The sequence below is a fragment of the Pseudopodoces humilis genome, chromosome 5 (assembly GCF_049639895.1).
Source record: "Pseudopodoces humilis isolate 2021_Gansu_Grassland_sample_001 chromosome 5, ASM4963989v1, whole genome shotgun sequence".
Lineage (NCBI taxonomy): Eukaryota > Metazoa > Chordata > Aves > Passeriformes > Paridae > Pseudopodoces > Pseudopodoces humilis.
In genome coordinates, this window is record NC_142204.1 from 23,417,121 (window position 1) to 23,693,760 (window position 276,640).

At 48.2% G+C, this 276,640-nt stretch overlaps 18 protein-coding genes and 1 pseudogene across 45 annotated transcripts in view; 6 read left to right on the forward strand and 13 right to left on the reverse strand.

Moving 5' to 3' along the window:
- The first annotated feature begins 8,707 nt into the window (after positions 1-8,707).
- PICK1 (protein interacting with PRKCA 1) lies at positions 8,708-18,242 on the forward strand. Of its 3 annotated transcripts, none has more exons than XM_088055769.1 (13): positions 8,708-8,773; positions 9,648-9,739; positions 10,302-10,413; positions 10,804-10,932; positions 11,056-11,122; positions 12,394-12,483; positions 12,878-12,931; positions 13,032-13,094; positions 13,425-13,558; positions 14,317-14,409; positions 15,249-15,299; positions 16,548-16,692; positions 16,944-18,242. In XM_088055769.1, exons 2-13 carry the CDS (start codon positions 9,699-9,701, stop codon positions 17,183-17,185), a joined length of 1,221 nt encoding a protein of 406 aa, XP_087911895.1. In that variant the 5' UTR covers positions 8,708-8,773; positions 9,648-9,698; the 3' UTR covers positions 17,186-18,242. The 3 variants fall into 3 exon arrangements, with proteins under 3 accessions (XP_087911895.1, XP_087911896.1, XP_087911897.1); XM_088055770.1 differs by lacking the exon at positions 8,708-8,773 and adding an exon at positions 8,950-9,031; XM_088055771.1 differs by lacking the exon at positions 8,708-8,773 and adding an exon at positions 9,099-9,370.
- Positions 18,243-20,379: 2,137 nt separating this feature from the next.
- SLC16A8 (solute carrier family 16 member 8) lies at positions 20,380-29,574 on the reverse strand. 2 transcript variants are annotated; one of them, XM_088055241.1, is made up of 5 exons: positions 28,748-29,574; positions 25,308-25,544; positions 24,676-24,819; positions 23,263-24,123; positions 20,380-21,149 (listed from the first exon to the last, which is right to left on the reverse strand). In XM_088055241.1, exons 2-5 carry the CDS (start codon positions 25,534-25,536, stop codon positions 20,758-20,760), a joined length of 1,626 nt encoding a protein of 541 aa, XP_087911367.1. In that variant the 5' UTR covers positions 25,537-25,544; positions 28,748-29,574; the 3' UTR covers positions 20,380-20,757. The 2 variants fall into 2 exon arrangements, with proteins under 2 accessions (XP_087911367.1, XP_087911366.1); XM_088055240.1 differs by having other exon boundaries at positions 25,308-25,609; positions 28,748-29,573.
- A 786-nt stretch (positions 29,575-30,360) lies between these two features.
- BAIAP2L2 (BAR/IMD domain containing adaptor protein 2 like 2) lies at positions 30,361-41,726 on the reverse strand. Of its 2 annotated transcripts, XM_005527608.3 has the most exons (14): positions 41,583-41,726; positions 40,586-40,661; positions 40,231-40,317; positions 39,128-39,189; positions 38,766-38,837; positions 38,049-38,165; positions 37,517-37,663; positions 36,892-37,044; positions 36,305-36,446; positions 35,282-35,507; positions 34,302-34,373; positions 33,809-33,989; positions 31,965-32,005; positions 30,361-31,139 (listed from the first exon to the last, which is right to left on the reverse strand). In XM_005527608.3, exons 1-14 carry the CDS (start codon positions 41,619-41,621, stop codon positions 31,064-31,066), a joined length of 1,491 nt encoding a protein of 496 aa, XP_005527665.2. In that variant the 5' UTR covers positions 41,622-41,726; the 3' UTR covers positions 30,361-31,063. The 2 variants fall into 2 exon arrangements, with proteins under 2 accessions (XP_005527665.2, XP_087911525.1); XM_088055399.1 differs by lacking the exon at positions 35,282-35,507.
- A 951-nt stretch (positions 41,727-42,677) lies between these two features.
- On the reverse strand, positions 42,678-57,303 carry PLA2G6 (phospholipase A2 group VI). 2 transcript variants are annotated; one of them, XM_005527609.3, is made up of 16 exons: positions 56,956-57,302; positions 56,230-56,445; positions 54,790-54,970; positions 53,445-53,632; positions 52,188-52,284; positions 51,257-51,439; positions 50,957-51,065; positions 50,230-50,382; positions 48,624-48,714; positions 47,714-47,877; positions 47,051-47,201; positions 46,737-46,873; positions 45,993-46,147; positions 45,080-45,247; positions 44,448-44,521; positions 42,678-43,948 (listed from the first exon to the last, which is right to left on the reverse strand). In XM_005527609.3, the coding sequence occupies exons 1-16, from the start codon at positions 57,162-57,164 to the stop codon at positions 43,807-43,809; spliced, it is 2,418 nt and encodes an 805-aa protein (XP_005527666.1). In that variant the 5' UTR covers positions 57,165-57,302; the 3' UTR covers positions 42,678-43,806. The 2 variants fall into 2 exon arrangements, with proteins under 2 accessions (XP_005527666.1, XP_014112041.1); XM_014256566.2 differs by lacking the exon at positions 50,230-50,382 and having other exon boundaries at positions 56,956-57,303.
- Positions 57,304-57,803: 500 nt separating this feature from the next.
- Positions 57,804-60,534, forward strand: MAFF (MAF bZIP transcription factor F). Of its 4 annotated transcripts, none has more exons than XM_005527610.2 (3): positions 57,804-57,954; positions 59,038-59,094; positions 59,176-60,534. In XM_005527610.2, the coding sequence occupies exons 2-3, from the start codon at positions 59,059-59,061 to the stop codon at positions 59,587-59,589; spliced, it is 450 nt and encodes a 149-aa protein (XP_005527667.1). In that variant the 5' UTR covers positions 57,804-57,954; positions 59,038-59,058; the 3' UTR covers positions 59,590-60,534. The 4 variants fall into 4 exon arrangements, with proteins under 4 accessions (XP_005527667.1, XP_087911972.1, XP_087911973.1 ...); XM_088055846.1 differs by having other exon boundaries at positions 59,038-59,093; positions 59,172-60,534; XM_088055847.1 differs by having other exon boundaries at positions 57,808-57,954; positions 59,041-59,093; positions 59,172-60,534.
- Positions 60,535-62,144: 1,610 nt separating this feature from the next.
- On the reverse strand, positions 62,145-92,817 carry TMEM184B (transmembrane protein 184B). 3 transcript variants are annotated; one of them, XM_088055526.1, is made up of 10 exons: positions 92,682-92,817; positions 79,708-79,968; positions 77,236-77,401; positions 73,923-74,013; positions 73,314-73,389; positions 70,063-70,154; positions 69,596-69,765; positions 67,446-67,640; positions 66,546-66,569; positions 62,145-65,497 (listed from the first exon to the last, which is right to left on the reverse strand). In XM_088055526.1, the coding sequence occupies exons 1-10, from the start codon at positions 92,682-92,684 to the stop codon at positions 65,256-65,258; spliced, it is 1,320 nt and encodes a 439-aa protein (XP_087911652.1). In that variant the 5' UTR covers positions 92,685-92,817; the 3' UTR covers positions 62,145-65,255. The 3 variants fall into 3 exon arrangements, with proteins under 3 accessions (XP_087911652.1, XP_087911651.1, XP_005527668.2); XM_088055525.1 differs by lacking the exon at positions 92,682-92,817 and adding an exon at positions 86,226-86,669; XM_005527611.3 differs by lacking the exons at positions 66,546-66,569; positions 92,682-92,817 and adding an exon at positions 86,226-86,663.
- A 999-nt stretch (positions 92,818-93,816) lies between these two features.
- On the reverse strand, positions 93,817-118,151 carry CSNK1E (casein kinase 1 epsilon). 5 transcript variants are annotated; one of them, XR_015772529.1, is made up of 12 exons: positions 117,909-118,151; positions 113,717-113,804; positions 107,278-107,388; positions 106,965-107,113; positions 106,065-106,293; positions 99,602-99,772; positions 97,939-98,087; positions 97,226-97,418; positions 96,980-97,119; positions 96,547-96,612; positions 94,965-96,008; positions 93,817-94,349 (listed from the first exon to the last, which is right to left on the reverse strand). XR_015772529.1 is itself a non-coding variant. In XM_014256619.2 (11 exons), the coding sequence occupies exons 2-10, from the start codon at positions 113,790-113,792 to the stop codon at positions 96,580-96,582; spliced, it is 1,251 nt and encodes a 416-aa protein (XP_014112094.1). In that variant the 5' UTR covers positions 113,793-113,804; positions 117,909-118,151; the 3' UTR covers positions 93,827-94,349; positions 96,547-96,579. The 5 variants fall into 5 exon arrangements, 4 of the variants coding, with proteins under 4 accessions (XP_014112094.1, XP_014112093.1, XP_014112091.1 ...); XM_014256619.2 differs by lacking the exon at positions 94,965-96,008 and having other exon boundaries at positions 93,827-94,349; XM_014256618.2 differs by lacking the exon at positions 93,817-94,349 and having other exon boundaries at positions 94,461-95,876.
- Positions 118,152-134,122: 15,971 nt separating this feature from the next.
- On the reverse strand, positions 134,123-150,464 carry KCNJ4 (potassium inwardly rectifying channel subfamily J member 4). Of its 2 annotated transcripts, none has more exons than XM_005527613.3 (3): positions 149,833-150,464; positions 137,283-137,458; positions 134,123-136,096 (listed from the first exon to the last, which is right to left on the reverse strand). In XM_005527613.3, exons 2-3 carry the CDS (start codon positions 137,318-137,320, stop codon positions 134,767-134,769), a joined length of 1,368 nt encoding a protein of 455 aa, XP_005527670.2. In that variant the 5' UTR covers positions 137,321-137,458; positions 149,833-150,464; the 3' UTR covers positions 134,123-134,766. The 2 variants fall into 2 exon arrangements, with proteins under 2 accessions (XP_005527670.2, XP_087911162.1); XM_088055036.1 differs by lacking the exon at positions 149,833-150,464 and adding an exon at positions 146,757-146,874.
- Positions 139,907-141,175, reverse strand: LOC106628403 (uncharacterized; annotated as a pseudogene).
- Positions 150,465-155,289: 4,825 nt separating the features above from the next.
- On the forward strand, positions 155,290-161,688 carry KDELR3 (KDEL endoplasmic reticulum protein retention receptor 3). Its single transcript, XM_005527614.3, has 5 exons — positions 155,290-155,820; positions 156,765-156,865; positions 157,362-157,520; positions 157,850-158,102; positions 160,965-161,688. Exons 1-5 carry the CDS (start codon positions 155,730-155,732, stop codon positions 161,003-161,005), a joined length of 645 nt encoding a protein of 214 aa, XP_005527671.1. The 5' UTR covers positions 155,290-155,729; the 3' UTR covers positions 161,006-161,688.
- Positions 161,689-161,740: 52 nt separating this feature from the next.
- DDX17 (DEAD-box helicase 17) lies at positions 161,741-181,474 on the reverse strand. Its single transcript, XM_014256554.2, has 13 exons — positions 181,018-181,474; positions 176,785-176,935; positions 174,728-174,827; positions 174,473-174,606; positions 173,830-173,895; positions 173,386-173,527; positions 171,644-171,804; positions 171,386-171,558; positions 170,959-171,069; positions 170,492-170,553; positions 170,042-170,101; positions 165,565-165,804; positions 161,741-164,910 (listed from the first exon to the last, which is right to left on the reverse strand). The coding sequence occupies exons 1-13, from the start codon at positions 181,059-181,061 to the stop codon at positions 164,387-164,389; spliced, it is 1,968 nt and encodes a 655-aa protein (XP_014112029.2). The 5' UTR covers positions 181,062-181,474; the 3' UTR covers positions 161,741-164,386.
- A 2,665-nt stretch (positions 181,475-184,139) lies between these two features.
- On the reverse strand, positions 184,140-194,114 carry DMC1 (DNA meiotic recombinase 1). 2 transcript variants are annotated; one of them, XM_005527616.3, is made up of 13 exons: positions 193,959-194,114; positions 193,308-193,352; positions 190,943-191,089; positions 190,562-190,644; positions 189,896-189,948; positions 188,987-189,028; positions 187,733-187,805; positions 186,967-187,058; positions 186,394-186,467; positions 186,184-186,298; positions 185,318-185,378; positions 184,664-184,780; positions 184,140-184,209 (listed from the first exon to the last, which is right to left on the reverse strand). In XM_005527616.3, exons 1-13 carry the CDS (start codon positions 194,070-194,072, stop codon positions 184,140-184,142), a joined length of 1,086 nt encoding a protein of 361 aa, XP_005527673.2. In that variant the 5' UTR covers positions 194,073-194,114. The 2 variants fall into 2 exon arrangements, with proteins under 2 accessions (XP_005527673.2, XP_087911586.1); XM_088055460.1 differs by lacking the exons at positions 186,967-187,058; positions 187,733-187,805.
- An 18,913-nt stretch (positions 194,115-213,027) lies between these two features.
- CBY1 (chibby 1, beta catenin antagonist) lies at positions 213,028-216,155 on the forward strand. 3 transcript variants are annotated; one of them, XM_005527617.3, is made up of 5 exons: positions 213,028-213,125; positions 213,710-213,819; positions 214,486-214,591; positions 214,676-214,794; positions 215,610-216,155. In XM_005527617.3, the coding sequence occupies exons 2-5, from the start codon at positions 213,742-213,744 to the stop codon at positions 215,688-215,690; spliced, it is 384 nt and encodes a 127-aa protein (XP_005527674.1). In that variant the 5' UTR covers positions 213,028-213,125; positions 213,710-213,741; the 3' UTR covers positions 215,691-216,155. The 3 variants fall into 3 exon arrangements, with proteins under 3 accessions (XP_005527674.1, XP_087911638.1, XP_087911637.1); XM_088055512.1 differs by having other exon boundaries at positions 214,682-214,794; XM_088055511.1 differs by lacking the exon at positions 213,028-213,125 and adding an exon at positions 213,281-213,416.
- Positions 216,156-216,318: 163 nt separating this feature from the next.
- TOMM22 (translocase of outer mitochondrial membrane 22) lies at positions 216,319-218,231 on the forward strand. The gene is made up of 4 exons (XM_005527618.3): positions 216,319-216,458; positions 216,558-216,676; positions 216,975-217,092; positions 217,512-218,231. The coding sequence occupies exons 1-4, from the start codon at positions 216,348-216,350 to the stop codon at positions 217,584-217,586; spliced, it is 423 nt and encodes a 140-aa protein (XP_005527675.1). The 5' UTR covers positions 216,319-216,347; the 3' UTR covers positions 217,587-218,231.
- On the reverse strand, positions 217,656-229,585 carry JOSD1 (Josephin domain containing 1). Of its 5 annotated transcripts, none has more exons than XM_014256661.2 (5): positions 229,381-229,585; positions 227,853-228,652; positions 222,542-222,670; positions 222,230-222,424; positions 217,656-220,875 (listed from the first exon to the last, which is right to left on the reverse strand). In XM_014256661.2, the coding sequence occupies exons 2-5, from the start codon at positions 228,035-228,037 to the stop codon at positions 220,776-220,778; spliced, it is 609 nt and encodes a 202-aa protein (XP_014112136.1). In that variant the 5' UTR covers positions 228,038-228,652; positions 229,381-229,585; the 3' UTR covers positions 217,656-220,775. The 5 variants fall into 5 exon arrangements, with proteins under 5 accessions (XP_014112136.1, XP_005527676.1, XP_014112134.1 ...); XM_005527619.3 differs by having other exon boundaries at positions 229,235-229,585; XM_014256659.2 differs by lacking the exon at positions 229,381-229,585 and adding an exon at positions 229,035-229,086.
- Positions 229,586-230,051: 466 nt separating this feature from the next.
- On the forward strand, positions 230,052-249,365 carry GTPBP1 (GTP binding protein 1). Of its 2 annotated transcripts, XM_014256653.2 has the most exons (13): positions 230,052-230,252; positions 235,485-235,596; positions 238,004-238,184; positions 239,215-239,563; positions 240,015-240,138; positions 242,092-242,206; positions 242,658-242,802; positions 242,945-243,127; positions 243,946-244,081; positions 244,629-244,807; positions 245,308-245,505; positions 246,650-246,691; positions 247,111-249,365. In XM_014256653.2, the coding sequence occupies exons 1-13, from the start codon at positions 230,058-230,060 to the stop codon at positions 247,201-247,203; spliced, it is 2,052 nt and encodes a 683-aa protein (XP_014112128.1). In that variant the 5' UTR covers positions 230,052-230,057; the 3' UTR covers positions 247,204-249,365. The 2 variants fall into 2 exon arrangements, with proteins under 2 accessions (XP_014112128.1, XP_005527677.1); XM_005527620.2 differs by lacking the exon at positions 246,650-246,691.
- A 1,235-nt stretch (positions 249,366-250,600) lies between these two features.
- On the reverse strand, positions 250,601-261,489 carry SUN2 (Sad1 and UNC84 domain containing 2). Its single transcript, XM_005527621.3, has 18 exons — positions 261,374-261,489; positions 260,879-261,040; positions 260,132-260,304; positions 259,847-259,981; positions 259,566-259,661; positions 259,263-259,356; positions 259,007-259,077; positions 258,622-258,749; positions 258,059-258,280; positions 257,901-257,978; positions 257,770-257,813; positions 256,550-256,715; positions 256,237-256,464; positions 255,137-255,221; positions 254,932-255,047; positions 254,624-254,791; positions 254,115-254,207; positions 250,601-254,001 (listed from the first exon to the last, which is right to left on the reverse strand). The coding sequence occupies exons 2-18, from the start codon at positions 261,007-261,009 to the stop codon at positions 253,888-253,890; spliced, it is 2,142 nt and encodes a 713-aa protein (XP_005527678.2). The 5' UTR covers positions 261,010-261,040; positions 261,374-261,489; the 3' UTR covers positions 250,601-253,887.
- Positions 261,490-263,475: 1,986 nt separating this feature from the next.
- Positions 263,476-268,739, reverse strand: LOC102102887 (extracellular serine/threonine protein kinase FAM20C-like). The gene is made up of 10 exons (XM_005527737.3): positions 268,261-268,739; positions 266,619-266,794; positions 266,456-266,534; positions 265,887-265,979; positions 265,577-265,692; positions 265,105-265,285; positions 264,880-264,989; positions 264,117-264,198; positions 263,947-264,006; positions 263,476-263,864 (listed from the first exon to the last, which is right to left on the reverse strand). Exons 1-10 carry the CDS (start codon positions 268,737-268,739, stop codon positions 263,630-263,632), a joined length of 1,611 nt encoding a protein of 536 aa, XP_005527794.3. The 3' UTR covers positions 263,476-263,629.
- A 4,667-nt stretch (positions 268,740-273,406) lies between these two features.
- DNAL4 (dynein axonemal light chain 4) overlaps positions 273,407-276,640 on the reverse strand; it is a 4,259-nt gene continuing 1,025 nt past the window's right edge. For 3 of the 5 annotated variants that reach the window (XM_005527623.3, XM_005527622.2, XM_014256580.2), the window contains exons 2-4: positions 276,337-276,547; positions 275,548-275,631; positions 273,407-274,578 (exon numbers count right to left, since the gene is read on the reverse strand). In XM_005527623.3, coding sequence (XP_005527680.1) covers positions 274,414-274,578; positions 275,548-275,631; positions 276,337-276,408 — 321 coding nt within the window. In that variant the 5' untranslated portion in view covers positions 276,409-276,547 and the 3' untranslated portion in view covers positions 273,407-274,413. Of the gene's footprint in view, positions 274,579-275,547; positions 275,632-276,336; positions 276,551-276,640 lie in introns of all 5 variants that reach the window. The other 2 variants (XM_005527624.3, XM_005527625.2) reach the window with 1 other exon arrangement.

Here is a 276,640-nt window from a genome sequence, read left to right on the forward strand (position 1 = left end):
GGATATCTGGCGTTTTAAAACTTGAGTATGGTCAAACCACCCAATATCATCCCTAGCTCCTCTTCCCAGACAACCAGTCGTTGTTTTAAATTGCCCAAGAACCAAGACTGCTACCTCACCACACAGATTACGTCTCCTGTGGCCATGCCTCTTCACGCTCAGTAAATCGCCCCCATGAAGGGTTAATTCAACCAGGGCCTTTTACTCCAAGTTGTTTTCCAAGTAGCTGAGAGAATAGGTCTCTTGTTACAAACATGGCTTCTGGGCATTTGGTGATGCTTTCCCTTTTCTCTCTCTCTGTACCACAAAAGAATCTTTTGTTCTCATCCCTCTGTCTCATTTATTCTCCCCCACCCTGCTCTCGCCTCTTCCCTCCATTGGCTGCCAAGTGACTAAGGAATGGCAAAAAATGACCATAGCTTGGTCATGGCAAACATTTCTTCACCTATTATCTGATAGCGACCTTGAGCATCCATGTGAAGGCCCCTCTGCTTCCATTGGGCTTCTCTTAGAGAGGGGGAAGAATGAGTCAGACAAACATGTAAGTTGAATCAGCCCAACATGCTAACGGAAATATCTTGTAAATTGAGTCATGGTGCCTGTTTCACGAAAATCAAATGATAGGGACCCAGAAATGGCAGGAGTCAAGCAGCAGCTATGATGAGTCTAAATTTTCATGGGAACTCGGCATTTATTAAAAAACACATGAGAGGCACAAAAAGAGTCTCTTTCTTGCCTCCACATTTACTGATTCAGTTGGTTGTAAGCTGGAGCTAACACTCTCTGTTGGATGGGTTGTATAGTTTCCCTTAACTGCTGTTGTAAATCTTCTTAGGCATGATCTCCCACCACAGAAAAGCTGTGGCAAATCCCCATGAACATCACGTCTTCCCACACCCCATTGAAATTATACTTCAGGCATTCCCACAGGCTTCCTTCCAGCTATAGTCTCCTTGCACATACTGCTTCACTGAGTCACCTTACACGTACAAAGATATGTAAAAGATCACATGATGCCAAAGTCACCGCAACTTCTACAATGACCTTTCTGCTACAGAAACAATTCCTTAGCCAAATTCCCACCTCCCTTCCTTTCACAGCATTTGGGTATATACTTCACTGATACTGTGTTCTGCAACAAAATAAAATTCTTCAGTCTCACCTGATGCAAATCCTTTTGCCTTTCTTCTCTACTGACCCTCTTCACTCCTCTGACCACCCTTTGTCCTGAGTCGATCTCAGTCCATGTCATGCTTTAGATGAAAATGGCATATACTGCCTGTGTGCATCTGCCAAGCTTTCTGCACTCTTCTCCCATTTAGTGCCTTAACTATTTTGGAAGGTTCTTGAAACAATCATTAAATTTCAGCCCTAGCCACATCTCTCACACACACATACAGAGCTGTGGATGTAAGGCATTACGCAGAGAACTTTTACTCCTGTAGAGAAGGGGAATGAACTATAGATAAAAGGGCCATTATATTCCCATATTAGAAGGACTTCTTGTCTGGTGGATTTTAACCAAGCTGGTTAAAACATCATGAAAATGATGTACTGACCAACTCTTTATATTCATAAGGCTCTGCCCACAATAAGGATTTTTGCTTAGTCAACCATACTGTTTTGAAGGCAGTATGCAGGGCAGCTTTCACTGGAAAGCCTCAAACTCATCCAATATGTAACAACAAAGGAATATATAATAATCCTTTTTCCTGCCTCCTGGATTCATCTAAATGAATCCCAACAAAGACACAGAGATTCTTCCTGCAACCTCAGCTGTGCTCCACTGCTCCCACAGTCGCTCTGTGTAGATGGTGCTTGCCAGGACACTGATCATCTCCATCACAAAAGGCAACTGAAGCACCCTGACATGAAGAATTTTGCCCTTGTCAAAAAAACAAGTCCCTGAAAGATCCAGAAGCTCATTAATTCAAACGTTATGCATCTAACGCTGCAAATTTAAACTTCCCCACCAAGCAGTGCCCCTGATGAAGCAATGCATTGCTGGATACTCTTGGAATTCTACACTGAACAATGGTGAAACTTTAAGGAAAAGGCTTTGCTTCTCCCTGCTTCAATTCTACTTCACATGCTGGGATGCCACGCTCCTGATGCAAAGACTACTGTAATCAAAGTGTAATCACTGTCTAGAGAGCCAGGTCATCTTTGCACCCTGTGGAGACCAAGAGGTCAGCTGTTGGAGTCCCTTTGGAAAAAAGAAACTACCACCATCTCTTTCACAAACGAGAAGCCCAAGGATGGGTTATGGATTCTTACTTAGATAATTTTGGATGAATCAAGAAAAGAGAGGAGGAATAGCTGGATGTCTATATAAAGCCAATGAGATCACATGTTCCGCCTTTTTATCTGCTTTTCTCTTTCTGCTTTTGGACAACAAAGCTTCCTTTGATAAAGAAGAGGGGGGTAGGGATGGTGGGGAGAGGGGGTGCCAGAGTCACCCCAATGGCCCCCGGTCACTTATCCATGCTCCTTAATGTGATGTTCCCAGTGACAGAGACAGAAAAAAACCAGTGATCTCATGATTCCAGAAACGATTCATGCAAACAACCCTGGGAGATCAGGGGTGAAGGGGACAGGAAAGAGGGATAAAGGATGAGTGAGGAAAAGCAAGAATGGGAGAGGAAAGGGTAGGAGCTATAGGGAGAGTGAACATAGAAAGCAGGACCTGGGGGGACAACTGTGAATGGAAGTAGAAATTGAAGGTCAGACTCCAAAAGAGGATATGCAATTAGGGATTGTAGAGAAAAGGAGAAGAAAGAGGAGCTTTGAGACGAAGGGTAACAAGACTGGTGGAAGAAGATTGAGTGTGAGGTTGGACACTGCATGGCAGGACTTGAGGGCAGGGTCAGGGATATGAGCTGACTGAGTTCTCTAAATGTGGGAAAAGGGAGGCTGGGCTCAGAGACAGCATGATGAGGAACAAGGGCTTGATATGAGTGTGGGAAAGAAAGAAGGCAGAATTAGGAGCAGAAGAATTAAGACTTGCTGAAACTTGCTTCTTCTCCATATTGCTACACAAAACCAGGTCACCAAATCTGCCAAGAGAATAAAACTGGTCTCTCTCAGTCCCAGACCCAACAGATGCCAGACAGATTTATTACCTGAAGCATTCAGCCATGTCCCAAGCAGGCAGTGGTTATGCAGTGGGGCTGAAAACAGGCAGCCTGGTTTGCACTTTTGTTGGGCTGATCTCACTGAAGAACTTCACTTCTGCACAGAGGAGCACTGTCTGTGTATTACACCTCACCTGCCAGCAGCCATTTCATTTAGCCTTCCTCCTTTCCTTCCCCCATTAGTCCTTCCCTTCTCCCCTGCCTCCATCCTTCCTTGCCACCTTGCCACAGGGAGACAAGAGATCATCACAGCTGGCAGGAGACATCCCTTCTTCTCCATCCCCCCAGGGGACCTGTCACCCCAGCAGCAACTTGTCCCTAACTAGTGAAGCAGTCACGGCACAGCAGGAGACGTTTTAGCCCACAGGACTCCTGATGGATCGGGGACAAATAGTGGGATGAAAGACTGGAGAAACAACTAAAAGAAAAAGTGTCTCTCACAACAAGCTGCCATCTCCACGTCTCACAGCTCTCCCCAACACTGGCCTGTCCCAGGGGCTCATCACATTTCCCCGCTCCTCTGTCTGCTCTGTGGCAGCTAATCAGTGACCCACTGACAGTCTCTGTCCATCACTGGTCCCTACACGCAATGGGGTAATTAAACCCTGACCCTGGGCTCCTTTTATCCATTTCCTCTGCACAGTCACTTCCCGAAATGGCAGAGGGGAGGGCCTGCTGTGGAGGCTCCTGCTGCAGTCTCCAGCTCTAAGGAAGATGTGAAGCACAGGAAGGACTTGTGAAAAGAAATATTCTGAGAGGGCAGCCAAAGAGGTATTGACTGGTACAAAGCTTCCTACATGATTGTGCTGAGCTCTGCTGACCAACTCCACCAGGCAAGGCTTTGTAAACCTTCAATTCTTTATCATCATGCCCACAGGTTGTCCAGCTTCCTTCCCCTGCCCAAGCATACCTACACCACCACTCCTCTGCATGTCTTCTGGGCAGTGCCAGGTGTGATGCCCAGCTCAGATCTAACAAAATAAAATAAAAAAAAATAAAAAAAAAAAAAGCTTTCAAGAAGTCCCAATATATCCAGCCCTGAGCTTGCACACACACAAGATCAATGCAAAGTTTCTGCCCTCCCTGGTGTGAACCCTTTGCCTCCACTTGGACTAAGCCAAATGCCTCAGGCCTGACACAAGACTTTCCTCATTAAACACCTGTAGAAGGGCAGAGGGAGGTCTCAGTGACAGGATGAATCCTGTGGACCTCAGTGGATGGATGCAGGAGCTGGCTGGGACAAGGTGATGCTCTTGTCTGCACAGAAGGATAATGGAGGATATTCCTAGTGACAGACAGGAGTCACAAAATGCAAGGAAGTAATTTTTTTTTTTTTTTAACTTCTCTTTCTGCTTTCTGGCACTCCACAAAGTTTATTACACAGATTGATAAACAGCCAGAAATTATCCTGAGCAATCCAAACTCTGCTTCCTCCTCCCTACCCTGAGTGGGGAAGCTGCCTCCCTCCCACGCATGAGCAAGAAGGGCTGGGGCCACCCGGGGAAGGGCATGACGGGTAAAGCAGTGCCCCCAGACAATTAAGCACTGTCCCAGGCACTGCACACCCTTGTCCTGGGAACAAAAGAGTCACACACAAGAGACCTGACTGTGAAGCCTCCATCCGCTTTCATCACTGACCCTCAGGGCAGTCAGGGCACAAGGTCAGCCCACTTAAACTCCAAACTCGGCCAGAAATAGAGCTGGGAAGTGGGCAAGGGTGGCCAACTGCAGGGGTCCCCAACCATTTGAGGGGTTCTTTGACTGAGCCATTTCATTTCATCAAAGACACATTTTTTTCTGGAAGGAAAATGGAGAGCAGTGGGTGTGAAAGGAGTAAGGGGGAGGCAGGGTGTTCACCATGAATTATGACCACTCTCAACAACAGTCTTTTACATTGCAGAGGTGAGGAGAGGATGGGGTAATTGGGCATGTTAGACCCATGCATAATGAGGGCAAGTCTCTGCCTGTTTCCCACCCCTCACTCTGCTACTGCTCATGAGATGTGGTCCCCTGTATGCCCTGCTGCTATTCTGCTGTGGAGCTCAACATCCCAAGGGCTCATCCCAAGGACCACAAGCTTTGATAGCGCCTTGCCAGACCAGTAGTGCCCCTGGGCTGTGCAACAGAGTGTAGTCATGTCCCTGGGTTGGAAAGGCTTAAAGTTGCCTTACAAATAAAAAATGATCAGCCAAACCAGAGTTTATGCTTTCCACCTGCAGGGTCTCAGAAAACCCATTAGGCTTTAAGTTGCCTTTAAGGTTTTTCAGGTTGCAAGTACTGATTTTGTAAGTAATGCTTTCATAGAGGTAATAGAGTACTGCTTTTCATAGAGCTGCACCAGATACTCCTGAGACTTATCTACTTGGCTGGGAGAAGAAAACTGTGGGGACAAAGTCCAGGGGCACTGAAATGTGCTTGATGCATGTGGAAATACAATGCATCTGCCACAGAGCCTTGTCCATTTCCCCCAGCTTCCCTCTGGATAAACCTCAGAGAATCCTAAATGCAGGAAAATTCAGAGGAAGGACAATGAAGACACCCACTGTAAGCAGCCCCCTATTCCACCCCAACAGGGCCATGTCCTGCCTGCCCCAAAGAGAATGCTGCAAGTGCTTGCAGCACCCAGCAGAAGTGGGGCAGGGAAAGGGCAGGCAGGCTGTGCAGTGATGGGCAGGGAATACAATCCGCACATTTACTCACTGAAAGTTCCCCCTGAAACAGACAACATGGCTCAAGGGATAGCAGTCAAGAAGGATGTTAGTCCAAAGTTAGTTGTGTTGACACTGAAAACAGTAGCAGAAAAGCAGCCAGAAACATGAGATTCAGCACAGCCCCAGTACACAGAAATATATCTGAGTGCCAAGAAGCTAACCAGTCATGCAACGTGTGATCTGCTAGCAGACTCCTTATTACACGTGATGAAAGACAAGAAGAAGGCAGTTTTGATTCTCAAGAGTTTTCATGGATTGTGTACTTTGGGATAAAAAAATCCCTGTATGTGGAAACTAAGCCCTCTTGATTGAAGCCATCTTGGTAGACTGTAAGCAGTGAGCCCAATTTTCAAGAGAAAGCTGCATTTCAAATTCTTGATACAATTAATCAGACCTATTCTTGAAAATTAACAGCTTCCTGGGATTTTTTTAAATACTGGCTAATCTTACTTTTTTGGATTTTAAGTAACCATTTTCATCAGCAGTTCATTACTTTTCCCCTTGGGAGGAGGTAATCAGCTGGATTTCTACTATTGAGACAGACATGACTTTAGGGCACATGCAGATTCAATCTCCATCTCACACAGAGAATCCAATCGATCTTGGACACTTTGGGGCAGCTGTGCACAAAAGGCAGGGTCAGTCAGCACACGTGTACAAAGGCTGATGCTTCAGGGATGTACTGAAGGACATGCACAATGCACACACTTCACTGGAGCAGCACAAAACAAGGCTCAATCAAACCTACAGGTTTTGGCCTTGTTAGTGTCAGCAGGTCTAGTTTTTCACCTCGGGCGAGTTCTGCTTACTGTCTTTCTTTTGAATGGCAGGAGCTGCCAGCAAAGGAAACATTCACTGCTTGTTCATCTCCCTTGCAGCTGTAGTAGCAGAAGTGAACAGCAAGAGAAATGAGGTCTTGCAACTTCTTTTAACCAGTCTGATACCCAGTCAATGCACAAGGCTCTGAGAAATCCCCTTGGGCGCAAGCAAATGATTCTCATTATTCAAGTGTTCTCCTATATGTGTGAAAATCCTCTTTTTTCCACTTTGCAGTAAAACAGGAGAAATACCCCACCTTGGCAAACCCTGAATCCAGGCCCCCTCCTGCAGCAGCAGTTCGGACAGTGACCACACGGTGACGCTCCATCCTTAGAAAAGGAGCCCAGCTGGTGGCCGGGGCCACCCTGCCAAGCCCCCGGGCGACGGCGCGGGGACAGCGCGGGGACAGCGCGGCCCCCGCCGCACGGAGCAGTCCTGCCGGGGCGTGGGACGGACAGCGGGCTCGAGTCCTGCCCGTGTGCCATTTGCTTAAGCAGCTCTCTGTATTAGCTGTCAGCTTTGGGGAGGGTTCTGCGGGATGACCTCTTTTGCTTGTTTTGCAGGTTCTCTCTCAGGACCGCAGCATCGCAGAATCTGTCCAGCTAAATTGTCACTGTCTCTAGGGCCACCCCCTCTCTGGGCTGATGTAACAGTGCTTATCCACCCTCATAGTGATCTTTTTTTTTTTTTTTTCCTTTTGTTGCACTGTAATTCCATCCTGCAACTTGCAGCCCCTTTCTCTGGTCTTTAGCTGTGCAAAACCCCTTAGAATCCGGCTCTGTCTTCTCTGTATCACCCTCAGCCACAGCCAAGTGCTGTTGCACTGCCGAGCCCCAGCAAGCTCTTCGTGCAGAGATCAGAGTCTGGCTCAGCAGCTCTGGAGCCTCACTGATGTAAAACTCCCGTCAGTGGCCAAGGTCAGAATGTCAGTCTTTTTTCTTCAGAGAGCTCCCACCTGAAGGACTGCATTTCTCATTCAGCTTCCCTTCATAAATAAATCACATCTTAGACCCAGGACTTCAAAATGATTATTAACAACACACTCTTTCCCCCTGTAGTCCAGCATTGTGGGTGGCTTCAGTCAGTTTTTTGATGTATGCAGACAGGAGGCTCATGGGGGCTGCATACCACAAACACTGACTACCCTCTCAGCCAGCAAGAGAGGTCATCGCCATGGGCCAGTCCCTGTTCCTAGTCACGGAGGAGTTTTCGGTTCAAAGAGTACAATGTTGGGGTGGGTTTTTTTTTTATCTGCGTCAGTAAGTCGGGTTTGGCAGCCTGGCAGTTGCTCAGAAGCCAGAAGCAGCTAGAAAAGATGACACATAATGCAACAAGGCAACCACATTTCTCTGGGAAATCAAAGCATTCTCCCAGTGGTGGTGCTGTCATGATGGAGGCAGGAAAACCATTTGAACGCCCAACCACTGCCCCCACGCACATCACAGAGGAGAGGAACGCGTGGAAGCCTGGCGATCCTGCCGCACACACGGCGGTGCACTGGTTTTGCACACAGCTGTGCTGACTGGCTTCCACATCCGCTGGCATCCGATGCTTCCTCGGGTCGCTCCTGGCCTGCCAGCAGTAGGGGTGATTGTGCCAACCAATTTCACAGAATCACTGAATCAATTAGGTTGGAGAAACTCTCTGAAATAATGAAGTCCAACCTGTAACCAAACATTACTGGGTCACCCAGATCACGGCACTGAGTGCCACGTCCAGTCTTTCCTTAAACACCTCCAGGGACGGTGAACCCACCACCTCCTTGGGCAGCCCATCCCAGTGTCCAATCACCCTTTCCGCGAAGGAATTACTCTTAATGTCCACCCTAAACCTCCCCTGGTGCAGCTTGTGACTATGCCCTCTTGGCCTGCCCCTGGTTGCCTGGCAGAAGAGACCAATCCCCACCTGGCTGCAGCCTCCTTTCAGGGAACGGGAGAACGACCAGGTCACTCCCGGGCCTCCTTTTCTCCCGCCCGACCGGGCCCCGCTCCTCCCGTCCCCATAGCAACGCGGCGGGCGCGCGGGGGGCGGGGCTCGGGCGGGCGCTTCCGGGCGGTGCCGGCGGTGACGTGGCCGGCGGGGGCTGACGGCGCCGCGCGGCCGCTTCCGGTGAGCCTGGGGCCCCTCAGGGACGCCCCCCCGCGGCTGCCCCCGGGACGGTCCCGCCGGGCGGGGTGGGGCGGGGGCTGAGCTCGCCCCCTGCCCGGCCAGGCACTGCCCGCAGCCCCTGCCCGGCCCGCAGCCCCTGCCCGGCCCGCAGCCCCTGCCCGGCCCGCAGCCCCTGCCCGGCCCGCAGCCCCTGCCCGGCCCGCAGCCCCTGCCCGGCCCGCAGCCCCTGCCCGGCCCCGTCTCGGGGGCTGCGGCACGGTGAGCAGCCGGTGAAGCCCTGGTCCCTCAGGGTGGGGTGCTGTGGAGGTGACCACCTTCCCGGTGTCAGCGTGCCTTGCACGCCGCCGAAGGGTGGGCGGAACCCAAACGTGCCAGCTAATTACTGCCCGAAATGAAATGGGAAGGGGTTTTGTGCATGGGGAAATAATGAGGCTTTCGGTGGAAAGCTTGAACACGGCCTGCCTAGAGTGGCGGTGAACGTCAAAAAGTGACGTGACTTGCTGTGAAGTCGAGAACATGGAGATGTGTGATGGATGTCGGGGATAAAACTGAGTGTCTTTAGCAGCCGTGGTGCAGGTCGAGCGTGGGAAGAAGCAGGTTCGGGAAGGGACCACGTTTTGTTCTGTGCTTTGGAAATGCTGCACCTTTGTCAGTCTTGGGTTTGGAACATGCAGCATTCAAACTCGAGGACTTTCTTCTCGAGGAGAGAACCAGGGACACCTGATTCGTTTTTCATCTTTTGATACAAAAGCAGAGACTACAATGTGGCATTCCAAAAAAGTAGAATGAGATTAACAAGGGTGACAGGTTGGTTCTCTGTGTTTTTCTATTGGGATCATTCATTTATTTGGTTTATTCTCTTCTTTCTTCCTAGGGAGTTTGGAATAAGCAGATTCAGACAAACGGGCTCTGCTGAAGCAAAACAATGTTTGCAGATTTGGACTATGATATTGAGGAAGATAAGCTGTGAGTATTTCACATATCTTTTCCTGGTGTTTATTACAATATAAGTAGGCTTTGCAGCCAAGATCTAATGAGATTTGATAAATTTACCTGTGCCTGACACTGTGCTGACAATCAGACTTCCTGTTCAGTGCTGATTTCTTGCTCCTTCTGGAGACTGGGGAAGAGGCATTGCAGTACTGGTGAGCAAAGGAGAATGCATTGCTCTGCAGTGACTGCCTTGCATTTAACATAGAGCACTTGATTTGCATCACGTTTATGCTGTGCAAGTTGTCCTCTCACTCTGGCACTAAGTGCAGGAGAAACATTAAAGCATGGTAGTGTTTCTTTAGTGCCTAGCGATGGATGAGGGTGTCTCTTCCACCTCTAATCCTTGCAGGCAATCAATCCCAAGAAAAAGATAGCACAGGTATCTCCCATGCTGTTATACTCAGTGGCAGAGGTGAAGGAATGAATTCAGATTTGCAGTGCTCATGATGTTTTCCATTTGTACTGACTCAGATAGCGGAGTTGTTTCATATGCAGGCAGCTCTGCCTAAGTTCAGTTATTCCGTTCTCTTTGTAGGGGCATCCCCACTGTACCTGGGACAGTGACCCTGAAGAAGGACTCCCAGAACCTGATTGGGATCAGCATTGGAGGAGGAGCACAGTACTGCCCCTGTCTCTACATTGTCCAGGTGGGCACCTGGGGAAGAAAAATAAGCCATCTTCTTAAAACAGTGTTGGCCTGAGAGATGGGAAGTGTGGAGAGAGAGCTCTATGCTGTTTGTTTTTCTCAAAGTGGGAGATGACATGTCACTTTTCAGTGAAAAGATTTCCTTACTCTTGTACCTGGTAGGTGTGGAAGAATTCAATTAGGCCTTCTGGAATTATCCTACTCCTTGGAGATCATGCTAGAATTCCCAGGGGAGCAGTGTGACAGCAGATTCCCAACATCAGGAAATCCTGTGCTAGAGGAGGCACATCCCAGGGGCAAGAACAAGATGACCAGTCCACCTCTTGGTTTGTGGTCTTTAGCTCTGCCTTAGCCTTTGTCCTGATTGCAGACTGCCTGTGCTCTGTCTTAGGTGTTTGATAACACCCCAGCAGCCTTAGACGGCACCGTAGCAGCCGGGGATGAAATCACAGGAGTCAACGGAAAATCTGTCAAAGGGAAGACCAAAGTGGAGGTGGCCAAGATGATACAGATGGTAAAGGTGAGAGGTAGGAGGGGGACACTCGAGCTTCTGGGTCATAGCTGGCAGCATATTGTCCTTGGGTAAAGGGAGCCACAGCTGCCTGCTTCCAGCACAGATGTTTGGCATTTGCTCTTTCTGCAGGGAGAAGTGACAATACACTACAACAAGCTTCAGGCTGACCCAAAGCAGGGCAAGTCTTTGGATATTGGTAAGACTGGTTTCTTTCTCCCTAGAGTGTTAAACTGATGTGGAAGGGTGAAAGATTGGTCCCAGCTAAAACCAAAGTAAAATTCCGTTTTGTTTTTTGCTCTTAACTCAGTAGTTTTCAAATGGATACCGTCAAAGAGAGTTACAGGTTTAAAAAAAAAATCCTTTCCTGACTTTCTGAAATAGGCTGGAAAGTTAAGATTTAACTGTTGTTGTAGGAGGCTTGTTTTTCTGTGCTGTGTTTAGCATGGATGATGAATCTCAACTGCATAATAACTTAATTAATTTATTTTTAATTCATGTTATGCTGACCTGTTTTTAGATGTACACAGAAATGTGTCAATTGAAAGGCATTGGTGGTGATTTCTAAGCTTGGAGAACAGTGATGAAATACGTATCTACACTGAGTTTTGTATAAACATAAATTTTATGGGAGAGAGGAGAGCCTTTATTGCTAAAACAAAGTGTCTGGTTTTGAACTAAGCCTACACATCTGTCTCCTTTATATGGTCTGCCTTTCTCACTTTCAGCAAAATCTATGCATTCTCTTTGCTCTCATTTCTTTTCCTGGTGATTATGGTGCTAATAAATTGACAGGAGTTCTGGGAAATTGTGAGTAGCGAGATGGATTTCTGGGAAAACAGAAATGTGATGAGAATATGGTGTTTTCCAGAACACTGTGGCTTCAGCTGAATTCTTGGGATCTGCAGGCAAGTCTGCTTGTAAATAAAGGTGGCTGAGTCATCAAGTTCCAAGGAGGGCATAGATGTCTCTAGTAGTTTGCAATGTATGACCACCAAAGACAAAAATTATATCAAGAGGTGGCCAAAGAGTTTAATGAGGATTCAAAAAGTAAAAGTAAGGAAAGAGACAACACTGAGCATTAAGTCCTGATTGTCTTTCAGCCTCATCTCCTGACTTCAGCTGAAGTAATACAGCAGACAGCATAAGCAAAGTTTTGTTCCAAATATCAAGATCAGTGCTTTGGTTATAGCAAAGTGATTGATTGGGACAGTCTACCAGAAGAATTGCTGGAGCTCTATTGATTGAAGTGTTTAGGATGTGAGGGCAGAGCAGATAGGCAAGTCAGAATATGTGTTATGTGTGGCTGGACCAGAGTGCCCTGTTTCTGCGCTATTCTTTCTTCTTGCTGCCTCAGTACTAAGTTAACTGCAGTTTATCCAGTGCCTGGAAAAACAGTGAAATGTGCTGGTGAGCTTTTCACGCCCATGGAAGTGACCCTGCTGCTTGTTTGTAACTTTGTTTTGGTAGTGTTGAAGAAGGTAAAGCACCGACTGGTAGAGAACATGAGCTCAGGGACAGCCGATGCCCTGGGGTTAAGCCGAGCCATACTTTGCAATGGTAAGTATTGTCCAGGAGGACATTTTCATAATGGAAAACTTACTCTTCTGTGTTTGCCTACTTTTTATTCTTCTGCTCTGCCTTGCTGTTGTGATTGGCTCTGCCCTTCCTGAGTGATATAGCCTGTCCTTGTGGCCACTTAAATGTTATCTTAGGTCAGATTAATTTAAAGCAGGGACCAACTTAGTGAATGCCTATAGGTCATGACTCCACACCATAAAATTAGTTTGCAGTCATTTTAAAAGCTTCCCGTGATATATCACAGGACAGGCATGAAGGGGCAAGGGAAATTTGAACCAAATATATGAAACCAGTATTTTTCCATCCAATCAGGTCTTAACCATGTCCTGAATGTGACTTGTAATTCTGTTTTCTGATTCTTGCTTCTATTTAGATGGACTAGTGAAGAGATTAGAGGAGCTGGAGAGAACTGCAGAGTTATACAAAGGTAAACTTGGCATTCCATCAGACTCCAGATGGAAGAGAACGATGCTTTCATTGTGTTTCATTGAAGTGACTTACATGTTTTTTTCTGACTTCCATCACAGGTTTGACAGAGCACACCAAGAGTCTTCTCAGGGCTTTTTTTGAGCTATCTCAGACACACAGAGGTAAGGAATCTTGAGCAAAGGAGCACAAATCTTTGACCTTCAGTTTCAGGTTAGTACTTAGTTGTGTGATTCCCTCACTCAACGAAAACAAAGGGTTGCAGAAATGAGCTGGGAAAGGCTGCTCTGCTGCATTGCCAATGCTAACACAGGCTCTGTCTTTCATATGAGACATTGGGGAAATGCCCTGCCCAACACTGGTATTTAGGGAATATGTAGCATTATCCCACAGCTAATTGTATGGTTATGGGAGGCAATTCTAATACTGGAGATAAGATTTTTCTCGGGGTTCACCTCTTCATTCATCTGTCTGTATTTATTCTGTTCATGCAGCATTTGGAGATGTTTTCTCTGTCATTGGTGTACGGGAACCACAACCTGCGGCCAGTGAAGCCTTTGTGAAATTTGCTGATGCCCATCGCAACATTGAGAAGTTTGGGATTCACCTTCTGAAAACAATTAAGCCGGTAAAGAATTTAGCCAAAGGAGTAAAGAGTTTGGAGAAGAGGGGAATCTAGAAAGGCAGAAGCCTGTCTTTAAAGGTGTAGTCTTAAAAGTTCATTCATTGTGGGAAGAAGGATCCTTGTCTGCTTTCCTTCAGGGAATTCTCTTCAAAATGAAAATAACCTGAGAGGTAACATAATGAATATATCAGCCTTGTCCCATGACTTCTGCACATGAGTATATTCATCTCCTTTTCTTTTGGGGATGAGGGAGGAGTGTGACCAGTGTAGTACATGATACTGGTATCCATAACTGCATTGTGTCACTAAAAGAGTTCAGATAAGCAACTGAGGAGCAATGTAAGAATTTCAATCAATATATTTGAGTGAGAGTCTCCAGGGGATCACTGCGCTTCGTTTAGCAAAGAGAGAATTTAAGTGTTAATTTGGGCACCACTTTCAGTGCTGTGTTGGATGGACAGTGCTGGGTTATGAAACTTTGAATCAGGGAGAGCTGCAGCTGAAAATAAAATGAGTCAAAAGCAGATGAATCCAGGCTAGAAGTGAGGCAGGCATTTCTAGCACTGGAACCACGTGCTGGTGACAGTAATGGAGGCTCTAACCATTCTGAGCCATGATCAAATATCTTCCTTCAAATATGCTGTAGTTCAAAGAAGAGTTAACTCGAGGCAGCCTCATGACCCGTGCTGGGTAGAACGTTGCACTTGAATTGTAGTCATGCTTTTTAATCTTAATTCAGCAACGGGGTGTTTCCCTTGCAGATGCTCACTGACTTGAATACCTATCTGAATAAAGCCATTCCTGACACAAGGCTGACTATCAAAAAATACCTGGATGTCAAGTTTGAATATTTGGTGAGCTGCTTGTTTTTTGTTTTTTGTTTATTCCTAAGTGCTGGTTGAAATTAACTTTCATAGAATCATCCTGAAATCACATCTAGCCTATGTGATCACAAATCCATCCTTCCATAATCCATGAGAGAATGCCCTGTTTTTTCCAGTTCTTTGTTTACTGCCAGACTACTCAGATAAAAAACACCTGCTTTTAACCTAGCACTTCTCACTGGTAAGTACCACATGACTTATTTTCTACATGATCAAAATTATTTCCTGATTTATTTCTAAAGAGTTCCTCTTCAGCTTAGGCTCTTGAACTCCCCTAAAGAGCTCCCCAGTCCATATTTTTCAGGTAATTTTGGACTCTTTCTTTAGCTGAAGTAAACAACTGTCAAATCATATTAGCTTTAATTTAGACCTTGCCTTTTTTTTTTTTTTCCTTTCTCTATTCCACTCAGCCCTTGTTTTCTACCCAAAAAGGGTGAGGTTGCTCAGTGCGCCTATTCTGTAACTGTAGGAATCTATTTCTTTTTACCCACTGAGAGAAGTACTTGGAGCTGCAGCCCTAAGGCAAGGGGATATAGCAGAATCTCTTCGTAATCAATCCTTCCTTAATCTTTTTCTTTCCTTCTTTATTTATTCCCATCTCATACTTTTCTTGTACTGTCTTTTCCCAAAGAGTAGATGAACACAGGATTTTTCCTACTGTGCTTTCTTCAGAGCCTTTCTACTGAAGGAAGGAAGGCTTGGAATGGTACAACCTCATGGGTATTGGGTGATGATGAAGTTGTTTCTAATTTTTAATAGTTCCTTCTTGTTTTGCTTTTTTCTTTTTTTTAACCTTTAATTCTGCCAAGTCCTACTGCCTGAAAGTCAAAGAGATGGATGATGAAGAGTACAGCTGCATTGTGAGTATCAGTACAATTGTAAAACTCCTGTGCCTGTCAGCATCCAACTAGTGAATGCATGCTAAGGAATTACATACATTTGTTCTTAATGTATTAGAAATAGGGGATCCTTAAATGCTGCCTGGTAAGCCCTGCAGCTTGTTTGCTCAGTGGTTGCTTTTCTCAGTGTTTAAGTACTGTTAGGTTATGTAAGGAGGATTAAGGTGTTATCTTCACAGATTCCATTTGTGTGTAGTGTACAGCTTATCATTAATTCTGGACTTGTTTCTGAGAAATGGAGATTTAGCTTCTCTGCTGCAAAATGTATGTGAAACTGCATTTTTAAGTGAAGTAAATTGATTAAAGGATCTCTCTTAGCAATAGGGGGTTAGGGGTTTTAGGGCTTTAATCCTTAACAGCTCTGTTTAAAATGGCTAAAGGTATCCCATAAATTCCAGTTTCCCTGCATGAAAGTAGCTTCTTTCTTTATCCTAGGTATCAGTCTAAGAGAAGGCATTTAATTTTTTGGAATGCCTAGTTCCCAAGTGCTAGGAAGGAATAAGACTCCTAACCCAATCCTTCATTCTATGTTTGCTTCAAAATGGAAAGGAAAGAATCCCCATCTTGCCCAGCAGAGCGACAGCTTTGGGTTTTGGCACGTGCAGTGTGTGTTAGCAAGCTGTAGACTGGGGCATGGATTTTTCTGTATGTTATGTTTGCAGGTGCAAGGGAATGATGCTTCATTTCTGAAAGACCTAGCCCCTTACCAAACTGTTTTGTAGGACAACGTATAGGTCCCTGCTTTCTTTTGGTTTCCAGCATTATGTCTAGATGGTTGTAGATACCAGCGGGTTCCCTGTGTAGATACGTAATTCACTATGCAATCATACAGGGCAACCCTTACAGAGGAGGCCAGAATTTTTGTGTGCTTGATATAAACTTGTTCTTAATGCCTTTCTTACTAGTCCAGGTAAGAAGCCATGCCACTTCTCCATGCTGGGCTGGAAGGTCCCTGTCCCTTTGCATTTGCTTAGTAGTGATGCTTTTCTTTACCATGGTTGATGTGTGTTTGGCCTTCAAAGCGGCCCCACTGACTGCCAGTTTTGACACGGCTCAGTGTTCCTCACGGTTCCTGCTTCCTGACAGCAGTTCCCGTGTGCCTGAGAGGTCTGTAATAACCCAAGGTCATTGTGAGTCCACATTGGTAGGCAGGCTGTGTGTGCAAGCACTGTTGTGGGAGTCTCTAAAATGGTGCCGTGTTTTTGGCAGGCTCTGGGTGAGCCTCTCTACCGGGTCAGCACTGGGAACTACGAGTACCGCCTCATCCTGCGCTGCCGTCAGGAGGCCCGTACGCGCTTTGCCAAGATGAGGAAGGACGTGCTAGAGAAAATAGAGCTCCTGGACCAGAAACATGGTGGGTGCCACTAATGAGTTCAGCAGACATGACTTTGGCCTTTGTGTTCCTCCTTTGTCTCAGCTCAGAAGACAGCTCAGTTCTTCTTTGCTGAAGAACTCCTTTGTGGCTGTAGCTGAGATATCAGCCGTGAGGGGCCAAAAGGGATTGATGTGTAGGAGATGGTACATCTCCTGATAATTAATCACAGCCTTCACACTGTTTGGGAAGGAAGTTTTCACACTTTTTCCCCCAACATGTCTCCACTACAGTGCAGGACATCGTGTTCCAGCTCCAGCGTTTTGTCTCCACGATGTCCAAGTACTATGACGACTGCTACGCCGTGCTCCGGGACGCGGATGTCTTTCCCATCGAGGTGGACCTTGCCCGCACCACTCTCAGCTATGGGCAGAAGGACACGTACACAGATGGGGCGGAGGAAGAAGGAGAGAGCGAGAGAGAGGGTAGTGGGAGGGAGGATACAAATGGAGAGAAGCTCATTGATGATGCCTGAGTGTGTCAGCATGGCCAGAGGGAGGACTTTGCAGACTTACGAAAACATGTATTTCACGTGGCCATTCATCCTCCGTTATTTCTCTGTGTGTCCAGCCTGGGATTCCTCCTCTGCTTTGGGTGGGGTAGCTGGTTGGATTGGGACCAACCTCTGCTTTCCTCTCTTTTCCTTTGCTTGTTTGCCTGGATATTCTTTTTGCCCCTGGAGACTTCTGTTACCCAGCCTGGGTACTGTGGTGTGGGGAGGAAAGGCCGCTCCCACACCGCTGTGTGCCTCTGTGCAGGCAGGACTCTGCTGAGCACGTGGGCAGCACCACTCCCCTCTGGCACATGGAAGCTGGTTAAGGGTTTGGAGGTGATTACAAATGGTGAGAATAGCCCCCTTCTGTCCTCCCCTTGTGCTGTGGGGAAGTGTTAGCATCACTGCTTGTTGTCTTCAAGCTCCTTCTGAGGATCCATCTTAGGACCATCATGGAAATACCCCATCTTTAAACAAGAAGGAGACACAAAGCCTTCTGGAGAGAGGAAGACATGCTCTTTAGGCAGAGGCTTTGGGATTTTTTTAGTGTAAAGAATGACGAGCGTGCTCTTCTCTCTGCACAGCTATTTTGTGCTGCTTCTAGGCCAGCCAGCAGCAGCCCAGCTATCCTCCCATTCCCTAGCACAAGGGATGGGAGAAAATGAAAGCTGAGGTGAGACTGTTTCTTTCCTCCTTCCTTTTCTCTTCCCCTGTCTCCATCCCTGTGGGCCAATCCCAGATGCAGATGGCACTTCCTCTGTTAGTGAGCAGTACAACTGCCGGGAGTGGTGTGCTTCTTGGGGCAGGCGCTTTGACTTCTCTGTCATTACATTCTAGTGGTCGTGAGAAGTTATTTAAGGGCATTAATTTATTATCAAGATTTTTTTTTTATTTGTTTTTCTCTTTGATTGTTTTTGGAGCTTCTTCATCTCTTGTGGGTGCCTGGAAAAAACCATCCATGGTCAAGCTGCTCTGGAGAATTTAAACAGGACTGATGTAGTGACTATTGTCTATAATAAATATGTGACATTTCATTTCATGTCCTTCATGCCTTTCCTGTAAGAGATTTATTTGCTTATCTTCCATTGGTTTTAATCTTAAATTATAATGTTGGGAAGAAGGGTGTCATGTGCTGGCCATTTTTTTTCTTCTCATACTGGTGCACAATCTCAATGCCAAATCTGCAGCGCAGATTTCCAGAGGAAGAGAGTTATAAATGCTGTAGCAATACCAGTCCTCCAGTACTACCAGTTTCTCTGCGTTTTTGCTTCCCAGGGAAACACCAGGTGCCTCAGTCCTGCCAAGGTGGCATCCCTGTGCCCCTCCAGGGCCAGCTTCTCCACACAGCTCAGCTGTTGCATCACAAGCTTCAGCTGATGCTTAAGTCCCTGATCCTCTTTCAGAGTTGTTTGTTGTGCCAAAACACGGAGCAGTTGAGAGGAACTGAAAACGCTTCAGCGGGGTCTGCCTGAAAGCCATTGAGGCAAAGTGTAAAGCAGCATAGCTGGGGTTTTTAGGAAGAGGTCTGGGAATCTTGCAGCACTGTCTGTAGCGAGATCTCATACCCTAAGGGCTTTTATTTGCTTTTGTTGAAAAAAATTTAAGAGCAGGAGGCTTAATGGGAAATGTTGACTTGTGACAAGGAAACAGAGGAGACCTTGTTCTAGCAACCAGCCTGGCTGACAAGGCAGTTGTTTTCATGCTGTAGACCTTGGACCTCTGGGAAGTTGTGAGCTCCTTCTTGGAGGGCATGCTAGTGAATAAGGGAAACCCAGCCTGGGACTGCTGGGAAAAGAGCTGCAGAGCAACTTGGTCTAGCAGAAACAGCAATCTTACCTTGTGGGGGGGAAAAGCTTTGAGAGTGCTGGATGAATGCCTGCAGGGGCCCAGCAGCACCCTTGCTGCTGCTCTCATTCTCCCAGAGTTTTGCATCTAGGGTTTGTTATGGGGTTTAGTCTCACATGGGATGTTTCTAAGCGAGTTTGAGTAGGAAAAAGCCCAAAGTCACGACTATGACTGGCTCAAACAGTGGTGTTAGGTATGGTGGGACAGAGTACAGCCTCATAGGGTTTACCTTCTCCCCTCCAATTTCTAGTTGTGTCTCTTCAACTGATACTCTTCAACAGCTTTATTTTTCTCATCATTTACTACTATTTTTGTTTGGGAGCACCTAGAATGAAACCCTTTCCATCATGTTCCCACTTCTCTGCTGTGTTCAAATGGCTTTATGGATCCTGCAGACTGCCCACTACCCATTAATTTGTAGGAATGAAACACAGCTTTTGGTGCCCCCACAAGCTGCCTGCCCTGTAGCCCTCTGCTTAGTTTTTGATCTCTTGTTATAGTCACAGGTTCCCCCAGGGTCTCTGAGGTGAAGCAGTTCAGGAAACCGGAAGAAAGAGCTTTGGCCGGGGGTGTTTATAAAAGATCCAGTCCTAAAGCAGATTAGAAGTGGTTTAAGCATGCCAGGGAAGGCTGTCCTCTCTGAATCTAGAAATCCACCTCTGCATCAGGGGGTGAGGGGGTCATGCCTGCCTTACCACGTGCTCCAACACCCTCGTTAGTGGCACTCAGGGACTGGGGCTTGTCCTTCTGCCTTACCTTTGATTCCTTTATGTAAGGAGGTTTTCTCTATTTAAGAGGAAAACACAGGCACGTCTGGTGCCATTCTTGCTCAGTGGATAATCGCCTGGGACATGGTTATTTACCTGTCTTGAAACCCCCACCCCCACAGGGGCCAAGTTGTTCCCTTCACACGTCAACAGGACTCACTTGAGCCTAGATAAAGCTGGCTTGGTGCTATTCCTGTCAGCAAGGCTCCGTACTGTGGCTGCACACCTAATGGCATTAGCCTTTCTTAGGTGTCTTCTTCTTGTACCTCAGCAGCAGCCTCTAACAGTGCTTCCCTACTTGGGGAAGCAGCATCAAGTGTCACTGCCCCAGCTTTACCATCCACAAAAGATGTGCCAGGCAGAGGTGGTTGGAGCTGGTGGCCTCCTGGTTTGGCAGTGTCCCAGGGAGGTGTTGCAGAGAGCCTGGTGTCTACCCCCATGCTGGTGGCACCTGGTAGCTATGAGTTACACCACCTCCTAAGCGTGCTGCCAGTGAGACTGACACTATCTAGACCATGGAAGTGGGTTGAAGGAAATACTGACACCAGAACAGAGCGTACCAGATCTGATTACAAAGAGTCTCTAATTGTTTGTGTTCTGTATTGTGACAATGCAGAAGGAAAAGGAGAGTCCTTGGCAGCCTCTTCAGAAGACTTTCTCCAGAGCTGGTTTGAAAGTGAGGAAAGAAGATTATTATTTTTTTCTTTTTGGTGTTTGGGCTGCTCTGAGCTTGTGTTGTACCAGCATGGGTGCAGGATGCAAGTAGACATATCACTGGGTAGGATGCGGACATATGTACATAAGGACCAGCTATTCTTATACCTCTCCCTCTTACATCTGTACATTTGTCCCAGCTTTCTGCTCCCTGCATCCCACCTACCCTCCCATGCTGAGGTGCTTGCAAACAAGGCCGGTTTCGTACATCCCCATTCTCTGCCCTGGCTAAAAACTGTCCCTCTCCACCATCTGGTCAGCATTGCAGCCATCTCGTGCCAGCACCTCCCCATCCCCTGCAGGACAGCTGCCTCCCTCCCCTCTCTGCTCCTCTGCCACATGGTTGGCCTCCTCGTTGGCCACCACCACGGCATTGTCAGTGCTGTGGGCCGGCTGGTGGTTGTCGCTGCTGTGCTCCTCGGCTTCCTGCACGTCAGACTCTGCTTCCTCAGTGTCGCTCCCACCTCCCGCAGTGGGGTTGTTCTCTGGAGGAGGTTCCTTCTTCCCTCGGTTCAGGCAGCAGTAGCTGGCGACACCCAGGAAGAGAGCGGAGAGCACGACCTCTGAGCCCGCCAGGTAGAAGATCACCTCATAGTTCTTGAGAGCATCGACCAGGCGGCCTGATGGTTGGAGAAGACATGAGGTGGTTGGAGAAGACATGAGATGGTTAAATTTGGCCTAGGTACTCCTGCATGGACAGCCCAGTGCAGGTGGGCAACAGCTGCATTTGGCTGAGGACCCATTCCTCAAGGGAAGGGCAAGAAGCCTGAATAGCTAAAAGTCACCCTGGGAAAGAGCCACATTGTACTTCAAAGGAAAGTAAGGTAACCGTGCATGGTTGGTGTTTTCCCTTGTTTGGACAAGCTTAAATAATTGTGACACCCTCATGTTAGGGTCCCACTCCATGGTGAGCCATCTTCTACTAGCCAGGGTGGGAAAAGCCTCTGATGATTTGGATTGGCCAGTCTCAGAAAAGAAAGTTTGAGAGGCATTGCTATTTCTCAAACTATTATGTCAGGAAAACATTCTGAAGGGAAGAACAAATTTCTTTTTGGCAGAGAAATCCCTTTGGTTGGCCCACACCCGATGATTTCTGTGCCAGAGATATTCTAAATATATATTTTCTGAATCCACTGGGGCTGGCAATGGAGGAAGAGCTCCCAGTCCTTGGTGCTGGGGAGCATGAACAGCTGCCTTGCTGCAGGCAGGATGCAGCCATGGGACTGCACTCTCCCTCCCGGTCTCTTGTGCTCCCAAATACACATGTGACCCCCAGTCCCTGCTGTGCTACAGGGCTGAAACCAGCCCTGGGAGACGCTGAGGTGCCTCCTGGAGCACTCATGGGAGGCACGTGGCGAATTCCTCCGCAGGTGAATGTGCTCCTGTTCAGCCAAGCCGGATGGCGAGCGAGGATCCTGCGTGCGTGTGCGTGTGTGTTTGAGGCTTATCCTGTGCCAAACCCCCCCAGCCCCACGGAGCGGGAAGCAGCTCAGGAGGATTACACCAAACAAAGCCACTCTGTTCAACCCCCTTCTCCGAGCCGAGCGAGTTCTCCCCGAGTCCGAGCCATCGGGATTGTCAGAGCACTCAAGCTTCCTGCACCATGGGGGTCCTACAGCCCCCAACATGACCTGGCTGCCCCCAGCACGGTTCTTCGGTGACCCCACGCTGTCTGTGTGCCATTGTACGTGCACACAGCACCATGGCACAGCTGAACTGAGGCAGGAGGGCTGAGGGGTGTCCCTTGTTAGCACCCCACTGGTGTGTCTTGCTCCTTGGGGCAAGGTGCTGTTAAATCCCACTCTCCCTGCAGCTGCCTGCAAGACACATATTTCTTCACCCTCCCTGGCCTGGGACTGCCGACTGCCCCGCAGCTTATAAAGTGAGACATGAATTATTGCTAGCATTTAAGAGGGTTTTCTCTTGGCTGCCAAATTTTACTTGAGAACTGGTTGGAGTTGCTGAGGGTGGGTTGTACTCATAACTGGAGGTTTGTGCTGAGGAAAAGACCTTTCATACCAAGGTCTTCAATGACGGGCTTTAGCCCATGTGTTACAGCTGAAGGAAGGGAGTGCAAGAAAGAACAGAGTGGTTCCTCCCTGGGGATTTTCCATAGTCTTGTCCCTGACTCTTCCTTGCAAATCAGGAAACTGCACTGTGTTTGGAAATAAGCCTTGGGCATGATTTGGCTTTCTCACATGTGATCAGACACTTCACATTAATCTACAACCACCTCTATTCAACAGCCTGTTTTTATGGGCTGTTTGTGGGGCATGGACCTGACCAGGGTCTGTGGCCGAGACTAGACTGGCTGAAAAGCTGCAAGTGTCTTAATCCTCTTAGAAAAATTACCAGCAAATGCCTCAGGGGACTGTACAAACTGTTTTGACTTGACTGACAGCAAAACACCTGTGCCTTGGAATTGGGATCAGAACAAGCTGAGATCACTATTCACAGTGCCAGTCAAAAGACCATGGATACCAAGGAGAAATTGAGACACTTGCTTTGTCCTAATGAAGGCTCTCAAAGGTTCGCCTGCAGCATGTGCCTGACCCTGTCCTTAACATGATTCTATGCAGCATTTGTAGTGAAGGCAGAGATCAGCTCTCAGCTTCTAGAGTGAATTAAAAATTGAGAAATAGGATCCTTCTTCAAGTGTTGTGTCCATGCCCAATACCTGCAATGCTGTGGAACGCTGGCAGCCAAACAAACCACCTGTAGCAAGACACCTACCTGCAGAGGGTGGGCCGATGAGCACCGCAAAAGCCTCGATAAGTAGGACCAGCCCAATGGCGCTGGAGAACTTCTGGGAGCCAACGATGGCCATCAGCACCTCGAACTGCAGGGCCCCCACCATGCCGTAAGAGATGCCAAAGAAGACGCAGAAGATGACCAGTCCCGTGTAGTTGCTCGCCCTGGCACTGCAGATGTCTGTCAAGCCGTTGAAGAGCATGGAGAAGCTGAACAGATATGCCACATGAGGGCGGACCCACTTCAGCCCTGCCACCATGCCACAGGCTGGGCGGGCAAAAATGTCTATAAAACCAATGATAGAGAGCAAGAACGCAGCCTCTGTGTCCGGTACACCTGTGTCCTTGGCATAGTTGACCAGCAGTATGGGGGGCACGAAGAGACCCAAGACCAGGATGAACTTTGAAATGGTGTAAATGATAAACCCTCGGTTGGAGAAGATACTGAAATCCAGGAGCTTCTTTCCTTTCTTGGGCTTCTTGGCTTTCTTGCCTTTCTTGGTTCCATCAGTGGTGCTGATTCCCTCCTCTGACTTCCCTCCTATGGGCAGCATCTCCTTGGCTTCATATTTGTCCTGAGCTTTCCCCATCTTCCTCTTCATGCCCATATCCAGGGGTCTCATGACTGCCCCACAAGTGCAGCAATTAAGCAGAAGGCCCCCCATGATAAGGAACCCTCCTCGCCAACCAAACTTCTCCAGCAGCACTTGCCCCAGTGGAGAGAGGGAGGAAAGGAAGACAGGGCTCCCAGCAGCTGCCAGTCCATTGGCGAGAGGCCGACGCTTGTCAAAGTAGGTGCCCAGCATGATGAGTGAGGGCTGGAAGTTCAACGCCATACCCAGACCTACATGGAAGTGAGAGCCAGGAGGGAGACACGGAGTGCAAGAATATGAGATGTGTTTTGCAACAAGCTGAAAACTCCCCTCAGACTATGCTAGTCCTGAAATCCCATGATGGGATGAATGTATTCCTCACAAGCCTCTGTGCCTTCATGTTGGTGGATTGCCCCTGCAGAGGATGGGCTAGACCAGCCTGTCCGCCTGAAGTGGGTTTGAATCAGGTAATTGTGCTCACGCTTAGGCAGGACCTGAGCCTTACACAGGAATTCTGCCTCTTTCCGCCTGCCACTGTGTAGTGATGCCACCTACCACAGTCACCATGATCACTGAGTACCACTTAGGTTTCTTCTGCCTCTTAACCACAGGCCCTGGCTGTTTAGATCCAGCAGGTGCATCCCTCACATGTGAAACATTCAGGACTAGATGCTTCCCATACTGTGTGCAAATGGGTGAGGGAGACCTGATACTAGACACGGCAGTACTAAAGGGAAATACAACACGGTCTTGTCTCTTCCCCAGGTAAGCCTGTGTTGCCCCCCAAATCCTGAGGCTCTCACCTGTCAGCACACCAGCTGTCAGATAAAGCTCAATGATATTGGTGGTAAAAGATGCCAGGATCATCCCAGCAGAAGCTAGCAGCCCACCAATGAGCATCACAGGCCGGCAGCCAAACTGGTTCACCATGATGCTGCATACTGGTCCTGGGAGGAAGCAGACGACACAGAGTAGGTGATCAGAAGGAGACAGGACAATTGGGAAGGGGCAGGCAGCCCAAGCAGGGCACTCAGGGAAGATGAAGCTGTAATGATGGAGCTCACAGCTGGGCTGCTTAGATACACATCTGTTTGGCCTGGCCAAGGGAGAGAGGCTGGTGGTGTGGAGACTTCTGTTCTGTCCTGCCTTTGGACCCTGTTCCCTGGTACTTGGTGTGAACAGCACTTCAGCAGTGGGAGCAAACCCTGTATCAATTGTCTGGGGCATAGGTGGGGTGACACCTGAGGTCTCCTGGGGCAAAGGAAACAGGGATATGGGATGCAGCACACCTCCAGCAGAGGAGTGGTAGGACAATTGTATTCTGCATCATGGCCAGGCCAGTGAGCATGAGAAGAGACCATGGAGACATGATCTGGGCCCATGGCAGGGTGGGAAAGGTGTGAGTTGAGGAGGGGGAAGTGTGTCCAAGCATCACCTGTCCCATAGAGCATGGCCAGCATGATGGAGGAGATCCAGGCTGTGTCACTGTAGCCCACGTGGAAATCTTTCATGAGCTCCTTGAAGTAGACACTGACGGCTTTTGGGAAGGCATAGGAGAAGCCAGTGATCACAAAGCAGCCAAGGAGCACGATCCAGCCCCAGCCACCATCTGGGGGTTTCACAGGAGCTGGGAGTTGCCCTTCTTCTGGGTCAGGTCTCCCCATCTTCTAACCTGGGAATGGAAAGGCAGGCTGGGAGGAAGTAGGGTGACAGAGAGAGAGAGAAAGTCTGCTGGCGCTGCAGGAAGAGAAGAGAAAAGCAGAGCAGCAAACATTTACTACAAGGTTTCTTTCCATGCCCACCATCTCCAAGCTCTGAGACACTCATTGGGGGACCACATCTGCACTTTGTACCCTGATCCTGCCAGGCGAGGTGGGATTGCTTTGGGGTGTAAGGTCATGCCTCAGCTGGGCAGAGGTGGGAAGCTCTCCCTGAGACTGAGGCAGCCCAGAGCTCCATAACCCCTGGGCAAACACAGCTGAGAAGTGTCACAGCTTCCAGGTGAGCCTGGAGTGCTGTGTCTGATGCAGCATCAGGATCTGCAACATTCAGATCCCCCTTGCTTCATATCCAGCCTTGCTTACAGATGGTGTGAGGCAAAGACCAGCAATGTCAACCCTTTTTATTTCTTAAAATCTGCCTTTGAGCCTCTCCTATGCTGGTCTGCTCCTGTGGGGAGCCCTCCAGGACGTGCCCTGCCATAGGAGCCTCCAGCAGTGAGGCCAAGAGATCCATTAAACCCTCTGTGCTTTCCTCTAGGAGGCCCCAGTGCATGGCACTCTCCTTCTCCCTCCCCTCCCCGCCATCAGGGGCCAGATTTCTGAAATAGGTGAAGGGGGAGAGCTCAAAAAACAGTGGTTATTTGCATGCCAGAGAGATTAGGGCTCTGTACCTACACGAAGGGGCCGGAACAAAGCCTAAGTGGGGAGGAGGAGGGAATTAGAGGGGATGTCTTGTGAGTTGCTCTCAGGGCTCTTAAGCTGCCCAGGAATTTTGCTCCAGCTGCCTGCTATGGGTATGCATTTCATTTCTCCCTTAGGTACCAGGTCTCTGCCCCTTCCAGCACCATTGGCCACAGTCTCTTGGTCAGCCAGCATTGTTTTCACACCTGTACGCAAAGCCATCACTGGACCTAGACTACAGATGGTCCCAAGTAGATTAGACAGGCATTCTCCATGCCTGAACTGGGCTTTTTGGGGGTCCGGTTTGTCTTCTATCAGTCTCTTGCTGGCAGCACACTCCTAACAAGGGTCCTGTCTCTTGCCCAGCTCTCTTGGCTGAAGGACTGCAGGATGGCAACAGCATCCTCATCTCTTGGCACCAGCAGTTCTGGGAAATTCCAGGAGTCACATACGGACCAAAGAGTGCCGAGGGGACAGGGACTGTCTTATGGATGTGACACACATAGCTAGAACCTGGCAGTTTTGGATCTGGGTGCATTTCTCAAGGAAGTCCCTGTTGTTGGTGTCCTCCAAGCAAAGGGGGTGAGCTGAGCTGATCCCTGTATTTGCTGTTGCCCTGAATGTCAGAGAAGCGAAAATCCTTTAGACAAAAGCGTGGATGGCACAAGCTGGGGCAGATCCCAGGCAGAGGGCCCTTACTTGGCAAGAGTGGTCCTACCCCACAGCCACCCTCAGCCATACCCCTCCTTCCCCTCTCCTGGGGGCCTTTGCTCCTGAAAACAGAGTGCAGCACACAGATGCCTGCCACCACTGTGGGTCCCTGCAGCAGAGTTTCCTGAACTTTCAGGATGCTGTGAGCCATGAAAAAAGGGAGCTGAATCTGGCTCAGAGCATGGATTGGGGCAACAGTTCTGGATGGCTGTTTCCTAGCAGCTCTTTTGCTGAGCTACTGGGGCCAGCACAGGCTACTCTAATCTCTCCTTCCCAGCCCAGGTCTCAGGGACAGAGGCATGAACTGAAAACAGTGGGATATAAAGGTCTTCTTTAGGCAAGGGGTCACTACAAGGAAGAAAAGAATAATTATACACTCTCCATCTACCCCTACCTCCCCCATCTCACCCTTACTGGTGTTTTCTGGATCACTGGAACCCTGACAGCCAGACTGAATAGCCTCCCTCAGTTTCTGCCATTTTGCCCACTGTTCCCGTGCCAGCTCCAGCTGACTGACAAGCTAGGTCTAGTACAAAAGGTGACCTGCTGCCAAAGCACAGTGATTTCTCCATCAGTGCTGGTGCTCCACCACTGCACCATCTGCTGCACATAGCTACTTCAAATAAGAGTTGCCACCAAACATAGCCTGAGACTTTTTATCCAAGCCCCTCTCCCAGCCTTGCTTTTCTTGAGCTCATCCTGCACCACAAATTAAATTAATCAATCAAACTGTTGCAATTCATCTTTCCCTCAACCCTGCCACTCCCTGCCAGCATCCTAGCAAGAAAATATTTGTCTGTGATGTGCTCTTCAGAGATTTTGTAGCGCCGCCTGTCAATGATGAGCCTGTGGCATCAGGTTTTGAAGAGCACATTAGACAAATATCCATGGGTTCTTGAGTTTGGAGCTGGAGGGCACCTCTGCAGGAGCTACTTGCTCAGTGCTACAGAACACTGTATAGCAAAGCATGAGAGCACTTTTACCTGCCTGCAGCTAGATGTTGGCTGAAAATTATGGGGCGCACCAGAGGAGCTCACCTGAGGAGATGCCTCCAAGGCCAATATGCCAAAGCACACCTCTTCTGGAGATTTATGCCAGCTGTGAGCCAGGCAGTTAAGAGCTGCCTTGCTCCTAACACCATGACACACATGCCTGTCTGCTCACAGCTGCTCTCAGCGGTCACACCACATACCCAGCACCTGCCTTTGCGCACTGTACAGCCCACCGTCACTTTGTCCCCAGTTAAGGAGCTTTATTCACAGGTAAAAACACCGTGTGTGAGCTCACATACACCTAAAAGCTCATCAGCATGGGCATCTGCCCTTCCCCGTGCATCACAGGGAGGTGGGCCAGAGCAGGCACTGCCACAGGCCTTGCTGCAGCTGGCTGCAGGAAGACTTGCACCAACACCAGGAGGCACAAGCCCAGGCTAGAAGGGTGAAGACCACAGCAGGTTCAGCTGTTCAGTGCCTGGACACACAGAGCACAGTGCAGCCAGTGCTGGAGAATGCCCAGCAAACCCCCACTGTGCCAGACAAGCTGCACCCACGAGGGCCCATGTAAATGCTCTTAGTGACTCCACGCAGTACAGATGGGGTGGGGAGTCCATTTATTGAGTGCAAAGGCCACAATTCCTGCCACCAGCCTCTCCAACCCAAAGACAACCCTCTGGGAAAGCATTTGTTAGAGAATTAAAGGAGTACAGGCCAGGGATGAGTTGTCCTACCAGCTGCTGGAGCCACCATCCCTCCACACCACTGACCTGTGGAAAGAAGCGCTGACCTCCCAAGCACAAGCTGAGCCTTGAAGGGTTAAGCAGATCTCAGTCAACAGCGCTTCCTTCTCCCACTGGCTGGCACTTCCCGGCTCTGGATGAGGGCGCCTGGTTAGATGGTCCTGCTGGATCTTTTCTCCATGGTGGGCACAGGACAATGCCTGCAGGAATCTAGCACCTGTCGAGCAGTCTCTTGTCCTCCGCTCCTTCCTTTGGAGCAGCTACGTCCTCACAAGACAGCTAATCCCCCTCTCAGCTTGCTTCCCTCCAGTTCCAGTGATGCCCAGCAAAGCTGTCTGTGGCAGATCTGGGGGGACACCCTGTGTGGGGCACCCTCTTGCCTCCTGTGGGTGCAAGTAGTGTCCCACGGCACTCCCAGTGTGGATGTGGGTCAGGAGCTGCTTATGGTTTCAGGTCGGCAGAGACCAGCAGGTGCTGAGCGGGCAGAAAGCACTTCTCCACTTTTAAGAGGCTTTTCCAGCCAATGGGGATGAGGTGGCTGCCTGCCACAGCCCGAATCCCCCGGTAATCCTGCTGCCCAGGGGCTCCTTGAGTTTTCCCCAGCACAGCAGGGCAGGCTGGCAGGGATAGATTCAGAGGGACCAAGACAGGAAGAAGCAGGGTGAAGGTGAGGGGTGCTGGGGATAGCAAGGATGATGGGGAAGGAGACAGTGGAGGAGGAGACCGTGTGCCCATGCTTCAGTAAGGGCCAAAATAGGCGAAGTGGCTGCTTTTGAAGCTTCCTCAACTGGCAAGCCATGATGGAGAAGTGGTGGTGTGGTTTTGCAGGGCATGTGCCCAGCAGAGAAGTGAGACAAGGTGGAGCAGCCAAGGAATCGCTGCCAGCCATGGCTCAAACGACCAGATCCTGCCCACCCCGGGCACCTCAACCACCCCCCCCTCCAAAACAACCTCCCCAGCAGCTGACTTGCAGAAGGAGGTCTGGGGATGAGCCAGTCTCTGGCCACACGCTGGGGGAACACTTTTACTTCCAGGGAGGGGGCTGGGACTCAGCCCAGGTGGTGTTTTGGGGAGGAAAAGGCCTGGGCTCTAAACCCCTGAAGCCCCTCAGCAGCAGGGGGGCCGCGGGGGCCTGACCATACTCACAGCCAGGGTTTAATGTCTATTAATAAGGTTAATCAGCTAAGCCCTGGCCATCGTTAGCGTTCCATCCCTCACTCACGCTGCCTCTCCCGTGAGGGCTCCCCCAGCACATGTAGGGTATTCCCAGATTGCTGAGGCCCCCACAGGCCCTAGGGGAATGTTTTCCCCCTGCACTGAGCAGCCCTGGGCTGCCCTGGGTATACGTTCCAGCAGAGGGTGAGGAGAAGGGCACCACAGGTGCTTGCTGTAACAGGACAGAGAGGGGGACTCAGGAGAGCAGCCAACAATGGGCAGTGCAGCCCTCCTGGTGCCCTCCACATCCACCCCAGACCCCTGAGAGGGTGGCTGCCCCTTCTGGACTCACTGGCACTGCAGTGTCCAGCACCACAACCGTGGGCAGCCATCATGGCCCCAGTGCAGGTGGGGAGCGCCTGTCCTCCTCCCCCTGCATGCTGTGACTGAGGTGATGTCCCAGCCACTGAAATGAGCACAGAAGATGCATTCTCCATTTTATTTTAAAAAAAACAACATATGTTTTCCACAGGACAGTACATGAAGGAACAGGGCAGTGGTGCTGGACACTGTCACCTGCCCCTGCCTTGCCCCAGCACTGCCCAGCAAGGTAAGGGGCTGTAGTTGGGGTGAGAAGGGGCAGGTGCTGCTACAAATGGACACAGCTGTCAAAGAGGCCAAGACAAAACCCTGTCAGCTGGACCACATCACTGGAAGCCTTCTTGTAGCCTTCTCTTTTGGAGTTTGTTCTTCTGGTGGCAAAGGAACTGTTTGGTGAGAGTTTTTTTCTGCTCACAGCAGGGATAGCAAAGCTTCACCTTCAACATCCCAACAGCACTGCCCTGGCTGCAGATGATCTTAGCCAGCCCTACCTCCATCTAGAGCATCATCCCCTCTCCCAGGCCACCTGCACCAGTAACACCAGACTGCTCCCTCCCACTCAAGTACAGCAACACCACAAGGGGAGGGAAGCAGGGATGAATCCAGAAAGGGCAGCAGAGATCTGCTCCTGGCTAAAGCACAGCAGACACCCAGGTGAGATGGGTCCTGTTGTCCCAGAGGTGTGGGAGGGGAAAAGAGAGTTCACTCCATGAGTGGTAGCACTAGGTTGCTGCACAGCTGGAGGTCACAGCATTATCACTTCTCCTCCTTCTCTGCTGAAATTCTTCACTGTCTCCAGCCCCTTTTTCACCGGATGATGGGTGCCGAGCGGTCGTTGGTGACTGTGGGGCGCAGCTTGACTGTGGCAAAGGGGTTGGTACCTCTGGAATGGGACAGGAAACAGGAAACTGTCAGAAAGTCTGCAAATGCCATGCAGGGATCTCCGTGACCAAGCAAAAGCTACTCAATCCTGTTGCAGTCACCTCCATGCCAAGGAGGAGAGCGTGGTAAAGCTCATTCCTGGGTATGTTTTCTCCATCCTTAACACACCCTGCTGCACATTCCCATGTGGCTCCCCTTGGGCTCTCCTCAGGTCTTCCCACCCTCCCTCTTCCAAAGGATGAGGAAGCTAGCACATGGCTGTCCCTCATATTAGCACTCTGCACTTGAAGAGTGTACACAAATCCTCCAAGCAAGGAGTCGGGGAACAGAAAAAGGCCGCAGCACCACACCAAAAACACGGAGACACCAACTGAGGTGCAGGGGGAAGAAAACCAGGGATTTATGGCAAGTCTCATCTCCACAGACCTGACTCAACAGAACTCAAAGCCACGTCCTTTTATGCCTCAGCCCTTTCCAAGCAGGCAGAGATGCACAGTCGTGTAGCTCCACACTCAGGCTGCGAGCTGCTATTGTGACCCTTCCAGGATGGATGGGAAGGAGCATGCCAGTTTGGACATGTGTTCAGGGTGCTCAGGTCCTACCTCATTTTATCTGAGTTAGAATAGGACCTTCCCAGTCAGCAGAGGCCAGAAAGGACCACCTCTGCCTCCTGTCCTAGAAGGTAGGCAGGCTGTGCATTGCTTTTCCTCAGACACTTCCTTGTTCCTCCCACATTTGACAATCCAAAATATTAAATAATAATAGCATTGTAATAATACTCCCCTCTGTCAGATGATTCCAGAGCAGAGTTCCACATCTTACTCACCGTGGGAAGAGTTCAGGGGGCTGGTCAAATACTCCTGATTTCTGCAGTGAAAAGAAAAGCAACAGTGAGAAATCTGGAGTGGGGAATGGAGAGAGAAAAGTAGGGCAGGAGACACCGCACACATGGAGGAAGATTTCACAAAACACTTAGGTGAGTTAGGAGCCCCAGTCCTCTTCACAGGGCTCTGACTCCTTATTCATTCAAGCTTTGCAAAAGTCCACAAATTCCCCACTGTAGATAATATCCTGAATTTTGTTGTGGGGGGTGGTCCCTACACCGCACGTTCCTTACTCCCTCAGGACATCTTTTGTTTTGGGGAAGAAAGGAGGTGACTCAGATCCCCAAAATGTCATACCCAAGGAGCACAGCAAACAGCGACAGTCTGAGCTACATTTCACCCTCCAGCACAGCCAGAGATGCCCCCTCATGTTGCCCACACACCCTGGCAAACAGTCTGTAGTCCACGCCCTCGTGTGTTTCCTGCATCCATGGGGAACTCCAGAGCTGTACCTACCTACCCTACACCACATACTACTTAAAAGTGGACAAACTTGATGGACAAAGTTGGACCTCAAGTGGCCCTTATTCATGGCCAGTAGTTAGTGAAGGATCAGTGACAACTGACCTGCTAAAGTACTCTGGTGGCAGACAAGAAAGCCACACGTGGCTATCTGGGGTCCAGTTGGGAAGTCACACCCATTCGTTTGCGGCTCAGCGGGAGGATGTCTTGGGCATACATTTAAAGCAAGGCTGAGTCTTTCCAAATTAGTCTTTCCCTGCTCTCTAGTGAGGTTCCACACTCTGCCATGCTGCTCCAAATGCTGCACACAATTCATGACTCAATCCCAGGTCTATCCCTACACCCTAGCCCTGGGACAGGATGGAAACCCAGTGGCCCAGAGGGACAGAAAGGCTGCAGAGTCTGTTCCCCTGTGTTGTGCAGCCTGAGGCTACCTGAAACTACAGAGCAGGACATAAAGGGAAAAAAAAGAGTAATTAAATGTTGCAGTTTTCAGTTCTTTGAGACATCCAATTGCTTGCAACCTTGTGCTGGCCTGGAACCAGTGACTTTGGAAAAGGTTTTCTGGCCCTCTGTGAGACTGAGCAAGTAATGCCCCACAGGCAGCACTGTTCTTTCCTTCCCCAGGTCCTCACATTTAACTTGGTTCTCCCTTGTCAATTCCCTACTGCTGGAAGCAATAAGTGCAGGACTTCCTTCTCAGTATGCCATCCATAAGCCATGGGTTGGACACAACCTGTTCTAAGGCTCTCAAAAATAGCTGTACCCTCAGCCTTTGCTTCCAGCTTTTTCCTACCCCAGCTATGACTTTAAGCCAACCCTTGTCTGAATTTAAAAGAAGAACCCTGTGAAACTCCTCTCCACTCCCTGAAGGGAGAAGAAGGATGGCATCTCTGTTAGCTGGTCACTCACTCCCAGACCAGCCTGGTCACTCCGTGGTCCTACTATTAGCAGGAAGTGCTGCCCTTGAGCCACCAGAAATCAGGCTGGGAGGTCATGGAGGAAAGGACTGAACTGAAGGGTCCCTGGTGAGCAAAAAGAGAGAGAGATGAGAAGGGCAGGGGCAGAAAAGCAGTCCCTTGAGGGAGCAAAGCCAGGCACCGAGGATCTGCACACTACAGGAAGACTGGCAGGGGTCATCAGGTGGCATGTGAACCGACTGGATGAGACAGACTGGTGCTAACAAGAACCGGGAAAGCAGCAGGCCCCTTCTCCAACATCAGAAAGGTGATTTTCTGTCTCTATTGGCCAAAGCAGAAAAGGTGTGCCTTAGAGGATGAAAGTCAGATGTGGCCCACTTCACAAACACTGCTCCTGCACTCACCTTGGAGCCAGAATTGACTGGGGCAGCCGCCCCACTCTGGTGACTGCTGGCACCCACTGAGAGGGGAGGTGGGTTTGGCAAGCTGGGCTGGGCAGCAGCAGGCCAATAATTGCTGGAGGACGGAGTGCTGGGACGGTCCAGGATGTCATCCATACTGTGACTGCTTCGCAGTGGGAAGGACCTGAGCAAGAGAAGACAGTGAGGTGGGAGTCAAAGGGCAAGGATCAGGGAGCAGCACAGGTGCTAGCACAACATGGGATGTCTCTGGAGGATACACGTGCCTTGGACCAGCCCAGGTACAAGAACCTTTGAGATGACATTGCACAAGTTATGGGAGCTGCCTAGGGAAGCCTGTGAGATCCCAGGACACAGTGAGGCTCTTGGCAGGATCTCCAGCATGGGAGCCCTGCCTTGGGGCACATTCTAAACAATTACCCTGCTGGCATTCATGGTGTACCAGGAGCTCCAGCCTGGCCAATTGCCATCCTGTTACCTGGTGTCTGGCTCCTCCATCTCCCTCGTATTCTCCAAAGGCTTGACATAAGCTTCAGGGAACCAGCCACACCTAGGGCACAGGAACAAAGACAAATGAGGTCCAGGCAACCGTGGTTTGTGTTTCTTCAGATCCAGTTGCCAAACACTTCTGATCTGCACTCATCCCACACATCAGTCAAGCCACATTTGCTACTACCATGTGTGACAGGGTTCCTGCGCTTCTTTCACCCATAGGTGGGGCACAGGGGTTATGATGGGGCAGACCTTGAGCTTGGAGCAGGACTTGCTTATCTCAGGAGCTGTGCTCCTGGCAGTAATGTTGGTGCAATCCAGCAAGAGACACCCCAACCAACCACAATCACAAGGAAGCTGTGGAAAACTCGTCCAGGGACTTTACAACAGCTCCACTCCAGAAGCAGCTGCCCAAAGAAAGGCACTGCTTTTGCTCATCTCACATCTGTGAGCATTCCTGCAGACCATGTCCTGTGTGGAACAGGGCAGGCTTTACACACAGATGTTGGCTGGCAGTGCCACAGGGAGTAATTCAGTATGTGCTGGGTGCAGCAGTTTCCATGCTCTGCCTGTGCTGGAGGCTGTGGCAGCAGTTGCAGCATGAGCTAAGAAATGCCAGGCCTCTCAGATAACTCCAGCAGTTCATGGCCCTGAGCTGGATCCCATGACAGCAGTCACTCAGTCGTGCAGGCCAGAAGCCACTACATCCTTGGCTCTTCCACCCAAAGCCCCTGGGGGTTTCTCAGTCAGCCCATCCACGTCAGCCTTGCCACACTGCATCTTCTTGGCACAGTGAGCCCCCATCACTGAGGACACAGCATTGCCCCACTGAGATGGTGGGTGGAACACACTGCCCAGGCCACACCAGGAGGCAAGGGGGTGGTGTGATGATTTTGGGCTTAACTCTTCCAGCTCCAGACTCAACAAGCCTGCATCTGGCCAATTTACGGCAGCAGAGTCACGTACGTGGATGAGCCTTCCAGTTTGCCGTAGAGCCAGCCATTCTGCGCCTCTGGCCTCAGCACCGTGATGACATCCCCGGGCTCAAACCGCAGCAGGGTCCGGTTGGCACCCGTCGTGTGGGGCACAATGGCCTGAACTCTTGTTGTGCCGCTCCTCTTCCTGCCCTCACTGCCACTGCTGGCCTCGCCAAAGGAACCCGAACGGGACGTGCGGCCCGTAGCGAGCAAACCTGTGGGGAGGCATCCCAAGGGTCTGGCTGGAGTCTGGCATCCTCCTGCACCACCCACACTGCCTCAAAGGGACAAGTGCTTTCCCAGTCAAGTAATTACTCTAGTGGAGGAGCAGGTGACCTTCCAGGGAGAGTGCAAAGAGTAGCATGGGAAAAAAGCAGGGTAAGCATCCTGCAGGAGACAATCAACTCAAGCCAAAAGACTTTTGTTTTGCACTGTGTCCTCTTTGGCCAAACGGGTAGAGCATAAGTACTGCATGTCCTGGCTGATGCCCTCCCTGCCTGACAGTCCTCTTCCTGACCTGCTAGAGCTACTGATTATTTGGGTAATTTCTCTCTCTCCCTGTCCTTTTTATACTTCTTTTAAAAGCTTTAAGCTGAAATGTCTCAGGAAGGAAAAGAAGGCATGTCATGGGTTAAGTGGCTGGGTTTCACAGGGCAAGCTAATATTTTATCTGGTAGTATGAGAGAAGCTGCTTTACTAAAATGATAATTCTAGCAAGAACAAGTTCTTGTAGTTCAAGGAGCCTTGAGACTTGCACGTTTGCAGGTTCCCCACCTCACACAGCCTGGCCTTGCCCTGGGTGGACTCTGCCCTGAAGGCTGAGCTCACCTCCTACTTCAGCCTTGCCCTCTACAGCTCCCGTAGGCACTGTCCTCTCACCATGCCCAGGAATGCAGCTGCTGAGGTCTGGTGGTATGCTAGAGTGGTGGTCCCTTCCCAAACCCAACCCTCTTCCCAGAGAGGTCCAACCCCTGTGTCTCCCCACAGCACTGCTCCCAGATACGGGTCATACTGGCTGCTGATGGTGTCCTCCGCAGTGGCCGCCTGGGAGACTCCGGCTGAGGAGACATTCTCATTTCTGGAGGGTCCGGAGAGAAGATGCTGGATCTACTCCCAGTCACAGAAGGAGAAAAATCCCCAAGGGGTCTCTGGGGCTGTTGGAAAGAAAGGGGGATGACCACACATCCACAAAGGCTGTGTTAGGCAGGAGATGCTCTGAGAGATGTGCAGTCCCTCTTAGAAAGCCAAACTCAGCACATTCCTCCATTGCAGCCCACACAAAGGCTACTCTTCCTCTTGGCCAGGAAAGGCCACTGGAGCTGGACAAGGCAGCAAGCACCATCGCTGCCCAAGGACTGACCTTGCCCTGCAGCCCCACCACCAAAGAACCATTGAATATTTTGGGTTTGAAGGGACCTTTAAAGGAGATCTAGTCCAACTGCCTGCAATGAGCAGGGATGCCTTCAATCAGATCAAGTTGCTCACAGCTCAGTTCAATCTGACCTTAAATGTTCCCAGGGATGGGGCATCCACGCCCTCTCTGGGCCACCTGTTCCAATATTTCACCAAACAAGGTTAAGCTGTCTGTGGGCTCCTCACCATCTCGAGGTGGGTGGGTGTGAGCCGTCCTGATGGATACCCCTGGCCATGGGAGGCTGAGAGCAGCCCCTGTGAGTGGCTGTTTGAGGGGTTACGGCTGGCTTCCAGCTGCTCCTTCCACCGTGGTGCCTTGGTCTGGATCATGCCCCGAGCCTGGGGAGAAAGAGAAGAGAAGAGGGGGTGATGGACAGGGCAGACCAGCTACAGAGGAAGCCTAGGGCTTACAGATACATTAGAGACCAGGTCCTCCTCCAATTAGGTTTGTGGGAATGGCCAAGCAACTCCCTGTAGGCAGGAATTTCCAGGATGACACCCTCCAGCAGAGATCCTCTGGTACCAACAACCCTGCTGTAAACACCTAAAGCACCCTTCCCTCCTCCATCACTCACATACCCAACTAGCCCCATGCCAGCACCATCCTCAGCCCCAGACATCTTCTCCCAGCCTAGTACTGCCAGCCTGAACCTCACAGCAAGAAACAAAACCGTTTCCTGCCCAGTCCATGCACAGATGTGTCCTTCAGCTAAAGAATGGCTCAGCCCTGGCTCCCTCCTGCCTGCATGCTCCCTCTCCAGCCCTGCTGTCTGCTCCCCCAGCTCTGCTCCCCAGCGTGTCAGGGCTGTACCCTGCTGTAAAACTGGAGGAGAGTGTTGTAGAGCATCTGGTGCTTTTCAGCCAGGAAGCGGTAGCGGCGTTTCTCCTCCAGCTCAGCCTCCCTCTGGCTCTCAGAGACGAACACCTGCATCTCCGAGCGCAGTCGGATCACATTCTCCTGTGTCACAGGGGGAAAAAAGGGAGGAAGAGATCAGTGAAAATCCAGCAGAGTGGACTCAGGGGAAGGGTTGGAAGGGGTCATCATGTCTGTCATCATCCCAGTCCACTTGCACGCTGGAGCAGCAGAGAGGAGCTAGAGCAGACTGCTGGGGATTAAGTCCTTGCTTCCTGAGACTTCCTAAATGAGGAAAGGGCTTGGCAGGAGTGAGTACCACAGGTCAGCAGCACCCTGTAGAATAGGAGTTTCCTGCTTTCCAGATAAGCCTGCTGCCTTTTGAAAACTGGGGCAACCCCTCAGCTAAGCCTGCTGAGAAATCAGCCCCGGCTCCCAAAAAATCATCTAGTTCCTATTACCAGCTCCTCTTCCTGCAATCACTGCTTACCTTCATCTCCCGGGCATTTTTGTCACGAGCCCTCTCCATTCTCCACAGCTCTGCCATGCACTTATCCAGGTTGGTGGCTCTTCGTTGGTATTCCAGCTCATACTGCTTCTGGCTCTCCTGCCAGGGAGAAAACAGGCTCAGTAAGGAACCAGAGACCCAGCCACACTGTGAGGCAGCAAGGGTCCTGCTCTGATGGGTTGTTGGACATCTGAGTCCACCTGCAACCAGGCTTCACCTGGACCTCCTATGAAATGTCTTTCTTTGCCTTTCTTTTAATTTTAAATGGCCCAAGAGTGCTGATGAACCTCCAGGTCTCAGGAGCAAGGACTGTCACCCATCTGCCCCAGCACTGGGTCCCAAGAAGGCCTCTGTCTTCCCCTGTGACACTACCCACCAGCATGGCCAGCTGGGCCATGGCAGCATAGGACCCACAGACAAGCAGAGCCTGTGGCTTGGGGTAGCTGGGAACTCTGCTTTTGGAATGCTGAGTCTCTCAGCCCCACTGAAGCATTTGGCAAGTCCCACTGCATAAAGAACAGCCACCTGCCCTCTTTAGCTCTCCATCATCAGCTGAAAAAGGGGAGTTTGTTCCATGATGGGAGAAGACCTCCTATCTCCTGCTGAGAAGAATCACCTCAAGTGTTGAAGCAAAAACCCTTGGGTGAAGGGGAGAGGGAAGCAAGAGAGCTGAGGAGGAGAAGGGAGTTCATTACTTACACTGATAAACTGCACATCCATTTTGCTGTTTTTCTCCATATGCTGCAGCAGGTCCACGTGGAAGGTCTGAGCCTGAAAGAGGCGAAGGAACCATCACCTTTATCCCTTCACCATATGGGATGTTGCATGAGCTGTGATAAGGCGTGGCTCATAGAACGTGCTGAGCAAGTTTTATGCACAGCCAGGCCCTGGGCATGCCAGCCCTGTAAGCCTCCTCTGCCACGTGCAGCAGGGAGGCAGGCACCTGCCTGCAGGCATGTGTGAGGGCAGCTGATGGGGTGAACATGGTAAATGCTGATAAGCCCTATCTAAGGAAATCACTTTATTCTCCACCTCCACCAGCCCTTGGGAAAACCACTCACCACAACTTCCAAATCAGAGCTCAGTAGTCTCTGCGTGTCAGACATCTGCATCAGAATTTCACCTTGGGGAGGGAAAAAGATAGGAGAAGGTGAAAAAGTCCTGCGACAATTTTCTCGCGTGCCCAAGGAGGCAGACATGCAGCGTGCAGCTCAGACTGATGACCCAGGGCTGTGAAAGTCCAAGAGATATCACAAAGCACTGCTCTCTGAACCCTTCCCAGGCACTGCCAATGCAGGCTTACTCCAGCCCAGTGCTCTGCTACAGCCCCAGGTGTCAGCAGGCAGCCTCACCTCTGGGCTCTGGGTGCTGGGATTTTCTCTGCCACAGCCCCTACAGGCCCCATTTCTAACCACAAAGGTTCCCCAGCTGTGATGCACATTTCTGGCTGTCCTATGGGAAGGCAGTTTCAGCACCCACCCCAGTGCTGTGCATGGTCCTGTCTCACCAATGCTGGCATTATGAAATCAGGAAAGGAAGAGACTGATGAGGGGAGCAGAGGAGCTAGCTGGGAGGTGCAGATGATAAAAAGTGTCTGCAGAAGGGGCACATCTGCTGGAAGCATTTTTGCTAAAATGTTTAGCAGTGGAGCAGTTCCCTGACTTTTCAGCAGTTGCCACCAGGCTGCAGAGTTATTTACAGTGCTGAGTGTAAGCCCCTCAGCTCCAAGCTGCCATTCCAGTCAGTTGCAGGCTCAGGAGGACAAAACACCATCAGTTGTTGTCAGTGCATGCTCCCTGGCTTTTCCCTCACACCTCCAAGGAGGAGAAAAATGCTTCTTCTGTGATGAAAATTTCATCTCTGGGGGCAGGATGCCTCAACAGGGACTGGTTTCTGTGGGAGGTCCATCCCTGGAGGCCCATCACAGCAGCTGACCTCACTCACTGATCTCAGAGAGACACAGGGAAGAGTGCTGGGACTGTGCAATGTATTCAAGGACACACAGTAAGTTTTGGACAGTGCCTGGTACAGAGAGACACCATTTAGGAGCTGTCTTTCTTGCCCCAGTACCTGGAAATGTACCAACTAAGGGAGAGGGTAATACAAAAGCTAACTGTGGTGACTTACCACAGGGAAGGGGACATGATGTGCAAGAGGGCCTTACCCAGCATGTGTGAGGTGGAACTCTGCAGTGCTTGCTCCCCAATCTTCTCAACTGCCTTAAAATACACCTCAGCTGCTTTGGACAATGCTGTGGGGAGAGGAGAGGGGTGATAAGGGTCTGGCCTGCCTTCCCACCATCACCAGCTCCAGCAAGCAGCGCACAGAACAGCCACCTCCTGCTACTTTGCCTACAGGCATCCCATCTCTCCCCATTGGCAGTGGGTCCTGGAGCTGAAGAGTGCTGACATGCCAGAGGTGGCAGACCAGCACTCTTGTCCTGGGTGAGGGGATAGGGGATGGCCAGGCTGGATGCAGCACTCTGGTCTGGAGCCCTGGCTGTGTGGGACCCCACTCACCGTGGAAGGCACGCAGGTAGTTGTTCCCCAGGTACACCAGGTTCTCCAGCGCAGGGTTGAACTGCTCCAGGATACTCTGTGGCCAGGCAGAAGCACGTTAATGCCATTCTTCCTCATGCCCAGAGACCTCAGCAGGTCAAGGCCCCTGTGCTGTGGTTGGGCTGGGTGAGAGCCCCCTCTGGAGCCCTGGAATGGAGGCCATGTACAGCCAAGCACAGCCAGCTCCCTGCATCGGGGCTGGCTGGCAACTTCAGCTGCCCTTAGCCAAGCCAGCCAGGAGAGGAGCCGCGCCAGAGGGCAAGGTAGCCAACTGCAGAGCCAAGTGGTTGCCTAAATGAAGATGGCTTTCTCACAAGGGCCCACACCCACTGCAGGCAGGGGAGTAACTGCAAGAGGATCTGAGCAGCCTTTTCCCTCACCCCACAGCCAGGCAGAGGGCCACTGCTTACTATCCAGGCACAAACACAACCCTTTCCTGGCCAGGATGTGGTGCACTGCCAGACTCAGCAGCATAGTAAGAGGAGGGATGGATAACCAGCTTCTCTGCTTTTATTTGCATTTATCAAAGGTGTCCATTGACTACAGAGAAGACAGAGACCGGAATAAGCATATCCCCACTTCTGTCAGCCCTTCCCCCACCTTGGTTCAGCACTGATGTGTGTAGGGAAGTATTTATGAGATCAGAGACTCTTTCAAGGGAGGAGTGAAACAGCCGATCAAACTTCTTTCTGCCAGCAACCAAGGTGTGTCACCCTTCATGCTCCATGTCCAAACCACCCTGGCTGCCCAGTTCCTTCCTGAATCTGCCCTTAGGACCCACACCACCCTCTCCTCCTGCTCCCACAGCCTGTAGCCCACAGGAGCTGCTGTGGTACAGCCTGGGAATGGATTCAGCCCTCAGCTGTCCACCCAAGAGAGCCCTTGGCAGAAAACACTCATCTCCCACCCACAGGTCTCCCATATGCTGTCGGGAGCAGCCTTTGATGCCAACACCCACCTTATAGATGGAGATGGTGGATCTGTAGGACAGATCCATCTCTGGAGCCTATTCCCTCTCCCACAGAGAAGCAAGGAGCAAAGGAGAGTACAAGGTGCTGTTCTGGCCTGGAGGACTCTGCTTCTGCACAGCCAGCTGGATGGAAGAAGCCTGTCACCAGCAAGAAAGGACAGCAGGAAGACACAGACGTGGTACAAAGGGAGCACTGATGGAGTTTAATAATTCACCAGCCGAGAGGCTGGAACTTGATCTCTGGAAGTAACCAGACTCTGGGGGGGAGAGAGGAACCCTGCGACAGCCAGCAAGGACATGTGACCGCCTCTTTGCATTATTGATTGCCAGCTTGGTACCCAGCTCTGCCTGTCCTGACACCTGCGGCGCCGGCCACCTGCCCGAGTCACCGCCTATGGCTCGCTGCCGGCGGCACTGCCACCGCTCCGACGTGGCTTGCTCAGCCTCACCGTGCCCAGCCAGTGAGGCATCTTCAGCTCTCTCTCAAGTCAGGAGTTCCCTATCGGCTTTTGATCACAGGCAGCAAAGAGCAGCAGGCAGGGGGGAACGCAAGGAAAGCTCTACAGAAACTTCAGCTCTCCCCTGCCCAAATTCCCCCACCCCAGGCTCTGGCACTTAGCCTCCCTCCCACTGCCACTGAAACTCTATTAACAGCAGGAACAGGCTTCTGTCTGAACCCTTTCCCAGGTTTCACCTCTGGTGAGCTGGGACCAGCACTGCCATTGTGATTTCTTCTGGGCACATGCCTGGGAAGAGATGGATCAAGAAAAACCCATTGCTTTATTTTTTAGGCCTGGACAGCTCCAAGAGGATCCTCATATTGCAGCTGGTCCAAAGCCTCTACTCTGGTTGCAACTGCTGTGGGGTAACCAGCCACTCACACACCACCCACGTGCTCCCAGGGCTGGCTGCAGGGACAGCTCATTCACCTCTTCAGCCCATACAGGATTTATACCCTTTGTGTCTCAAGGAGCCCCTTTTCTGATTTTCTGTAAGACTTGTAAGAAATGCAGAGTCTGCAAGCCTAGAACCCCTCTGAGAATTTGGAGGATGGAGAGAAAGAAAAGACCACCACGGACTATATGACATTGGAACCAAATGCAAATCCCTCTTTATTTTAAGACATGTTAGTTTCTCACAGAAACAGGCAGCAGCACTCAAAAGAAAAACATTCACTCAAAAGGAAAACATTACAAATTCAGTTTTTCAGGTTACTCTTCAAAACACCTTCAGACAAATACATAAATTATTTATAAATATGCAAAAATTACTGCAGAAACAACGAGTGGTGTAGCAATCACAGTAGAATTTCCAGTTGTAATAAAAAAGTAAATCCAAATTGTCACAGGGTTGGCTTCTTTGCTGGGAACCGATCTTAGAGCATTTCAGTTACATGTTAAGAATAAAGAGAAATGATCTCTCTACCAAGCCAAGGCTTTTGTCCCTTCCACTGAGCTTGCTGTGAGTAAAGACAGGCTTTCACATCTCAGCCCCTGAGCAAAGTGTAACACAGCAAATCAGTGGCACAATAAAGTCCTGGGTGGGGAGGCTGCTCCTTCCCCAGGCATAGTGTTGCCAGCCCATCTCAGAGGGGAAAGGAGAAGCTGTTGCAGAAGACAACTGTCTCAGGAAAGGCTTGCCCTTCTCCCAAGGCCAGTTGCAACTTTCTGTATCATACCTACTGCAAAAACTTGCAGCATATTTCTGCTCCCCTCCAAACTGGGTGTGTTGAAGGAAAAATAATCCCTTTTTCCCATACTATACAACCTGAAATACCTTGGGCCCAGTGGGCCAAGCAATCCCTGAAGCTTTATCAGGCCTAGGCCCATTCTGTGACACAGGAAGGTGCACGGTGCTTTGTCAGTGGAGTTACTGCACAGACCGGAGATGTTCCAGCTGCTACAGCTCAAGACAAGTAGGTGAGGGCTCTGGATTCTGGGTCAGAGAGCACGGCAGCAAAACCAAGCACAGCAGCAGAGATGGGTTTACAGCACAAAGATAACTGTCAGCGTTTCACAGCTATCATACATGTCATACATTCTGTGTCTGGGAATACATGTGTATGTGCACTGTTGTCTATTCAATACTAACTCCTCTCGACTACTACAGGTCTCTCCCCCACCTCAACACCTTGGCTCAAGGGTAAATCTGAGCCATTTCAGCATCTGCTGCTCCTTGCCTTCAGAACGCAGAGCGGGAATCTCCAGGTCAGTCATCGGCAGAGATACTGCACCAGCTGCTCGAACTGCTCCCGCTGCTGGTAGATGTAGAGCTGGGTGTCCCACAGAGCATTCACCAGCACGGCGTCGTTCACCTCGTCCAGCATCACCTCTGTGTGCAGCTGAGGGCTGAGCCTGCGGACAGCGAGACAGCATCACCAGCTGGGCACAGACACGGAGGTGGCCAGGCACGAGCCTGCCAAGCAGGACATTTCCATCAAGCAGCTCCCACAGCCAGGGCGCTCGCTGGCCCTTCATCTGTCAGGCTTGCAGAGCAGAGGCCTTCCCCCTCCTTCAAGGCCCGGCCACAGCAAAGCAACTGCAGCACACGAAGGACAAGTCTAAAACAGGCTGTGCAGGGTGGAACAGGGCAGGATGCACATCCCAAAGGACCGTGCAAGACAGCACCTCCCAAATCTCCCTTAGCTAGCCCAGACCAGGCGTGCTGGGTGCCTCAGGTCATGTGGAGGGCCAGGGCACTCTCCATGCTGTCACTGAGGCGCGTGCAGGGGGCAGGTCTGCACAGGCACGCCTCTGGAGGGGATGCCATTTGGGATGACGCATGCCACAGCCAGGTCTGAAGCGAGAGGGATAAAAATAGGTCTGTGCAAAAGAGCGGAAAGGAAGCTCCTACCGGAAATATGGGACATCCGTCATCTCACACCAGGCCCTGGCACGATCCACAGCTGGGCCATCTGCGTCAGTGCACTGCAGGAGAAACAGGCCCGCAGTTACAGCCTGGCTGCTCTTCCCCTGCCTACCACAGGCTTCCCTGGCACCGAGTCCAACTGCACAAGTCCCAGAGGGAAAATAAAAACAATGGCATCCTGAACGGCACTGCTTGCCACCAAGAGTTGGGTGGCTTTTCTTCTTTATTTTTAATATAAGGACAGTGCTCCTGATCTTTTTTTCCCCATGTTGCTCAGATGATAAACAACACTTCCTGGAAAGATACTGAGTTTCACAAACTCAAACCTGCAAATGTTCCCAAGAGTCACTAACTACCATCCTGTCCTTAGCTCCTTTCAGCTGCAAAAATATCCCTTGGGCATGAGTGTCCCTTTGGGGCACTAAAACCCCCAAAGAATCAGATAGATCTTCAGGCCTGCAGTACTCCTGCAATTCTTAAGTCACCCACTACATCCATGGCCAGAGCAGTTCCAAGGAAATAGAATTTACTTCCAAAAGGAGGAAACTGGAAACATTTTCTCCCTCCCCGCAAGCAACCCCAGGGGTCTTTTGCCATCCCCTCCTCCCAGTACTCACACAATCCACCACCATCTTGCCAAGCTCCCTGGCCCCGAAGACGGTTTTCGCCAATTCCCAAGGGTTTGAGGGGCGGAAAACATCCACAGAGCTCACTGGGACCTGTGGAGGCTTCCCTGTTCCCAGGGAGACCACCAACCCCAATTTTCTCACTTCCTGCTTCCGACCCTGAGGACAAACAAAAGATCTGTTTGCAATGACCAACAATGAAAGTGAAGCATGTCTTTCACAGCAGCTTCCTGGGGAAGCCCTGAAAGCCGAGGCAAAAGGCTCAACAGCCTTTTCTTCCCCCATCCTCCCTCTGAGTAAGGCCTGGTGAGACAGCTGTAACCCACAGGACTTCAACAGTTGTACTGCTCTGTCCCTTCTCCCCTGACCACACTCAAACCCATGGGACCACCCTGGAGATGAGTCCTAGGACCAGATGGCCATGAAGCAGTCCAACTCTTCAGTCATTTTGGCAAACACCTCCCCTTTCAGTTACAGGGAGCAGTTAGCTGCCACTGGTTATTCAACTTTTTTAAGAAGTTGCCATACCTCAGAAGGCATCCACTCTTCAGCCTTGCAGAATACCTTGCCCTTGTCTTCTCCATTTATTTTTGGGCAGAAAAAGGCCCTGCAGAGCCATGTCAACAGCCACACCCAGCTATCAACTGAACCATCCTTGTTCAAAGCAAGGAGAGGCTGATGAGACTATCTCCCCCTCTCACACCCTTGTTAGAAGAGATATCTCACCTCCCAGCCACTGTTCCCAACACATATCCTCCTCCATACACTCCCTTTTGGGAGTGCTGCACTGCTAACTTGTTTATCCACTAAGATGCATCTACTCTCACACTCACTTCTTCAAGAGAGGCTCAGTGGGGCCAAGAAACTCCAGTTACCAGTCAAGGCTAGGATTTCCCTCCCTCACCTTTTTGATCAGTGTCTTGTTGTACTCATGGATCTCTGCCATGGCATCAAGGGTGGGGTTGTTGGCCAGCAGCCCTCCATCCAGGAAACGGCCAATGGGTCGGAAATAAGTGGGAGCTGCACCGCTGCAGCGGGCAGCACGCCACACGAGCTGCTCTGCAAGGGACAGAGAGCAAAAGGCCTCTTGCAGCAACTCTGCTGTACACAAAAAGCATCCCAGCTCCACCAACACAAATCAGGTTGGCTTGCAATCCCAGGAAACCCTGCCCCTCCCAACTGTAGGGCTTCTGCTTGGATGCACAGGATGACTCTGCAGGGCTTTAAAAGATGTTCTCATCACTTCCTACATATCCAGGGTCAAATTCACCCTCTATCCATTTCCTTACTGCTATTTTGAAAGTGAACCAGTTATGTGTGCCAGACAAGCCAGCAAGCTGGAGGGGGCTGCACACTTTGGTTGCACGGCTTTTGCATGTTTTCCTGTGGGAGCCCAGGGAAATATGCTGACTGTACACAGACCTCTTTCCTCATGAACCTTGCTAGCCAGCCCCTGTTCCTGGTACAAGAGAAGGCAAGGGAAGGAGAGAGGAGAAATGGGAAGCATCACTAGGATCTAGTTACAAGTCAAGACCAGGGATGAGCCATTGCTGATTTTCAAAGCAATGGGAGGGAGAACATGAAATCTGTCTGTGAGGGATGAAACCTTCCCAACCAACCAGCTGGACTTCTGTGTGCCATCATTTACCTTCTGGCTGAGTGAGTGGCTGGAAAGATGCACTTGTCTTGTATTCAGTGGAGCATTTTGTCTCTGGTACAGGGTAATTCCGGAAAAGGTGGAGCTCAGCTGGCTGTCGGTCACACAATGTCCCTGTCACCATAACCCTGGAGAAGCAGACATAACAGAATAGGAGTAAAATGGAAAAAAAAAAACTTACTGTTTCAATAGTCTGCACATCTGCTCTAAGATCTGCTCTAAGGAGAGGCTGAGCATCTCTGCTGAGACAGGTCTAGAGCACGGGCAGGACAGCATCAACCAGCACAGCCTGAGACAGGACTTACTTGGGTTTTCGGACATCTGTCATTTTGGTGTTTTCCCCAAATTCCTTCTTCAAGAACTCATCCAGGGGCTCCGACTCGTAGGGCCGAGACCCCCGGAACACCATGTCCTTCATGCGGAAGTACAGGCAGCGCATGTAGTCCATGGACTTCCCTGAGATGGGCAATAGTGTTGCCAGGAGCAGGCAGTGGGAGGAAAGGCAGGCAGAACAAACAGCACATCAGAGCAAGGATTTCCCAAGACAAGCAGAGGATGGGAGGCATCACTCCCAATCCAATTCCCTTCCCAAGCTGCCTGTCACCTGCTTAGTTTCTCAGCAGCATGACTGGGAAGGATTACAGAGGAAGAGCAAGCTTGGAGCAGTTTCCTGTTACCAGAATATCAATCACCTTGCTCTAAGTCCTCTGTGGAGAGCACAGGAAGTACAGAACACTGAACTCTGCCACCATGCACTCCCCAAAACCCAGAAAGCTGCTCAAAGCCAGCTGACATGAGAAGCAAGTATGAAGCCAGGTCGAGGGTTTCCTTCATTAAGGAACATCCCTTCCCTCCTTTGGCAGGCAGAAAAGTCTTGTCGGGACTCAGACAGCTCCCACCACACGTCTGCTCCCCCGAGAGGAACACTCAGGCCCACCGGTGTGAGAAGGGACCCGTTATGTCCTTACCATGTACAATAGCCAAGGCCAAGATCCCTCCAGTGCTGGTCCCCGCAATCCAGTCAAAAATCTCACGAATGGGACGGCCTGCAGCCTTTTCAATAGCCAGGAGAAGCTGGATGAGCACAAGGCCACGGATGCCCCCTCCATCCAAGCACAGGAGCCGGTCCTGACTGGAAAGAGACAGACACAGATGACTGGGAGCTGTGGGACAGATTACAAATCACAGAACACTCTGTGGGAACATGGCCCTGGGGACAGGAAGCTATGCCACATTGCTGCAGATAGTGTAATTGGTGAATAAATAAATCCAGCAGTGCCTTCTCAGGTGCAAATAAAGACACATCCAATAAGCGTTATTAATAATTAATAAATAAGCTGGTGCAACATTCTTTGCTCTTGCATAGCCATCTCTAACCTTTACACCAGAGAGAGAGTCACCAGCCAACACCACACCCAAGTCCCTTACTACACAGTAATGGGTATTGTGTCATAAATAAAAAAAGCAGACAGACCCAAATCCTGCCAGCAGCACTTCAGTGCCAACTCCTCCTCCACTCCACACAAGGCGAGGTGCTGGCACTGCCAAGACAGTGCAGAGGAGCTGAGTGAACATCATGGCAGTGTGTAGAGATGGGGAAATCACAAAGCCAAAACAGTGCTGGCTGCCCAGTAGCACAGGGGAGGGACAGAGCAGGGTTTCAGCTCCTCAGCTCAGGCTCCACTGCAGCTCCAGGCAGGGATCATTTATAGAAACAGAGATTTCTCAAAAGATGCTGGAAAAACTGCAATGTTGATGGACACAAAATAATGTCAGCTCTGAGGATGCCATCCACATGGGTGTGGGAGGGGAGGACTCACACACAGATTTCACCTTCAAGTTGCACAGGAGCCTGGACAGAAGCTGTTCCTCACTTACTTTCTTCTAGCCTCACTGGGCATGTCCACAACATCTGGTGCCTTCAACAACTGTCCGAGCGTTGTGGAAATATACAAGAAGTCCTTGTACCCTAGAGGGCCATGAACATGCAAAAGGAAAAAAAATAAATTAGAGATCACCAGTGTGGAACTGATTTCTACCATAAACAAAGAGAGAATATCCAACTCCCTTCCCCATCAAATAAAGGTCCCTGCAGGAGACACAAGCCATCTTACCCACAGGCAACAGGTACCCCCCAAATTCAACTCCACACCAAAGGACAGCAACACCACCCTTAAGAGCAGGCAGCTGTAGATGCACTGGAAAAGACAGGATTTGGAGAAGCAGATGATGTGCACAATGGGTGAGAGAAGGCAGAGCCCAGCAGCATGCCCACTATGCAGTTTACTGAAAGCTGTTAAGATAAAACCTAAATCTACTCCTCAAAGTAACCTAGGCAGGAGAGCTGTGGGGACAGGGTGACTTGTCATTACCCCTCAGCTGATGTTCACCCAGGCCACCCTGAGTGCGGGGCACCAATCCAAGCTAGGTGAGAAGCCAGCCTGCGAAACCAAAAGAAGAAAGAACGGGGGGAGAAGTTACATATTCCTGCCAGCACCCAGGCCAGGAGGTGGCTGTGGATGACGGTGAATTGCAGTGAGGAGTTTCTTCAATGGCCAGAGTCAATGATAAAAAAGGGTTTTGCTCTGTCACTGCATCAGAGCTGAAACTGGGCATGGGTTGCCTTCACTGGACTGTGGTGAGAAGAAAGTCCTGGTGTCAGGAGCCACTGAGATTTGTGGTGACACAGATACATTCCAGGATTGTCCTCCAAAGGACCACAGGAAAGCCTTTGCAAAGAAAACCTCCAACCTGAAATGGGAAGTTGTCCACAAGCAGATGTTAGCTGCTTGCATGCTCTTCTCATGACCCTCCAAGTCAACTCCTCCGCTGCCTAGTCCACAAACCCTCTTGTTGCCTCTTTCTGAGCTCTGAAGCCTGCTGAAGGCAGAAAGCCTGTCACTTAGAACAGACCCACGTGCTTATTCACACAGTCTGGGCAGCATAGACCACAGGATTCAACACAATCCTATGTCCCAAGGTTGGCTTTCCCTATGAATAACAAATCCTATGATCAAGGTTGCTTATCCTCAGGCTTCACCCTTTCCCTCTCCCAGCTGCTGGCCTCCAGGATCTGAATAAGTGACACTTCTTAAATCTCCTTGTGCCCAGCACAACACTGGGAAGTCCTCAAGGCAGACCAGCAGACACCTTCCCTTTTATACATGACCCAGTGGATAAAGTACCTGCAGGCTAAGTGCCCCCTCTACCAGAGATGTGAGGGAATCAGTCTTTTTACAGAGCTACATTATGTCAGGTCTATAAAACAAATGTTTTGAGTACAAGAGTTTAGAATACACACACAGGAAAGCAGAGAAAAGAGATGGGATCCTGCAACAGGTGAATGAGGACAGTCACCACAGAGTCACCAGACTAGTGAGAGCTTTGACAATTCCCAGAGCATGGCTCATCTGAAGAAGAGATCTGAGACAGCACTGTGAAGCAAGAAGGGAGAAGAGTGAGGAAGGGCCAGGGAAGGCTTTACCTAAGCTGTTGAGGTTGCTCCGTGAGGAAGGTTGGCCTTCCAGGAAGGAGACAGCAGATGATGCCAGGCCTGGGGAGTCAGTGCTGGGAGGTGGGTGGCAGCGTTCGGTCCCTACAGTTTGCAGCAGGTCTAAGAGCACTTTCCGGTTTGCACCTTAGGCGATGAAGGGGGAGTTACAGATCAGAAAGAGAATCAGTGCACACCACGGGGGAACGTGCTCTAACGAATTCATAGCAGGCCTGACCCTCACAAAGCCTCTGGGATGGCCTGGGGAAGGGGAAAACACATCCCAGGTATTTCTCCCCAAACTCCAGGCAGCAGGAGTATCCAGTGCTGTGCAGCTTCAAGGGCATGTGCCACACACTTCTTGCCTCTGAAGAACAGCCCATGTCTGCCTGTCCCTGGGCAGTTCAGCAGTGCCACATGATCCCGCTGTGAGCCTGCAGTGCCTGACATGGTGACCCGAAAGAGGGGGGATGCATGCTAGCTTTTCCTCTTGCATCTCTGTGTCACAGAAGAGAAATTCATCAAGGGCTATTAGCACAAAGCCTGTGCTGCTAGCAAAGTAGGTGCCTACTACGTGAGCAACTAGAAGCTGCGAAAGCATGTTGGAGAAGCATCACCCATGCACAGCATGTTTTCACCTCTCCCCAAGTCACTGTTTTGGCCACCAAAGGGAGACAGGATGCTGGGCTCACCCTGTAAGGCTGCTGACATGCTCCCTCACCTTTGCTGCTCCTGGCTGCCAACAATCCTGGTGTCTCCCCAAAATCATTCGGGACCTCAACGTCTCCTCCAAAGACAATGATTGCTTTGATCATGTCCAGGTGGTCATGCTAGAAGAGAAGAGAAAGCTCAGTCAAGAGCCATTACACGATTTCTCATTCCTTCCCTCTGTTTTTCATTAGCCAAAGCACCCACAAGGGAACATCACACGAAAGAGCCAGAATTTCAAAGGACTCTGTCACCATCTCAACCCTTCAAGAAAATCGTCTCTCCTTCCCAGCAGCCTCTGCAGAAAGCTCACCTTCATGGCCAGGTGCAGCGGTGTGTTGCCATCGCGTCCCCGGGCGTTGGTGTGGGCGCCGTGTGTCAGCAGGACCATGGCGCAGTCCAGGCGGCCCCGCTGGACCGCAATGTGCAGAGCCATGTCGGCCGTGCAGCTGCTCGCATTCACGTCCGAGCCGTACTCCAGCAGCAGCCGTGTCATCTGTGCCATGTCAAGAAGAGATAAAGCAGTTGTGAGGACAGCCAGCCGGGCATCCAAACCGTCCGGGTCTCATGGCAAGCAAAGCAGGGGAACAGGAGGCAGCCTTAGCCTGGATACAGCTGGCTGGCAGAAGCCAGCTGAATTGTCCCATGCACTGGGGTTTCTCTGTCTTTTACCACAGAACTAGTTAGTGGCTGCCCAATCTGGCTGGAGCTTCTGGATCCTTTGGGACTGATACACAACTATAATGAATGGCTGAGATCAGTGAAGAAAAAAACAGTTCCTACTCAGGCCAGGATACTGAAAGGGAAAATTTTGCCTTCTGAGCTTCTCTTTATAAGCCAAGAAAATTCAAGTTTGCTCTGAAACTCCCCAAGACATTTCTGAGAGGAATGGGATACTGCAGGAGAGAAAAGAGCCCTGCTATAGCAATGCCTTCTGCCTGCAACAAGCGGCATTGAGGTGCTCCAGCACAGCATATCACCATCCTGCCCAGCTCTGGCAGGAGTTGGACTTTCACCCACGTGCCACCACTCTGTGCCTACCTCACACTTGCCCTGCAGTTTCTAAGGCATCAAACTGTTTGCTCCCAGGAAACTGGCAGGTAATGAGAAGAGAGCTCCCTCCAGGGGCAACTGTGCTTCATGGGCTGTGCACATGCACTCAGAAAGGGAAAGTTAGCCACAGAAGGAATTAAGTGAGCGCTGGATAGCAGCACAGGCCCTCCCCAAGGATTGGCTCTATTTACCTCTGCATTCTTTGCCCAGTGCAGTGGAGTGGCATCGTAGCGTGGGTCCTTGGAGCAAACCTGGCTGGCATCTGCCTCGAGAATGGCCTGGGCACACCTGGGAAAAGACAGTGAGATGACAGGATGGATTGCTGCTGCCTTCACTCAAGGCCACTCACATCACCACCTGCCTTCTGCCCAGAGGAAAACCAGGAAACCCTGCAACAGCAGGAACTTGGCACCTGCAAGTTCCTCAGCTGCACTTTTGTTTTGCTCTTCACAGAAAGTGTGGGCACAACAGGAAGCATACATGCCAAATGGTGTTGGGAGCAGAAGAATCTCTCCAATACAAGTCGTGGATCAACATCTGCATGCTTCTCTAATACAGGAATAAGGCATTTCTTGAAACTCTCCAAACCTGAGAAGCTAAATTCTCCTCCTCTCTTTCCATGGAAACACGGGAATATAATTATAATAGTTAAATACTTGCTGAAATTAAGTACTTCCCTATGAGTGAAAAACCATACCTGTTGTGAACAGACCAATATCTGGTGCCTAGAAAACACGGTAGGTAGACTTATGAAATTTGATTATCTTCTCCACTACCACCAAAAAAACGCTGTACAAGAGATGGAGCCCCAGTGCAACCTCAGTGACCTATGCCCATTCTGAGCTTGTGAATGTGTGTCTAAATGTTGGGAAGTACTTTTCAAAATGCTTAAAAAACAGCTACCAGCAGCCAGTGCTGCCTTGAAAGCCCTGTTTGTAGAGCTTGAACACTTCCTGAACATTAAGTATTATAAAGCATATACAAAGAGAATTGAAGCTCTCCAAAGAAAACAGAGAGTAAATATTGTGCCTCCTTTGATTCAGTTCCAGAATGTGTTATTAAGAGTCAAGAGTATCTCTGGCCTACAGGAGATAGGGAAAAGTAAGCTTTGAAATGAAAGCTTATTAGGATCAGAGCACTCAAAGACAGAGGTACAGCACTTAACACTATTTAAGCATCAGTCAATTGTTTTCCAACAGCTCATTCTGAGAAAAAGTACCTCCCAAAATATCTTTTTTATATGTGTTTTTCTCCTGATGCCTGATACTGAATAAGGTATTAATTCAAGGATAAAATGGTTTTATTCTGAAAGCATTTATTTCTTTCCCATATCAGCACTTCCCTGTTCTTTTGTCAATGACTACACACAAGACCTGTCCTACTGAGCACAGCCCTGGACAATGCTGAGCAAGCACACAAGTCCCCAGAGCGGAGGGGACATTACATACCCCTTCTGGGAGAACTTCAGTGCTGTATGGATGGGGTAGCCCAGTGTGCCCACAGCGCTGCAGCTGGCACGGCACTTCAGCAGGGACCGAACCATGTCCTCCTTGCCCAGCTGGCACGCCAGGTGCAGAGCTGTCAGCCCCTCGTGGCTCAGGTGGTCCAAGCCAGTAGTTGGGGTTCTGCCCAGGAGCTGGAAGGAGGAGACAGTAAATAAATAAAGAGACAAACATGGAAGAGCACTGTGTCTTCTTGAGCTCTGAGGACAGACTCTGGAGAACTGGACCCTTCACAATGCTACAGCCTGTCAGCTCCATCCCTGCTCCCTGTAAACTGTAGATCTGTTATGTGCTGACTAGTTTGTTGCAGAAAAGTATCCCACTACCACACTGAGGAAACCCTGCAATCCCTGGTGCACACAAGAGAAGTGGGAATTTAGTTTCTTTTCTCTGGTTTAGCAAGGAACCAATACACAAAACAAACAAACATGAGACAGATCAGACAACAAGACAAATTGATGCCACCAGAGAAATAAAGAGGATATCTTTTTAATACAAAGTTCCTAATTGGCCACTCCACAGCATGCCAAGCCCTGATTCTCGCCCTACCTCATCATCCATTAGGAAACTCCAACACAGACTGGTAGGCAGAGGGAGAGCTGTCACAACAGGTATTGGGCAAATGTGGGGGTTGCAGCCATGGGGAAGAGTCAGCCTCAGGCTCACACCAAGTCTTGGGGAGCTGAAAGATCTCAGGAACCATGTGCAAGGCCACCCACACCTTACAAACCCTGTCACTCTGTTCAGCACTTCTCAGCAATCAAGAAGACCTATGACTTCAGACTGTCTCTGTCCCGAGCTTCTGATTACTGTCCTCCACGCAAGGCTACTCAGTTGAAACAGCAGGTCCTGCAGCTCAGGAGAGCCAAGGGCAGCTCCAAACTGTCCTTCAGCCTGTGGGCAACACGCGATCCCCCATGGCAGCCTCAACACACTCCTACAGGAGCACTCTGCCCGAAACCAAACACCCTGCTTGCAGGAGAGAGGGAACAGACAGCCATGGGCCTGAGGAAAAGCAGGATAAAGGCCTGATGCAAACAGCAGTGAAGAATTACTTTCTGAGGAAACCTGCTTAATGTCCTTGGTTAAGTTCTGGGAATCTGTACTCTCAATATGGGAAACAGCACCAGTAAAGAGGGGATATACGAGGCTGAAATCGGGCTCAAGCAATAACTCAGCAAAGGGAACTGACTTTTTCTTTGCCTGTCTGCAGCTGTTTTCCCATCTCTATCACAGCACAGAGAAGACCCATTCTAGTCTCACTTTCTCCCAGACTAGAAGTCACTCCCACCTCAATGATCTGGGGGTTGTTTCCTCGCACAGCATAGTGGAAAACAGTCTCCCCGTTCCTGTCAGTGATGTCCACCCGCGCATGGCACTCCAGCAGCTCCAGCAGGCACTCCATGTCCCCCTTGCGGCACGCCAGGTGCAGCGGGGTGCAGCCATCCTCGCTGTCCGTGCTGTTCACGCAGCTGCAAGGAAGGATTCAGCGTGAGGCCCAGGAACAGCCATGGGGAGGAGGAGGGCATGCAGCTGCTCCAGGAGCTGACACAGAGGTACCCTCCACATCTGTCCCATCTGGTGTGAACCATGAAGATCAGGAAAGCCCAGCCTCTTGCCAGGGAAGAAGCACAGGGAAGAGCCGTCAAGTAGCCCTGCCCTGGACTCTTTCCCTGATATGCTGCTCCTTTTCCTGCCCTCCATATGGAATCAGTTCCCTCTGCCCAAAGGAAAGCAGAAGGCAGGTTACAGTCAGCAGCCTGGCGATGGTGCTGCTATTTGCCCTCCAATTCCCTAACTCCCCGCCAGTCTGCCCTATCCTCAGTAAACCTGTGCTGGTTTTGGCCAGGGTGGGTAGAGTTAACTTTCTTCACAGTGGCTGGTGTGGGGCTGTGTTTTGGATTTCTGCTGAACACAGAGTTGACGATACAGAGATGTTTTTGCTATTGCTAAGCAGGGTTTACACAGAGCCTTTTCTGCTTTTCATACTGACCCACTGGTGAGGAAACTGGGGATGCAGGGGAGGCTGGGAAGAAACACTGCTGGGACTGGTGACCCCAACTGACCAAAGGGATTTTCCAGCCCATATGACACCATGCTTAGTATATATATAAAGTGTGGGGAGCAGCAGGAAGGGGGGAACATTTGGAGTGATGGTGTTTGTCTTCCCAAGTCACCACGATGCGTGATGGGCCTCTGGAGGTGGCTAAACACCTGCTTGCCCATGGGAAGCAGTGATTCAATTCCTTGTTTTACTTTGCTTGTGTACACGGCTTTTGCTTTCCTTTTCTTTATCTTAACCCAGGTTTTCTACCTTTTGCCCTTTTGATTCTCTCCCCACTCTCTCTAGTAGGGAAGTTAGCGAGTGGCTGCATGCGGCTTGGCTGCAGGCTAGGGTTAAATCACAGCAGAACTTCCCAATGAAAAAACAAGGCCTTGTGGCCAAAAACTGTTCCCAGACAGTCCTACTGTACCTCCACTCTCATGGCTTACATAGGGAGCAAAAACCACCCCTAAAATCTGCTCCACAAGGGTTGCAATAACCTAACCAGTGTCTCTAGCAGGACACTTTAATCCTTTACTTCAAACACCAGAGCCTGAGGCTCTGCAGCAGCATGCTGAAATCCACCAACCAGCTTCTACAGCAAAGAAGGGATACTCTAACACAGCCCAGCCTGCCCTCCCAAGCTCCTTCTGAGCACTGACCCCCTGGAGACACCCTGCTCCTTGCCTCAGGATGTGGTTGTGCCGGAAGTTCTCCCGGTGGCCAAACTCCACAGCAATGTGTGCAGGGGACCAGCTGGGGTAGCTGCGGATGCAGTCGCTGAGCTGCTGGAGATCCTCCAGGGACAAGGGCTGGCATGAGCTCTCGTAGAAAGGGCGCAGCTGCCGGGCATATTGCTCAAAGTACACCAGGGCGTCTGCTTCATTGTCCACCTGGAAGAGCCTGGAGAAAAGGGAAGCACAGGGTTCATCCTGCTCAAAGGAATAACCCAAATCCCGTGTATCTGAGGGAAACAGTGCTTTTCCAAAGGGAAGTGGTGGGAACTTTCCTTTTCTTCTTCAACTAGTGTCATCCTTGTTCCGAGGGAAGCAAGGAGACTACTTCACTGGAAGGGAGCATCCCTCTTCCTGACCAAGGTTAGGTTTCATTCAGAAGTATCCTCTAGATGCTGAGCCACAAACAGGAACGACCAGAAATGCACGTGGACCTATGGATGCCCTAAACTATATCCCAGCTGCCCGCTGTCGCAATGTTTGGACCTCGTCCTGCTTCCACGAGCGATTTTGCAGAAACTCCTCCACCCGCACACGCAGGGGCCTTCCACCCCTCCCAGCCCACCTGCTGCCCCAACACAACACCCCACACCCGCGGCCTCAAAGCAGCCCCGACACCAGCACTTTGAAGACTTTGGTTTCCCACGTCAGGAGGGACGGCCAAAAGTCTGTCACTCACCGGAAGGCGACCTGCGGGCTCTGGGGATTCACCAGCAAGCAGTCCCAGGAGCGAGAGAGGCCGTTCTTGTAGAGGGCTACCCTGCCCTCCTCCCGCAGGCAGGTGTGACCGGCGTACTCGGCGGCCGGCACCTCCCTCACGCGGTACGGGTTGGAGAATATATGCGTGACGCTGCTGAACGTGTCCAGCAGCCGCCCAAAAAACTGCATCTTCCCAGAGCCTCAGGCGGCTTCTCCTGAGGGAAAGGTGGCCGCTGGCTCCGCCCAGCCCCTGCCCTTCCACGCACTGTGTGACCCGGAGCGCCGCCGGGTGACACCGCGGGGCCGGGAATGGGATGAGGGCGGAGCCGGGGATGGCGCCGGGCAAAGCACGACGGGCCCCCAGCGCCCCCCCCACCTCCGCGCGCACCGCCCACCGCCCCCCGCGCGCGCGGCCCGCCGCCCGCCAATCGCCGGCACCGCCCCCCGTGACGGGCCAATCAGCGCCGCCGCTTCCGGGGCGGGGCCATGGGGGGCGGGATTAATGCAGCGCCCGCCGCCTGCCGGGGGAGGCGGGCGGAAGGGCGGGAGGCGCCATCTTTGTGAGGGGCGGGGCGACAGGGGTGGGGCCGCCCTTCTTAAAGCGGTAGCGGCTCATTTTGGTGGGGTGCTCCGTTCCCAGCGGGGCCGTTCATCGGTAGTGCGCCACCCCTAAATTCGAGTTAAAATCAGCGCTGTTGGAGCGCGGCTGCATTCACAGCGCGGCGTACGGTGTGCGCTGGCAGCGTGCGAGGAGGGCTGGCGCCGGGGGGCGCTTTTAGGGCAGCGGACGCTTTAAGGGTAGCGGCCGCCCCGCGCGGCAGCGGCGGGGAGGGGGGCGTGGCGAGGGTGACGTCACCGCATGACTGTGTTTTTATGAATGAAAAGAATCCGCGGGTGAGTAATCGCGGGGAGCGAGGCTGGAGGCGCCGCCCGACGCCCTGACCCGGCAGCGGCCCCGCGGGACGAGCGCAGCCGCCAGGTGAGCACCGGCCGGAACGGCCCCTCCGCTCCCGCCTCGGCTTCGTCCCCCGCGGGGCGGCCGGGAGAAGGGGACGGCGGGGTCTGACACCGGCCGGAGGCCTCTTTGCCTCCGCCGAAGGCAGAGGGACCGGGACTAGGGCTGGGGGCAATGGGATGGGGTTGACCGGCCGGCCGGCCCCGCTCGGGGTCGTCCGCTCTTCCTTTCCAATTCCCGGCCACCGCCCTGGGGGGATCCGCCGCCGCTCCCCGGCTCCGGCGGCGGGTCCCCGACCCGGATTGCATCAGCTTCCCGCCGCCCCGGCTCCACCTTTCCCGCCGCCCCCCTCCAGCCCCTCATTCCTCTCGGGGCGCTCTCGGCCCCGTCCCGGCCCCCTTCGTCCCTCCGAGGGCTCTCCTAACGCGACCGGGGTTCCCCGAGGTGGGGAGAGGCTGCTGGGCTGCAGTCCGGGGTCCCGGACCCCTCCTCACTCTCCGAACCCAGGGACGGGGAGGGACCGGCCGTCGGTGAGGGGCAGGCACCGTCTCCGTGACTTTCACCCTTGGGCTGCTGAATCACGGGGCGGCCACTTCTCACCCGCCTGTGCTGCGTGGCCGCGACCCTTCGGTCCCGGAGCCTGGGAACACCCGACCCTTGCCCCGGGACACGCGGTGCTCTCCCCGGGCGGTGGGGCGGCACCTCCACACGGGTCCCGGCGGGTGACTTCGACACGGTGTCACTCGGTGGGGCTTTCCCTTCAGGCTCGGGCGGATCTCGCTTATGTTTCCTCCCCGCGGGGGCTTGGCTTCACAGCAGGCGGCTGGGGCATTTTGGGTCCCCTGGGTAGAGCAGCATCCCAGTCGTCTCGTGATGGGATGAAGGCAGGCAGGAGGTCCATCCTTGCTCCATTATTATTATTGCTTGCAGTCATCTTTGCTATTAATATTATTACTATGTACTTTTTTAAAAGGAGTGGGATGAGTCATGCAGCCCGGGGTGGGGGGGATGTGGGCAGCAGGCAGGGGACCAGCAGGGCCGGTGTCCTCTGTTCTGAGGTGAGATACATGGGGCTGGCAGTAACCAGCTTTTCTCCTGGCTGCTCAGCAGGGCTGGAGTGAGGAAAGGATGGCTGCAGACGGGCTCTCCAGCAAGGCTTTGAAGGTGAGCACCAGTGGGAACGGGGGCTTGGGAGACAGGGGGCTGGTTTTGGGGGTCTCAGGCAGCTACCCCTCTCTCTGGCAGGTGAAGCGGGAGCTGGGGGAGAACACTCCACTGCTGTCAGATGAGGAGCTGATGGGGCTGTCAGTGCGGGAACTCAACCACCACCTGCGGGGCCTCTCCAAGGAGGAGGTGGCGAGGCTGAAGCAGCGTCGTCGGACGCTGAAGAACCGGGGTTATGCTGCCAGCTGCCGGGTGAAGCGCGTCTGCCAGAAGGAAGAGCTGCAGAAGCAGAAGATGGAGCTGGAGTGGGAGGTGGACAAGCTGGCCCGGGAGAACGCTGCCATGCGCCTGGAGCTCGACACCCTCCGTGGCAAGTACGAGGCCCTGCAGGGCTTTGCCCGCACCGTGGCCACTCACGGGCCCCCCGCCAAGGTGGCTACTGCCAGTGTCATCACCATCGTCAAGTCCGGCACCAACCAGGCCGCCTACTCCTAGTGCTGGCCTCTGTCCCCCGGCTGGACACAGTCCTTCCCGGGGTGCCTTCCCCATGAATTTCCTCCCAGCCCTTCCCCAACCTCCTCCCTGTCAAAACTTATGCCCAAAATCCTCTTTCTCCCATCCCTTGCCCTCCAGCTCCCCCAGGTAGGGAGGGCTGCTGCTATGTGGGTGCTGAGGTGGAGGACAGGACCTGACTGGTGGCCCCCTTAGCCCCCTTCCCTCTTGAGTGTGCAAACAGGAGAGAGCAAACCCACACAGGCAGTAGTGGGGAAGCATCCCACAGCTCCAAGCTGGTAGGAAAATGCCAGGTGCCTCTTTTTCCTAAGAGGGCATGGGAGAGCTAAATGTGGGCCAGGCGGTCCCAGGAGCATGTGCGAGAGACAGAAAAGAGGAGAGAGAGGTTTTGCAGTGTAGGGGAAGAGGGCATGATAGAAGGGTATCAATATTGGGCAGACAACCTGAACCACAGCTGGAGCAGCGGGGGAGGTGGCAGCACGTCTGAAATCTCTGTGGATGCAGATGGCAAGGGAAGGTTAGCAGGTTAGAGGGGGAGATAGAGTGGGCTGCATGTTAATGCCTGGTAAGGGTGAATGGAATGGGAAAGCACTGTGGCAGCTTGTGGTGCTGGGGGACCCCAGAAGTGACAGTGATTGGGCAGGGGGGAGCTGGGAGGTGTGAGTGGGTCAGCCCAGGCCGTTGTCCCCAAAGGAGAGAAGCAGTGGTGCTGTTTTATCTATCTCTACCATGCACATCCTTCACGCCTCTTCCTGCTGACGGGACTCAGCCTGGCTGGTTGTCTGAAATGCAGCAGCACTGGCAGGAAGGAAGCAGAGGCAGCTGGAGCAGAGATAAACATTGTTTCACTCAGCACAGGCCAGCTTCTATGGCCCCACCAAGTCCTGCCCAGTGTCCCACTGCCTAGGAAGCCCATGGAAAGGTGCTCCCGGTCCTCAGAGTCAGAGGGGTGGAGGTGCGAGAGGTGGGAAGTAAGGGCAGAGAGCATCCCTGCTCCTGGGAGCTGCCTGGCAGGCAGGTAGGCTCCTCTCTTTGGTTTTCCTCCAGCTTGGACACCGCTGTGGGACAGCTGTCTCTTGAGCAGGCTGGAGAAGAGCTGGGTTCACTAAATACAGGCAGCACAGGGGAGGGAGCAGGAGGCAGGTCCATCTTGGGATCTGCTGCTGTAGATGATTCCCCTGTCCCTCCGTTCTGCCCCTGCCTGGGTATTGCCACGCCAGCCGCCCTCGGCTGCAGCCTCCATTCTTCCCTGTAGAGAGGTGCCTGCCACTCCTGGCTGGGGCACTGTGGTTGGCATCCCCCACCCCAACTCCTCTTGGGTTTATTTATTGCACGAACATAAGTTATTTTCACGTCCTCTTTGCCATTCCGCCTCTCGGCACAGCCAGGATGTTGGTACAGAGCCGTACTTTATATTTTATATATGCAAATCACATTTTATCTTATACTTATATAGAGCAAAAAAAAAACTTATTTATTTTCTGACTTACAGTATGTGTCCTACCCGACTCCTCTGTATTTTGTAGACTTTACAAATAAAGCAAGTTCTTTTTTTTTTTTTTTTCCACAGCGAGAGTGTGTTTGGTCATTCTTGAACTTGGGACAGAACTGTGCCTGAGATTAGGTTTTCTGTCCCTCTGGTTTTGCTGCAGGCCATGCTCAAGAATGTACCCAAAAAAGATGGGATGAGGGATAGCTCATTGCTTTTTAGGACAAAACCAGATTTATAGTCTCTGAGAGAAAAGGTCTAAAAAAGCACGCTTAATGCTGAACACCACCCCACAAAGCACTTGCCTTCAGTAGCAGTGCAGCTGTGCTGAATCAGCTTTTCCTGGGAAAGATAATGCTTTTCACTACAAAAATTATCTCCAGGCTGTCCTCGGACCAGGTGCAGGAGAGGCGGGTGCAGGGCATCTATGCCCAAAAACTCCCCTGTTGAGTGACCTTATCACCTTACCCGGGAACAGCAAGGACAAAAGCAGTGAGCTTCTGCCCATGGATGGCAGGAGAAGGGGAAGAAGTGTGGAAGGCACCTTATCAGGAGATGAAGCCAGACCTCCTCCCTGTCTGGAAAAGTCACCCTTCCTCAGAGCTGAGCTGGAAGTGGTGAGCATGTCCCAAATGCCCAGGTGGGCCAGGTCCCCAGCAGGCTGCAGCACTCAGGATGGTTTGGGGGTCTGACAATTCCCATTCCCTCTGTCACTGCAAATGGCCCCAGCCCCAAACACTGCTCATGGAAGAAAATCCAAAAGCCATTGTTTGCTGGGGTCCTCTCTTTCCCCCTTGGTGTTTCACTGTGAGCACCTAAGGAAGGATTCATCTCTACTCCAGGTTTTTGACACATGGGTTTCACTCCTGCCTTGGGCCAGCAGTGGTGTTTCAGTCCAGGGTGCTGCAGTGATGCTTCTCCATCAGCTCCTACATAGATACATGGAGCTTTCCTTCTAAGAAGAGGACAAGAGATCCTGACCCACCAAGCCTCAGTCCCTGCAAGGAGGAAAAACTCAGAGAAGTCACCCAGACAGCACCACACAGAGGCAGTTTAAGTACAATCTATATTATCTCTATATTTTTTATTTGTCATCATATTTGCTCATTTCTGCGGAGTATAACGTCACAAAGACCAAAATAGAGAGCGGCTTGTCGCTGAGCTCACATCAGTTAAACACAATAGGTACAAAACTAGGTGACTCTGTCTTATTTATCATACTTTTTTTCAGTCATTTATATACAAAGAACTACTCTATATGGAAAAATAATAAACAAATCCCATGGGTATGTTACATGGTAAACAAAAAAGGAAGGAAGGAAGGAGAGCAGGTGAGAGACAGCAGCTCCAAGGGTCTACTCCTGGAACCAGCACATTTCTTGGGCTCTGGGCTACCATGAGCAGACCTACAAGACCATGGATGCCTTGGCCTTCTTGGTCTCAAGCTCTGGATCTCGTATTTGTTCCTCCAACACAAAGCGGCTTCAGAGCCAGAGCTTGCTCTGGCACTTGCCGGTCATGACGGAGAGCAGGAAGCTCAGTGATGGCTGATTTTGTGTGATGTTAAAAAACATATATATATATATATATATATAAAAAATTATAAAGTAGGGCAGCTGGCTTGTTGGGTACTAGCTCACCAAGCTCCTCCAAAGGCAGCTGGTGCAAAAGAGTTATACTTGAAACCATTACACACAGGATGCTTTGAGAATATCCAGATCCTCTGCACAGTGCATGTATATATATATATATATATATATGTATGTATATATGTGTATATATATATATATATATATATATGTATGCAGGAGACATTTCAGAATAAGTTCTAAGAAATGCTTCTCTAAGCCTGGACCACCTTCACGCTCAATGGGGCAATCACACAGATTTCAGCCACCAAAATGCAACAAAGACTGGGGGCAGTCACCAAGTGATACTGATCATCAAGGCCTGCAAATGCAAAGAAAGGGGAGGATGGGATCATGTCCCATGCCTCACTTTCCTAAGAGAGAAAGTAACATCAGTATCTTGCATTAAAGGACTATTAATCAAAGCCACAGAAAACAGAAGCAAAGTCTGTTCAACCTTCAGCCCTGCTTTCCAGACAGCTTATGCATGAGATTTTACACCAAGCCCACACAAAGCCTGGCAGAGTGTGTTTGCATGTTTAATTAAGCAGTCACAGACTTAGGAAAATTAATAACCAACAGCATGGCATTGCAGGATGTGTGTGAATGGGGAAATCCAGCAGCAGAGAAGCTGCTGGATGCACTGACCCTGCCTCCAGCTTCATCAATAGTACTGTTGCACCCATCTGCTTCACCATCTCCCAGAAACATCCCAGAACAGGAGGAGGCACTATCCTTAAGCTTTTCCCTATCATCCTCACAGCAGGGAGCAAACCTGCCTCTCTTCAAGCCCTTCTGCCCAGCTTGGGCAAAGGTGCTGAATAAATTAGGTGCTCTTCACTCACTGTCGCTTCTGAGACACTCAATGAACAAGCAGATGGATTAGGAAACAAACAGGTAAGTTCCAGGCAGCAAACCAGACTCCAATTCTCCTATCAGAACAGCAAGGAGCAATCCAGAATCACAAAGGTCTGCTCTTGGCAGGGAAGGGGTCAAGCAGGAAAGGAATGGAGAAACTACAGCTGAGCACAGCAGCTTGCTCCAATCTCTCAATTTTGCTTCCTGCTTGCAGGTAGGAACATCTGAGCTGTAGCACTTGAGTGTGCTACCCACTTTTCCCCTGGATAAATTTAAGCAAGCAAGAGAAATTTCCTGGTCCCTGGATAGATCTACAGAGGGATCACTTTCATTCTGGCTCCACTAAGTACCCATGGGTTCATCCAAAACCCAACAGAAGCAAGGGGAAGCTTCTCCCACTTCTGTGGATGCTGGTTCTACTCTTGATAGCACTGCAGGTGCAGCAGAGCCTGTGAAATGTGCAGCAGCAGCAGCAATTGCTGCCTGAGAAAATAAGAGACAAATTTGACCAGCCAGGTCATGTCAGGTTTCAAGTCTGCTCCACCTTCCTCAGAACAGCTACAGAGATAAAAACAAAGGAGTGTGCAACATTCCTTCCTGAATATTCCAGCCTAAGGGTGAAACTTGTGTAGCTCAGAGAAAGTCAGTGAGGATGAGCATGGGGAAGAGCTACCTGTGAGAGACCAGGACCTGCTCTGGCAGCTGTCTCTAACAGGGGCAGATGTGATGCTGGGGGACAGGAAACAAGAAGAAAAACTGGTTTTGTGTTTACATATTTTCCCGTCCCAAAGAGGAGTGAAGGGGCCAGAGCTCTACAAACTTCCACCATCTATCATAGCCAGTCCTCAGTCTTGTTAACAGGAGACAGATGCTCCAGGGAGGCTTCCTGTCACAGGAACACCAGGGAGATGGGAAGTTTGGACACCTGGTGATTAAAAAACTCCACCCTTGTGAAAAAGTAATTCCATCCCCACTGAGCTTCAACAAGCTTTTATAGCAACTGAGGATGCAGGGAGCCAAGGAACCTGAAGAAAGCCCTGTCCTTTTCCCCTTTGCTCCCTCAAGTGACTCAAGGACTCATAACCAGGTGCTCCGGAGGGTGAGGACAGATATTCCTTACTTAGCACTCAAGGCAATGGCTATATAAGAAAGACCAGTCTCTGGTCTGGTCCTCAGGAATGCTTATGGCTGCATCCCCATCCTATTTCCCAAGCATCACAGAGATGTTAGTGCCAAGGAGTTGGGGAGAAAACTGTGCCTAAGTCAACCATTCAGGAAAAGAAATAGAAAGCAGTCAGGTTGTCCTGTTAGAAAAAAAAAACCAAAAACATTTTTGGCTACAACTCTAGGCTCTGGCCAGTTACACTCCACACCAAGCTGAGCAGGCGTGGGAAACCAGAGCCCCAAACTCTGGAGTTTTGCTTGAATCAATTCAATTTGATTGCTGCTGTAAGGGATGGGCTTGAGCATGGAGTCCTGGCCATTCTGCCACCTCCACATTGCTCATCGTGTCCGTACCCACAAAAGCTAATGGGAAGCGCCCACTTCTGCAATCTTTACTCTCTAGGAAGTGATATGACTTGTGTGTTTCTGCATTAATAAATTATTAAAAATAAAATAAAATAAAAAAAAAACAGAAGGAAAATGACAGCCTGTGCTGGCAGTTTCCCCTCCTAGAATTCATCATCGGAGCTCAGCAAGAGGGTCTTCTCGTTGTCACGGGCACCGGAGCAGCTGTGGGAGCGCGAGATAACGTGGCTGCCATTGCGCCAGGGGGGACCGTGCTCCAGTGTCGACTGTTGGGTGTACTGCTGGTAGGCTGGAGAGAAGTTGTGGATCGCATCTTGGACAATGTCATGGGGATTCATGGTCTCCTTGAGGCTGCTGGAGATGCTCTTCATGGGAGCACAGCGACCTGTTTGGGGAAGACAGGAAGGGACACGTAAAGAACACTGCTGCCTTCCCCACACCCCTTAATACGGTGTAAGGAGAACAGGGAACAAACATGCAGGTCTAGATCCCGTAGAAGATGTGTTACAGACTTCCTTAAGCAGCTGCTGAGGAAATTTGCCACACAAATAGTGTTGAGTTTTACCAGTGGTGCTCCTCAACCCAGCCACTGAGAGCCAAGTGAATCTACCACAGCACCAAATGGGGGACACACCATGGGAACGGGACACACCCACAGTGACAACCTCCACTACACACTATTAGTGCTGGCCTGGGTGTGCAACAAATACAGCCAGGTAGGGAGGTGCTCCTCTAAACACTTTAAGAAGACAAAAACTAAGTAAATTCTAAAAATATAGGAGAAATGGCATCTGCCATTCCACCCACTAGAAATTAAGACTGCTAGGTGGTACCAAAGTGCCCATGGGAAGGACATCATACAAGTAAAAAGCAGCGCAAAGTAAGGAAAGGAGGGAAACTGGTGGTACTAGAGGCAGAATTACCCCACGTGTCATGATGATACCAGGAAGAAAGCAGCAGTTGGAAAATGTACCACCCGAGTGCTAAGCACAGAGGGAAGCTGTGTCTCCTTCTAGGAGATGCCATGTCTCATGGCTTCTAGATTCCATTTCCAGTGTGGGCTTCTGGCTCTGCTCCATTATGGGATGAGCTCCCCAGAGAACCAAAGTATGCTGATCATCTGTGGCAATTATAAAAATGAAGGGAGGCTGGGGTGAGAGCAGCTCCTTTGGGAGCCTGCACAACTCTTTGGAGAGAGATTCCCACAGCTCTGACACAAATGCTCTAAAGCTATGCGTTAATGCCCACGTGGCTGTTACACTACTTATAATCCCGACAACCCTAAAGCAGCTGTGTGAGGCGGTGGAGTTACAGACTTGTAAGGAAAGGGGAACAAGGGACAGGGGAGGTTGTAGGCAGGCTGGGAATCAGGAGAGAACAGCATCCCAGCTAAAAACCAACCGAGACAAACACACAAAGCATGCTGTACCTACCGTATGGCCCATATGATGGAACAGCTGCATCAGGGACCAGTGGCCAAAGCAAGGGAGAGATAAAAGGAAGAGGAAAGAGACAGAGACAGAGAAAGAGGAAATAACAAGAACTGAACAAGGCCCACCGCCGAAACATTCCCCACTGTACTGATCTGTAGTTTACCCTTTCATCACCCACAGATCTCATCTCCCCCCAACCACTGTTTTTCAAAACCTCTGGGGCTGACTCGGATGGAGGGGTCAACTACATCAACACTGCCTGAGGACTGCTGTCTTCCAGCACCTCAGCCCAGATGTCCCCGAGAAGGAAGGAATCCCTTTATTTGGAAAACACTGCAGAGAGTAGGCGTAAAACCCCCTTTTCCCAGACATAACAGCCATCTTCCTCTTCCCCAAAATAAGAACCTTCCTTATAGCAGCCCAGCCCTCAAAAAGTCATTACAGGAAGGTCCTCCTCCTCCTCCTCTGTGACAAACATATTGCCAAAGCACAGCCTCATCTTCCCAAGCCAGATTCAAAACAGAGCCTGTTTTAGGCCCTGTCCCTCCTGCCTCCAGTCTTGCACAATCTGGAGCAATGGAGTTCCCCTTTGGGGAGATGGGAAGAAGGACAAACCCACTCCACCAAAACAATGCAACACCTTACAGCCCTCAGGTCTGCAACAAGTTGTCGTGGGTGGCATACTGGAGAACTGAAAAGGGAACAGTGCAATTCAGGCAAGGTTTCTGCCCCAGAGAGCTGTTGCACAATGAATCTGTTCAGACACCACACAGGAGGGGATGTGGTGTTTTCCAAGCTATCGAGTTGGGAGTCATATCAATGTGCTGGCTGCCTGAGGGATGGTCTCCACCCAGTCTCACTACCAAAGAGACAAGCCACATGCACTAGCATACTTCCTACCTTGGGCATCAATTCTCTTGTCCACGTACACCTTGTATGTGAAGGCATGGCGCAGGGCAATGGCTGCAAAGAACATCTCCACACAAATAATGAAGTCTTGATAGCCAGCAGCTACTGTGCCTTCACCCACAGACACATTAGCAGAGTGGATTTTGGGGATGGCACCGCACTTTTCTAAGATGGCCAACAGCATCCCTAAACAAAGTAATAAGCTCATGTAAATGTGCAGGAAACATGGTCTCACAGTAAATGCAAAGAATGGAAATAGCTGTTTGTGCTGTATGTCCTCAACACAACCCCACTCACCACGGGGACTACAGAGTGGGCTACAAACACTCACCTATAGTCACTTTTACAACGGAGAACAGAAGAATAAAATGAGACAAATACATTTAGGCAAAGAATGTTCAAACACTGATCCTCTTCTATTCTCAACTGACACATAAACTGTGGAGCTAACTGGAGCAGGACTTTATCAAGTCCAAAAGAGTAAGAAGAGTCCGATATTTCTGTAAGCAATCCTGTGATCTCAGTGTTGTCCCAAAATAGGTACTTTCACACAATGTGCAAGAGGGCAATCCACACAAAGAGTCAAGGTATTTGGCTTATTTACAGTTCTGCATAGAAAGGGGTGCTGGCTGGCAAATCCACAAAGCCAGCATGATGACTACCAAAGCTCTTTGCTATTTATACACTTTAGCAAACAAAGTCACTAATGTTCCTTGGCTAAAAATTACTTAATTCTCTTTTTAATTAGTATTCTGTCTTCTATTGGTTAATGATCCTCTCACTGCTCATGCTAATTAGTCTGCATGATCAGTCTGTCTTTCTCTCCTTTCGAGTCGGTGGTTTCTTGGATCAGTGGCCATGATCTCCCCCTGCCAGAATTACCTCTTACTCTGTTGGAGCTGATTCAGCACAGTTGCTGAGCTGTCTTTATTAGTTTCTTCCTTATCTTGGGGGTTTTGGCAAATGTATTTGTGGCTTGTGAATTCTGCACTCTTAACGTCCACTATCTGTGGTACATCCTTCTTCCCAAGCTTTGTTAACCTCCCCTGAGGTCACTGAAAAATGTTGATCCTTAAACCTTAACAAGGCAATTCTACTGTCAAGTAATTTGTCTTTCTAACACCTGGACATCACTTGGAGTTTGTTTGTTAGCTGCTGTTTCACAGATTAAACCTCTTTTCTTGTTGGTTGGACTTGAAAGCATACAAAGATCAAACACTAAAGAACATCCTTTCTTAAGAAAATTTTGACATATTCCATATTTTGCAACATCAGCACTTGCACTAGCTAAAACAAGAACTGAAGTAACAGAACTTTTCATTTAATCATATTAGTGTTTTCTGACACACTGCTGCAATAAAGAAGTTTCTCCCTGTCCACAGCTTGGTGGCTGAAAAATTTCAGAGAAGACAAAGTGCATGACCAGATGCCTCAAGATGATAAACTAGACAGCTTATTAGTTTGTCTGTAACAGGGAGGATGTGCTATACTCCAACAGCCTAAATTCCACCTAAGTTCCTACTCAATTAGACTTTGAAGTGCAACTCAGTAAACTTAAGTAGGGCATTGAACAGGGAAATGCTTAGAGCCAATTAGTCAGAAGCACTAAGCTTAGGTGGAATTTCAACTTTCCGGCTGTTCATGTGTATGAATTCTGAATGTCCTTCTCCCGGCGGTGGTTCTGTGGCAGCACACACTGCATCCAGCCAGCTTGCTGCTTCACATACATCACAGACACACCATTAAAATTTTATTTATAGAGCACTAAAAAAAGCACTAAAAATTTTTAGATGTGCCGCTTTAATCAATAAAATGGCAGCATGCAGATAAAATGTTGGCAGCTTGTGCTTTATGACTGTTTCAGGAATGCAGAGGACTCTTCAGCCTATCAGCTAATTTTGCCAGGTACATATTCCTTTGCACACACACACACACAGGGATAATAAGGATTCAGGGGCATATAAACAAAAATTAAACTGAGCAAAACAGGTTTCCCAGAGAAAAGCAATGAATGACTATAAACCAAATGGAATACAGAAAGACATTCCGTCTATTAGTGAACATCTGCTCTATCAACTCTTGTGTCTGAGCCCCTGCAGAGAGCTCTCTGTGCCTACCATGGGAAGGGAAAAGCAGCTCACCTTGCCAGAAGGACAGGAAGATGACAGACTTCACCATGAAGAACTTGAGGACTGGGCTATAGGGACTGAGCAGCTCACGTGTGGCAAAGTAGAAAAGGAAGAGGGCATACAGTGCCAGGCTGACAGAGATGTTGTAGATGATCGTCACATAGAGGTAGCCACTGGTTACACTGAAAAGAGAAGATATATATGAATGCCTGAAATTTCAGCATGATGTTTTCCCCTTTCCACTGTCAATGGAGAGTTCCAAAAGTCCATTTCCTTCCTACCTCCCTGTCCCATTCCCACCCCCAAAGCAAGGTAGAAGAAACATGAAACTAAAAGAGGGCTACCTCTGCCTTCTTTTCTCATACACATCAGCCCACGTAGTCCCATCTTTTCTCATGACTCAGCACACACAAGGACAATAAGCAAAGCCAGGCAGAGAAGGAGCAGCCAAATCTTGCAAGCTAAATAAATAGACTTACTCAAAGTCACCATCCTGGTACTTGCCAAAGGCCTGAAGGATGACTGTGCTGATGGCCATGAGGGGCTTCACCACACAGAACTGCAGAGTGGCCTACAGGAACGAGAGGGGAGGAATGAGAAAGCAGGTGGTGCAAGAGGACAAGTTGTCAAACCAGTAAGCACAATGGAGTGTCCACTGGGACCACTCAGCAAGGCAATACAATCCAGCCCCAGCAAGAGGTCTGACTGACCCTGCCACTTCCTAATTGATTGTGCTTGAGGACTGCAGCACCCAAAAGGAGATGAAGGAGTTTCAGAAGATGTACAAGTGCTATCTACTTGTCCAGAACGGGGAGAAAAACCTCTCTGTAGGGTTGCTCCTAGAAGCTGCTCAGCCCCACTCTTTCAGAGCTGCTTTTCACAGGCTGCACTGCACTACATTTATGCACTGTAACAGTATGAAAAACAAAAAATCCCACCCTGTGCTATGGCATAGACAGAGCAAGTTTGGCAGAGACAGTGGGGAAGGAAAGCAAACTCCAGTCCATAGTTGTCAAAAAAGTTAGGCAAAAAGGTCCCCTAGATTGCAGGGGAACCCCGCTGTCTGAGGAAGAACTTTTGACAACTGCCACAATATTAAAGCATTTTGTAAACACAGCAATATGTATTGCCACACACAAGTTAAGAGCTATTCTGTTGTCATCCACATGACCTTTACTGAATCTCCCCAAAGATTCTGTGGCACTTGGGATCCGCTCTATCCATTCTGCCTGTATAAACTATTGCTCCTATTGGGACAGAGTGTTCTCTCAAAGCCACCGCATTCTTCAACTTTCTGCAGATGTTGAACTTCAAAGTCCTAAAAAAGGGAAGACTTATGGCCCTAAAAATGTCTCCCTGAAGAGATGTGACCTGTGTCTCCCTTAAGGAGGCTGGAAGAGCCTGGGTAGGTGCTGACCTGTGTGCATGTGGGGAGGGCTATGTAAGAAAAGAAGGTAAAACCAAACAGTAATAATTGCTTTGGATACGATGCAATTTGTTAGTGGTCATAAGACTTCAAGGAGATTAAAAACCCCAGCACATGCCAGTTAGTGAGTCACTTTAAATATGTGAACTGGAAAAGGTCAAGCTAATTGGTAAACAACTCCATCCTCTGAGCTTCCCCTCCTTCCGATTTGGGGACATTTTAACCATTTCCCTGCAATCCAAACCACCATGTACTATTTTTAGCTGCTTCCCTAGAAGATGCTATAGCATATGGGAAGCACATGGATGGTGTGTGACCCATGTGTGAGGGTCACCAGACAGAGGCCCAGCAAAGAATCTTGATCAAGACATTTTTAAGAAAACAAGCTGTTCAGATTTCACACCACAAACACCAGCACACTGCTGGAGGTCCACAGGCAACACAGGCAGACTGACTGACCCACAACAGGCACCTGCCTGAGAAAAGTAGTGGGGGGATGGTGTGAAGGTGGTAAGAAAAAATGTTTATAACACGCAGATTCCTTCAGGATGAAAGGGATTGGGAAGAGGAGAACACGGGCAGGTGGTGATGGAAAGCAACAGAAGTGACAGAGATGATGAGAACAGGGCTAAAAAGGACAAGGTGTTCCTTTCAGCACATTCCTCTTCCTGATCAGCACAGTGGCGGATATTGCACACATCAGCACTGACATTTGTTCTGTTGCCCTTTCACACCAGCCTTCCCAGGATTTTGCTTTGAAAGGTCTTCCTCAAAAATCCTGGAAGTCTAGAAGTACCAGAAAGTGAACCTTGACATCAACAATTTCTCACCAAGACAATATTTAAGTTCAAGCCAAGAAGGATGGAAGTATTTAAGCATCTCTTTGCAATACACCTCCCTCACAGCCTCCACAGCAGACTTAGCAGTTAGCAAAGGGTAGGCACGAGTAGAAAAATTGCTGCCAGATACCAGCAAAAGAAAAGCAAAGTATCTACCAATGACAGAGTTGCCAAACAAGCTGGGATCTGTGAAGGTCAGCAGAAAAAAACACACCTTCCCCATTCCCCAAAGTGTGCTTCTAGTCTTCACTGTTGTGAACAAACTTTCCAAACACAGACACGTGCAACTCAGGTGGTGATAACTGCAAGAGGCTGTGGGAAATGAGAAGCAAGAAGTCTACGGGAATTTATTTCTCCAGCATTCATTCACTTTCATGGGTGTTACATCTGTTTACAATATATTTAAAAGGTAGAAGTTAACATTAGGAGCAGTAAGAATAGGTAATGCAGTGAATTAACCAAAGGGTGTCCAGATGAAACCCATGAGAAACAGCTGAAGCAACATATTGGGTTCAGACCAGAGAAGAAAAGTATCAGGCAGGAAAACAGAAAAGCTGCAAGGACAAAATATGCGACAGGGACGAACAGAACAGATAGACAAAAGAAGTGCTCCTTTGAAAATGGCCACTTGTGCAGCACAGCTTAACACTAGATATTACCATGAGGCTGCACTGTACTTCTGATGTTTCTGCATATTGCCAAAACACAGATGGCCCATGATGTTCAGGAGAAGCCAGGGCAGATATCTAGACCTGCTGACTGAAATTACAATGATCTGAATTCTTTCAAAGAACCAGACCTGCCTCACACTGTCTCCACAGAAACCTCCTGTGTTCGTTTCAGCAAGTGAACAAAACCTTGAAATTCACCTGCTGTTTCATGACAGCCAGAGGTGACTGACCTGCAAGGCACAGACAAGGGCTGTACAGAGGTTTAGGTCTCCCCCATTCACCCGCCCTTGACATACCCAGCTCAGCACAGACAGACACATATGGTGAGCAATACTCGGTTCTTCCTACAAATCAATGTGTCATGCTTAACCTCCACCCCCTCTTCAGCTCCAAACCACAATAGCAGCACTGGGAATTCAGCAGAAATTACACAACTGTGGGGTGTCTGCGACACAACACAGACATCAATTTCTTAGAGTTGAGACCTCTGTAATCCAGAAAGGAAAAGAGCTTCTTCCTAGGATTAACATCAGTTCCAAGAGAGAACTTGTGTCTTAAACTAAGGCCTTCCTGATGTGGGGTTGAGTAGAAAATGTTAAAATAATTCTTAATATGTTAAAATCATTCTTAACAAACAAACCAACCCTGAAACACCTCTTCTCAGCAGTCTGCAGGCCTCTCAAAATGCTATTAGAGTCCCTCTCAAAGATCTCAGAAATTCAGCAGGAAAAGGCACCATTGCCACCCCCACATACTTAATTTCTGCACAATGTCCCAGTTCCTCCAGCCCATACCTGTTTGCAGAATCTCAGGAATCCAATTGAATATGTCTTTCCCCACAGACAGCAAGTCCCATACACACAGCTGGACCTGAAAGAATCAAGACAAGATGACAGAGTTGACAAGCAAGATATGGGCAAAACTGCAAGATTCCTAACCTCTTTATCTACCTCTCTGTAGCAAAGTTGCATGACTGGTGCTTTCTCCAACAATGACTGCAGTTATGGCCATACCCTCTTTTAGAGACATGGGTAAAACAACATCCTGACTATGCATTGCAATTTTTTTTTTCCTGTCATTGAGTAGCATGGGGAGAAACATAGATCCTAGAGGAGACACACAGTCAACTGAAGACAAAAAAGATTCAAAGGAGGAGAAAGGAGTAAGAAAATAAACAAAGGAATAGGCAGGTGTCCAGAAAAACTGTGAATCAGTCCAGCTTGCCTAAGAGGATGTGATCAGCCTGATATGTCTCAGAGCAAGATACTGGTAAATCATCATCATCTATGCTGCCCAGTTCCAGCAGACGTTTGCCACCTGACACAGTTTTTCAGGACAGGGATAGAGAAATAGTAGATGGGCACAGAAGGAGGACAGCGTCATGCTGTAAGCACAATACTCACTCAATTGGTTTTCCTCTGATCTCAGACATGATGGAGCTCTCCCCTCCCAAGTACTCATAGCAGAGGCTGAGAAAGTTGTATATTACAAAGGCTGCAAAGACATCAATCACAGTAAGATGACAACCAACTTCAAAACAGGTGCAAGGACCAAGAGTACAGGCAACAGACCAAACATTAGCAGGGACTGCTTATGCAGCACCTTTCCCTTCAAAGCACTCCAGATTTTCACTGCATTTATCATCCTACCTCAGCACTCACAAGACTATCTGAATGGGAGTTTGGCCAAGCTCCCAGGCCAGTTCCATGACTCATGCCAAAAGGGTCACAGCACCATTTAGAACTGTGGTCAGTCTCTGTTTTATTTGGCATCTGTAAGATGCCATTCTTCACAGGGTTCCTGTGCATTATTCCAGGACATTACACTGGTACTAAATAATCTGGAAAAGGTATCTCTGATCCATCAGCCATATGTTATCTCCTGTATTTAACCTTTCAGCTGATGAACACAGTTTGTCATCCATTTATAACAATCAGTGAAACTCTGTTTTCATGTCTTGTGGGGACTTTTGCAAAACAGGCTCTGTGCTTCATTTTCTCAAAAAGATGAAATTTCTTGTGTGCTGAATAAACTTCTCCTTAGGCCACCTCATTTCTGTCTTCCCCAGCAGCCTGGTACAGATGACAGACTGACCACTAACACTCTGCCCCATTTCAGTTCCCCATAACTACAGATCTATCTCCTTTTCATGGGATCTGAACTCGCTTAAATGTGCATGAAGTGAGCCTGTATACACCCAGTCTGCCACTCTCTTGTTATAATTGCTGTTGGACCCTCAAAGTTGTGAGATTTTTTAGGGCAAGGACTGTACTTCTGCATTTGTCACAGACAGCATTGGGGAAAAATGACAGACCAGATGACACTCCTTGCAAGATTCCTATGGTCACCCGCATCTGGACATTCCCTCAAATGACAACACCCAAATCTGGGTTTTGCCCCAAATAGCTGGGATAGAAACAGCAGTCTCAAGGAACTTTAAAATAAGAACAGAAACCTAATAATGTACAACACTGAGAAGTTGATCTCCCCAAGCAGCCAGTTATTAGACCTGAGGTCAATTTTTCCACATGAATGATCTTCCAAAGTCAGACAAATTCTTCTATATAAGCATCCAAACTATGCCCTGGCAAAGAGATACTCCACGCTTCCCAAAACACTTATAGTCTCAAAACATTGTACTTATGGCTTGTAGACGTGTCTAGCTGGCAAGACTGCTATGGCACATAAAAGCCAATGGTATACATGCTTCTATGTATGTAATTGGGATATTGTTATTCCATCTGTAATCCCTATTATTGAATGAAGTTCACACAGTAATGATTTTGCCAGAGCTTTAATTAGGACAGAAAACACCAACCACGGAAAACTTATTTAAATAACTGTGGTAACCCCTTTTGCCTTCAATATTCCAGCAACTCAGCTGACAGCTCCCAGCACCCAAAGGAAGAAAAGCTGAGCTTTTCCTATTGTCCTCCAGTGACCCCTGCCCTCTGATGTAGTCATTACAATACCAGTTGCCCATTCCCCAAGCACCAGGGAAGAGATGACATCAGAGGAAGAAAACAAAACAAAACAAAACGGAGGAATATCTGTCCATTCATCCCCAAAAGAAGCATTAACTAGCAAAGCTCATCTCACCAGCAAAGAACTCTTCTCCCATTCTCAAACCACACCCATCAGATGGTATTCATGGTATCAACATAACAAAAAAAAACCCCAAACAATCTCTATTTGTGTCAGTGTTTCTGACATCCTAGTTTGTACAGAAGCAGTCACATAAAAGAATAACACCAGAAGAGGCTCCTCCAAACACACACTACAAAATACAGTCCATAAATGGCTTAAGAGAGCTTTCATAATTTATTAGTAGGGTCTTCTTCCACTATTCCCTAACAGCCCACTTTGCAATGTAAAATCTTTCCAAGAAATAAATAAGGTGGATGGCAAGAGAGGGAAGAGGACAAAAAGGCTGTTTTGAAGCAATCTCCAGAAAAAGTGAGGGAGAGAACCTGCTTTCCAAAGGTGTTTTCACCTCCACTTGTAGCTGCCTCACACAGGCCAACATGCCGAGGTGAACTCTGGAACATGGGCAGCCTCCTGAGCAGATGCTCAAATGTTTGCAAACTCCCACAGCTAGAGAGGCAGAGGGATAGTGGCTGTTGCAAGGAGAGCAGCAGGCTCCCTGCTAGACCTATATACAGGCACAGGGTGGGGAAAGAAAAAAGCCTAGGCCCAAACAAAGATGCTTTCTTGCATCACATGTGCACATTTGCCATCTGCTGCTGCATCCAGAGCATTGTTGTGGACATGAAGGAAGGCCTGCTGGTCCCTTCAGCTGATTCACTTGTTCTCATGGCCAGGGGCAACTCTCTGCAATGCATATCTCACCAAAACACCAACGATTTAGGATTTAATGAGGGTATGGTGATAAATTGTCCTCAAAAAGACATTGCTAGAGTGCAGTATCCCCTGCTGAGTGGGCAGAGGCTTCTTTCAGGATGAGACCAGGAGGGAAGTAACAACAGCATTTACAGGAAAGTAACCATTTCCCTGACATACAGTGGTAATGGTATTACTGCAGCAGATAGCCAAAACCAAGCAGGTGCTCATCCTGAACGTGGCATCCTCGCTTCTACAGGACTCCAAAGCACTTCACACTTCACTAGCCCCAGCATGTGACCACTGTGCTACCCTGTGCAAGCACACAAGTGGCCACAGGATGGGACCAGAACAATACATTGCTAACAAGCCGCAGCAGGAACACAGGACAAGGCAAGTGTCTGGCTACTAAATACTGTTAAAAGAGACAGGAGCTAAGAAATACCTCACTTTCTAACATCCAGATACCATCAGATTTTTTGGCTTTACCAAAAGCTTTTACCTTCCTGAAGCAAACAACCCCATAAAATCATAAACTTAAGTCTCTACAGAACCCTGAAGGGAAGGCTTATGCTCAGAGGCCAGTGAGGGAGAGAGTCAAGTTGGACAGGGCTTTGAGCAACCTGTCTAGTGAAAGATGTCCCAGCCCATGGCAGGGGTGCTGCACTAGATGAACTTTAAAGATCTGTCCTGAGACAAACCATCCTATCATTCTATGATTTTCAGTCACTAAGCAAGCAAGCCATGATCATCCTGTTAGGCACACCATTCAGTAGGTGACAGCAATGCTTTCTCCATGTTCTCAACCAGAAATAAAGTTCTCTCAGGGCAGAGACTTCCCAGCACCAACCCATTTTCTGTCTGACCCCTCCTTACCTTCATAGCAGTCCCGCACTGTGCCAAAGTAAACATAGTACTGGTCATTGGTGAAGAACAGGAGACTGAGCCATGAGTCAAAGGCATAAATGGGAACAATGAAGAGGATCCGAACGATGTAGCGCTGTTCATTTGGGCAGCTATAGCAGCGGAGATGCATGTAGATCTGAGAGACAGAGAGGGGAGACCAGGATCAGTGGTATATGGAGCAGAGAGGAGAAAGCAGACCTGAAGAGTCAACTGGGCCAGGAAAAACAAACTCAGTAAATCACCTCTCAATTGCCTCCAGCAGCCTCAAGGTGATGAACATAAAAGAAAAGATAAACCACTGTTATCATATGGCACTGGCATAGCAACCCTTAGTTTGCAGAGAGGGCAAAGGCGAGGGAAGAGAAAATGAAGGCATTTCTAATCTAGTTTCTTATAGGGAACTGATTTATTCTTACATCACCTTGCCCACATTCTTTTTGTTCATACCCATTTTTCCAGTCATCAGTCCTACATTCCTGCTATCCTCTTTTAAGTGCCTAAGATTCATAACACTGCAGGCTGCTTTTCTGTGAGAGGGGAAGGTATGCACACTTAAGCACAAACTCATTGTGAACACTCCATTGGCTGTTTTGGATGCTTTCGAGACTTTCACCTGAAACAACCTAAGAGAACCCTTCACAGCACATCCCAAAGCTGATAAGCCACAGCTCATCTGCTCAAAAGGTGTCATTCTGCACACGGGTGACAGCACAGGCACAAAGGGTCAGCCATCAAGGGAGCACTGAGCTCATGCAGTGTGCTCAAAGGAGCCACACAGTTTGTTCTGTCTGACTGCACAAATGCCAATCCCTCTAAGTCACTGGCTGGGGGGAGCACGGCATCCCCACCCTATCCACTCCCACCACTCACAGTTCCTGAGCCATCATTAAATCCCACACCTAAGATGCTTTTTTACAGAATACCCACCTCCCCAAAAAGGTATTGACCACAAGCACACCCTGAAGATGAGCACAACCCCTGTAATGCCCTAATAACATGGGCAGAGCTTCAGCACGATTTGTGGGTACACTCTCTTGACCACGGAGTCAAGAGAGGCAAGGCCTCTGAACAGCAATTCTCATTGAGCTGTTGTCCCAGCTGCTGGAATTAGTAACAGCCAGCTGATTACATATGTGCCTTACCGCTGATTCTGCTGCCTGAAGAGGTACAAGCATTTGTTTGAAGCTTCACCCTGGATTTTGGGGTGCTGTGAGGATTTAGTCCAGAGACTAAAAAAACATACATTGACAATCTTATTTTTGAACTATAAGGGAGAGGGGCTTGTGTCTCCCCACCTGTCTGCTGCTTGTCCCTCCCTGGTCAAAACTGACTGAAGGGCTCAAAAATACTTCTGCTTCCTTTCACTATGAAGGGCTCAAAAATACTTCCGATTCCTCTTCTTAACCCATGAGGAGCTCACAAAAAGCTTATTTCCTGAGAAGAACAGACTGAAAATAAGCTAATAAACCTTAGAGATATTTTTGCCTTGCGACAATCCCAGTGACACATCTCATCCAGCAGAGAGACAGCTGACACCAGAGTTCAAATGACTCCAAGCTTTGTCCTTGGGATGTCAAAAGAGCCCTGTGATCCATGTGCCTAGGAGAGCATAGGAACTGCTGCCATGTAAGAGGACAACAGCGTGTTTCAATCAACAGTGTCTCTCTGGCGCTGACCTCCAGCAGTTTCTTCAGAGGAAGGCATTAATGCCTAACTGTGCAATGTTACACTGCAGAGGAAAATTTCTTCCTACCCTCAGCAGGTGATCAATTTGACAGGAGGATCCATAGCACTTGTAATTGTTACCCAAGCTGGTGAAACTGCAGGAGCTACTCTTATTCATCTGTGACTAATCCATTTTTTACCTTCAACCTTCACTAGCCCCTGTACTCCATCAATAGACTGTACTTTTCTAGATTCTAGTCATCTCTCTGGAATCTACAATCCAACAGGTACAAAACATGGGTTGATAAATAACAGGGCTTGTGTTTCCCCACTGTATTTTTCAGTTCACATGACAACTGTATGAAAGAGAGGTACAGAACAGGATGCAGTTTGACTTATTCTGGCTCCCAGGACACCTGCCCCAGACAGAGGGGAGGGGAAAAAATTAAAATGAAACATTTCCTGCTACTCCTTTCCGCAGAAGAGTTCAGCCTGTGGAATCCACTGGCACAGGAGATCAAAGGAGGAATGTCAAACAACAGGTGACTAGGATCTTTTAGCCAACAGCTGACACAATAAAAAAATGGCAACATTCAGCTAAAGAACTGTGAAAGGATGGCCTGAGATAACACACCTTTCTGCAAACCTTCAAGAGATGGCCAAATGTTTTACACCTGCTAGTTTTAAAGGGTGTGCTTCCTCTCCATTCACAATACGGAAACGTTTCTTCATGTGGGGAAAAGGAAAGGATGAGAAATAAGAGTGACAGGGTTTTACCTGATGGCAGGTGATGAGCAAAGCTGTCCATACAAAGAAACCTGAGATAGCCTGAGCAGCAGTGGTCATGAGGAATATTGGCTGCTCCACAGCCGTGGGGCTGCCATCCTCTGGCATCCAGGAGAAGTTAGGAGCCACAGCTGGAGTGGTGGCAGTTGACCCCAATCTGGGGGCTGCAGTGACATCAGTCATCATAATCATGGTGCCCTTTGGTGTGAGGTTCCAGTTGGGATTGCTAAAGAGCTGCCCACGAGGCAAGACCTGTCAGGGAAGAGAACCACAAAGCAATTGAACCCAGCTGAAAGGAGTCAGGAATGTAACAGAACTTTGCGTCTCTCACATGCCTTTCAATAGGCTGCTCACATGTTTTGTGAACAGGACCTGGGTAAGTCTGCCACTGCCACCCCTTGTGATATAACAGATCATGTGGTGCTCAGGAACCTCTGACAGCCTCCCAGAGATCATGAAATCTGGCCAATGCCATCGTCACCACCCTTCTGCAGTAAAAATATATAAGATGAATACAGTATTCACCAGAGATCACAGAATCATAGGATGGTTTTGGTTGGAAAGGATCTTAAAGACCATCTAGTTCCAAGCACTGTGCTGTGGGCAGGGACACCTTCCACTAGACCAGGTTTCTAAGAGCTCCAACAAACTTGTCCCTGAACACTTCCAGGGATGAAGCATCCCCAACTCCTCTGGGCAACCTGTGCCACTGTCTCACCTCTCACAGCAAAGAATTTCTTCCTAATATCTAATTTAACCTACTCTCAGTTCAAAGATATTTCCCTTAGTTCTATCACTTCACATCTTTGTAAAGATCAGAAGGAAGTATCTAAATCATCCAAACTGGAAGATGACAGGCACACATAAGTTAAGAGCTCTATTTTCCAAAAGAGTATGGGCTATGTCCTAGCATCATGGTTAGCCTGCCAAGCAGCAACAAGGACATGTGCCAGAGTGTCCCTGTGCAGGAAAGGGGCAGGGGGAAGAATACCTTAATTCCTCCAGCAAGCAATGCCTACCTCTCCTACAGCCATGTTGAAAACCACACTCAGCCCAAAGCACCCTTACGGAAGGATATGCACTGAAAACTCTTCTCACTTTGACAGTGTGAACAGCATAAAAATGCTTTTACCAAAATTTGTATGGCATGGTACATTCAGCCAGCCTGTTACTAATTTTACTAACTTTGCATTGTTTTCTACATGATGTGAATTTAACCTGATTGGCTTTTAAAAGCCGGCTGACACATAAAAGCACATAGTGAACACAAGAATATGCAAGATTTCAAAGCAGCATGACCCTTGGCCATTTCCTGGATAAAAAACTATCTTCTTTCAATGGAACAAATTCTTGAAGGTCTAAGATCTAAAGTAGCTATTATTTTCAATTTGGTCATAAGCAGGCTCTAGTGTGACCTCTGGATTGTAGGAAGATAATCCACTTAAACCAAGATCACAAGCAGGCAGCCATTGGTTCTATCCATTAGAAGAGCTGCTTCTGATGCAGCTATCAAAGGGAACAGTGTAATACTGCCTCCTTCTGATAACGTTTTAATATTTTTCAGAACAGTATTTCTATAAAAGCTCAAGACACTGCTCTTACACAGGCCTTTATGATCTGGGGATGGAAAGGGCTTTAGAAAGGCCAATGATCTGTTGCCACAGTTTACAGCTGCACCAGGGAAGGACATATCTGTCATCTACTGACAGGCTGTTACAGAACACAAAAGAGAACATATATTCACAGAGGAACTGCCCCAGCCCTGCTTCACCTAAAGCCACAGCACAAACTAGGGAACACGTGCCCAGTAAAAGCCGAGTGCCAGTATCAAGTCCTTTCCACATGCACACCAAGGCATGAAAATGGGCCCTTTAACACAAGCTTTTCCAAAACACACTCTTGTATCACTGGTGTGCAGCAGTCTGACATTACCTTATGTCCTTACTCCACCTCCTTTCTGCTTTCTTCCATGGGGGAAGAAGAAAAGTCCTGGGAAATACCCAGATTTGTTTAAGCATATGTTATCTTACTATAAATAGAGCTGCATAAGTGCTGTGCTTTAATTTACAAACTAATCATCAAACTTGGCTTTTCTTTGTTCTTTCCAGTTGTTTTTGCAAAATATTCCTGCTCTGAGTTACAGATTTTCATAACTGCATGTACAGTAGGGTAATTCCTATCCAGTCCTGATCAGTACTGGAAATGTATCTTAAGTTTTGAGCTTCTAAGCATACATAATAAACACACACACATTTCATTATCTGTACCATATCTAAAAATTTGGAGAGATGGAGGGTGCGTGGAAATGTCAAAAGTTAGCAAGGTTTTTACTGCTTTGAGAAGGAGGGATTTCTACCCAAGTAATTTCTGAAGCAACTGAATACACACAGTGCTGAGAGTATTTCCACAAAGCTCAAAAAGGGCACATCTAAAATGAAATCAGAGCAGACACACCTGTGGTTAACCTAGCTCTAAATAAAGTCCAGCCAGCTGCAGTCCTGCACATCCCAGTGCACTTTGGGAGCTATGCAAGACAGGAAGCTGCTAAGCCCTTCCAAAAGTTCATGGGGAAGAGGATCTGTACAGCAGACCACAGGTGCCAGGAGGAACAGGACCTAGACCTCCACACTCCAGCTAATCAAACCACATCAGTGGCACAGACCCAAATGCAGCAGCACTAACATCAACAGAATGAGGATCTGAAAGGGAATTCTTCTGCGTCTCTGTACTCATTTTAAAATAAGTGGAAACAGCAAAAAGCGATCAACAAGCATTTTGTCATGACGGGGTTATGTATTCAAAAGCAAGGTCAGTCATAAATTGAAGTTGTGTATGTAATCTTAACACTGCCCCCTTGTGATTATACATCAACAGCCATTAATTACAGGATTGTGCATCATTCTTCACCTAATCCCCTTCAATTCACACCATCATTGAAATTAATAACTTTTTCCACCACTGTGTTTCTGAAAGAAAATATACAAATTCTCTTACAAAACAGGGCTTACATCTCCTACCCAAACCCCAAACCACCCCACCCATGAGCACTCAGGGTTGCCCCTGAGGATAGCTTTTTATTTCCTTGACACCTTTTATTGGTTCTGTGCATAAGTTTGCAGTTCATTTTCCTTGCTAGTGAAACATGAAGGAATGCTGTACTCCAAAATCCGCAAAATTAACATAAACCTTCCAAATTATCCCTTCTAATCTCCTCAAGTCCCACACATCACAGCTACAGTGACAGGTATAAGCAGTGCACAAAGCTGTTACGAAATACTACTGCATGCAAGAAGCTGAAGCTGTGAGAGCAATTCCAATCTATAGTTAAGAAACAGGTCATAGCACAGATGACTGGAGCCTTAACCAGGAAAGTGGATTTCAGCTCATTCACTACCACCAGCTCAATCTGCTAGCTCCTCTCCTGCCTTTAACAAAGAGCATTGTGAGGGTGGGCTGTGGCAATTCTCTCAACAGGCCTTGCTTCTGAGATGTCCCTTCCCACTGCGCAACAGGACACAAGCCCAGTAAAGGTGGTGCCTGGGAACATGTCACAACAAAAATACTGACTTGATAAGCTACAGATCCAGCACCTTGGTAACGGCGACTTCCCTCTTACCTGACACTGTGAATGTGTTTTGACACTTATTTCTTGGACACTCACCTCCAACACAGCCCAAGTCAGTGCCACAACACACTTTTCTGCTTCCTCTCAAGCCTGGGTACAAAGATACTTCCCAACAGCCATAAAGCTATTCCCTATTCACTTCCATCTTCTCCACTCTCCCACTTCGCTACTTCAGCTGTGACATCAATCACAGCTCCTGGCTGTGATCTCTTTCCTGGTGCTCCTCCCAGCTGGCTGTATTTCTCTGTTGTTTCTTGCGCATTTTAAGCTCCCTGGGACAACCATCTTTTTGTTCTCTGCCCATACAGTTCCCAGCACTGCAAGGTACCAAACCACGAGGAAAGCACTTGACATTACTGTATGTCAAATTAAGGGCATTTGGAAACCTGAATTACCAATGCAATACAAACCAATCTAATGCATAATAAATTTTGAAGCACTTCTTGCTCTTTTTCCATATCCTGTTTTTTCTACTCACATGTTTCATCTCCACCTGACTGCTTTCAGTTCAAGGCAGAGTAACATTCCTTGCACACTTATTCTGCCTCTCTGGAGAGTTTTCCTAAATATATCAAAAGAAAATATTTCAACACCTCTAAATTTCACTCTTGGAGCTTTCCCCATCTCCAAGTGACTACCTTGCTCCCCCCGGAGGTAACCTGCAACGTAACAGGACCAGAACAGAGAGCCAGGAAAAGCACCAAACTTTGGAAACTGGAAACATGCACACATAGAAGTACATCTACGTAAACACACAGAGCTTTTGGACACAGGTTAGCGGTATTCCAGGAGGGCTGCAGGAAATTTGGAACAGAGCTAGTATGAGCCTTCTATATAGGCTACAGGAGCTTCTGGCAGTGTTGGTGTCTATGTGAGGTCTATCCACAACCACCTCCCAACATGGAAGGCAGAGATCACACCCCCATCCCCTACAAGCTGCCAGCTGTTCCTGCCCAGATGTCATTACAAGTTATGTACATTAGAGCAAGGCAAGGCCTTGTGCTGCCAGGGCATTAGCTTAATCATCAAACTAGCAGCTCTTACACTTACCTAACACATCTTCTGAAAACACTTTAGGAATATTTGGGAGGGCTCTCAATGCAAGGAAGGGAAAATAAAACAAAACAAAGCCTATTCTATCAATAGCTATCAAAGCTATTTCTATCAAGATAACTATCCTGATAAAAACCCAGAGATGCAGAACACTGTTACTAATATTCTTGATAGAGAAGAAGCTCCAAATGGCATGGGGGACCAGTTCTCTTAATGACACCACACAATGTTAAGTAGCAGGGATGTGTCCACATGGCCTGCGTCCACAGAAAAAAACAGCACACTAATTCTCCATCTGGAGCAGACTGCCAGTCCTGTACCTTTTGGGAACAGAGACCTCCTGTTTCCAACATTAACATGGCAGCTTCTGCTGAAAATAAACTCAAAACAGAAAACAGGATGTAGCAAAAGTGAAAAAAAAACCCATCATTTTTGTCTTGCATAAAGGCATGGAAAAATGTTACCACTGAGGAGGATCTATTTCTACATAAAGATAAACGAGCAAAAATATGAAAAGCTCACTTCTGATACAACAGAAGTGATGTAAGAGGAGGGAAGAAAGGTTCAGATGTGGTCCTTCAGTTCCATGGGCTACATGTGAATATTCAACCACAGTCTAGTAAAGGAGGAGGTGTTTGCCTGCTCTGAGCAAGACCTACCCCACTGCCAATAGGAAAAGAACCCCAAATTACAGGGCTCGGAAGCTGTTCTCTCCCATCTGCAAACACAATCTCTGTTTTTAAAATAGATCATCTCATCCGAGGCTGAAAGTATTTAATTTCTAAACTGCTGAGTGAGCAAAGAATGATACGCAAAGCTATCCCATGAAAGAGTCTTAACAGCTAAGCCTCCTTCTGCTGCGCAAGACACCAACCAAAAAAACACAAATGACCTGGCTGCAAGGTTCTCTTGGAGAGCAACGAGACAAGACAACATTCTCCCTTAAAACCTACTCCACACTTACACTGCTTTAAATATCCACCAAAGTGAACTTTGTTAAAATATCACAAAAACATTTTCCATTCCCCTCAAATTCTTATTCCTTCAAGAGTTTCACCATTAAATTATCTTTATTTTGGAGCCAAAAAGGCCAATACAGAAGTACCATGCAGAAGACAAATGAGATCCTGAACTTTCTGCATTTATTAGAACACAAGCAAGAGCTTTATATTAGTGAAAGCAGCAGCTTTATGTTTTTTGACAATGTGCCCTAGACTTACAAGAAATACAAAAACACAGAACAAAATGGTTCAAGGTTTATTTTCGACTATTTTAATTATAACAATGCCTAGAACTGCCAACTGGGATCAGATCTTTCTATTATGCTCGGTTTATATGATAAATAATTAATCTAAGGTCTTTTCAACACCCAAAGGGATGGCATCACCAGCTGAAATGGCAAAAGAGAGGAAAAGGAACAGGTAGATAGAACAAGATAGCAGTACACAGTAAGAGAGTCATTGGCACAGCTGAAATCAGCGATAGCAATCCAAGAAAAATCAAATGCTTTTACATTTATTACTTCTTGAACTGCTTTTGCTCTCTGGGGTGACATCTAGTTTACTTAGCTATGAGACATGAGAAGGTCCCAACAGTGCATTTTTAAGCTCTCCAGCAGCACTCCCAAAACAATCAGAGTTAAGTATGTGATCTGGCATGCAATTTTAACTAGTACAACTCATTTACATTTTACTGCTCATGCTGGGTAAAGCTTTCTTAATTTCAAGTTGGTGAAAGACACCCCACAACACACACCTGACACACAGGTACACATGGGTAACTCTGAACACACATGAGCAACGCTATGCTCAGTCACAAGACGGGCACTCACCAGGCTTACAAACACACGCAGCGCTTGCATCTGCAGTTGCTGCACTCCGTGTCAGCTTAACATGCTTGTCTGTCTGCCCAACAAATGCAGATCCAATTGCAGTTCTCCTCAGTGTTATTTCTTTAGAGTAAGCAGTCTGAAGAGATGCCCCAGTCACAATTTCACAGCTGTTGGTACAGTCAGTGAAACAAGGGGAAAGGGCCACTGGGATAGAAGACCAGTAGGGCCAGCAAGAGTGGAGCAGGAAGCCACTAGCCCAGAAGCAGAAGGTAGAGGAGTCAGGCACCTAAGGAAGACCAAACCACAGGGCAACGTACACACCCACTAAGCCATATTCAAGACATGAACCAATGCCTACATACATATAAGACCGCACTGTACACACAAACAATTTAACCTTCAACAAAGTCACACCCCTATGTTTCCCATTTTAGGGAAATTAAAATCTGAGAATACCACAAAAATCTTCTCCACTTGCAGCTCACACAGCCCTCACCAATTTTACTAGCCCATAGTCATCCTAAGAGAAGCTTCCCCCTCCCCATGCGCCCATTAAAAAACTCAGAATCAACAACAAAACCCTTTTACCCTGAGCCATGCACTCCTCTTTCCAGAGTTTTTTTCTGCTCTATTAATTTCTGTTGTCTCACTGTATTTGCACAGCCCTCCTCCCCCCATCCTCCTCCTCCTCCTTTTTTTTTTTTTTTTTTTGTGTGTGGACTGACCCACATTGTGATAGGTCAACATCCAACATCCAATTCCTTTTTTTGGAAGGGGACAGAAAAAAAAGAGAAAGGGGGAGGGAGAGGAGGAGAAAGGATGTTCCCCAACCTTCCTTCCAACCTCTCCTTTGAGAACAGGATCAAACACTCCTGGGCCATGAACTGCGTCCCTTTCCCGTACTCCCAACAGCCCCCACTCCACACAAGCCAAGCAAGTCTTCTGCTCCCAGGGGACAAACACAGAAAGAGTATAAAGATATTTTGCAACTGGCAGAGGGGAAAGAGGCAAGAAGGAAAAAGGGTGTGCTGTAAACAGTTGGGTCCCACATGACAGAAGATGTTTGCATTTCATTTTCCAAACTCTCAAGAACAAAGTCAAATCAGAACTTATTCCACCACCACTTGTATTCATTGTTTCCCACCTCTGAGTGCCAAGACAGGGCAGACAACAGTTTTAAAGTTACCACAGGGTATACAGTTTCTTTAAGAAGAATCAGAACTCAAACTCTACAGCAGTGTGGAAAAAGTATTGAACTTGTGGCAGTCACACACAAAGTATTTCTAATACACTAGAGTATACCTTCCACACAGAAGATGACATATAGAATCTATCAGATCACATCTATACTTCAATTTAGCAAGTAAATGAGCTGAAAGAGCCCAGACATCTTATCACAGGTCTAGGCAGCTGTGCAGTGGTGCATATGAGGGCAATGGCACATCTGACTTCCCCAGCAATCATCCTCTGATGCGGACATGTAGCAGTGATGAGCACTGCAGAAGTAAAGTCAGTGACTCTCAACAAAGCGCACAAGGCCACACTCACTATAAATCTGTTTCATTATTGCTGCAATAACAACTGATTGGCTTATTTTTGTTTGTAGCTTGTCGCTCATCTTTTTTTTTTTTTTTTAATCTCTGGATATATGAAATAAACATCCTTCCTAATTCCCCGAAATCATGAACTTCTAATTTCATTGCTCCTATCTAACATTAGTCCCTCCACAGCTCTTTCCCGTCTTGCTACTTTATCAAGAAAAATAAAAATCCTGCAGAGGCAAAGTTCTGAAAGAAGAATTAGGACCTTTGTATTCCTGGATTCATGGGAGTCTCTCTATCCCAAAAGCCATCAGCAGTGATGCATTTTCTGTATACAGAAAAACATACCAAGCATCAACCTGAGAGGGTGCATGCTTTAAAAACAGATAAAAATTTTAACTCAGTGTTTCCAGACACTTTGACATTAAATTACCCAGTTGTGTGAAGTTACCTGAAAGGGAATTTGTATGAATTACGTTTGGCTTAAGACTCTTGTAAAATCAGTGCCATCACAAAGTTATTGGGAGGGGAGAAAGGAAGTCTGTAAATCAGGAGAGTTTGGAGGAGAAGTCACTCCCAGCTGATGGGACAAACGGCTGCAAATTGCTTCACTCACCACTAACCTTTCATAGCAAAACCAGCAAGGAAAATACAAGATACGGTGAGCCACAAAGAGAAATTCATTCACTTCTAACCTGCCTCTTGAGGTGACTGACTTGTCCATGTTCATTTCAAGTAACCTGGACAGAGGCATAACTACATTACTGATGCTGAGGCTGTACCCGTGTTGGAGATGACCATGCAGCTGCAGGCTCCCAAGCAATCAGCTCAGCAACCTCCAATAGCATCCATGTCATGTTCTGCAGCCTGAGGAGGGAACACTGGGTTGGCAAGGTCAGCTTTTAAGGAATGATTTCATCTCATCTCCCTCTTTGAAGCCTCACTGCTGCACTACATAACATGTTGCAGTCATTTTCTTTGCTGAATTAGAGGGACTTTTGTTTACTAGTGAGTTGATTGGGGGCCACACATACAAAATACCCAGGCAGAGATGGACGCTTTGGGGCTAGAAACAAAAAAATGTGAGGCTGTGACACCAACTCTCAATGCTCTTGGTCACTCTTCATTACACAACAACCTCAAACAGCTGATCCTTTCAGTATCATCAGACTCACAGGCACTGTGACTGTAAGATAATAACAGCAACATTCCCATCCCTTCAATACAAATACAGACTTGAGGGTGGAGAAACAAATATCCAGGTACTGCACGGGTTAATATTGCAGGTAGAATGTCAGTTATTTCCCTTTTCAGGTTTCCTGTGAATTATGCTTCTCAAGGGGCTATAAAGACCTGGTCAAACCCAGATACAGCACAGTTCCTGAGCAGCTTGCCTACACACTGCATTTTCCCTGGACACAGCTTGCTCTGTTGCCTTCCCAGACATGTTACTTACACCATCAGAAACAAAAAGCCCATGGAGGTTGACCTGATTCTTAAAGAGAGAGAACCTGGCTATGAGCAAGTACTCCAGCCCTCGCCTCTTCTTAGAAGAGAGAGAGACTCTGAGGTGAGACTCCTGGAGGGTGGCTGCAACTCACTGCTTTAGCTGGCAGAATTTCACTTCCAAAACCCTCCTGGGGAATTGCTGCACTGAAAACAAGTCCAGTTGCTTTCCCCAAAAGTAGCCCATAAAGGGGAAAAAAAAAAAAAAAAAAACAAAGGAAAAAAAACCAAAACAACGGGGGAAGGAAAATAAATACAACAAAATACCTGCAAACCCCTTACTATAAGGGTGTTTTCAGTTCAAGCACTATAATATTTTACAGGTGCTTTAGCTAAGTGTTTAAATCCATCTTGTAACAGTGTCAAACTGCTTTCAGAGTCCCAAACGTTCTGGTAGGGTGTGATGCCTTGACAGGAAACAGCTCTTCCACCGCAAAAAAGCAAACCCCAATGAGTCTGGGAAGAAGCAAGAACAGCACACAACAGACACAGCGCTCCAAGTAAACAGCTGGGCAAGCCAGCACACAAAACTCCCAACCAGTAGTATTCTCTACAACCTCAAAATTCCAGGGCCTTGGCAAGTACAATCAATCACGAACTTTAAAGCAGAGAAGAGCTTCTGTCCCCAGCTAGGGCCGTTCAGTAACACCCAGTTGCTTTGTTACACAGCAGCCAGCAGCAGGCACGTACTAGAAAACTCGACTGTATGAAGGTTAAATGCAATTTCTCTCTGAGGCTGTGCTATCCTCTTCATATTGTAGACAGACAGATCAACCTGTACATTCTCTGCTGCTTTCCTTGGTTTCCTCAGTTTTAGGCTGGAAACACTGAGGAAATGAGTCATAGCAGTAGCACTTCAGAATCAGCAAGTCTGATTTGAAACTTCGTCTTTTACTTCAAACTTCATTCAGTACAACACTGAGCTCTTGAAGCAGCTAGGACCAGACAACAAACATCTCCTGAGGAATTCACTGTTTCCACCAGATATTGCTGCAAGAGCTTAAAGATAGCAGAGCTGCTAGAAAATGAAACAGGAAACTCTGCTAAAAGGAGCAGGTAGCAGTTTATCTCCCTTAATGCAAACACAAGCCAATTAAAAACAAAACCAAAACAGGAAAGGAGAAGGAATGAAGGGTAAGTTCCTCATGTGGAAATTAAAAGGTTGTCATCTTACACCAAAACACGATTACTAGATGTTTTAGTTAATTCTGCAGCAGAACTGGGTACAAAAAGGACTACCTTTTTTGAGGGGGAAGGAGGTGTTGTAAAAGTTATTTTGTGCTAGGAAAAAAAAATACCCACCCTTCCTTTATCCATGAGAATAAAAGAACACTAATCCCACAATTGCAAAAGCTCACCTCCCAGCCTGCTACCAGCAAACAGATAAAGAAGCTGACAGAGAACCAGGCAGATTTCTAGCTGGATGCTGTCAAATGGTTAGAGACCAGACAGCTCAGAATGCTTCTGTTATGCCAAACCAGCCAGTCACACTGAAACTCATTTTCTGACCAGTTTATCCAAGAACCTTCCCCTTTCAACTGCCACGTGTCCTAAGGAGACAGACAAACTAAAGTCCAAAGGGTGCCCAGTGGTTGGAAGGTGCTCATCCCCTTGCCCCACACCTCTGAAACACTGCCCATTCAGTGCTCAGAACTGATGGTAGAGACCTGAGCAGAACACGAAGAAAAACATCTGTCCACAATGGAGCTGGTTAGAAATGCTGACTTCAGTCGTAAAGCTTCCCAATCATTTTGCAGCAAGACCAAATCACTCCTGCTTCAGATGCAGAGGTACCCACCTGCTGCTTCCATGCCACATAGGGTTTACAGCACAACCTTAATAATGATGGCATTAAGGACCTAAAAACCTGCTCCCCTAGACCAGAGCAGCTTTGAAGCCCATTTTCTTGGGGACAACAGTGAAAAGAAAGCCTGAAGTAGGCCTTTCTGGGATACCTTCACCATAAGAAAAGCTCTCCCAAAACCCCTGTTGTTTAGTACTTAGCCAACATCCTAAAAGCAAGAGAGTTTATTTTTTTTGCCAACAGTATCACATAAATATAAACATTTATTATTAGAAACCTGAATAACATGAAGATTTCTAGAGAAATCTGTGTTTCCTTTTAAGGAGGCTGCTAAGCTCTTAGACCAAAGGGTAACATCCAGCAACACAAGTTCAAAGGCACAGTTAACTGCTGTATTAAAAGAGCCGAGTCTTTGTTAGCGGGATGTATGCTCTATTACATTTTCATTTATTGTTTTCTGGGGTTTTTTTGCAGTATAGGAAAGCCATTCTATTCACCCTATTAGCCTTTGCTCTGTTATTGATCAATGTCTTCTATTTTTATCTTTAACAGAGGTAAACAGCCTTCTCTCTGGGGAAAACCTGTCTTAATGTCTTCAATAATTACTCCTGTTCAAGCTCCTTACATGGCAAGAACAATTGCAAACTTTCTATAAGCAGGAGCCATCTTCACTATTTCCTCTAGAGTTCCCACTCCTCCTCCTCCTCCACCCACTCTTGACAGCTTCAGAGTGTTCCAGGCAGCTTTCATAGAGCTGTCCCTGAAATCACTCTAGTCCCTTTCCACAATTCATCAGAACTCAGTCACGCACACATTCTTCCAAAGCCCTCTTTCCACTACATGCTGCAGCTGCCAAGACTGAATTTAGCCCTCACAGAGCAATTGAGATTTCGAGACACCACGAGCATCCAAACAAGACCCACCACAACTCACCTACAGTGCAAGAGAACACAGGCACAGAAACAGCCTCCTCACACACCTACCACACCAGCACATGCACGAGGCGTCTGTCAGTCCATCCAGTCTGAATCAAAAGAAACCCAGCAAACACAAACCTGGTGCCCACCACGTTACTGCAGTCTACTGAGCTCCCAGCCCAACCAGGACCAGACACACCCGTGCAGTGACACCCACCCAATGCCACCAAAGAGCGTGACAGCACTGGGGAACGAGGGGGCTGTGCTGGTGCGTGTGAATGCATAGGGAGAGAGGAACAGCTGCAGCGAGGACAGGTTGCGGGGAAGGAGGGAGAGGAAGGAATTGGGTGGGCTGCACCGAGGGTGGGGGCGAGGCTGTGGGAGCTGCACTGGGAGGCTGTGGGTAGACGCGGGGGTGGGCGCTGTGTGTGTTGGTAAGGAGGCCATGCGGGAGGAATGTGCGCGGAAGGGAATGGCGGGGACAGCCCTAAGAAGGGGGCGCACACCGGGGGGGAACGGGGCGGAGAGCTGGGTGGCGACGGGAGGAGGAACTGGGGGGAGCAGGAATCGCGACCACACCGGGCCGGCGCGGAGCGCAAGGTGAGTTCGCCTCAACGAGCCGCCCCCGCGCCAGCGCGGCCCCTCCGGCCCGGCCCGCGCGCCCGCAGCCGCCCCCGCCACGTCTTACCATGCAGCAGGCGGGCGGACACGGCCCAGCCCGGTGGGGCGAGGAGGGGTCGGGTCGGGCCCTGCCCGCTGCCCCGCGGGCGGCGCCGGCACCGGCGCGGGGGCGCGGGGGCCTCAGGAGCCCATGGCGACGCCGGGCCCGGCCCGGCCCTCCCTCCGCGCCTGCGCACGGCACCGCGCGCCCCGCCCACTGCCCGCCAGGGAGGGGGAACACGGTGACGTCACCGCTCCTCTCTTAAAGGGGCAGTGATGGCGGGGCGGGTGACGCGGAGTTTTCCCGCAGCGCCGGGCGGAGGGATGCGCTTCCCGGAACGGGCAGGCGGGAGGTCCAGCGATCCAGCAGCTCTTCTCCCCCGCCGGACCGGGTAAAGACAATACTGGCCTCAGGAAGAGGCCTGCCTCAGGCAGATTTCCCCCAAACCCCGAGTGAAAGGTACGCAGCGGTGTTGGAAACCAAAGCCGTGCCTCGACTTAAGTCTGAACAGGGCACTTTGAGTCTTAAAGAAAAGAAAAAAGCCGAACAAAGAAACCAAGCAAAAGCACCACGCCCTAGAACGTTTAATACGAGTGTGTTAGCAAAAGGAGGTGATGATTTTCTCCTCCTGCTGCATTAGAAGTCCACTTGCCCGTCTTGTAACAGATAGGGAGCTGCTACCACACGTGCCCCAAAATGGCAGCGTATATTCCCGTTTTGTCCCAGGCCAGAACTCCTACCCAAAACATCCCCACAGTGCTCCTGGACCCTGCCAGCTCACGGCTCTGCTGCCTCCACTACACGGCAAGGATGGTGGTGTTGTCTCGCAAAGGAACATTTCCCCTCTCCCACAGAAATCACAGGATTTACAAGGGAAAACGTCCAGTTTCATTCTGATCCAGCAAAAGCACACTCAAAATGGAAGCAGGGCAAATGCAGCATAGAGCTAACTGCAGAACACCCCATACGCCTGGAACTACCTTCCTCTTCCCCTCCCTCCTACTCTCATCCCTGGAGCTTGAAGACCCATGCACCAGGGAAACAAAGGAACAGCTCTTCCTGGCTGGCTGGCAGAGAACAAGCTTGGAAAGAATTTGCAAAGTCACCAAGATCCATCATTTATTCCCAGCAGGGGTTTCTGAAAATAAGTTTCAAGGGTTTCAAAGAGCCTGGAAGAAACAGGCCTCTCATCAGGATAATGCAGGGATGCATAACTATAGGAGTAGCAATTTAGAAATAAATCAGTAATAAAATTTAGTATTTTACTGCCAGACAGGTCAGACAAGCAGAGGAGAAACCCAAACAAACCACACCACGGCAGACACCAAAGCAGCAGGTGCCACTTCACAGGGATGTCAGTCCGTTTGCATCAGGCACTGTGCTGTCAAATGATCCATGCCTCTCTCCTCCAGGACTTAGGTTTGAAGAAAGCAAAAACCACAAAATCCAGGGTCCACTTCTGTCCAAGTCAGCGCACACCCAAAGCCAACGGCGTGGAAAGGCCCATCCCTCTCTTCCTCAAGGCCAGACACATGGGACGCCAGAGGCTCAGATCCAGGAACCGAGAGATCCTGAATCAGATTTCACATAACTCTCGCCTGTTCCAAGGCTGCAACTGCAGAGATCAGCTCAGGTTTATTTTTAGGCGCTCCAGTCCTGTGCTTTTTTTTCCAGTAATTGTGATCAAACTTGTTCCTGGAATTCAGAAACAGGTTCAGCCACAAGACCATGTCCTGTGTCTAAGATGCAACTCCCAGCAAAGGTGCCAGGGTCATTAAAGGAAGAAATGACAGATGCTGGCATCACTTTATCATTTTCTACTTTATTACTTCAAATTAACAACCACGATAAAGCTCAAAAAAGTCCAATATTTACACAGGAAAAAAGTACAAAATCCCCCCCAAAGTTCTTCAGGTTTTTTTTTGTTTTTTTAAATTACAAAGTAATAAAAAGTTTTGCTCTTTAATTAAAAAAAAGAGAGAGACAGTAAGAGGGGTAAATAAATTAGGAAAAAAACAGGGAGGAAAAATAAAGTGTTAAATAGAAAGGGTAAAAACAAACAAAACAAAGACTAACCCCACCCTCCCCGCCCTGCCAACAACCCATCGGCACCACACTACAGTGACAGTGTGTCTGCTACAGGCCATAGGTCGCAGTGGTGATCATTGTGTTTCAAAGCCCCAAGTGCCACAAAGCAGCTTGAGTATTCCTAAATTATATTTAAAAACAACTAAAGTGGGGGGGGAAAAGGAGGGGGGAGACAGGTGGGAGAGGGCAGGAGGGGATTGTGCATGTATTGGTGGATCTTACTTGGGGTTGTATGAGGAAAGGAGAGAGCAAGAACCATTGCTCTGAAAGAACTCCAAACTCCAGTTTCTGTGCGCCCCTCTCTTCTCCTCAAGTCCCACACTCTCTCCGCAGGAATTAAAACAAGTTTTAATTAAAAAATAAAAATAGAAAAACACGCACAGCCAGACAAAAAAAAAAAAAAAAAAAAAAAAAGACCCCGCTGCAGGGATGAGAAGTATATTTCTCCCTGTATGTCAGCTCCAACAATCCCATCCTCCATGGGACCAGGTGTCTCTCCAAAGAGATCCCTTGGCGTCTGAGGACCACTTGGAACAGGGAAGGCTGGCACTTCTCCCAACAGCCAGAAAAGAAACTGCAGAGAAGCCACCCAAGGAAAGGAAGCCCGAGTCAATGATTAGGCTGTTGCCACAATTCCCCTCACAGCTTAAAATGTGTTTAATGCTTGAGAAAATAAATTCCATTATAGTAATAAAAATCAGACTTCTACCATCAAGTGTGGCTGGAATCTGATTCCCTCCTGGCCCACAAGGCTCCTGAAAAGAACAAAATCAAAAAAAAAGACCAAAAAAATACTTCACCCACCCACCACCAACCCCTGCCCTCAGAAAAAAAGGAGAGCAAAGTTTAAATTTATATGGCTAGAAACCATATGATTTGAAAACAATATTATAAAAAAAAAAATTAAAGCAGGAGAAGATATCCAAGAAGAAAAAAAAAAAATAGAAATCAAAACCAGGAGCAGAGTCAGGAGAGGGAACTGAGGGTAGCCAGTGGGGGCAGCAGTAGGGGCTGGGGGGCAGTGCAGGTGTTCCCACACGGCTCCCACGTCGACAGCTCCTTGGAGGTGCTCACGCCGGGGACAGGTGGCCCTCTGGAAACGGCTCACACCAGCGCGGGGGCACAGCTCGACTCCTCATCGTTGGCAAAAAGAAATTCTGTTGGGTTTTTTTGTTTGTTTGTTTTTTTGTCTTTTATTATTTTTTTTTAGGTTTTTGTTTGTTTTTTGGGTTTTTTGTTTTTTAAAAGAAAAATACAGTGAAGACACTAAAAAGAGAATTCAAAAGAGAGAAAAAAGCAAGAGATATTAGGAGTAAAGGCTTTTCCCATCACTTCCATTGCCAGTTGGAGTGTAACAAATCAAATCAGCCTTTCCTTCTACACTCCTGCCTCCCCTCAGAGGTACCTCGCCCAGCTACTGTGGTTTTCTCTAGAAGAGGCACTCAGTAGCTATACAAAGTCTTGCACACTTGATTACCTGCTCAGCACCCTCCACCCCAACACTGTCACACTGCCAGAAAAGCATTCATGAGGAACTAATGAAATGGCTCCCCAGCCCAGCACCTTCTCCACCCTTCCTATCCTCCTGGAGAAATGGAAGCTACCTTTACAACTAAGACAATCTGTCCCCTCAAGGTTTTGGCAGTTAACGTTACTCTTTCCTCTGAAACCAAAAAACATCTCAAAGTAAGCTGAAAGGAAAGGAAATATACCAATCCCCCACAACAACATAAAGTCTTAACTTAAGGCTTTTTTTCCCAGCAATTTCCTCCTTAGGGGTTCCCAGGCATGAGTACAGGCTCACCTAAGCAAACACTGGTCCAGTGGCAATTGCTCCTCACTTCCCAAGGTGATCAAATGGCACACTTGTCTACAAAAGAAAAGGAAGAGTTGCTAAGGGCTGGAGAGGAAGAAAAAAGAAAAAAAGGCACCAAAACAGAGAGCCTGCACATTTCTCAGGACACCCTCCCTCTCAAGAGTTTACCGTTTTGCTTCTCCAAACCACTGTGGTCTGGAATACAAGATGAAGGCTTACTCCAGGCAAAGCAGAGAGCTAAAATGGCAGCATGGCCTCCAGAAAATGCAAAACTGAAGAGCAAGGGTGTACCACTCCCCATACCACACCAGAAGCTTCCAGCTCACGTCAGCTCTAGCAAATCAGGCAAAAACTGCTCTGGGGCCTGTAGACCTTCTGGGACATCCCGGCCAAGGCCAGGAATACTGCAGCAGGAGCCCACCTGTGATGCTGAAATCCGTGACACTTCTTGCCGCCCTGTGAGGTCAGATGAGGAGACGTTGGCAGGAGCTCCTCGGTGTAACCTCATGCTGACCTTCCGCTCCCTGTCCACTCTTGAGATTGCTCTGGGGGACGTGTTGCCTGTTGGGGCAGAGAAACGTTGTGACAATAATATTACAATATCAGTTTTGGTTTCCAGTCAACAACAGGGGTGGCACCCTCCCCCAGCTTTCCCACCCCCCCTCACCGGACTGCTGGATTCGGGAGGTGGGGGTGGAGGCCATGGGCTCGGTGACATTGCGAAGACGGTTGGCAGTGGCTCCAGCAGGTGGGCCAGGGGGCAGCGCTCGCGTGGCTGACCCTCGGAGTTGCCCCATCCTCTCCTCTCGCTCGTGCTCTCGCCGCTCCCGATCCATATCCTCAGGGTTCCGGGCTGCTCCCTGAGTAGAGAAACCCCCACACCACACACACAGCTGTCAGGCAGGACAAACAGCAGCAGCCCCGGACAGAAAACACACGGTGCTCCATTATGCCAAGGAAGTGGGGCCCTTCCCCAAAACTCCCCCCACCACCTTGCACTGCACCAAGAAAGGACCTCATTCTATTCCAAAACAAAACAGATAAGAAAACACATGAACTACAGCTGTTATTGCAATCCACATCTGTATCCCACCTCCAAATACAGTTCTCTCCTGAAAAATTCTCTCTACCTACCTCTAGCTATAGATCTACTGACACACGTGCTTCATCAGACACACTCACTAATACAACAGTAGCTATATCCCCAGTTAGTTATACACCAAACAATTGCCTCTTTTTCACTCTACCTGGTCCCATTGCTCAAGCTGTTCACCAGCAGTAAGCACAGACAGTAGGCAGTTTCCAGCCTTCCTCCCCCATGGTTTTTATCTCCATGATACAAACCAACCCTGGTCCAGCCCTTTTGCCAAACACACTCACAAATTTAAGCATGTTCCAGTCAAAGACGTAGTCGTAGGAGAAGCCTTGGCGGTGGAAGAGGTTGCGGAAGAGTTGCCGCAGGTACGAGTAGTCAGGTTTATCATCAAACCTCAGTGAACGGCAGAAGTTGAGGTATGTTGAGAACTCAGCTGGAGAGAGCAGAGAACAGCTGATGGCTGTTGTTGGCCATCCAACCTCCCTGGTCCCACCATGGAGCCGCTGCAGCTTTTCAACAGCAGCTTGCTGGAGCAGGACAGCACAAACACAGAACTGTGTAACACAAAGCCTGCTAGTGGCAGTGCTTTGGCCACCAAAAGGACTCCATCTTTCTTTTTACCAGAGAAAATGTTATGCATCTCCTTCTGTTGGCTTCTCCAAGCAAGACTAGCAAGTCACAGCACCTGCTGAAGGACAGCAGGAATGCAGGCCTAAAGAGCTGGAGATGAGCTTTGGGAAGTTCAACTCAGAACAGAAGTCCTTCTATCTCAGTAGCCTGTCATAAGCAGTGGCCAGAAGTAGATGAGAGGAGAAAGAGTGAGGCAGATACATCTGATACTTCCACTGACATTAGCTCAGCACCTGCTTTCAGCTCCAGGAACTTCCTGATCTGGATGTAGTTCCTAACTATTTAGTAATCCTTACAGGATCTCTCTTCCACATACTTGTTCTGTCTCTCCTCAAACTCCTGTAAGATTTAAGTATCCACAACATCTTCTGCGAAGGAGTTCCACAAGATCTACTACTGGCTGTGTGAAGAACCATATCCTTTTGTTTTGAAGCTGGCAGAAACCAGCATTGTTTCTCTTCCAATAAAAAAAACTGGGGCCACAAAATTATCAGCTCCCATCCAAACTTCTGTAGGCATAGCCAAAGAGAATACTTCTATCATCTTTCTACCCACCTCTTTTTCCAGCAAACTTGTTACTTGGGCAGAAATCAACTCACCTCTGGTCACCCTTTTGGCCCTTCCTGGGCCTTTTCTCATTTATACCATATCCTTTGTAAAACCATGGGATGGACCAGACCTATGCAGTGCATTCAAGGTGCAAGTGGGCCATGGATTTACACACACTGTTTGGGCTTCTTTTCTAGTAATTTCTAACACTCCCTTTCCTCAGTAGCCACTGATCACAAAGCTGATGTTTTCACGGAACCATCGATTGTAATTGCAACAGCTCATTGGTGAGTGGCACTGGTCAGCCAGCACCTACTATTGTGCACATGATATAAGGACCAAGACTTCTCTCTGTTCTCACATACATTACTTCATGTTTACCTACAAAAAACTGCATTTGACACTTTACTGCCTTGTTATTCCTGGGATTCCTCATTAACCAGTAAAAATTCAGCATCATCAGCATACCTTCTCAGCTCAACGCCCACCCCCCTTTAAAATGCTCACAAAGTCCTAAAGATCCCCCCTCTCAGCACTCTCATGCCCTTACTAATGTAATTTTGACTGTTCACAAAAACACATTTCCCACTTCTGAACCCGAACTGTACCACGACCTCTCTGCTATCCTTCTCATCACCAGTGTCAGCAGCAGCACATCTTTGTCTGTGGTATTGGGCACTGCCCTTTAGGATTCAGGATTCTGGGGAGTTTCAGCAGGTGAACAAGCCAAGCAGCAGACAAGACAGCCATCAAGTTGAGAGCACTTACAAGGGTACCCTTTGCACAGCACCTCGATGGGCGTTGACATCTTTTTCTCGCTGATCCTCTCATACTTTTGGCGCTTGGTGGCAGCCTTGAGGCCCTGCCAGGGCAGCGAGCCCAGGTTGAAATACATGAGCACATAACCCAGGCTCTCCAGGTCATCACGGCGACTTTGTTCTGTGAGAAGTTACAAAGGGGCAAGGAGTGAGCAGTGACCAAAACTGCTTTGGCAATCACATAGCTTTGGAGGTGAAAACTGAACAGAAGAACCACCCCTCTTTCTTTTCTGGTGGATTTCTATAGATAGTCAAACTTGTAGAAGACATTCCAGAGCAAATTCCTGTGATGATGATCATACTACAAGAGTTGAGGTGCTCCTCTCCACATACTGCCCAACCCACTTCATAACTAATGACTCTGACTACCTCCTCACTTGGACAAGCCTTAATTCACACAAGAATTTCACATCTCAAGAACTGCTGCAGCAACCCTGCCTACTTTGCTCTTCCCAGTCCCAGAGGAAGGGCACCTAACACTTCCCCACCCAGAATGATTCTTCAATCCAGGGATTAGTCATGACAGAGGTAGTCATAGATAGACAAAGCTAACAGTAAGTCCAACACAGCCCTTTCAAACACATCTTCTAATCAAACTGCTGATAGTCTTTAAGCAGAGCAGGACAAGGAACTAGGGACCCCTTCTAGTAGTAAACAACTTTGTTGATAGTTTGTTGGTAGTAGAAGCCTAACATGTAATGTGCAAAGATGTCTTTCCAGCTTGGTGACATTTTTTCAAGCTGTGGTGGAAAGGAGCATACTTTGAAGAAAAGATTCCCCTCCAATTGGGGAATGACTGTGTAACTAGCATCACTACCAAGTCTACTCTGACCAAAGGTTGCCCTTGCTTCCCATTGGAAGGACCCATCTTCAGATGCTTACTTATGAAACAAAAGAAACTGGCTTACAAAAAATACCCCCAACATTTCACACTGACCTTGTTCTCTGGAATAGCCAAGCCATTTTAAGTTTCAAGCCAGCTCAAGAAAGACTTGATGCAGAATCTCAACAACTGCAAATATTGCCTGGTTAACTCCTCCAACATTGCTTGCAAATTCATCTATAAATCTTGCCAAGATTGTCTTGCTCTTGTTTCCCTCCCAAATAAAATAAACACTTTGGAGAAAGTATTTTACATCTCCATAACAACAACAACTGACACACATAACAGGCAGGCAAAATATGGCTTAAAGGAGAGCACAGGGATAGAGGAAAGACTTAAAGATCTTAATTTATCATATTAATTTACTACAGCACATTTTGCCGGATTCAGTGCCACATCCTGGAAGATGCTGCAGATTATGTACTAGTCTGTGGGCTGTATCAGATGCATGCTACCACCTGCCCCATTCCAAGCCCAGTAGATCACTACAGCTGTCCCTTTTTCTGTTAGCTGAGCTGAATCTTGACAGAAGAGTACCTGTAGCATGTCACAGATACACATGTAACAACACAAGCTGTGGGGCACAAGGCTCTTTCTTCTTCATGAATCTCTCTCATAACCTCCTAGTTATTTTGAGAACTGAGGGCTTGGCAAGTTAGAACTGTTGAGGGGGGAAAAAAACTACTGTGGTTGCAGAAGAAAAGGAGGGTCTCATCACTCCATAACTGATAGGAGAAATCATTTGGGTTAAAGCACATGAAACTCCATCAAAATGCCACGTTCCAAGACGGCAGAGGAGAGAGCAGCCCTGCACATTCCTAAAGTGTCTCACTTTGAGCATGTAGAAATCACAGCATTTTTTGACCTCACTAAACTTACTGTCTCAAGTTGCCCACTTTAAAGGGGCTAATACTTCCTAATCTTATCAGGCTACTGCCAAAGATAATTACATGGCTGTCTGGGAGATAGTTAGATGCTATGACAGGAGCAGAGAAAAGAAACCCAGTTTTGCATTTAGCCTAAGGTTGGGATACGTGTACTCTCAGAGGGCTGTGATTACTCACCATGCATATCAAATAAACAAAACTAAACAATATTGGCTAATGACCTACATCCCTAGACAGGAGGCATGTGGAAATGGAGTCAGAACACACACCCAGGGCTTGAAAGCACAGGAGACAAGGATAACCTCAGTCCTGTAGTCTTGCCAGCCCTTGACTGATCCACACTGTAGCTTTAACACCTCTAGCTGACGCTTCTTGACTAGAGCATGGTGGTTCCCATCAGAGGAGTACGGAAAGGCAGGGCAAGAACCAGAGAAACCTACTGAACAAGCAAATCAGCCTTTCAGGAATAAATCAGGATGCTGCCTCCAAAATCCTGCTTGGACTCCAAACTGCTTAGGGCAGGCTGAATAACACACCTCCACTTGTGTGAAGCAGGGCAGTTTTGAGCACAGCCAACAATCCCATCCAGAACCGGATACATTCTGCAAACATATGCCTGGGCACAGTCCTAGCACTTTAGGGAAAGCCAGAATTAGAGACTTGAGATTAGGGAGCCTGAAGTCAGTGGGGAATTCTACAAGCCTTCACTGAAGGCAATGAGAGGGGTTAAAAACCAAATTGGGAAGCTAACTAGTACCCATTACGTGCATGCAAACACAACTGTGTCTTAACACAGCAATACGATCAAGGAAAAACAACTGCAAGCGCAACACCTAATTATTAAAATGCCAAATGGTAAGTGTTTGACTGCACTGCACTCTCCATGTTCAGCACCCCACATACATGTGGTCATTGTAGCCCACTTAAACAGCTTCAGCCAGACTCAAAGCTGTGATGAGTCTGAAGTACCAACACGGTGGGTCAGAGTTGTGCAGCTATCTCAAAACATTGTAGCAGTCTGTCTATTACCTGTAACCCTATGTACAAGACACTGAATTAAACCCTGAAGGAGGGTAGAGGACAACAATTCCTACATCCTCTTTCTTTGTTTCATCTTCAGTTACTATTACACATCTCCTAATATTTAATTACTTTTTTTGCCAGGCCTCATATACCAACATCCTCAGGACACTAGATAACATTAAACAATGAAGAGTTCTAAATAAAACTTCACCTCTACACACCAAGGAAACGTTATTTAGTGTTACTACCTTCCACTTTTAGAAACCTGACGATCAGTGACTAACTCTCATAGCATCCCTGGGCTGCAAGAAAAAAAAATAAATCTCACTTTGGAGTTTGAAAAGAGAAAGAAAAATACAAGTGACATGAATGCATCCGCTGAGCAAGTCAGTCCAGAAGCAGGATTATAGTCGTGACCTGTGATATCACACCACACTTCCTCTCTCCATTTTATCTCAGCTCTCCTACAATGAGGGGTTTTTCTTGAAAGCAAATTTTATGAAAAGTGTCTTCTTCATAAGACACTCATCGTTTCCCCCCCCTCCTTCACGAAAGTCCTTCCAATAGAGAAAACACAAGGTTGCCTTCTCACACAACCCAGTATGACCTCTCAAACCCAACCCACTCTGCAAGCAATCTCCTGCCAGTTCCCTCCCACCCCCAGCGAGGTTCCCAGCCAGCCCACATCTTCACTCCCTTCCCAAAGCAGGGTCCTCAGAAGCCAAGTCAGGGCTGAGTGGCAGGACAAGACATGCTTGGGCAAAGACCGAAGACTGAGGACTGGTTCCCTCGGACACAAAGGTCATGACAAAACGTGTTTCTTTGTAGCCTAAACTATCTCCTGGTCCTCCTATCCAAAGAGTGTTTTCTTCCACTCTGATCCTACCAAAGTTATGCTGCTCCCATGCAGAACTCCCTAGAAATCGGCTGTCTTCCCTGGAGCCAGCCCAGCTGCAGGCAGGCTTAACCAAGCAATGTTTTCCTGATTACATACTCAGATCTGATCTTGCACATGCTGGACTAGAGTTCCCCTTTCTCTCCCCACTGCACGGCAACAGCCTTTAAAAACACACAAGAATTTGGAATGGATGACAGAGAGCAGGATGAGCAGGAGGACTTATGATCTGCACAGCCTACATCGATATCATCTAGGACATTCATTTGGAAAGGCACTGCCCCCCCCACCCCCTCTGTCACCCAGACAGAGACCATCAGGCTTCTTCCAAGACTGTCTCCTGGGCACCCTGGGCATCTATTTCAGACATTACAGGCTACAGTGAGTGCAAGGGACTCTCATCCCTAGAGCATGTGAAAACTGACTGGAATGCGTGAACCAAAGCCTGCACAGTCCAATGACTCCCACAATGGCAAGTCTCCAGCTGTGGAACCCTCCCCAATTTTGCCTCCTACTTTTTTCCCCGGTCACTGGGAAAAGAATGTGTTTCCTCCAGACATTGGAATGCCCAACCCTTAGCTTGCAAATTCAAATAAAGGCATTTATTCATTTGCTATTCCTGTCACACAAATACCCTGGCACCTGGTTCCTTCCCTCTCCCTAGACCACATTAAGGTAACATTAAGACAGAGAATTTAGTCTCTGAAAAGTCAAAAAATTCAGTGATGGTTCCCATAGCAATGCTGCTAACTCACAAACATCTCTGTCATATACCCTGTGGCAAGGTCTTGAGAAACAGGAACTCCAGATGAAACCCAAACACCCCCACCCCTTTTCCTCCAGGCAAGTCATGTAACCTTTATGCCATTCAGGGCAACTATCTGCAACGTGGAGATAATACACCCGAGACCTGTTGCGCAGAGTAACTCACACCCAGACTTTCCCGAAGCAAAGGGCATGGAGAGAGCGGCGGCTGCACTCAGACTGATGGCATATGCAATTTGCCCTTGGATTACTGTTTAGACATTGTTTGTTCATCCTGACATACAAGCCAAGCACCAGTAGTAAAGGGCTAAGTTGGGGTGGAATGGATAATGAAGTCGTTCAAAAGCCACAACCAGACATTTAGCCTCTCGTGATCAGTTCAGGCAGAGCAGGCACACACAAAAGAATCGACAGACATAGCAGTGAGAATTATTTTGTGCATGTCTCCTTGTGGCAGTTACCATGGCTGTGGAAATCTTGACTGAGAATTCAATGGAGAGTCAGTTATATATATGCAGGTCAAGCCAAAATACAGAAGGCCAACTCAGAAAGTTCTATGAGAACTATTTTTATAACATGGAAGAGGTCAGGAGATTACAGCCCACTCTCAACACACAAACACTCCCCATTTTGATACAAATAAAGCATTCTCCATCTAAAATTATATAGTATTAAGCAAGGAAGACAGTGGGAAAACCTGCTTTATTTTCTGCAGGCCAAGTACTGACTTCTGATATCTGAGAAATATCTGCAAGAGGGGAGAACGCAGGAAGAATGAGGATGTGAAATCCTGTGAAAGCTGTTAATTTACAAGGTTTGAGTGCCTCGCTCTGATTTTCAAGTTCCAAGGTTAGGTTATACACTTCAGAACAAGGGCCTCCCAGAGATACAAACAATATGTAAGCACAGCAGATACTTCCCTGGGTCCAACAGGCAAGACAGCATCTGTGTTTCTGCTCCTTAGAGCTGTCAGTCAATAGCAGAACCAAGTCAAGCCTGCTCCAAATGGACCCTACGCTAACTAAGGAAGGCTCACACTGTGAACAAAGTTTAGCTAAAATTTCGCAGAGAAAGGAGGTCAAATGCTGGAAAGAAGTTTTTGGACAGAGAACAGAAAACTACAAGAGGTTTTCAACTATGTTCCTCACAACCACCAGGGGCTGACTCCCAGGACAAGAGCTTGGATGACTTCAGGAAGTGCTATGGGTACTAACCTGTACAAGGTTTTTACAAAATCTGGGATGGTCATCACCAGTGTAAGACTCATCTGAACACTGAGCACTCTTTTTCCAGCCTAGTTTAATCCCTTCAGTACTAACCATACACATTAAGGACAGAACCCTAATTCCCTGAAGTTGCCTCATTGGGTATGTGCAGTTCACAGACACATTTGTATTTTGAAGGCCTGTGACAGCCAATCCTCAATCATGAAACAGGGCCATCCAGGTAGCTGGAAGCCTCCCCTCATTTCAGCTTCTTGTACATACCCAGCACATCCTCATCCTTAGTGGTGGGTACTACCCTACTGCAGTGGGCCTCTATCTCCCAGCTCTGACAGCTACAGATCACTAACAAAGGCACTCAGGAGTAAAAAAGATAGGTTTCAACTGCACATATTCCTAAAGGCTCAGTGCCTGTGAATGTCTCCTTTACACATCTAATCAGACTGCAGAAATTGTGCAAAGGCAGATTTAGTAGGAGTCAGGAAGGTCACAGCCATGATGCTCAATAGGGCCTCCTGCACTAAGCAGTGCACAAACACATCAGGAGATGATTTCTGTCTTCAGGAGCTCAGAGTGCCACCACAGCAGCAGAAGTAACACAGTCGGTAGCATTTATTTGCCCACCATCTCAAGGCAGGTCAGCAGCAGAGTCAGGCAAAGACCCCAACTCCCTCCTTCTGGGGACATACAACCTTCCCTGGAAAGACCCACCAAGAGGCAACAGCAAGCAGGCTCACCAATTCCCAGGTGGGTGTTGATAGAGGCATAACGGGCTGTGCCAGTCAGATTCTTGTTTTCCCGATAAGGGATGTGCTGGTGGGTCCGGGCATCTCGGTACTTCTTGGCCAAACCAAAATCAATGATATATACTAGGTTGCCCTTTTTGCCAAGGCCCATAAGGAAGTTGTCTGGCTTGACATCCCGATGGATGAAGTTCTTGGAATGAATATACTCAATACGGCTAATCTGGAGGAGGGGTAGATAAATAAATAAATAAATAAATAGTGAGAGAGGCAAGAAACAAACTTATTTTAAATGCATCTGTTAAAAACAGTACCCTGTCCAAGACACTGGCCTGTCAGAGCAAGAAAAAGACACTTTGCATTGAATATCAGCGATGACAGCCAAGGAAAAGACACGCTCTGGATGCTGCAGGATCTGGAGATGGAATTTAACCCTGCACACCAGCCCACACCACTAACATCACAAGGAAGGATGGGAAGCAAGTCTATAGGGACTAAAACTCTGAGCGTCAGCATTGACATCTGTCAACTTTGAAACTTAGCTGGGCTAGGAAAGGAATGGATCTGTCCAGAAGAGCTAAGGACATGAGCAGTGGAATTAAGATCAGTGCCAATAATTCATCATGCAGGCAAAAGTATCTATATGTGCAACACTAACACGAGGCAAGCAGCAGGCAAAGGAAGGAGGGATGGAGATAAGGAAATGCCATGAGTGTCTAGGTTCCAGGCCCCCAACTTCATCAAGAAATAGAAAGCTGGCAGCCACTTGTGCTAAATGAAGAAAGCCTGGGATACAGCAGCTCTCAAGCAGAGGGGATGGGAGGGGAGTGTGTGTGGGGAGGAAAAGGCATGGAAAAGGAAGAGTAGGCACAAATGCTTCCAGAGGAAACTTACCATCTGGTCTGCCAGCAGCAGAACTGTCTTGAGACTAAATTTGCGGGAACAGAAGTTGAAGAGATCTTCCAGGCTGGGCCCCAAGAGTTCCATCACCATCACATTGTAGTCTCCCTCTGCTCCACACCACTTAATGGAGGGGATACCCACTGGAGAAAGAAAAGGATTAAGCCCAGGGAACAGAGAGAATAGATGTTGAATCCCCTGCTGAGATGATCATGTGTAGCACCAAATAATTTATTTTCTAAAGCCCTCCAGAATAATTTCCTTCTCCAACCACTCCCCCGGCCCCATCCTTTCCTCCCCATCTCACCTCCTCCCTGCATCATCTTGTAGAACTTGCTTTCAATGTGGAGCTGAGGATGCTTGGTTTTGACACATTCCAGTTTGATGGCCACCTCTTCACCAGTCGCAATATTGGCTCCTGCATAGGAATGAGAGTGAAATGAAGATTGCACAAGCTTCTACTGAAGTTAAAACACTTTTAACAAGGCCTGTACGGATGCCAAAACCTTAAGATTTGCCCTGAATTTTTTTCTCTATGACAGAAATAAGATTCAGCCACTTCATACCATTTCCAGCAATGCCAGTTGTAAATGCAAGCCCAGAGAGAGGCACATGAATAGGAAACCAGGTCTGATACTGAAGTCAGTCTACAACAACAATCCTACTCGTGAACTGCCTTGTTATCTCAAAAGGTGCCAGACTTTGGAAGGTCAATCTGCACATATCAACAGTACCTAAATCGAGTGGAAGTTGTAGCTTCCTCTGTTCATAAACCTGGCCACAGAACCCAAGCAGCCCCTAAGGCAGTGATATGGAGTATCTCTTCTGCAGCAAAATTACTGGTTACCTCAGTTACATCATTTCAATGCAGCCAATTAGTTCAGGATGAGACATTACTAACATGCCAGCTCTCTCTGCTTTCTCCACAGCACTGACCTGCTCAATATAGAAAATTTCTAAATCCCCAGCTTCTCTCTCTCCTGAGGGTTTTAATAATACCTTTATCTTTTGCCAACACAGAAACATTTGCTATTATCACAAATTAGAAGCATGAAGAAATAAGCAGAATCTGGTCCTGAATTAAGCTGCCTGGACACCTTTGTTGAAGGTATTGCTAGACACTTTGCAATGACACTAAACGACCACCCCACACGCTTCTCTCTGAAAACAACTGAGCTGCCAGCTGCAAAAGCCAGCACTCTGGTCCCAAAGTGCACTGTCAAAGAAGGAACAGGCTGCTCTTTTTCTTGTACTAGCTGAAGGGAGTCCAGATGTTTCACATCATCCTAAAACGGAAAGGAGTATCTGTACATGGGTCACGGGAATGACACTCAAGACTTGCTTCTCTCCTCCCCCACCAGGCCTGCTTCACACACTCTGACAAGCCCTTCCTCTTATCTGAAACTATTAGAAAGTGCACTTAAACACAAATCGGAGAGCAGCCCTGATTGCGAGCAGCTTATGAGCGCCGTTGTAAAACAAATGACTCCAGAACATGCTTGCCAAGCATCAGCTGGACTCAAAGGTGATGTTTTGCAGATATCCCATAGCTAGTTTTCGTAGGTCTGGCTAATTTGTGCCTCCTGAACTCCATGATAAGACTTTAAGAGTTCACAAGGACAAGCTGCAGATAAATCTCTTCACTTATCCTCTTTCACACACCACCTCCAGAGCCAGGAACCAAAGAAAAGAAGGAAATGTTCACACAACTGGATTGCTTCTCCCCATGGATCCTAAAGAGATCCATCTCCAGCTGAAGAGTTCTGGCTTGTACACAAAGTTAGCCAAGAGCTACCTGCTAGCAAAAACACATGATCTAGATGCTGCAGTGCCGGGTTGAGACAGACAAGCTGCTAGGAATTTGTAAGAGAGCAACAAAAAGGATCAGGGCCTAGAGGGATTGATTTACTAAGGAAGATTAAAAGAGCTAAATATGTAACATAGACAAGAGATACAACTAAGAAGGGTGGGGAGGAAGAATGGGACATGACAACAGTCTACAAATATTTGAAGGCTGTAAACACTAAGGAGGGAGAGGAATTATTTAGGGTGCTCTAAGGGAGGGGAAGGAGGAGCAATGGGATTAATTTAACACAGATTTTAACACAGGATCCAGGAGAAGAGAAAGGGAAAAAAACAGAAGTAGAGGTAGAAACATTAGCGCAATGACTACTTTTGAAAAGATGCTGGCGTTTTCCACTTAAAAACTGGTGTTCAGAAAAACAAGTCTGTATATCCCTTCACTCCACCACAGGAACCTTCTTTAAAGCACCAGGCAGTGCAAGGAGGAAAAGAGCAAGAAAAGGGACTAATATCTGTCCACGTTTTAAATTAGTGTTCAACCACTGGCCCTCATTCAGCATGGAAACACCCAGGACATACAAAAAACATAAGAGCACTTCCTTCCCTTGTCTCTTTCCTCTGCCTTTGTGAAGACTTTCCTCCAAATCTCTGAAGCAGCTCCCTTGTCTGTTCCCCAGAGGGAATTCTCCCTTCTCCCAATACATTTTCTGACACACAAGCAATGATGAGTCTCTCTGACTTTTTGCAGCATTAGCATTTCGAATGAACCCAATTCCCAGAACATGAACAGTGGAAACATGATTGAGTTCTCCACATTACCCCTGGTGTTCAGAAATATGAAGATGTATCCACCTACTAGGCTGTCTGCAGGTAAGGAGTGTTATCTGTGAGCACAAAAAGCTGGAAAAGGGAAAGCAGGGATAGGCATGAAGAAGACTCCAATTCTTCCAAATGTGATTATGAGACTCAAATGCTAAGATGGCCTTCAGCCCCACACTCTCCGTAGCCCAAACACAAATGTTACTTAGAGAAAGAGGAAACAACCTTGCAGCCTAGAAGAGCACAAGTAGACTCAGAGGATGGTTTGGGTTGGAAGGGACCTTAAAGATCCCCTAGTTTCCATACCTCTGCCATGGGCAGGGACACCTTTCACTAGACCACGTTGCTCAGAGCCTCATCCAACCTGGCTTTGGACACTTCTAGGGATGGGGTATCCACAACTTCTCTGGGATACCTTTTCCAGTTTCTCACCACCCTCATAGCAAAGAATTTCTTAAATTCATTCCCCTTGTCCTATAACTATGCACCCTTGCAAAAAGTCTCTCCCAGTCTTTCTTGTAGGCTTCCTTCAGGGAGGGAAGGCTGGAACTAGGTCACCCCAAAGTCTTCTCTTCTCCAAGGCTGAACAATCTCAATTCTCTCAGCCTTTCCTCATAACAGAGGTGCTTCATCCCTCTAATCATTATTATGGTCCTTCTCTGGACCAATCTGGCCTATTCTTTGCTGAGAGGGTCACTGTCTGAACTCTTCAGGCTTCTTCCCTCTCCAAACCTCACCACATCCTACAAGTTGCTCCCTGTACTATTTCTTGGCTAGAGATCCACCCAGATTGAGACCAACACTAGCAAGGAGGGAATTTAAGGGCAGGAGTCTTTCTGATCCTTTGTTCCATGCTTCGACCACCATCTTTTTTAAAGCTACAAGTACAAAAGCAACAGTTCTGTGCTCTCTTTACAGACTGGAAAGCACCATGTTTCAGACAAATACAGCAGAGTCTGTTAGCTTCAGCCACTCGAGAGACTGAATGTAGGATGGGGGATAATTCCTAACATCCTCCCCCAGTCTCGCTCTGCTGTGGGGGCTGCACAAATTCAACTCATTCATCACAAGCTCTTTGAAACAGGGCCCCGGGGACAGAGGATGTCACCGGCTGAACAGGATCTTTTCAGAGTGAAATCCTACTGCATGTCTGATACAATAAACACTGCCCTCCCTGAGCATCGGGGGCAACGGGCAGAGGCCCCGCACTCCCCACCGCCTGTGCCCCTCTGCACAGCCTGCCGAGGGAAGAATGGAGGGCTGGGAACAGATGGATGAAGGCAGATAGGGCGAGAGAGAGTTAACAAGCCAGGAAACAAAGGGAAGGCACTCCCCTCCCAGCAAGGGAGGAGCCTGCCACCAGGAACTGTCCCCAGCCAGCTCAGGTCCCAGCATGCTTTGTCTGCCCAGCTCCTCTCTACCACCAGTGTGCATCCCGGCCAAACGATTCCTACACGTCCAGCAACCCTCCCCTGCCTCTTGGCCAGAACCTCTGACAAAGCACCTCCTCCTCCAGCGGCCCAAAGGTCTTGGCAATTCCTCTGTAAACTGGGTTTTGCCCTTCTGAACGAGCATTTTTAGAGGTAAATGAGCTAGCCAAGGCCCATTGGCAGCCTGATCTCATTTCCCACCCTCTCAAACCTATGTGGGGAGAATATTTCACCTAGCACACCTATCCCTAAAAGTAGGGCACAGAAGGAATGTGCTTCAAGACCCAGCTAAGGATTAACACAGTCCATCCTTTGTGTCTACTCATGTAGAAACCCAAGTTTCCTTCTGACCGACAAAAAAACCTAAAACAAACCCCAAAGAGGACAGCAATGACACTAAACCACCACCCCACACTGCTTATGGAGCAGGTGAAGGTAATAACACTCAGAGAGAAGCTGAGGATAAACCATACAGCCCCTGCTAATCCTCAGAGACAGACAAGCCCTGCTCTGTGTCCAAACCATTATTAAAGGAGAGAACTGTGAGGTGAACCTGGCGCAGGAGAGAAGTCCTCGTGAATGAGTCCTTCTGTCTGCAGAGCAGGCTGTGAGAGCACAGCATGAACACAAGCGTCCTCCAGACGCACCACCACAGACTACATGCCCAATCCCTTCAGGCTGGGGAGTCACCCAGGCTCCACAAAGTCTCGCTATCACTGCTTCAAAACATGCTGGCTTGCACCTCAAGGAACATCACAAGGGCTTTGATACTGCATTCAAGTAACTTGGTTGAATCCTGCTGTGCTCACCACACTGGGTCACTGGGCTTCCTCTGTTTGGTGACAGGCAAGGCAGGCACAACCCCCTCACCAGGGGCTATTTTCCATACCTGCTTTGCACAGGTGGATGACCTGTTACATGGTACAGAGCAATACAGGATCAGGCCTTTCCGTTTTTTCCTCTCCTCACATGTACCCCAGATGCTTTGCAAGATCCTGACAATTTATACTGTCCTAGAGAGGATCTGTAACACTTCAAGCCCTAGCATAGGTGGAAAATGCTGTGTCTGAGCTATCACCCCTGAATATCACTTGGGAATTAAGAGCATATCAGCTGATATCAGAATATCAGCTATCACTTGGGAATTAAAAGCACCCAAGACACTGACTGGTTGGAGGGTCACAGAGGAGCGGCATACAGGATCGGGCTGCAGTAAAGGCAGCACACAGAGGAACTGGGATCCCAGGTCCATTATCTATCATTTTTGTTCATGTTCTGGATAAAGGTGGCAACAAAGCCTGTTACTGATGATTCCCACAGGACACTTAATCAAGAGGGGCTGCCAACACCAATCAAGAGAGAATAATAAAGCAAGAGAGAACTGGAGATAAAATCCAGAGGTTGAAAACAGACAGCGATTTACAATCACAGGAAAAAGTAATCTGAACTAGAGGTATTCAATGAAAGGGATTTGGGGAGGTATGGGAAGATGTTGGAGATCCTAAAAGATCTCTCCTACAATACAGCTGACAGTGCATTAACGCCAATTCTGCAACCTGATAGTGTTGGTGATGGGGAAAGCCAAGGAGACCCAAAGCCGCCTATGTAGAGGCATCACATTACAGATCACTCGAGGGTAGTCCTCCACTGCCAGGCACTGGAAATGCCACACCTTAAATGCAGTGCTGGCTCCAAGCTGCTCAACAGATGAAGAAACTAGGAAAAACTGAAGGACCAGCAAAAGTTAGGAGTGGTGGATGTACTGGGAAGCAAAATACAACTCAACAAATTAACAGTCAAGGAGCACATGATGGCCACCTGCAAGTACCCAAAGGGTGCAGACACCAAAGCAGAGGGCAGCCTTTCTGCCAGGCTGCAGAACCACAGCAGAACAGCTAGTGGTGAGAACCAGAGACAGGTAACACCAGCCCTCATGGAGGGATCGAGCAGGCTGCTGGGTAGTCTCGCCACTCTGGCCCCACATGGTTTGAGCCAATAAAAGCATGAGCAGGCAAAGCATCAGGGAACATATCTACACATCAGCACACTGGCTTGGAAGAACTGCTACCCAGGTGACCTGCTGTAGTAACAGGAAACCCAGCACCTCATGGGCTCTGTCCACTGAGCTTCCAGCTCAGGTCATTCCAGCCATTAACTCTAAATCCCATTACAGATCCAACAGATCTGGGCCCCAGGACTTCAGCCAGGCCAGGCTCCCTGACCTGTTTTACACCTCCTAGTCTCAGACCTTTCTCTTACAGGTCCTGGACCACCTCTTCCACTACCAGTCTTCCCAAAACTGTATTCCTTCTGTCCTTGAAGGAATAGCTATGACCTCCCTTTCCACCACGCACTCTGTGAACAGAGTTTATACCCACATACACCCAAGCTCAAGAAAAGGAAGTGAGAATGCTGGAATAGGGTGTATGACAAATATATCCCAAACAGTCCAAATCTAAATCAGTCTGATCAACCACCACTGTCTCCAGTATGTGGTAAGGCAAAGCTGAGCTCATCCCCCTTTCTTTGCCCTGAGAAGGCCAGCAACCACTAGCAGTATTCCATCAGTTTTTTTTCTCTTCTCCACCCCTTCCAACCTTACATGGTGCCCACAAATACCAACAGGCAAAAAAACAACCCCAAAACAATGATGCAATTGAGAAAACCAACCTTGAGACAGACTCTCACACTCACCTAGGTAAATGTCTCCAAACGAACCACTACCAATCTTTCTGCCCAGCCGGTATTTGTTTCCCACTCGAAGCTCCATGGTTCAGTCGTGCTGAGAAAAGAAGCACAGAAAGAGCAGTGTCAGAGCAGAAACAGGAAGTGAATCATATAAGACTACAGAAGAGACCTACCCATTCCACCCAGAGGCCGAGTAGTTTTAAATCTTGAAATACTTCATTTTCTACACGACTTCTATCACTTCTCCTGATGTCCTGAACATCCAGGGACAGCATGAGCAAGAAACACTGCAGGACCAGAACACTCTCAAGCATGTTTTTCCCATGTTCCCATTATTAGAATGAAGCATGATTGAACCTCTTCCCCAACATTTTGCTCAGAGACTGGGGAGGGGTTCAGGAAATCTCTTCTGAGAAGGTTTCAGTGCATGATCATGCCACACCACTGTAAAGAGGTACTGCTTCTTGCACCTTACAGTACCTGGCACTGGCACTGGCCTTGTGAGACCAGAAGGGTCAGGCATAAAAAGCCCTGTGAGGAGTTTCTCTCTGACACAGCCCTACCCCAACACCTCAGCAGTGGTGAAGCACAGGAGCCAAGGGTTGCAAGAGACAGACAGACTGCCAGGAGCGAGAGACTCCATCGCTCCTAGGCAGGGGCCGGCACAGGGGACTGGGAGGAGACATCCCGCTGAACTGAACCCTGCCAGGCACACACTGACTAGGAACACCGCTTGCTCATCTCCACACACTTCTGCTGATAGGATCACCACCTCCTTTGGCCTACCTGAGCCTCTCCATCTCTCTTGCCTACCTAGGTGTGCCAGCTGTTTGTTTTTAGCAGCTCAGGCCTTTCCTCATCCTTTTACCTGAGATGATTAGCTAACCCTTTGACCTGATACACCCCATCAACATGCCCAGGCTCAGCCTACTCATCTGCCACAGAAAACCAACTAGGTGGAAGGACCACAGCCACAGGGTTTGTTCTCTCTTGCCAACCTCAACTTCTGCTGCAAACACCTCGGCCAAACATAGCTCCAGCATTTCCCTCTTCTTTCCCTTGCCTCTTCTATGGCCGCCAACTTATTCTAGGAACCACATCTCTTCCCGAGACAGTCAATGTGTCTCCTTTTACAGGGATTTGCCACAGTCCTAATTTATGCGATGCCACATTATTAGCGTACAAAATGCAGACACAGAGCCTGTTGGGGACAGGAAAGGTGAGGAATGATTCATGTTTTCACAAGTGGGTGCGAGGAACTTTCCCTTGCTGGAGCCTGGTGGGAAGAAAGCATCACTGAAGGAAAGAAGGGAAAACTGGCCTTGTGAGAGAGAAGTACAAAAAAAATAATCCCAGCTACAGGATTCTGGGCATACTATAAACCCAGAGCTGCTTCTCCTGCCCCAGGAGATGGGATTACAGAAAGAAGAATGGACGGGCTGCGGAGATGTACAGGGAAATAATCCTATCAAGGCATTCAGGGGACATTGTGAACCCTGAAAGCAGAGCTGCAGTCACCTGAAACCACACACACAAAACACTCAGAGGTGGAGTCCCCTCACCTAGTATTTGCTTATGCCTGTGGGTTTCTGTGCATCTAAAGTCTATAAAACCCTGTGGCTATTTCTGACTTTCTTACTACAAGGAATGTAGGCAGAGCCTTGGGAACTGAACCAGGAGGCAGGCATACCTGGGTGAGGGCGCAGCAAACAGACATGATTTTTATCCGCTGCCTGCTGTTCTGTATAACCACATTAACATACATCTGACTTGCTTACACTCCTACTCCAATAAACGATCAAAGGTCTCTGTCCCCGGGAACCTGTCACACCACTGTCAAGACAGCTCTCCGTCCTCCTTCCTTCATGGAGTGTTTACCCAGGCCTGTGAGCCCCAAACACTTCCACTTGAGTCCAATTTCCAGGTGGGGCAAGCACAGCTGAGCACACAGCAGAGACCGGGCAAGAGGTTCCGGTGGGGTCTGCTCTGCACCAGGACACAGCAGGTACCGCTCTGCAATGCCACAGTCCCAAACCTAAATTCAGACCCACCCTTCTAGGACAGGCAGGTACCAGGTTAAGAAGAGCTTCTCACACAACGAGGCAGCGGCCCTTGTAGCTGATTAAGCAACAGGCTCCAAAGGGGAATCTAAAAAATGCTCCAGGGCGCGGGGGTGGAAGCGGGAAGCAGGATAATGGAGTAAAAAAAAATCACGGTCTCGCACAGCTGTCATTTTGCCTTATCTCCCCCCCAACACACATACATACACAAGTGTGAGTAGAAAACCTGGGCGGAGGATAGCCAGAGAGCGAGAGCCTGGATTCCTGGTAAGAGGGCAGGACACACACATCCCACCCCCTCAACAACTGCTCCAGGAGTTCAAACATCTATCCCATTTGTTTCTACTTCACACGCGTACCCCCACCACCATCTACAGCTTCTGCCCTTTATCTTCTGATCTTCAGGTCTTCTGTTACAAAAAGGAAGAAAATTGTACCCATAAAATATATATTAATTTATATATTAAATTTATATCACCCCTCTATGTATTATTTATACATGCAAAATTTAAAAAAACATCCATCCTTTTCACACCCCCCCCCCCAAGGCTTTAACCCCCCTCCACAGTCCTGCCACCCTTTGTGCACTCTACAGCCAAGGCAGCATTCCCAGGGGCTGCAGGGCAATCATTTAGTTAAACCATTTAGTTTTCCATAAGGGATTAACACACATACAACCTCAGAGCGAGAGTGTGCTCTGCATGAGCGTTTGCATACGTGAATATCCAATACTACACAGCCTCAAAAAAAAAATAATAATACTATCCAGCCGCCAGCGCTGCTGCTTCCCCACACACACCATTTTGCACCAGCCCCTTTTTATATAATATAAAATACCCACGTACAGGCACAAAGGCCATTATATAAACACACGATAAGAGTTGATATCACACTGCTGTGCCAGCAACGATGGCGACCAAAGATGTGGGGACCATCTTGGGGTGGGCCTAAGAGGGGCTGGGGGGGGACAGAAGGGACGTCTCTGTCCCACCCGAGGGGGTCGGGAATGAAAAGATGCCCTGTCTAGCAAAAACCATACAAAACCAAACCCACGGCTCCATAATGGAGGCTGCCGATCCCAGCTCCGGCTTTGAGTGGAAGTGTGGGGAGTGGGGGCTGCCTTACCCATAGACCATTAAGGCTCTACACGGCTTTTTTGGTTTTTTTTGGGGGGAGGGGGGAGGCGGTGTTTGAAGGGAAAAAAAGGATGAGACTGGGAAAATAGTAATTTGAACTGGCTTAAAAATATGAAGGAAAAAAGAAAAAAAAATACATTTTGATTGAAATGCAAAACACAAATCCCCTCCAGACCCTTAGACACTTACAAAAAGGAGACCAGGAAATAAGATGGGGGGAGAAAAGAAATCCCAAGCACAGAGCATTTGAACTACATTTGAGGAAGAAACAGCCACAACAGGAAAACAGGGAAGGGGAAGGGGGGGTGGGGGGGGCACACACAAAAAAAATATTATAATAAATATGTCCCTTACACCCCCACCCCCTACAGGCAAACACTACGCGAAGACAGCCGTACCCGGGCTGTTATTTTTCCGGATAGGTAACAAAAAGCTGCCACCCCCGGGAACGGCGCTGAACTTCGCCTCGTCCCCCAACTCACACCCGGCCGCGGCCATCGACCCCCGCCCCTACCGGCCCCCACAAGAGGAAACACGGCCCCACAGGCCCCCAAACGCAGACACCCCTTCTCCCTCGAAAGAGGCGATGAGGGGGGCCGGGGAGAGAGACCAGGAGCATCAGCGAACGGGAGGAGTGGGGGGCTACATCCCCCGGGGGGCGGCCCCCCGCCGGGACCCCCGCAGACCCCCGCCGAGAACACACGGCACCCCCCTCCCCGCCCGGCCCCGCCACCGGCAGCCAGACAGGGCCCCGGCAGGCGGAGAAAGGGGAGAAGGGGGGAACCCCCCCCCAAAAATGTGCCGATGGCGAAGGGGGGGATCCCCTCCCCGCGCCCCCACAAAGGGGCTTTTGTCCCTCGCGCCCCCCGGCCCGGCGCATCGCGCCCTGCCCTCCCCTCCCCCGCCCCCTCCCCCTCCCTCCGCGCACACAAAGAGCCGGAGGGGCCGCCTTTCCCCCGGGGTTTGCGCCCCAAGATGCGGGCGGCCGCCCCCCATACCCACCCTGACGGGAAGGGGGCCGTGTGGGGATGCTGCTCCGCCGGCTGTCAGGGGGCCAGGCGGCCGCGGCGGGGAGGATGACGGAGGATTGGGGAGGGCTGGTGGCGGCCGTGCCCGGCGCGTCCCTCCTTCGCTCGGCTCGGCGCGGCGCGGCGCTGCCTGCCGCCTCCCGCCCGCTCGCCGTCCCCTCCAGCCGGCGTGTGCTCGGCACAGCCCGGCGCTCACCCAGTTTCCATTGAGCCCCGGAGCCAAACCCACTGATGTCACCCAGCGCAGCCCCGGCCCTCCTCCTTCTCCACCTCCTCCTCCGCCCGCCCTTAAAGGCGCAGCCGCCGCCGCTCCCGACGCCTTCCCATCCGCCGTCCCTCAGCTCCGGCGAGCGCGGCAGGCACGCACGGGCTCGGTTTTGAGGGCCGCGACCCCAAAAAAGGAGGTTTCTTCTCAGAGTGGAGCAACAGCCCACCCATGGCAGCCCCCCACAGCACGGTGGCCCCGCGTGGGGATGATCAAACCAGGGTGCTGGGTCCCATCGCGCTGGCAGCGGATGTCAAGCAGGGGTCCGTCAGGAAGGCCCAGAAGGCCCCACAGTGTTCGGGGTTCCTCAGCCCACGCCCCTCAGGAGTGAGCATGCCCCTTGGGTGAAGCACCTGCAAATCCCCACGAATTAGGAAGCACACGCATAAACCCTAATGTGCACTGACAAGTCCACGAGGCACCCACCGACAGATGGGTGCAAAGCTTCATCCACCCCCCAGGCCCTGGGGTATTTGGGGGCGAGGTGGGCACAGCAAGCCCCAGAGCACCTCTGAAAGCCAGCTGAATCAGGGGGAGCAGCCGGGATGTATCAGACCGACATGGAGGTGTAGGAACAGAGCCCAGGCTGGGGAACTTCTTGGGGGCTTCTGGGAGATTGGAGCTGGATGTGCAAAGGAGGATGGAAGTGCTGTTGAGAATTCTGGGAGCAGGACTGCAGGAAAGGCTGGAGGCCAGTGTAGTGTGAGCTGGGAGGGACAGAGGGTCCTGTGAAGCAAGAGCCAGATGCTGCCCAGCTTTGGAGGCACCAGGATGCTTTGCCAGGGTCCAGGAGCAGCTCCAGCACAGCGATCCCAAGGTCAAGAACCGCAGTTCCTGCAGCTGGAAGTAAGTGTGATGGGGAAGAGCTCAGGAGCCCCCATACCAGAAGAGCCCTTAGGTGCTTCTAAGCCAGGCCCCAGATGTCAGCTTCCAAATACAGGACGCAAGCACAGACTGTCGGCACCAAGAGGCCCAAGCTGCAGCCATGCTGGTACTGTCTGCTGCAGAGAGCAGTCGTTGCTCCAAGTTGTATCAAGATGGGGGAGGCTGCAACCTTCTGAATGCCACTGCCAGCCAGTCCTTGTGCTGACAATTCCCATTGAGACCTGGGAATTGCTCCTCGTTTATGCAAACCTGTGGGAACCTGTACTGTTTCCCTCTCTCACTGCTGGGCCTGCTTTATTACAGAACTTTGCCTGCACTTGGAGAATTTAAAATTTAATTGAGTTTTTCGTAGTAATGACATTTCCTTACACATGCTCCATTGAGCTTCTGTTTTTTCACAGCTTATGTAACAGTGAGCAGATGGGAAGGCAGGTAATAATATGCAGCCACTGCTGGATCCAGCTGAGGGTTGCTCTCCTTCCCTGGGTGGGTGCACATCGGAGAAGGGATTTGCCAAAGCCCAGCACCACTCGTGACTTTGCTGCAAGTGGAAGGCTCATACAGGCACTGAGAGAGGTGGGCTCTGATACAGAGCTGGGAAGGATGGATCTGAATCAGCATCCAGGAGAAGCAGCTCTCAGCATGCCTCGTGGGAGCAGAGTTTGGGGTGACACTGCTTGGGAGGCAGGTGCAAGGTCTGGGAGGACTGTGGCCATGCCAACTCACCCCCTATTGCTGACTGAGGGCAGCGGGAGGGAATTTGAAGAAATCCCCAACGTAGATGCAGCCCTTGGGGACGAAATTGGAGTGTGTACGGACACTTCAGCTACCTTTATTTTAATCATTGACAGCTTAAAATAAGAACTCTTTAATTAGAAACATTCCCTTAATTGAATTGTAATCAAGCTTTTAGTGCTGGCTAGCCATGTGATCTATTAACACCCACCTCTCTCCAAGCATTGCCTAGTTACTCCTCTTCTTATAAATTTTACAGGGGAGCCTGGGCCAGGGGCTGCTGCTTTTGGCTATGCTTGTAGCAGCCAGTACTGCAGGGACCCCGTCTCCATTGGGGATGTCAGTGCTCCAGCAGTGCAACAGATAACTTCTGCCCCAGTTGTCTGAAAAAGAAAGTTATATATGACACAAGCAGCAGGATCCCAGCTAGAGAGAGGCCAGCCGGGGTTGGGTTGGAGAGGGAATGAATTTGAGGGACAAGCAGAATCCATGCACACAAAATCTGCTGGGCCATATGTCCATAACTCCCAGTGATCAAAGTGGTGGGTAGCTGCAGCACCTTTTCTTCTCTGTGCACCTCTCCAAAGAGGAACAGCCCCTAAAGATAGCACTGTATTAGGCACCAACCAAGGCACACTAAGACTGTTCAGACAACAGCACAGGTGCTGTTGCAGGTGCAGGCTATGTAACCCCCCAGACCCAGTGGTGAGACACAGCTCACACATTCAAAACACCATTCCTGGATGAGGCCCCAGGAGGCTTCACCTTGTCCTATCTCCCTGGTTTGCCTGGAAGGGATCTTTGGCTGCATGAGCATGGAAGAGAGTCCAAGCCCATCAGCTCAGCAGCCGGGGGCCCTGCACGTGGGACACCTCATGTCTACCTTTCACAAGATTCAGATGTTGGCAAAGCACCCCTAGATGATACAGGGAGTGCTGCTGCTGAAGGCAGGCAAGCAGAAGATGGGCTACATTTGGCTGCTATCCTATTCACATGCAAATCCTTGGGCTGTCCCCAGTGTTCTCTTTGCAGCGCTGTAGAGGGAACCCACAGCAACATATCTTGAGCTGAATCTTGTGAGCTAGTGTATCCAAGGGGGCTATACCTCATTGGGCGCCCAGCCAGCCTCTCCGCTGCCCATCATGTAATTCCTCAGGTAGGAAAAGAAGAGAAGGGCAAGAGTTGTGCTGTTTATTCACAGTGTCACGGCTGGGTGGGTGGCCTTCCAGAGTCACGGTATATGATATTCATAGCACCTAGTAAAACTCATGGGAAAGCTGAGCTCCAGTGACCTAGCAGACCTCAGAGAACTGCCAGGTCGCATTTGGCAGCTTGGCCTGATCAACAAAGAGCAGAATCCCATTTCACCCACTCTGTGGAGAAGGACAAACTGCTTTGAAGACCAAGGTCAGTTTGCTACAGAGACACCTGTGTGTGCTGGGGAAGTGTGAGCAATCAGGGAAAGAGCAGAGAAAACTTTGACACTGTGCTGAAGTTCTACTTCTCTAAGGCCAGTGAAAGTAAGAAGAGATGAGAAGCAAGAATAAACACATTGCCACCTGCAATTCAAGAGCAAAGGTACCTGAGGAGGAAGGTACCTGTCAACCTGTGGCTTGACACGTCCAACAGGGCTGACAGAGTTCTTCAAAGCATTGACTCACAGCTCATTCAGAACATGCATCCCCCACTCCAAAAACAGTGATCAGTGTTCATAGGGTCTCTTTTATACAACATACACCTAGTTTCTCAGTACTTCACAAATAATAATAGATTTGCCTTTTCAATACTCATACTGAGCAATACAGCAGCATTTTAGAGAAGATCCAGCATTCCTGGAGGGAAGGTCAAATGCAGCCTGCAAGATGGGGATGCTGATCTGAGCACTTTACTAGAGCGCTCTGCAGTTTAAAGCATTTTCTAGAGTCAGGTGCAAATCCCTCTTCACATGCAGCAGGGAGCAATAAATACTCCTGCAAATGAGACATCAGGATCCCAGGATAGCACAAGGCTAAAAACAAAGCAAAATGCCAAAATAAATAAAACATAGCTAATAGCTACCTCTGAAAAGATTGCTGTGAGTGACTCGCTCAGCATCAGGTAGGAAATCCGCAGCAGGGGCAAGGATCCAGGCCGGCGCACAACTGCCTCAGCAATGAGTCACTCCTTTGTCTTCACACTTTTGAGAGAAAAAAAAAAAACAACACAACAGAAAGAAGAGATGATGCTGAGTCCCTGTAAAGAGCCTTCTTCGTGACACAGCCCAGACTCATCCAGAACACCATCTAACCTGTGTGCTGCAGGTGTCCTGTGGAAAATAAATCTGTGGCCACATAATTAAAGACTCGACCGTAATTCATATGCACGAGGACATTGAAGGGCAGTTGTACAGCCAGCCTTGGTGCTGACATTTCTCAGTGATGAGAAATGTGTATTCTGATATAACAGCAAGCAGCAATTGCCTGTTGTCCTCAGCAAGGACAGGATTAGCAAGAGGTGACATGTGCTGTCATGTGGCATTTGGTGTAACAGCATGGGAACAGTAAGAGTTGGGAGAAAGACTTAGGAGAAGACCCTTGTTCAGACACTGGAGAAGTCTCCAGTCCCAGAAGCACAAGCTGATATGGTCCTCCCTCATTCCCTTGTCCCCTCCATGCTTTCCTGCTTCTAATTTCTCTTCTTGTCAGGAAGCCCTGGGCTCTGGGCTCAGCCACTGCCCCCTTTCAGGTCCACCTCACTTGCCCTTCCCTGTTTCTTCTCCCACTGTATTCCCAGTATCCTGCCCAGACAGTAGCAGGCCAGCTCAGCTGTAAGTCCTTGGCCAGTCAGCCCTAGCCTTCCCACCACATGCTGTCCTGCTTCAAGCAAGCTGCCAGTACAAGCCTTCCTTTGCAGCTGGATGGATGATGGGAGGTCACCTCCATCATCTGTCCCTAGAAATTCCCACCACCCAGGAAGATGGGTGAGTTCCTCCCATCCCCTTTCCCTGTGCCTCTGACAATCACTCCTTCTGCGCTCTGCCCATTTCCCATCTCTAGTCACCATGCCTTTGCTCTTCCCATTCCCCTCCTCACTGCCACAGCCAGCCCTGCTTTCTGCTTCCAGTCTTCCTGCTCTGCTGTCCCAAGTTATTACAGCAGCTGTAGCCCCTCTCCCAAACAGATCCAGCATTCTCCTGCAGCTCATGGTCTCATCTGCTTCCCAGTCTCATTTGCTGTTCCCCAGTTTAAACATTTTTGATTCCCTCCCTGGAGTTTCATTCTTTCTGTATTCAAATGGGACTTTTTTCCACCAGGCTTCCCAGAAAGCAAAAGAGAAGCAGCCAGGAGCAGAGGGCAGAGGAAAGAATTGAGAGATGCAAACAGTGCATGACACATAACAGCAGGTTGCAGCTCTAGAAGGGAGAGCCCTCCCAAGTTTCCTCCTGCAGTGCTCCACCCAGGGAAAGCCCATATGCTGTCATGACAGCCTCAGAAACCAAAAGGGTTGGGCAGGTTAGCAAAGGCTGAGAAGTTTGTAGCTGTGAAGCTGTGACAAGTCTTCTTTCCATGTTTAACAGAACCATGTAATTTGCCTGCACTGATGGGAGAGAACAGTAGTGTTTCTTGGAGCTGGCAAAACACAGCCTCCATAACACAAAAACTGATTTCCTGCCCAAGGCCAAACCCTTGCTTGAAAGCCCATAAATTCCACAGTTTTTGTCCCCTGGGCTATATATATACACATAGACTAACCCAGGAAAAATAGAGTTGGGTCCACATTTTCAAAAAGAACTAAATAAATGTGCCTAATTCCAGCTGAGACAATCGCATTCTATGGAAAATTTCTGCTTCAGCAGTGGAACTTAGACAAAGTTATAAGCAAGTGAAAACATGGTCTTGAAAAGGGAAGTGTTGGCAACCTTAATAATAGGGGCTGTTCCTGGACACACCTGTAATTAAGCGCATTTATTGCTTTTTTTCCATATAGCCTTGCCTTTTTTATCCTCGTGGTACTCCCAGCCACTGTCACTTTGCAACTGGGTCTCTTTATTACACCCCTGCTGGCTTGCTTTGGTGGGGAAAGAAAAAAAAAAAAATTGATCTAATAGGGAAAAGAAAGAAACAAACAGGAATATTTAGGTGCACTCTCAGAGCTGTGTCAGGCCAGGGCAGATGTATCAGAGAACCACAAGACAGGGCCAAGGTTCCTTGGGAGGAGCTGGACTCATGGCTGAATCAGCAGGATCTTACTTGAAGACGTGTAACCTCCCCTGCATGTTGAATGCTCTCTGGGCACCAAGGCAGCTGAGTGCCTACGGGGCGGTGGAAGAACCTGGCCCAGGAGCCTGGGCAAGATGAAGTGCCACAGGGGAGGCACCATATTTGCCTGAACAACTCCATCACCTTCTTTGATAAAAAGACTGGGTGAGAGGAGAGTAGTGGAAATAATTTATTTCCAATTCAGCCAGGCTTTGAACACTGTCTCCCAGCGTTCTGATATCCAAGCAAAGGTGGTGTTGTCTCAAGAGATGGACATGCAGACGGACACAAAAAATATTTGTCTGGTCAGGCACAGGGAGTAGTTAATTGTTAATGGGTTAAACTCTACCTAGAGGCTGGTACCAAGTGGAGTGCCTCAGGGCACTGTCCTGGGACCTCTCCTGTTTAACATGGTTATGGAGAGGGTGATGGGGTGCACTTCCACCAAGTGGAACATTCAGGCGACATTTAGTTGGAGGGGAAACAAGTCAACATGCCTGAGGGAACATCAGAGGGACGTAAGCAGGCTGGAGGGATGGGCCCACAGGAGCACTGGGAGTTCAGCGAGGGCAAATGCGTAGCCTTGAACCTGGCAAGGAGGAGGCTCTGGCAATGATGTGGGCTGGGGACTTGATAGATGCAGAACAGCTGTGTGGGAAAGGACCTGTGAGTCTTGGTAAAATACAGGGCCAAGCTCTTCACAGTGGTGCTTGGTGGGAGGATGAGAGACAAGAAACATGAGTTTAAAGAAGAGAGGTCCAGCTTGAATACAAAGAAGACTTTTCTGTCCTCAAAGGCAGTCAAGTGTGGGAAAAAGTTGTCCAGAGAGGCTGTACAGTTTCCATCCTAATAGTTTATAAGATCAAATAAAGCTTCAAGCAACCTCACTTGACCTCTTTGCTGACCCTGCTTTGAGCAGGAAGTCAGACTAGAGCTGTCCTGGGGTCTCTTTCAAACTGAATTATCCTTCGGTGCTGTGATGCCCAGGGCCCCATTTGTTTGTAGTGTGTGTCTGGCGAGTGCCAGGTGTGTATGTTCTACACACACACGTGTCTGTGAGTGCAAGCTGCAAGCCTGAATCCTGTGTGAAGGACGAGGTTCAAGGGAGACAAGGCATCCCACAGATATGATGGACAATGGGTGAGGAGCACAGCGTGGCGGGGGAGCAGTAGCTCCGTATGCCTGTGACACCCTGTGCCAGTTTTGTGTACTGCGGGGAGCCCGCTGAGCATCACAGGAGCAAAGTGAGCTGGTAAGGAGCCTGTGGTGTCCCTGAGGTGGGACTTTGTGTGTGTGTGTGTGCCAGGGGAATGAACATGTCACCAGAGCAGTGAAATGTGTGTGCAGCACACGCAGCAGGCTCTGCAGGCAGCAGGAGCGGTGTCTGTTGTGCTTGCTGTTCACAGCAGCACAAACCGGCCGTGGTTAAAAAGCCTCCCATGTATGAGCATCTCCTAGGCGGGCTCTGGGGCCGAGGGGACAGGACAGAATGCAGGCAGTTATGAAAGCAGCTGGCCCAGTCAGAATAATTCACGGGCTGCTGTGGGAGGGACAGGAGAGATAAACAATGCACTGGAAGGCGGGAGGATGGCTTAAAATGCATCCTCCCGACATGCCCTGGTGGATTAGTTCAGCATCTCAGCCCAGCTCCTCTTTAATTCTTATGCAAGGGGTTCCTCTGGAAGGGACAGTCTGTCCTCGCCAGCTGAACACCAGGCACAGGGCACCGCTTAACAAAAGGCCATCTCACCACCCGTCCCACACAGCGAAGGACGAGAGGCAGCTGGCACTCCTTCCCTATGAGGACTGAGGTTGTGTATTTTTATTTTTGCCTCACATCATGCTGTTGCTGAGCAGGGACTGGAGGACTTGCTCATCTGAGCCTCCCATGGCCTCCTATTCACTTCTAGAAGATGTAGATGTTTAGTGTCTTTTTGGGGAGGCCCTGAGGCCCAACAGCTCCCGGTTCCTACATCTAGAGGCCAAGGGTATCTGAGTTGGGAATATGCACAGCACCTGGTCTGTCAGAACTACTGCTTGGAATTGTAGGCAGTGGTACAAAGGTGATGGGTGTGTGTACCTAGGGAAATGCAATGTCCTGGCAACAGCTTTGCTGTAGCTGCAGATGCAGGATAGGCAGAGATAGTCTCAGGATAGGAACTGCTCCTGATTCATTTATCACTTGCAGTGTCCTTCTTTAGCTGTACAGGGAGGTGACAGGTTAAACCCACAGTGGAAGGTTAAATCTGTCCTTTGGCCACTGGCTGCTTCATGATCTTGGGAAAGTCACTTTGCCTTGCTGTCAGCTGCTTCTGTCCCCCTGTGCTTGCCTTCTCTCTGACAACAGAGGCTGTCCCTTCTCCTGTGACTGCAACAACAAGCAAAATGGAGACATGGAGGACATTAGGACTCTGGAGGCCTCTCCGTGAGACAAATCATCAAATATATACAAGGAGTCAGAAAATCCCACACTTTTCACAAATGACTCTTGCATTTTAACAGTTGGCAATGCATTTCAAGCTCATGAGACCATCTGACTGCTGCAGGACATCTGTCTCAAACAGAGCAGTGGGAAACATGCAGCTTCATCCGGCCAGTGCAGCTCTACCAACACACCTTCTACCCCCTCTGCAGCAACCCCAGCCAGCTGCCCTCACCCTGAATTGCCTCCTCCACTGACCTCATGCTGCTCTGTCCCATCGGCACCCACTGGCTTGCTGATCACTGCTGGCTCCTTGGACACTCCAGGTCACCCTGTTATTTATCCCTGCTACCCTGCAGCCAGTCACCCCATGTCTGCAGCTCTCTGCTCCAGAGCTGGTTTACATTGCAGCTCTTCCCTGCCCTTCCTACAGCCTCACACAACACTGGAGGGGTCACATAAGTTTCTCTATTCAAGGCGGCCTCATTGCTAGTGAGCACAAAACTCTATCCCAGAAAACAAAAGGCACATGGTGTAACCCAGCAGCCTGGAGCTAAATGATGGCTCCACTCTGCATACATTTAATCAGATCATTCTATATGGTACCAAGTGTTCTGCTATAGGTCTGCATTGCCTGTCATGTGCTCGGACCCACTCTCCTACTGATTCATTGTCCTATCCTTGAGAGAAGCACGTGGAGACTGCAGGTCATGTTACAAACACATTCAAAGTCCTCTGGAGTTCCTGTATCAGCTCGTCCTCCTCTCTCCAATGCCCCAGAAGTGGTGTGCAGGTCTGTGCCGAGCCCTTGGTAGACACGCAGAGGCTGTTGCTGGGTGAGCACCTAATCACCTGTCAAGAGCAATTTCAAGCTCCTTATTCTCTTGCTCCTATGGCTTCTGTAATGAGGCTTTGTGCTCTACAGGCCCTCAGCTGACTCTTTCAGTGACTGTACTGCTGGGACATTCAAATAACTCTATCAATGAGGGACCCAAATATTGCCAGATCCCAGGTTTCAAGACTTGCTATTTCAAATCTGGGGTCAGCACCAAAATAATCCTGCTAATTTCAGAGACCAATAAAAGTGTTTAAAGCTCAAATATCTTGTGTCACACAGACTATTTCAGGATAGTGTTTGTGTCCATCCTGAATTTCTTCACAGGCATCAGGGCAGTGGAATCACATTGCTCCACTTTACCTCTTTCCAGGCTGATCTGACATGGACAGTGAGTCACTTGGGGTCCACATGTCCAGGCTGTCCAGAAAGCAGAGGCATTACCCACATTAAATGCTCCCTTCTGGAGGGGATGTGGTCAAAGGTAAGCATTATACTGGCAGCCCTCTGACTGCTCTGCTGATGTTGCTTTCCTTGGGACCTGGAAGAAGCCCAAGACCAGAGTCTTCTTACAGTTTGCAAGCCAGGCTGTCGTTATCTACTGTCCTAAGGGGATACAAAATGGTTGGTTGCTTGAAGAGTTCTCAGGGCATGGCAAGCCTTCTACCTGACAGCCCTCATGCTGACAAGGACATCACTTCCATGCAGCTTCACTGGCCCTCTCTCACTGTTGGAGCATGCTGGCCTCCCACCTGTGGCATGGGAGAGGCAGCAGCGCCATGCTACAGTCGTAGGTTCAGCGTGTCCCATCAAGGGACTGAATAATAGGAAAAAGAGGCAGCAAATTTTATACATTGAGCACATGCACCAGGCAGAGCAGAGAAACAACTGAAGGACAAGCAGATAGCAAGTCGGCAACCAGAAGGACCTGATTCTGAACAAAGGTTATCTCTGCCTAACTTCCCTGAGCCAACATGGCTTTACAGATTCATCCCCAACAAGAAATCAAAGTGGTAGCACATATCTGAATTGTTTTCAGAGTCAATGTCCACTCTGTGAAAGCTGTGGCCTGGCTGTCAAAAGGGCTGACCTTTATTGCAGCATTGGTGGTGGATGCTGGTCCTCTCAGAGCCTACTTTCACTCCAGATCAGATATTTCCTCCCCCAAACCCCACCTGTGCCCCATGGCACTGCCTGGAGAGTCAGCCTCAGCCCCAGCCCAGCCCCACAATGTCCCAGCACCAGGCCAGAAGCAGCACTGGGTGAGCCTAGGTAGTCAGGAGCTGCAAGGATGCTGGGACCTGTGGGGGTGAGCACAGGTCTTATGGGGAGCATCTGAGGAGTCAGGGTTGTTTAGCCTGCAGAAAAAGAGGCTCTGGGGTGACCTTATCACTCTCTACAGCTACCTGAAAGGAGGTTGTAGCAATGGGACTTGGCCTTTTCTCCCAAATGACAAGCAATAGGACAAGAGGAAATGGCCTGAAGTTGCACCAGGGGAGGTTAGTTTGTGTATTAGGAAAATTTTCTTTGCTGAAAGTGCTGTCAAGCACTGGAGCAATTTTTTCAGGGAAGTGGAGAAGTCACCATCCCCACAAACGTTTAAAAGATGCGTAGATACGGTGCTTGGGGACGCGCTTTAACAGTGGACGTGGCAGTGCTGGGTTAAGGGCTGCACTCGGTGACCTCAGAGGTCTTTTCCAGACTAAGGGTTTCTATGGTTCTGTGACGCCGGGGATGCCAGCCTTGCTTTCATCTCTAGGTGGTGCTCTGAGGCCGGCAATAGCCGGGCTTTCCCAGTCTCGCCGCGCCACTCGGCCTCCCTGCGCCGCGTCCCGCCTGCGGGAGCGCGGCGAGGCTGGGAAGGGCAGGACCCGCACCCTGCGGACCGTGGCAGGAGGAGAAGCCCGTGCAGCCCTTCCGAGAGCTGGCTGCCATCTCAGCTCCTGCCTGTTTGGCATCCCCGGCCGCGGGATCCGTGCCGCAGGCAGCTGCGAGCAGAGACTGCCTCCCCTGCCTCCCCATCCTCCGCTGTCCCCCTCTGTCTGCACCGGCGAGGCTGCCCCAGCTGCCCTACACCACCCCACGTTTCCAACATCCCAGCGGGCTGCATTCCCTCCTCTCTCCCTCCTGCGCATGCAGCAAGAGCCCATCCCAGCTTTGCGGATTTAGCACAGGGCCGGGCCCTGCGGGGTTTTCCAATAGTGATGCTCCATTAGGGCCCAGCTCTGCTCTTACCACGGGCAATGCCAAAGTCCCATTGACTTCGTGGGGGCAAGGCCTTAATGGCCTGGGAAGGTAAGACTTTTTTTTTTGAGGGGAGTGTTTTGTTTGTTTGTTGTTTTGTTGAGGTTTTGAGGTTTGGGGGGGGGGGGGTGTTGTTTTTTTGTTTGGGGATTTTTTGTTTGTTTTTTGGGGTTTTTTGTTTGTTTTTTTGTGAAATTTAAAACCATGGCCACTTAGTATTGCCTGTCCAAAAGCTGAAAGAGACCTCAGGCCCTCTTGCAAAGGCAAAGAAGAACTGCTGAAGCTCAAAGAACACAGAGGAGGCATTCTTGCAGAGGTCCTGAGCCTGTGCACAGCTGCTGTGGCAGTGCCATGTGCCCTATCCACTCCTGTGTAAAACTCGGACAAAACCAAGCTGTTTGAAACCTAACATGTTTGTTCAGAAGCACAGATATTTTAAGCACCATTTCCTAATCATGGAAATCCAAACCTATTTTCTCCTCAATTGAGATTATTGTTGTGTTTCTTAAAAATATTTTTAGTTGCAATGTGTACCAAAATGTTTTGCTGAGCAAGTTTTGTGTGAGTTGAAAGGTGCCAATGATGATTTCTTTTCAAAAGGACTGTCCAAAAGTGTCACCAAAAATAAAACATGAAACAAGTTTCCCAAGTGTCATTGCAAACAACAACATTAATTTGAGAGCTGGCAAGAGTGACAACAGTGTGGTTAGTTGTCATGGGGTAGAGGATCTGAACCAGTGCCTGGATCTTATTCATAGGGAAAAAGTCCTTCCTCTCCCCATTATCTTTCTGTTATTTGAATAGCTTTCAATAATGAGCCAAGTAAGATGTTCAGAAGACAGGAAAGAAATATTGATTGTGGTTGAATAAACAAAGAAGCAGTGTCTTCCTCCTGAAAAGCAAGCTGCCAGTCCCTTAGGACTAGAGGCAGGTCTTAGGCAAGCAGTCCCTCCAGCAGATCCTGGGGGAGGGAAGGAACCCAGGGACACCATGCCCTCTCATACATTAAAGGTATCTTCTCTGGAGAGCACAGGGCAAGGAGGTATCACCTACCTGATGCTCCGCACACTGTGTGCAAAAGGTAAAATGCCTGGTGTATTTACAATTATGAATGGCCTGGACAGCTGATTTGCAGAATCCTTTAGACTGTTAAGCCTTCTCTATAGCAAACAGTTGTTTTCCAGGATGAATTCTCCCAGTGGCTTTTCACAGGCTGTGCAAAGGAGTCCCCAGCACACAGCCAGAGAGGCACTTGTTGAGACGCTGCTGTGCAGCATTTTTGTGAATATGGTTGGGTGTCTATGGGATGGAGTTGTGGTGTAGGATGGATTATGCCCCTACATGGCATACACATATAGGCACCTGCAGTGTGTACTTGGGGCACGAGTGCTCTGGGATTCCAGTGTGCAGGTGCACAAGCACCTGTGCAGGATATCCTGCTGCTGCGTATCAGCAAAGCCTGTTGGCACGTGTGCAGCTTGCAGGAACAGCCTCTGGAGTGACTGCACCATTTTGTCAGAGAGGCTGTGTGTGGCACCAGCAGCACAGCTGCACGAGGAGTGTCTGATAGGCAGAAACTTACTCATCACCTCTGTTTTCCTGCACTGGCTGTTCCTCTCCTTCCCTCTGCCCCAGCCCCACAACCCCCTTCTGTCTCCCCTCTCTAAAGATCTGACAGCACTGAAAGCTTTCTTGCAATTTTATTATGAACAGCAGGGGTTTAGCTGGGTATTCTTCAATGCCTCACTGTCTTCTCCACCCTGATGCCAAACATGACATGAAAACATCCAGCAGGTTCTGACACATAGAGAGGGATGGAACCAGTATGGCTGAATGATGCTTGTTCCCTCAGATTTATTGCAGTCTTGTCCCATTTTTCCCACAAGAGCCCAGCCAGGTGAAGGGAGGGGTGGCAGTGCTGACCTGTGTGTTGCCCCAGCCACTCCAGCTGTGCATGCCCATGGCCCTGGTACACCATCCTTGCCTGGCATCTCTGCACACTCACTCCTTGGTGACTGATGGGTCTCCCAAGAGCTAAGGGGACACTCCATCCCTACCAAGCACTGCCACCCGCCTCCAAAGGATGCTGGATGTCAGTGAGGGAGTGCCCAGCCATGAGGGTTCCCCTTCTCCTGAAGGCCATCACCCCAGCCTGTGTCCTGAATGCCCGTGTCCTCGCACGCAAAGTCCTTCTCTCTCGGTCCATTAGTTTGTTTCCATGGCCAGTGGCAGGCACACGACTCTGAAAGCTGTATTAAAAGCCAGGTCAATATCAGCCCCTGCTTATTCCCTCAGGGGAAAATAAGTAAATAATGAAAGGAGAGGGTGACTTCATTGCCTAAACCAGCATACTCTTGAATTTAGTGCTGAGAGAGGCAGCCCAGCTCCCAAGCAGGGGGCATGGGAGCTCTGAGGAGGGGCAGCTCTGCCTCAGCACCAGCTGAACCAGGAGGGATGGGGGCCACTCAAAATCCAGTGAATCCATCATTTCAGTGAAGGCTTTGAGGCAAACCGCTCTGGCAGATGGGCTCTGGAGCCGAGGATCACTACATGAGCGAGGTAGAGGCTGAGGTATTCAATGCCTTCTTTGCCTCAGTCTTTAATAGTGAGACCAGTTGTCCTCAGGGTACTCAGTCCCCTGAGCTGGAAGACAGGGACAGGGAGCACAACGGGGCCCCATAATGCAGGAGGGAATGCTCAGTGACCTCTTGCTACACCACTTAGACACTCCCAAGTCTGTGGGGCTGGATGGGATCCACCCAAGAACACTGAGAAAGCTGGTGGAAGAACTCACCAAGGTACTTCTCATCATTTATCAGCAGTCCTGGCTAGCCAGCCAGAGAGGCCCCAGGTGACTGGAGGTTGGCCACTGCGACACCCACCTCCAAAAAGGGCTGGAGGGAGAATCTGTGGAACTACAGGCCTGTCAACCTGACCTCAGTGCCAGGAAAGTTCATGGAACAATTCACCTTGCTATCATACAGAACATGTAGCACAACTGAGGAATCGGGCCCAGCCAGCATGGGTTTGGGAAAGGCAGGTCCTGCCTGAGCAACGTGATCTCCTCCTATGGCAAAGGGACCATGGACGGGGCAATGGATGAGGGCAAGACTGTGGATGATGTCTACCTACACTTCTGTAAAGCCTTTGACATTGTCTCTCAAAGCATTTGTCCTGGAGAAATTGGCTGCTGGAGGAATTAAATGGATGCACTGTTCATTGGGTAGAAAACCGGCTCCATGGCTGGGCCCAGAGAAGGTTGGGGAATGGAATTATTCCGGGGAATGGAATTATTCCAGTGAATGGAGCAAACCCAGGCAGGACAGCTGTTCCCCCACAAAACTACATCCTAGGGTGAGAAGTGACCATGTCTGGGCCTAGACATATCTTGTGAGTCTATTTATGCTCTTTCTCAAATGCACTTCCATATAACCTCACTTTCTCTTCCTCTTTTCCCCTTCCTTCTCCACCATCTGCCTGCTGTGTCTGCTTCTTCCTCTCAGTCCTGCTATTTCGTTCCTTGCCCTTCTGCTTCTTCCCCTCTTCCTTTTGCTTCTTGAACCAATTCCAAAATGATATTGAGAGGCTTTTTTTATGCTTTGTAGATCAGGGATTATGTGGGACATAACTTCTCCAGCCATTCTCCTCCACAGCACAGCTATTGGGTGCCCAGAGCAGCTTCCTGTGGATCCTGTTTGTTGTTCTGTCCTCATCTCATCTGCACTTTTGAAAGGATGATTCTGCTGCTCCTGAGGGAAGATGCTCATCAAGTTTTCACCTCTTGTGAAATGACAACAAAAGTGATGTTACAGGTCTAGCTTTGGTTGATGTCCTCCCTCATTCTCCCTCCACTTGCCTGTAGCAAAAAGAGAGGCTTTGGGTTTTTTCATGGGGTTTTTGAATCTAGAGCAATGTCTTGCACATCTCTGCCTCTTCACCAAGTATATCTATAAGCCTTCCCTGGGCAAAACTCTCGTTATCTCCAAAACAAACAGTATTGCTTGACTCATCCTACTGGTAATTTTAGGGCAGATTATTCCCTCCGTACACACATTTGTATGACCTTCTCCCTGAGCAAATTCTCTGAGCCTCTCATTATAGGTCTTTATCAGAGAGGCCCAGAACAAGAGAGCTTTCATGGTGGAGCTTCCAGGGTCCAATGCCGTACAAATAACAAACACCAGCCCTAGTAACCCTCATCAGTCTCTATACCAGGCTTGTAGTCTGTCCTTTGCTTCCAAACCTCCCCTTGGGATATTAGACTTTATTAAAAATAAATAGTTACAAATTCTGTTTTACAGCTGATGGCATCAGGGAGAAGAATGGAGGAGGCAAAAGGAGCGAGTGGAGGGTCTGCTGTCCAGTCAGGTCACCTGTCTGTCATCCCGGCTGTGTGTGCCAGGGAGCAGTCTGAGTGTGGTAAGCACAGAGCCCTGCCTCCTCCGCCAGGTATCTCAGGAGAGGAGCAGGACATGTTTTTCAAGAGGACTGGGAGAACTGGATTTGAGTCCATGGAGCCGAACTGCTTCTGGAGGTGTCAGACACCAAAAGCCAAGGAGAGTGTAGAGCAGCCTATGTAGAACGTCTTTGTCTCCTAGCTTGGCGTTTGCAGTGGAAGAACATCGATTTCAGTTCTCCTTCTCTTTTATATACAGAATCATGTGCAACAAGCAACAAACATGCAAGTAAACTCCTCCCTTGAGATCCTTCCCCACTCCCTCCAGGAGTCCCAAACTCTCCCTTCTATCCTCATCTGGTCAGTGCTTAGGTGTCACTCCTCTCCCAGTGATGGCGATGACCCTTGACAGCCATGGGGCCTACCCATAGTGTGAGGGGACAGAAAGTCTGCTGTTGCCTCAGCAGCAGAAACACTTGCTGTGGGTCCCAATCTGTCCACTGAAGGCAGGGACTTCTGTCACCTTTCCAGAGACAAGAAACCAGGCCTGCTGCTCTCCTGTCTCTGGGCAGGAAAGGGGTTCTAGCCCAAGCTGCATACCCGGAAAGACTAGTGTATCCTCACTCCTCTCCCAGGCAGTATGACCTTATGAGAAAGGGAGTATATCAGAGCAGCTCCAGGCCTTGGTGTATTTGGGGGCTGAGAGGCAATCATGGGAGACATTATTTGGTGGTGAAGGGACTTATCCAGTGTATGGGTACGGAACAGAGGAGACTGTGGCCAATGGGTGCAGAATGGGGAGGCTGGAGGAGTTAGATGGCTGACTCCCTGCGGTATGAGATTGTATCTAGAGGCAGAGTTGCCTGGAGCCGCTCCAGGTCCAGGTGGCTTCCAAAATCCATCATCTGGATGATACCTCCCTCCTCCTTGGTGTTGCCCCCTAACACCACACCCACTTCATCATCATCTTCATCTTCATCTTGACTGACAAGTGCCAGCTCATTCTCATAGCAGAAGGCACTGGGAGGTGGTGGAGAAGGTAGGATGGTCATCTTGCTTTCTTGCAGCTCCCGGGCTGAGCAGCAAGGTGTGCCAGCTACCTCGTACGTCTTGTGAAAGCGTGAGTAATCCACTTTGTAGTGGTTCTTCTCCTCAAACACAACTGGTTCAAAGCGATGACCCCAAAGGATTTCGCTAGCAAGGTAAGAACTTCGTGCCTGTGTGGTCATGGCTGTGGCTTCCACCATCCCCTCCAGAATAACCACAATCTCAAAGTTCTCCGTCTCCAGCTCTTCCTTGCCAATCCCATAGAGGGGGCTCTCCTCATCAATCTCATGAACGATAATAATGGGTGAGACCAAAAATATACGATCAAGACCCACATCGTAGCCCACATTTAGGTCCCGCTGGTCCAGGGGGAGGTATTCCCCTTCCTCCGTCATGTAGGGCTTGATGAGCTGGGCTCGGACATGGGCCTCCACGATGTGACTCCTCCTCAGGTTGCCCACCCTCCACATGAGACACAGTTTGCCATCCCGGACGGAGATGACCGCATGATGGCTGAAGAGGAGGGTCTGGGCCCGCTTCTTGGGCCTTGCCATCTTGGCCATAATAGTGCCAATCATGAAGGAGTCAATCACGCAGCCCACGATGGACTGCACCACAACTGCCATGATAGCCAGCGGGCACTCCTCAGTCACGCAGCGGAAGCCGTACCCGATGGTTGTCTGTGTCTCCACCGAGAAAAGAAAAGCCCCCAGGAAGCTGTTCACGTGCATGATGCAGGGCTTGAGGAGAGAGGGACTACCTGCCACCGCCGGTGCGTTGAGGTCGCCATGGAAGAAAGCGATGCACCAGAAGAGGAAGCCGAAGAAGAGCCAGGAGACCAGGAAGGCGGCGGAGAAGATCATCAGCATGTACCGCCAGCGCGTGTCCACGCAGGTGGTGAAGATGTCAGCCATGTAGCGCTGAGATTTGTTGCTCAGGTTGGCAAAGTAGACGTTGCACTGGCCGTTCTTCTTCACAAAACGGTTGCGGTGCTTCCGCCGGGGAGCATGGCCCTTCCCGTTCCGGCTGTGCCCGTTCATGCTGCCCAGCGCAGAGACCTTGTGTCCATCCTCTTCGGTTGAAACGATGCTGTACCTGGGAAGAGAAGAAACAGGCACTTCCATCAGGAATACATGAAGGGTAAAAACAACCACTGAGACAGCAAGGGCAGGAGACGTGGGTGGCTCACAGGGCTACAGTACCACCCTGCTGGATCTCACAGCAGCGTGTTTCAGTGATTATTGCACCACAGTGCCAACCTGACCAAACTGGTGGAGATCAGCTGCAATGTTCGCTGAGTGTTGCTGCCAGGAGGTTGCATCTAGTCCTGACAGGGCAGTAAAGCAGCAGCTTGTAGCTCTGTGGTACCTTCTAGCCTTTATGGTGAGGGGGGATACAAGGCTTTGAAACCTGGGACAGCCAGGAAGCCTGGGAGCAAGCAACCACAGCCTGACCACAATTTGGCCCTCATATAATACAAGGCTGAGAGTTTCTATTTTCTCCTCTGCTCTGCTCACTGATTTCATGGTGTGTGGTGACAATGTTTATACACTTCCTGCACTCAGGACAATTCTGTTGCCACAGCAACATGTGTGTCTTCCAGCATCCCTTATCCGAAGCCAAAGGTGTAATTTGGAAATCAACAGCAAAAGCACCGACAGTTTCCTTGGCAGAAGCTACACACACACACTTTCTCGGAGACCTTTGCCCCTCCGGCTCCCTCACAGTCGGCTCTGACACTGCCCCTCATGTGATCCTGTGAAAGCTGCAGATACTCCTTAAAGATGTGGTGGCAGAAGGTGCTCTGACCACTGAGGAAATCAATAGAATGCACTGAAGCACAAAGACTGCCCCGCCCTCATGCCTGAGAAGCTGCAGCTTCACAGGACCCTGGGAGTGTCTCCCTACCACCCCACAGTGTTGATGTGTCAGCTGGAGTCCTCCAGCTGGCCTCCATCCGCATCTCACAGCAAGGACAGCACTGGTGGCTGGAGTTGCGATTCCTGGGAACGTGTGCCTTCTGCAGTGCTGCTGGAATCTGTAGTTTCTGGTCCAGCAACGTGCGTTGCTTCTCCTCCATAGTATTCCTCCAAGCACTGCCCCAATATGTGGCATGTTTTGGATTGAAGGAGGAGAGAGGAGTCATCCCTTGGAACAGGAAAGGACAGGTAATTTGAGAAGAATATATCAAAAGGGAGTCTGGAGTTAGAGTCTGAGGGGCCAGATGAGGAGGAGCAGGTCACTCAGGGCAGCAGCAGGTCTCAAGAGGAGGATTACTCACCGATTGACTCGGACACTGCCCATGGCTCGCTCTGTCATCAGATGTCAGGGGGCCGTGGGAGCTGGCAGGGCGTGGGAACTCATGCAGCAGCACTCACATGGGACTGGGCAGCTCCAGGTTTCACCTCTGGCGAGCTGGGACCAGCGCTGCCATTGCGATTGCTCCTGGGCACGCGCCTGGCAGAGAAGGACAAAGCAAAGCCCAGTCAGATCTCCCATGACACCACCCATCCCAGTCCAGAGCAGCAGGCACAGGGCTCCCAGCCTTTTGCTCAGGGTGTGCTGGGAGGTCTCCTTGGGGCACCTGCTGCAGCCTGGCTTGGGCAGGTGAGGAGCTGATGGATAGACCTGTGTGCACGGCCCGCAGACCCCCATGCTCCCGAGAACCTCCTGCCAGCAGAGGAGCAGGGCCAGCCGGTCACCGCTCTCCAGATCAAGGGCACAGCAACTGAGCAGCTCACAGGGCCCTCATCCTGAGCCATTTTATTAATATCAGAGCTTACACCAGGACAAGAGCTCAGCCAGGCTAAATACCTCTCACACAAGGACTAACAAAGCACAGGAATGCACAGCAGCCCTCAGGGATCCCTGTCAGCCCAGCCTAAGTCTGAGGGGATTTTTTTCCAGGGTGTGCAGAACATTCCCCCCCCCGCCTTTCAAATAAAAGAAAGAAAGCAATGGGTAGAGCCCAAAAGAACTGATGGAAAGGAAGGGCTCAGGGGTAGCCAAGGAGAAGCCAGTTAGATGAAACAAACCTTGCGACATGCCGTGTGTACACCACCCAAGGAGCAGCTCAGCAGCAGAGTCCTGGGAAGATGTCCAGCAGATGTCCCAGCCCAGTTCTCCCAGAATGGAAGAATGGGGAAGCCAAAGACTCAAGACCCAGCCTATTCCACCTGCCCAGAGCTGCTGGGAAGTGAAATGCACTGAGGGGGTAATGACTCACAGATTAGGAAGGGCTTTGTACACCCATGCTAATCCTGCACTGTAGCCTTTGGATTACAGCAGCCAGTGTGGAGTGCAGATGCAGACAGAGCCAGCTAGTTTGCTTCCTCCCAGCCTCACCAATGAACAGCCACTGGTTGCCAGATATAGGAAAAAATACAAGGATTTTGGGAGCAAGTGTAAGGCTTAGAGCTGCTTGCAAGTGGTTGTGCGTGGACAGGAGAGAGGAACAGCAAATGATATTGCCTAGGATGGAAAACCTGATGAGAACCATCCTTGTCTCATCATCAGTTCCGCAAAATGGGGTGGCACAGGGGTGCCCACCAGCTTTCCCCAGTTAGAACCGCAGGCTGGAAAGAAGCAAGAAGGAAGCTCCAGACATCACATCTGATGGGATGAAGATTACTCAGTTACTGAGGTAGCTAAAGCTCTGCAGCAACACAAATATGGTTGCTCAGACCAAGGGTATTATGAGACCAGAAGAAGAAAACAAGATTGTAGTCCACAACTCACAATATAGAGACAAAAGTGAACAGCTGCCCCAAAATCCCCATCAGGAAAAAGCACTTTGACACTGAACTCTGCCAGCTCCCACCAGTTTACTGCCCGACAACATCCAAGTCTTTATGAGGTCAGTTTGGCCAGGAATTTCTGCTGTGCAACTGGGTAAACCTATAGCAGACCCTGGGGCTGGTAACCTAAGTTATCCAGAAATGGTGATGTGATGCAGAGAGGTCACTTCATACCCACAGACGGTTCTGCTGGGATAAAGCTAACTAGAGCGATTACATGGTGAGGCTGCAGGGTCCTACATGCCTTTGGGAGGTGGAAAAGGTGAGCAGTTTAGGCACACCCCTCTATGCCAGCCCCAGCCAGAAAAGAAAGGGCATCCCCTTCAACTGGCATAATTCTCAGCCAGCCTGGATATGCCAAACTCATCCTTAGCCAGCACTAACCCCGATAACACAGGGAAGGCACTGTCACAGCTCACACATATGAGTAATTCACAATTTCCTGAAAGTTTCCACAACCAACAACTCACTCTCCAGCTGCAGAAACAGGTGCATCATTTCTAGAGATTTTGGATTTCTGGCCCAGGCAGCAGCCAGCACCAAAAGAAAGGAGGGAGGACCTAAGGAGCTTTGTGAGACCATGTGCAGCAACACCTGGATCTCTGCTCCTTACCTTTCACCCCTTTCCCAAGAGGCAAAGGAAGCAGATGAAATACAAGGGCTTTGTTCATCCCCAGTTCAGGCTGGTACAGCTGTGGGATGGGATGAGCACGCTGTGGAAGAGCTCTGCATCCTGTGGTGCTGTGCTTCCTCCTGGCTCCCACAAGGGAGCTCATGTCAGCCAGAGCTGTGGCAGAGCCTCTTGCACGGAGTCCACCATGGCTGGACCGTGCAACTCAGAGCCTGGGCAGTCTTTGCTGCTGGCTCCACAGTGCCTGAACAGAGTATCAGCAGCTAAAGCCACATCACTACCTGCAACTAGTACTTAATCACAAAGAAAGTATTTCCACAAAGGATAAAGGCTACCAGTCTGAGCACACACATTTGAGAATGGGAAAGAAAATGCTTTAATTTGCAGTAAATGTTTGCAAGTGGGAGACTGATGGCCTCAGACCGTGCACGGATCCATGGAACTCACACAGAATTGCACTCAAAGACCTCTCTCTGCTCAAAATTTAAGAATTTTTCTTGTAGATTCAAGGACCTCAGCAACAACAGGCAGCATTCCTGAGGCAGGAGCTGCCTGAGGGAGGCATCTTTGCCCATTATGAGCTCGTGGGGGTTTTGCCTGGTGAACTCTAAGTTGTGCTTCACTGCTTCCAGGCCAGTCTGTTCTCAGGTTTTCATTCTCCAGCTTGCATCTCTCCAGCTGTCCTTGGAGAATAAAGATCTTGTGCTTCAGCCTCTCCACATTTGTTTCGGCATTCAGAGCCCGCTCCTTCATTATCTGAAGACGACACTCAGTCTCCTGGACTAAGGACTGGAACTGCCCAGCTTCCCTCTCTCGTTCCACCTGGCTGGCCTTTAGCTGATCCTGCAGGCTCACCACCATGCACGCCTGTCTCTTCAAGTTGTTCTGGAAGGTGTTCAACATCCTCCTGACCATGGCATTGTCCTTCCTGAGTGCAGCATTCTCACCCTCAAGCCTGTCACACTGTTCCCTGAGCACATTGTATTCCTCCCTGAGCACGACATCCCCCTCCACGACCACAGTGCTGGCCTTCTTGAGCTCTTTGAGCGCCTGACTGAGTGCAAAGTTCTCCGACATGAGCACGAAGTTCACGTTCCTGAGCAGTTTGTTCTCTGACCTGAGCATGCCGTTTTCCTGCCAGAGAGAGTCATAGGTCGGCTGCAGGGATGGGGACTCCCTGTCCTCCCTATCCTCACTGTCCTCACCATCCTCCTCCTGCAGCACCTCGGGCTCTGCTCCCGTGGCGCTCTCTGGGTGTTCCACGTAATGGTCACTGGCATGGGCCTGTGTGGCAGTGGCCTCTGTCCCCAAGTGCTGGCCTGAGCTGTGCTGGAAAGAGTCATGGAAACCACTTGGTGCTGTATTGGTCTTTTGGAGAGCAGGCAACCTCTGATGCCCAGGAAGGTGATAGGTCAGGCTGGGCTCCTCATCTCCAGCCAAGCTGTCAGACATTCCCATGTCTTTGTAAAATGGTTCCTGAAACTCCTGATCTTCTGGCTCAAGCTCCAGCGCATGCTTGGCCAACTCCACATGCTTATCTTCCACCAAGTGCCCAGGAGTTGGGGAAAGCAGGGTGAATTCTCCCAGACACTCTGTCTGATTGTCATCTGGGCTGTCACTGTTCTTGCACAAGGGTGAAGGAAGCTCAGAATGGCTGGAGTTCTCTGATTCTTCACTGTCATCATCATCACCATCATCGTCATCATCACCTTGCAAGCCTTGAGATTCTGGGTAGACCATCATCATTAGCCCGAAGATGCGAAATGGTTCTGACATTTTTCAGGATGCTCTGGGCTGCATCAACCAGGAGAATCCAAACTGTCGTCCTGGAGTGCAGGCCATGCAGGCTGTGGACATAGACAAGCAGTGTGCCACCTTCTGCAGCCTCAGCAATGCTTGTTGTGGCCACAAAACCCCTCTGTTTAGAGCACCAGGATGTTCAGGAGGAAGTGGAGAACCACATACCTCTGCATCTCAGTGCTGGGGACAACTGGCACCACCAACATTCCAAGGTCTGTGGTGTCATCGAGTTCCATGTGTGCTGAGTTGTCAGAAGCAGGGGAGGAAGCAATCAACTGCTGTCCTGATTCTGTCTAGGACTGCGTTAATTTTCTTCATAGTAGCCAGCACAGTGTTGGATTTAGTATGAGAATGCTGATAACACAGACATGTTGGAGTTGTTGTTAAGTAGTTGCTTACTCCAAGCCAAGGAGTTTTCTGTTGCCCACGTTCTGCCACTGAGGAGCTGCAGGAGGAGCATGGCCAGAACAGCTGGTTCAAACTAGCCAAAAGGATATTCCATGCCACAAAACATCATGCCCAGAATATGACTGGGGGAGCTACCTGGAAGGGGCTGGTGACTGTTTGGGCATCAGTCATTGGGTAGTGAGTAACTGGGTTGTGCATCACTTGTTTCTCTTGGGTCCTGTTATTCTCTCTCTCTGTGCTTATTATTACTATTACTATTATTATTATTATTGATAATAATATTAATATGATTAACATATTTATTATTGTTATATTTTGTTTCAATTATTCAATTGTTCTTATCTCAACCCACAAAGTTTACCTTTTCTTTTTGATTCCCTTCCCCACTGCGGCTGGGGGCAGTGAGAGGGAGAGAGGAGCTGAGTGATATTTAAGTTGCCTGCTGGGGTCAAAGCACAGCTGCAAAAGGTGTTTTTGGCATCATGAGGATATGCTGTCCTCCTGGCTGTAGAGCTGACCCCAGCTTGGGGATGCTGCCAGTGAGCCGAGAGCAGCTCACGAAGCCACCAGTGAGACCTCCAGTGTAAAGGAGGGACAGGGATGATCCAGCCTGGGCAGGCAGCACGGGTCAGAGGGGACAACAGGGTACTGAGACATCTCCACCAGCAAGGCCAAGCCACTGGCACTTGGGTGGGGCTCACCCTGGACAGGGGCAGGAGACATCACCAGCACTTTGGCCACAGGCATCACTCTAAGCTGAACAGCCGTGAAGGGTCCATGCTGTGGTGCTGCCAATCTGATTCATCCTCTGCTGCCAGCTGGCACAGGGAAGTGTTAGTAATACCGAGTGCCACAAACTCAGAGCGGCACGAGCCAGGAGACGAACAAAAATAAACACATTTCCCACTTCCACCCCAACACACCCCCACAGCGCGTGGTGCCGCCATGGGAAGGACAGACAGGCAGGCAAGAAACGCCTGGGCTGGGGACTGCTCCACACTGGGTCACTGTCCCTCCTCGGCAGCTGGTGGACCTGGGCCACCACTGACATCCCTGCTGGCAAAATCGATGCCACCAGCTTGGCAAGGCCAGGGGCCTTACCCAGAGCCCAAAGCCTATGCAAATATAGTTCAAATGGCTGTGAAAAGGTCCCATTGCAACTTGGAAAGCTGAAACAGAAATGGAATGAAAGGGGAAGGCTCAAAGGTGTCTCCAGCAGAAGGAGATTATATTCATATCCTGAAGAGGCAGCTGCCTGTCACATGGACAAGGGGGAGGAAAGCCTGGCTGAGGACAGAGACACAAATCCAGAGCATGCCTGAGGACATTTCTTGGAGCTTGCTCTGCCTCCTAAGACCCACATGTGAAGGAGGAAGCTGCAGAGTCAGTGGTAATTCCTATGGAGTGGTTTGAAACCAAGCTGGTGGGTGCAGCAAGGAGAGATGCTAGGCAGGAGGCTGCAGCCTGGACAGATGTCTCCCCATCCCTCTGCTGCCTATCCTGGGTGTACGTGAACACCCAAGTGTTTCATGGCCTGCAGGAGCCCCCAGCACTTTTGAAAGCTGCTGCAGCATGGATGTCTTGGCCACTGCCTTGCAGCATTGAAACAGGGAGCCAGATGGGTCTCCAGCCCCAAAGCATGTGCTAACCTTCCCTCTTTCCCAGCCACTTTCCCCCTCCTGTGTCTTAGATTGAGCAATGCCAGGGACTCCACCACGGTGTTGCAGTCATCTCCTCTTTCCCGTGTGACACTGTGCTCCAGCAGCACAAGCCATCACACCAGCCCACGCTGCCACCCCAGTTCTGCTCTGGCCCTGAGCAGACACGTGGGGCTGTGCTGCTGCTGTCCCTTTCCAAGGGATCTGCAGGATAATAAGGTCGAGGAGTTTGGTGCTGGGGCAATACCTCTATTGCTCCATCCCCTGTACACAGTGCAGTGCCTCACAAGTCCCAGTCTTTCTCCAGCTCCTGCCAGAGTAGATCATATATTGTCAATCCTTCCTTAAATTTGCAATGGAAGAGTCTCATGAAACAGAACAGAAAAGTCCACGCTTAAGCACTCCCCCACTTCTCTTTTTATAACAACCATATCTGGTGCTCTGGGACATACACTGTGAACGGCAACGATGGAAAAATCCCAGGGTATTTTTACACTCTTAGTCTTTGCTTTATCTGGAGTTGTCTGGCAAATGCTTCCCTCCTGTCTGTGGTCAATACCGCAGCCGCTGGTTGCGCTCCGCTTTGTGCCTTTGTCCCTATTACCGGCTTGGATCAGCGTCCACAGACCCATCCTGCCAGCTCGGGCACGGTGACAACACGGCAGACGAACTTCTCGCCTCTTGGGGAGTCAGGGCGGAAGCACCCGCAGCTCAGAAGGGACCTCTCTGCCTTTTTGCAGAGCCTTGCAGACCCGCAGCATTCGGTGTGTCCTCCCCATCCTCTTTGTAGCTCCATCTCTCCTCCTACTCCTCACGAACATTCCCAGGGTTCATGCTGGGGCTCACAGGGCAGCTCGGTGCCGTGGGGCCCTGTCCTGCCACGAGAGTCAGCGGCCGAGCTCTCGCCGCTCCGTGCCGGCAGGGCAGGCTGCCAGGCGCTGTACGGGCACACGCGAAGGCTCAGTCACCGTGCAGGAGAGTTTTACCATATTAAAAAGGCAAGTGACATATGGAAGGTGAGGGGAGGAAGCTGTAATCAACTCTATACCATTTTTATATACACACTTCTGCCTTTTCGTTCAATAATTATAAATAGATTAAGTGCCAACAGTCCCCATCTGCCCCTCAAGGCATGATCCGCTGACCAGTTTCCCTCTCCAAAAGAGGATTTTATTCATGTGCCTCTGCCCAGTTTATATTTTGGAGTGGAGTGAGAAGGGGGGATATTTTTTCCCCCGTGAAGCTCTGGAGCCTGAGGATGGGTAATATGAAAACAAAACAAAATGATTTGAAGTTAAACCATCTCAGTGTGTGACTCAGAGCTATTCATAGCTCCCTGAAGCCAGCTGCAGCAACGGAGCCAGAAGGATTCTGCCCGTATTATTATTCCAATTACCATCTGAATTAAAAGTTTGAGCAGTGATCAACCCACATGCTGATGGGAGGGGGAGAGAAGAAAGAGAAGAGAGAAGGAGAGAAAGAGTGAGAGGGAGAAAAAACAGATTAAAAATGGGAACCACACAAAGGTCCCCAGGATGACAAAGTCAGGAAGAGGCACGGAAAGGTGACAGCATCACCTCCTGCCTGCTCCCACACCACCCCAGCGATCCCTGCTGCGGCTGCACCGTCCAGACAATGGCGCTGCAAGAACAGCTGCCTGCTCCCCAGGATCTCAGACTAGATGGGGGATACCCCATGGTGGGGTTGGTGGGACTGGCACCGGCACTCACCCACCACTCTCTGGCCAAAATGGGGCTGGGGGTACACGACACAGGGGCTGGGGGGTGACTGAGCACGATTGTAAGGAGAGGATGCTGCTGGAGTGGCAGCTGGGAAGAAGCCCCTGCTTTTTCTTGCTGAGTGAGGAAGGTGGGTGTTATTCTTTGTAGCTGGCATCACAGGAAAAATTAAATGCTCAGAAGGTCCCTGGCCTTCCCTGGGTGGTGTTCTTGGCCAAAAAGGAACCAAGTTTTTGTAGCAGCCAGGGTGCAGACTGCATCCCACCTGCTCCCAAGGGAAACACAGGGGCTGACATATCCCCAGCACCCCATGTGCCAAAACCATGGACTACACCCCAAAGGGTTGGTGCAAAACCTGCAAAAGCTGAAAAACTGAAGGCTCTGGGGGTGTCCCTGAGGTCCTCAAATCCCAGGCAGATGCAGTGCACTCAAGTCACCTCCTCCAGCTTCCCAGCATAATGTTACAGTGCAAAGAGTGGCCTCACTAATCTACACATCCCTGGAACTCCCTTCACTGCCCTGTGGGAGCCCTGATGTAAGGCCATTCCCGGCAGTATCCCTGTGCCTCAGCATGTCTTCAGCACAAAGTGCCTGGCCATGTGGGGTGTCTTGATGGCTTTTGGCTAGTCAGGAGACAAGGATAATTATCGGCGTGCAGGAAAAGGGGGGCAAGGGTGGCTCACATCATCTGCCGGCCTGCTGCAGTTGTGCTCTTGACAGGGCAGGGATGAACTGCCGGTGACTCTGCCAAGCACCAAGCAAGGCAGGTGCCTGCAAATAGTTTATGAATGATGATAGCAACAGTAACAGCAGCAAGGGCAAGCAATAACCAGGGCAAAGCCTGCTCTGCACCAAGCCCCCGATCGAGAGAGGCTGCAGACACTTCTCCGCACCCAGCTGCTGCACCACAGCCGAGTTGCCAGCCCGGCCTGGCTGCTAAGCACTAGCCCATCAGTGACAGGGGAAAAAAATCCCCCTTCAGCCCCCTTGTCGCTATGCTCACAGCGAGCTGAGCAGAGCCATGAGCCTCCTGAAAGGCCCCGGCTTCTCCCCTTTCAGCCATGCCTGCTAGGCACCAAAAACAGAGCAGAGGGAGCATCCCAGGTAAGCTGCAAAACCGCATTCCCACCGAGAGCGGATCAAGTACTTCACTACAGGTTTGCCGAGTCGTATTGCTGCGGTTTGATCCCTCGGGGTTAACAAACACACCTGGAAGGCGTCGAGCCTAAGTGCTGCCCAACTCACGCAGTACGGGGGACCATTGCCCCCTCCTTCCCCTGCCCCCCAGCTCTCCGACAGGGAGGGGTTGCCATCGCGGCCAGGCTCAGGCTGCGGAGCAGCAGTGCGAAGCGGGGCCGCATGTGCACACTCACTGCCAGGACTGCGATATCCCTCCCGCCATCACTACGGGCTGCTGTCACACCCCTGCTCCTCCGGCCTGCCACAGTCGCTCCTGCTGGCACCCTGCCTGCTCACCTGCCTGTCGCCTGCTGGCACTCGGTGCTGCCCGCAACTTCTGCCTGCTCACCTCCACACAGACACGAGCCTGTTTCTCGGTGCTGGCAACAACGGGAACAGGAGAGGAGAGGACTTCTGGGGCCGCTGAGTCTGGTCCCGTGGCAGGCACCGCCTCTTCGTAATGCCATCGAGCTTTTCAGAGGGATGAAGCGCCTGTGTGCCCAGCCTCTGGGATCCCCAGTGCCCTTCAGCCCCCGCACTCACCGTGCTGCTGCCGGGGCCGATCTATACAGCTCTCCCGGGGCTTTACCCTCCTCTACAGCAGAGTCGCTTTCGGCATCCACTTGCTCTAAGACTCCTTTCAGCTGGTCAGTCCGCGCTGGTGCTTTAGCAGGCTGCCAGCAGAAAGGGAACCGGCAAGAGGCAAGGGGAGAGCAAAGCTGAAGGCAGAGGAAAGGAGAACAGGCAGCAGAGAGGCAGCTGGGGCAAGGCCAGCAGCTCTTTGTACCAATGCTGGTACCGCTCGCCAGGGAGGGAAGGAGATGGGGAGAGGTGTCAAGGTCGTTTCTCTGAGCCTTTTGCAGGGGACAGAATGGGGGACGCTGCTTCCCTCATTATCCAACAGGCTCCCTCTGAAGTGTTTCAGGAGAAATGTTGCCATAGAAATAAAACAACCGTCCAGATTGTGAGGGGCAGACCCACTGCCATGGTGGCAGGAGCGTGGGCAGAGCGGCGGCAGGAGCCCCTGGCTGGCGGCGTGGGGAGGTGCCGGGCTGGAGGGTGTCTTGTTCTCCACCCTCCACTCTCTAATTTCCAGTGAGAGCAGCAGTGGTGCTGCTGTGCCAGCGCGGCTGGTGCCAGGAGGCGGTGGGCATCTCCTCCTCAAGTAAACCAGCGGGTGAATGCCAAAACTGCCCCTGAAGGAAGCTGCCTGCTGCCCGGCTCCCAGGAGGACAGACACGGAGGTGCATGGGTCTCTGGGGCCGCGGGGACAGGGTCACATTGCAGGCAGCTCCCATCCCTCAGCAGCCTGCGCCGCGGCACCACCTTCACCGCTGGAGAACGAGCCTCAGAGGTCTCAGGGAGAGAACCAGCTCAACAGCAGCCCTTGCCTGTCCCAAGCTCCCCACTGCCGGAGAATCAGCATCTCTCCCGAGAAGGGGCTCCAATCCCAACCATCTCCATTAAAACCATCTTATCTGGCGAGGAAAACCGGTGCCGGTGCCTCTGGGGGTTCCCTGTGAGGCCTCTCCGCCCTGGTAAGGGGCACAGGAGCAGTGACGTCAAGGAGCAGGAATTTAGCCTGACTCAGTTTCGCAGCGTTGCGAGGCAAGCGCAGACGGCTTCACTCAGCCCGTGCCATTCACAGAAAAGCGAGCGCCAGCGGGAGGCTGGGAGCCGCGTGGATGAGTAAGGGATCGATTGCTAAGACGCCAGCATCCATCTATCGATTCCCGGCCGCGCTGCCGGGTTAAGCCAGCCCAGCACAATAACGAGAGGAGGGATGGAGGGGCTTGCTGAGGGCAGAGGGCCATTAAGTGCTCCGCTCTGCGTCCGCGCTGATGTCAGTGCTCGGCCGGCGCAGGTGTCCGTCACCGTGCCCTCCTTCCTCCCCCTTGCTGGCACCCTCCTGTCGCTGACACCACCCCAGGGAGGCAGCTGCTTCCCGGGCGTGGCCGATGGCTGAGCTTGGGGTGGCCGAGAGGCTGGAGCGGCCAGTACGGACTGGCCATGCCAAGTAACTCCATCCCACCCCAGCCACTTCCTCGCTTTCCGGTTTTCCTTGCGAACCATGGCGGGCGACTGCAAGGGGCAAGGACCACTGCCTGTCCCCTGCCAGCACCACACGTCGGGGCACTTGATCGTAGCTCCCAACCAGGGGGAAAGGTGGAAGGAAAAGAAAAGGTGGAGGAGAGGGAACCCACTTCCCTCCAGCTTATCCTTTCTGTGGCCATCCTCACCATTCGTCCCCCTTCCTTGTCCCCACCGGGTTCCTGTTTCCCCTTAAGGCACGTATTTGCCCTGTATTGATTATTATTTTCAGTGGCTGCAAACAGGAGTGGCCACACACTGCCGGGGTGTCTCAGGCTTCTGTGGGTGCCACTTCTGGTGGTGAATGGAGAAGGGACACGTTCCTACATCTCTGTCAAGATATATTCCCCATGCACCTGCCTGATTCCTCCCAGGCTCCGGCTAACCCCAAGCCCCGGGCTCATCTCCGCACCTCCCACCTCCTGTGGATGACTCCTCCCGAGAAGCCAAGGAGGGCACAGAGCAGGGGTTGAGGGTAGCCTTGGAGCTATGTCACCTCTGCCACGCGTTCCCGTGTGCGCTGTCACTGTCTGCCCTCCACAGCCCACCCCCCAATGGGAGGAAGGGGACGAGGGAGCAGCCCCAGAGCTGCTGTTTGCTTTGCCACCGATGGAGTCAGGGTTGGGCAGCAGGGATAGGAAACTCCAGGCTCCTGCCAGAAGGATTTGGATGACTCCAGGAGATTTGCCCAGGAGGGAGGGCCTTAGGGGCTTAAGGGCCAGGGATATCCGAGGTGATCTGCCAACACCACGCAAAACCTGCCTGCCCACTCCTGCCCTGGTGGGGAAGCCGACCTTGTCAACAGGGAGCAAAGGCGGAGTTTCTCTGCTAGTTTGCTCTCGGTTTTCTCCCGATCCCCTTCACCCAAACCCACTGTCCAGAAGACCCTTTGCACTGTGCCTGTCTGGGGGGTGTTGGACCACCACCGGCAGGATCGGCCATGCCGGGACTAGGAGAGGTGGAAGGCAAGGGAGAGAGGGGCAGGTCTGGAGCCCAAAAAGCTCCGCAGGCAGCAGGAGAACAAACACATCCACTTCAGCCCCATTTGCACCCGGCAGCTTGGAGAGGAGGTCTCCAGCTGCCTTTTACGCTACGAACTGGCCGGGATCAGCACAGAGAAGAATCTACAGAGCAGAAGCAAAAGGTGAGCAGGACCCAGCCCAGGGCGAGAAGGCTCTAAGAAAACACGGGGAACTGAAAAAATGAAGAAGTTACCTGCAAAGCGACCGAAGTCAGGGTGGCAAGGGGGCGGGGAGGGAAGTTGGGGAGGTTTAGAGGCAGGAGCCCACCCCTGCCCCTCGGCCCGCGGCCGCCCCGGTAGCTGTACGTGCATACGCCATGCACACAAGGCAACTTTATTATTCACTGGCACGCTCACACGAAGCCACGCATCTCTCCCTAAGTTATATTTATAGCTGTTCCTCTGAGCGAACGCAAATGAAACAATACATTATTTTCCTAAGGGAGAAAAACCCTTCCCGCTCTCATGCCGGTGAGGAGAGCAGCGCTCCCCGGCACTGCCTCTTACCCGGGTCCTGCCGAGGGCTGCCGCCTGCTCCAGCCGTGCCGAGCCAACATCAGAGGAAGGGAAAAGCGGCCGGTCTCTCCATCTCACCATGAAATGCTTCAGCCGGACCGGAGGAATCAGGGAAGTCTCTCTGCAGTCCTCGCTCGCCTCCAGCCTAGGTTTATTTTTTTCCCCTCCGAAGAGCTACTTCTCCGCTGCGACCTGCTCTTCTCCTAACTCTGCCCTGCCCACGCCAGCGCTCTCCTTCTGCCTCTGCCTCTCAGAATTTTTTGCTCCCAGGAGCGTCCATCCCACGGAGTGCTGATGTGCCTTCGTGGCTCAGCGACGGGTTTAGGTCTCCCCCTCCTGCCTGGCTCCCTCCTTCTCTGGCATTATTTGCCCGTGCCCCTTGCTGCCCCCTCTGCTCTAGTCCCCAGATCCCCCCTCTCCCCGACACCCTTCCTCCCTTTGCGCTCCGCTCCCTTTCCCTGGCTGCCTCTCCCCCTCGCTGATTGCTATGCAGTCTGTAGCTGAGAAGTCAGTAACTCCGTGGTAGGATCCAACAGCTTTCCGCTACTTTAGCCCATCCTCGCATGTGAGCTCAGAGCTGCGGAGCTGCCATGGGGGAGACACAGCAACCACCGGCAGCGGGAAAGGGATGGCGGGGCCGCCAGGTGCCCCCGAGGAGGTGAATCCTCCTCCTGGGCTGCTGCACAGAGATTAAATAACTACCGGCAGAGGGTCTTTTCCCACCTGGATTTGGGGTGCTGGGCTGACACCTGGCCGTGAGGAAGGACCAGGCTCTCCCAGCTGTTGGGCATTGCCTCCCCACTCTACAGAGCTGGTGATTTCCTGCCGGGATGAGTAATGCTGGGACAGGAGCGTGGACATGGAGGGACCAGCCCTCAGGGCTCCGGGATAGTGCACGGCCGTCCTGCCGGGAAACCTGTCCAAGAAACCTCTTTTGGGTCTCCATGGCCAGCAGCATCTCAGAGGCTATAAAAAGATCACTTCTTGGTGACAAGGAGAGAAGGCAGGGGACTCTGCTGCCACAAAGCCAGAGGCTAAAGAGAGCCCTGACCATGCAGGCAGTGGCTGGAAGCACAGGGTCCTGGGGACAGCCCTGCTCCAGGATGGTGTTTTTGAGGACATGGTTTCTGTCTTGGTGTCTCATCTGCTGTGCCTCTGCTGAAAAGTCAAAAAATATTAAAAAAAAAAATTTTTGAGTCTCCTCTGGGCCCAAATCCTGCAAGGATTATGACCCTCTCTCCCAAAATCCTCCAAAGATGTGGCACATGGGATGACCCCTGCACAACGTGCTGTGGAGGCTGCTGTGCCCCGCCAGCACCAGTGAGCACAGCTGTGGTGAGCACAGCCTGATCCCATCTGGCAAAGCCACTGCCAGGGCAGCAGAGGGTGGCTTCAGTCGCTCCATGCAGATGAGCAGTTGCAAAACAGGAGCACATCAGCCTCCTGAAGGGTCAGTTCACCCCAGTGCTCCCATGGCTGCTCCCTACTGCTCCTGGGGAGCTGTTGCACCTGGATGGAGCAGGGCCAGCCTGTCCATCCCCTCTGCAGCCATCCCTATGAAGACCTCATTCAGGTTCAGAGGGATTCTTACTTTCCCAAAAGCTCTGTCTCTAGGGCCTGTGGGGCTGCTTCCCAAGAGCTACTGACCAGAATCTGCTCAGCTGCTCTTTGGCAAAATGTACTATCCCTCTGGCACCCTCTGGCCTTTCCTCTTCATGTGGTGAAGGGATGAAGATGGGCCTGAGACATCTTGCTCCTTCCCAGAGCAAGCAAAGCCACCAAGTGCAGCCCTGAGGCCACCTCAGCTTCAGCTCGGGTTTTGCCCTCTCTGCCTTTTGCTCCTCATTGCTGTCTCCCCCCGAGGCCTCACCGCATTTCCCTCTGCCTTTGCAGCAGCAGGACGGACGGCTGCACCTTGCGCGTGGTGTGGCAGCCTGGCACTGCCAAGAGAGAGGTGGCACTTCCAGAGCCGTGAGAGGGACATGAGGATGCCACATTGAAGATGTCACCGGCTCCTTGCTGTCCTTGTGCCCCCCAAGTGCCACGCCCTGACCGCCCCATGGCCGCCGGCCCCAGCAGCGGGGTGGCTCACACTCGCCACCCCCGCCCGTCTCCACCAGCACCGTCTTTAATAAGAAGTGTGGAATATTTTAGCACCTATGTAAAAGCCACCACAGACGGTGGTGGCAGCCGTTGCCAGGGAGACGCTCCCAAAAATAGCCCCACTCCGCCAACCTTTCCCAGTGCCGCTGTGGGGATTGAGGGAGGCAGAGGGATGGAGGGATGGAGGGATGGAACGAGGGATGGATAAAGGGATGGATGAAAGGAGGCAAAGAGAGTCCCAGAGATGGACAGAGGAATCTTTGGAGGGATGAATGGAGAGGTGAATGGAGAGAGGAGGAGGAGGGAGGGATGGTTGGAAAGATGGAGGGAAGAATGGAGAGAGAGAGAGAGAGAGAGGGATGGCTGGAGATGGATGGAGAGATGGGTGCAGTGAAAAGCAAGAGCTCCTGGGAAGGTGAGAAAATGCTGCCTGCCCCTTCTCCTGCCTGGGCATGAAGAGAAGAGCTGCCTCTATGCCAGCTGCCCCTGCTTGGACACCCGTGGTCCTGCATTCCTGTGGTACCAGCTAAGCCAGCACAAACCCTCAAGCTCTCTCTGTGCTGAGCAGGTCTGACTTTGGGTTGCTTAAACCAGAGAACAAAGTTTTGGAGTCCTTAGTGCCTGCCACGCTCCCTCTGCAATCTTCCTCCAACCATCCCATCTCTGTCCCCAGTGTTCCAGAAGTGCCCAGCCAACCTGACCTGGTCATGGGGGCAGAGATGGTGAGATACAGAGGTGGCCCATGGTGCTCAACCCCATCATGTTTCCCAGCCCCTCTGGGAATGCAGGATCGTTTCCCTCTCTTAGACAAATCCCTGAGGCTGCCCGCTCTCACAGGAGGTCTGGATGCAGCCTGAGCTACATCCTGCAGCAGGAATGGAGACACCTGGAGCACCACCAGGGGCAAAAGCACAGAAGCCTTCCTGATAGAAGAAAACAAATGTTTTAGTGATAAGGAAATGCCCTTTTGTGCCTCTTCTCTTCCAATAGCCATCACCTCACTGGACAGGCAGAGGTGGTGAAGGGCCCTGGATGTAGCTGCTGCTGCCTGGCCCAGGGACTCTGCAGGAGGAGCCTTCCAGACCAGCAGAGACAGAGAGGGAAACCTCAAAAATAGAACTAAAGGAGGAGGGAAGGGGGGGGGGGGGGAGAAAAATAAACCAAACAACCCCAAAATCTCATTTTTAATATCAAATCCCAGCTCACTTGCCTGCTTGTCACCCTGGCGACATTCCTTGTGGTCACCATGGAAACGGGAGGCATGGAGAGAGCATCACCATGCGGGGTGGTGGCAGCACCCGGCATTATTTTGGGAGGCAGGGAGACACCCGGCGCAAGGCGCTCAGTGTTGTGGCAGGGCGGGAGGAGAGAAGGTTTATTTTTACTTGGTCCCACTCCACGTGCCAATTTTTTCTTCTCTAAGAGCCTGGGTGTCCCTTGCCCTGCAGTAGCTTTCCTGTGGCCCTCATGTGCCACACAGGGATGTCCCATGGGGACACCCCAGCCCTACCACCCCGTTCCAGCTGGGTGAGCTTGATTGGGCTGCTGCTCCTGTGAAGTCCCTCTGATGGTCACTTCAGCAGCTGGTTCCTGGTGCCACAGTGGGAGATAATGCTGGGACTTGGAGCCCACCAGTTCTTCTTAGGAAGGTGCAAGATGAGGAGAATAAACCTTTGCCACCTCACTACAGGGGGCTTCTTTCCTTGGGCGAGACAAGAAGCTGCAAAGCGGAGTGCAGGGACAAAAGGCAAGGGCTCTCAGACATTGCACACTAGGGGATTGGAAGGGGATCTCTTGAAAGAGAAGATCCCAAATCTGTTCCCTCCCCCCAACTTTACATTCCTGCTCCATGAGTCAAAACTCTTTGCCCACCTGCAAAAGGACCTGAAATACCAGGGACCTGCAGGGCCACCAGGGCTAGGGCTTGGCTTTCACCAGCACCCACGTGGCCTTGCAAAGCCCAGCTGAGATCCCAGGCAGTTCCACTCTGATGTCTGGAAAACCAGTTCAGGCAGTCCCTACCCTTTGCCAATCGTCTCCTTTGCTCTAATCCACTCTTGTTCCACCTCACCAACCCCTGCCTCAGTGCCCTGGCTGGGAACAGGCAGGGATGTCTCCAATCTCGTGGGGCCGAGCAGGTGTTTTCCAACCCAGCCTGTGAATCCATCTGGAAAAGCCCTGTGATGCAGGTGCTGGAGCGTCAGAGAGGGAAAACACAACCGCCAACCTAATGGGCAGGGAGGAAATGTATGCAAATATATTCAGAAAGGGATCCGGTGATGCTAATAGGCTTGTTAATCCTCTCAGAAAGCACCAGGAATAATATTTTTACACTTTGGTTGTTAAGGATTTTACTCCTAGCAAGCCCATAAGGACAGAGAGAGATGTGTAGGGGATGGCCCCAGGTCACGGCTGGGGGCAGGAAGGGCAGCAGCCAGAGGCAGCTTTGGGACAGGAGCAGGCAGGATCACACAATCCAAGAGTAACCAAATTAGACCCATGGCCGGATGTGATTCCCTCAGGGACAAGGAGACAAATTAAAACTTCCATTTGGTTGTACTAAAGTAACTTTAAATTAGTGATTAGATATCGACTATCTAATTGCTGGGTCTTGATGCAGAGGTGCCCTCCGCTGCTGCCATGAGATCTCCCTGTGTAACTGCTGCTCCAAGGACAAGATTCATCCAAAAAAAACCCGGCCACCCAGCTTAATATGTTTTCAAATATATTAAAACTTTCTAACAGCCACTACTGAGTTCATTTCTGTGAAATCTGTAAAACCAGCAGCAACCACGTGCTTCTTTCACTCAACACATTCCCTACATTATTTGTAACCCTCTCGCAGGAATCCAGGATTAATATTTCCAGTGAAGTTTGTTTCAAAGCAGCCTTTGGGAGGATCTTTTGTTTTCAGCGGGGCTGTGCTCAGGGATCCACATTGTTCCAGACAGGGCACCTGAAGGAAGGGGTGCCTGCTGGGGCAGACACCAGGGAATGGCTGCCCATGAGCATCTGTGGAAGAGCCACAATGGCTTGATAATTCAAACATCTCTCCACTTCTTCCTTGGCTCCAGGAGACAAGGCAGAGCTCTGGTGAGAAGGTGCTGGAGGTGGGATGTGGCCGGGAAGGGCAGAGAGCAGAAGGCTGCAGACTGGAAACAGGACAGAGGTTACTGCACTCATGGTGAATACTCCTAGAAAGCCTGGCCCTCCCTGGAGGGTGTGTCCTCAAGGCCAGAGGATGGGAATCCTATTCCCTCTGCCTTTTCCCCTTTAACCACACTTCCGTGTGTAACTTGAGACAAGCAGGGGAAGAAAAAAGAGGAAGGAAAAAAAAGAAAAAGGGAAAAGTAGCGCAGTTATTCCCGCCTCTGCCTCCTCCTCCCTCTCCTCCCCGGCCAGCCAGGAGCCACGTCACCGTCACCCAGCACTGGCTTCGGGACTGCTCAGCCTGGAGAGCTCTCCGGGAGACAAACTCCAACTTTCAGCCCAAAGCAGAGAGAGGAAGGCCCCAGGCTGGGAGAGGGAGAATCCACCTCGGTGGAAAAGAAAACAAGGGAGACATCCAGCCTGGCAGGGGAAAGGCATCTGCAGCCACGGGAGAGGGGAGACTGAACTTTGCGCTGCAAGAAGGAAGGGCTCTGTGCTCAGGGAAAAAGGAAAGTTGAACTGAAGGAGACAGTTCATTCAGTCAAGGCTCGGTGGAGAAAAACTCCCCACGCTTACCCTCCCTGCCTGCAGAAAGAGCCCCACTCCCTTCACCCCAGAGGAGTCCCCCCGGCACCATGAACATCTTCCGCATCCTGGGGGATGTCTCCCACTTGCTGGCCATCATTATTCTGCTGCTGAAGATCATGAAGTCCAAGTCCTGTGCTGGTGAGTGCTCCCTCGTCCCAGGGAAGGAGGGTGGCTCTCCTTGGAGGGCAGTTCGGTGAAGGGTACAACAAAGAGGGAGCTGGAAAGGCCAGTGATAGCTCATGGGAACTGGCTGCCCTCCCCCGTGGCCTCTTCGAGGGAAGTCATCCTCTTCCTCTGGGAGGTCTCCCTGCCGGGAGAGGGCTGTGTTGGGAAGGATGTGATGTGGCAAGGTGCACAGCCTCAGCCAGGTGCCGGTCTCAGGGTGGTGAAGGATAGAGTGGCAAGGCTGGAAGGAGGTGGAAAATGAGAACAAGAGGTTGCGGTGGCACCAACCTGGAGAGAAGACTGCTTTAGGTTGGAGGTTCTGCCAGGGATGGACAGGTGCCAGAAGCTGCCCCATCCCAGGGTAAGGAAATCAGGACAGCAGCTTCCTGCAGGAGTTTTGCTCACAGTTCCCTCCTCATGAGATGTTGGGGCTGGGCTGCGGGGGCTGTGGCCATTATCACAGGTACCGAAGTGCGTGGGCCTGACTGGTGCATCTCTCTGCCAGCAGTGGCCAAGTTCCATCAGTGCCCCGGGGCTGGTCCTGCAGCTCTTCCCTCCTGTGGCAGATGTCACATCACACAGTCCCTGCTGGGGTGGGCAGGCAAAAGGGGGAAGGGAGGGAAGAGAAAGGCCTTTGGACGACAGCAAGGACTGAACAGGCCGAAGTGGTGAACATGCCCAGTGAGCACCAGCTCCTGCAGGCAGCACTCAGGGGCACCAACAGGAACCTTCCCGTTTACTTGGGACACTCTGGCCACTCTGGGGTAGAGCTACCTCAGCACCCACACACCAGTCCTGGCTCACAAAACAACACACTTACATACAAATGCTTCCAAAGGAGGTGTAAGGGGAAACCACCATCCCACAGACCCTTCCCCTTATCTGCTTTACTTTCCTTTCATCTCCCTGCCACACAGGAATCTCTGGGAAGAGTCAGATACTTTTTGCCCTCGTCTTCACAACCCGCTACCTGGACCTGTTCACGAATTTCATCTCTGTCTACAACACTGTGATGAAGGTAAGGAGAGGGTAGTGCAGCAGGAGAGGTTCTCCTCAGCTCGCTGTGGTTTCTCGGGGAGGTGAGGGTACACACTCACTGAGTTTTTCAGCCAGGAAGGGTGGATAAATATGCTTCCTTTGGTGCCACTGTCCCTCCATTGACCAAACCCCCCCTTGCCACAGTCAGTAAGTGAGCTGAGCCATATTTAGTACCATTAAAACTGGAATAAGATGTCATGAACCAAGCCTGGGTGTCCTTGTACAGCAGGAGCATTAACATAAAGCTGCCACCTAGCCAACCTCTTCAAAGAGTGCACCAGAGGGACTCAAACATTGATTCTCATGGCACGGCAAACTTCACCTGACCACTGGAATATCTCCAGCAGAAGTCAATCTGTAAGGCAACACAGGCAAAGCATTCACCACTATCTTGACTTTTGGGAAAGCCAGGCTTTCTTTAAGCACGCAAAGTGCAATTGCAGGTAAGGTCTTGCCATCTCCCTTATCTCCCACAGGTCATTTTTTTGATTTGTGCCTACGTCACCGTGTACATGATCTACGTGAAGTTTCGGAAAACGTTTGACAGCGAGAACGACTCCTTTCGCCTCGAGTTCCTGCTGGTCCCTGTCACAGGCCTGTCATTTCTGGAGAACCACAGTTTCACCCCCTTGGAGGTAAGGAAAAGCTGTGGCAGGAAAAGGGAAGGGAAGCAGCAGTAGCCTGACACCAGGCAGCAGAGTGAGCAGCATGTTGAATAGCTGAGATTTTTAACAGCAAAAGCAGGCAGGAAAGGCAAAGTTGGCAGGCCTTGAAGACAGTACCATCTATAGAACAGCTCAGCGCTGTCTCCTCTTACTCCCGGCACAGCGAGCTCATTTTCCCCAACTTCAGCAGCACTCCTCATCCCCCTCAGATATCAGTGATTTGCCAAAGGAAAAGCTTTGGGTCTTAAGACATACTAACCAGCACTGACTTCCCACTGCCTTCATTTTGCACCTCACAGATACTCTGGACCTTCTCCATCTACCTGGAGTCTGTGGCTATCCTTCCTCAGCTCTTCATGATCAGCAAGACAGGGGAAGCGGAGACCATCACGACACACTACCTTTTCTTCCTGGGCCTCTACCGTGCTCTCTACATTGCCAACTGGGTCTGGCGCTACCACACAGAGAATTTCTATGACCAGATCGCTGTCGTTTCTGGGGTGGTACAAACCATCTTCTACTGTGACTTCTTCTATCTCTACGTCACCAAAGGTACGTAAGCATGTTGCTATAATACTGAAAAGTTCATTCAACATTCTTGCAGTATAGGGTGGAGCTTAAGCTTGCCACGTTAATCCTCACATTACTTTATATTTTGCTGTTTGTGATGCATATTGTGCACCTAAAGTCCAGTTTAAAAAACGTATCTATTGATTGAGAGCAGGCATCGCTGCTCACAAGGCTCTGGATGTGTGTGTGAAACACAGTCAGAATTAAACCAGAGTTAAGCCTGCTTTAACCTCACCTCAGGAATTTAACAACTGAAGTACATTCAATTCTACATATATTTTGAAAGATTATGAATCACAAAAAAAAAACAAACAAAAAAACCAAAAAAAAAAACCAAACAAAAAAAAAACTTTGAGGGGGAAAAAATAGCTGCAGGCAGACAATGTACCTGAGAAAGCAACTGCAGACATATGGAGATATTATTAAACCTTCTTTTCCTTTGATCAAGAAGATCAAGTTCTTGATTCTCAAGAACTGATTCTGTAGGAAGATGGGCATCTGCATAGGCAAGACACTCCTGTTTTCCAAAATCAGATGCCCTTTCCATTTCAGTGCCATGCTTTGGTAAATGGCTACCAGAGCTTAAAAGTGCACCAAGGGCATAAATCCTTACAGAACACACTGTGGCTTGCTGAGGCTGAAGGGCATTTTAAAACACCTTTCTGTTGAGGAGAATGGAATTAGATGAAATTAGCCAAGTGGACAGCTGTTTTCCTCCTTCTTCACTTTCCACAACAAGTCTGGCAAAAGCAGTGATGACGGCCCACATTTGAAGTTTCAAGGGATGGATTTTTGGTAGCTTCATGCAATACACCTGCTGATAGAGAGGTGACAGGAGCACTGAGCAGGTGGCTGCCCTTGGCAGATTAAGACTTCCTTCTGTCATTAAATATTTTTGTAGCCAGAAAAATACTTTCTAAAACTGCCATCAAGGTGCTCCACATCAATTCCTTTTTTTCCTTTTCTAAACTAATTCCCATTTTAGCTCCGCTCAATTCATGTGTCCTGTGTCCTTCTGCATTTTGTGAGAAATCCATACCCTTTGTAGTTGTGATGGTGGAACAAAAGGAGGAAAAAACACAACTGCTGGCTTCCAATCTCACACTGCTAGTGACAGAGCTGCAAAATTTAGATGATACAGGAGGCAGAAAAAAAAACATTTGTAGATGGAACATCACAGCAGGAAGAGAAATGCTTTTTTTTCTCTTTTCTTTTACACAAACGTTCTGGATCACGGGAGGGAAATGGTGTCTGAAGACATGCAAATACTTTGCCATCATTTATGAGAGCCAGCAATATTATAGCAGGTTGCATCTCTTATGTTCTTTCAAAAAACCAAACTTTTCAAAACATTTCTAACACTGAAGAGCTCAGAAAAAAGGGCAGCGATGCTGAAAAAAGAAAGCAAAAATGTGTTATATAAAGAAATGGATTTAATAAGACTTCTGAGTCTATACCAGAGCACTGCAAAGGGATTTTTATAGAATGCTACTTCTTTTTATCTTGTTTTCAAAACTAGATGAGCTTCCTTCTGTTTAACACATGGACATGAAAGATATCCTGAGGAACCTTTCAGCTCCCCAAAGCTTGTATTTCACAGAGTGGCCAGGGGTGTGGGAAGTCAGGATGGAGGAGGAAAAATCATCTAATCCATGCCCCTGCTCACATTTTTCAAGGTCTTGTCCAGTAAGGTTTTGACTGTCTCCAGGGTGAAGCCTCTCTGGGCAATCTGTGCCACTTTTTGACCATCCTCACTATAAAGTATTACTTTCAGATGTTTTAAGTGGAATTTCCCATTGTCCCTTGCCCTGTCACTGGGCACCACCCAGTAGAGTCTGTGTCTGTCTCCATTCCTCCCATCCAGCACTTGTGCACATGGGTAAGGTGCCCCTCAGCCTTCTCAATACTGAACAGTTTTCAGCTCGCAGCCTGTGCTCCTACATCAAGATGCTGTTCTGGACCTTGACTCCTCATCCCGTGTTCTGAGAGCCCAGAGCTGAGCCCAGCTCGCAAGGCTGAGTGGAGAGGAAGAACTCTCTGCTCACCCTGCTGGCAATGCAGCTCCAGACGCTGCTTGCTTTATCACAAGGGCACACTGATGGCTTGTGCTCAACCTGGTGTCCACCAGCACACCCAAAGCCTTTCCTGCCAAACCACTTTCCAGCTGGGCTGCCCCCAGCCCATGCTGGTGCCTGGGGTTGTTCCACCCCAGGGCAGGATGTGCATTCAGCTTTGTTGACCTTCACAAGGCTTCCGTTTCTCCAGCCTGGCACGGTCCCTCAGGCCTCCCCCGGTCCGTCAGGCCCTCCCGCGCGGTGCATCCTCAGCACATCGGAGCCCTTCCCTTTGGCACCCACCAGACACAGGCCCCGGGGCCCACGCTGGTTCCAGCCCATCCCAGGCACCACTGACCACTGCACATCCAGTACAGTCCCTGCTCCGGCCACGCCACCTAAGCCCATGGGCCTGTGGCATTTCCCAGAGGCATCCCTGCCATCCCAAGGTTCAGCTCAGATGCACTGGGAAGGGCTCAGCAGGGCTCTGGCCACAGACATTGATTCAGGCCATGCTCTGTATCAAAAGGAGGGGAAAGCACTAGGAATAGCACATCATCAAGAAAATTAAGATGGTCCACCCATGAGAACAAGCATGGAAGACAAACTTAAGAACCTTCTCCTTTAGCATAAAGGAGGATAAATAGGTTGTGCCTTCCCCTCTTAGCAGCATTTCAGTGTGCAAATCTGGCACCCAACTATCTAGCACTCTAAATTGCAAGTTATAAAACTACTGAAACAATAGAAAAGTTTAATTCCACTAAATTTATTCCTTACTTTCTCTTTGCAGTCCTGAAAGGAAAGAAGCTAAGTCTTCCCATGCCTGTTTGAAGACATCCCACAGGCAGCGCAAGAAACTCCAAAGATGAAGCTGTTTAAGATCACAGCTTTCCTTCCCTGGCCCTTTTAGACTAAGGATGGCTCAGCCGAGTTTCAACCTAGTGCCAGGAAGACAAGGCTTGGAAAACTGAAATGCTTTTCATCCATCAGACTCTTCCCTTCCATTTTTTTATTTTTTCTCACTTGAATTTGGTGCTAGTGCTGGCCAATACTGAAGTAGTGCAATTTCTTCTCTCCCAGATCTTCCCAGCATCTATATCCAAAACACACCTCCACCCTTACCCCGAGGCAGCACAAGGGAAACTGTCACTCCCTTTAGTTCTTCAGCAAGTGTCCATGGTAAAGGGAACATGTACTAATAAAGTCTGTTAACTGACCTATTTCACAGGTGGCCACGTCTGACACAGCAGATGCTACGAACTGTTTAACTCTGTATGAACTAACACCCTCTTGGATGTTAATTCTGCCTGACCCTCTCTCTATTCAGGCCCCATAACATTCAAGAAAAACACAGCCTTTGAATAACATGAATCTTCTAACTGCACAAGTATTCAAACATCCCCCCGCTCACTTATTTTCAGTTTCCTTGTGTTCTACAAACAGGGGCGATTTCAATTAAAATTCAGTGGGTTGCCAAGAAGTGTTTCCATCTCCTTGAATTTAAGAACTGGGAAGAACAAGGGCAAAGACAGCTTTATATTCCAAAAATAAAGACGAAGTCCACAATTTATTGACAACAGTGTTTTTATTTTATACCTACAAAAGAAAACAAGATGGTATCAAAAGGACAATTTACAAACTAAGAATAGTAACATAGCTCTTAGTATCCTGTGCCTGAACACCACAGATCTATGAATCTCTCAATTCAAGTCTTCGTTAATACAACAGGAATGTGTTCAGAGACCAGCAGGTGTGTGAAACAAGATGCTGATCCCACACAAAGCTAGTAACCCTTCAATTGTTCAGAGAAATCCAAACAGTAAATTGCTTCAGGAAGCGGGAGGGGAGGAGACACCCAACTCAGATATCTGACACTCCCACAAACTTTTTACAGACTGAAAACAACGCAAACAACACTAGAGGCTAATGCTTTATCAACAAGGGCCCTCCAGCTGGTACATGGAGCAGAGCAGAGAGCACCAGGTGGGACAGGGGCAGCACATGCCACGGTGCATTCAGTGGTCTGGTTGACGCTCTGAACTGAACTGAGACCCTGGACTTCAGCTGATCTCAATGACAATAAAGCACTGCAGGACTTGGTACTGATGTTTAAACATACCCAAGTCATCTTCAAAAGTGAAAGCTGTAACAGACTGTAAGGCAGCTTTGGCAGTCCAGAGACCCTTTTTAAAGACAGTCAGTAAGATGTCCTACTCCTACACCCCTCAAAAGCATTTCTGCATTCTACTCTCAAATTTAAAACAAAAAAAAAAAAAGCTCTACATTTGCTTGCGAGGGAGGCCAAAGACCTATCAGTCAGTGCCTGGATAAAGAAAATGCTTCTGGCTTTCTCTTAACACAAGCAAAGGAACTTCCTGCCCATGCACTGGAAATATAAAATGGAACCAGGGAACTGAGGTTCTGGAAGGAATCTCCCTTCTTCCTGTCAGCAACCTACCTGTGAACTGCACAAGAAAAAAAAAAAAAAAAAAAAAGAAAGAAAGAAAGAAAAAAGCGCATCCATCCCCCAAAATTTTACTCTGGGAAGAAATTAAATTTTAAAAGAAATCATTTCTGTAAAAGCAAGCTCTTTTCCAGGGCTATAAGAAGTTCCACTCTGCTACAGAAGGAGTGGGCTGCCTTGTTCATCCATATGCAAGAACGCCAACAGAAAAAACCACCAACCCCCCTGCACTCTCCTAATGCAAAGAGTGTGCCTCAAACCAGGAGATGAATCCATCCTTTTGTCATCTTATCAGACCAAGAGCAGCCAACTCCTGTTATCATCTACTGTCTCTGAACCGTCTGGTATTAGAAATAACAAGTCAACAACATGCTTTACTAAAGGGGGAAACCCCCCCTCACACCCACCTTAGCCTGTAAAATAAACAAGTTTTATTTACGTATGTACTAAAATTTCACTCTTCTCTAACGTTTTCTAAAATACTACCTACCTGCAAGAGCTCAGCTCAAAGGGACCAATGGAGCAGGGAAATGCACTCAAAAGCCAGAGAAAGCAATAGTCAGTGCAAGGTACAGAAGAAACAAAGCTTCAGAATCAAGATACACTAACCAGCTCACCGCTTACCTCATGAAAAGGAGACCCATAGGCAATCTCCTCCTGCCTTCCTCCCCCCTGCCCTCCCCCCAGCCCACCCTATTCAAACCTTTAAATTTAAGTGTGGAAAACTCTGTCACATTTTATCGAGCTAAGCGGCATTCAGAACATTCCCCAAGGCAAAAGGGGGTTTGTTTGTGAAGGACAGACAAACAAGGTAACACTGTTCATCATTTCAGTTCTACGTAATTTCTGGGCTGTCAAGGAAGACTTCTTTCAATAAACCAAACAAATTTGAGAGCAGTAACCAATTTAATGATAATCAGGCTCCACGCATTTGCGATGCTGCAATTTAACAATCATAGGGAAAGAACTTACTTAGCTGAATATTTCAGCAGTGGTACCCACAGAAACTATCTGGATTTCAGGTAGTGAATGCAAGAGAGGTTTGGTCTCTAACACGAGGTTTTTAAATCCAAACTCCCTACTGCAGGCTGTTGTAGGTAACAGAAAATGGGGCTTACACAACTTCAGAAATCACCAACAATATATCCAAGGCTTTGCTCTGAACACCACCCAGCTCAGACAAATGAACAGGGTTTTCCTACGGAAAATCACCTACAGTAAGATTACGAGCAGTAATAGTGAGCTATCAAAAAAAAAAATTAAGATTAGGAGAAGTGAGAATTGCTCCCTTGCATTTATATTTTAAGTGAAGTGCTTTTTGGCTCTCGGAGAGTTTCCCATCTCTCTTTATACTTCCTGAAATTAAGTTAACGTGTTACAGAATAGAAACTTCTTTCCCTCAAAAGCAAATTTTCACACAAACCTTAGACACCAAGATGATCCAGCTGGGACCTATCTGCCTTATACCCTTTTCTTTTAGAAAAAATAATATTTCCAAATTCCTCAACATGCAAGACAAAAATAATAAATTTTCCAGTCAACTATACATATAGCTTTAAAAAAAAAAGAAAAAAGAAAAAAAGGAGGATAGGGTCATTAATGTGGACTGGGAGCCATTTTTGATGGGCTCAAGGGATTTGGATAGTGAACTCTAAGTCTAACCTGCATGAGAGACATCACAATGGGAAAGAAGAGAAAGAAAAGGTTCCTTTAAATGCAAGGTCTACACTGGTCACCAGCAAGTGGGCTCATTTGCGGGAGGGGGGCGGGGGTGGGGGAGGGGGTGGGTATTGGTAGGTGGCAGTCTGTCCCATATAGCCCATCACGTTAGTGGCAGGGGGCTGTGGAAACTGTTGTGACATGAGCGGCTGTGGCTGCTGGCCCGAGCGCCCCACCATCCCTGCATACTGCTGTTGGGTAGTGCTCTGTGAGGTTCTCCCAGCTGTGGCAGCTGTAGTGCTGGCACCATAGCCACTAGCACTGTACTCTGCAGTGCCATAGCCACTCGTGCCATAGGCAGCTGCTCCATAGCTCCCTTGAGTGTAACCATACTGGCTCTGTGCTGCCCCAAAAGCAGAATTTGGGCTCCCGTAGGCACTGCCATAGGTCTTGTTGGCTCCGTTGGCATAACTTTCACCACGCTCACGGTCTCTGAAGCCACCTGAGTCTCTCCGGCCCTCTTTCACTCCCCGGAGCCTCCTGTCACACTCTTCCTGGTACATCAGGTTAGGGTTGTTTACTGAACTGCTCGTTCGGTAACGAGAACGACCTCCTGGCGATGGATACATTAAGATTTAGAACCATGAACAAGTCTTAAACAATGATCTGGTACACTTATGCCACCCTTTCTCCCCCTTCTACAGCCACAATTTTGCTCCCAAGGAGCACTTTCTTCTGACTGTAACTTCTCTGCACAGCTGTGCATATGCCTCTTCATTTTGTTTAAAGTGTAAATGTGAAGTTCAAACACGGGTTCTTTATGTATGTGCTTGGAGACAAAGAAATGGAAGAAATTCAGGACTAATTCGGAAGGAAACTTCTTATTCCTTCAGGGAATGGGAAGAAAAAGTGTGTCAGCTCTCCAAATTCAGTGTATCCCTTCACTGATTTCAATTTTGCACATACACCTTGTTGCCGGTCCTTAGGAGGAGCTGTGACGAAGTAATTACTGCAAGCAAAATCAGCTCCCTGAGGACCTTGAGGAAAAAAAATATTCTACAGCTAAGGTAAAATAGGGGACTGCTTCTCTCTTGGGACAGAAGTACTACGTCTACATTAAGTGTTGGGACCTCAAGTATAGAACAGCTTTATGACTAATGTGTTATCTTAGATCTGTACTTGCAACTTCCCTACCCTCTCTTTAACATTCCCTCCCTCAAAATGGGGAATGCATCCTCTGTGCAACCCTTCTCCCTTGTGCCTTTACCTCCACCACCACCTCCTCCTCCTCTGTGGTCCACAAGCTGCATCAGCTTTGGATTGATGGCTTGATTGGCTTCTTCCAAGACTTTGATAAGCTCCCTGGCTTGTTTCAGGTTTCCTGGTGTGAAGAAGGTGTAGGCAGTACCTTTGTTGGTACTACGTGCGGTACGGCCAATACGGTGCACGTAATCTTCGGAGCTGTTCGGATAGTCGTAGTTTATCACAAATTTAACATCTTCCACGTCTTGTCAAGTGCCCAGGAGCGAAGCACAGTGAAAGGGTGGGGTTGAGGAAAGGGGAGAAGAGAAGACGTGCCAACGAAAGGTGGGGAGCACGAATGCAGGTGACAGTAATAAGAAAAAAAAATACAAAGTTAGTAATTGCACAGAATAAATACAAGACAGACTCATCCCAAAAGAGTAGAAGACTGAAATTCAAGATCATTAGGAACAAAGGTCAGTGTCCTGAAAAAGAATGGCAATTTTAAGCAGCTTTGCCCTGCACTCAAAGTCATCCTCCCCGGAATGCATTTCTCTGTCTTCCTGTGTCAAAGACACAGATATTTGTGAATAAGTTAATTGAATTTCATACTTTTTTAACACAATCTGTAAAGTGAAAATGTCACCATCAGACAGAGCAAACTGGGGTGGAGGAAGGGCAGAACTGCCATGGTAAAGCTTTTACTCTGTTGGGAGAAGTCTAACAAAAAATAACAGTAATGAAATCACTTACCTTCCACTCGGTAACATGAAATAAAAGGCAATCTTAAAAATATTTATTTTTACAGTACTAATAAAATATAATGAACTAATTCCCCTAGCCTAAAGCTTTAGGCATTCAAATTACATTAGTTTTATTCAGCCAACTCATTAAAAATTATTCAGACCTAAAAGTATCTTAACTCAGCTTTGTAGATATCACTAGAATGCATTGCACTAACATTTCTGTGTTGCTCTGTCCAGTTCTGGCAAACCTGCGTAATTTAGACAATCCTGAATTCCATAAGCAATTCCCTACTTCCAGTGTCAGATGGAAGCAGGAAATAAAATTACCAAAATGGCTTTGTAGGCAAAAACAGTTTTAAAATTTAAGGGATAGGCATTGTGTTTTCTGAGACAAGACAAGACTTTGTAAACTTACGGGACAGAAACTAAGTAAATGTTAGTGCAACGCTTCAGTGAAAGCACCTTAAGTACCAAAAGCACCTACTTGCTATATTATACAGCATTTCCAAATGCACCATTATACAGTAAGTACCCTAACAGTAACAGCTCATAAAAAAAAATATTTTAAATCTGCATTTTAACAAGAATATTCTGAAAATATCCAAGATAAAACACAGATTTTTTGTGATTTCCTTTCCTTTTTTTTTTTTTGTTTTTGTTTTAAAGAGAAAAACATTCTCTGTTTGTTACCAGACCGATGCACACTCCCTCCTCCTGTGGGAAACCGCTGCAGCCGATCCCGTCTCTTTGCCTTTTATTTTTGGCGGCCTCCTTTCGAAAACTCCGCCCTCTGACACGGGACCACTGGAGCGCGGGGAGCATGCATCAAGGGTCCGTGGCAGCGAGAAGTCCCCACACACGCTCGCTCTGTGAACTGGCTTAGATGCTTCTCTGTAGCCCCATTTGGTTGTGAAGCGCCGGAGAACCTGGGCTCAGGTAAAAGTTTCAGGTCCTCCAACACTTTTTGTCCCCTATTTGGGGCTCTTAGGGGCAATTGTCAAAAAAAATGAAGATACAAAAATTACATCCAAAGGGTCAGACTGCATCTATTGCCCAGACTGCATCAATTTCAAAGGGGTTGTAGGAAAAATAAAAACATTGAGGGTTGTTGTGACAAGAGGGGGACACTATGTCTGTTTCTTATTACAGCAAAGGGGGGGCTCCTCAGTCTTTGCTGACTCCAAAGTCCTGAATCACACCAAAAAAAGGGAGTGAGAAGGCAGGTTTCACAGGGGGCTGCGCGAGTCTCCAGCTAGGGTCCTTGATGCAACAGTTTTTTTAAAAAGGGGAAGTGAAGTATAGAGAGGAGTACGTGTGACAGATTGCATCTTCATAGCCGGGGTGTAGCTAGACTGACAAGCTCCAGGCTACATGGTCCTCAGCCAGTCCCGTTTTACACATCCAGTAGCAAGTGACTTGAATTACCAGAGGATACAAGAATGTGCTTTCCCGTCAGAAAGCACAAGGAATTGTGGCTACCAATGCAGACAGAACTGACTTGACTGGGGAGGAGCAGAAAGAATGGGAAGGCAGGAATAGGAAGATGCAAGGGTGTTTTCCAGACTAGAAAGTGGTCCTGTTAGAGCACGCAGCACACTGAAGACCAGAGCGTGTACAAGACTCAGCTTCTCCAGTCTAGCGTGCTCCCAAGTGTTTGTGCACGCTCGCAATCCTCCTGCACTTTTAGAAGATAATGTAGCAGGATCAAGAATTGAGACTGTAAATCGTTTTTGACAGCTACCTGGGAAACATTCCCTTTGTCAGACCATCAGAACACTCTACGGCACAGTCTCCAATTATTAAATGGGACAGATATAAACTAGCAAACATGCTAGTCTAGAGAGCTGTTCAGACCATTGTTGTAGGTGTACCCCCACCCCTGCACTGAGAATTATCTGCAGCTGATAACAAAGCTTCTGTTAAACAAAACAAAACAAATTCAATGTTTTTAGTTCAACAGACTAAATAAAAAAAAAAGGAAAAAAAAAAAAAAAGAAAAAAAAAAAAAGTATCAGTGCAGAGAGAGGACCTTACTCCAGGGAATTATCACAAAGAAGTCATTACGGGACTCAGAACTTACCTGAAAGAAGCTTTTTTGAAACCAATGTTCCATTAGGAAGAGGGAAAGCCCTGGTGACTCAGCCAAAAGGCGCGCGCCCCTGTTTTATGTTATTTAGGTAGAAGCCTTCACTTTCCAGGATCTTGGAGGAAGTCGTCCAGAAGTTTGCCAGTTAAGTGACTTATTTTAAGCAGCAAACTCAGGGCCCCAAAACAAGCAGAGATGTTGTTCAGTAACAAGAAACAGACTCTGATACCTTTCCCCCTTAGCTTGGGCGAAGTGGACGATGGGAACTGGGGAGACTGTTTTCTGAAGTGTTATCCAATTGAGTCGTTTTGGGGGAGAGTGTTGGTTTTTGTTGGTTGGTTTTTTGTTTGGTTTTTTTTTTGAGGGGGTTGAGGCTGTTTTAAATGTCTAGGCAAGATGCACAAAGAAGCTACCAGCACATAGCAAGCCTGTTTAAAAAATGCTGCTAGAGAAAGCAGCTCTCTTTCATACAAACTGGTTTCAGGCCTCAGTCCCTTCTCCCAACAGGCCCAAGTTCTAACTGCACAGGTCCAGACATGACCCTAGAGGGCAGAGACTGAAGTCCATATAATCACTTCCTGAGGAAGTGCTGGACATTTTTTGAGTGGGGAGGGGAAGGAGGGGTGCAGGTTGTGTGAACAAAGGCTGCAAAGTCTGTCAATGGTCTGCCTGTATTAAAGTGACCATATGATGCACAGCACAGCCACCCTTTCAGGATACAAGGAGCGCTCAGGTAACTGAGCCTTTTAACAAACTAGATTCTCTGAGTTAAATCTCCACTGATTTGCAGAAATTTTGTCTAGAACTTACTACAATGAGACATTGACTCCCAAGTAGTTTACCGTCTACTAAATTCCGGGTGGGCTGAGTATTCAATGTCTGTTATTAAACTCAGAGCACTTCAGCAGCCATCCTCCTCTTCTAGGGTGGGCAGATGCATAAGGACTGTGCTCAGCACACAGTGTTTCACAACAAAAATATGCTTATTATAGAAGGGGGCACAACTGATGCATCCAGACAGATCATTTTCATACCACCAGAACAGAGCTGTGTGATTTTGATTCAATTACGTATCTGGGTAACAAGATGTTAAAGGCCATATATCATCTCAGTGGTCCTGCCTAGAAGGAACACAGAGGAGGAGGGAAGGTTACATGTCAAGAGCAAAGATCTGGAGCAGTGCTTTCTCAGATGTGAATACATCTGCAGGGTAAACATGCATGTACACTGGGGTTGGTATGTTCAAATCTGTGGTGTGTCATACGGGGAGAATATTCACTATTTGCTGTCGAAATGCTCTCCCACAACTTCCTACTTGAACTTTATCTGACACGCTCTGAACTGAGAGCAATCCATCCCTACCATCCAGCAACAAAAGCTGGATTTGGGGAAGAAGTGAGTGAGGTGGAAGGGTTGGGTTGCATAATTGGACATCTCTTCTCCCTCTTGGCGATCGATTGGTCATGCCTAGGCCTTGCTGCAGACCAAAGCCTGTTCATTAGGAGCAGGAAGAGACTTTGAATATGAAAGAAAAAAAAAAGATTAATGTTAAAAAACGTATTTCACATGTGGGGGAAAATCACGCTTTGAATTTTTTTTTAAAGAAACATTTTTCAGTCCAAAGAAGAAAAATATGCAGCAGTAGGCAAGAGTGGTCTATGTGTACAAACCTAGCCCACGAGATGCAACGTCGGTAGCAATGAGGATAGGAGCCTTTCCAGAACGAAACTCTGTAAAACAAAGCATGCTATGAAGTAAGATTTTTCAAGAAGATAAAGTTATCTGAATTTGATTTACATTAAATGCTCCTTTTGCAGAAGCTACATAAGGTGGGTCAATTCCAGAAACCCCCAAGTCAGGATATAATGCCTCAACGATTTTTCAAAATCCAGCTGCATTAAGCAATTTTCCCACTTTGTTTCATCAAAACAAATCAAAAAAGACACAAGTACTGAAATTAAGAGTACAAAGGCAAGAGAAGTCCTTCTACATGTGTCTATTTGGTTCAGAGATAAAAAAACAAGAAACAACAAACCAGAACCAAACAGACCAGAGAAAAACACGTCTAGGTAAATTAGGTACAACAGCCCAAGTTATTCTTCTGTCAGTGACGGACTCACCATTAAGCACCCAATCTCTTTCTGGCTGACTCTTGTCTCCATGGATACACATAGCTGGCCAACTGCCAAACAGAGATGTACATTAGTATAGATAGAAAGTACATACATTAAAGGAAATAGGAAGCTTGAAATATTTTGTTCTCTGGCCTCCAGCTACCCAGCACATGTACTGTAAACCCGCTACCTATATAAACAACCATTAAAGACAAATCACGTTTGCTATATTGATGCAGTCCCCATCAACATATCAGGACTCTGACAGACTAAAAAAGCTGCACCACTTACAATCTTTCTTGAACTAATGCTCTGATGGAGTGGAATCTTCTGGGAAACAATGACTGAATTCAGCCAAGAAAATAATGGATAAGTTGTTCCCAAGAATACCATCATGAACATTTAAACCTTACTGCTATTGATTACAATTTTTGTTTCCCCCTAGAAAAAAAGTGGAGGGAGAAGCTAATCACCCATCTCTGCGCATCCTTCGAGTGAGATCATCACATCGCCTCTTTGTCTCCACAAAGATTATAGTCTTATTTTCCTTCTCTGCCATGATTTCTTCCATCAGCTGTATCAGTCTAAAACAGACATGAGAGACAGTATGTATAACCACATGTACCAGAATATAGGATCTCTCTCCCAAGGGACAGTGAGGACATACACAGCACACATCCATACACATTAGTCAGTATCACACAGAATTTCTGCTGGTTGTACAGAGGTATGGTCAAAATATACATGACAAATTAGCTAATTACAGGACTGACTTACTTTGTAATACTCAAAGGTTAAATAGTAGTACAAGTAAATTCACTATTTAGAATTCCTAGTAGGCTTACAAAGCATTGCAGACTTTGAAGTACAACCAAAGAAAGTGAAATGGTGGGAACTTACTTATGGTCTTTCTCGCTTTCCATGCAAACATCCACTATCTGCAGGATATTGTGGTTGGCACTTAACTCCAGGTTTCCCACATTGATCTGAACATAGTCCTGCAGGAAGTCCTCAGCAAGCTGGCGCACTTCTTTCGGCCAGGTGGCACTCCACATCAGAGTCTGGCGGTCAGGCTAAGGAAAAGGGAAAACAGATTTGTTTACGGTACTAGATTTCAAATAGGAAAATCAAGGAGGCTGTTCTAAAAGGATCACGCACCCTTATCTGGTCAACAATTTTACGAATTTGTGGTTCAAATCCCATGTCCAACATTCTGTCAGCTTCATCCAGCACCAGGTATGTACAGCGACGAAGGTTGGTCTTTCCAGCCTCAAGGAAGTCAATCAAGCGACCTGGTGTAGCAATGCAGATCTCCACACCTTCAGAAGAATAACGAAAAAGAGTAAGGCTCTTCATTTGAATGTCAACTGGTATTTTTAGTCAGAATGAATCACCTTCCAGAGCAAAATTGTTTTAAAAAAAAAACACCACCCTCATTCGTACCCAAGACTGAGTCACTTCAGTCGAAGCCCCAGTTCCATTTAATATTTTTTCCATTCTGAAATTACTGTTACAGTGCCATTAGAATAATAAATGCAGTACAGAAACGAAAAGGTTACTGCTAAGAACACCTGTGAAGAGCTGTCCAAAAATCAGGAATGAAGAAAGCTTCTACTCAAGCCTGAACCACCTTCATCTAGAATTACAGTCTAGAGAGGTGTCATTTTCAAACATGAAGTGCTCCTCTTGCCATATAGGTCAAATTACTTTCACTTTTTTTTAATATATAAAGCCAAAGCATGGGTTTTAATACTAAGCAATTATACACCAACAGTGGGAGACAACCATCCTATCAACATTTGTGGGGATAAGAAGAGAGTTCAGATATTCCTAACTAACACCAGCCTGGGCAATTTACACATTCCTTAAAATCTGGCTTCCACCTGTCCCAAATTCCCAAATTTTACAGGTGAGTATTTTACTGTCACTGAAATGTCCACAGAAGGTTAAGTTTCTGGAAGAAGAGGCATGAAAAAGATTTTCTTCTTAAGCAGAAAATCTACTTTACAGCACTCCAGAAAGGTGTGCAAAAACCCAGCAAGCTGATCCTCCCAAGGACTCTTCATGAAACCTTGGACTCTTCCACTGAAGATGTTGGTTTTGAATTGAAAAGTACTTGCTTTCTTGAAAAGAGATATCACACAGACTTCTACCATGCATGCCTTTACCACACTGCTGAAGTTTGCAGTAAGGATCCTGCAAACTGCAGTGATAACCTAAATTTTCCGATTTCTTAAATAGATCTGTATGTGCGTCTGCCTTGATAATAATTCTTGCATCTTTTCACGTAATTCCATCACATTTTCTGTCTGGTGAAGATGAAAGCCATCAGCACATTCCTGTATTTGAAATTACAGATCACTGTAACTACCACGTTACAGTGGTTGTTTACAGGGTACATAGTGCTTAGTGCTTAAGAACAATTAAAAAAAGAACAAAAAACTAAAAACCACAAAAAAAAACTGTGCCCAAAGCAAAACCACACACTGCTCCTGCTATCCAGAAAAAGTTTACATCAATTCAGAAACAAGGTTTTATTATTTGAATGAACACAGGCAGAAAACCTGAAATTTGCCTTAAGAAAAATCCTTCCTTAAACATGCTGGTATTGCATTTTCTTAAAATAACCCGTCTTTCTTTCTTTCTGTGAAGTTTTCCCATTTCATCACCCTGATGATCTTCACAAGTGCAATGTTCAAAGAACAAACAGAAAGAAAATCTAATATCCAAGTCACTATACAGCAAAGAAGTGAACTACACCATGAACTATCATTGCAACTGGAAAATGAGACACTCGCTCACTCTCACCCCCTTCCAGACAGGTTTTAAGAAGTTTATTTTTACAGAGACTTTACAATACTACTTCCTCCAGAAACTGCAAGCACCCATTTTAAAATTACCTCTTTCTAAATCTCTGATCTGGGGACCTTTGGGTGCTCCTCCATATATGCAGGTACTCTTCAGTCTTGAACATTTGCCATAATCATCAGCCACCTGCTGCACTTGCTGGGCCAACTCTCTAGTAGGTGCCAGAACCAGACACTGCAAAAGGAAATGATTCAGGAAGAGTCAAGCTGCATACATATCCCTAACATAAAACCATAAGCAAAGTTGAACCATCTGCTCTTTATTAGCTAATACATTTAACTATCGTTATACTATGTTAGCAATCACATAGAATTTCAACTGAGTGGGATGCTCACATTGTGGTAGTAAAAATTCCTATTCGGATACAAATAGGATAGGAAAAATTACTATTCTGATACATCAATTAAATAAAGCACTATCTCATTAACAGTGTCATGCCGTACATATTAAAAGGAAGAGACTCAACAAGCACTTACAATTGGGCCATCCCCTCTCTCCAAATATGGCTGGTGGTTGATGTGAACAATTGCAGGCAACAAGTACTAAAACAGAAGAAAACAGTATTCTGTGACATATATAGAAATTGTGATTCTGCAAAACCAGATACCTGCATTTATTCAGCAAAACAGAAGATTTTCAGAGCTGTTGACCAACTGCATCCACTTTGGCATGAGCACGAAGGCTTACTTAAATTTTAAGTCTAAGTTAGCAGAACTGAGTAATCGTTACCTCAGCCAATGTTTTTCATAAAGGATAAAAAGCCTTTTTAACACTGCAGTTAAAATTAATGTCTATGCTGAAATTCAACCGTTTTTTATTTTAACCTATGCAGTTTATAAAACAAGTGTGCTAAAGACAACCTGGTTTTTAAACCACAATATAAGCATACACCAAAGAGAACTGACTAAGCATCCAAACAGGAAGATGAACAAAATACACACATGTGAATACAACAGGCTTGTAGTTGAGCTTAACTGTCCCCCATGATGCAATACAAGAAGCTTTAAAAACGTAATCATCCCACTGGCAGTACTGACAAGCCCAAAAACTAACCCACAGGCAGTTTCTGCCAGGTGACAAGGAAAGCTAGCTGAAGAAATAAAAGGAAAGAATACGCACTGCTAGTGTCTTCCCAGAGCCGGTCTGTGCTATGCCCACCATGTCACGACCGCTGAGGGCTAGTGGAAAGCCTTGGCACTGAATCGGAGTGGGTTCTGTAAAGTTCTGGTCCATCAAGGCATCCATCACATACTCTTCAGAATTTAAGAAAAGAATAAATTTCTTAAAGGATAACTGAGGCTTTAGAGAACCTTTTAGAGAATAGAACCATTCTGAGCAATCTTCACAATCTTAAAGAATGGCAAGAACACTTACGTGGAAAGCTACACTGGTGGAAGGCAAACACCGGCTTGGGGCAGCCCTCCATTCCCCGAATTGTTATCTCCTTCTTCCTTCGCAATTCTTCGACTTCATACTATTTATGTAGAAAGAAAGACAGAAAGAAAGAAAAAAAGCCAAACATCAACCGGGATTTAAAGTGCCTGTTTCCAACTACTAACTCTCTTCTCCCCTCTGGATTTGTTAGAGATCTAAATTAAAACAGAGATCTAGAAAAGACTGCTTTCCTAAAGACTTTATTTTAAGACTGAGGTACTGTACAGCTTCTCAGGTATGAACTTCACAGAGGTATGAGCTCCCTATATAGCCTAGAAGGACAAATGTCAATCTCTTCTTAAAACCAGCCCTTGTAAATGAAAAGTATGTTAACAGAATATTTTTAGGAATTAAGACTTTTTCCAGAAGCCAGAAATGACCAACAGCTTGAAAAGTGATTAGAAACAGAGGATAGGAAACTTGCTTTTTGTGACAATGCTAGGAATTAAATAAACTAACTAGGTCCTAATATACCATGAACAGAATGCAGGGCAGTCCTCCTTCAATTAACACATTCCAGAGGTAGATAAATACAGAGTTCTCGCTGGATAACTTGCAACTCAAATGTTGCTTGGAATTGTTTCAGAGAATGGAAGAAGCTCTGACAACATCATAATGATACCCTAGGACCTCACAATTTTTTTAAGGAACTGCTTGCAATATTTCTGAAATGTGTAGTCACATAAGCACAATTTCAGGATTAGAAAAAGTGTTTTATTTTTGTCTAGGTTATCTTGCAAGTCCAACTGCCTTTTTCAACATGCTTGGACAATTCCTGACCTTACTGTAATACTTAGTAGAAATCAATAGAGACATATCAATACCAAATATAAACTTCATCCAAAGCAATATATTCAGTATTTCTGAGAATCCCCTGAGCTTGAATTAGAAGGTAAAAAAAGAAAATTACTTCTGTGGAAAACATGAAAATCCTTTTAGCTGGCTAAGCCAAAGGCAGCTATGGCAGCTCATGAAAACCACAGTTCAGTAGCTCAAGTTGTGGTATCTTTAAGAAGTCAATACCCCCTTCAATTCCTTTATGCCATAAGCACATTTCATATAAGGATTTCTAAGTCTATGCGATCAGATAATGACATTTTGTTTGTTGCCTCATGTTAAGAACAAAATATCTTAATTTCTAATTATTAAAAATACACTGCAAGAGAGAATAGAAGACTAGACTCAAGTTTGGTAGGAAAGGAAGACTACTGTATCTACAGAGTAAACACAGAGCAACTGGTTTTGAACCCCCTATGTGAGAAGGACATTGTTTTAACAGGGCATGACCAATTATGGGGGAAAGCTGGAGGCTGCAGTACAGGCCATATGAAGACATACTAGGAGCACTGGATTTCTTTAGCTCGGGAAAGACTGGGCTAACAGTGACCTTTAACTGCTACTTTCAACTACTTGTTGGGTCACTATAGGAAAGATCTTCAAAATCCCATGAGAAACATTAAGCCCTGAGACAGCCACCCAGAGAGGATTTAAATTCTCCTCATCTCTGGGGATATTCAAACTAAAAAGGACAAGGCACTAAGCAACCTGCTCTATTTCTACCATTAGTGCTGCTCTAAGCAGAGGATTGGACTAGAGGTGTCCCCCAAGGCCTCTTTCAGCCCAAATTACTCTTATGACAAAATATAAAACCTTTCTCATGTATTTCTGTCACTTTTAGTTCATTATCTTAGGTTTTTCCAGTGCTTCTCCAGTACTGTTACTCTCTAAGTTTTATCTCCACTGACAAATTGCTGGACCAGACAAACATTATGAAGATGCATTACAAATTACAGTATCTCATATAAAAACAACCAAGGCTAGAAGCATATCCTTTGCTAATGTTAAATAGTAAATGCAACTAGAACCAGTATTCAGCAGAGTACACACGCCAAACAAGCTTAATGAAGAGTCAGCTCTATTTTACATGCTGTCCCAGACTTCCTAGGACAAGTTTTTCAACTTGTGACATTTTCTGTTGCAGACAACACAGCACTTACTGGAGTAAGCCTGGCCACTTCCGGATGTTCCACATAAAAATTCTTCTCAAACTTGGGCAGTTCACTTAAATCCCATTTTTTCTTACGTAAACGTTCCCCTGGATTACCAAATTTCTTTGGAGGAAGAGGACCTCCACGACTTGCTCCAAACCTGTGAATGTGAATGTTAGTTAATTAAAAAAATACTACCACTACTTAAAAACTATTCTAGAACTACTCTGGACATTTCTTAACCATTTTCTATTGTGTTTTCCCCAAGCTGACATATGAGCACAACATTCTAGCAAGTCACCTCCCTCCAACCACTATGATGGTATAAAACTTCTTGAAATAACATAAACCTGCTTTGGGTTGTTTCTGAACATAAAACCATGTTATTTTAAATCACCCCTTTGAAGCTCCTGTCTCTAGGACATGGCTGAGTGTACACATATAGCATTTGTCTTGAAACTGATAGTGCATGTACAACACAGTTACATAAAAGGGATGAGAAAAATCTCTCCTTGTAAGTTCCTTCTCTGTCTCTCAAGGTTAGTTTTACCTAAACAGCTATTTCACTATCTCGCCCTCTTCTCTCCCTTCTTATCAAGAAGTATGCTTCAAATGAAAAACAGCAGCCTGAAGAACAGAAAGTAAACAAGTCCAGCCAAGCCTGCAAGTCCATCTGTAATTCTGTTATCAACAAAACTGAAAAAAACCCTTGTTTTTAAAAGGCAGCCTAACAGGAAAAAAAAAAACAAAACAAAAATATACCTGGGAAAAAATATATCATCTCTCAAATGCACTGTGATGAAGACTGAAGAGAGTAAAAAGTTCAAGCTCACAAAAAAAATTCTATCAGAACAATTCAAAAGTTATTTCTTGCTCTTTCTCTCTAAGTTTTCTTTATCCAGTTAATTATATGCACTTCAGAAGGTTAAGAACTAACTGCAATGACTGGCTAATGCAAGAGCCAAAACATGAGCTTCTGGCAGTAGCTGTGAGAGTAACTAAAAACAAGCGGCATTAAATGATTATTTACTGTAAATATCATGGGTTGTATTTTAAAATAACACATTAAAAAAAAAAGTTACAGCACTTTCATTAGTGTTGTACAAACTCAGCAGAAAGACCATTTCAAAACGCTATCAAGCCCATTTTTGTCCTAAAGGTACAGCTTTATGCAAAATATGAATTCATGAGACATGCCCATTTCAAACAACTTTTAGACAGCAAAACCAAAGTGTCTGCACCATACCCAGGTAATCCACTAGCAAATAAAAAACTGGTAATGAAATAAATGGAAAGCAACAAGAATCTCAAAGAAACACTCTTACACAAGCAAATTGTGGATGAAAGAGCGGGTGGAAGAGTCACCAAAAATAAACAAGAGCTGAAATAAAAATCTGAATTATCTTAAGTACAAGACTACCTGCTCAAACATTAAATACATTTGCTCTTTAAATCACTTCCAACGGAAACTATAAATTAGTGACTAAAAGACCAAAGAAAAAGAACTGAAATCAAGTATGGTAGATATAATTTAACTTAAAATCTGCTACATTAGTTTAAAATGTCTGCTGTGTTGCGACTATGCATTAGGCTTCTTCTCTTTCCCATAAATATCTTTTATTTTCTCATCTGTGTGTCTATCAGATCTCCCAGACAGTGTGCACAGTCATCAAGTTCTCTTCACATGAAAAAGACTGTGAAACACAACTTCAAAAATGAATTTAAGTATTATGTTTCCTTTCAGGACAAAGGAAAAAAAGAAGGCACAGACTTTCATTTACAGGGACATTCACCTTTAGTGATGATTTTTTGTTATCAATCATGTCAAACTGAGGTCAAAACATCAACAATTTCAGTACCCAATCAGTTCCTACAAAACCCATAACCTCACTCAAGTCCACCGGAGGTTCAAAGGGTCAATGAGCTCCCTTAGAAAAGGAAACATATGACAGGACTGCTTGCAAGACTGAACACTGCAACAGCTGGGAATACTAGGAATACTTGCTCCTCCACAGCTATCCAGAGGGAAAAAATTATATATTCTACACAGAAGGCACATAGGAGAGAAGTTCTCCAAGTTCAGCAGAACAAGGAGTTTCAGTTCTCCACTCTTACACACAATATGCCTGGATACTGACCTGAAAGGAAAGAGCCCTACAGGAGCCCTTGAATGCTGCCTCTGTGGAGGTTTATTTGCTAAACTGGCAGTAACTGACACTTCACATTCTGACTCCAAGTAAAATGAGATTCCAACTCCAATTAAACTGACTTAAATCTAGTATTTCCATGGTCTGCCAACAGCTCTAGTTTCAAAGGTAAATTCAGGCTGGCTCAAAACATTCTTCCCTAATATTACCAGTGCTATCACTTCTGGGACAGAACTGAGTAAATCTGATACGTTCCAGAGCAAAACATAACAATTTTCCATCCTAAGAAGTCACCCGGAGCTCAATCCTGACAAAAGAGAATTAGAAACTTTGTATGTGATTAGACTACAAAAGAAGTGTTGATAAACATTCAAATGGTGCTGGATCAGCACACTGGGTGGCCCAACATTTTATACAAGTTATTTATGAAGTAAGACAGTTGTAAGTGGTTACAAGTATTTTCACACCTTAAAAGGATGTATATAACAAATGGAATCCTAATGCATTAAAGCTTCCAGGATAATATGAAAAAAAAAAAAAAAACATGCAAATGTCCACAAACTTCACAAAGAAGCATATAGGTACTTCTTTTAGTCATGCAAAACCCCTACCTAAAAGAGAAGCATCCACTATAATTAAAGACTCTACCAAAAATGAAATTACACTAATTTTAAGGCACATCAAGTGTTGTGTCAATGCTTTGGCCAGTGTTCTTTTAAGTAACTGTATATAAATCCGTGTACTCAAACTCACTCACTAAACTTCAAAACCAGCTGTGGTCTAATCTATCTCAGACTCGCCAAAGCTCTTACTCCAATGTCCTTGTGTTAAACTGAGCTGGAAATCTCTTAGCAGAAAAACACCAGAACCCTCCTCTCTGTGAAAAAAAAAAAAAAATGAAAGTATCTTTTAATTTCAGAATGTTAAATGTGGGTGTAAGATAAAGCAATGATACAACTATCTCCCTCCACAGATGAGAAACTGAATGTCAAAGTGCATTGCAATGTATAGCAAAATATTCTTTCATCTCCCAGTGGCAAGGGAAAACAAGAGGAAAAAGAAGTGGGGGAGAAAAAAAAAGGAAAAAAAATGGAGAGAACACTTTTTAATTGAGATCTAGCTTACCATACAGCAGAACCCACATTATATGTCTTTTGTTAATCCTTGAGAACTAATCATGATCTTAGAATGCCACCCTCAGAAATTAGTTCTAACTTTCTCTTTAAAAAGGCCTAGCACAAATGCCTTGTTACTTTCAACCCTTAAAAACCTCGAGACTCAATCTAGTTATGTAGTATAACGCCACTGTATCTATTGCTGTCATTCTCGAAAGAAAAAAAATCACATCAAATCAAACCTGCAAAAGCCTTTTGCAAGCTAAACCTTCTTTAAACAAGATTCAAGAGCATCAAGCACTAGGCCTTCACAGAACCACACAAACAATTTCTGTAGCGCTATGTAAGCTTGGCAAGCGTCCAGCACCATGGTTCACAGAGATCACCCCCCGGAGTGCCCAAACCCCCCGCACGGCAGCGTTTCCAAGCCCATTTCCTATCACGGTAATCCTGGGAGTGCAGCTGAGACAGATCTTTCCCCCAATGCCATCTTCCCAGTAAGTCCAGAAGGAGCAATGACAACCAGAAGGGCAGACAGAAGGACAACCAGCCCTGCCAGGACCACCAAGACCTTCGTGGCTTTCGGGGGACAGGGTGCCACGGGTCTCGCGGGGTAAATAAGGGGACTGGCAGAAAATAATTAAGGGGGCAGGGTGGATAAGGCCTTAAAATTGCAAGTAAGGCTGAGAATTAATTACACATGAACGGTAGAAAACCTAAGTAAATAATAACAATAAAAAATATATATTAAAAACCACAAAACTCTCAAAACCCACCACCCCGCCTTTGGGACCGGTAAGTCTCCAACTACCCCCGCCCCCACACGAGAATCTATGGGGGGCAAAATCTCCACAAACGGGATTTTGGCTCCCCCGATGCCGCCACTCCAACACATACCCACAACCCCGCGGCCTCCCCCGCCGCCCCCAACGCAAGCATTCGGTTTCCCCCACCGCTCCCCCGATCCCCCCCGCCCTTACCCGCCGCGGTCTCGGTCGCGGCCCCGGTCCCCGAAGCCTCTCATCGCCCCCGGAGGGGTGGGTGAGAGGCAGCGGAACGCCGGCCGTGGGGACGGCGAGGGACTGGGGGTACGGGGAGAGGGTCCAGCCAGGGGCGGCTGCGCCTCGGAGGCCTCGCTTTGCGCCACCTCGCCTCTTTGCTGGGACACAAAAGGAGAAGAGGTGCTCAGTGGGTCCGAGACCCGCTGGGCGTCAGCGGCCGGAACGGCGGGGCTCTCGGTCGGCTCCAGGGCCCGGGTAGTGTGGAGACACCAGCGTCTTCTTCCTCCGCGCTCCCGGCACAAAATGGCCGCCGTCGCCCCGGCCCGCTCCGCTTACGTTACGGGGGGCCCGGCGCTGCGCAAACTACGGCCCTCCGAAACACCTACGCCTATTCACGGAACCAAACTACGCTTAGCGCCCTAAGCGCGCTTGGCGAAACACCGCCCCGCGCAGTAGCAGGCGGGCTACGAAAGTGCGTAACGTTCTTTACTTAGGGCCGGGGCCCCGCGTGAGAAAGGCGGAGGGGAGGAGTAACGCTATTCCTCAAAGTCAGTTGCGCAAGGAGCGCGCTCCGTAACCCCTTCTGCAGGGCAGGGAACACCCGGGCTGAGGCGCACGTTACGTAAGCGCAAGGCGTACGCAAGGTGCGTAACTCAGGCTGGCGTAGGGCGGGAAGAGCCTGGTGCGCTTGGCTTAACAATTCTTACGCGGACCGTGCAGGCCGGGCCGGAGCGTTACGCTGGTTTCGCAGAGGGTTTGAAGAATAGGTCCCGTGGCTTACGCGCCCACGGGCTCTGCCGAGGTGGCGGCGGCGTTGAGGACGCAATGATGGGACGGAGCAATATGGGAAATGGCGGAACAATAACGGGACACTGGGCGACGGGGCGGGAGCGGCCCTTTGGACTTCTGTGGCGGCTCGGACGGGCCGAGGTTATTCCTTGTCAGATTAGTAAGGGCATCTTGCCGGGGCGCTGGGGCAGGAGCAGAGTGACAGCGGCCATGATGTTTGCAGTCGCCTGAGCGCGGGGAGGCCGGGAGAGAATTCCCCACATGAGCCAGACTCCTCGCAGAAAGGCAGAATAATCCAGGAGTAGATTACGTGGCACAGACCATAAATGCTTTTGTGCTCTGTGTGTGTGCTGTCGCCAAGTCCGTGTGTCGTGGCACAAGGAGCCGTGTCCCATAGGTGGTGGGGTTACACCAGCCAAACCCAGGTCCGGGCCACACCGTGTTACCGCTATCAGCAGTGCTTTCTGGGCTGTCAGGTTATCAAAAACTGGTTATACTGGCAGAAGGGAAAGCGAGTCCCCTTTGCTTTCAGACCCTTGCATAAAAATAACAGCCTAAAACGAAACACGAATTACCATTTTAGTTTCACATGCTAGTTTATATATATATATATATATATATATGTATGTATGCATGTATGTATGACGTGTCAGAAAGGAAAAAGCAATCTGAGTGCTAAAAATAAAATACTGGAAGAAAGCTGGGCCTTTTTAAGTGGGTGGCAGGGAGTCAAGTGACACTGCAAACTCTCACACCGGGTACTTGGCCGCTGGACACAAATGCCTCGTGTGGGAAAACCTGGCACATGCAAATGCACATTGAATTAAATGACAATGGTTGATCCATTCCTGCTCTCTCACATCAGCCAGCCTCCCACCCTTCCACTCTCTAGACTTTTCTCCACTGTGAAAAATAGTACTTGACCTTAGGGAAAAATATAATCTGTTAAGAAACCACTTAAGGAAGGCAAACTCTCTAGGTCTGGCCCAAGGAAAAGCCTGGCTAACATGTCAGACTTCCATGAATTTGTGGTCATTGCTGCCTTTTAACTTGATGTTATCGTATATGCATTTGATAATCTAAACGGAAAAAGTTATTTTGCCAGTGAGGACAAGTTCTTTGACCAGATCCCAAAATTAGACTCATTGTAATTACCAGAGGACAAAGATTTCCCCATTATATCCATGTTTGTGTATGTATGTATGTATCATTCAATTTATTTTAAAACAAGCAATTCCATGAGCTTTGGAGATACTGCAAAAGGAGCTGTTATTTTGGCTCCCAATGCCCTCTTTTCCTCTTTATTCCCAGCTTCTTCTTTTGCCTCCTGTGACCTACATCTCTGGCTAGTTCAGAGCTGTGCCTGTGCTGGCTGGGTTGCTCAGCAAGCTGAATCCTAAGGTCCTTTTCCTTGGTGTAAGTGCTGGTGCCAGCCTCTCTCTCTCCTATCTGGATATATTTTGTTCTTTTTAATAGAAACAGTATTTAATATTACTTAATAGTAATCACTAATATTCTTACTTATGCTAGAAGACTGGCAAGCCAATTATGTCAAGTTTGTTTCTTTAGAGAACTAGAAAAAAGGTTTTAAGGTGTTGTGTTGTGCCCAGATTATTTTTCTCATGAAAGATCAATGAGATTTTTGAGAGGAGAGTTTAATTCAAAGCACCCAAACATAATCAGACTTCTGTTCTAATTCATAGTCTGTTTTTTTAACTTTAATAAGAACAGGTTTAAAACATTCTGTCCAAAAAGTAGAAAATGCTAAATAAAAACATAAACATTATCTAGTCAAGATAAAAATGTTTAAAAACATATTCTTAAAACTACTTGTTCCTCTACAGTACATGAAAATCTGTCAAGCTCTTGAGCTGTTGTTCCTCCCACTGCCTTTTCCATCTATATATGTCGATTTTATAACAGAGTTTATTCCAGTTCTGTTGCATTTCACACTGTTAAATTCTACCACTTAGACACTCTCTTTGAAATAAATTAAGAAAGAGTATATTCACTCCCATGTGAAAGGACCTTGATTTTCACAAAACAGAGGAAAAGGATTCTAAGAACAATTCACAATCAAATTGGTTAAATCTTTGTGTGCTAAAAGGTCAATTGAAAAACAAAAATCCTAAATGAACCAAATTCTCATTCAGTAAAACTGAACTGTACAAAGTTCATCCCAGTGTTCTCCCAAAATATCTTAAATAGCTCCCAAAAGCTACAAATGCAGCCAGGTAGTTGCCGACCTTTCACAAATCTTCATCCCAACTACCCAGCTGTTTTTTAGCTGTACATTTACATCATTTTTTTACCTATTCTTTGGCATCCCCAATCCCTCCAGTGGTTATTGCAAATGTGGCTTCATTTTCAGGCATCTCAGGGCTGGGAGAAAAAGAAACAAGAAACTTGTGGGTTTCTCCATGTAAAATGCATGGAAATAGTCTCCAAAATGTTGTGGGTGTGAGCAACCTGGAATACATCAGTGCCTTTATACCTATGTGCAAACTGTAGAACGTGATCAATATCATCAGGATCAGAAAATGTGAAATTATCGTGTCAGGAAAACTTAGGAATTTAACATGTCCAGAATTTTCCTGCCAATGGACCACCAGTCCTACCAAAATATTTGATGGTCTTCATTAAGAGCTGAGCATCTAGTAGGATTTATGATGAAAGATTATGTTATTTAAGGTATGCAACGTGCAAGACAACTTTAATTAGTTGTTCAATCTGTTAATTAGTTTGTCCTTTCAGATCTTCTCCCAGTGTATCATCCGAAAAGTTTCAATACCTTGGACTTTGTCACCTTCCCTCCTGTGAGGGAAAGGTGGTTTACCTGTCGTAGATCTTTGCAATACGCAGCTCCCCTCTCCCTTTCCTCAAACTGATCCTGGTAGTTGAAGCATGAGCAAGGATGTGGCCCCCGATGGGCTTTTTTGGGTCTGCCTGAAAGCTGAATTAGCAAGAAAATTGTGGTGATTCACCGTGCAAATTCCAGAGGTTAATACTGTAATTAACTGTCAGGCTGAGCCCTATTCAACTCAGCAATAAATAATCAATAGGGAAATACATTAGAAACCTGACTTTAGCACACTTGTCTCAAGATAATATGTTCCAATGTTCAATGCATCATTTACCTCTCATTAAATTCAAGAGGCTCAAGAAATATCCTTAATATCACATACAAGCTGCTCCAAAGGAAAACGTGGTGCATTTTCAATATTTTTTATAGCTCATTTTCTTTGTTTAAGTCATAGTGAAATCACACCATCACACCAGGCAGCAGATAAACATAAAACATAAAAACATAAAATATAAAAAAGCTCATTCTAAAAACTGAAACTTCCAGATGTCATTTACTTATGATACCTAATACCACAGGGAACAATGACCAATCTGAGCTTTCATTTCAGTGCCTCTAGCTCCTTACAATCTCAGTTCTCATTTCTGTAAAATACAGGAAGTTTTTTTAAAAGAGAAAATATGTTACGTCATAGTTGCTCCTGGGTCAGCAGTCATCTGGTTGGTCACAAACACGGCCACATTATATTCTGCAAGGGAAAACATTGCAAAGAAGGTAGACTTCATCCAATTAGAATTCCAAAGTATTCTCTCATCTATGGTAAAAATAAGGTTTCTGCTGAATGAATTTGGAAATTTGGAAAGAAAAAAATATTCTTTATGACTGATGGCTGCAGTTAATCAGGACACAGCCTAGATTTGCTCCTGCCTGGCTTCAGCTGTAATACACCAAAAATGAGCACTTTTCAGAATTCCAGTGAACAAGTCTTTCTCAGTTCCCATCGATTCTCTGTTGGCTCCCTGCCCTAAGCTCCCTTTCCTTCCTTTTCTCTGTTTGCCTTTTTTTTTTTGCTACTTCACGAAAAAAGCATTTATTCATTCCTCATCAACATTTCTGAGACATTCCAAAGAGAAGGAACTCTATTCATCGTGTCATCATCCCTCAAAGCATTGCAAAGTACTGAGAAAGTAGCAAGAGGCAAGGCTTTTTTATTTCTCTATGCCCTCATCCTCTTTTCTCTTTCTTTTGTATTTAGACTGTTGAAATTTGGGGAAGACAATTAGCCTTACTGAATATCTGTCCAGTTCCACAACCTTTTATCTCATTTAGGGCTTGACAGTATTTATAGAAAAACTCTAAATGCTGGAAAGTCCAGAAGTTTTTTCAATCTGTCATCTTGAACTAATATATTACCAGTTTGATCATTTTGACAGATGTGTAAAGTGAGGAAAGATCCCTGATAGTACACTTGGACTACTGGGTGGTTGTGCTACCAGCAGCTACTGGTAGTGGCTCCAGCCCATGTTTTACAAATCTTGCAATGTTTCCCGTACCTTCTGATATTTTTTGGAGCCTTGACAACATCTGAGCCAGTTTCTGCTGTCGTTCGGCCAACTCTCCGCGACCACTGAAATCCACACGGAAAAGTGCCATTATGGAGTCAATGATCTGCATTGTAATCGTGCTAGATAAGTAAATGTAGTGAAAGAAAACAGGAACACTTATTCAAAACAGTAAGCATACAGAAAAAAAAAGTCTTGTACCAATAACTTGAAGATACCAGCTTCCTCATGGAACTTGGCTGCTACATAGTCAAGCAATTCCATCTGATGTTCACCTAGTGGGAAGCAGAGTTGCCAAGACAAATTAGGATCAGAAAGATCTCTGAAGGAACAAAAGCCTAAACTTTAAAATTCCACTTTAAATGTCTACACTGGTTATATTTTCATTGCCAGCAGTTTTAAATCCAGTCCCCAGTAACAATCTACTTTGCAGGTTCCAGTTTCTTCTCACCCATCTCATAACACTTCTTTGCAAAAATCTTCACTCTGCATGAAGACAACTTTTTGTTGTATTAAGAACTGAAAAGCAATGTATACATTTTAATTTAATGTTGAATTAAATGACACACACAAAATGTTTTAATTTTATGTTTATATTGCATTCTTAAAGAAATCCTATTTCAAAATTTCTTGATGTTTTAAAGCAGTGTCTTGTGACACAGAGTGTGTTGAACTGTTAATAAACTGATAAGTGTTAATAAACTGAGAACTATTAAAATGGGTACCTGAGGGAAAAAAACCTAGATATCATGCCAGTGGCAATAATGGTCTTACTGGTATATGCACGTGCATACAGCACATTGTCAAGTACTGCCTCGTGGTCAACATTGAAGCGATCAGCAATGTCACGCAGGCGGTCTGGTCGGCTGGCATTAGTCAGAGTTAAGGATTTCTCCTTGTGCAAACCATGCTCTGAAAATAATAAAACTCCATTCTAAAATAGGACTATGGGGAGAAAAAAAAAAGAAAAATATTTATTTTAGTCCTAGAGAAGACTGACTTTTTGTCTTCAGGCTGTCCCACGTACCCTAAAGATAGTTTAGGGCTCACGATGATAATTGTTTTGTGTTTAGGGTTTGAGGCAGGGCGGTTGACATATGGATATCTGTACTCTAGGAATTTAGCTGTGAGCAAAACCTGTTTATACACAGTCTACTGAAAATGTGAAGTGTTAAAAATAGTGTTTAGTACTTAGATAAATTTATCTTGAATAGAAAAGCTGCTATAACATGTAGGAGGCCTACTAGATCTCAAAAAAACCCAAAAACTCCAAAAACAAACAAACAAACAAACAAACAAACAAAACAAAAAACAGTTAAAATCCAGTTCCTAACTAATTTTTCCAGGTTGGATTACATCAAATGACAGAAGAAAAACTCACTTCCCTGTGGGCCACTACACACTCTGCTCTCCAGGATTTCTATACCAGTCATAATATTTTACAAGTATGAAGCTATCCAGAGCCTTTTACTTCCTTATAACAAAATTAACCAACTTTCCAGTTCATCACACCTGTAGCTTTTAACAGTCAAAAAGATACAAAGTATTTTCAGTATCAATGAAGATAATCTTTCCACCTGTGTAGCCATTTGGTCCTGGGAGCTGTGCTGTCACTACAGAGAATCATAGAAGATTAAAATGAAAAAGCAGGACAAATATTTTCTTACTCCATCTATTATTATTTTTTAGATAAAATACAACTGTTTATCCATATCACAAAGAACTGTCAGTTTTAATCAATATGAAAATCAGGAGTATCTTGTCTTACTGCCATCTTAAGAAGGAGCTCAAGCTGCCTTTCTTGATTGCTGATCAGATGAGATTTAGTTAGTGTCAAAACTGTTTTACTCAGCACCATCTAAAACTGTATATTTTAGGGATGTTATTAGTAAATTCTTACACACAAAGCCTCCTCTTAATCCTCGGCCCAAATTAATTCTATTGGCTTAGATAGGCGCTTTTTCCAGCTGTAACTCATATGATCAAAAATTCTTTGGATATGAATTTTTCCTGATATGCAAATTGTTGCTGATTGTGGGTTTAGGCTCTTTGGAGTGAATAAGCGAAAATACTCAGTCCAGTTGTAATCATTCATGCAAAAGGGTATGACTCTGCTGACCATTACACTGTACTAACCAGAAGAGGCCCTATTTTTCCAGAAGATTCCATATTTCACTTTGCAATACAGGGGGTTCATTTAAGAGAATTTCCCTACCCAGTACCCTTTGGTAATTCCAGCAGCATTAGCAGTTATGTAAGTTATTGTTTACTACTCTTTACACATTGAGAAATATCTCTGGGAAATCAGAGTCCTGCTGTTTTTTGCACCGCCCAAAATCTGTTTATCCAGTCACTGACAGCCAGCAGTACCCTTTCAGTGCCCTTTCAGAATGGCATATTCAGCAAAACCTCTTGAAACCAGGACAGGCAAAGAGTTGCTGAGAAAAAAATGTTGCCTCTGCCCTTTTCTGAGCAATGTCCCCTCTACATGTGACCCATACGTGTGCTCTGCTTTTCCAGATGGTGTCTTTCACTGGTTTATCTAAGACAGCCTATTATCTTCACTCTCCTTATGGCAAAACTTTCATGGATGTGAGCATTATTAAAAAGTAACCATTTATATGAGTTCTCTACTCAAACACAGTTTCTGGAGGTAAGAGTCACCAAGGTCTATTTCACTGTATATCTAGAAATAAAGATTCTGACTTATCTCTACGTGTTTAATTCTGATATAGTTGTAAACAACAGATTCACTGAGAAGAAACATCACTCTCTTTTAAGGTATTATACCTACCACAAAGAGTGTGAGATAGCTGAGTTTTGCCTGTCCGGAACTCTGTTAAATAAAGGGAAAAAAAGAGTCAGCGTTTCTTTTTTCAGGTTTGACAGATTCAGGAATTACTGCAGTTAGAAACTCTTAGAAAATTCACCTCGATCTCTAGCTTTTAAAATCATTTAACCTCAATTTCTAAATCATATTCTGTGTAGGAGAAATGTGTTACATGAGAAGCAAAATCTGAAATGCTTTAATTTGATCATACTTGACTGCTGAATTAATTTCTTCTCTTGTGTATAGAAGTTAAAACCACATGGCACCTGTGGAAAAGTGATAACAGGGGGGCGGGGTGGAGAAGAAATGGTTGATTCCATTAACCCAGCCCAGTTTCATTTCCAGTAAAATGATCAAGGAGAAGCTTACAAGTTTATTAATCTCATTCTATCAAATCACATTAGTTTCCAGTTTATCTTTTCTAAAGGGAAGAAATTCTTATTGCTGAAGTGTCAAGCACCAACTAATTAGGTGTACTGTAATAGTAGCTTAATTGTAATTTCAAAATCTTACATAAAATGCAATGTCCCTTAAGCGTGCATGACTAAGATACCTTCTGTGACAATTTTGTTAGTGGAAAGGAGCACACTGCATCAGGGAGAACTTTGGCATGTTAATAATAGTCTTAATAATGCTATGTTGCACTGAATCAGCATGCCCAGTAATGATTACACAGCTCAAATTTAGTCCGCAAGCAAATGAAGAGGAAATATGGGAAAACATTAAGGGAAGTGGATTATTTTTTCCTGCACTCATGCAGACACTCATCTTTGTAACTACAATGTGGCAAATTTGATAGAAGTAATCCAAATTGAATTAAAATCTAAATTAAGCTGCAGTTCTTTGTTTGGTAATGCTTTAATGTTCTCTCACCTCCAAAGGCCTCAGTGATTGCCATGCTTTCAATCCCACCACCCAGAAGTTTACTGCAGACAGGGAGAGGATTATGATATAGTTAAAACCAAAAAATCATAAGAGGAAAGTAAAAAAGAGATATTTTTACTACTTTAAGGAAAGTAATTTCCACCCTAAAGCAATTCACTTGATGCATTAAGTGCAGGGCACTAAATGATCACTGATTCATAAAGAATTAACTCTGTCTTTACCTCCCTTTTTGTGTGCAAGGGAAAGATCTATAGAAATTATTACTGGAAAGAAAGGTAAGAAAATAACATTAAAAATAATATTTGAAAATAACATTCTATAAAAATATCTCAAGGGAGGACTTGAAGACCTGTAATTTTGACTTGAAACCTGCAGATTATTTTGATAGGTGAAAAAATTATACTTTCAAGATTTCTGGATGCCAACTATTTATTTACAGTAACTGTACAAAGTCCAGTTTCCCCTCAGAAAAGGAGTTGGTTTTGGTGCTTATTGAATGTAGGCTTCTTTAAGCCAGCACTAACTCCAAGTGCAAGGGGATCTATGTGTCCTAGCTAAGCATTTATTCCCTTATATTTCTGTGTCTTATTAAAGACAATTAAGATGATTATTTGGAACATTTGGATGAAGGAAGGATATAAGAGATATGCTTACTCAAATTCCTGGCTGCCAGTGGAAATATGAAATACCATCTTCCGTTTTTCACTGTATTCAAAGGCGGTGAGGAAGCCTGGTTCCTGGGGAAGACCAAAGAGAATGTGAAAGGTTTATTTTAGCTTTAAACTGAAGTTAAAAGTGCAATATCCCACATAAATATCTTCTTTTCCCCCTAGACTCATTCCAGTTGTTTGGGTAAAGCACCACAGCACTGGTCTGGTTGTTGTAGAGTATAATGTATTATGCCTTAGAGTAACAGGCAGAATAATTTTCAAAATTATTTTGACAATGCAGTAGGAAATCTGCTAAGAGAAATGTTGCACAGCATTTTGGAGAGGTTAGCATAAGTTCAAACTCTCAGGAAAGTGACTGGCTTACAACAAGCTTGTTTGCAGCTTCTTTGATCTTGTCCACTTTGGCCTCTGAGAGCCCCTTCACATTGCACAGTGCCCGTCTTGTGGTCATCTGGATGCCTTTAACTGTGCAAATCCCAACTGCCTTCAGCTTTTTAATATCTGCTACGTTCTGCAAAGAAATTTCCCTTCTGTGAGTACTCAGGACAGTTAGCAACTAGAAGGTGAAGTTTTAAGTTTAAAACATTTTTAAGATTCATATGCGTGTGTTTTCACCAAGAGAGTAAGAGAGTTGCAGTAAAGTCTTCATTGTATAGTTTGTGACACCAACAAAACAAAACTTCGAGTAACATTGGTGTGAAGGATCATGGTGCAGAGAGCAGCTCCTGGTGGTTTTGAAAGAAAGGTGTCTGGGTATTTCCTTCTCCCCTTTCAGTGTAAGTTTTTCTAGATCAAAGCTGATGGTAAAGAAACAGTACAGAATTATTTCAGATAACGTGGAGCTAGGACACCCTATATATAACAGTCTGTTCTTGGTCCCATAGCACAGATGATCTGTAGACCAGATAATCTGGTGGTGGATAGTTGGGAGCTGATTCACAGGGATCACTGGAAGCTCAGTCTAACTGCTGTGCTGTTTCTGCATGTCCAGTTTAAAACACGTGTATCCTGTATATCTGACTGACACTTTGGGCTGGAGTGAGCTACTAGCTTTTCATAAATTGCACATAAAAAGCACAGCTTCAGACAGCACCCTACTGACATATTTTGCCTTACCTCATTTTATGATTCTGACATCACTGGAAATGTAAAAGCAAGAACAGATTACTCACAAGAAAACATACTGTGTGAAAGGTGTGGGATAATACACCTTTTCTAAATTTCAATTTTTTAAATTCAATTTATCATTTTTAGCCAAGATTTTTCTTTGAAAAAAAACTATGAGCTGGACATATAATCTATTTATCTGGAGTGTGTGGGTACATAGAACATAAGAAGGGAGGGGAGTTGTGTGAGAAATTAGTCATGTTTATTTGGAAGCTTATTTCTCATCCTGTGATATGTGTGTGATACTCAGCAGAGGCTGAGGGGTAACAGCACCTTAAATCCTACTAAACACTTTTGATCACCGAGCCACAGTCTCAGTTGTTCTAATCTGATTCTCTTTCTAGGCACACTGGCAGATCTAGTAAATGTTTTTCTCTCTACTCTTGGAAAAAAATTCTAAACCCACAAAAATTATTTCTTTGGGTAAATGAATTTAACACATATGGGTCATCATGTAGCTTGCACAAAGCTTTTAGCTGGTACAGCTGAGAACAAAAAATTCCTCTGAGGTGTGGGAATAACCACCTGGAAAAAAAGAAACAAATAATGGAAATGAACAGGAAACCTTTACAATCCCAGAAGAACAGCCTAAGTCATTATTCTTTGTTCTCAAACTCTTTCATACATTTGTATCATCCTGTGAATGCCATGCCTTGTTTCATACTGACAGGGTAGTACAACTCCCTTCCAGCTCAGGTCACCCTCTGATCAGCTTGTTAAATTTTTTAAATTTTTTAGGCAATAATTTGTTTATTTTTCCCATGTTGCCCCATAGTTTGAGCTCCCAACCATGCAGTCCTTCTTCAGAACTGTCTTTAAAACTGCCAATTAAAAAAAATTACCAACAAGTGCACTGCTGACATGGTCAGCCCAGTAACTACAGTGCTGACTAATGATGAGTCATTGTGACATGTCTTCCCCATCTTTATCTGTCTGTAGTCATTACTTCAGGCAAACCCAACTTTTTATTCTGCTCCTATAATTCTGAATACAACAGGAATCCAATCCTTGAGCCAGCCTCCTAGATAAACATATAATAATTGCAATTCAAATAAATAGATGATGTTTATGTGATGATGGTAACAATGACAGGAATTCACATTTGATGAAGAAAACTAACCACTTATTTTTCTAGCTACTAATATTTTCCTCACTCCTACTCTACCCCCTGTACTAGCATGCTGAAAATAGTATAGTAACAATTGTCACAGTGTAATTTCACAGGCACCAAAAATGCAGGAGTAATTATAAAGATTGGCAGGAACAGGAAATAATCTATCACACAGTTTTCAAATAAATTAGCAAGCAGTTGGTTTTTCAAGAGTGCTAGGTGCTAAATACTTTGAGTATCTTGACACTTTATTTAGGAATCTGATGTGAATGAGATTTTCTAAAAATCTGTCTTACCACTAAAGGCAAAATTTTTCTCCACCAACTGAGTTAGAACTTATTGCAGGGAGGAATTTCAGTTATTTGCATCAATGTGTATACAATTTTGGAAACAATCTTACAGTAGCTTTTGAAGAACAATTCTGTGTGATCAAGTGATTGCTAATACTTACAATTCCATGCTTCTGAAGCAGGTCAATATCCTGAAAAAAGGATTCCTAAACAAAATACCAGAAAAAAAATAGATGTTGCTTTTTCTTGTTATTACATCTATCTCACTATGTGACTGTTTCAGATTTGTAAACATTTATTGATTTTTCACAAATAACACTGTACCTTGTTGGACAACTAAAATAAAGCCATACTGAGCCAAAAAGGCTGACACATTTCCTATCATCTTCTCCATAAAGTGTATCTTCACAGGCAATTAATCCTCTGCTGCACTAATCAAACTAGTATTATCATCATCAGAATCTGCAGCTTTTCTGCCATAGTTTCTCACTCTTTTCATGCTGATGGTCATTCCTCAGAAGCAGAAAATTAACTGATAGTCCCCTTGCATTTAATATAGAAGTGTAAATATGATGAAATAATGGTAATCTCATTAAAAACTGTGCACAGCTTTTGAAAGGTTAATGAAGATTACTTGAAGAGCGGGGACAGGGGAATGAGATTTTCTTGGTAGCAGACTGGAACAAAATTTTAAATGCACTGAACTCCCTGATAGTTTTTGGGGACCTCCTGTCCCTCCATGGGTTTCATAACACTATCAAAATACCTTAAAATGTTTGGTGCACATAGTTTTCAATCAATCATAAATTTACCTCATCATCCTGGTATCCTGGTTCTTCTTGGACTACTTGATCCTCCATGGCCTTCATCATGAAAGAGCACGCAATAAAGTATCGATCACTAGTGGGAAATGCAAAGACAGTCATGGGGAGGCAATAAATGAGTAAATATCTGTAAAAGGACTTTCAAGAAGCCCTTGAACTACAGAAACATGTCAGTATGACATCGTATATGGATTTAAATTTGGATTCTGCTTCCTACTCTTCATTATCTGACCTAGTAGGCCAAAAGGAGAAAATCCATGGCTTTACACTCAGATGAACCAGTGTGGCTAGAAATGGCTTAATAGGAAAAGAGATCTTATTCCCTTATGACAATCTTGGGTCAGAGATGAGTTTTGGAGGTGGGAACACTTAAAATTAATTATCACTAGTGGAATTTATTCTGGTAAGAATGCTAAAGGCAGTCTGTGTTTTTGCAACAAAAATCAGCAGAGTTGCAGACAGAATGGGTAATGGAAAGGCAACGCAACAGCTCAGCCTCTCCATCTTTATGTGACAGAAAACCCACAAAACAGTGCTGAGAAGGCTACAGCTCCTTAGTGATATATCTTGAGAGCAGATTATTAAAGCTGTATTTGTTTTGAAGTTCTTGCTGAGGTTCAGAATTCCCAATAAATGCTGAAGATGTGCAGGTAAGGGCTTTAAGGAGTATGTTTGTATGGAGAGAACAAAAGAAGGGTAACAAAATCTGGAACTTTTATTATGGAAACCCATATACAAAGAGCTCATTTCATGTTTTTTTTCTATGTGATTTCCTATAAGCAAGGCCTAGAACTGGAATAGGCACTTAGTGACAGCATGGTTAAATAAGCAAAGTGTGACCTCCTTAAATTTTATGAATGCAAGAATAGTGAATACAAAGCAGTTCCTTATAGATACGATCTTATAACCAATCTACCATTTCTGTGGTTTTGTAAATGTGTTAAGTTGCTTCTGTTTAAATTGTGAGCTTACCTTTGGTGTTCTAGTAATGGATGATCAAAGTTTTGTAGACCACCACAGGAAAATGTGTGCATATATATACTTGCTTATTTGTTAACAAAATCCACAAACTATAAGATGGGCTATGTCTAACAGAGGTTGGGATAGTTTAAGCAAAATATCTGCAAAAAGACTTTTTTTCAGCTCCTAAATGGATACTAATTTGCTTGCAAGAACCTTGTGTATATAACCTTGGGTATACAGGGGTGGGAAAGAAAGGAACAGAATATCAGAATTTCAGAATTATATTATTCTGTTAGTATATAACAGAAATATTCTTATAGAATCAGTTGTTTCTGATAGTGTCATGGTATATTTAATTTCTATATATCAGAATCCTGAAAATTATGGAGTGACAAATCATGCCTTCACGTAATTACAGCAAAACATTAATTAAAAAATGCTTCAGGAGAAAAATCCCCTAGCTTCAACTACCGAAGGAAGAAAAACAAGTAATGCAAGAGGCATTAAAACAATATTACAATCTCCTCTTCATTAAAAACGTCCTCACAAAATGCACACAATCCCCCACTTCAACCACTGCTGAGCATGTTATGGGATCGTTCTCCTACTCCCCATCCTTAGGCAATTGGCATCTCACAGCAGAAGAACGAGGCAGACCCATACCTGTGCCTTCCTGCAGGCTATAAGGGAAAATGGAGAAATTATACCTCACCCTATTAAAAGCTTTATGTACGAAAAAAAATCCTCCTGCTCAGTGGAGTATTGTCCCGCTGCTGGTGTGTTGGCACACCTGAAGGATTTCATTTACCACTGCCTGCAGTGAAGCACATAGAAGGGCGAAAGCCTGAGACAACCGAGCAAATCCACGAAAAACCACCAACAACCACCTCAAGCACCCAAAGGTGGGTGAGCAAGACGTGGATACCGCGGTGTCCTTGCAGCCTGCGGGTGTGACAGGGACCCGCTCCCTGCAGTTCCCCCTGGACTTGGGCTGCAGAAAATGGCAGCAGAGCTCGGCTCCCCGGGTCGGGGGCAGGGGGCGATCCGACCTGCCCCAAGGGACTCCACGGCGGGACCTCACGTCTGTTGACTCAGGGGAAAATAACTGATTAATCATCATCAACACACGGATTTATTTGGCTTTTCTTTGCCAGCTGCCTCCTCATGAGATGTACATTCCTGTCCGCCAAAGGACGAGGAACCGCTGAATCTCCCTCCCCCGCCGCGGAGCACCGTAATTCCCCATCAACATTAGAATAGCAATTAAATCTCCAGCTCATGCCCGGGCAGCTCCGGGGGAGAGGGCGGGTGCAGTACCCAGGGCGAAGGCTCCGAGCTCGCCACGGCCGCCCGCCTTGCTCCTCCTGAGGGCACGGCCCCGCCGCCTTCCCGCCGGCGGCGCGGGGCGGGGCCGAGGGGGCGCCGTGAGGGCGGGCGCGGGCTCCCGGCGGGCCCGGGCTCTGCGCCTCCCCTCACCCCCGCCCCGCGCTGCGGGACGCCTCAATCGCCGTCTTCAATCGCTCCATCGCCCGTGGTTCATCGACTAATGTCCTCGCCGTCTCCCGGGAATATCGCGTTGCCCTTACTCTACAGCTGGAAAAGGCAGCCTTAGCTAAAACCGCGTTGGTTTGGAAGGCTTTTAGTTCAACTCAGCTCTGCCTTTTGTTTTTCCAGGGTGCCACTCACGCATCTTCCTCAACAAGGCACACACGGCGTTTTTGGATTGGATGGCCAAAACCTGTCAGAGAGCTGGAAGAGAAGTGACTTGCCTGGAGTCACAGGACAAGAAAATGAGGCTGAGTCATACACATGACTTAATCTGCCATTTTAAAAGGATGGAAAAGGTGCTTTTTAGGATAGGAACACTTCTACGAGACATCTGCACTCTTCTTGGAGACAGTATTTGGAAAGCAATTGCCCTTTTTAGCTCGCCTCTGGTAGCACAGTTGGTACAGGACTACATGTCAAGGAGACATCACATCTCCTGCGAGCAGGAGTTGTTCCTGGTTGCCCCTTATGTGAGCTTGGAATGGCAGAAGGGATTGGAGCGGCATCTCAGCCTGTTTCAAGGGGCTTGTAAAAACTTCCCCATCCTCTGCCTGTGGGAGGTTAAGGGCACCTTTTCCAAGACATTTCTTAGCCAAGTCAGGAAACGAAGCAGCACAACCCACGGCCCTGTGCCATCATCAGCACACCACAGGAGTGCTCGCAGGGTCCGCATTCGAAATATCAAGCAATTTCTTTAAGTACCAAAAGTCCAATCCTGGGAGCCCAAGGCTTTGTTTATACAGAGGAAGTGGCTGGCACAGCTTTTGAAAACCGCATTATTCCGCAAGAGCTATTCCAGTAGAGCACTTAGGCAGACAGCCCTTTAAAGGAGAGTTCCTTCACAAAGTACGCTTTTATTCCAGAACAGAATGCACATGCAGAGGGTGACCCTTCTGCTGCTGCTAAGCAGCTCTGCAGCAGATAATACCTCACTCTGTGTATCCCTTCATGATCCTTTTAGATTGTAAAATGGTTCTCAGAAAGGTCAATGAATACACAGAATCTTAAGACCATTTCCCACTCCGAAAAGCTACTTTGGGCAATAAATTACATTCTACAGCTTCAAAACGTTGTGTGATCATTAATTGCTCATTCAGCTTCCAGCTGGTGTTGTACAAGAACCTCACAGAGCCCCTCCCATTAGACACTGGCCAAAGTGAGTAGAGGCATCCCTCAGTCTTCTCCTTCCATTTTAGAGGTTCTGCTGCTAACCAATGCATCTCCATCCCTAAGAATGTACTGGAATGAGACTGTGATACGCATTTCCTCTCACTTGAGATCTTGTACCTGTTTGTACAAGAACTAAGTCAAACTATTACCATAAAATATTAACTAAAAAAAAAAAATCAACTGATTTTTTTCGTCCTCACAAACTTCATCCATGGTTGCAATAGGGAAATCATGAGGGGTTCTGTTGTTGGTGTTGTTTTTCATCTCTGGTCAGAGCTAAGATGAACTGCAAAAGCTCTGTGCATACAATGGGTCTCAGGGTAGGACTGGCAAAATATCAGATCAGACAAGCTTTGTAATTCAGACTGAAGTAACAGGAGATCTCTGTTGTTAAAATGGAATTACTGGAAGGAATAGAGATGGTACTGGGAGACTGAGTTATGTTTCTGTCACAGTCTTGAGATCCTTAGGCTAAGCCTCCGCAAAAGTACTCAATATTACAGTATTAGGAGTGATCCTGCATTAAAAAGACACAGATTTTGCTACTTCTAATTTATTTTGAGTTAATCACTAAGGATATGTTATAGGATTAGTGATCTCCCTTCTGTCTATCAAGATGTCCTGTCCAGACCACGGTTCAGCATTGCAGCTCTGGAGGAAGTGATGAATTAGAGGCCTGTGCGCATTGATGTTAAAGACATGTCAGGTCAAGTCAACACAACAGATTGTAAGTGACTGGAAAAGAAGATAATAGTAATATCAAAATACCAACTACAGAATTCAGGAATGGGTATTTTTCTAAATGAGAAAAGTTTTCTGTATGTCAACTATACAAACACAGTAAGTGACAGCAGTCCAAGCACCACAAGATTCACTATTTTTATAGGTGATTGTGAAATTAGAAATTCTTTATGATTAAGAATGACATGATAAAATTTAAAAAAAAACAACAAACTGGAAAAAACAAGGCCACTTTCAAACTTTGCAAAACCTAAACCGAGTTAGAGGATTTATGGAGACGCACATCAATATATCACGTGATCTATCAAAAAGACAAAGGAGATAAGAAAAACTGCCCATGTTGAAAATGCACAAGGAATTTTTTTATTTAAGATGAGGAAAAAAACAACCTAGTAATAGAGAAAAATAAGACTGAAAGGGACATCAAGAGATTTTCTATCTCAAAACAGTCAGATGTTCATTTGGCTGGGAGAGGCTGTGGATTTTCTTTTATCTTTTGAGAAAGAACTAGACAATTTCAGTGCTTGCCTATCCTTGGCATTACCCTTGTCTACCCTTCGCTATGCCGTGCAATTTTATCTATTAAAAAATATGCAATATTTGAGCTAACTTCTACTTTTAAAAGTTACTTTTAAAAGTAACTGAGACTCTAATCCTTGCGTGCTTCTTTCTACCCCAAAAGAGAAGAAAAATGCCAGCGTAACCAGTTCTAAAAAAAAAAATGCCCTAACATGATGTGATAGTGTGTGCAGCTTGCTCTTACCCGCTCATGACCTCTGGGGCTGAAACATGTAGCCTTGGAATACGGCCTCTCTCAGCAATTTGCCATAAGCTTTGTACTGAATGTAAAAGGACTCAGGACTGAGATTTGTCAGGTTTGCTTCGTCTGAACTTCTCTTGACCCTTCTGTATCTTTTCCTCGGTTAGCTGTGACAGCAGTTTCCTTAATTAACCACATCTATGGCTAATTTGTTTTACTTCTGTTTATCTGTGTGTGGTACAACAATCATTTTATAGAAATAAAAGTAACAAACAGTTATTCTCTGTAGAAAAAGAGACTTATGACTAGCACAACGATGCAGTGCAGAGAAATGCAGGCCTGGAACAATAGCAGAAGCCTTGAGAAGTGGGGGCACAAGATTTGCTAAGGAATACAGGGATATAAAAGTAACAGGCAAGGCACGGGCCTGGAATGACTGGCCTCATGGCTGTGAACAACTCACCAGTGATCAATCAAAGAAAAGCTGACCTGGACTGGATTTAGGGTTAACAAAGAAAAAAAAAGTCCATAATAGGCACTACATAGCGTAAAATCAGATGTAGTGTGGTGCTGCTGGGTGTAGCTGCAGCAATGTTGGGGCCCTGCCAGGATCACCTTGCCATGCCTTTTCCAGCCCCAGTGTTCCTGGAGCTGTAGGCTCTTTGACTCTCTCAACCCTAAACCCAGCCCCAAACCTAACCCTAACTACTACCCTCTGAGCACATTTCTAACCTATGCTAATAGATACTTTAAAAAATATATATTTTTAAAGCAGCTTTTTAATTTTTAACATTTCTTTTGGCTTAAGCAACTGGTGCTGCAACCTTTTACAGTTTATCAGTTTCTACCCAAAAAAAAAAAAGAAAAAAGAATTTCTATTTTAATCGCTATTGAAAAAACCAGAAATGCAGTTGGTAAAATATATTACTCTGAATCATGAAATGTATACTTTGGGAAGTGCACGTCTTTTTTTAAACTCTGAGAGCTTTCTAAGCAGCTGTTGCAAATTCCAAAATAACTGCTCTTGACTAACTCCACATGCATAGATTTTTGTGCTGGAATAAGTGCACCTTGTTCTACTTCAGCTTAATATTAACTTTATGATAAACAGAAGTAACAGACTAATTATGAAATAAGACTGCCCACATATGTAGCTAAGTGGGAGTTGTAATTGCGATTGCATATATCTTTGTTCATTTGAATTACCTCCAAGATCAGATCAAAATAGGATGAAGAAAGCAATAATAAAATTTACTTGATATAAAACTGTTACCAGTCTTCAGATTTGGTGACAATGCCTCTGATAAGCTTGCATTTGAATCAAAGCTCAGTCACAGCCATGGTTAAAGTCCATGGGTGAATATCTTCATTTCACTAAGTAAACCAGAAGAATTGACTAAACAATCCTCTGCTCACAGATTAAATGGGAAGCCATTCCCCAAGGAATGAAGTACATCACATGGTGAGTCCCTGGCACCAGGGCCGTGATCAGAGTACAGAGCATGGCCAGGCTCCTACACTGCCCTAACTAATGCCCCATGTTCCAGCTCTCAGAGTGAGCCTGAGCTTAGCTTTAACCCAGTAAGGCATTATGATTTACTTTTCTTCTATTTGTATTCCCTCTGGTGCTTATCTGAAGAGTAAAAAAGGAAAGATGGAATCAGGCAGCTGGGAGATGAGGGAGGGAGGCAGGGAAAGACTGCCTCTGCACAGTGTTGGATCACTTTTGCCATTTGGTGGACTGTCATTGTTCCTGTAGCCAGAGGGACTTCTCTGGGACTGAATGCAAATACGGGGGGTAGAATTTGCATGGCAGCAGCTGAACACATTGGTGCACAATAAAAATGAGAGAGAAGCAACAAGGATTTGTTGCAGGAAGCTGAGTCAGAAAACTTGATTTAACTGCAATAACTCATGAGAAAGGAGTTAAAACAAGAAGATGTTTCAATGCCTCAGAACATAAGACTCTGTGTATTCTTCATAAAGAGATTCTGACTCCTAATCAAACAAAGTTGGAAGTACTGCAAATACTGTCTTAACTGTTATGGCCAAAAGAGTCAATGCTTCTTTAACTTATTCACACACTAGCACTGAAAATCAGTCTGAAAAAGACATGAAGCAAAGCAGCTTTATGCACCAAACATAGGACAGCAGAGTTTTCAGTGTTACAGCTGAAAAAACCGTAATTCACTGAATGTCTTTTTCTCTCCTTTAATGCATTCCAGCTCAAAGAAGCTGAATGCTTCTGTTGTCAAGTAGGGTGAATAATGACTTTGAGTACAGTGCTCTGTTTTGTACTCAGGACAACATTTTCATTAGCAGGATTCAGAAAGAAGAATGTATTTAAAGTGCAGCTGATAGAAAATCTTAAATTTCTATGTCATGGCAGATTTCACTGGTCACATCAAATATGATGTATTACAGGAAAAAATATATAATAAATGTATTACATTTTAAAATCACATTTGGAAGAAATTCAGCACTGGTATTTGAGACATTTGTTCATTTTTAAAAACACACCAAATTTTGAAGAGCCTCTGCTTGAAAAACTAAGAAATTTAATAGTCTTTCCACATTCCTTATCAGTTTGGAAAAGCTCAAGTTTTCTAGCTTAGCCTCTCAGTTGGTATCAGCTTTCCTTTTAAACCAACCATGTTGCAATATGCTCTTCCTTTGGCCAGTTTTCTACTCTTGGCTTTGCCTGCTGCTTCCAATTGAGTTTTTATGTAAACCACTCTTGCTCCATTTGTATTCCATATGTTTGCCAGGCTATTGGCCACAAGAGATCAGAAGCAGTTTGTTTTTCAAACCTCAAAACTTGGATAGGTATTGAGTGCATCATCATACAGTTATTTTTACATTAGAGTAATATTTAAAGGTCTCAGAAATTGTAATTGACTTTAAAATAATGTTTCCTTGATTTTGCTACAATAGAGCCTTAATTTTCAGTAATGGTCTGGCTAATAATTTTCTTCAATCTCAAACCTTTAAACTTCAGAAATTTATTAGCCTGATTATTCTTTTTTAATCCATTGTTCTCCTTTCCTTGGATTAACATGGTTTCTTTACCAGCCTTACTGGAAGTGAGTTCTTTATGAACCACTTCTCTGCCCATATCTGAAGAAAAAAGCTGGTAATCTCTCCTTCTCATGTTTTTTTGCTGAATTGGTGGTTATAACTGACATATCTGTGTTTCTGAAACTCTGTGCAGGTGCACAACTCCTACTCAATAACAACTCCTACTGGGGTTCAATATACCCAGTACTTTCTACTGCAGTCTTTCTTCCTATTTTGTCTGTCCTCTGCTGTTCTTCCACTTATGATTAAGGCAGCACTTCCTGTTTAAACACTCAGGCAATCCAAGACAGAGGAATAGGTCAGAGTTTCTGAGACCAGAGTTCACACACGACCTCTCTTCTTAGAACAATGAGTATCAAACAAGAAGGAAATCATAAAACACTCAAATACTTGATTTCAAAATTGTATTCAGTATTGAACTACAGCCACATGTTCCTAACTGACCAGGCACAGCTCCCCAGCCTCAGCTATCGCATGCTGCTGATGTAGCAAAAGCAAACTGGAGATAAGAAGCTGAAGAGAACAACAACAATTTTTCATCCTGGGCAGTTGTTGGAAATGACTGAGTGGTCTTGAAGAACATTTTCTAAAGTAAAAGCATCTGCAGATCAGCTCAGGATTCTGAATTGTCTGGATGAAGGACATTCCTGGGTATCACTTCAGGAGGAATTGAAGTACATTTGAAAGGAGAGAGGACCCGCTTCAAAAGAAAGGAATGATGTCCTCTCACCCATTCTTCTCAGGAAGACAAAAAGGTTTAAGTGGTGATGGGTAGGGACTTCATTGGCTTAGGGGCAGAATCTGTGAGAAAAACTGACAAAAAAGCAACACTGAAATGTGCAAAGCAAGCCCACTTCCACACTGCCTTTACATGAGCAATTGCCCTAAAGAACTTTTTTTTTTTTTTTTGTAATACAGGGTGTATATCGGTGCCAACAAATCAGCTTTGTCAGCAGGAGAGAGAAAAAATAAGTCAATCTATGACATCATGCCCTATCCTTCTCCAAATACTGCATCATCTCTCTAGGGTGAGGTGCTATTTTTAGTCCTCGAGTTTCAAACACACATTGAGACTGCTTCCAAATGCTTTCCTTCTTATCCTTTTCAAGCTTTGCATCTTGGGTGTGGAGGTCTGAAATACTACATATTAGCAGTCCAGATTCCCTGTGCTTAGCACATGTCAGTGAATCCAAACTTAAGGAAGCTTTTTGCACTACTTAGGCACACAAATGAACACACACACACATGCACAGGCAGCTTTGATGTGTTCCAGCTGTCTGGGATTGACAAACACATACACATCTGTGTGTAACGCTCCTGATTCCCGTATGGGGAACGTGTATTATAGCATAGTAAAGGCCTTCACAACAACAAGACTGAAAATTCTTAGTAGAACAAATAGTGTTTAACCTTTTCTTCCCCATTATGTACCTGGAAAAATCACTGGCTTATTTTTTACTGGTTTGGAATTAGAAGATTTGCGTGTTTGATGAGGATGGTACTTGCTAGAAGATTTTCCACATCTCAGTTCCTTCAAGAGAAATGAAGGGCAGAAAAAATATCAGTAATTTACTATATTGTTAGGTTTAATGCCTTAATTCTCATGTATTCCCTTTAAAAAGTCTGGCCCATCCCCAAGAAAACACAGCCATCTCTAGGGCAAAATACATCAGCACTAGTGCTAACAGCTCCATGCTGTAGTCATGGGAAAAGGAATAAAAAGCATCCTCTCCTTTTGAAATTGGAGGAGAAATTTCAGGGTCATAGAAGGCATTTGTAATCTTGCAAAATAGCTATGACACCAGGGAATGTCCTTATCTAGAAAAAAGCAACTGATGGAATTATTCCACAAAGCTCACAGCCAAGTCAGCTGTCTCCAACAGAAACAAGTTTGGAATGTTTCTTCCTTCAAGATTTATTGACTCCATAAACTGCTTTCACAAAATTAACAAATCACAAGACAGTTGTATGTTTCAGTCTGCCAGCCTGGATAGAAAATGACACTAGAAAATCACTGTGTTTTTATAAGACAGTTTTGTAAGCAAACTAATTTCTCCCAAATTCCACTCCCTGCATAATTCCTTAGTGAAATATGTTTCCCCCTTGCCGCTCCATGGTGATAAAGCAGCACCAGTTAAAGGGCTTTTTCTAACACGCTGTAATGGCAATGCCCTGCCTGTGGCAGGAGGAGTGTGGCTGGCAGCATGGCAATATCACTGGATGATACTTAAACATAAGCAAAGAGTGATTCCTAAAATTAACAAGTGACCTGGATTCCATCAGCATTGCTCTAACAATGACTATTAAAAGAAAAAATAAACCAAACTCAATTCAGCTTGGTCAAAAGAAGCCAAAGATTTTGCTTTCACTTGTTGACAGAAATGTGGCAGCACAAACTTTCATTACAAAAGTATGTAGAAATCAGCAATTTGAAAACTGAGTTAATTTTGTGTTATGCTGAGAGAAGTCATTGGCAGTATGAGTAAATATTAAATAAAATGTTTACTACACCTAATTTCAGATTTTAAGGAGAATAGCTTGCTCTCCTCCCAGCTTGTTTTCAAAGGCTCTGGATTTTAACACCTCTTCCTTCTCACCCCACCTCCCTTCCCTGCTTCAATGTACAATACAAGAAAATTCACAAAGTGTATAACAATATAGGCATTGTTCTTAACTTCAATTTAAGAGCACTATAATTTAGTTTAGTTCCAAAGCATTTTTAGTGAAATAAATGATTGATTCTATCAACACCAGGTTTTAATATCATCACAGGCTTCTGTATCCGGTTCAGTGTTCCCAGCCTCTGATTCAATGCAGCCTGTGTGCATTTACCACTACCATTCCTCCCACTGTTCATACTTTCATCCATGCTGTTTTGCCCAAATATCCTTCCCTTGATTTTTTTCCTCCACCCTTACTCTCTTTGCTCCCTGTTCTTAGAGCTTTTCCCTTTTTTGGGTGACAAATAAGCATTTTTCCTTTTTCCTAAGACACTAACAAAAAACATGTCCGAAATTCCAGTGGTTTTCTGTTAGACATTTCAAAGTAATTTGCTACTCTCTACCCAGTTGCAGTGGTCATGCATTATACTCCATCATCCAGATTATTCAGGTCTCAAGATATCAAACCAGGAATTAAATCAGGGGCTCATAATTAAACAGTAAAATTTTAGTGGTGGGCACCTGCAGTTCCCATTGACTGCAAAATAAATGCTTATTATGGAGCGTTTTGGAAAGGGTCACCACTTGCCTAGGTCACCAAATATCAAATTAGGACATTTGTTTTGGATACTGCAATCCCCATTTTTTTTACTGGCAGATTATCCTTTTTTGCAGCCCACTGCACAATGGCTTACCTGTCCCAGTTTCTTTACAAGCTTTCTTGTAATCTTGTAATTTCTGGTGTTCTACACCAGGCTTGACATCATGACATGATCCCTGGCATCAAGTTATCACTACCAGTCGTTTAATCTTGGAACTGAAGTAGCACATTACTTCAACTGTAAATGAATGAATGAATTGTGAGAACAGTCTGTCTGCTGACCCATGAAAACAATTTCCCTTTCTTTCAGAGTGACAAGATCTAAATCTTCAGTCACTCAGATTTTCATTTGCTTTTATTTCCAAGAAGAATCAAATTACATAGATGTGTGAGCTGGGAACTGTTTCTAAACATGCCTTCCCTCCCATTAAAAAGATGAGATTCTTTACCATATTTAAGCACTTGGTGCGTAAGTCAAAGTTAAGTATAATTTTCCCTGTACCACATTCTTCCCTTACTTCTTTTCTAAAGGAAATGTCTGTTGTATCTTGGATCTTGGCTGGTGAGTACTGTAGAGGCAGTGAGTGTTGCCTGGGGAACGATGACCTGCAATAAATAAGAATCCCTGAACAGCAGAGGAAGTGCAAAAGGTGCTTGTGGGCATGTGTTTGAAATTAGGGTGATAGAACATCTGCCGAGGACTTCAAGGAAGTCTTTCTGAATGGTTATGGACCAACTTCAGTTTCATGTCATCTGACAAATTGATTAAAAAAAAAAAACAAACCAAAATCCAACAAACCCAAACTGACAAACTTTTCAGTTTTAGTAACAAGATGAAGAGTGCTGAGGAACACATTCAGCGCAGGTAGCTCGGAGTGCAGCTGCAGTGTCAGATGCAGGTTGGGCTCTGGGCTGTGAGAGCCCCAGGCAAGAGGCCAAGAACTGGCACTGACCCTTTGCACAACAGAGGGCACAGGACCTGTGGCACAGCCAGGTGACCGGACACTGAGACACAGCAGGAGCCGAGGACTCAGCAGGAAGAGCCAGGACTTTGTCACACGCAGACTGGGAGGGTGTAAAAACCCAGGGCTTTCTCTGGGGTCCCTTCTCGGAGGCAGGCAGCTTGAGCTGCTATTTTTTTGTTGCACCATGGTTAAATCATTTTAAGGATCCAGATGTCTGAGACTCTGCTAAGGGAAATCCCAGCTCCAGCCAGTAAGGAAACCTGGTCTTACTCTGGGAGTGTGGTGGGTGGAGAGAGTCAAGCGAGGCACCCGCTGGGTCACTGGAGCTGCGTGCTGAGAAAGGGCTTCAATCCCAGTGTGACTGACAGAGTGGCTTCTGGATGGTCAGACAAGAAAAGTTTCCTTAAGAGCAATGAATACTTTTAATGAAAGCCTGAGATTCTGTGACACATCCACTTGCTGGCCGCACATATTTGTGAATATATTTTTATCCTGCATTCCTACCAGTCTTACCAGTCTTCTCTGAACTGCTTGTCATCTTGAAGGAATCTGAGGAAGGAAAGCAGAATGAAAAACACTGTTCCTAAGTTTAGAATCCAAGACTTAGTTTATGTTTTATTTTCAGTTTATGCAGAGAGAGAGCACCCGCCATTATGGCTCATTTTGCTTGGGCATTTAATGCAAATTCAAAATTTATACTTTCACGGTTTGCTTTCCCGTGTGAACCAATGAACTTTAGTGCTGCTGAACACACTTAACACTGTGCAGCTATTTGTATGACAGTTGTTGACCAACCAAGATCATCTTCTGCCTGGTCATGATATGTCTCATATTTGCATCCCTTTCTACCCCAGAGAACACCACAGAATTAGGACAGGAAACCAAAACCAACCAGATGTCCCATTTATTGCTGTAAATACTACTGTACTTGGCTTTCACAGGCCTCATAGGAGTGGGTTCTAAATTGACATCCTGGAGTAGTGCAGACCATTTGTGAGCTGTCATCTGCATTCCTCAAAAGCCTGAAAAGCAACATCATTTGCATATGAGCTGGCAGCAGATACCCAAAAGGACTTTCTGGGCCTTTTTCTGGGCCACACTGTCCATTGTCATGTTGTTTCAGACTCCACATCATCTAAAGACCATGTTAATTCCAATTTTTGCATTTGATAAGAGGTCATCCACAGGCATACCTTTCTAACACAGAGAATTAGTGTAGAGTAAAACTATAGATCAAGGCATCCTGGGGGAAAAAAGACCACCCAGGTTGGATAAAAAATTCTTATTTTGATTATCAGGTAGTCTAAGGAGGGGGTCTAGGGAGAATGCTTACCTCAGTGTTCTTATGACTCTCCCTTTGGTGACAGCAGTTTGTTCATCTTGAATCTTTCTGGTTCCAACTGGGAATAGTCCCAGTTAGTGTAGCTTCTTGGAGATGATAGTGTGCCTAAATGAAGGTATAGAAGGAATGGTGAAAGAACATGGAAGAGGAAAGAATACTTAGCACTTCTCTCCCACCTTCATCACATTGCTATACACACTGAGCTTCACAGAAGCTCATGATACACAAGTGTGTTTGTTTATACAAGCAAAGCACAGGTGATGCTCTTCTGAGGCCTCAGATGAAATCACCTTAGAAGGAAATTTAGAATGCAGGCCCTGTTTGCTCTCCCTTATAAACAACACAGAAGCACAGTTGAAAGGTCAAACTTCTTGTCTCCAGCAGCTGCCTGTGGTGAAGGGTTATAACAGAACCAACCCATACAGAGAGATGCCTGAGACCTTTCCCCTGGTATTCCTTTTACCCAAATCTCCTCATCAGGAACATGCAGACTACAGGCTTAAGTTTCATCATTTCCTGGAAAGGACATCTTAAGTGAGCCATGGAAACAGATGACTTTGAAAGTAAGAGACAAGGAAAAGGATGAAATACAGATGTGGAAGCAAGCAAAGAATAGCCAAGTAATAGGAACAGAGTGAAATAAAGCTTAACTCAAGCTTTCACTGCTATGTGGGCTGCACATGTTCTCTGAACCTTTGGTCTCCCAGTCACCAAGGACAGCCTTGTGGCAAACTCTGCCAGGAAGCAATGGATTCTCTCCAGAACATGTGAGTGGCTCAACTGCCTGCGTATTTGTGTAAACTCTTTCAAGTGAACAGTGTGGCCAGAATAGTGAGCAATGATTGGAAAACCTCCTCAGAGGCCTGGGAACTTTGCCTATTTCATGCATGGCTCCATTTACACTTTTTCTGCTTCTTGGAGCAGAAGATACGTGTTTTCCACATTAGTACATATTAGAGAGGCCAAAGTACACAAATGTAAACATGTTGTATGTATGTGTGAATTCAGGGAAGGAGGGTAAGAACTGAGTTTGAAAGACAAAGGGTAACTCAGTTTGCAGCTGAGGGTAACTTACAGCTTGCAGAAGCTGCTTTTCCTGACAGAAGCAAAACTGTTCTCACCTATCATCCATTCTGAAACTGCATTGCAAAGCTGTGTCTTGGACTCATCAGCACTGAAACATGACAGTGGGAAATAAGCACAGAAGCAGATATACAAGGCTTGACTCAGCAGTGAAAAGAAAAATAAATAGGGTTTAAGGAAAAAAGAATGACAACTTTATATACTTTTTAGTCAAGAGATCATGTACACAGTGTTCTTTTGAATAACAAAGTCTACATTTCAGCCAAAGTAATGACTGCAGCTTTGAAAAGCCAGTAGGGAAGAAGTACATGATTTGCTAAAAAATAAGGATAAAAACATTTCTCCTTCCTCCTTTCCTTAAAGGTCTGGTTAGCAAAATAGAACAATCAGAAAGAGTGTTAGTGCAGATATTTAGAACTTTTAGGACACTATAAAAGCCAGCTGTGAAAAGTGAAAGAGACTGAAGAGCCTGTGGATAAGTAACTAAAAGGGAGAAGGCAGAGGCAAAGTAAGTGAAGGCATGTTTGTTGGGTGACAGAGGGCACATATGAGGGATGAGAAATATAACCTGTGCTTTACTGCATTTTATTATTTATTTAGGTTACTAAGATCCATCCAGAAGACAGAGGCATGAACTTTTCTGGCTATCACTCGGCTATTCAATGAAGGGTACCACCTGTGACAGACACTCCATTATCTCCAAAAGTCATGTGTATCCATGATAGTTGGACATTAGGGTACTTGCAATAATTAAAGATGCCTGCACAGTACTCTGAAAATCTCAATTTATAGGAAAAGTATTAATTTCAGAACACTCTTGTGCGGGTGAGTTTCTCCACTTCTTTTCACTCTCCTTGTGTTTTCTTTGCCTAGCCATAAGCCCTGGAATGAGGGCCTCCTGGTGGTGGAATCTGTGACAGTCAGTCTGGAGGAAAGCACATTTCTTTACAAAGCAGTGAAACGGCTGTTCTTTTATCTCTTGAGTTAGCTGTAATGAAACAAAGAAACAGAGAGAGAAAAAGAAGTGCCGGCTTTGTCAGCAAAATATAGGTGAAGTATTTAATATGTAGGATTCTAAAAGAACGGACATCATTAACTGCACAGCACTGAGGCATTAAGAATTGCCTTACTGCTGAAAAATTTAATTGGGCAAGGAATTAATTTCAAAATGCTAAAAAAGTTTTAGTTTATAGGTTTTAAACTCAGTCTCATTTAGCCCACCAGGTGTTACATTATAACATTATAGGTGGCATTATAAAGCCACTAGGTTTTATACAGCCTTACCTATAGGTAGGTAACAACCAGGCAATGTAGCAACTTTCACTACAATAACTAAAATAAATACTCTCTTTGACGTCTGAGTGAGCCTAGAGTAAGTCTACTGAATTCACCAGTCAATGGGGTTTCCCTGTAATTATTGATATAACAGAGAACAATAATAATCCTGTAGTGTATATGAAAAAAGCAAGAGAAACACTATGGAGTTAAAAGCAGCTCTGAGAACATCTAAGCTATAGATTCTCTTTTTTTGAGCCAAAAAAGCTGAAGAAGATGCTCCAAATTAGGCTACCAAGAACAGCTTGGGTGTATTCCAAAATTTCCACACTTCCGTGTGCTACAGCCCTATCTTCATCCTGTCAATCTCTCAGCCTTCCACCAGTATTCTCAAAAATGTCTTCCTGGGAAAATAGGCAGCTTCCCTACACAAGGACTGTAACATAAAGGTTCTTCACCATTGGGGTGAAGAATGGGCTTTTGCAGTTCCTAAGTGATCTCTGTAGTTACTGTCCTGGGAGAAAGAGTGTGTGCTAAGTGTTCTTTTCCCCACAGAGTGACAGGAACAGAAGGATGCATACTACTACACCATAATGCTTTTAACATAGTTGAAAATCATGTGTCAAACCATATATAAATATATATATATGTATGTATTTGCTATATACTGAGAGACAATGCTAGAAACAGCAACAGTCCATTCTTGTCTTGGTATCTACCTGATGTAGGTGGAGAAACAATGATGAAAAGCTGCTGCCAAAATACCTTAGGAGACTGGTGCAGTGAGGAAATCCCACAGCATTTTTCAAGGAAATGGAGTCTGGCGAGAAATTAAATTTTGTCAAACCATGAAGAAGAAGAAAGATTTCTGAAGCAAATCACAGCAGAAATCAAGACACTCCGCCTCCTTTTTTTAATCTCCAGGGGAAGCTTTCTGAACTCTTGTTGACAAACCCTTCCAACTATGAGACCATTCACACAGGTATTATCCACTGTGTGCACAGCAACTGAGCACAGAAGGAAGCATTCATCTCACATGCCAAGGTGGTGGGGATGGGCTGCCTGGCTTTTTCCAAGTCTCTGCTCCACAGAAAGAGGCAGTAAGAGAATCATTCTGAGACCCCAGATGCATGAGACAGTTGGGTTTTACAATAATTACAGTGTATTTCTACAATACTCATCCTGCTCAGCCAAGGAGAACTCAAGTAATAACTGTACTGAAACATACAGGTTTCTTCTAGGAAGGTGAACATTACTGAAAAAAACACCCCAACCAAACTGAGCTCAGTCCCTCACTACCCTGTATGGTCTTTGGCTCTTATAAGCACCCAGGTGTGCTGACTTTATTTTCTCATTTCAAAATTGTAATTCTACATGCTCTCAGCTTTTCTTCCGAAGCCCTTGCCCTCATTTATCTGGACCTTCCTTTCATCTTTCTTACCCAATGTACGCACACACGTGTGGGTATTAAATGGTGATAGAAGCCACAACTATTTCACAAAGATGTTGCTCTGAACAGTGAGTTTTTATTCTACTTTTAATTAAGGGTGTTGACTTTCCCCCCCACGCACATCCCATTACAATCTCTTCTCTTATTGCAAAAATCACTGCTTTCCAGTGCACACACTCTGGTACACTGAGTCAAAAGGCAACTGTTTTTATAGCATGTGTCCTGTAAGAACCAGATGTTGGTTAACTGGACTACCAAAAGATACAGCAGCACCAGAGGTTTTTCTTGTCTCAAGTCACTGGGTTTAACTGTGTTATTTTTCCAATTCTTATTCCAAGTGAGCAATTTTCTGGTTCACTTAAGGCAGGGTGCCAATTAAGCACTCTGGGAATGAAAGACTGTTAGATTTTTTTTTTTTTTTATTCTTCCCTGGAGTACTAATACATCTACAAACCAAATCAAAATGTTGGTGATTCTCTTCTTCTCCTTTTGTCTGCCAGCCCCCTGCTTTTTTTTCTTTTTTCTTTTTCTTTATTGTTCCCTTTTAACTAAAGTCAGCATCTTAGTATCTCATTAATCCAAAAATTTTCAGAAAAGCCCCAGGAAGTCCTTAACATAAGCTTTTTTAACAATGAAGCAAGTAACTTCAGATCACTATTATAACATATTGGAGAATTATTTTATAGCTTAGGAGTGGCATTTTGCCTCTGTAACATAAAAAGTGCTGGCAATATGTGTTACATACCCGTACCATTCATTCAAAATATTCAAACCAACTGCCACTGCTACCTCCCATGGAATACAAGCCGGCAAGTAACACAATGAATCTAAATTTATTCCATCATGTGCTGAAAGGGAGGACTTCGCAATGTGCACAGGAAATCGTGATGCTGGGACTGCTTCAAAGGAAGGTGTGTGAGGAGCTGCTGCTGTGGAGTCACCGTCCCTGGAGGTGTTAGAGACAAGACTGGACGTGGCACTTAGTGTCACGGCCACGTTCACATGGTCGGGACAAAGACAGGACTTGAAGGTCTCAGAGATCTCTTCCAACCTAAGTGATTCCGTACGATTCTTCTCTCTACAGCTCCTCACCCATCAACCCCTGAACCCGTGCAGTCCAGGATGCCTGACCTCCTCCACGTCTCCCACGTTCCCAAGCAAGGAAGGGCTCTCTGCCTAATGGCGTTTAGCTATTTAACTGAAAAAATAAACGGAAAATCCCCACCAAAGCCATTTTTAACAACTCTTCCAGACGATTCGAGCATTTTAGGGCAGCTGTTAAAGGAAAGCGCGGTCAGCACGGCACCAATTCGACGTAGCCCGACCCTGAGCGGAGCCCGACCCGCAAGCCCGCTGCCCGGCACTCCGCCCCCGTCTCCCTCCAGCACGGGAGGCGGAGCGGAGCCGCGGATCCCGTCGCCACGGCAACGCGGCGGCCGCAAACCGCTCCCGGGACACGCGGCGGATCCCACCGGCGGCGGACGGCGAGCGCCGGGAGCGGGCGCGTCCCGACGGAGAGGTGCGGCCCCCCCCGGGAATTAAGGCGCAGTTCGATGGAACAGCCCGGCCCACCCCCCCCCGCACCGCGGGGCTGGCCCTACCACCGCGGCGCGGGGGGGATGGGGGGTGAGGGGCATTCTTCATCGGCTCCGCTCTTGCCGAGCCCGCTGCTTTCGCCAGTGAGGTGCCGGGAGGGAAAACAGGACAAAGGAGCTTGCCGGTGGCGTCCCGTGCGGGGAATAGCGCCCCGTGGGGCTCCCCTTGCAGCTCCTCGGCGTGCCCGTGGGCTGATACAGCCCGTACCCCCGAGGTGCCGGGCCGCGCGGTGCTGGGGGTACCGGCCGGAGGCGGGGAGGGCCGGGGCGGGTGTGACACCTCCTGTCCCCAGCCTGGCTCGGTCACGTGGAGGTGGAGGTGCGAGGGACGTGCCCGTGCACCGAGGGCCGGTGCTGCCTGGTGGCAGTGGCGGGGAGGCGGCCAGGACTCGCCCCCCAAATCGCCATCTTGGCGTGAGAGCTGGGGCGCTCTGCCTGGGGGAGAACGGCCACCTTGTCACATCGCTGCTCTGGGCCCACAGCCTCGGACCTGTTGTTTCTCCTTCAGGAGCCTTCCGTAAGCCTGAGGAGCAGCGTGCGATGCCTCTCTTTGGGAACTCCTTCAGCCCGAAGAGGACCCCACCCAGGAAATGGGCCTCGCTGTCCAACCTGCACCTGGTGAGTCCCAGCACCTGGGGTTTGCTGCCTTGGTGGCAGGGGTGGGTGGCTCCTGCTGTGAGTGCCATAATCCTTACAAGAGCTCCCAGCTGCTTCTGGGGCAGGAACAAGTTCTTCACCCAGAGGGTGATTGGGCTCTTCAACAGACTTCCCAGGACAGTGGTCACAGCCCCAAGCTGGACGGTTCAGGACGTGTTTGGACAATACTCCCAGACGTGGTGCAGCTCTTGGGAATGGTCCTGTGCAGGGCCAGGAGCTGGACTCAATGATCCTTGTGGGTTCTTTCCAACTCAGTATATTCTATTATTCCAACTGTGCTGCTTTCTTCCTGCAGTGCAGCACCTTTCCTGATCACTGGTGACTATACATGAAGCTAGAAATGGAATAGCCCAGGGAAGAATCATCACCCCACCTGCAGTCCAGAGCTATGTCACTGAAAACTTCTCACCAGTGGTCTCCAAGTGCAGGGAGATGAGTGTGGGGGTGGGAGAAAGTGCAGGGATGGCAGTGAGAGGAGCCAGTCCTTTACTGCAGCAGTATATCATCCAATTAGGGTTCCAGGGCCATTTGGACCAGCATCTTCCACTTGAATGCCACTAAGAAATTAGAAAGCAGAGGGTGGCTCTGGAATTCAGTGAAACTCTGAGTGTGATCTTATCCCTGCAGCTGGATAGATCCACCCGTGAGGTTGAGCTGGGCCTGGAATATGGCACCCCCACAATGAACCTTGCTGGCCAGAGCCTGAAGTTCGAAAATGGCCACTGGGTTTCAGGTAGAGTACAACTCAGCTTGCTCTGGTCTGAAGTAACCATGGTTGGCTGACAATCTGTATTTTGACCTCCTTCTTTCCTCCAAGAATCAGGAACCTTTGTCGGGGGGGATCGCAGGGAGCTGCAGCGCTTGCGCAAACGAAACCAGCAGCTGGAGGAAGAAAACAACCTACTTCGGCTGAAAGTGGACATTCTGCTGGACATGGTGAGCCTTTGCCCAGCTCCTGCCTGCCCATAGCAGTGGGAATGCCTGAGCAAAGGGTGCTGGGTCCCCTGAAGAAGGCTGCTCTCACTGCACCCCACTTTCTGCTTTACTCTGCTGTGCAACCCAGGTGTAATGGCAAAGTGACTGTGGGAGTAAAGCCTGATCCCCTCTGTGGAAAAAGGGGAAGGTTCCCCCCACATCAGAGCTTATTGCAACCACTGTGACTGAGGAGAGAGAAGCCCAGGCAATGCCATGTCTCCTGTTTCCCTTTCCGCACAGAATATAGCATTCTTCTTGCCATTCTGTCCTCTGCCCTAATATGAAACTGAGTTACAGCCACTATTTCTGGTCACAGAAGATTAAAGCTTCCATCTGCTGTCATGAGGGATGTGACATCTATCCTATGTGTAAAACTCTGGATGACAGAATTTCCAGTAAATAAACCAAAATTCAACCTTACCCAGAGATCTCAGCTCTCATGCTTAAAATCTGGAGAGACATTCAGTGAAATAGAAACACACATCTATTCTCAGTTAATAAGGGATTTAGCTTTTATGTCACTCTAAACAAATATTTTCTTTCCTTACTCTTCACATGTTTTAAAGCTGGAAAATGGCTTTTGTGGCTGGAACACTTAGCAGAAGTGCTAGCTGCTCTCTGGGTTTTCCAGGTGATCTCAGTGAAGCAGCTTCTCCCTTGCTCAACAGAAACAAATTCCTTCCTGCAGGACCTGGCCTGTGGCTGTAAATCTGTGTGCTGTGAAGTTGGAAAATACTCACAAGCTTTTAACTCCTGTTGTTTGCTGTGCATTCCAGCTCTCTGAGACCACTGCTGAGTCCCACCTCATGGAGAAGGAGCTGGAGGAGCTGAAGCAGCACAGCCGGAGGAAGAAGTGAACAAGAGGTGGCCAGGCTGGTTCTAGGTCTTGGCGCATGGGATGCTGGGGCTGGCTTAGGCCTCCCAGCCATGTTGGTACTGTGTGGAGGTACTTGGTTTCACGGGACCACGAGTGCCGAGATGCCTCCAGCGTTGTGTGGTGCCGTGGGTACTGCTAATGGCTGATTTGGCACCGCAGCGCTGTTAATTAACACGATTTTCCTCAGAGCACTTTACCTTGCTACATTTCCTCACCGCAGCCCAGCACAGGTACCCTCTTCTCTAAGGCAGCCGGACAAGAGGCGGTGGAGAAGATCCATCTCCATGAGGGCTCCTCCTCGCCTTCCCCACGTACAGAAGCGGGGAGACCTCTGCCTGCTCCCCCTGGGGAGCCCGCGGGTGATTGTACAAACCTCACCGTCTGCCTTGGGCGAGCAGGATGCTGGAGTTGCTCGTTCTCCAGAGTTTTTCATATTTTACATAAAACCTTGCAATTAAAACGCGGTTCTGAGGGTGTTTGTGACGCGTCGTGCTGTGCTGCCGGGGCCGGGATGGGGTGCGGCCGGTGCTCCTCCGGGCCGCCAGGGGGCGCTGTCTCGCCCGGGCTGGGTGGCGGGAGGGCCGCCGCGCTTCCGGCGGCGCTCTGGCCGCCGCTCCTTCCGTCCTGTGTGGTGGCGATGGCGGCCGCGGCGTCCCTGTCCCCGGAGGAGCTGCTGCCCAAGGGCGGCGCGGGCAAGGCCGAGGAGCTGGAGGACGAGCTCGAGGAGGAGGAAGAGGACGACGAGGAGGTATCAGGGCAGGCGGCGGGGAAGGCCGGGCGGGCGCGGTGACCCCGCGGGGCGCGCAGGGCCGTGCGGCGGGGCCTGACATGGTGGTGCCGCCCGCAGCTGGACGAGACGCTGGCGGAGCGGCTGTGGGGACTCACGGAGATGTTCCCCGAGAGCGTCCGGTCGGCGGCCGGGGCTACGTTCGACCTGTCGCTGACGGTAGCGCAGAAGATGTACAGGTGAGGGGGCGGCGGGCCGGGCCGGAGCCCCTCGGAGCGGGCCCGGCGGGCAGAGCGGGGGCGCGGGGCGGCTCCGCCGGTTTTCGCGGAGGCTTTGGCCGCTGGTAGCGCAGTGCGGAGCCTGCGGGGAACGGAAGAACCGCGGCTTTTGTTTAAGGGCGGCTTCTAAGGGCGGGGATAAAGGGACACCCCGGAGTCCGGGGTTGGATTTGGAGGCAGGTTTGTGGTTGAGGCACTGAAGGGAAACGCGGGATTGTGCCAATGAGAACTGATTTCTAGGTTTCTTTCTCCTTGGTAGATTCTCTAGGGCAGCTCTGTGGATTGGGACCACCTCTTTCATGATTCTGGTTCTTCCTGTCGTCTTTGAAACCGAAAAACTGCAGATGGAGCAACAGCAGCAGCTGCAGCAGCGACAGGTGAGGCAGGAAGGCCCAACCCTTTGTCCCGGCCCTGCAGAGTTGGCTGGGAGTGCCTGCACCTCCTGCTGTGAGCACCTGCTAGGGGAGCCTGGGGAGAGGGGTGCAGACTGTTGTACACTGTGGCCTCACTCACCCCACCAGATTCTCTGGCTGGATGTTCTAATCGTACAATGCTGCTGATTCCCAGCAAAAATAGTGTCAGGCTGGAGGCAATCCCTGGCAAGCACAACCTGGCTTTCACCAGTGGAAATATGCTGTGAGGGGCTAATGGGGGCTGTGGTTGGGCACTGACCTTAGCTGCTGTAGCAGGAGTGGGACTGGTGCTGCAAAGGACCACCAATACCTTTGGGAGGAGGGACAGCATGGCAAGGTGTCTTGTGTCCTTGATACTCCTTAACTAATTGTTTTCTTTCCAGATCCTCCTTGGACCCAACACAGGGCTCTCAGGGGGAATGCCAGGGGCCCTGCCTCCACTATCTGGAAAAATGTAATTTGCGGAAGCTGAGTTGGATTCATATCAAGTGGGAAGACCTTGCGATTACGATATATTGAACTGTTGATTTGTTGGGCCAGGGCATTTTTTGTTTTTATTTTTGGTTCTCCTTTGGGACATTGACCTGTTCATAACAAGGGAGGGAAGCCCCCCTCTGGACCTGATGATGGCTCCTGTCTGCATCCCCCTCTCCTTTAGAAATCATGAGTATTTCCTTTTATTCAATCACTATGCCATAACCAGTTACAGACTTGGACCGGGGGAGCTCCTCTGCCAGCTTCTTGCTCCCACAGAACACCTTGGGGCACAGGTCAGGCTTTGAAAAGCAGCAGTCAGACACAACAAATGCTTTTGTGCCTGATTTGGAGCTGAAGGACAGTGGTGGCAGAAGAGTGACTTTCCCAGCAGAGGAAGGAGGGGTGCAATCAGTACCCCATGGAAAATACTCTTTGGGAAGATGTGTCTGCAGAAACAGTTTCACTGCAGCTGTGTGTGTGTGAGAACCGAGGGAGCAGCAGGCCAGGTTTGAGACGATCACATCCACGCAGATTCTCTGCCTCATAAAGTAGAACAGACATCAGCTGCGTATTTTTTTGTATGGAATATTAAATAAATCCAACCTGAGCAGTGTGGTTTTAATAGATGTCCTTGATGGAGGCTCAGTTCTTTCAGAGCTGCTGGGGGATTTCTGGGTAGGGATCTCTCCATTTCATGCACAGCCTGGCAGTGTGGAAGGGACCGACGTGGTTTTGTCACCTTCAGAGGGGTGGGGAAGCCTTGCATGGCTTAAGGGAATTCTCCAGGAGGTGATCCTACCTCAGCACCAGTGTCCACCATTCAAGGTTTTTAACTCGCAGAAACATGGTGGTTTTATAACCAAAGAAAAAAATTTATTTATCCTTTACATACTTTGTTACAGAACAATTCAATTGAACATACAGAAGTGATAGGGCATTTATATGGAAACTTTTTTTTTCCATTTTTAATATTTGGTTAAACAAAATACATCTCTGTAAACAAACCCAAGACAAGGCTCTAACAAAACCAAACAAGCAAGAAAACAAAGAGGGGCTTCCCCGCTCCCGAGCGGTGGGACTGGACCAGCTCACCCACCCTCGGGCACTGCAGCCTCACCTCCCATGGGGATGTGATCATACACTTTCCCTTTACCTGAGCAGCTGGATCACACTGTTTCTCCCCCGGGAAAGCAGCTGACACACAAGGAGAAGAAAGCAGCCCCAAAGTATTTTAAAACATCTTTGCATATTGTGCACTGATCCATTGGCTTGCAGTTTCCATGCAAACAGGGTTTTTCTCCAAAGTGCAACTTCAATCAGCATAGAAAATGTTGCTGTTGAGATTTATATTTTCCCCTCTTGAAGAAATGGCTTCAAGTCAAGAGCAGAATGCCTGCAGGCTGAACATCCTGCCTGGAAAGTGTTTAAAAACTCTGCCAGCTGGTATTGGTCATTGGAATGTGTTACGAAATAGGACTTTTTAAAAGAGCAGTTTGCTCTTGACTGTGGGAGGCTATGCTCAAAGGACTGCAAAAGTGCTTGCCAGATGGCCGGGGGTCAGCAAACACCATCGTCCTGTCGTCATGTGGCCTCTGTTCTCTGTTGGGATGGTGCCACTTTTGGTGGTCTCTCAGGTTCGAGCACCTGCTCATGCATTTGCAGAGCTCTGAAGAGAAAAATAACTGAGAAAAGGTCATTACAATCCCTCCTTTCACCAGCTCAAACATCAGTAATGACAGTTTCTTGCATGGTGGAACAGGATCCTTCGAGCTCCATCAGGTCCCCAGAGGTTGCTGTTCAACCAAGACATGTAAAGGTGGAAGCAACAGCAGCTCAGCCAGGAAGTGCTAAACACAACGAAGTCAGTTCCAAATTCAGCATTTCCTCCTGCCAAGGAAGGTATGGCTGAGCTACAGCTCTCCTGGGTGACTGGGAAACAGCCGGTGGAGATTCCTTAGCGTCTCCCATGTCTAGTCTCACTTCCCCATGGAAGGCAGGAAAAAGCAATTCAACCATTAACGGAACGTTTGTTGGCCAGTGCTAAAGGAGAGGTTGGATTCGACTACCAAGCCAGGGTGTCTCCAATGCCTGAAAGTTCTGGTGGACCCTCTGCATCTCCCACACCAGTGGATGGTAGCAATAAAAGGGCAAAACTGACTGCTATAAAGGCTTCCTTCCTTAGCCCATTTTTATTTTATAACTTGACCTCTCATTTCACGTGACATCTGTGACTGTGGGCTAGACTTCTGAAGAGAGGAAAATAAAAGGGAATTAATTTATTTGAAAACCTTTTCAGCTTGATTCCTCTCTCCAAGGAGCCCCTAAACTACTGGATGACCATGCACAAAACCTAAATAACTTTTAAAAAATAGTAAAAAAAAAAACCCACCATAGCATGAAGAAACCCAAGCAGACTGTGGCCTCTCTCCAGCAACTTGATACTCCTCAGTTAGCCTGTGCTTGCTGTTTCCATGTCACCTTAGCCAGACACACACTGCCAAATAACTGCTCACCACGTACATAAATCCTTGGAGACCCTGGGGAAGAATCCTCTAGCTACCCAAAGAATTTATTGGAAGATGACACTGGTTTTATTATTGTTTCCTAATTCCTGGCACAAACCAGTCCTAAGAAGCAGAGGGTTGTGCTGAGCACCGTACCATTCCTAGTGTTTTGAGTGTCCTGAGAGACCCTTAGGAATTGCAAATATCTTCATGACAACTTGTTTTGGAGGGAGAGAACTGTAAAGAGGTGGCAGCATGCACAGCCCCTGCTCCTTCCTGACAAGCCCTGGAGGGAGCAGTGTCCCACCAAATGCAGCCTTGAACCACGTGGGGAAATGGAGGCCTGGGGTTTCCAGGCACTCTCCCCCAGCCCAGTTTTTCCAGAGCATGATGCCTTCCAGCTGGCCAAAGGGCACTGCAGCTCACCCACCTTGCAATTAAAGTAACTGGCTTCCAGTTTCCTCTGCTCTGCCCTCAGTTCTTCTCCACCCATTACCCCCAAAGTCCAGCGCCATTGCCCTATTGCACCAAGGAAGGAAGGAAGAGAAGAGCCTAACAAAGGAAATTCCAGATGAGAAGAGTCAGGGCACCCATTATCCAGGTTTTAGGACATCAGGAGTTCGGTAAAGGGGAAGAACTGTAGTGGGAGGACAGAGTCAGCCCAGGTCACACATCAGCTCTCCAGGTCTGGTGTGCTTCCACCTCCTCTGGCACCACCAATAGGAGTTCACAGTTCTTTCCTCTCAGCTGGTGTTTCAAAAATTTCCTATCATAAAGAGAAACAGAAGCAAGTACTACTGAACTTTGTCATCTGCAACAACAACTACATACAACTAACTATTCAGATGGGACAAGAAATGGGGGAAAACTCCACTGTCTTTAATTATTTTATGACAGAAAAAACCCACAAACAAATACTAAATTTTCCTTGATAGATTCAACCATCTCTACCCAGAAAATTCTCAGAATCAAGACAGGCATTATCTTAATCTCATCAAAGATGAGTCTATATAGGTGCCACTTTCTTACTTTCCAAGGTAAGAAAACAGAATTAAAACCAAGTTTAGTTTCTTCATATTTCCAAGATCAAGAACCCCACCTTAGCTTAAAATAATTCCAACAAATCTGGGAAAAAATATTTTTCTAGTAAAAAAAGAACACCCATCATTTAGATGTCCTTAGCAGCAGTGTACCACTTAGTCATTTGACATGTTTTTTTAGCCTCTTTCTGCACCTAAGCTTTTTCTAATACCAAACTTTGATTACTTCCAATAAATATGAAAAACAACATTTTCTCCAATATCTTCTGGTCCAGGTTTCCAAAATTCCCAGTAGAGAAAGTCCTTTTTTATTGCTGAAGAACAATAAATGCCTAGGAAAAAATCCACCAGAACCTCTGCACAGTAGTTTCATAAGAGTTACTTTACCCCAGAAATTTACCAAAACTTCCATGGTACGACTGGCTCTGCAAGCACTGCACACGTGCAATCCCTATCTCAGAACAAGTCTAGTGAAGGCAGCAAAGCTGCCAGTAGGATTTATGGCACAATGGAATGGAAGCTAAACAGCTATCAAGAGCAGGTGAAACTTTACAAAGTATTTACAATGACCATGTTGTGTTAAGATTAAAGAGGGAGGGGAGCCAAGCCACAAGGGCAGCATATGCTTACACAGGAAAAGTGATTCCTAGCAAACAGCTCTTACTGCTGTCACAGATAAGGCTGCACTTTTAGTCTGGAAAGCCTCTTGCTGGAAACATACAGATTGTTACTAAAGAGGCAAAGAACGTTCAATGTACTGTCATGATCGAGGAGGGAGCAGGGCACAGCACATCTGTTGCAGGTATCACCCACTAATACCAGAGGTGGCCTCTACCTTTGCCACTGACAGAGGCACACATGTAAGAGGCCAAGTCAAGCTATCCTGAGCTCATAGAGACACCACTGCCAAAAGCACTTCCCTAGCTTTGCACAAATGGGGCATCAATCCAAGTGGTGGCAGAAGAACCTCATTACTTTCACAATTTTTACTGTCTAAGGTCAACCATACATATTTCAATCGCCAACTGCTTAAGGACAGACTTCTTACCTCCAATAGGGAAGGATTAGAGGAAATCCTACCTGAGCTCACTTTCACCTCCAATCCACTCAGGCACCTTGAGCTTGGAGTCGAGGTTGTAGTAGGTGCCTCCCACCTCCCGGACACAGATCCAGTGCTGTCGCTTGAGGGGGAGCTTCAAGGGGCCCCAGCAAAGGCTGGAGGGCAGATTCATAATGAAGCCCATCACGTTAGACAGGGCAATGGCATTAACATCCCTGAAAGAGTACAGGATACAAAACATCAACCAGATTATGCTCTGGTGCTTTCACTTCAATCTCTTCCTCATTTTTGCAAACAGTAGCCACCTCCAGAATTACACAAATTCTCAGTACCTGCGCTTATCCCACCAAACCGCCTCGTAGCCTTTGGTCTGAAGTGCTGCCATAATCACGTTCACATCATAGTTCCCATTCCCCAGCATGCTCTTCTTGTGGGGGGTCACCATGGTGTTGGGAGACAGCCTGCAGACAGAAGAGAATGCTCTAACAGATGCTTGCTGAACCTGTTTCCACAACTGGAAAGGGGCTACTTGCTGTATAATTTGAAATCAATTTTCAGGAGTTTTGTGCTTAAACACAAACTACTCTGTCCCCCCTTATCCTTCATCAAATGGGCTGAGGGAACTAAGTAATGCAGTAAGAATAACCTTGATGTACGAAGCCTCCAAAATCCTGCCTTTGATGCGTAAGAAATCACAAAGTTCTTCCTCCTTGACCCCTTGAACTGGAACTTCTGAAGGATGCTTCAATTATGATTTTTCCTCTATTTACAGTTGGAGTAAACACCAATTTGCTATTTAGGACAATGGCTATTACAATTTCAAGAGTTCAACAGTCAACACCAGCCTTGAAGACTGGATGAGTAAAAGAGGCAGGGGAGGTTGTTCTTTTTCCTCCTCCACCGGTAAATGAAAGAAGTATACAGACACAGAGCTGTGAAGATACTTGGGGTTGGGAGCTTTCTAAAGTGTTGCTGTTGCTATATGATAAAAAAATATCTGTTGCTGTAGGTAACTAAACAGATAATCCTGACGTGAACAAATCTCTTCAGCTTCGACCTGTAAGTTTGCTTAGACATCACTCGCATTACGACAGCATCTAAAAATGCAGAACCACAGTCCATCACATTCATATGATCACAGAATATCCTGATTTGGAAGGGATCCACACAGAATCAAACTCCTGGTCACAGACAGGACAGCCCCAAGGATCACACCATGAGCTCAAGAGCACTGTCCAAACGCCTCATGAACTCTGTCAGGTGCTGTGACCACTTCCCTGGGGAGCTTCTTCCAGTGCCAAACTACCCTCTGGGTGAAGAACCTTTTCCTAATATCAAACCTAACCTCTGACAGTGCTTCATGCCATTCCTTCAGGTCCTGTTACTGGTCACCAGAGGAGAGATCAATGCCTGCCCCTCCACCTCCTCTTGTGAGGAAGCTGTGGGCTGCTATGAGGTTACATGCCAAAATATACAACAGGCTTTGCACAAGTTCAGATAACGGATGTGAAACGTAACACGGAGATGTGTGGCAAAATAGTGTGTTAGCCACTTCTATGGTTTTATGTTTCCCCCTTCCACCCAAGAAATTTTGTGAGGTTAGGGAAAACAACAGGATGTATTATTATGAAGATGACAGAAGGAAAAGCAAGTATGGGGGAAACTGGGACCAGAGAACAACGAAGTCATGTAATGCAAATCCAAAGAAAGTCAAGCCTCAGATGAGTTCTGTTGTGAGTTGCTCTTTCCATTGATAAGGACTCCATTAATTCTACTATTGCAACGTTCAGATTTCATACCATCCAAACATCTGTATTTTACCTGCCTCCTCCTCCTGTCAGCTCCATCCCCAAAACTCCTAATGTTCCTGCACGTTTCTCGGTCAGCCTTTAGCATGCTGCATGTTCTGCAGGCATACTTCATCCACTGAAAATCCCTCAGCCCTTCTGCATTCCTGCCCTCGTTACCCAACAAATTGTATTTCTTTAAAAAGGCATCCATGCAGCAGTAGCAGAAGATGTTTTTAATTCTTTTTAATTCCTTAATTCTTTTTAACTTTAGCACAATAGTGTTTGATCCCTATATCTATGATTAACACTTCATTTTGTACCATATAGTACTTTGTACAAATGCCAGAGATTAATGTGGCTTTGTGTTAACCCCCTACCTCTGTGACTAATAGCCTTGTACCAGCTAGCGCTTCCTTATTTACCTATATCAGTGATTAAGATGTACTAGCACAAGTCTTAGTTTTGAGAACAAAGATAGATTGCCAGGCCAAAGAATGATAAGAGAAGTGCATCGTGACCTGACAAAAATACTTGAGATATTCTCAAGGTGAAAAGATTCACTAGAGGATCCAGAACCATCAATGGAAAATCTGGGGAAGGGGATATTCCCAAATGACCACCAAAGACCCTCAAAAGACCCCTACTGATATCCAAATAAATCCATGGAAATAATTAACATATATGCATGAATTCAGAAAATATAATGCATTTGTAATAGAAATGCAGTGACTATATACTAGTTTCATGCATATAATGTGGTCTGGTTATATGACTGGTAGACTGCTGGTTACACACGTTAGGTGGAGCGATTCCCATGCACCCAGCATGATGAATAAAGTAATCTCAGCTTTCTTACCTAACCAGCTGTGCAAAGTTTATTTCCCAGTTTTCAGTGATACCCTGACAGCATAAAGCATTTGACAAGAAAGCAGTGGACTGGGTAGGGAGTTTCAGAGCAACCAAGGCTGGAGAGGCTACAGACAGGTAGCCTTTGTCTTCAGCTGTGAGTTTTTCCACAGTGGAGCAGTCTGCAGCAGAAGAATCTGGGAAGTGTGTGTTCACTACAGAAGGGAGAGGAGTCCACAACACCATGGTAAGAGGACAAGCTGTTAATACCCACCATGGGGGTGTATTTTACTAATCACAGAGATAGAACCTGCAGCTTGTCACAGCTCTTCCCGCATCTCCATAAAGCGAGATCACTTGGCTATGGCTAACTCCTCAAGATCATTGCTTCAAACCTACCAACTCTCCTGAGCGCCAGCGAGCAAGGAAAACCTTACAATTCAGAGCGCCCTTTGGGCTGCAGAAGCACCCTCCCATGGTACCATTTTCCAGAGACAAGTTTATTCAAGAGCTGAAAGAACAGATCTATCTTTGCTCCTTCACGTAACTTCCAGAGCCCCAGAAATGCGATGAGGTGACCAGCATGGGCAACAAAAAACTGGCACCTGTGAGCAAACTTGCCCCAAGAACCACCTCAGCATCTTGAACCACACATACCCAAGCAGAGTCCACAATCATCACCTGAAAGATTCTGATTAGGCAAGGAATTATATTGTTGTTCTTTTTAATCTAGCTACTGAGGTGAGGAAGACTGACAAAGTTGGACAGAAATCCAGGTAATAATCCTCCTAATCTTTCTACATCAGAAACTTTCATCAACATGTTGTCTTAACACAAGATTCCTGCATGCAGTTGTCTTTCCTAATCAGTTCTCAATATGCAGACTCCAGTGAAGCGAAGAGATTTTGTTTGTATCTCCATGCAACACTTGGAACATGCAATCATACTTCCTGCAACAAAAGCCAAAGGAACATCAAAAAGGTATTTCTTGTTTTAGAGGAAAGAAGAGGAAAAGAATATAAAATCAGAGGGGTGCCCAGACCAAGTTTTGGCATATGCTTGAGATGATAATCATCAGACTACCCTGGCCTTACACAACAGGATGCAGCAAAAGGGAAGCTAATGATTAAGCAATGTGGTTCAATCATTCTCCAAAGAATGTGGTAAAAGCTAGAGAGCTTGAGTTTATTTGTGATTTTGTTACTTTGTCAACACCGGGTTTAAAAATCAGACCTCAACATTTTTGCAGGTTACTAAAAATATTCATCAGTCCTTTATCAATACACAGAATGTGAGTAGAACACAGGAAAAGACATATAAAGGGCAACAAAATTCACACTTCTTAAAGGAAAGCCAAAGAGCTACACACAAGTAGTCACCCAACAGAAACAGAAAGGCAGTGGCAATTCTTATGTATAGCTTATAGATCATCCATTTCCAAGAGGAACATCCATGTGTATTTCCATACTACCATGGGGCTGAATCAATCTGTGTATCTTGATCTGAATATTAGGATGGAACAACTCCAGGTTGGAATAAAAGACAAACTCTCCCTTCCAGGGAAAGAGGTCCAACAAGATTAATATCCAGTCTTTTTCTGGGAGGTTTCATGCTGCACACTAATTCTGTCTCACTAAATGCAATGAAAGCCAACTAATTAGATCATCGCACTCCTTCTACCACATGAACTGCCTTTGTTTGCTTCAGGCCAAGAGCAATCCAGCTGTGATTAAGATTCTGACAATTGCTGCTCTGGAACAAAACCACAGTGTGTTTATGCTGGACAAAGAGTGCCTTGAGCCTGCCATGGACCAGCTCCACTCCACCAGCAGGAGTTTTATCTACAAAGCTATAATAAATAGCATTTCAATCTGACACTTGCTGTTGTCCTTCACCACATTATTTTGCCAAAGACAGGCATGAGTTTGATGAGTCAAGCACCAGTTTCATAAATTTGCCAGTTTTCAGGAGAGCAGCAACAGGCCCACAGCTCCCTGCTCATCAGCACAGGCTACAACAACTGCCTCATCCCACAGCATGTGCTGCCGTGATGTGAGGTCTCCTACCTATAAAAAACATGAGATGCTGGCAACTGCTGGTAACAGGTATTCAACCATAACTTACATAATGTTTACAATGTCTGCAGGTTGAGTATCAGAGGAGAGCCCTTTTCCTATATGATCACTTAGCTTCATCAGTGGTGGGTCACCAGAACTTACAGAGGCTCACACGGGAGAACTTCCATAAAGCATCAAAACACCATAAAATAAACACTGAGCAAAATATGAGCTATGGCACAGGCCACGTTAATAATTTATATTCATCCCTGTAAAAGTCAAACCCACTTTATTCATTATCTGAAGCTGCTGGGGAACATCTAGCAATGCCACAGGAAACAGGCATCCAGCTACTGAAATTAAACCCAGTTTAAAAGAGTACAGAGAGTCTTGATGCATGTAAAAAAAAAGCCCATAGTGTTTGAAGAATTTCACTGAACCTCTTGAATAAGGAGTCACTAATTTGGCAGAACTTCTAATTTCTAAAAAACTTGCATGTGTTGCAGTACTAAGTCAGTAAGTTTTTATGATGACCTGTTAGTCATTCCTGCCACCTTCATTCTCCCACGGTAATCCCCAAATCCATTACTAACATCTAGGTAGTTTATTTACACAAGGCAGGACAAAAATACAGGAGACAGGTAGAAGAGGCAGTAAGGTGAGTAGAGAGGAAGACAGCACTCCAACCTCATGATGGCATCTGCAATAAAACTCTGGGACCCAAAACTGGGAGCCAGAACAGGTTAAGAAACAAGCAAAATGAGAATTTCTGCATGGAGGGAAAAAAAAAAAAAAGGCTGGGGTTACAAAAATAAGATACATTCAGCTCAAAGCAGTGGCACAGTCTAAATCCCTCCTTTTCTTTCCATTTCCCCCCAGGTAACACCCAAAAATTCCTCCCATCAGCAGAGGACAAGGGGAAGCTAATGCCAGTACAGAGAGCATCCTACCTCTGGAAAATCTCCTGCAGGGTTTCCCTAGTGAAGGCGTTGCTGTCCTGGAAGACATTGTTGAGGGCATGGAGGGCACACAGCTCCCTGCGTTGCTTCTCATGGTAAATATGCTGTGGTGGTAGCTGGGATGGCTCTGGCGATTCCGATTTGGTCTTGTCACCTTTCCATGGCACACAACTCATTTTCTCGATGGGTGGATGGGGAGCAGGTGGTGAAAAATGAAGGAGGCTAAAGTTCCTGCCTCCACAGTCACAACAGCCCACTGCCCCTTTTGTGGGCTAGTGCTGCTTCCAGCATACAAATCCTCCTCTTGTGCTTCAGTTTATTCAGTAATTGCCTCTGACAGCCGGTTTTAAAAACCACATGAAGATCTGCAACCTCCCTCTTCTCATACCCCATAAAATGTAGTATTTCCCTCCCCTCCACATAAAAGAACAATTTTAAAATGTCAAAATATATGGTTCTCCTTAGTGTCAAGATACCGGCTGGAATTTATCACATCGCTCCTTTTCTTCCATCTCCTTTGGTCTACAGTGCCACTAAAAAAGGTACCCAGACCACGTAAATAGGAGAGACCCACCCCCAAACTGCCAAAGGGAAGAAGAAGGCCAGCGCTTGGTACTGCCTATAGAAGCGCAGGGTGGTTAAGCACTTATCAGCTGCATTCCTCCATTCCTTTGGGAACGACTGAATCCTGGCAGGAAGATGCCAACAGCTCGGGAAAGGAAAGCACTTCTTGCTAGGCCACGAGAAACCAAAGTCGAGGCTGCGGGGAAGGCGATTCCTCACAGGTCACCCTACGCTCCGACAAAGGGAAGTCTCCGTTAGCAACCAGAGGCAGCACAAAGCCCGTGGGAGCGAGGGTAGGGCAGGCGGGACCAGCCCCACGGCCTGCCTCGCACCTTTCCACCCCGCCCCTCCCCACCCTACGCCCTCGCAACCACCACCACCAAAACAAAAACAACAACAACAGCAGCAACCCAAGCGGGAGCCGCTTCCCACGACCAAGGCCCAGCGACCCCCGCAGCCCACCGCGCTGAGGAGAGTCCCCCGTCTAACCCCCACCCAGCCCTTCGGGGCTCGCTGCCGGGCCGAGACGCCCGCCCTTCCTCTCGGGAAGGTTGGAGGGGCCCCGCCGGGACGGGCCAGGCCGGTCGGGTCCCGCCGCCGCCTCCTCACCGCCCGCTCGGCCCCTCGGGCCGCCCCGCGCCGCCGGCGCACGCGCGCGCCGGGCCCCGCTCGCGCCACTCTCGCTCGCTCGCGCACGCACGCACACACGCGCGGGCCCCCCCCCCGCCCCCCGCACGCGCCAACGTCGGCCACGCCCCCTCTGACGTCAGCGGTAAAACGAGCCGGTACACAAGTGAAGGCGATCTCACCGCCCGCTGAATAAACAAATGTAAATCCTCCCTCGGCTTCCTTGTGTGCCACAGGTTGGCGCTTGTGACGGTGGTGCCACAAGCATGCGTGCGGCCAGGCGGAGGAGCAGGACAGGCAGCTTTCTCCGCCGCCCTGCATGAGTCACCTGCCAGTCCGCAGAGCCCCCTCAGCCAGAGGGGGTTCCTCCTTGGTGCTGCCGTCCTGCCTGGCGGCCCCCGCCGGCAGTCTGAGCACTGTGGGCTCGCATGGCGAGCAGGCGTAGGGCTTTTCTCCCGGGAGCCCGGGGCAGGAGGGGCGGCGGGGTCCTTTACGAACTCCGGGAGCTGGTACGGGTCGTGACAGCAGGTCCCGCGGACTGCAGGCGCACCAGCCGCGCCCCCACCCTGTTCCATTGGCTGACACAACTATCAATGACAAACCTCCTCTTTCTCACTGGCTAGTCCGAGAGAATGCCCACCCCACCAGGGCGGTCTCTGTTGCAGCACTTAGTCCCACCCAGGCCTTTGAGATCCCTTATTCGATTGGCTGTCAAGGTTGTTTGTCACGAAGCTCAGCTCTCCTATTGGTCAGCCGGCCCCGGACACGTCGAGCGGGCTCTGTTGTGTGCGTATGTGTAGAAAACAAGCCGAGCTGGCAGTGCTTCTCCCATTGGCTTCGCGCGCTTCGGGGGGGCGTGGCCTCTCCTCATGAATAACCACGACTCCACCCGCTGTCCCCATGACAACATGCAAATTTAGCCGCTGCGCCGTCAGTGATTGGCGGGCGCCGCCTTGGCGGGCCTGGGGGCGGTGCCGGGGCGGAGAGCCGGGCAGGGAAGGGAAGATGGCGGCGGCGGAGCGGAGCAGATCCCCGGTTCCTGGGGGGTCCCCGGTGCCGGCCTGTATGTTCGCCCCGGAGCCCGGCTCTCCGGGCGGACGGCCTCGCGTGGCGGCGGTTGCCTGTCCCCTCCGCGCAGCCTTTGACGGTGAGGACGGCGAGGCGCTCAACGGCGAGCCCGAGATCGACCTCACCAGTAAGGTAGGCCCGGCGGGGGGGCGGGCGGTGGCGAGCGCCATCACCCCGCCGGGCCCCCGCTGCTCTCGTCCCTGCCGGTCGGCCGTGCGTGGGGGGTTGCCCCCCGAACCTGACCGCTCCCCGCACCTCAGGAGAGCGAGAGGCTGGGGCCCGCCTGTCTCCGCCGGGGCGGGAGGCTCCCCTGAGCGCTCCCCCGGCCCCAGCATCACCTGGGCGGGCGGCAGAGCCAGCGGTGCCGTGTGGAGGCGGCCGGGAGAGGCGCAGTAAAGTTGTCCCGTACCCCGGCCGGGACAGGAGGGTGGCTGGCAGGTGCTCCGCCCTGCGCCTCCCCCGCCTCGGCTGCCCGGGGGGAATGGCAGCCCGCAGCCGGTGTAGCATCCTCAGGAAGCGCAGGGTTTGGAGCTGTCAGCTGCTGCAACGTCCCGCTGACGTTCGCCCTCCGCGCTGGCTCTTGTAGTTATCTCTGCTGCCAGTTGTACTAGTTCCTGGGATTTTCTCCACAATCTTAAAAGGAGGTCGGAGCTTGTAACTTTTGAGCACAGGAGCCCAGTGACAAGGGTGCTTTGCTCTTGCAAACAGGGTTAAGTCAACGCAGAAAGGGCTTGTTCACGTTGTGCAGCTCCTTTCTAGGATCCTAGTGATAAAACTGCGTGGTGGTCTTGTTTCTGTCAGAACCAGTTCTCATTTCTATCTTGTAGGAAGGTACATTGTAGTAATACGTGTGAGAGCCAGAGAAGAGCAGGCCAGAGCCTGCCACAGATTACATTAACTGCCTTCTGTCACTGTCTTTTATTTTTTTCCCTAATTGGTTGATCTTTTAACTGCATGCCTTTTGCTGCCACGGGTTTGGTGTACTGTGGTGCTATCTCCTGCTCTAAAGTCTCCTGAAAACTTAATTTGCTTCACTTGTAATTATGTGACCTAGAAGTCAGCATAGCTGGTGTTTACTCCTACACCTTCTGTCATCCCTCCTCTTCATGCTTCCAACTTAAGTTGTGCCAGAGTCCTGGACTTTCTTGCCCTCTATGCACAGGGAAAAGGGAAGAGGAATTCTCTGTGGATATGGAAACTTTTTTTTTGTTAACGGATATTTTACAATGTGGTACTGTATTAAAGGAAGTGCTGTGAAGATGTTTTGTAAGATAGTAAAGAACGGAAATCAAGTATCTATTGATTGTGCCTTAATGAGCTGGACAAGATTTTTATACAGGATGCCAATATTGATCTGTGCTTTGTCTTGGATGTGACTGCTGTGGAAGAGGGCCAAGGAGGATGCCAAAGACTGCATCACAGATTCTTGACAGCCAGGAACCTGACCAAAACTCCAGCAAAGAGAGAAGAGTGCTTTTCTCTCACAAACTCACATTTGTGGTGTCAGTCTGTCTTCCATTCCTAGAAGTCTGTGGGTGCTGTGGAGGTGGTAGGTAAGCAGTTTTTCACCTTTATTACAATTTACATTTCCATAGAGCATTGTGCACCTGCTGTCTTTTCCCTGGACTTTTCATTCATCCCCATCTTGGATAAGAGCTAAAATTGTGAGCTCTGCTCCATCTTTCAAAGTTAAGCTCCCACTGTGTGCTCAAAACAGCAATCCCATATGGTGAGAATGCAATAGCTAACCCCTGTGCCTCCCTGACCCCCCTCCCCCATCTTTTCTGTCCTCTCAGTTGAATTGTTCCACTCCAATCCCTACTTAAAATGGGGACTCTCATTATAATCAGTTTGTTTGATAGTTGCTAGTTCTGTCCTGGTCCTTCTGACCCTCCCCCTGGCTGTGTTAATACTTTCCTCCCAGTCCTTTCGCTGTGCATAAGGTGAACTTATTTAGGGAGAAACACCTTGGGATTCTGTTAGCAAGTGCACCTTGTCAGCTGGTCAGGGAAACAGTTCTGTTCATCAGCACAAATTCATTATCATGTTGATCTTAATGGGTGTTTGTTTTCCCTTCAGTGCCAGCACACTGCAGCAGTAATCAACTTTCAGGTCGAAAACCGTAGCACACAAAGCTATTAGTGAAACTGATACTTAAAATATTAGATCTACATTGACAACAAAACATAATAGCACCTGAACAATGTATGTCTACAGGGCATAGAAAACAAAATATGACATTACACAAGGTACCTTTCCCCCAGCTTCTTGATGGCTGATGGTGGCTTTCCAGCCATGCAAAATGTCAGGCTCTGGATTTCCAATAAAGAGAGCACTATGTACCACACAGTATTTGGTTTACCCCTAATACTTATAGTTTGTCTGCCTCATGGAGGCAGGCAAAGCCACCTCCCTCCAGAGCCTGGGAAGGGACTTGAGAGGTGGCATTTTGAACTTGTGAGATGTGTTTCTTTCTGCTGTCTTAAGAATAAAACAATAACAGGTTGTTACTTTTTTGCCCTATAGGAAACCTGAGGTTGCTAGACCTGCATGGCTCCTACTGATAACTGCTCAGTGCCCGACAAAGTGGAAAGAACAAAAGTGAACAGCCTTTGACTTTGTGAAAACCTCTTAAAAGCAAGCATTCGTAGTGCAGGCATGGAGCGGTTGCTCAGAGGTGAAAAGCAAAAAAAAAACCAGAGGAGCCCATGGAGGGCTTTTCTTTGACCAAGGAGATGGCAGAGAACAGGCTCTCTCCATCCAGGAAGCTAAAGAGATCTTAAAAACGGCACATCAAGTCTTGCAATGACCAAGGAAACTGCACAACTGTCTGGGGCCGCGACTGCAGAAAGAGTTGTCAGAAACGCTGAGTGGCATTGGAACTTGTAATTCATTGTGATCCATGAAAGCTGCTATTTTATCTACACACACTTCTCTTGATGTCCTGCTGTGTCATATGAGCTGTAAGCTTCATCAGCCCTGGAGTAAACTTTGGAAGCAGTCTGCCAAAGGAGCACCCTTCAGGAGCACTTTTGCATGGCAGTGAAAGCAGCAGTGTGGGGAATAGTGTTGTGAGCTGATGTGAGTGAGCCTGTGCTGTTTGAGTGCCGGCCCTCCTGCCTGGCAACCTGAGGAAAGGGTACAATGAGCTGCTGAGTGCCTTGGTAGTTGTTCCAACACCCTGCCTGCTCACACTGCTGAAGCACTTGGACTCAGAAAAACAAAGCTGGTGATGAGGCTTGAAGAAACTGAAGTTAGTATGCCCAGCGCTGGTGGCTCCTGCTATTTTATTGATCTTTCTGCTATTTTGTTGATCTTTGTGTGTGTTACAGCCTGTTTAATAGATCTTTCTCAGTGTCTGGATTGTGCTGGTGCACTGGCCTAAAGAGTGAGCTTGTCTGCTGTGCATCCAGGAATTCCTGAAAGTACTTGCAAAATGAGCCCTACACATCAAAACACAGCCTTCCATTCCTGCTTGTATTGAGCCTCTCAACAGTTGCTGATTTTGCTCTGAATGCATTTACATCCAGTGGTTTCCCTCAAGAAGAAAATGAAACTGAAAGGAAAACAGAACTGAAAGAAAAACTAATAAAAGCAAAAGTCATTCTTTTATAGCATGAAATAGAAAGACTGTGACCTTGAAGAGAAGAGTGCTTTGGTTCTCTTTGCAGACCATGCCAAGTAGTTGAAAGGCTTAGGTAGGGCATGTGTCCAAAAGGGGCACGTGAAGGTGATTGTATCTCTTGTAGCTGTCTGGCCCTTGCAGACACATCCCTGCTCTCTGGGACCCCTAACATCTGTGGAAAAAGTTGCTTTGGCAGCCTTAAACCTTCCCTGCTGTCTGTGCTTCAGTCCCAGTATACATCACTATGGTTTTGAAAGCTGCTTAAATGTTATTTGTGGGGGGTTGGGTTCCTTTACATTCTAGATTTCCAAAAAAGGCCTTCATCAAGTGTGTAATAGAGGTAGTAATAGTAGTGGTAAAGGTAATTTCTCCTAGAAAATACATTGTGTTAACTGTGCTAAGCAAGTTGGGCCGTGTTAGAGAATGTTGGGCAGACTTCAGGATGTTATCGTCAACTGAGCTAAACCATATGTTTTAGGCAAACATCTAATTTAGCATAGCTTTCAGTCTCAGTGCAAAGTGATATGGTTCTTTCTGGATGTGATTTTGGGATGTGTATGCAGGGACAGCTGTGGATGTTACTGAGTGTTAGCATGGGTGTGCCTTCCCATAGGGCTCCTGGTGGGTGTCAGCCTTTAATAACTGTTACTAAAAGTGCCTTTTTCACAGAAATGTGTATCTCAATAGCTGCAGCTATGAGGCTACTGTACTGGGATGCTCAGCCACCAACAGATTTGTAACCATGGAGGCAGCCAGAGGGCAGGTGGAGTGACTGATGGATATCTCCTTGGTCTGTCACTGCCATGCCACCCACCATTGTGGCTGCTCTGCAAGTGTCCTCAGCTATACTGTGTGATCAGTGCAGGTTTCTGCTAGAAACACTGCTATACCGGTCTAGCAAAAATCATTCCTGAATCACTCTCTTACCCTCATTTTTTGCTTTGTTTCTATTTTATTTTTTCTTCTCATGATGTTCCTGCAGGGAAGGGCAAAGGAAGTTTGATTGCAGTAGCTGCGGTCAAAGTTTGTTGGTAGCACAGGTACTGGCCTACAAAACTGCAGCTCTCCACTGCTGAGACCTCCAGATGTGCTCATACAAATTGCTTTGCATGTCTGCCCCTCAGCACTGTAGTGTGAAGTACCTAAAATTTGGAAATAATGCCTATTCATATTCTCTCCTTTCCTTCTGTCCCCTCAGAAAACAGAAGGGAGCACCAAATATGGGAAGGCCTTAGGAGATGCTCTGGATTTTGGTGCCCAGGTGTTCTCTGCAGTGAGGTCTGGTTGGCTTTCTCTGGCTGTGCAGTCATGTTTTAGGGAAGCAGCAGCACTCCGCAGCAGAGACTGTGGAGTACCCAGCTAAGAAATTTCTGTGGAGAAAATATCTGCTCCCCTTTCTGTTTTCCTTGAATGAAAACATACTGGAGTGTTCACTTAAATGTGGCTTTTAAACATTGGTTACATCAAAATGAGATGCTTGGTGTTCTTACTTGCTTTGAAGTGTATTTTCCTGCATAAATGAACTCTGAGCTCAGACAAACAACCTTGTGCGGTGTCACAAGGAAATAGCTGTCAGCAAAATTGGTTCAAAAAACAAAACAAAACCACCACAAAGCGGTCCTGGAAATAGAGTCCTTCTCTTTCAATAAAGCACACAGATTGATTGTGCTTGTAACTGAAGCTGGTTTTGAAATTGTTTGCCTGACATCTGCAAATGGATATTCAATCTTTTTTTCCAGCTGGTGATGGTGAGTCCAACTTCAGAGCAATATGACAGTTTGCTCCAGCAGATGTCAGAGAGGATTGATGAGGGATGTGGGGAGACCATCTATGTCATTGGACAAGGATCAGGTGAGTATAGCTTCCCCAGCAAAACAACAAAAAATTATTAAAATTGTAAGAAAAACCTGGTTCATCTAACTAGGCTGCTGTTGAAGGTAATACTTTCCATAATAACTTGAAAATGTCCATAAAATATAGCAGAATATGTGGGGCAGATTCTTTTATCTTATTCCTGCCAACAACTGTCTCATGTAGTGGAGCTAAATGTATTTTTTTTTATAAAATCATGCAAGTTCTTGTTTGGAAATAAGGCATATCTTGTCTGAGCACACCATGAAAAAACAAAGAATCTAAAATTATAGTAACAGCTTTAGTATAGATGTCCTTAATGTCTGTGAAGGTCTTGTTCTGTCTGATTTTTTTTCACTGTTCCATTGGAAATGACATATTTTTACCCACAAGAATGTATTATAGATACTTCATATAGCCAAAATATATGCTGCTGACTTTTTTTGTTAGTATGTGTCTGCTATGGAGGGAAAGGTTTTCCTTTGCTCAGCATGAGACCTTTATTGTCAAGTTATCTTGTGTGTGACTGCAGTCATTTGCCTTTGCAGATTTTAGCAGTAAGCATGGATTACATTTTTGTTCTTTTTGACAATTTGAATATTTGCATCTGATGCTGGTGAAATAATACTGAGCATGCCCTTGCTTTGGAATTGAAATTTCTGAATATGAAATAGTTGTCAATGTTTATCATAAGGCAAAAAGCATGTTTCAAGTGTACCAGATATCTACTGAATATAAAGTTGTCATGATCAGACATTTGCTGTGTTTGAGGAAGAATATGAAACCCTGCCAGGGTTGGCTGAAATAATGAAGGGAGGGAGCTGTGTAACCTCAGAACTGCGTGCTTTTTGGGTTTTCTGGAAGTTTTGTGAAGCAGCCAACATAGAGGAGAAGCCAGAATTAGATGGCCAGTGTTCATGCAGCCAATACCACGGGGGATTACGCTCTTCCCTTGGTGTTTGGGATAAGCACATCTGCAGTGGAGATCTAGCTAGTCAGGCTAGTACCTGCTTTCTCTTCTAGGATACCTTGTGAGAGTGTTAAGTGGTGGTTGTCGCAATGATTTACTTAGAAGTAGGCATTTGTTTCTTAAAATATGAGGTTAAACTTCTGACTTCATTTTGGGTTGCAGTATAGTCAAGGAAGATGGGGATATTTTCAACAGAGAAAGGATCTTGGTATCCCTGCCACTGTCGCTCCTTCTCATTCCCTTTCAGCATCTCTGATTTTGATCATCCCCGATACCCAACTCAGCTGACTGAGAAGCAATTGAAGGCTGCCACAGGAAGATTATTGATTCACCAGTAGTGACCTTTCCCTTTCTCCCCTGGGTCTTGCCCTCTCCTGTCTCCTACTTCTTTTTCCCCTCCTATAATCCAAGGCTCGTTTTGGTTTTCCTCAGTCTCTGCCAGCTTATGAGCAAGGTTGGAAATCGCCCAGTAACTCTGCTAGTTATAGAGCTGGGCAGTAATTAAAATGCTGATAAGTTCATGCAAACTGCAGTTCCTGCTTACCAGCCAATGAGTCAGCCATGCATATGAACATGTACACACAGCAATAACTTTGGTCATCTGGGTGCAGTGTGGCTCTCCACCTTTGTTTGTTGATTTGTGGGAATTTTTTACCCAGAGGGGAGATTCTGGGGTCAAATCTATGCATCTTCACAGCACCTGGATTGGGAAAAACACAGTGGTGGCCTTGACCTTATCTAGATAGTTGCCACTGGCATGCTCTGACCATCAGCTTTTTCACTTGGGCTAGCTGCTCAGAGAAAGCAGTGCCTCCTTGCTTTTTTCTGGTCTTGTGTGCTGTCAGTATTTCTTTCAAGTGCTAAGATGAAGGCAGTGAAACATGCCAAAAACATTGTTTTAACTGGAGGACATGGGGTCTAAAGAAATTGCTGTGCAGGTCAGACTTGCAGAAAATGTTTATATGGGGTGTGGTTTTATAAAATAAGCTGCTTGTTTACAGTGGTCCCACATTTACTGGCTAATTGTGGTGATGCTTCACTCATGCTTTCCTTTTGTTAATGCTTTTACCTTTTCTTCCAATGTGAGAGGAGATACTTTATCTGACTGAAGGACACAAAGTACCTTCAGCATGTGAAGTAAGGGAATTAGACAGAAACGTGTCTTTCTTGCCAATCCCTACATACTTGCTTGTAAAAATCATGAAGAAAACTCCTCTGGTTGAAAGCTGGTGCTTTTCTAGTGTCTTTTAAGAGTTAAAGTGAAGACCATCCCTTTTTATTTTGTGCCAAGGGTGTTTATTCTGTGTACGTGGCTGACATCTCCAGCTCACATATAAATCCCGATGGGTATGAGGGTCCCAGGCAGGATGACGTTGCTGCTGCCTGTTGCAAGGTGGTGCTCACTGACTGCCCTTTGTCTCCTCAACACCACACCAGATGGGACTGAGTACGGGCTGAGCGAGGCAGACATGGAGGCGTCCTATGCCACGCTGAAGAGCATGGCAGAGCAGATCGAGGCAGACGTGATCCTCCTGAGGGAGCACCAGGAGGCCGGGGGCAAGGTGCGCGACTACCTTGTTCGGAAACGTGTGGGTGACAACGACTTCCTGGAGGTCAGGTGAGGAGCCGGGTGGAGACAGGGTTAGTCAGCAGCTCAGCTGTATTTTTGCCTTGTGAGCAGTGCGTGGTGCTGAGCCAGCAACGCCACTTCGAGTCTGGGTGTTGGAGCTACCCAACAAAGGGTGTCGAGCTTGACCACTCCTTGCTGATGAAATTGCCTTTTTGTTGTTGCTGTCTTTTCTGTGAGCAAACTGTTGGTGGAAATTTGCCTGTGTTTAGCAGAGGGCTGTTGCTCTCTGGGTGACAGCCTCACAGCTGGAAGCATCTTTTGTATGCTGGGTTGCCAGAGGTGAGTCCCGTGTGCACATGTATATATGCATACTGCTAGAATACACTACTTTTGACAAAGGATCCAGTTCTGTTCCAAGACTGTGATGATCCAAGTCACCTTTTAATGGACATATGCTAGCTTATATAACATAACTTGAGAGTCTGCCCAGGCATGGATGGAGAGGATTTCTAACATTTGCCAACAGCCACAATAGCCACATTGATCAGAGTTAAAGAAGGAGCTTAGTGGAGGATATGGCTTTCTCCTAAAATATTTCACTTTTTTTTCAGCTCATCCTTTTCTGAGAACAATGATTTTAATTTTTGTGCTCTACTTAGTGCTTGGTCCTGTTGCAACATGAGAAATGTGAGAGGTGTTCTAGACCAAGTTGGGATTTAGTCTTCCTTTTGAATTGCCACAGTGTTTATGTTGGATTGCAGAGACAAGGAGTTGGAATAGAGACACTCTCTGTGGCATCAAGCAATGTCACGGTCATTTGACTATGTTCTGGACACCAGTGGCATGTTTCCACATCCCAGTCCCCAGAGTCTGGGATCTCCACTGTTAGTTAATAAAACTAACTGTAGAAGAATCTCTGCTCTACTTGTGGAGCTTTAACATTTTTAAATCTCTGTTTGAAGGATAGGGAGCAAAAGCCAGTTATTTGCAGGAGCAGTGATGTTCGGGTCTTTTTGATCACTTGTTGATTTCTTCAGGTACCATATTTTACCATGCTCCTTTCTCCTTTCCCCTGCAGGGTAGCAGTGGTTGGCAATGTGGACGCAGGGAAGAGCACCTTGCTGGGTGTCTTGACTCACGGCGAGTTAGACAATGGCCGGGGCTTTGCTCGGCAAAAGCTCTTCCGCCACAAGCACGAGATTGAGTCAGGCCGCACCAGCAGTGTGGGCAATGACATTCTGGGCTTCGACAGCGAGGGCAACGTGGTGAACAAACCTGACAGCCACGGTGGCAGCTTGGAATGGACAAAAATCTGTGAGAAATCCACCAAGGTCATTACTTTCATTGACCTGGCTGGTCATGAAAAATACCTGAAAACCACCGTCTTTGGCATGACCGGCCACTTGCCTGACTTCTGCATGCTTATGGTAGGTAGCAAGAAAGATGGACCATACCAGCTGGAGTGGGGCTGTTCACAGCTTTAACAGCTTCAACTTCTTCATTGTTGCAAAGTGCCTGTAGGGTTTTGGAGCAAGGCAGTGTCTCAGAGTGCAGGAGAGCAGAAGCCTCTGTGGACATCTGTCCTGTACTGTCAGGCAGGTGCCCCAGGACTGTCAGTCCCAGACAGGCCCAAGGTTTGTGATTCTTGAAAATGGAAAGATTTATAAATTTTAGAAAACCTTTTTAAAACTGGGGAGAAATGAGTCAGTACTCTGCCAGTGTCCAGCAACATCTGAGATGAGCTGGGTCTGGTCATACAGCCCCAGTGGCACATCTGCTACCTAATCACTACTGCATGTCTGACACAAGGCCTTCTCTGTAATCCAGCTTACTGAAGAAGGAACATTGACATCCCTGTGTTTTATATCCCTGGTGTAGGTTGGGAGTAATGCTGGGATTGTTGGAATGACCAAGGAGCATTTAGGCCTGGCACTTGCACTTAACGTTCCTGTCTTTGTCGTGGTGACCAAGATTGACATGTGCCCTGCCAACATCCTGCAAGGTGAGTCTTACAGGCTCACTCCCAGGCTGTTTCTTACCTCTGTATGTGTTGCTATCCTCTGCTCGGGTTCAGGAATTCCTGCTGGAAGAAAGCTGCTTAATCTGGTTCTGTCTGCATCCTAAACACCTTTCAGAAATGTGTCCTTTTCCCTTGCTCATTTTGCAGGTGGTTTACTTATATTCACCATGTCAAAATTACCCTGGGTAATGTGCTGGGAACTCAGTTGAGCAGCCCAAATGTGTTTGCTACGAGGTTTTACTTAATTGAGCTCTAAGAGGAGCAACATACAATTGGAGTCTGGGCTTTGCTTTCTCTCTGGGTATTTAAACCTGGAGGAAAAGTATGGAAGTTCTCTTGAAAGCTGCTTTCCTCCCTGCCCTCAGTTTGATTGTGATCATAAGCTGTGATTGGACTTGACCTCCTGCTGCTATTAGTGAAGGGGCAGCTGCTTGTTACCTGCTGCTCACCTGGGCACTTCTCAGGTATGCTGGAATAAGTACAGCAGCTCCTTCCTCTTGTCTGAACAACCAACCAACACTTAATAAATCATGGTTTAAAGCAGCTACATATGTAGGCTGTGGTAGCAGGATGGGTGGCAGGACTAGACACAAGCAGAGATAGCAATAAGTAGCATGGGCTAGTGATTTTTTTCTCAGCAGAGTTAAAGCACCACCTCTAACCCCAGCAGTGTCCCATTAACCCATGCATGACATGTTTTCAGGCTGTGACCTATTCTCACTTTTAAAATTCTCTTTAAGCATTTTTCACACCTTCAGAAACATGCTGTGGTTAATTGGAGCACTGGGTTTTTTTGATAATTAGTCCTAAGAATCAGGGAAGTGAGTGCTCCTGGTACTGTCTGTAGTTCAGTTCATTATTATAAAAATCCTAAATATGTTTCAGGCAAATAGATGCATGTGGTCAGAAGATAATCTGTATGTCTCTATACTAGATATTTGGCAATTAAATGTAAGGCCTGTCCATAAGATAATAACTGGGAAGGAAGGAGAACCTTTGGCTCAGCATGAGGAGAAAAGAGCTGCTCTTGGGAGAAGCTACTTCTGTGACATGCTCTGTTTAAAGTAAATAGACTCAAGATTTGACTCAAGTATATCTGTGAAGAGCAGATGGCTCTTCAGATTAGATATTTGTGTTTCTGTATCCAAAACATTACTTTCCCATAGGCAACCATTTGTTTACAAAAACACATCTAATTGGATGACAATTGTAGAACATAAATGATTTCCTCTTTTAAGCCCTTAGTACCCTTTTCTGTCTTTTCTTTGTTTATTGTCAGGCACTTTGTAGGAGGTTGATGCTAGTGCATCAGGTAATGTCCCTGCTGGCTGCTGGATATGAGGCTTAGAAAATAAACTAAAAAGAGGCAAAAGCTGAAAACTGGGAGCTGTGAGATTTGTCCCAAAGCACTGATTTCTGAATATGGTCCACCCACAGTGTCCTAGTCTATGATGATAATCTTTACCTCTTTCATGCTTCTCCAGCCTCCAATGGCAAGTTAACTGCCAGGGAAAATGTATTGAGGTTTGTTTGGTCAAAATTGATTTCCAGTTCTCATATTCTCAAACATTTCTGTCACTGAGCCCTGATTTTCAGTCAATTCATAATGAAAAATTCTTTCTAGAAAGAGGAAATACCTTGTAACTGCTTAAAGCTACTAACAGACAGCTATGAAATGTCTACTTCACAGCATTGCAAACTTGTCTGTCTGTTCATGTATGGTGTCGCTTGGCAGCAGGCTAGCTGGCATGAAATGGAAAATGGAATGGCTCCTAAGTCCTACCTGGGCTGCAGCAAACTCAGTCTCACCTTTAGCCATCTTCTCCTGTCATATCTGTGGCCAGAGCACCTGTCTCCCTTCGGGGAGAGACCCCACAAAAGTGGTTTGTAAAGACAGGAGATGCTGCCCTAACAATATTCATTTCACCCTTTAAGAAACCCTGAAGCTGTTACAGCGACTGCTGAAGTCCCCAGGGTGCAGGAAGATTCCCGTGCTGGTTCAGAGCAAGGATGATGTCATTGTAACAGCCTCCAACTTCAGCTCAGAGAGGTAACGGGAGTAGAGGAGAACCATTTCTCTTTCAATCCTGTGTGGAGACTGGGTGAGGAGATTCAGAGAGTCCCATTGTCTAGATGTGTGAAGGATGCATCTGCCATGTGGTGTGTTGATTCCATAAGTGTGTTGATTTTGAGGTTGACCTGCTTGTGTTCCCCCCTCTGAGGCAGAAGTGAGCGGCTGCTTCTGGGCAGTCTGCAGAAGACGGCAGGGCATTCGGCTGCCCTTCCTTCAGAACCTTACACCTTTTCCCAAATGTCATTGGAAGGAAGAGGCAGTGTTGCAGGTTTTCAAACAGGGTGTGTTGTGCATCTGACTGCTTGCCAGGCTCTCCCTTCCTAGCACTGTGTATTGAATTAGTCCCAAGATTTTGGATGTCTCCCTACATGTGGAAAGCCAGGTAGGAAGGTGAACTAACTCCATTTTCATCAATTTTCCTTTACAGGATGTGCCCAATTTTCCAGATTTCAAATGTTACTGGGGAGAATCTAGATTTGCTGAAGATGTTTCTTAATCTCTTGTCTCCACGGACCAGTTACAGGGAAGAAGAACCAGCAGAATTCCAGATAGACGATACTTACTCTGTCCCGGTAAGGGGCCTGGTATTTGGAAGAATATTCTGTTCCCTGCTTTAGGCTGAAGAAGGTATCTTCTCTAGAGAGGAGAGTTCTAGAGCTCTTCTGCTGGCCTCGTAGAGTAACCACAATTACTGTTCTTTCTTTTTTGGCATAGGGTGTAGGAACAGTTGTGTCTGGGACAACACTGAGAGGCCTAATCAAGCTAAATGACACCCTGCTGCTGGGGCCAGATCCCCTTGGCAACTTCCTCCCTATTGCTGTCAAGTCCATCCACCGCAAGAGGATGCCTGTCAAGGAGGTGCGGGGAGGCCAGACTGCCTCCTTTGCTTTAAAGAAGGTAAGATGATCACCTCTAGACCCCCAGAACAGGAACTGCCCTCTTTATTTTTGAGTGTTCCCAGAGTTCAGCTTCAGTAAGGCTGTTTCTACAAACATCAGCTGCCTCATTTTGCAGTGGAATGGAATCCCATAGAATCTCTGTGGTTCCACATCCTGGCTTTTCCCCCTAGGAGCTGCCAGGGGATAGCAATGCCACTAGATAATGATGTTTGAGATATCTAAGAAAGTGGAGGTATTGCAAGCAAACTCTCCTTTTGTGCTGGAGCTGCATTAGTAGCCTGGACAGCGTATTTACACTACTCCTCTTGCCTTGTAGGACCAGCTGCATGGTTTGGGTTTTAAAAATCAGCAACATTTGATATGACTCCTCTTGCAAAAGATTTCTGTCTATCGAAGCTGCAGTGATTTTAAGGGGATATAGTTTAAGATAGACCATACTTCATGTGTTGTTCAGGCTTATCATGTTATATTAACAGACATCATGATTTTGGAGAGTTTTTCTTGGATTTTGTTGGATAATGTGCAACCAGGATGTATGTTTTGCTTTTAAAGGATCAGTGAGGTAAATGTGTCAAGTGTCCAGCATTTCCACTACTTTAAAGCTTCCTTATAAACTTAAGCTGAATTTGATTTTTGCAACCTTTACATAATACCTTATACATAACATACAGCTATGCAGCTCTTACTTTGCCTTTTGTTGGGCATGGGATAGTATCTGTGAAATCCCTTAGGATTCTGCTGGATGCAGTCAGCCAGGAGCAGCAGATTTCTTCCCTGGAGAATCATGCTAAGTTTTTTTGTGCCTCTGCTTTTCAGATCAAGCGTTCTTCTATCCGGAAGGGCATGGTAATGGTGTCACCCCGCCTGAATCCACAAGCATCATGGGAGTTTGAAGCAGAGATCCTGGTGCTCCATCACCCCACCACCATCAGCCCACGATATCAGGCCATGGGTTCGTGTGTCATTGTTGGTTTGTCTTTGTTTCCCGTTGGTAGCAGTTTGTATCAGATCTAGCTTAAGATAATTTTGCTCCTGATGTCTCTGACAACCTGAATATATATATATATATACCATAGTTCCTAGTTTTACCTTTCCCAGCTTTGTGGAAGAGAGGGAAGGGAGCTGACAGAGGAGAGTGGAGAAGACTATAAGCTAAGAAGGAGATGTGCGCCCTCAAGTGTACTTGGTGCCTGACTGTGCTATATCTCCATGGTGGAAAGATTCTCCACTTTCAAATGCTGATGGAAAGATTCATTTTGGGTCCTGCCCTGTAGCCCAGCTGCTTGGTGTGTAGGATTCTGTCGAGGGTGCTTCAGGACAGGCATGATTTGAAGGCAGCTGTTCTAGCTTATGTGCATGTTCTTTTTGGGGATGGAACAAAGGCAGCTGTGTGACCCTGACAGTCTTTGCTGTAGGGTGAGGAGGTGCCTCAGATGTCTCTGAAGCTTGTTCCAGTAATGGGCCTGGCTGCTGAAAGCCTTTGTGCTTTACATTCACAGTGCATTGTGGCAGCATCCGTCAGACGGCCACGATTCTCAGCATGGACAAGGACTGCCTGCGGACAGGGGACAAAGCCACGGTGCACTTCCGCTTCATCAAAACCCCGGAATACTTACATATAGACCAGCGGCTGGTCTTCCGGGAAGGCCGCACCAAAGCTGTGGGTACCATCACTAAGGTAAAGGCTGCTGAGACCCACTTGCTTTTGCCCATTAGCTACTTCTTACACTGAGAAGCCAGCGGGAGAATCCGGATAGCTCTGGAAAATTGAGGGAAGAGGCTCTGCTTCAACCACAAGCAGCAGCCCTGATGTGGATTGAGGATGACCGATGTGCTTTGTCATGTGGTGGGTCTTCAGCTGGTGTGAATGAGGGAATGCAAAGGAAAGGGCTGAGCCACATGCTGCTGGTTCTTGGGGCTCAGTCTCTTTCTGACATCTTGTAGCTGGTCCGTTTGAATCGTGTTGTGGAGCTTATAGTGTTACCTCAGCCAAGTGGCCCTTTCCAAGTGTGGAAGATCAGAGGTCTAGGTTTCTTTGAATAGCTGCTCCTGCATTCTTCTCCTTATGGTTATTTTTACAAATTCTCCTGAGGCTTTTTGTTAAAAAGCAGCATTGAACCTCGCCAGATCAGCCTGACTATTTTAATGCTGTTTGGCCTCTTCCTTTGCAATTTGCAGCTACTCCAGACCACCAATAACTCACCAATGAACTCCAAGCCACAGCAGATCAAGATGCAGTCAACGAAGAAGGGGGCTGTTACGAAACGAGAGGATGGTGTTCCTGCCACTGGGACGGCAGCTGGAGGCCCAGCAGCTGGGGATGAAGCCCCCTCAACAGCTGCAGCACCACTGACACCTACTGCCCTACAACCATTGGTAAGTGAGGAAAAAAAAAAGTCTGTCCTCGCTGTTTGTGTCCTGGTTTCACCTGTTGGAGGAAGGGCACTCAAAAGCACAAGAATTATCCCCTCATACATCAAACTCACCTTGCCACAAAATCAAATAGAAATAAAAGTAGTCTCACAGCAGGAATTCATAGTTCTCTGATGACTGGATGACTCCATGGCTGACCTTCCAGCAGACAGCAGCTCAGGGTACTGAGACAATTCAGGTTGGGCCTCAGGAAGTGTCTAGTCTAACCTCCTCCTTTAAATAGGATTAGATGTGAGGTCAGACCAGGTTGCTCAGGGTTTTATCCAGTCATGTCTTAAAAACCCCCCAAGGAGGAAGACTGCGCAACTTCCCTTGGCAACCTGTTCCACTCCTTTGACCATGTGCACAGTGAAGAAGTGTCTCTATATACCCAGTAGCTGAACTAGTGAAACATCTAACAACCAGTCACAGAACGAGTCCTTGATGTCTGAATGAGAGCTAGAATATCTCTACACTAGAGAAGTTACAACCTAAGTATTAGGCATAGGTCATCTGCCCTGATGAAAAATAAGGATGGGGATGTCCAAGAAGAAGGAAAGGTTTTACATTTCTCTTTAGAGACATTTATCCAGGTTGTTTTGTTGGTTAGGACTTCTCAGTTCAGCTTGTCCATGGAGGATACTTAGTCTTTCTGGCCTGAAAGGAATGGAAACTCAATTCTCACTGCAGGCTTTGGGAGCCTGCTGGTCAGCTTCAGTACTGATCTGACTTTCAGTACTGACTTTCAGTACTGAAAGGTCTTCTCCTTGAGGGCACTTCCTCAGGAAGTGAAGGGTTCAGGAACCGATTCTGTCAAGTGACAGGGTGTTCCCCTTCTTAATTCTAACTACATTAGTTGCCATGGTCAAATCTCACCCTCTTGAGCCAGACTGCTCATCAAAGGGAGCCCCCTGGCAGGGGTTCCCTCCCTCTCCATATGCCTGGGGCTTCACACCAGTCCTCCATCTCGTCCTTGTCTTTTTGTAGTGTCACTGTGGTTGTAAATAATGGTCCCAGCTTGCTCTTTGTTTCATCCCTCCCCCTGAGACTCTGAGTTGCTTTTGTTCTTGCTTACGTCTTCCTCTCTCTCCTTGCTGCGTCCCCTCAGCCTGCACTGGATGAAGAGCCCCACATCCGTGAGGGCAATAAGGTATTTGGCTGCACTCAAAGAGAAACAGTGGCTTTGCTGAGGTCGGGTGAGCCTGAGAGACATGCTAGGGGGTGGGGGGCTCTCCTTCAATTCTGCACAAAGTCAAGGGAGCCTGAGGCTTTGATTTCCTGTATGCTGAACTCCATGGCACCTGCTGGCTCTCATGGGAGTGAGAAACTTGGGAAATCAAAGTCTTCCCAGCTTGAAGGGCAAAACTTTGTGGTGCATCTGTCTCTCCTCCTTCCCTTACGATGTGTCTGTCTCCCTCCTGCCTTATTTCCTTCCTGCAGTGGTAGAAAGCTGATCAGTCGCAACTGCCCTGCTGCTGTCTGAATGTATGTGTGATATATCTGAATTCCTGCTGTGTTGATATCTCAACTGGGGGGTTGCTTTGCACTAAAGTCAGTCTTGTTTTTCAGTCAAAAGTCGGAGGAGGAGGCCGTCGACGTGGGGGTCAGCGCCATAAAGTGAAATCTCAGGGAGCCTGCGTGACTCCTGCCAGTGGCTGCTGAATTTCTTATTCCTCCTCTCTCTGAGGAATTCCTCCCCTTCCCTTCATTTCTTATCCAAAAGATCCAGAGCAGCGTAAACCAAAACCCATCCCAGCTGATTGGCTGCAGAAGAATCGTCCCTCCTCCCTGCAGGAAGCGATGGCGAGGAGAATAATTTATAAGCTAATGAAGGTGATAAGACAGAGAACTGAGTAACTGACACCTTCCTCCTCCCCGTGTCGACACATTTTTGTACATCATGGGCTTAGTTTTTATTCTTATTAGTTTTTATTATATTTTGTGTGCATGAAGATGAGAGGGGAGTCTGGATAGAGCTGCAAAGAGCCAGTTAGTTGCCTCCCTCCTCCCTCACCCCTTTCTATCCACAGGACTTGCTGCTTTCCCCTATTTGCTGTCTCAGATCCAGGGGTTATCAGATGCCTGAAATTTCAGACTTGAAAAGGTTAAAAGAGGTTGTTTAGGATGGCTCCATGGAGCATCATTTCATCACCACTGTGGCCTTGTGCCAAATGTTTTGGATTCCCTCCTTCTTAAACTATTTCTAAGTGGATTTAATTTAATGTTGTAATGACTGAAGTTTGAAGGAGATGGTGAGGAAGTTTCCCCTTAAGAGGGAAACAAATTAGAAAGCAGTTGTTGATGTTAAGTTCAGGGATCCTATGCTCAATCTCCTCAAATAATAGCACTTAAAATTTTAACTAGCAAGAGTTAAATGGACAGACATTTACCCACCCCATTTCCCTTCCCATCGTGCTGCTTTTCCTAGTGTTTGTTCAGTGCACATTGGAGCAAATCTAACCTGCCTCTTAAGGGTGCAGCAGCTCCACTGACAGTATTAAGAACAGTGCAGGAGCACTCAGTCCGTCCCTTGAGCCAGAGAAAGCCTTCTCAGTTCGACGGACAGAAGTCACAGGTGGCAGGATACCTTTGGAACAGAGACACCAGGCTAACATGACCTCCCCTTGATTTTGTTTACTCCAAGATTTCCAAAACCCTTTTGGAACTCACAGGCCAAACTTTACCATGGCAGAGGTAGGATTTGTCTTCTCCCTTCTTGGCCAAAGAGGGCAGTGTGACAAATTGGTACCAAATTTATAGAAGTGCTTTGAAGGTTGGAAGTACATGGTAATTTTTCTGACTTCCATTGAATTTTTTTTAAGGTTTTGTTTTTCTTAATGAGAAATTCTGGCTTCTCCAAGAAGGCCCTGCAAGGACAGATTACAAATTACTGTTGGAATGGTTTTTTTAACCATTATTGAGTTTTTCAAGAGATTGATTTCCCTGCTTATTTTGATCTCTTTTCTTCTAACCCTGCTTCCTCGCTTGGCTCCGGTGAGGACAGGAATTATCCTCTACCAGCTTGTGGCGAGCTCTGGGAGCGTGGTAGCATTTTGAGGAGGAGGTGGCATCCTCAGCAAATCATGGCTCTCCCCAGCAGGCGCGGTCAGGCTCAGTTTCTCTGAGGGCTTCCTCCTCCAATGAAGGACTTCTATTTTAATTAGAGAGAGACTGCAAAGTTTCTGTCCCTCCTTAGCGGGTTGTTCCTGTTCCTCACTCTGTGTCACCTGTGTGGAGCTCATTCCAGCTCACTTTGTGACTTGGGGTAGGCTTCCAGGCTGGCTGAGTGGCTGAGCGCATCTCCCGCTGCCAACACCAGCACTCCAAGAGCATTAAGCGGCATGGGAGAGGCGAGAAACATGCTTTGGAGACGAGGGTCCTTTGCCTTAGAGACTGCAGTGGGTGGAAGGGGGAGGTCAGACAGTTCTTTTCCAAGCTATGTGCCTAAATACCAGCACTCTCCTGGCGAGGGAGGAACTATAGGCGGCTACAACACTAATAGCACCCGCATTGTGAGGGGGTGTGAGGTGTGGCTAAGCAGGGCGTGAGGGCCTGGCTTGTTTGTCTTCTGGCCCTGTAGCAGCATCAAACTGCATCTGATTTCACTGCCCTCTGCTTCTGAGGGGAGCAGGGAGCTCCAGGCGGTTTTCTCTTTCTCCATTCCTTGTGCTCCAAATGAAGGAGACTACCAAGACTGAAAGAAGGTTCACTTCAATTTGTGCAAAGGAGGTGGTGTGATCTCTCTTTTGTGACCAGCATTTACAGATCACTCAGGCTGATGTGATCTATAAAATAAATTTTAAAAAAGTTTGTTCCAAGTAAAAGGGTGTCTTCTTGATTTTTGTCCCTCTGGAAAACCAGGCTGAAATACAGAGGAGGAAGCAGGTTTGGCTGGCATCAAGTTCCTTTGCTGGCTCCAAGGGGAGGCTGTGCTCATAGTGGTGGCAGGGCAAGGCATGGCATAGCACAGGAGAGCTGCTGCTGAGCCTCTGCACAGCCCTGACAGCTTTTACTCTGGCCAAAATGAAGTGCACCTTGGTGGGCAGTGGTAAAATGAGAGCATGTGTGTGGTGTGAGCTGTGCTGCATGAGATGTGTGTGAGTGGGTGTGAAGAGCAGCTCTAGCAAATCACTTGGGGCCAGCCCCATGACAGCACTTGCAGTGCTTCTGTACTGTGCTCCCTGAGGCATGTACCTCACCTGCTCCTGCAAATACAGTGGGGCTCTCCAGGGTTTGCAAGGAGCCTTTTTCTGTCTCCTCGATTGGTCTCAGAGGTTCACAAAGGCTTTTTCTGCTCTCTACAGCCCTTTCATAGGTAAGTGTTAGGCTGTGGTAGCTGGAGCTGAGACCCAGACAGCCTTTCTCCTCCTGGAGACAGGAGGAAAGCCTGGCCCTAGCGTGGTCTTCTGGGAGGAGCCGTATGGGTATTCCTTAACATAAGCCTTCCTCCAAGCCCAGGTTAAGCAGACACGGTTGTGACCCTCCTCAAGCCAGTTCAATTTCTTATTTTTCAGCCTTTTTTATGCACTAAGTTAACTTTCTCATGCTAAGGAAAATTAAGTATTTCCTTTCTCCTTGCTTTGTAGCTGATGAGTAGTTAACAGCCCACATGAGGGAAAAGAGAAGCACGCAGATACCCTGAACTGGGCTTTGTGTCAGGCTTTGTCTCTGCTAACCCAGCCTCACTTGATGCTCCTCAGGGCCAAGCTGGGCTCTGCTTATGGTAAGGCAGAGAATGGGAAGGCTTGGGAGGTGACTGCAGAATGAGGACAGCCAAAATACCACAGACTTAAGTCTAGTAGAAGATTTTAGTCCCAAGGAATTGGAGATTTTAGGAGTAAGTCTTGTTTTCGGCATTGTTTCAAGCAGTTTTTGCATCCTTGAGCCTGCTCAATGACAAGGTCATAACTTTGTTAACTGCCCTAGGGTTAGTACATCAAGCTGGAAAATAAGGATTTGCCATAAAACTACACGGAATAGCTCCAAGAATAGCTTTTTTATCTACTAGCTGTGCATCATTCCCAACAGCAAATTCAGTTACAAAACATCCAAACCACTGTGGGCAGTTTTGATATAATTTATGTCTTGGTCTTTTTTTTTTTTTCCTTGCATAGGCATAAATTACAATCTGTTGATTAAAAAATAAAAGGAACAAAACAGTGCAGCATTTGCAACAGGCTACAGCATCAAACAAATTCCTGTCCATAACCATCTGTTTCTGCAGGGCTAATTTGTAACACATGTGTAGGGCAAACTGAGAAGGAGGGAGAATAGAAGAGGGAAATGGAGTAAATAAGAGAAATCTGCTCCCACAGCTGTTCTACATTTCTCCTGCCTCACCAGGCTCATCTTTGGCATCAGCTCTAGGATTAAATACCCCTGGGCAGAGAAGCACATGCTGAAGCAGCAGTTTTCTGTGCCCTCTTCTTCTGCAGCTCTGGGAAGTGCTGCAGAAATGCTGTAAGCTACCATCCCCAAGAGCCAGCGACTCTGGGCACTAGGCACAGGTGCTTAGGCTGCAGCCCAGTACTGATGCTGAATTTGGGGGCTGAAAACCCCCATGTAGCCTCAGCATATATTCCTGGGGATCCTCACACAGATGGCGTGGTGAGGCCTCTAAAACCAGCTAGAAAAGAGCATGAAGCCCCAGGAGGAGGTCTCACTGGTGGCTCCAGGGAGTTCTACTTAGAACAGCAAAGATTTTCATGTCCAAAGGACAGGGCGAGCTTGTGCTTTAAAGCCAAATGCTCCCTACCCCAAGCACAGCAGTTAACACCCACGTGGAAGGAGCAGAGATCCCACTACAACTCCATTTGCAGGGGAAGAGGTCACCTTTCCTGCCTCTCGCCAGCATGCCTGATTTACCATAAAATCTTCTTTTTCTTGGGCAAAGACCTTGTCTGTCCTTACAGTCCAAGCCAGAGACCAGGGAGCCAGAAGGAACATAAGAAAAGGTTTTTTCCCAGGTTCATGGTTGTAGCTCTTGCTCCATCAGCCAGAGAAGGGTGAGAAAAAGGGAGAGCTTCATCTCTGCTCTCTTTTTTGATTCAAATAAAAAGAGGAGCTGGTCTGCTGAGCCCAGAACAGGTCTAAGTTCTGGGCTAAAAGCACAGCTCCATGTGCTCAGTGCACTCATGGACATGACTCCAAGGGAAGCAGGCAGCTGTAGACAAGTTTAAAATAACTTTGGCTGTGGATGCCAAGAATTAAGACTACGCTCAGTATAGGAGAGAATTTATAGTCCCTGGCTCTGGCTCCAGGTCAGCTTTCTCCCTGCAGCAGGGCCTCCCAGCTCTGCAAGAGACTCCACAGGGTAATTTTAATCTGTTGGAGATAGGACTGTGCCCTCTGGGCTCACTTCCCCAGCTTGGAGCAAGGAGACCCCTTCAAAAGGGATGTGTTGCTACCATCCTCACCTTCCCAGGCTGGCCTGTCAAGGCTCAGCAGATCTGCCTGATGCCCATCAGGGGATGCTGAAAGGAGACCCTTCTTCAGCCCCTCCTCCTCTAGGCCTGCAGTGCTTCAAGCAGAGACCATCAGAGTGGGAATCACTACCTGGTGCTCTCATGGTGTCAGGGGGGAAGGACAATACCAGCACTGGACAGGGCTGAAACACTGACCATGAGCCCTTTAGCTTTTCTTTCAGTGAAACACAACAGAAAGCTGGAGGCTGTTAACACCATCCAAAAACATTAGCCAAACTTTGTGATGCAGGCAGGCAGGAGGTGGAGAGGCCAGATGGCCCTAGCACTCCTCAGCCTGGGGAAGGTCCCTGTGCATCCTTCCTGCAAACCCCTGCTGTGCCTCCACCCATCCCAACAGTACAGGCAAGATTTACATGCCCACTACAGGCAGAACTCCCCCTCCTGCTCCAGCCCACAGCCAGGGCTCAGAGAACAGCACAATGCCAGTGAGGAGAGGTAGGATGAAAAGGGAGCCCTTCCAAGAGAAAGGAGGTCAGCCTGCACCAGCCATCTGCCATCGAAGACCCGAGAGCTGAGGGAGCCCTGCAGGCAAAGGGTGACTCTGCATGCTGGCACCTGCAAGCCCTGGTGATTGCCCCATCTCCCCCTCAAGAGCCCTGCAAAGCCCTGGGGCAGCAGCTTGTTGCTAACAGTCAAGTATATACAGATGCAGCCATGGGCAAGAGGCCACAGCCACGCATTGCAGTCTCAGAGGACATCCAGAGCAAGGAGGGCAGGAACTTTCTCCAGCGCCCCACCAGCAGCAGTGCACAGAGAACCCCAGCTTCCAACCCACCAACAGCGTGAGGCCCGTATTTTAAACAGTTCTGCTCATCACATTCTAGCTTATCCTACTGTGTGTGCTATTCTACTAAACAAAGCTCTAGCCCTCTCCACATCTAAGCCACTCATCCAAGTGGCACCATGTAACATTCTCTGGTTAAGTACAAATTGCATGGAAAAAGTATTTTTTCCCTTTGTTACTACAAACCCCCCCAACCCCGCAAAAAAACCAACCCCAACACCCCAACTGGAAAATAGCTTCCCACCCCTCTTAAAAAAAAAAAATATCAGAACAAACCCCAAAGGAAAAGCAGGCAACAGGAATTTTCAATAGCATCATCAAGCTTAACACTGGGGAGGCAGCCAGCCAGGGAGGCCAACAGCATCGCCAAGACCCAACTCAGCTACTGGCAGCAGGAGGGCTTGACTGGATGGATGGCAGCACCAAGGTGGGCTCTGCCACCAGCGCCTGCCACGCTCCTCTCCTCCTGCTTCGCAAACCATTAACATAGTTTTATGTTAATACTTAATTAATACTGTCTTATTTCCTCTCTGCCAGCCCAGCATTGGAGGGCTGGAGATCTTTACCAAACCAACACCAAGGCAAGAGAAGTGACCCTGTGTAGAGGGAACTCAGTGGCCATGACTGGTGGCTCCCACCTACTCTGGCAGCACCGAGTCAGGCACCATGGTCCCACACACCGATCTCCTGCACCCAAGCCCGCTTGAAGCACATCACAAAATGACACACTCCTTTCCCAAGCCCTGGCCATGCTAGAAAGGAGCGGGACAACAGGGAAGAGGGGCAGCGCAAACCCGATACAAAGTTAGCTTAAAAAGTTAAAATGTCCCATACCCACTGAAAACAAGCCAGGCTGCGCTAGGACCCACGTGGGATGCTCTTGCCTCACCACCCTGGTCCTTGGAAGAGTGAAAGCCTCACCCCTTCAACACCAACTCTTCTCCTCCCCCCCAGGGGAGCAGCTTCCTGGGGTGGCTGCTGGCACATGCCAGGATTTCTAAGTGCAAAGCAGTGAACCAGATGCATCCCCTCCTGCTGTCAGCCCAGCAGCATCCTCATCCTGTGCAGGGTCGGGGGTCAGTGCGCCGGCTCCCCGTGCACGCGGAAGCGGTAGATACAGGTGTATTCGGGGTGGCCCCAATTGCTCAGCACCCGGAGCTCCACCAGCTGGTATGTGCCCACGGAGTCACCCTTGGGGAGGAGGGAAAAGAAAAACCTGAGACCTTGAGGGCTCTCTAAGGCTGAGATCCCAGAGGCCCCATTTTCTTCTCAGGGGTCAGGTGCTCCAGGGGCAAAGTATTTACCTCCAAGTAAAATGTTTGGATGGGGTCGCCATCGTGGTTGTAGGTGAAGCGTCCAAGGAGAAGGCCCTCCTCCTCTCCTTCTTCTTTTAAGCCCTATGGAAGGGCAGGGAGGCAGAAAGGGAGAACCAGGGGTCATCAGAGAGGGAGACCAGAGGTGATGCACACATGCAGGGCAGAAGAGGGAGAGGGAGACGCAAGGGTGCTTGGCGCCCACTCCTGCTCTTCCAGATCAAAATAGACAAATGGGAACAGGGACCAGTGGGGAAGGATGAAGGGGGGGAAGACCAAAAGTTACACCTCCTCAAGCCCCTTTGTCCCTGTGTCCCCCTAAACTTTCTGAAACCTGGTACTGCCCTTCCCCCACCAGTATTGCTGCTTCTTCTTCTTCAGGGTAAGACCAACCCCCCGCCCAGAGCACCCCACAACCAGGTGTGGGGTTTGCTAGCAATCCTTTCCAGCACCCTCCCACTGTGTTCCCCCCACCCTCAGGTCTGGGCAAGGGCACTCACATAGACAGCAAAGTCCTTGGGGGCACTGGGGATGGTCCCCTGCGGTGAGAGGGCTTTTGGGATGTGCTCCAGCGTGACGGCCGTGGGGCGGATAATGCCAGAGAGGCGGATGACAGCAAAGCCCTCGGAGCCACGAAATGCCCAGCAGTTCCCAGGGTTGACATCTGGCTATGAGCATGGAAGTAAGACGCCAACGATGTTACCACCATCATTTTTCTCCCACCAGCCTGGCTGCTGGCTTGGAGCAACAGTCAAGGCCCAATAAAACCCCCATGAGAACTAGCCCAGTCCTCCCAGTCGGCGCCCACCTGCAGGATGACACGGGGGGACTGCGAGTGGTACCACAGGGGGATGCCGAACAAGCTCAGCAGCGCTGTCCGTGTCTCGTAGGTCTCTGAGCAGCGAGTGTTGATGACGCTGGCCCCTGGCATGAGAGGGGATGGCAGCAGGTGAGCTGCGCGCCAGCACCTTGCGGTCGCCTCCCCAAACAGCTGGCTCATCCCCACCACCTACCTGCTGACTCGAGGGCATAGTCAACCATCCCCACACGGTCCTCGCTGTAGCGCTTCAGGGCCTGGCCCACGATGAGATGCACTTGCTGCAGGGGGAACAGAGGGCACAGGAGGGTGATGAACTGGGGCAGGCATCCTGCCCCCACCCGCCTGCCCCAGAGGGACAGAGGGTGCAAGGACCTTCCCACAAAACAGCCAGGAGAAAGAACAGCCAGCGCATGAATCACCGTGGCAAAAATGAGAGGACACGCATTTGGCTGGGAAGCCTCATGAGAGGTTGCTAAAAATACCCCAGGGGAGAGGAGCTGTGCAGAGAAGGGGCCGTGCCTAGGCACGCTGCACTTGCCTATCCCCAGGAGGGGCTGGCCCACAGGGAGGAGAGGTACCACCAGACACGACCTGACAGACTACCCAGAATCATCTGCTGGTCCCTCCTGCCCTGTCCCACAGGATTTATGGGAGCTTCCCCCCATCCAGAAAAGGAGGAGATGGCTGGAGCGTCCATCTGGAGCCAAACCCAGCCTAAGAAGCTAGGACCCTGCAGCATCACTTTGGGTCTAAACTTTACGGAGAACACAAAGCTTGCACAGACTATGGAGACTGCTAATCCCAGCTTGATCCCTCCCTCCACTACCTCCACAGGGAATTGCCAGCAACTCTTTCCAAAGCAAGTGGGCTCATTTTTTCCCCTTGGTGTCATTCTGCTGAAATGCTTTGCACCAAACAATGCAGCAGCGCTGCTGAAGTATGGGAATAAGCAAGATGCTCCACCCATGGAAGCTTTGTTGGCACCTGTCCCACGTTCTGGGTGAAGAATGCATGAGCATTGGATTTTGAGGCAGTAAGAGCCTTGCAGCACTGCAGGCATTATCACATGTGACCCCTTCCAGAGCACAGAGCAGGCACAAACTGAGAAGGGAGGGGCTGAGAAGGAGTTTCAAGAGTCCTCTTGCATCCTGTGAGCCCAGGATCAATATACATCCCAGCTGTGCGGGCAGTCCCAGTGCCTCTGACAGCCCCATGCACACATGAAGAGGGCCACAGTTGCCAGCCCCACACCTGTGGTCACCTCATATCCCTGGGGCTCAGGCCAGTACTCACTTCCTCTGTCACTCCTGCAGTCCCTCCTTGCCTCAGGGCAACTCCAATACCGGCCTGAGCATCCCGTGCTGACAGTCTCCGGTCCTCCAGGACTTTTGCAAGGATCTTACGCTCCAGAGCCTGGAGCTCTGCCTGCAAGTCTTCCCGCTGGAGGATGAAGGCAGCAGCACCATCCTGCTTGGACTGTGACAGGAACCTACCGATCCACACCGGGAACTGCGCTTCCACCTGGAATGGTGTGGACAGAGCTCAGCCCTGGAGCAGGGACCCTTGCTTGCCTTTCTGCCAAACAGGCTGGGGCCTAGGGACTCACATCAGCCCGCACTGTCTTCAGCTGCTCCAGTATCCCCTCCACGTGCTTCCCCATCACCTCCTGGTCTGACTTGAGGCTTGCCAGCTCCCTCCTCAGCACTGCCACCTCCTGCTCCAGCTTGCCCACCTCCTGCCGGAAGGTCCCTCGCAGGCTCTCCTCCACCGAGCTGTGCCAAGAGAAAGGTAACAAAACCTCGTGCCACTAGGCCCAATTAGCCTCTGCAAACTGGAGGAAGAGGTTCATCCCACATCACCTATGCTCAGCCCCATCTCCAGACCCGGTTTTAATTCCAGTGGCAGTGACATCTTCAACTGCATCCCATGGGAAAGCATCCTCAGCTCACCCCTCAGCTGAAGGACCACATTCACAGTGATGCAAAATGACACTGGCAAAGGTCATTTGCTGCCACTGCTCTTGGAACCCTGCTGCCAGCCACAGAATCACAGAATGGGTCAGGTTGGAACAGACCACAGGGGTCATCTGGCCCAACCTCCCTGCTCAAGCAGGGCCATCCCAGAGCACAAGGCACAGGATTACTGATGGTTCTGGATTATCTCCAGTGAGGGAGACTCCACAACCCCTCTAGGCAATCTGTTCCAGTGTGTGGTCACTGCACAGTAAAGTTCTTCCACATGTTCAGGTGGAACTTCCTGTGCATCAGTTTCTGCCTATTGCCTCTTATTGCTTGGCAGCACTGAGAAGAGCCTGGCCCCAACCTCTTGTCACTCTCCCTTCAGCCACTGATGAGGTCCCCTCAGTTGTCTCTTCTCAAGGCTGAACAGACCCAGCTCCTTCAGCCCTTCCTCATAAAAGAGATTCTCCATCCCTTCATCATCTCCACAGCCCTCTGCTGGACCCTCTCCAGGAACTCCATGTCTCACTTGTACTGCTGAGGAGCCCAGAACTGGACACAGCACTCCAGAGATGGCCTCACTAGGGCTGGGTAGAGGAACAAGATCTCCCTCAACCTCCTGACAATGCCCTTCCTAATGCACCACCCTAGTATACCACTGGCCTTTTTGGCCAGAAGAGCACATGCTGGCTCCCACAGACATCCACCTATGTATCCTTCCTTCCTTTTCCCCCAAGACTATGCTTCTTGAGCTCTCCTTTGTCCAAAACCAGGCCTGCAAACCCCTCCTAAGCCTGGCTGAGGGGAATTCACCCACATACCTGCCTGCCCCTAACAGAGCAGGGCCTTGCCCCACAGCCAGCATTACCTCTGCCACTCCGAGTTCAGCTCCAGCAAACGTGCCTCCATCTCCTACCAAGAAAAGGGGAAGGGGTGAGACCTGTGACACCACTGGTGAGGGTGTCCTGTCCAGGTACCACCACATGCTCGTCTGCTTACCTGGGAAGCTTGCGTCATCTTGCCTAGCCGTCCGTCTAAATCCCTCTGCACCTGGGCTCGGAGTGCATCCAGCTCACCCTGAAGGATGAGGAACAGGGTGGAATGTCAGAGCCTGGCCCTGCAGACCCCCATCTCCCTGCACTCCCCGTTTCTCTCACCTGCAGGTGGTTGGCCATGTCGGTGCGGAGATGCTCCTTCAGCCCCGCGTCCCGGCGGCTCACCAGCCCCTCCAGCAGCGCAGGAATGTCTCCTGGGGGTGGTTCTCCCCCTGCTGTCACTGCTGCCGCCCCACGACGCAGCTCCCACCGTGACAGCTCCACCTCCAGTGCCTCAAAGCGCTTCTCAAGGGACTGGAAGCGAGCCAGGAGGCGGTGTCCCCCCTGCAGTGACAAAAACAAGGTGTGATGCACCCCTCCAGGGGAGTGCAGGCTCCGCAGGACCCCTGTGAAAGGGGACCCTGACCACCCATTCTCCAGTGGCATCTTATTCATCTGCTGCTTCCCAGGAGAAGGCAAGGCCCTCCTTGGTGTCCATCCCAGGGACACCCAAGAGTGAGATGGCTACAAGCTGGGGAAGCCAGTGTGGAGCCATCATCTACCCCATTCTCTACCACTCCTCATACCCTAGAAGCAATTATTCAGCCATGGATCACACTGTCCCAGCTCTCCCTTCAAGGCACTCATCCCACCTGGGCCACCATCATGCCTTTACTGAAGCTTACCTGGTCCAGCGTGGTCAGGTCCCCTGCCCCAGGAACATCGGAGGAAGAGGAAAGCTTTCCAGCTCCCCACCATGGGAAGGAAGGCAGGCTGAGTGTTGACAACCCGTATGGGTAGAAGTACCAAGCTCCTGGGCACAGAAGGATGAGATCGTCAAAACCACAGGTTGGCAATGGGCCACAGTAGTGGACAGGGTGGACATGCAGAGGCTCAGCCATCAGCATCACCAGGGATAACCAGGAGACACTGGCAGGGGGATGCAGATAGACCAGGACACCAGAAAGCCACAAGCACTGAGCTCCAGGCCATCCCATCCCCCAGCTATGGCAGAGGATGCTCTGCACTGCCCCAGATCTCAGGGCAGCACATCAAGGGAGGCTGGCTCACCGTAGGCGGCTGCAGCGAGGAGCAGGAGGAGCAGCAGCAGCAGCAGGGACCTCTTCAGACGTGGGTAGCGCCTGGAGCATGGAGAAAAAAGAAGTGCCTGTACGACTGCAGCCACCTTCCATCACCTTTGGATGGGGGCCAGAGGGAAAGCAAAGATGACAAGACACCCACCACCCCAAACGTGCCTTCCCTTTCCAGGGTCCTGCAGGTTCTCCCCACACTTCCATCATCCTGGTGTCCCCCCCAGCACTCTCACCTGGAGAAGGGGACAGTGTCCCGGTGGGAAGCCGTGCCAGTGAGGCGGCGCCAGGCCCCTGCCAGCCTCGAGAACAGCCACCGCATGAACTGAACTGCCAGGAGAAAAAACAAACCTCAGGAGGAGTCCTGGCAGAGATGTCCCCTCCATGCCCAAGGGTGGCACCACAAGGGGATAAAACCACCACTCCCTCCAAATCCCATCCACCCAAACAGGGAATAGCACACACAGCATCTGAAGAGTAAAGATGCTGACTGGCAAGAACACTGCTGCTAGAAGTGCCCCTGCCAGCCCTCCACTCACCTGGGGAGGTAAACACCTGCCAGAGGAAGGAGCCCACCCGGGAGGCTGCAGTTCTCAGACCAGACCCAGAGCTACTCTGGCTTGAGTAATAGTGACCTGGAGAGGAACCAGGAAGTCACCAATGCAGACAGCATCCCAGTGCATTGCCACAGCAAAGACTTTGCACTGGGGGTGGCATCCAGCAGGGACTGGCAGCACACTGGGCACACCCAGGCCCCGAGCTGGTCCCTCTGGGACCTCCTTGCATTCCTGCCACTACAGACACACTAGTGCAACCCTACCAGCGTAGTCGTCCTCCGAGGAGTACCCAGATGAAGATGTGTAGGTGTCGTATGTCTTGCTCTCTAGCACCCCATTGATCTTACTGGACTCGGTGTCCCCTGTGCCTCTCCTCCTCCTGGTGGAGAGCTCTCCACCTGTCCCCAAAACACAGAGTTCCACTGAGAAATCACCCACCACACCACTTCCACAACGGGCAACCCAGTCAGCCAGCCTGGGCAGTTGCCCCAACACTCTCCGGTGTCCAGGGAGGCCCCCAGCTGCCCTAGGAGAGTGGGAGGGCTCACCCCAGTACGTGCTGCTGTCCAGGTCATCATCCAGCATGGAGCTACCCAGGGCAGCAAGGCCCCGGCTGCCCCCCAGGTAGGACTCGCTCATCATGGACTCGCTGTAGTAGGAGGTTTGGGTGCTGGGGGCGGGAGAGAGGCGCTTTGTGCTACTCGATTTCCTCCTGATCGTCCTGCGGGAGGCGAGAACAGGCTCATCAGACACGTGTGGTTACAGGGTGGGGGGCGGGTCACAGCGCACCCATGGGGGGAAATGAGGAATTCACCCCAATCCCTCGGCCATCATCACTTCCCTCCACACCGGATGGCGGTAGCTTTCGGAGGCTGAAACCTCTGCTTTGCGGAGGCCTCCCGCCCGTCCCGGGCATCGCTTCCGCTCGCACCGCTGCGGTTTTCCGGCCGGCACTTGCAGCACACCTCCCCTCCTTCCCTCCCTCTCTCCTCCCTCCCTCCCTCCTGCCATCCAGCTGCAGCTGGCACCCGGCCACCCACGGCAGGCTCCAGTGCCGGGCCCCTGGGGACGCAGAGGTGCCTGGGCAGGGAGCGCGGGGCTCTGGCTGGAGCAGGGGCGCAGCCGGTGCCGAGGCGGCCATGCCGGAACGGGCCGGGCTCACCGTCGTGCTCCCTTCTGCAAGCCGTGCCCACAGCCCAGCCGGGAAGGTGCCCGGTCCCCGGTGTGGGATGGAATGCCCCGCCCCTGTCAGAGTGGGGCAGGGGGAGCCCCCCCAGCTCGTGCCCCCCACTAACCTGCCGGTGGTTTCCTTGAAGGGGAGCTGTGTCCCACCCAGCAGAGATGTGCTGCTGCTGCTACTGGTCGTGGCATCATCGTCCCCGGGGTAATAGCGGGTGGTGACAAGGCGCTGGCTGCGGCGGGACATGGCGGCAGCGCGGAGGGGGAACTCGGCTCACCTGGGGGTGGGGAGAGGGCGAGGGAGAGAAGGAAATGTCAGCGGCAGGGCCCCTGGAGGGACGCGGCCAGCGGGATCCCGCTCGCAGGGACCCCACCCCTGTGGCACGGGTCCCGGCCCACACCGAACACCGTCCCGAGCTGGCGGCCGTGGGATGGAGCCGCCTCCCCGTGCAGGCCGATAAACCCCTTCGCCTCCCTTCCCCTCCGCGCGTGGGGCGGCTGCACCCGGCCCCTCCGCACCCCCGGCCCGACACATCTCCCCCAAGGCCTCGGTACTGAGCCACCCCGCCCGCAAGCCCGGCTTTGACCCGCCGTCCCCCTCGCAAACCCACCGGCAAGCGCCGCGCAGTAGAGACCGATCCCCTCCGTCCTTCCCGGCCGCTGTCGCCGCCGCCGCTCCCTTTTGTTTTGCGGGGGAAGGCGGCACCCGCCTCCCCGCCTTCCCCCCGGGCCCCCCCGCCGCCGCCGCCCCGCCCCGCCCCGCCCCGCCCGCCGCCGCGGAGAGGGGGGCAGCCACCGCTAACCCGGCCTCTGGGGACCTCTTCTTTATCATCATCATTAGTGCTATTTTTATTATTATCGCCACCGGCATATTCTTTTTATTTAATTTAATTTTATTTCCATCATTTGGGGGGGCGGGGGCGATGATGAGGGCCCATCCGCACTCCGCTGCCCACCGGGACCTGGTCCCCAAGCACCTCAGCCCTGGGGTTCCTCCCGCCATGCCCAGCACGGGCAGCAGTCAGCCCACGCTGCCAGCCAAGGGCACGGGTGCTGGCAGCCCAAAGTGGGAGCTCCCAGGTGCAGGGCTGCACCTCAGTGCCATTTGGGCTTTGCTGGGGTGGCTGGTTTGCTGGTCCTGGTGGGGTGGGAAATCCCCGCACCCCAAGCGCCACCCGTTCGGCGACACGGCCGAGCTTGTCCCTGGGGCGTGGGCAGCCCCGCTCGACACCCGTGTGCCCACGCCGCCCCAACTGGGCTGGCGTGTTCTGCTGCTCCGCGGGCCGCTGGCCCCAGACACCCCGCTGCCATCGCTCTTTCCCACGGGCGGCTGAGCAGGCTCGTCAGGGGCGTGTGAGCCGAGCCGGGCTGCTCCCATGGGACCTTGAACCGCTGCGGCACAGCTGGGACCTTGTGCAAACTCACCAGGCTGAAAAAACAGCCACACTCCCACACCCCGCGTTTTAAACCTGTCGGCGCCCCGGAGAAAGATTTGCCTGGGGGAGCTCTGAGAGTCAGGGCAGCTGGCCACCTGTGTCTGGACGCGGTTGTTTAGGCTGTGTCTGCGGGGCACGATGCAGGAATGGTCCCCCTGGCTTTGGGAATGGGACAAAAAGGTGTTTATATAGAGTTTAAAAAATACGAAGCTGGCAGAAGGGAAGGAACCTATTGCAAAACAGCCCTGAAACCTTTTCCTCCGTGTGCTGGGCTTTGGGGCACAAGCCAGGGCAGTGGCAGGAGGACGTGCTGTCAGCATCGGGGGGGCACACCGCAACAAACCCCGATTCAGCGTCCCCAGCCCCGTTGTGTAACGCAGACAGATCCTCTTTGTCTCCCTTTTTTTTTTTTTTGCCTTCCTTTTGAGCCCATTTTTTGTTCCAGCCAAAATCTCTGCCTAGCTTTTCCAGCTCCATCTCCCACTGTGCCAGCTGCCCTTTTTCACCCTTTCCTGTGGATTCCCATCCCTTTGCGAGCGTCTGGCTGGGACAGAGGACATCTCCCCTCCCCAGTGGCACCTTTATCTCTGGCCATGAAGATGGCAATCCTGTGTCCCGACCTGGGTACAGTGGCAGTGGCTGTCACAATGGCACCTGCTCCAGGTGACGTAACCCTGCGTGGATTAACCCCCCTGGGAGGCTCAGGGGATAAGCTGGGTGCTGAGCCACCAGGCGCTAAGTAGGGTGCACAGACCCAGGTCAGTCCATCCCCTCCTCAGAACACACTTATTTGGATGTGAAGGGAGTCAGTGGCAGTTCCTGAGGGATTTAGGAAGATGCTTTGAGGAGAGTGGAGTTTGTCCTTGCTGCATCCCTGGTCCTGTGTAGGAGGCGATGATGCCAGAGCCATGGGAGTTTTTGAATGGGTGTGGGAAGACTGGAGCAAAGATAAGTGGTGTGTAGCTGGGAGCTTCTGCCTCATTTTCCCCACACCAGCAGTGGGGGTGGCCTCAGCTCTCTTTTTGGGGGTCACCAGGGCATCACCATGCTGGGGGTGGGGCAGGAGATTGCCAGCTGTTCCAGTTTGGCAGCTCCTGCTGGGGAAAGGCAGGAAAAATCCCTACCCTTTCCTAAAAGGCTTTGGAGGGCTGAAGTGACACGTCCAGGCACGCAAGGAGAGGCCAGGGCTGGGAAAGCAGCCTTGGTGGAGAAGATCACAGCTCGTGTCTTCTCCACTAGGCCAACCTTTTTATTTAAATTCCCTCCCTGTCCCAGTTATCCTTACAACCTGCTTTCCTGGTTCATCACGCCACCAGCTCTGGCACCACCAAAAGCTGACGCTACACAGAATCAGAGCTGCACATCGATCCCCACATCATCCTGGGCAGCACACCAAAACAGCCCAATCCAGCAGGGTACCCAGCCCCCCCATCACACCCATGACCCCACATCATCCACCAGCACCTCTTCCTGGCGGGCTGCCCTGGCCAGGCAGTGTCCCACCGCCACCAGCACCTTCCCCAGGCGCCGGTCCAGTGCCCACAGGTGGGGCTCAGCCAGGACAGGGGCCAGTGGATCTGCAGCCAGCGCCTCCCGCAGCACGTCACTCAGGCGGTAGGGCTGGGTGGCCAGCAGCTGCAGACGCAGGTAAGTTGACTTCTTGATGCTGCCAGAGATGAGGAGGGAGAGGTCTCAGTAGGAGGAGCCTCTCCCCAGCAGCAGATCCAGGGTGGGTGGCAGCCCCTTACCTGCAGCATTGCTGGAGAGGGGCCAGGATGGATGGTTCATCACGTGAGTGTGTGCCGAAGCTGGGGGTGGGGAGAAGCCCATAAGGGTGTGTCAGAGTGGCATTTTGGCAAGACTGGAGGTCTCCTCCACCCCTTTGCTGTGATTGCTCCCCCCTACTCCCCAACTTTACCCGCGACCATTGTCCAGGTGGAGCAGGAAAGTGTCATTCCCAAATTTCTCAAAGGTCTCGTAGTGGTGCCGGTCCATGTTGCCTGTGGCGGGCCAACAAATTTGGCATCAGGTTGTGGGCTGGGAGATAGGAGCAGGGACATGGAGCACTCTGCTGGTGTGAAACTGAAACCCAGAGCCTGAGGAAAAGGGTTGGAGGCACCTCGAAGGTGTCCATCTGGTGGCCATGGCTGTGCAGGGGAACTGAGCAGAGACCCCATGGCCTCCAGGCCCCTTCCCATCCCAGCAGCCCCACAGAGGGACAACAGTGGCAAATGGAGCAGAAGTAATGGCAAAGGCATGACTGGGTGGTCAGGAATGAGGAGATGGGAAACTCTCCCAGTCAGATGCTGGTGAGGGGACAGTGCAGGGAGGAAAAAGTGGCCCAGGGACAGGAGAGGAAACAAGAGCCCTGGGCAGCATCATCTCCACCTCTTGGCTCTCCAGGGGCTGCATGTGAGAGCGTGCTGGAAGGTGTTTCCCATATCCATGGTACTAAGCTGGGATCTCCTCAGAATCTCTGGACCTTCAACTTCTGCCTGGGAAATGCCCTGGTGGCACAGCCCTGTGCCCTCATTGTGGGTAAGACTGCAGCTCACTGCAGCCTGAACAACAGTTTGGCCAACAAACCTCACAGGGCATGGTACCACGGGACATGGAGCCATTTGGGCCTCTTGGTCCTAAGGGACCTCCATAGCCCCCAGCACAGGCACGGAGGGGCTCACCCATGAGGAAATCCAGGATCGTCATGTCGATGAGGTCGAGGAGGCGATGGCCCCTGTCATAGGGCGGTGTCTCTCGCACCTGAGCGCAGTAGTTGGGATTCAGCTCCCACCTGGTGGCAGAGGCCAATGAGGGCAATGGGGCCATGAGAGTGGCTGTGGAGAAGCCCCCTCCCATCCCATGGCTCTTCTGGCCCATGTCCCCACACCCCCCATGCCCCGTCTCACTCAGCCTTCTTGCTCTTGTGGTAGGAGCGGCGCCAGGGGCTGCGCCAGGAGCGGCGCTTGGCCAGGGTCTTGTCAGGGAGCAGGGCAGCCATGGAGCCCTCCAGCTGGTCCGGTTTGCCACAGAGGGCATGCTCGGTGGAGCAGTAGTAGGAGCACTCCCCATAGAAGCAGACATTTCCCGCTGGCCATGGGGACAAAGCAAAAGTTGACAAAGAGAAGGAAGGCAATGAGCCCCAGGTAGAGTGATCCAGCAAGCAGCCAGGGGAGGATCCTCCATGTGCTCTGGCCATGTGCTACCAGCAAAGCAATGGCAAGGGAGGCTGTGAGGAGCAAAGGCCTGTGGCAGGGTACCCATGGGAGCTGGAACAGTCTCCAGTGGGATAGTTTGTCTGAGTGCAGGGGAGCAGCAGCCAGCTCCAGGGGAGCTCCAGCCAGGTGGCCACAGGAGAGGATAGAGAGCATGAAAGCTCACCTGGGGAGATGAAGAAAGTCTTGGCCAGTTTCTTGTCTGTCGTGATATCCCGAATTTCCTTTGTTATGTTGACCAAACGGCCAGAAACTGGGGGGATTCGCCGGAAATCCAGGATCCTGAAACACGAAACTTGGAACCATTTCTTACTGACCTCAGCTGGTTTAATAACAGCGAACTTTTAAAAGTATTAAAACTGACGGGAGACACAGGTATCCCTCACAACAGGGAGCGAGAGGTGGGATGAAGGAGCAGTTTCTCTGGTGCTTTGCCAGTATGGGAGAGCAGGGTTGGATGCAAAGCTTACGCTCACCTGTCCAGGTGGAAGGCTGCAATCTCTGCATTGTGCCGCTCAAAGTCTGAGAAGTAGAAGAAATCAATGGGGGTCTCCTGGTCCCGGGTCTGCCTGGAAGGAGAGGGGATGGTGGCACAATCATCATGGATGGGGCCACTCCAGGCATGGGATTAGTTCTAAACCTCCACTCACCTTGTGCTCCCTGGTGACACTGGAGACACATCCAGACCCAGACTCCTCCAGTCACTTCCTGATGGGTGGGTGGTTCCAAGCCCCCTATCAAGGCTCCCACACAACCCCTGCCTCCAACTCAAGGGTGGGGAAGCCCTCATGGACCACCTTCTTCTTTCCACCACTGGAGGTCACTACCCCATCACAAGCTGCATCCAGTTTGCAGCAAGCACCACCGGGGAAGGCAAGGGAAACGGGACCATCCTGCTCGCCTCGGTTTGGGGATGGAGGTGCTTGAAGCGAGGCAGCACATGAAGCATTTCTCCACTTCTCCCTCCATGGTCCCCTCTGGCCACTTCTCGCTACCTAACAGGACTGTGTGGGTGAGGTATAGGGTTGTCCCAGGCTCTACTCACTTCATGGGCTTGAAGAGGGCCTGCCCATAGTTTGGGAACATCATGATGAGCTTGAGCTGGGTCCCACCAGACTTCTGGACTGAAAGGAGGGAGGGGATGAGGGAGGCAGGCAGCAGGCAGTGGGGCAGGGGTGTGAACAGGGGTACAGGCAAGGAGGTGGTACCTGAACTGACGATCCTTTGCGTGGCCAGATCCCGGAGAAGCGTGGGCAACAAGGGGTCCCGTCGGGGGTACAGCTCATAGCGGTTGATGCCGATGTGGAATTTGAGCCAGGTGGGGTAGGTGTCATAGGCTGTCTTCCCTGTCGGGAGGAGCGTCTCGGCTTTACTGCTGCTGACCCTGCAGCCCGACAGCCACCACCACCCCAACAACAATGACAGCTTTTAGTCGGGATAGGATGGATCCCTTGTCTCTGGGCCCTTCCTGGGAGCCAGTGCATGAAGGGTGAAGTGGGGAGAAAGCCCAGAGCAAGCCCTGGATGTGTTCCAGGTTTCGTGGTGGTGGAGCCCCCTGACCCATATGCCCTCCATGGGGCTCTTGGCACCTGGCAGATCCCATCCAAAGTTGGTGGCCAGGAAGACCCACCAGCATGGCTGGATTGGACACAGTGTCTTCCCTCCGTCCCCCATGGAAAATCCCTGGGTTGATTCTGCTTCTCTCATCCATGCATTTATTTCTTTGCTGGAAGAGATAATCTCATTGTTTTTCCCTAAGGGATTGGCTCCCAGGAATACAGTCTGCTACACCCCTCCATGTGCTTACTGGGGACACACATGTGTACACAGAACAAGGGTAGAGAAGCATGGGCTTCCCAGCCATACTCAGCACTGACCTGAACTCCCATCCTCAACAACCCATTGCTCTTGGGTGGGTTTCCCCAGGGGGATAAGTTTGGGGTTAGCATTATCCCTGTCTCTGTGCATCCTGCAAATTTGCACTTTCCTGGCATTCAAGGGAGTCCCTAGGGGTATCTGCCACACCTCTGTGCTAGGACACACTAGCAGTGCAATGGGACAGTTAGCCCAGTGCATCTATAACCCAAATCCATGTCTCTCTCTAGGAAAACAGCCTGTGCATTGATTTCATCAAACCAGACCCAAGGCTACCCATAGGTGTTCCTAAGAGACAAGGCAAATGCCCATTTGTGGAAACCAGCACTTAAGCCAGGTTTTATTCACTCCCAGTTCTGGCAGGCACCACTTTTGGAAGGTGTGCTTTCCATAAGGAAGCTGCTGTGTGTTACAGTGTTAAAGGTTTTAATATTTTCCCTTCTAATTAGAGGTTAGTAGTCCAAAGATAAAAATAGACAGCCATCAGCAGTCAGCTCACCACACAGCCGAGCCTAAAGAGGTCAGGCAATATCCTGCAAAATGCAGGACAGGAATGGTCTCATGGTTAGAGGTAACCTACATTGCAGGCTTTGCATCTCCAACATACCGTGAGGGGGGGATAAAACTGGTTAGAAATCTGGAGTGGGGACTTCCTCATATACAGAGAGAGACTGAGGGCTAGTCTGCATTGGAGAAGGAGCTGAGATCGCTTAATAGATATCCATAATACAATGAATAATTCAAGAATCTCCTTTAGCTTTGCTGTGTCCTACAAGCTTATGGGTAGCAGCCCAAAAATTCAGGGCTAGGAGAAGATCTGAGAAGTGAGAAATGTGTAGCAATGTGTAGCAATGGGGGCCCCTCTGGGGTAGGATGCTGACCTACAGAAGGAAACTACTTGTTTGGTCCCTGCTGCTTGTCCCCTCAAACCCACATATCCCCCAAATTCAAGCTAGAGCTGAGCTTGCTCCTCACCATTCATCACTCCTGCTGCTGTGCAGGCTGAACTTCTCCATGGGGTTGATGATAAACAGCTTGTCTTTCTCTGTCACCTCTGGGACTGGGATGTTGTAAAGAGGATGCTCGAAGAGTGCTGCCAGCTTGGATCCCTTGGTCCACCCTGCATTCCCTTCTTCATGTTGCTGTTGGACCCCTGGCTCTTCAGCCCCCAAGTGCAGCCCCATTTTCTGTGGCTGGGAACTTTTCTCCAAGGAGCTGTTGCTTCCACTGAAATCCTGAAGGATTCGCAGGCTCAGCTTTTTGAGGCCAGCTGGCATGGGGCTGCCTGAAGGGACACCCCCAGCTTTTGATGCTTCTGTATCACAGCCACAGGGCCTGTGGGCTGTGGGGAGAGCAAAATCCATCACCAGGTGCATGAGAAGGGCCAGGAGCAGAAGAAGGAGAAGGCTGATTTTAAATTTCCTCTGGAAAAGCGTTTGCAGCCGGCACCGCATCCTTCCTCACGCAAAACACTCAGCAAGGGATGGGCAGCCACACAGGGTTAAAAACGTTAGTGTGGCTGCAGCCTCTGTGCAAAAGTAGGAGAGAGGTTTCCTGGATTTAGAGCATCTCAGCAAAAGAGCAACCAGTGCAAGTGCAGAGTGGCAGGAAAGATCTGTCACCGCAGCATCTTACGGTGTGACACCACCAGGATGGGACAGGAGGTTGTGGCAGGGTTTATCAGCGCTGATAAGGGTCAAGCTGGCACTGCCAAGGTTAGAGTGAACGGGGCAGGTTCCAAATCAATAGCTGCAACACTGGCTCAGGGACAGCAATGGCTGCAGATGAATCCCCACTGTCCTGTCTCTCAGTACTCACACCTGCACAGGGCTGCAGAATATTTCCTTGAATACAGGGCTGAATACAGTCAAACAGTTCTGCCCCTCTGCAGCACACACCCTACCAAGCATGATGTAGCCCCATTCCCCATGTTCATCATAGCTGCTCTCTCAGAATCCAGAAGAATTTTTTTCCCATTGCTCAGCTCTATCAATTTTATCACCCTCCCTCATCTATTGAAAAGCAGTTGTACTCAAACCCCGTCTCAAAAACCACTCAAACTGGATAAAACAAAGAGGATGTGAGTATTGACATTGCTGTGAGGAGAAATGCTGGGTGTGCAGTGTAAAGAAGGGCTACCAGGCAGGTGAGTTTCAGGGTCAGGGATGTTCCCAGGACCTCTAAATCAGGTAGGGGAGGCAGGCAGGAATGGGGATACTGCCTTGGGCATCAGCACAGAGGGGCAGTGGGACCCACCAAGTGCTGGGGAAGATTGTCAGCTTGTGGAAGATCTTTTTTTTTTTACAAGAAATTCACTTTTTCGGTGACACCCAGAGACACAGAGCTGGGATGCGTGCACAAAACCGGTTCATGACTTGTAGGGGTGGAGCTTTGTATTTGATAAGGGACAGAGAAGCACGGAACCACCTGCAGTAGTTCTGTGGGCTGGGGTACAGTCTGGCACAACGTTTCTTTTCTTTTTGATCATCCAAATGATGCAGAAGGCGTGTGAAATCCCATACATCATGTAGTCCTTCCTTGTCGCGTGATGCACCAGCAGCCAGCTTGGAAATGCTCCCATCCAGGGAAGGTATGATGGGCAGTGGGCAGGAGGGGATATTCTGGAGCCCCCCTCCTCTGCAGCCATCCCCGCGCTGCCCTCTCCGCACGGTCCTGTGCCGTGTCCCCGGGTGCGTGTCTCGGTCCCCTGGCAGGCGGCGCGCTGGGAACGCCGTGTCCCCGCTGTTCTTGGCTCGCGTGTCCCACGGCGCGACAGTTGCCTGGAAACCAACTCCGGCTGACACCATCACCGCCCCAGATTCAGCCAGCCCCGCGTTCCCCAGCCTTCTGCTAGCAAGATGGCCGAGGAGAGCCGGGGCAAGCGAGGAGGAGGAGGAGGAGAGCTTTCCAGCCCGGCTGGCGAGCTCGAAGCCCCGCAGAAGGAGCTGCTGGAGGGCAGCAGATGGCTTCCCTGGGCGGGGGAACACAGCGTCCTGCTCCGGGAAGTTTGCTGAATTCAGTCCGGACACATGGTTCAGACAGAAGGCCCCTAGGAGGGGCTGGAGCTGGAACATGGGATCATTAGGTCATGGCTCAGAAAAACAACCAACCAACCAAAACACCGATTCCGTGTTTAACTGGACGTGTACTAACTGATCGCATCAAAGGAGCTGGGCTCGGCTCCCGGGTTTCATTATTCCACAGCCAGCCCAGAAGAGAGGAGACCTCCTCCTTCCAGTGTCCCAAATGGGGCTGGAGGGGATAGAAACCTCTTTCTCATATCTTGTAGTCAGGCACAGGGACCCTGTGGGCTGAAGCCACCCTACTGGCTGTTAGTCCCATATCCAGTTAATGAAATCTGCAATCCTACCTCCTCACCCTGATTTAGCATCCCATTGGAAAGGAAAGGCAGGGGGCTTAGGTGAGGCATTTTCTACCCTTAGTACTTCAATATTAGCATTAAATATTAACCAAAAGATTTTTCAGCGAGTCAGACATGAGCCTGCAGCAACAGAGAAGAGCTGGAGACTTTCAAAGCCTGTCCTGATCACCTGACAAGCACTTCGATGTACCTTGTTGCCATGACATCATCATAGAGACATGGTTGAATTTGCACCTCTTTCTTCTCATCTCCCCCCTCCAGCTCTTCCTCCATCTTCCCAGCAGGTTCGAGTCACCCTTGGGGCGGAGGAGGAGCCCTACATCCGAGGACATTTTCACTGCTGGCTCCAAATCAGGACTCATCGGCAGCTGATAATGATGTTCCCGTCTCCCCTCAGCAGGGAGGGATGAAGTCATGAGGCACAGCCTCTGAGCTGCTATCGCAGCTCTAGGGGACGGGTGGATAGAAAGAGTCATTTTGGCTGCCACCCATCCATCACCCTGCGTTTTTCATCTCATTTTCTACATCTGACTCAGCCTGATGCTTTGATGGGTAATGGCAGCAATATGCAGGGGGGCAAGAAATGAGAGGAAAACGCAATAGCAAGAAAACTGTTGCAAACTCCAAGCTTTCCCCTGAAAATCCATAAGGAAAAATCGTCCAGCAACTGAGAGCAATTTTATAGTAAAAAGTAGAGAGGCCTTAGAAGCTCCAAGGTCTCATAGAATCCTAGTTTGGGCTGGAAGGGACCTTTGGGGGGTCACCCAGTCCAATGTCCTTGCAATGACCAGGGACACCTTGAACTAGATCATATTGCTCAGAGACTCATCCAACCTATCCCTGAATTCTTCCAGGGGTGGGGCACCCACCACCTCTCTAGGCAACCTGTTCCAGTGTTTCACCACTCATTCTAAAAGACTTCTTCCCTATATTCAATGTAGAACAAACCTCTTTTAGTTTAAAACCTCTAACCCTTGTCCTATCACAAGAGGCCCTGACAAAAAGTCCCTCTCAGGTTTTCTTGTTGACACCCTTTAGGTACTGGAAGGTGCTATAAGGTCTCTCCAGAGTCTTCTCCAGGCTGAACAACTCCAACCCTCTCAGCCTGTCTTCTTAGGAGAGGTGTGTCAGCCCTCTGATCATGTTTATGGCCTCCTCTGAACTGGATCCAGCAGGCTCATCAGCCACAGAGGGGCATCTTGCGACCCAAAACACAGGATAAGGACCATCTCTTATCCAAAAACCTTACTCCTCTGAAAATTACAGATATGACCAAAAATGTTCCAGCTCCACAGCAAAAGGAGGGTGAAAGTCTTTTTTCTAGCACACGGCCAGCAAAGCATAGCTCAGCTTGCAACAGGCAGGACAATTGATCTGATTGAACACTTGCCCCAAGCTCTGACACACACAGACACGCTTTTGGAGGCTGATGCTTGTGCCTTCAGGAACAATACCAATGACAGGAATGCAAACCAGCTAACAAGGGTTTGCCTCCTCATGGTAACTTCCTGTAGGAAAGCTGTTACCCTTGTGAATAAAAATAGCCTGCCACTCTCCTGTGAGCTACCTTGCGCTCACCTGGTGAGAATGGCAGTGTGGCAGCTGACTTGCTGCACGTTCACACCTAGCTCACCTCAGTGTTTGCACACAGGCTTTGAGAAGGCTGGGGAGCACTTCTTCACCCTTCTCCTGTTGCCAGTGCAGGTCATAGAGACATTAGCTTTGGTCAGCTGGTGGCCAAGAAGATAAACAGGCAGCAAGTCCAAGAGATTGTGTGCTGAGGTCAGCAGCTGCCTGTGGTCATCTGCAGGTCACCACGACCCCGCAGAGATTCCCATGACCAGCACGCCTGTGCATATGCGCAGAACAGTTAATTATTCATTAGTGTGAAAGAGGCACAATTAAAGTGATGGTGGTATGGCTGAAGGGATCATCCCACTCCAGCATGGGGCATTCTAAAGACTTTACCTCTTGCTCTGAATTTAGAAGAGAGAAAGTTGCAGAAGAGGAAGTAATGTTTTCCACCTGCCAGCTGAAGAAAGTGTTGCCAATAGCACTATTTTCACGTAAAGTCAGCCAGCTGGAGGGACACAGAACAACCACACAACGAGACAGCTTAGAGGATTTTGGCTCTTCTACACAGCACAACAGTCATGATCGTGGGGCAGGAATCATGGTACCAACCTACCCTGGCCCAGCCAAGCACAGATGGTCCAAATTTGAAATAATTCTTAGTTGTCTTCATATTACTGCAATTCCTGGCTCCTAACACAATGAATTTGAGAAAGGACATCTCTAACATAACATCTGAGGTTCAGAAAAAGGAACAAAAGGACTTGTAAGACCAGGTTGATCCACCACAAGCATTAAAGCAGGAAGATGCTACAGACTTGAATTATGGACTGGACTAGAGATGCCAGCTGGGAACATTCTGAGAGAAAATCTGAAAATTAAGGAGACTCCAAGGGTCAGAGTTGAGGCACACTGGTGAGGCAACAGACACAGTTACATTCCCTTGCTGCTACTGATTAGACAGCTGCCTGCACAGAGGGATGTGGCCAGCAGCACCATGGGCCTGGCAACCCTCCTCACCATCATGGCTTGCACTGGTAAAAGGAGCTGAACAGAGAGGATGAGAGGAAACCTGCAGGATGGAACTCTGTCACTGTCATTTGCCACACCACAGCTTACTTATTTCCATGTTTCTTGAGCTACTTAGCCTACATAAACACACGCAGAGACATTTTACTAAACTTTTATTGTAAAAACACAGTTCCCCAGGTTTTATAAATAAGCCATACACGTAACATAGTCACGCTCATTCAATCCTCCAACCCCGACAGCTTTAAAAAAATTAAACAGGCTAAAAGAAAGCAAGTCCAGAGAGACATTAGGTTTCTGATGACCAAGTTATATTTCACATGGAGCCTCCTTCCTCTGTCAGCCTCCAAACAAGATGCTGAAAGTACACAGCACTTGCAACACCCCCAGGAACTGACAGGGAGGCATTTGAGCCTTAAAAAGAGCTCTCACCCACTCCCCAGGCATCGTCAGCCGCCTGTGTTTTCATGCTGTCTCAGTGTGCTGTGGGTGAGAAAGGAGGGGGCAGTTTGCATAGCAACCTCCTACACCCAGGCAGCTCAGCTGCTGTACCCTCCCAAAACAGCAGGGAAGGGCAATCTGGGACTGCTTCCCAGTGGCTCACACCTCCACAGGCAGCCTGAAGGGAGACCCTTGGTGCTGTCAGGTCTGCACAGACATCTTAGAAGGGAGGAAGAATGTATAAGCAGCATCCAGAGAGAGGAAAGACAGATGCTGGTCAGAGCCATGCTGCATGGTAGCGGAGAGAGCAGAGGAGAGAGGAAAACTGTGTGGAATAAATGGGAGTTAAAGAAACCATAGGGCTAGATAGCACCTTTTTGTTTTTCCTTTCCCCTGCTAGAGCTGCCGTGCAGTGTGTTGTGAGATTACCTATTCCTCACTTCCTTCCTGCTCCAGCTCAAACACGAAGGAAAGAGCCACAGACAGATGAGAAATCCCACAAGCAAGGACAGGACAGTTTAGCAAGTTTATACACACACACACACGCAACTTTATGTATCCCACAGAACTGTTACGTCAATATGAAAAAAAGAAATCTTGACATTTAAGTATTAAAAATAAAGCCCCACCTCCAGATCATACAAAACTTGTCAAGAGCAGGAAGAAATCTCTTGTAATCAGCAAGTCTGGGACCCGGCCAGGGGTCAGGAGCACTTCCAGACGCACACAGCCAGGCTGCCACCAAAGAACATGTACAGCAGGTTCTTCACCTCATGAGTGATCTCAAAGCCAAAACCTTCCCCAATCACCACATGCCAGGAGGACCCAAATCTCTTGTCCATTGTCTCTTTGATCATCTTGGCAGCGCTCTGGAGAACATTAAGGAAGACAGCATAGGGTGAGACAAAGCAACCAGGAAGGTTTTATGCAAACATCTGCTTAATCTTTTCCTCCCTTTAAGACTGCTCAAGCCACACTCAAGCCTGGACAACAGGTATAGCAGCTGCACTGCAGGAATTGGGAGCTCTCCAGAGGTAACCCCAAGGGTAGAAATGGTCTCAGGAGCCTCCAGCACAGCAGTCAGGAGAAATTAAAGAACTGTATCACTTCTGTTGCTCATACAGTCTGAAGCAAGAGTTCTGCTTTAGATGCTGCTGGAGTTACGCTGGTTGCGGTGACCATGAGAGCTGATTCAGGTCACTAAGCTGCAGCTATTTTTACAGGAGTCCATTTTTTTCTCCAGCTAATTACCAAAACACTGAAAGTAGGCTGACTTTTAAAAGACTTGCTTCTCCCAGATCACACCCTACCTGATAAAAAAAAAAACAACAAAAAAACCAAACAGCAACAACAACAAAAACCAAAAAAAAACGAGAGGAAGATTTTGCAGTGACAGGTGGTGCCCTGCCCATGAAGCAAGGTATGTTTCCCCTTTATTGCTGGTCCTCAAGCCAAGAGGGAATACTTAACAGACTGTCACGTACTCATCCCCAAAACAAGAGACTCCATGCAGTTCTGAACCAAGCCCTCAGGACACAGGGCATTTTATGGACAGAGTGGAAGCATGTCTCAGGAAGGCAGGATAAGCAAGAAGCTAAGGTTTGGGAGCCAGCACCACTACTAATCTCTGCAAAGTGCTCCTATGGATCTTACAGACCAAGGGATCTGAATCTGAGATCTAGCCAAGCTCTTTGCCTCCTTCTACCCTAGCTTAGTGCAGAGAGAGTAATAAGATGTCAGGACCTGACTCCAGTCTGCCCTGGACCCTTATCCCTGCTCCTGCAGGTTCCCTGAACTGCAGTAACAGCAGGCTGCCCATTGTGGGAGGCGGCTGGTACCTCATTGTTGGTGGCATGCTTCTCACACGCCGTGACGCACAGCTCCATGGTCTCCACACGCATCTCCTCCGGCATGTCCGAGTGCTGGAAAGGGCAAACGGACAAGACAACTAAGCAGAAAAATAAGAGCTGGACACAAGGCAACAGTAAGTTGCTCTAACTTCTGCATTGGCTCTATCAGGGGTTTAGACACAGTAAATATGAAAAGGGCTTATTGCATTAAAAGTGAACCATTGCTCCAGCCAATGAGGAATTCTCTACCTACATGAAAACCAGCACTGTGTAAGCACAGCTTAAAGGAGGAGATCAAGACATTTGCCAGCTTTTCTGCTATAAGATAAAGGGAAAGCACACTAACACTGTTTCAACCTCAGTCTTTAATTATTGCTATATGAGTAACAAAGAAATCAAAGTTACACAGCCTTTTCTTCTGCTGCTGCTATCTGGCTGGCTAGCAAGATCTTTTGCTCTAGCTTCTCTAGGACAAAAAAGCAAGCTGCATCTAAAACACAGGAGAGGGCTCCAAAGGCAGCGTGTTCTCAATCTGTTTGATGGATCATTTTGCCCCAGGCTTCCTCTGGCTGACATGGGGACACTGGACCTATTAGATTTCCCCAGGAGAGGTCAAGAACAGGGAGAAAAAGCAGCAGTGACAACCAGGATCTCTCCATAGGACCAGCAGTACACATGTTCTCCCAGCAGCTACTCAGCAGGAAAAGGACAGTAAGAATGAAGGCAGATTTTCATATCTCTGACACTGGTAAATGTGCAATCCATCCCCCTCCTTACCCTAATCAGAGGAAAACTGTGAAGCCTTTTATAATCGGCCTCGTCCTTTTTTTCCTCCTCAGTTTCTTCCATGGTCCTTCCACAGAGACTCCAGGAAAGGGTGCAGGGGCTACCTGGAGTTCAGCAAGTGCTGCGGCACAGCCAGCTGAGAGGAACAGGGCTCTGTGTTCGTCTCCTCAGCAGGAGCAGTCGCTTCTTGGCCTAGAGGACACTGCTTCAAAAAAACAAACACGGGCAAGAGACAAATGGCTTTCAGTTAAAACAAAAGGCAAATGAAACTGTTATGAGAATATCATGCTATCTC

Bases quoted from the DNA above. Each gene is read 5' to 3' on its own strand.
- PICK1 (XM_088055769.1), top strand. From the start codon at position 9,699: ATGTTTGCAGATTTGGACTATGATATTGAGGAAGATAAGCT. The intron at 9,740-10,301 runs GTGAGTATTTCA...TTCTCTTTGTAG, and splicing joins GATATTGAGGAAGATAAGCT to GGGCATCCCCACTGTACCTG. The intron at 12,484-12,877 runs GTAAGTATTGTC...GCTTCTATTTAG, and splicing joins CCGAGCCATACTTTGCAATG to ATGGACTAGTGAAGAGATTA.
- TMEM184B (XM_088055525.1), bottom strand. From the start codon at position 86,255: ATGCAAGCGCTGCGTGTGTTTGTAAGCCTG. The intron at 77,402-79,707 runs GTAAAACCCTGT...TCTGTCTCTCAG, and splicing joins TGCTCATCACCTGCCATCAG to ATCTACATGCATCTCCGCTG. The intron at 65,498-66,545 runs GTAGGTACAGCA...TTCCCCAAACAG, and splicing joins TCCATCATATGGGCCATACG to GTCGCTGTGCTCCCATGAAG.
- SLC16A8 (XM_088055241.1), bottom strand. From the start codon at position 25,536: ATGGGGAGACCTGACCCAGAAGAAGGGCAACTCCCAGCTCCTGTGAAA. The intron at 24,820-25,307 runs GTGATGCTTGGA...GCTTCCTCCCAG, and splicing joins GGCCATGCTCTATGGGACAG to GACCAGTATGCAGCATCATG. The intron at 21,150-23,262 runs GTAGGTGTCTTG...TCCAACCATCAG, and splicing joins CATCGGCCCACCCTCTGCAG to GCCGCCTGGTCGATGCTCTC.
- CBY1 (XM_005527617.3), top strand. From the start codon at position 213,742: ATGCCTCTCTTTGGGAACTCCTTCAGCCCGAAGAGGACCCCACCCAGG. The intron at 213,820-214,485 runs GTGAGTCCCAGC...TTATCCCTGCAG, and splicing joins CGCTGTCCAACCTGCACCTG to CTGGATAGATCCACCCGTGA. The intron at 214,592-214,675 runs GTAGAGTACAAC...CTTTCCTCCAAG, and splicing joins AAATGGCCACTGGGTTTCAG to AATCAGGAACCTTTGTCGGG.
- MAFF (XM_088055846.1), top strand. From the start codon at position 59,059: ATGGCTGCAGACGGGCTCTCCAGCAAGGCTTTGAA. The intron at 59,094-59,171 runs GGTGAGCACCAG...CCCCTCTCTCTG, and splicing joins CTCTCCAGCAAGGCTTTGAA to GCAGGTGAAGCGGGAGCTGG.
- TOMM22 (XM_005527618.3), top strand. From the start codon at position 216,348: ATGGCGGCCGCGGCGTCCCTGTCCCCGGAGGAGCTGCTGCCCAAGGGC. The intron at 216,459-216,557 runs GTATCAGGGCAG...TGCCGCCCGCAG, and splicing joins AGGAAGAGGACGACGAGGAG to CTGGACGAGACGCTGGCGGA. The intron at 217,093-217,511 runs GTGAGGCAGGAA...TTTTCTTTCCAG, and splicing joins AGCAGCTGCAGCAGCGACAG to ATCCTCCTTGGACCCAACAC.
- DMC1 (XM_005527616.3), bottom strand. From the start codon at position 194,072: ATGACTGTCTTTGCATTTCCCACTAGTGATCGATACTTTATTGCGTGC. The intron at 191,090-193,307 runs GTAAGTATTAGC...ATTTCTTTGCAG, and splicing joins TGCTTCAGAAGCATGGAATT to AACGTAGCAGATATTAAAAA. The intron at 187,059-187,732 runs GTATCTTTTTGA...GACTAATGCCAG, and splicing joins ATTGATACTGAAAATACTTT to CCGACCAGACCGCCTGCGTG.
- BAIAP2L2 (XM_005527608.3), bottom strand. From the start codon at position 41,621: ATGGATCTGTCCTACAGATCCACCATCTCCATCTATAAG. The intron at 38,166-38,765 runs GTAAGTAATGAA...TCTCCCTGGCAG, and splicing joins TGGATGTGCAGTTTATCAGT to GAGAGCCAGAAGCAGTATGA. The intron at 37,045-37,516 runs GTACAGCCCTGA...CTTTCTCCCCAG, and splicing joins TCCTCCAGTTTTACAGCAGG to GCTCGGGGCATGATCCAGAC.
- CSNK1E (XM_014256619.2), bottom strand. From the start codon at position 113,792: ATGGAGCTTCGAGTGGGAAACAAATACCGGCTGGGCAGAAAGATTGGT. The intron at 107,389-113,716 runs GTGAGTGTGAGA...ATTCCTATGCAG, and splicing joins GTTTGGAGACATTTACCTAG to GAGCCAATATTGCGACTGGT. The intron at 99,773-106,064 runs GTGAGCCTGCTT...AACTTCTCACAG, and splicing joins CAACACCCACCTGGGAATTG to AACAAAGTCGCCGTGATGAC.
- LOC102102887 (XM_005527737.3), bottom strand. From the start codon at position 268,739: ATGCGGTGCCGGCTGCAAACGCTTTTCCAGAGGAAATTTAAAATCAGC. The intron at 265,693-265,886 runs GTGAGCGTAAGC...TTCGTGTTTCAG, and splicing joins GCAGCCTTCCACCTGGACAG to GATCCTGGATTTCCGGCGAA. The intron at 264,990-265,104 runs GTGAGACGGGGC...CTCTGCCACCAG, and splicing joins CACAAGAGCAAGAAGGCTGA to GTGGGAGCTGAATCCCAACT.
- KDELR3 (XM_005527614.3), top strand. From the start codon at position 155,730: ATGAACATCTTCCGCATCCTGGGGGATGTCTCCCACTTGCTGGCCATC. The intron at 155,821-156,764 runs GTGAGTGCTCCC...CCTGCCACACAG, and splicing joins GAAGTCCAAGTCCTGTGCTG to GAATCTCTGGGAAGAGTCAG. The intron at 156,866-157,361 runs GTAAGGAGAGGG...TATCTCCCACAG, and splicing joins TCTACAACACTGTGATGAAG to GTCATTTTTTTGATTTGTGC.
- SUN2 (XM_005527621.3), bottom strand. From the start codon at position 261,009: ATGTCCCGCCGCAGCCAGCGCCTTGTCACCACCCGCTATTACCCCGGG. The intron at 259,357-259,565 runs GTGAGTGGAGGG...TTCTCCTGGCAG, and splicing joins GCAGGTGTTTACCTCCCCAG to TTCAGTTCATGCGGTGGCTG. The intron at 255,048-255,136 runs GTAGGTGGTGGG...CTCTCATGCCAG, and splicing joins CTATGCCCTCGAGTCAGCAG to GGGCCAGCGTCATCAACACT.
- DDX17 (XM_014256554.2), bottom strand. From the start codon at position 181,061: ATGAGAGGCTTCGGGGACCGGGGCCGCGACCGAGACCGCGGCGG. The intron at 170,102-170,491 runs GTGAGTCCGTCA...TTTGTTTTACAG, and splicing joins AAGAGATTGGGTGCTTAATG to AGTTTCGTTCTGGAAAGGCT. The intron at 164,911-165,564 runs GTAAAGGCACAA...ATCCATCGCCAG, and splicing joins AGGAGGAGGTGGTGGTGGAG to GAGGTCGTTCTCGTTACCGA.
- PLA2G6 (XM_005527609.3), bottom strand. From the start codon at position 57,164: ATGCAGTTTTTTGGGCGGCTGCTGGACACGTTCAGCAGCGTCACGCAT. The intron at 51,440-52,187 runs GTAAATAGAGCC...GACATGGCACAG, and splicing joins ACTGGGCAAAGAATGCAGAG to ATGACACGGCTGCTGCTGGA. The intron at 50,383-50,956 runs GTGAGGGAGCAT...TCATCGCCTAAG, and splicing joins GGCAGCCAGGAGCAGCAAAG to GTGCAAACCGGAAAGTGCTC.
- GTPBP1 (XM_014256653.2), top strand. From the start codon at position 230,058: ATGGCGGCGGCGGAGCGGAGCAGATCCCCGGTTCCTGGGGGGTCCCCG. The intron at 235,597-238,003 runs GTGAGTATAGCT...ACACCACACCAG, and splicing joins TGTCATTGGACAAGGATCAG to ATGGGACTGAGTACGGGCTG. The intron at 242,803-242,944 runs GTAAGGGGCCTG...TTTTTGGCATAG, and splicing joins ACGATACTTACTCTGTCCCG to GGTGTAGGAACAGTTGTGTC.
- JOSD1 (XM_014256661.2), bottom strand. From the start codon at position 228,037: ATGAGTTGTGTGCCATGGAAAGGTGACAAGACCAAATCGGAATCGCCA. The intron at 222,671-227,852 runs GTAGGATGCTCT...TTCTGTCTGCAG, and splicing joins CTGCAGGAGATTTTCCAGAG to GCTGTCTCCCAACACCATGG. The intron at 220,876-222,229 runs GTAGGATTTCCT...TCTTTATGATAG, and splicing joins GGAGGTGAAAGTGAGCTCAG to GAAATTTTTGAAACACCAGC.
- KCNJ4 (XM_005527613.3), bottom strand. From the start codon at position 137,320: ATGACAGAGCGAGCCATGGGCAGTGTCCGAGTCAATCG. The intron at 136,097-137,282 runs GTGAGTAATCCT...TTCTCTTCCCAG, and splicing joins GGCAGTGTCCGAGTCAATCG to GTACAGCATCGTTTCAACCG.